Source organism: Coenobita brevimanus, chromosome 87, assembly GCF_032717465.1.
Source record: "Coenobita brevimanus isolate Jiangsu-jjx chromosome 87, ASM3271746v2, whole genome shotgun sequence".
Lineage (NCBI taxonomy): Eukaryota > Metazoa > Arthropoda > Malacostraca > Decapoda > Coenobitidae > Coenobita > Coenobita brevimanus.
In genome coordinates, this window is record NC_137040.1 from 9,972,916 (window position 1) to 10,261,273 (window position 288,358).

At 42.9% G+C, this 288,358-nt stretch overlaps 1 protein-coding gene and 1 pseudogene across 1 annotated transcript; one reads left to right on the forward strand and one right to left on the reverse strand.

The window, feature by feature from the left end:
• Nucleotides 1-3,203: 3,203 nt before the first annotated feature.
• Nucleotides 3,204-186,683, reverse strand: LOC145410992 (lysosome membrane protein 2-like). The gene is made up of 11 exons (XM_080281051.1): nucleotides 186,593-186,683; nucleotides 156,549-156,640; nucleotides 131,998-132,155; nucleotides 121,978-122,119; nucleotides 101,601-101,807; nucleotides 79,426-79,697; nucleotides 70,072-70,193; nucleotides 60,891-61,009; nucleotides 49,261-49,386; nucleotides 26,842-26,904; nucleotides 3,204-4,292 (listed from the first exon to the last, which is right to left on the reverse strand). Exons 1-11 carry the CDS (start codon nucleotides 186,612-186,614, stop codon nucleotides 4,041-4,043), a joined length of 1,575 nt encoding a protein of 524 aa, XP_080137177.1. The 5' UTR covers nucleotides 186,615-186,683; the 3' UTR covers nucleotides 3,204-4,040.
• Nucleotides 117,600-117,718, forward strand: LOC145411091 (5S ribosomal RNA; annotated as a pseudogene).
• Nucleotides 186,684-288,358: the final 101,675 nt, after the last annotated feature.

Consider the following 288,358-nt stretch of genomic DNA (forward strand, 5'->3'; position numbering starts at 1 on the left):
AATCTGTATATGCACAGGGTTATAAAAGAGATACAAAGTAGGGCAGTGGATGTTGGAGCAGCCCTAATGAGAGAGGGCAGTGTTTGGAAACTACCTGTACTGTTGTTTGCAGATGATACTGTGTTAAGGCCCCAGTCACACTGCAGGTATGACTTATCGCAATCCACCTGCGACCTGCAAGTCGTGGGTGGTTTTGGTGAGGTTTACGACTGGACTTCATATCTCTTGGTCTAGCTGCAGGCCACCATTGCAACCAAAAAATCGTCGCGAGGTTTTTCGTGCTGCACGAAAAACCTCCACACGACCACCGATGTTGTGGCACGGAAGCCGCCCAGTGGAAGGCTGGACTGCGTCTGGCCGGCTTATGGACTGTGACTAGTCAGCGACACTGATTTTTAAGCAGTGGTTGCCATCTGGATGGAGGCTGGTCCCCACCTACTCTGTGCGGTGGCTGTCCGCACTCCATCAAGGCGATGACTGGACTGTGGCGGCCGTCATCCACAAGCCTCCTGTCCGGGGTGGTGGTTGAAGTCCAGCCGCCGTCCAGCCAGCGATTGGTCGAGCGACAGGTGGTGGGCTGGAACGAGACCAGCCGCCGGCCAATCCGCAGCCGGTGTCAGTCTAGTGGTGGCCTAGACGTTGCGATCTAAACTGCAACAGGACGCGGACCTGCTGCCGTTTGTTGGTGGCCTGCCGACGACCAGCTGGCCACCCGTCGGTGTCTTGACCTGTGTGTACCTGGTCATGGTCGCCGTTCAGCTGCCCACTGGATGGATGCTAGACGGGCACTGGACAACCACCGGTAGCCAATCGGTGGCACGATTGCTCGGAGACCTCCGTGGTCGGGGACTGGTTTCGCGATTTTCAGGTTTGCGGCAAGTCGTACCTGCAGTGTGACTGGGGCATAAGTGAAGACGAAGGAGAACTGCAAGGCTTGGTGAATGAGTTTGGGAAAGTGAATAAGAAACAGAATCTAATGGTGAATGAAGGGAAGAGTAAAGTTATGGTCTTCAAGAGAAATGAAGTCCCTGAATATGCAGTGAGGTCAGATGACAAGGAAATGGAAAATGTGAGTGTGTTTAAGTACTTGGGTAATGTGATGAGTAAGGATGGTAGTTTAGAGGGTGACGTGCTTGAAAGGGTACAACAAGGAAGAAAGGTTGCTGGTTCTTTGAAAGCAGTGACAATTTGAAAGCAGCAATAAGAAACAGGGAAGTGAGCATGGAAGTAAAAAAGTCGCTGCATGACAGTATTGTGGTACCAACTCCAACTAATGGAAGTGAGACTTGGACCTTGTTGGAGGGACACAAGTCAAGAGTGAGAGCAGTGGAAACGAGTTATATGAGAGGAGAATGTGGAGTCACATGGAGAGAGAGACTGACAAATGAGGAATGAGGGTGCGTTGTGGTGTGGATGTGATAGAAAGCGTTAGGAGAAATACACTGAAGTGGTTTGGCCATATGGAGAGGACGGAGAGCGAGAGACTTATGAGAAGAGTGTGTGAGTGAGGTGGAGGAGGGGAGAGGGAGGGGAGGCCAAGGGTGAGATGAAGGGATGGAGTGGAGAGGTATTTGAGAGAAGGGGATGTGAGGTGGGAGTAGGACAGTGAAATGGCATGGAACAGGGCGACATGAAGGCAATTTGTTTGTGGCCACCCCTTACATGTTTAAGGTGTCTGGCAATAAATTGAGATAGATAGAAAACGACTACCCTGACAGCTCTCATATATTTTTTGATTGATGACAGCATGCAGGAGGCCATGAAGAAGTCCAAGGCGTGGAGGGATGGGATGCGAGCAAAGGGACTAACAGTTAATATCAAAAGTGGCAGGAGGCAGTAGGTGTGAGGATGGTAACATTGTGAAACACGGTGTGTGGTTTAGTACACTGTGTGAAAGAATCTATGCAGTACGTAGTAGATGGGTCCACAAGAGATTTAGTGGTGTTACAGGTTGACTGAGAGATGAGAAATTTTTATTGTGCAGTATCCAGGAGTGTTCAGGATGTTGATGACTGAATGAAAAGCGTTGTCTGATGTGACAGCAGATTGAAATGCATGGAGCTCAATTTCTGGAAGATAAGGTGAGAGCAAGCTGAGGAGCAGTGGCTAGTTCCACTACTATAGTGAGAAGTGGGCAGAAGTTTACAGAACTATTGTCTCTCCTGACTATGAAGGTGCTCTCGTTTCATGCTGCAGATACTCTCTACAAAACGTGAGAGTAGTGGTACACTGTATGACAATGAGGCTCAGCCAGTGAAAGAAATTACACAAGCAGACTGGAAAGTAGGGAAATGAGTAATGCTGAGATAGATGAGCTGGGCATCGCTGAATGACTGTACAGAGAATAGTTTATTACAAGGGAGATCTGGCATAAGATATTTGTGAAGTCATACAAACTCACAGTTTAAGATGGAGTGGACATAATGAGAGTAAGTGGAAGGGTGACTGGCCTCAGGTATGAATGTGGAGAAACGAATGCCCAGAGATAGACTGAGGATGATGTGGGATGAGTACTTGTGTGAAAGCCTTCAGGATAGGTGACCGAAGAGGGATATGGCTCAAGACAGCAACACTTGAAGGGCTTTAAATGAAATGATACACATGCTAGCATGGTCCATGATCTATAAAGGTAATGTAACATAATGCCACAGTCATACTCAGCTTAGGTTAGACCCATATGGCTGAAGTTATAAACAGGAATCATCGATTTATTCACTCAACCTGAAGATGTATATTTTATTTTGCCTAATGGCAGTTTTTATTCATTTATTAAATGCTGTAACCTCCCCTCTTTTTCAGAATATTACCACTTAAATGAAACCTTCCCTTAGCTGAATAATCTGACTGTACTGTGGTCTGAGTAGTCCTGTAATTTTTTTTCAGCCTGCCTGGAAATAAAATCAAACTGGCAGCCAGCAAAATATCTTATTATAACAGTGTGTATTGTTTGGGAACATGATAACCTAAACAGGGAAAAAAAAAAAAAAAAAAAAAAAATCGGGCTAATTAGTTCCCTCACTCTGTCTGGAAACTCAAAACTTATATATGTAGAAAATAAATGAAAGTAAGTTGGAATCTGGTTTCTTTAGTTCAGAACCCCATATGTCTGAAATTATTACTGAATAACTACAATGCTGCAGTGATTACTCCCACTGGAAGAAATCATATAACAACCTTGGTATCAAAAATTTTATTTGGGTTTATAAAAAAATATCTAAATGCTATCAAAATCGGTAAAATATCACAGCATCACCAAACTAGTGATACTATTTGCAAAAATATACATACATATTAAAACAAGTAACTAGTTGTACATCTGGGGCAACGTCCACTTACACTCTAGGATGGAATGTAATTTCAAAATACAGTATACAAACTGCAGTACAAAAAGTTAACAAAATGTATGAGTAAAGTCATGATCTTACAATTTCAAGATATTGCTGCTTTGCATATCCCGTCGATATTATACACAAGAATCAGATACAGTATTTTCTGACCGATATGAACCGTATATCATTTACTGATTTTATTGATAAAATTTTGCTTAACACTTAAAACTACTTGAGGAGGCACATCACTTATATTCCTAAGTAAGATCCATATAACGACTGTTTCCTAGCCTACAATGGACAGACACACATGAACACATATAATCCGGAATAAAATAAAAGACCTATTTTTTTCTTTTATTTAAAAATGTATATATGATGCTAAAATCGTTTTTGCCTTCTGCGGTTCTTTCTATTGGCATTTGGGAGAGCATCAGCATGTGGTGGAAGCTGAGGGTACAGATACAAACCCTGGGAGTGTGGCTGATAGCCCACTGCATTTAAGTACTGTTGTGGGTATGGGTAAGGAGACCTCCAGGTTGCCCAGTAAGGTACTCCATTCCTAATCATAGTAGTCCCTGGATGACTGTACAAACCAGTATTTTGACTGGAATAACCATGCTGTGACTCAGCATAAACATTATTCCCATTCATCCTGTACTGAGTATTCATCCCATAATGTCCACCTGCATGTGTGTCTGTCCATATATGTCATGCCTGGTCATTCTCAGGCTGGTCAGAAACCATGGTGTTGGTGTGCCCTGTTAGCTCTGGTTTGGGTGGTTGAGGCTGCCCTGCTAATCCCTCATCTCTTCTGACAACCTTGCCTTGACGGTGGGTGTAGCTTGGGTTGAGGTAGGGTACAGGTAGGTCCAGGTATCCTGCTGCGATGGCAATACACACAAACACCACTAGCAATCCACCAAGGACAAAGAAAGCCAACTCTAAGCTGGCCTTGACAACCTGGAAAGATTTAAATATACTGTAGATCCTCGCTACAGCAAGTTAATTGGGAGAAAGCCAGGTTTGTTACAACCAACAGCTCATTATATCCAATGGTCCCCTCCCCTAAGGTGGGATTTCAAGTACATGTTTGAAGAATGGAAGAGTACAATAGCATATTCTTGTACTAAAAATGTAAACTATATCCAGTCTCATAATTTTGCCCTTTTGCAGCTTATTTCACATCTTTGTCATAACACTTCTTCATTGCTGTACAGTATTACTGTTGTCTGTAATTACAACTCAGCAATCATGATGGAGAGAGGGCAAATTCAAGTCACGTTCTAGTAAAAAGGGTAGGAAATGCATGTACTGCTACCCACTGTGCCCCATTTAACCCTAGAACGCAAAAGTCGGGTCTGGGACACCAACCCCCATGTTGATCACGTGATCACTCCGTAGGTATGGGTGCGGGCTGGCTGCCCACTCCAGTACCTTCCTCCCTTGTGTTGCTCTTGCAGGGGAAGGACATGTCGGTCTGCTTTCTCCACATGTTTTTTCAATAGGCCTATTTTTGGTCTCACAGGCCCGACATTTGTATCTAAGTATATATATATATGTGTAGGTGATTCTTGTGAATATTGCTCTACAGAGTGACTGCTATGGTGAAATTATGAAATCTAGAGATGATAAGTGTTACTGATGACCTTTGTGAGTGGTGAGGGTGATGAACTAATGTGTTTCTCTTTGCCAGTATTGAATAATCTTTTCTAGAGGTACAGCCTTATGGAGGAAGAAACACCATTTATTGTGCATTTATAGGTGTAAAAATCATAAAAAAATATTGCTCATTCCATGGATGTCCATTTATGACTGAAAAAACTGAGTAATGATGCTTTGGAAAGTAGTCAGTATTTTTATTTTTTTTATAGAAAAAAAAAAAAAAAATTGGGTTGGAAATCAAGGGGTATATCCTTAGGGAGAAATAAACATCAAAATATAAATCATGTAGTGTGCATTTACAGGGGTACATAACTATAAAATATTATTGCATGTACATTTTTCCTGTAAGCCAAGAAACCATTTACAACGCTGGGTGGTAACCATATAACCAAACCATACGTGCTCCCTACATGTCAAGTGAGTTGGTGGAGGGTTAGTGTCCCTCCTTGTAAAACAAGTAACTCAGAGTCAAATGGCCATCCCGTATGGGATTATGGCGTCTGGCAATAGACATTATTTTTTTACTAAAAAAAAAAAAAAAAAAACTTTTTGTCAATCTCTATTACAATGAGCTGTTGTGCCAGACGGAAGTGAGTGGATGGTGAGCGCCCCCACCTACTGCAAATAATAATAAAACAATATTAATATAATAATAATAACTATAATAACTAGTTTCCTATTATTATTGTGTAGCCACAATAAGGAAGTTTTCCCATAACTATTTATGGTAAATAGATCTATCTATCTATTTCCAAACACCTCAATCCCATTTGGGGTGGCCACAAACAAATCGCCTCCAAGTTGCCCTGTCCCCCGCCATTGCACTGCCCTACTCCCAACTCACACCCCCCTCTCTCATATAGCTCTCCACCCCATCCCTCCATCTCATCCTTGGCCTCCCCCTCCCTCTTTCCCCCCTCCACCTCACTCACATACACTCTCTTCGTCAGTCTTTCACCCTCCATCCTCTCCACATGGCCAAACCACCTCAGTGTGTTCCTCATAACGCTTCCTATCACATCCACATCCACACCACGATGCTCCTTTATGTCCTCATTCGTCAGCCTGTCTCTCCATGTGATTCCACAGGCTCCTCTTAAATAACTCATTTCCACTGCTCTCACTCTTGACTTGTGTCCTTCCAACAACGTCCAAGCTTCACTTCCATACGTTAGAGTTGGTATCACAATACTGTCATGTAGTAACTTTTTCACTTCCATGCTCACTTCCCTGTTTCTTATCACTGCTTTCAAAGAACCAGCAACCTTTCTTCCCTGCTGTACCCTTTCAAGCACTTCACCCTCCAAACCTCCATCCTTACTCATCACACTACCCAAGTACTTAAACGTACTCACATTTACCAATTCCCCACCATCCAACCTCGCTGTACATTCACTGACTTCACCTCTCTCAAAGACCATCACTTTACTCTTCCCTACATTCACCTTTAGATTCCGTTTCTTACACACTCTCCCAAACTCATCCACCAGGTCTTGCAGCTCCCCTTCGTCTTCACTCAACAACACAGTATCATCTGCAAAGAACAGTACAGGGAGTTTCCAAACACTATCCTCTCTCACCAGGGCCACTCCAACATCCACTACCCTACCTTGTACCTCTTTTATTACCCCATCCATGTATAGATTGAACAACCATGGAGATATGACACATCCCTGTTTCAACCCAACTTTCAAAGAGAAAAATTCACTTAGTTCACCATCCACATGCACTGCAGCCTTCACACCATCGTACATACTCGTCACAGCATTCAACAACTTCCCATCTACTCCATATATTCTTAACACTTTCCACAATCCTTGTCTATCCACCCTGTCATATGCTTTCTCCAAATCCATGAAATCCGCATACAACTTCTTTCCCTTCTCTAGAAACTTTTCCACTAAAGATCTAAGAATGAATATCTGATCTACACAACCTCTTCCCTTCCTAAAGCCTCCCTGTTCTTCTCCAACTAATTTCTCTGTTCTTTCTCTAACTGTCAATAAGTATCCTACCATACACTTTTCCTATTATACTAAGAAGACAAATGCCCCTATGATTACCACACACTTCTTTTTCCCCTTTTCCTTTGTACAAGGGAATAATTATACCTGACTTCCAATCCTCCGGGACTCTACCTTCCTACCAGGCCAATCTGCACATCTTCCACATCCATTCTACTACTATCTCTCCCCCATGCTTCAGCATTTCACAACACACTCCATCAATTCCTGGGGCTTTCCCTGATATAACTTTCTTCATTACTTCCACAACTTCTATCCTACTGATTTCTTCCTGTCTTCTCACCTCCCTCCTTCTCCCAGCCATTCCCCAGCCACTTATACTCGCATTACTTCCATCCTCTATGTTCAACAATTCCTTAAAGTGTTCTCTCCATCTGCTCACTTTTTCTCCCTTCTCCACTAGTAATCTACCATTTTTATCTTTCACTCTCCAGCTTCCCATCTACTCCATATATTCTTAACACTTTCCATAATTCTTGTCTATGCACCCTGTCATATGCTTTCTCCAAATCCATGAAATCCGCATACAACTTCTTTCCCTTCTCTAGAAACTTTTCCACTAAAGATCTAAGAATGAATATCTGATCTACACAACCTCTTCCCTTCCTAAAGCCTCCATCATTCTTCACACACTGCTCACCTATGATATCCTGATTATCCCTCTTCACCTGACCTGCCACCCTAAATATATTTTTCCTTTCCCCATGATTTAGGTTATCAAGTAATTGTCTCTGTGACTCAGACTTTGCCCTGTATACCTCTCTTCTAGCCCTATGCTTGGCAGCCAAATATTCCTCTTTGCTACCACCCTTTTTCCATTCCCAGAAAAGCCTTCTTTTCTCCTTAACTGCAGCTTCTACACCCTCATCCCACCACCAAGTTACTTTATGTCTTGGTGGTCCTCTTGTCCAACCGCATGTTACATCAGTGACTCTCAAGAAACTGTTCTTGAGGGCTCTGTACTGTTCATTAACGCCTCTGTCTACAGCTCCCTGTTCAGCCACCACTCTCCTCAACTCGCTATAGAAGGCATCCCTTACTACTTGGTTTTTCAGCTTCCATATTTTCCTCCTAGGTACATAAGTCCTCTTTTTCATCACTTGTTCTTTAAGCACCGTATCACAAATCAATAGTTTGTGCTGCTGCACACACTCCTCACTTCCTATAACTTTAACATCCCTCACTAACCTCCTATCGGCCCTCCTAACCAGAAAATAATCTATCTGACTGCTATTTCCCCCAGACTCATACGCAATTAACCTACTGTCTCTTTTCCTAAAATATGTGTTGCACACAATCATGTCCGTTGCCTCCCCAAACTCGAGTATCCTTTCCCCTTCTGCAGTCCTTAGACCATACGCACATCCCCCATGCGCTCCTTCATAACCTTGTGCTGCTTCACCTACATGACCATTTAAGTCCCCTCCCAAAATCACTATCTCATCATCCCGCATACCACCCACTACACGTATTAAACCATCACAAAATCTATCTTTCTCTGATTCATCCAATCCTGCCTGTGAAGCATGTGCCGATATAATCGCAGCTATCTTTCTTCCCAACAGAATTTTCACTACCAATATCCTATCGCTTACTCTCAAAACATTCATAACATATTCCACCCATTTCTCCGCAATCATCACACCAACACCTCCATATCCGTCTGTCCCCCCCTGCCAAAACAACTTATAGCAACAGTCCTTCCCAACAATCTTTCTGGCTGATCCACCCCTGTACCGGGCTTCCTGAAAACACGCCACATCCACCCACCTCCTACTGAATGCCTCAACCAATTCCCCCGCTCTTCCTCTCAAACTTCCCACATTCCATGAACCCACCCTCATTCCCATGGGTGATTTACTGTCCTCAGGCTTGCTTTGAAAAGGGAAATAATTAATTCAAATTGCTTATCAATGATTCAGAATAAAGGTAAATAAGAGGTATCTGACCTCAATCAGGCTATATATTTGCTACCAAACAAGGCAAGCTTCTTCCGTGCAAAAGCAGTGAGGTTTTGGTATTTTTCACTCGAGTATTTACTATTAAATTCCTTGACTGGAATGTCTTGGAACTTCATTTTGACATCTAGGTCCTCTTGAAGTATTGTATAATGGCACAACTCTTTTATCATTCCTTTTAAAGGATGGGGTTACCAATGTATTTATAAAAAAAAAAAAAAAAAAAAAAAAAAAAAAAAAAGATTCAGTATCAAATTTAGTGAACATCATACCAAATTTATTTATGATAGTTCAAAGTGCTACACTTATTATGTCAGTACCACAAATGTTCCATCAATCACATTTTTTCTCATTTCCGGGCTAAAATTCATGTTCAAGAATTATCACCCAGTTCAATGGGCAACACAGAGGGTGCACCTGGGCCACAGGCTGTCCATGTCTGGTGCTGGTCATTTGACAGGGCCTGCTTTTGATAGTACTCTTGCTCCTGCACTGTCACTTTCTTTGTTTATAAAACCTATCTCATCTCACCTTTAGGTCAAAATAAGAGTAAGAATGATAATGATGTACAAAGAAAATCTGTGAAAAGAAAGTGAGCATACCAAGCCTTAAATAGCTGGAGAATGAGATCAGAATGATGAGAAGCATATTCACAGGATAAGATGAATGAGTATAACATGTAAATGAGCTGTACAGAGCTCTCTAAACGAATCTCTTGAGAGACACTGACTTAGTTTGTGGCTGGACAAGGGGCCCACCACAACAGAAGGTAATGTGATGGTGGGATGAGTGAGTAGATGCCCTAGATAAAGAGAAAAGAAGACTGTTTAGGGAATGGAAAATGGGTGGAAACAAAGAGTTATACTTGACAGCTAAGTGCAAAGTCAGAGAGGAACAAACAGAGCAACATCTGAATCTCAGGGAGTTTTACTGGATAGCCTAAATAGTGCTGAATGGAGAGATACGGTGTTTATGGTAGGTAAACAGATAAAACAGGAATATCATAGATAGGTAGTGTGTGAAGAATGATGAGGGAAGAGTAGCGGTGGATAGTGAGGATATTAAGAATGCTTGGAAGGAATATTACAATCAGCTGCTGAATGAGGAGTTAAAGATGTCTAAACAGATAAAACAGGAATATCATAGGTAAACAGTGTGTGAAGAATGATGAGGGAAGAGTAGTGGTGGACAGCGAGGATATCAAGAATGCTTGGAAAGAATATTACAACCAGTTGCAGAATGAGGAGTGTGACTGGAAGAGGGAAAGTCTGTAGATGAATGATCTGGTGTTTGGCCCTTTGGCCTATGGTTGATACTGGTACCATGGGCAAGGCAATCAATGCAATGCAGTTGGAGAACGCTGCAGGTGTGTCTGGGTTGACTGCTGAGATTAAGGCCACTAGACATAAAGGAAGGTTTAGTTACTGATCTGATTAATTTTGTTATTATGTCTATTATTATGAGCTGTTCCAGATAACTCACTGAAGAGCATGACTGTAACAAGGGGAAGAGTGATGACCCTGGAGTGCTCCATTTATTCATGCAAAACATTTTGAAACAAATAATGAGAGTAATGGAGAGAATCCTGGAGGGCATCATAAAGGAAAATGTAAATACTGATATGCAGATTGGGGCACATTGGGTTCATGTCAGGCAAAAGGACAACTTATGCAATCTTCACTGTCAAATACCATCATGAAAACTATACAGGAAGGAAGTGAGAGTTGTATTTAGTTTTTGATGATAAGAAGAAGGCATTTGACAGAATGCCCACGGAGGTGTTGAAGTGGACAATGAGAAGGCATGGGATTGAGAAATAGTTGGCTAAAGTGATTATGAGAATGTGCAAAGGTGCTTACATCCATGTCACAGTGTACAGACATTTGTGTGACAAATTTTCCACGAACAACGGTATGCATCAATGGAAAGTATTAAGTCCTTTATTGTTTATTACGGTGTTTGAAGTTCTTTCATGATATTTCAGAATTGGACTCCCATGGGAGGTGTTTTATGCTCATGAAACTGCAAAGAAAGAATGGGTAGTGGAGGAAAGATTTAGGGGATGGAGAGATGGAATGGGATACAAGGGCGAGAGAGTAAACATGGATAAAACAAAATTAAAGATACCTAGGGCACGTGGAGGTGCTGGCATAACAAAAGGAGTATGACCATGCACAATTTTTAACAAGGGTATGAGACGTAGTTCCATTCTGAGCAGTGTTTGTGATAAGTGGGTGCCTTAGATATGTAGTGGTATTCGAGGTAGCTGCAAAATAATGCTGATTCTGAGTGTGTAGTATGTAAAGGAGAATATATATAAGCAGAGAAGTGGGAAAAGATTCATCATGCTGCTGAGTCTCTTGAGTGTGTGGAATTTCATTATTTGAGGGACATGATATGTATTAGAAGTAGGGCTGGAAGTTGCCTGGTTGCAAGGGTAAGGAGTGGATGGAAGTAGTCTGCTGCTTCTCCTAACACTGACAGGGCTCTACCTTCATGCTAAGGGACTCCTGTATGGAGCATGTGCTAGGAGTGTAATGCTTTATAGTAGTAAGACTTGGGCAGTACAGTAGGAAAATATTCTCTGGCTCATACATATGACGGAGACTCCGAATGATTAGATGGAAATATAGTGTGTCCTTGACTGAATGGCCCACTGGGGTAGGACTGCAAATGAAAAGTTGAGAGGAAAAATGGGACTTCAATATACGGGAAGGTCCCAATGTTACACACAGTTAGATTTATGGAAATCTGTTTGTAGAGTGAATACTTGTATAAATGAGTACTGTACATAATGTATAGGAAAAAGGGGATTCGGTATTTGACCACAGCCAGCTTAGTCCTGTAATGCTATGTTAAGGCAATTTTAAACAACAACAAAGTTAAAGTCTGTGGACATCAGAATCGAACAGAGTGTACTGACGTGGTTTGGTCATGTGGAGAGAATGGATAACAACAGAGTGGTGAAAAAGGTATACATCTTAGCAAATCTGAAGGAGGGAGGAGGCGAGGTAGGCCAAGAAGAAAGTGGAGGGATATGGTGGATGAGTGTGTGAGGAAGAGAGGTATGGAAGTTGGTGAGGCTAAGGGACTGACAAGATACTGAGCTGGATGGATGAATTTTGTGCGGAGAAGCGCATAACGAGGGATTTGTCACCCATTTTTAACATTACAGCATTTGGCTTGGCTCTTGAAGATAGGTACGTACTGTATATGTGAAGTTACAGAATGTTGTTAAAGTCCCCCCACCCCCCCTGGTTGAAGCCAGGATTTCGAGGGCTTGAATGGACACACCAAATTAACACAAGATCTATAATAAAGCATCTAGCACATCTACTGCAATGGAAGCATAAAGAACCCCAAGAAATGACCTCTGAATTACAATCATGTCCATAAACTCTAAACTCTGGCTTGTGACTACTTACAACTTTTATGGTAAACATGAGTGCAGTAACCCTGAAAAATAAACATGTCAACCAAGCTGTATAAATTTGTATGAACTGAACTTGCATAATTACTTTAGTTAACCCTTTAGATACGACAGTCCCTGGGCACAGCAGACTCAAGTAGACTGTCTAAATGTAGCCAAAAAATGAAATTGATCAAATGAACTTATGAACTGCCTTTTCTGTGCAAGTGGATCAGGGGACATCTGTATCTGTGAAAAACAGTTGACTAGACCAATATTTTTTGCTGTAGTTGACCACCATGTCTAAAGGGTTAATTTCTGACAGCACATAAATTAGTCACATACTGTAAATGCCAAATTTTTCCATCTGTGTTCATCAGCTCATAACAAATGTCAAAAAACACTTTTCACGCTCATTGCTATAAACATGAAAACTTATGAATTTTACTGTTCCTTCACCATTAATCTCTTTAAAGTTTTTATTATTTCCCAACACTGGGCCTATCCACACTGTAAATACAGCCAACTCATATTTCTGACTGTACGAATGTAACTCTCCCCTCATTCGTATTAAGCTCCCATACCATGCACTACTTTGGTCAATATTTTCTCTTTTTCCTCAAGGGTAAATGCTTTTCCTAAGTTCTTAGCAGGTTCACTGCAAGAACACACACTTTCTAGGTGCTTAGACATTGTAATTAAATTGTTGTTTGGAACCGTGTGGTGAGAGGAGAGAAAAAAATTGCTTCTAGACACACAGACAGTCAACACAACGATGAGGCTGAGGCACACAGATATAGGATGTGGGTCACATAGGCAAGACTTGTGTCATGGAACCCTAGCAGTGAGTGACAAAAGCACAATGCACAGATTGTAAACAAATGAATCCATCTGAAAACTGGATACCTCAACAGACACATTTTATTTCCCCAACACAGTTGAGTGATATTACTGTGTCAATAAATAACAGAGGGAGAAGTTAAATGCTTGTGTTTTTATAAGACTGTTACTTTCCTCTGTCCTGAATCACAACTCAACTGTACAGTATATAATATGAACACTGTCCCAGCTTGTTGGGGCTGAACCACCCCTATGTCACTTAAGTACTGCCAGGGCTGGTGTCTCACTGAGACCTGAGAGAATGTAATGGTGAAACTTGAAGGTGCTTTTAATATTTTCCGTATGTGCACTTCGTAACAGATTCTCAGATTCTTGACTGCTGCTTGAACCATCAAATTTTCAGTATTCATATGACCAAAAAGTGTCTTATATTTGTTAACCTCATTACACTAAATTCTTGTATAATGGACACTCATATACGGGGATTTTGCTGTATCAGAGAAGTGATGAGATGGGGTAGACTAAGATAGTCTGGGCATGTTGAGAGGATGTAGGATGACAACTGGATGTGAAGGGTGAGCAGTATGAACACTGAGGGTACAGTTATGATAGGCTAACCAAAAAAATGGCTTAGAACAAGGTCATACAGTGTAACCTACGGGGTAAGGGAATAAACAGAGAGGCTGCTAGAGATCGAGTAGTGTGCACAGCCATCATTAGGTGACCAAGGAAAATACATGGAAGCATGCTGGAGCCTTATAAACTAAAACAAAATTAAACACTATAAAAGTTTTGGCCAGACGTGGACCCCTCTTCATCCTAATCTCCAAAGCCCTGCTCCCTCCTGCTCCCTCCTGACAGGGGATGGCAATAACAGAACCACAATGAGGCTGTTTTGTTGTCACAAAACCTTCTCTTTTTCAAACACTCCTCTTCCTCTTGCTTCCCTTTCACTAACATACTGCTCCACTCTCTTCTTCCTTACCATGTAAGGTCTGCCTCTTCTGGCATTACATTGCCATATAAGGTCTGCCTCTTCCAACATTACCTTCAGGTTCACTTTCAAAAGTTTTCGGTGACACTCATATAATTTGCATTCTTTGAATATCTTCATACCATCTCAATGTATTCCGTTTTATCCATTCAGTAATTCCATATCTGACATCTGCTACCCTCTTCACCTATGAACAGACACAGGATACTTGCATGCGCAGTAGTCCCTCACTTTTGTGGCGCCCACTCATGTCAAACTCGGTTATTCATGAAAAGCAGGTGGTCATTCTTCAAAAATATCTGAGAAGTGCTGGAAAACATTGATGGTGTTCCACATGATGCACTGTTCCCACTCACACAACCCTTCCCACGCTTTCTGACATGGCCTGCACTCCAGCTCCCCTTGTCTGTTCTGCTTGGGCAGCTCCAGTGTTGCCAATTTGGCAGAAAAATCACGGAATCTAGTGACTACATATTATCTAGCTGCAACTCTATCTGATTCATGCAAGAGTATTCACCATATACCTTATCATCATCATCATCTAATCCTGCATTGCCCCATAAGGAGTGTACCAGCCTGGGGCTAGGCATGTTGGTCCTGACATTTAAGATGATAGTGACCAGCCTCACACATCCCAGAGTGGCAATATGTGAGCAATAAACCCCAACCACCCCTTGGATATAAACCTGCACAGGCTCAATCTGATTGGGGTGCCTTAACTACTCACTAAACCACCAGGCACCATAATTTGGTTACATTGTTACCACCCACTGTAGTAAATGGTTTCCTGGTGTACAGGATACCATTTGGCTTGTCACTCAGTGTACAGTCACCCAGACACAGAAGGAAGAGGAAAGAACGAAGGAAAGAAAGACTGAAGAGGAAGGATGGAATGAAGGAAGGAAGAGAGGAAAGGGTAGTCACTCGAGAGCAGCACTACATCAAGTGAGTGGATGGTGAGCGTCCCCACTTAAAAGGGGGGGGGGGCTTTCCTTTCACCCCTCAATAGTATCATGCTTTCCACTATGGGCAACATGATTTCCAAGTCACAAGTTTCAGTATTCCAAATGCAAAATAGTTTTCATTTCACTTAAAATTGTATTTTGCACTATTCATTTTGCACTTGCACTGTTATCTGGCATTAGCAATGTTGTTTCAATGGCCTTTCATGCACAAAATGGAATAAAAGGCAGATGAGTACTACAAATGTAAACACTGGGCAACCATCTTGGCTCAATCAGCTGACTGGAAGGCATCGTTATCAACTGTCCGGGAGGCTATGCGTGCACAGTAGACATGATTTCCAAGTCACAGGTTTCAGTATTTCACATGCAAAAAGTTATCATTTCATTTAATATCTTACACTGCACTACAGTCAAGTCTTGTAATACGACTGTTCACTATGTGATAAATTGCTACAACGATAATTCAAAAGTTATACCCTTTAGAAATAACAATAAAAATTTGGTCTGGATTTTGCTAGAAAGATAATTGTGACAGCGGACTCCGAGCATCTCATGCGGACTCAGTGGTGTATGCAAGCCGACAGTCAGCAATCTGAGCCAACATGAATCCCCAGTGTTTACATTCGCTGTAATCATCTGCCTTTCATTTCATTTTGTGCATGAAACGCCAATGAAACCACTGCTTTCATCAAATAACAGGGCAGGTACTTGACAAATAGTGCCATGTATGATAATAAGTGAAGTGATAACTTTTTCTGTGATATATTGAAACTTGTGGAAATCATGAAAGGCAAGCATGCTCCCCCTGATGGACAGTGTGGTGCTACTGAGGGGCACTGAAGGCAAGCCTACAAGGGTAAGGTTTTTGTATATTTTTGGTTTAAAGGTCAAAAGCACCCTCCCCATCCCCCCAAAAAACCATGTAATACCGACTACATTATATGATAAACCATTATGCGACAGGTTTTCACGTGACAAAACCCTTGCATATAGAGAGTTATGACTATTTGTCATGCGCTTATACTCTTATTTGGCAACAGCAATAGTGTTTCAGTGGCCTTTCACACACAAAATGGTATGAAAGGCAGACGATCACAGCGTAAGTAAACACTACCTCAATCACCTCACCAAGAGGCATCATTCTAGCGAATTCGTGATAATTTTGTCATTGTTATTCCAAAAAGGAGTCGTATCACCAACATTTGTATAACAAGACCGGAGTGTACAGTAGAAATCACGTAACCATGCAACAGCACTTATCAGACATTCTTAGCTGATGATTTTTCATCCATCTGTCATCAGTGCACAAGCACTGAAGTGCGCCTACTGCAGCGAGTGGATTCATATAGCTTGTGAAAATCTGGATGCGGGCGACTATCCATACATGAAGAAGAGGCACCAGCTGGATTTTCGCTGGCTGTGTAGCCAGTGTGTTGCACCAGCAGACGAGGTCTTGGCTGGTGGAGGAAGTAATACCAAGAAGGAGTTTGAAGATAAAGTTATTGGGCCGATCTTTCAAGCAATCAGAGACTTATCAAATAGACTGGAGGCACTAGAGACCAAGGTCTCATCACCCATGGCGGTCACGCAAGATCAGGCCAAGTCATTTGCGGATGCTGTTCGCGGGTCTCTCATGGGGGGAGGGATGGATCTGCCTTGGGGCGTGATTGAGACCAGTGCTCATGGCCAGAAAAAAGCCATTCATAGTCAGCATGTACTGACTGTGAAACCAGAGTGGCGCTGGTGCCCTGACAAATCAGATGGGACCAGAAGACATCAGAGGCGTACTTAACTCGGTACCGGTTGATAGCTGCCTTAAGACCAAGGCTGGTGGGCTGGTAATGAAGTTTCTGTCAGCTGAGGCCAAGGGTGAAGCAACTGGGGTGCTGACTGATCATTTTGGCTCTGAGAGCACTTTTTGCATATCAGAGCCAAAGAAAATGTTGCCTAAAATGAAAGTGACAGGCCTTTCCTCTTCCTTGGACGACTCTGACATCATCCCAAATATTCTGAGAAAAAACAATAAAATTAAGATGCTCGTTGATCAAGGTTGTACCCTCAACCTTCACTTCACAAGGACAAGGAATGACACCAAAACTGCTGTCTTGAAGATGTTGCCAGAGGTGAGATCCTCCATTGTAGAACAGGGCAATTACATCTATGTGGATCTTACAAGATGCCGCGCTTTCGACAGATTCTGGGTTACACAGTGTCATCTCTGTCAAGGCTTTGGTCATACATTTGAGAGATGTTCTAGGAAAAGTGATGAACCTAAATGCGTCTTTTATGCTGGAGCCCATAAATCTAAGGACTGTAGTAACAGAAATTCTCCCAAATGCTTCAAATGCTCCTCTTTAAGACATTACGATGCTAATTCAAAGTCACAGTCGGCTGCCCATTTTGCATCAAGTAGAGAATGTCCAATTATGATTTCTCATAGGAATAGATTGATTGAAAACACCAATTGTGACCATTCAAAAAACTGACTACGTCCCTCTTAAACCAGTTAAGGATGGGTCTTTTAAATATTCGTTCTATTCGTAATAAAATAGACTATATTAATGAAACTCTAAATCAGCATGAGCTTGACATTTTGTGCTTGACTGAAACCTGGTTGTATGAGTCTGATATCGATATTATTCGTAATGCTTTTCCTAAGACACATTCTATTATTAGTATTCCCAGGCCTACTGTTGACTATCCGGGAGGAGGCGTAGCACTCATCTACTCGGCAGCACTTGCAAACGTTTCTCTCATTGACTCAGACCTGAACCCATCTTCATTTGAATTTATGGAAGTATTAATAAATTTCCATCAGAATACCATTACAATTGCAATTGTTTACCGACCAGGTCATCCGGGCAGAGATCGAGGTTTTATGGAGGAGTTTGGGCAGTTTCTTGAAGGGTTTTCTCTTAAACCTGGAGGACTTCTTGTTTGTGGTGATTTCAATTATTGGGTTGACAGTCGAGTCAAAACCATTTTCTTCAGAATTCCTTGAGTTGATCACCCAGAACAATTTTTTCAATCATGTGAGTAATCCAACTCATGTCTCAGGACATGTACTTGACTTGATCTTGTCCCCTGTTGGTTGCAGGCGTGTATCAGATGTGGAGGTTGACTCATTTGACCCCCTCATCTCTGATCATGCTCTGATCACTCTTAGTTTTGACGTCCCGAAATCCCCTTCATATAAAAAGGTCATCAGGTTCAGAAGTTACAACAATGTTGACCGCCAGTTGATGTGTTTTGAAACTGATCAACGCTTAAACTCCATTGATTCATCACGTCTTTCTTCTGGTGAATTGGTTGATATTTACAGCAACGAGCTCAGGTCAATTTTTGACCAATATTGTCCTGAAGTAGTAAAAACAATCACTGTACGTGATAATTCTCCGTGGTATGGTCCATCCATTAATTCTTTGCATAGACAGCGTAGAAGCGCAGAACGTGAGTGACGCTTGCAGCAGACTGAAATAACTCGTTTGCGTTATGTTTTTGCGAGAAGAGCAGTCGTTCACACTGTAAAATCCCAAAAGGCTAGGTATTATCAAAATAAAGTTGATTCATGTGGTGGTGATAAAAAAAAAAAACTGTCTGCACTTGTGAAGAATTTGGTTGGTCGGAGGAATGTAATTGTTAAACCAACTTCTGTATCTGATGCCCAATTGGCTTCTGATTTTGCTTCATTTTTTACAAGTAAGATATCTCGCATAAGAAGTGATTTAGACAGCAGTTCTCCTAGTGAAGCGTACACAGTTGACTTCCAGCCACGGTGCACCGGGGATCATTTGCTTTCAACATTTCATCCGCTGGATGTAAACCAAGTCAAATGTTACATCAGAGAACTTAATAAAACATTTTCCTCACTCGATCCGTGTAACATGTCACAACTGCCTGATGTGAATGAGCATGCTGCAGACTTTATCTGCAACATAATAAATAGATGCTTCTTAGAAAGTAATTTTGTGCAGTCTGAGAAACGTGCTTTGCTTAGGCCCCAAATTAAGAAACCTGGCCTTGATGTTGAGAGCATGACAAATTATCGTCTCGTCTCTAACCTGTCTTTTTTATCCAAGATTATTGAGCGGGCCATACTCAATCAACTCTTACCTCTACTGGAACACAACAGAGTTGTTCCTGTTGTTCAATCAGCATACAGAAAATACCATTCAACTGAAACTGCACTAACAAGGATTCAGAGTGACTTGGTGGCAAACACTTGTAGTGGGATGTCCTCTCTCCTAGTTCTATTGGATCTGTCTGCAGCTTTTGTTACAGGAGATCATAAACTATTGTTGGATGATCTGTATTTTTATGGCGTTTGTGATAGTGCCCTTTTGCTCCTTAAGTCGTATCTGTCGGACATATCTCAGAGAGTGGTTGTTGATTACGCTAGCTCTGATTCTGCTCCCCTTCTATTTGTCCCTTAAGGATTCAGTTTTGGGTCCAATTCTATTTACTATCTACACAAGTAGTTTATCATCTCTACTTGATGCTCATGATGTGTCCTATCATTTTTATGCTGATGACACCCAGCTCTATGCTAAGATGTCAGATATCAACAATACCAAGACAAAGTTTGAATCTCTGATGTCTGATATTAAGATTTGGATGGCTAAGAGGAAACTTAAGCTGAATGATGGTAAAACTGAGATCATCATCATCAGAGGAAACAGAAGGGGTGATGACACTGACAATGCCCTGGCTTTGAACATTGGCGTGTCACAGCTGCATCAAGTCAATTCTGTTCGAAATCTGGGTGTTTATTTTAATTCTAAGTTAAATTACAAAGAACATATTAATCAGGTTGTAAGAGGGTGTAACTTGCATATCAGAACTCTGTACTCCATGAGAAAATTCCTGAATAGACGGTGCCTCTTAACACTGGTCCATGCAGTGGTCTTGTCTCGTGTTGATTATTGTAATTCACTGTGGGTTGGTCTTCCAAATAATATACTAACAAAAGTTCAGTCTGTGTTGAACAGGGCGGCACGGCTTATCTTTGGTCTCCCCCCGAGAACCTCAACTACCCCGTTTCTGAATTGAGTTGCATTGGTTACCAGTAAAGGCTAGAATTGAATTTAAACTGTGTCTTATTACATTCAAGGTTCTTAAGTTTGGTGAACTGAAGTATCCTGCTGAATTGTTAAAACTCCCATCGGCATGCCCAGGTGTGATGTTACGCAGTGAAGATGATGCCTTGCGTCTTGATGAGCCAGGAGCCATTCACCAGTCATCTTTCTCTGATCGTTCTTTTGCATATAGAGCCCCTAGATTATATAACAGATTGCCATTGTCCATAAGACAACTCTCTACAGTTGAATCCTATAAGAGACAGCTGAAAGCCTTTCTTTTTTCAAAATGCTATGACCTGGAGAGAGGTTCTGTGACGGATGATTATAGGGTTTAATTATTGCCACTTTCATGTATATATGATGTAGCTTGTATTATATACAAGAAATGTCACAATTCTTGTAATTGTAAAAATAATGTATGTGTGTCGAGCGCTAGTGAATTCCCAAAAGGAAGAACTGGCGCTTTTGAGAAACAAAAGACCAGATTATTATTATTATTATTATTATTATTATTATCATTATTATCCTATGTTGCCCTATGAGGTGCATAGGAGCCCAGGGCTAGGCAAGTTGGTCCTGACATTTAAGATGAGAATGACCAGCCTCACTCATCCCTGGGTGGCATTATATGAGCAATAAACACCTACCATCCCTTGGATATAAACCTACACCTGCTCAATCCGATTGAGTGCCTTAATTGCCCATTAAAACACCATGTGCCATAATTTGGTTATATGGCTGCCACCTGGCATAGTAAATGGTTTCCTGCTGTACAAGAAACATTTGGCTTGTCACTCAGTGCAGAGTCATCCACGAGCAGAAAGAAGAGGAAAGAATGAAGGAAAGACAGACAGATGAGGGAGCATAAAGTCACCCGTAGGCAGAAGGAAGAGGAAAGAATGAAGGAAAGAAAGACAGAAGAGGAAAGAAGGTAGAGAGGAAAGGGCAGACACCCAAAGCAGCACTATATCGAGTAAGTGGATGGTGAGCGCCCCCACTTTTTACTCACTTTTAATGAAATCAGAGTTGTTAGTAGGCTGTAGCCTTCTAAAACATTTCTTTTACATATTCTGTGTTACTGTTAAACTGATATCTGAGTAAACTGCAATATAACCACTGTAATTATTTACCTCTTGTGTAGGTGAATGAATTTGGGACAGTGTGTAGGAGGAGGAAGCTGAAAGTTAATGTAAACAAAAGTAAAGTTATGGTGTTTGAGAGGAATGAAGTCACAGAGTGTGCAGTGAGGTTGGATGGTGAGGATATGGAGAATGTGAGTGCATTCAAGTACTTGGGTAGTGTGATGAGTAAGGATGGAACTTTGGGGGATGAAGTAAATGAAAGGGTACAGCAGGGAAGGAAGGTTGTTGGTACACTGAAAGCAGTGATGAGAAATAGGGAGGTGAGTATGGAAGTTAAGAAGTCACTGCATGATGGTATTGTGATCCCTACCCTGACGTATGGAAGCGAGGCGTGGACCTTGCAAGAAGGGAACAAGTCAAGAGTGAGAGCAGTGGAAATGAGTTACTTGAGAGGAGCATGTGGAATGACGTGGAGGGACAGGTTGACGAATGAAGAAGTGAAGGAACGTTGTGGGGTAGATGTGGATGTGGTTGAAAAGATTAGGAGAAATACACTGAGGTGGTTTGGACATGTGGAGAGGATGGAGAATGAAAGACTGACTAAGAGGGTGTATGTAGGTGAGGTGGAGGGAGGGAGAGGGAGGAGTAGACCGAGGATGAGGTGGTGGGATGGAGTTGAGAGGTATATGAGGGAGGGGGGGGTGAGTTGGGGGGAGGGGAGTCAAATGGTGGGTGACAGAGTGACCTGGAGGCATTTTGTCTGCGGCCACCCTTTGCGGGATTAGGGCGTCGGGCTATAGATAGAATAGATAGATAGATTGTGTAGGTTGTGTAGATCAGATATTCATTCTTAGATCTTTAGTGCAAAAGTTTCTAGAGAAGGGAAAGAAGTTGTATGCGGCTTTCATGGATTAGGAGAAAGCACATGACAGGGTGGACAGACAAGGATTGTGGAAAGTATTAAGAATATATGAAGTAGAGGGGAAGTTGTTGAATGCTGTGAAGAGTATGTATGATGGTGCTAAGGCTGCAGTGCATGTGGATGGTGAACTAAGTGAATTTTTCTCTTTGATGGTTGGGTTGAAACAGGGATGTGTCATGTCTCCATGGTTGTTCAATCTGTACATGGATGGGGTAATAAAAGAGGTACAAGGTAGGGTAGTGGATGTTGGAGTGGCCCTGGTGAGAGAGGATAGTGTTTGGAAACTCCCTGTACTGTTGTTTGCAGATGATACTGTGTTGTTGAGTGAAGACGAAGGGGAGCTGCAAGGCTTGGTGGATGAGTTTGGGAGAGTGTGTAAGAAACGGAGTCTAAAGGTGAATGTAGGGAAGAGTAAAGTGATAGTCTTTGAGAGAGATGAAGTCAGTGAATGTACAGCGAGGTTGGATGGTGAGGAATTGGAAAATGTGAGTACGTTTAAGTACTTGGGTAGTGTGATGAGTAAGGATGGAGGTTTGGAGGGTGAAGTGCTTGAAAGGGTACAGCAGAGAAGAAAGGTTGCTGGTTCTTTGAAAGCAGTGATAAGAAACAGGGAAGTGAGCATGGAAGTGAAAAAGTTACTACATGACAGTATTGTGATACCAACTCTAACGTATGGAAGTGAAGCTTGGACGTTGTTGGAAGGACACAAGTCAAGAGTGAGAGCAGTGGAAATGAGTTATTTAAAAGGAGCCTGTGGAGTCACATGGAGAGACAGGCTGACGAATGAGGATATAAAGGAGCGTTGTGGTGTGGATGTGGATGTGATAGGAAGCGTTATGAGGAACACACTGAGGCGGTTTGGCCACGTGGAGAGGATGGAGGGTCAAAGACTGACGAAGAGAGTGTATGTGAGTGAGGTGGAGGGGGGAAGAGGGAGGGGGAGGCCGAGGATGAGATGGAGGGATGGGGTGGAGAGGTATATGAGAGAGGGGGGTGTGAGTTGGAAGCAGGGCAGTGAAATGGCGGGGGACAGGGCGACTTGGAGGCGATTTGTTTGTGGCCACCCCAATCGGGACTGAGGCGTCTGGCAATAGATAGATAGATAGACATTTAAGATTTTACTATATCTACAAGACTGTAAGAATGCAGACTTAGACAAGTGTGCATTATCATAAACAGATCATAAATGAACAGCAAACAGGTATTCTGTGGGATAGATATGCAGACACAGACCATGGAGTTATTGCATCACATGAAGTGCATCAAAGGCTGTAAACAACAATCACTCAGCTGCATGCATTGGCTCTTGATATCCACCCTTCTGAATCCTATCTCCCTTGTGAGGACAGGGTCCACCTGGCCAGGCTGAGATGTGGGCATCATCCAGCCCTCTTAAGTTATCAGAAGAGGCTGGATGGCTCCATCGCTAATGCCTGTCCAGGATGTAACACAGTACCCCATACTATTAAGCACATTATGGAAGACTGCATTGCACACAATCATCTACGCCGACAACACAAAATACACTCCTTGAGAGCTCTGTGGGAAAGCCCAGTCTTGGCCATGGTCTTCCTCAGGGACTCGGGGCTGTTCGGCCAGACTGCCTAGGGAACAACTACCACTACTACTACAACAATCACCTCATCTCCTGCTAGTGGATGCAAGGCAGTGGTGAAAGATATGAAGATATTTGTGTACTCCACTGTTAAATAAATAACTGACTGCAAAATAATTTTCCTTAACAACTCATTGGTGGATGATATATATGAATAAAAATGCTCAAGTGCTTAAGATGAGAAGTGGGATACAAAGCACGAGAGAAGAGGTAAGATAAACACTTGTGGTTAATAGCAGGAACTGTATTAACCTGAGGCGCCCAGTCAACGTGTACACACGTTGCAACGTTTTGTCACGATGACTCCCGGTAACGTGTTTTGCAATTGCTAGGTCCGTCATTTGCACATTTTTCAAGTTTTGCGGGTGATTTTTGATAGGCATATGTGGGAGACCTTCCTCTACCCAACGCCAGGCAGCAACACTGCCTGGAGCCACGTGACCCCCCCCCACGTCGTTTTCTCGGCAACTCACCTGTTAGCAGTGACCTGGCCAGTAAAGACATGTCAAGCCACGGTCTCTCCGATGACAAAATTCAAGGCGAAAGTGATTCCTGATGTGGAGGACAAATATTACGTGACGTTTGAGGAAGAAACAAGCTGAAGTGATGAGGAGGTAACATCGCTAAGGAAGGTGTGGTATGTTGATGTGTTTGGTGAGTGACACAACACTTATATCACCTATATTATTGTGTGAAAACCAATATACTCTTGTACTACATACAAATTCGTACCAAATAAGTAAATATCCACCAATTCTGAGTGATTTGGAATAGTTACCCCTCCCACAGAAAACGTCTTCTCTGGAGTGTGGCTTGAGAGAAGATGGTACAAGGTGAGGGGAGGGTCACCTGTACAGGGCATTTCTAAGCTCAGGTGAGCATTTTCTCTCTGAATTTTCGATGTTTCTCATAAAAAGCGGAGGTTTTAGGCCCCCCCCCCCCACAAAAAAAAAAAAAAAAAAAAAAATAAAAATAAAAAAAAAAAAACGGCCGGGATTGGGGGGGGGGGGGGGGGGCAATGGTGTAAAATCTGCCAGGACATAGCGGGTTAAAATGACAGTTATTATTAGCCTGAGTTATACAGTTATATATAGTACAGTGTATGGTCTGTCTTAAGATATTTTTGGGCAATGCAGAGGGTGATTAGGCAACCATATTGGTTTATCGCTACTGCAGGTCCTCTTTGGGGTGCATGACCAGTATTTGCTGAATTTCAGCATTTGCGGGAATGTGTGACGTAACCCCTGCAAAAAGGGAGGGAGTACAGCATACAGGGTGTTGTAGGAACTGAAGCACTAACTTCAGGAGGCAATTCCTGTTTCATTCTACAATTGTTCTGGGAACATATCCTCAATTTGCAACACTGTGAATCACAGAATCTGAAAGGTGGTAATAAGAGAAACTATCCATTTCTATTCACTCCTACTGCTAGCCTCAATACCTGTAGCAACTTAATCTTTACAGAAAATAACACAGGTGGTAGGTGGGGGTGCTCACCATCCACTCACTCTATGTAAGGTAGCTTTGGGTGTCTGCCCTCTCCTTTCTTCCTTCCTTCCTCTTCTGTCTTTTTTTCCTTCAACCTTTCCTCTTCCTTCTGCCTACGGATGACTTTGCACTCCCTCTTCTGTCTTTCTTTCCTTCATTCTTCCCTCTTCCTTCTGCCTATGGATGACTCTAAGTCACAAGCCAAATGGTTTCCTGTACACCAGGAAACTATTTACTATGCTGTGTGGTAAACATATAACCAAATTTTGGCACCTGGTGGTTTAGTGGATAATTAAGGTGCTCCAATCAGATTCAGCCTGTGTAGGTTTATGTCCAAGGGGTGGTTGAGGTTTACTACTCACATAATGCCACTCAGGATGAGTGAAGCTAGTCACTCTCATCTTAAATGTCAGGACCAATTTGCACAGCCCCAGACTCTTATGCTCTTTATAGGGCAAAATAGGATTGGATGATGGGTAGATGGACAATCATCAATTAAATACTCTATGTACTACGAACTATCAAATCAAACGATAAAATGATGAAGTGCAGTGAACTGGCAAAAAGGGGTGATTTTTCCCATCACCATCATTACCTCCACCAAAAGGGTTATGTTTTACCCCATGCTGGTTTGTTGGTCTGTCAGTTAGCAGGATTACTCAAACAGCTATGAATGGGTTTTGATGAAATTTTGTGGAAGGGCAGGCCATGGGCCAAGAAAAAAAAAATGATTAAATTTTGGAGCAGACCTGGATCTTGCACAATATTTCCAGAAGTTCTCCATGAATTTCTCTGAAATTTTGTGGAAAGGTGGGCCATGGACCAGGGGAAATCTGATTAAATTTTGAGGCAAATCTGGATCCTATATCCACGGATCTGGATCCGGTATTACTCAAAAAGTTATGAACGCATTTTGATGAAATTTTGTGGAAGGGTGGGCCATGGGCCGAGGAAGAAATTATTAAATTCTGGGGCGGATCAGGATCCAGAGTATTCAGTACCATATCTTCAAAAGTTCTCAATGAATTTCGATGAATTTTGTGGAAAGGTGGGTCATGGACCAAGAATGAATTGATTAAATTTTGGGACGGATCTGAAGCCAGAGTCTATATCCACGGACCAGGATCCGGATCCTTTTTAATGGTAATGGCATTGGAGAGGTATGCGCTCTCTGAGTGTTTTCTTGTTCAAATTTAAACACTCAGAACTCAATAATCACTGTGAATACAACACTAGTTCACAAAATAATTACATCGTATAACTGTCCCAGGAATCATATTATGTAGTTAGTTCATCAAGTCCTAGGACACCTTGTATAAAGTGAGGTTAGGGGTAGAAAAAGAGGGTGAGGAGGAAGGGAGGGTATAATTTCTTCCACATTAGTTAGGTTACCATATGGTATAATTTCTTCCACATTAGTTAGGTTACCATATGACTGTCTGTTTCCAAATTCTATTATTCTACATGCTTACCGGTGGAGTGTTTTCAGCTAACTGCAATTTCTCAATAATATCTGCTGGCAGTCCTGTCACACCCTGAAAAATTACATTTAAAAATTAGTGGATTTTATAAGCTGCTGCAAATACATAAAACATCAATACCTACTTTTTCATTACTCTAATACTGATGCAGGGAAGCAGGGAAAATTATTAACAATGCCCACAAAAATAAGCCATAAAACCTATAATCATTTATCCCCTACAAAATTTCAGTTGCATCCCATAACTAGAGGGGCACTCAGTGGTGTGCATCTCTCCAACAAGGGCTATGTAATCTCCAATCCACTCTTCATTATGGGTTGTTTTCTCATCACTGATTAGAGTTTCACCAAAATGTTTTCCAGATCCAGAATCTGTAATATGATTCGGACAGGTCCCAAAAGTTAATCAATTGTTCCCTGGGACATGGGCTATCTATTCACCAAATTTAGTCTAAATCACTCTTTTAGTTTTTGAGTAATCCTACTAACAGACAAACAAGCAAGCAAATAAACAAACAAACAGAGGTGAAAACATACTCTCCTTGTTGGACTAAACAAAGAGGGGTGAAAACATACTTTCCTTGTCAGAAGGAATGATCATTTCATTTCATTTCACTTGTTTCATTTCATTTTTGAAGGATTGAACACACTTGCATGCCTCAGCTTTGGTCACCCAATGGTGGCTCTCCATGCTGTTCGAGCTCTGGCAGCCTCCCTATTTAGTCCCTTATCTCTGATGTCACACTCAATGACCTCATTCCAGGTCTTTTTCAGTCTGCCCCCTGCTACCCTACCCCTAACATCAACACTTCTCACTTTCTGCACCCAAGTATCATCCCCCATCCTCTCCACAAGTCCAAACCATCTCAATATACCCCTCCTCATCACAACACCAATACACTGCAGTCCCATCTACCTCTCAACTCTTCCACTGTAAACCTAGCTCCACCCCAGGCCTCGCACTCAGGGACGCACTGCATATCCACCTAATCATTATCATTTCCGTATATGTGTGCCTGCGAATAACCTCTTCCTTTACTGCCCAGGTCTCACTACCATACAGCATTACACTCCTAACACATGCCACATACAAAGATCCCTTAGCACAGAGGAAGAACCCTCTCAATGTCAGGAGAGGCAACAGCTCCCTGAACTTCTTCCAACCACTCCTCACTCTAGCCGCAGAGCTGGCTCCAACCTCACCTCCAGCACATAAAATATCTCCCAAATAACAAAACGCTTCCACAAACTCAAGAGACTCACCAGCAAGTTCAATCCTTTCACGCCTGTCAATCTCCACATGCTCTCTCTGACACACCACACATATGAAATCAGCATTATCTCACAGTCTACCTCAAATACCACTACATCTCTTATGCACCTTGTCACAAGCATTGCACAAGATGGAATTACTTCCCATGCCCTTGTGACAAATCGCACATGGCCACTTCCCCTCTTCTTTGACTGTATCGCCCCCAGCCCTAGATACCATCATTTTTGTTTTATCTGCATTTACTCTTAAACCCTTGTGCCCCATACCATCTCTCCATTTCCTAAATCTTTTCTGTGCCTCCCTTTCACTTTCTGCAATCAACACCAAAATCATCAGCATACATCTCCCTTGGGAGTCCATTTCTGATGTCATGTGAGAGGGCTTCAAGTACTGTACCATAATGAACAACAAGGAGTTCAAGACTGATCCCTGATGCACACTGACATTCAGGGAAAACTCCTCACTCAAAACTCCATTCACTCTTACCTGGGTGCAAGCACCCACATACATGGCCATAACCACCCTAACAAGCCACTCCTTGATCCCAAGCTTTCTCATTGCCCATTTCATCACCTCTCTAGGGACTCTGTCAAAGACTTTCTCCAAATCAACAAAGATAAAGTGCAGTTCCCTTTTCATTCCTATATATTTTTCCTGCAGCTGTTGAACAATGAATATGGCATCAGTGGTCCCTTTGCCTGACACATACCCAAACTGCATCTCATCAATATTCACTCCTTCTTTAATCATACCTTCTAGAACTCTCTCCATTACCTTCATTATCTGGTCCAAAAGCTTTATGCCTCTATAATTTCCTCTTTCCAGAGCATCACCCTTCTCCTTGTACACATTTACAATTACACTCTTCAGCCAAGCATCTGGGACAACACACTCATATATAGTATAATTGTATTTAACAAATCAGTGACTAGCTCCACTCCTATATTTCTTGAGGCCTTCAATATTTCAGCAGTCAACCCAGACACACCTACTGCCTTCCCTACCTCCATCCAGCCTACTGCCCGGCTCGCAGTAGCTGCGTCAATCAAAGGCCAAGGGCCGTGCACTGGATATGCTGGCTCCAAACCTTCACTGTCCCAGTCAAACTCCTAATTCAACAACTGGTTGTAGTGCTTTCTCCAGGAGTCTTTTAATATCCCCACTGTTCACCATTGCCTTTCCTTCTCCATTCTTCACTCAATGCTCACTTAACGATATCCCTAATCTCCCTCTTCATCTGATCTGCCACCTTAAATATCATATTCTTCCTCTCTCCCCTATTTAGGTTTTCTAGTAAAAGTTTCTGAGATTCAGACTTTGCGCTGTAAACCTCTCTTCTAGCTTTATGCCTGGCAGCCAAGTAATCCTCTCTGCTACCACCCTTTCTGTACTCATGGTAATGCCTTCTTTTCTCCTTAACTGCAACTTCTACACCCTCATTCCACCACCATGCTACTTAATGTCTTGGGGGGGCCCATCGTCCATTCAAACACTGAATCAATAACTCTCAAGAGAATGTTCTTGTGGGCTCTGTACTGTTCATTAACACTTCTTTCAATGTCTCCCTGTTCAGCCACCATTTGGGCTCTGCACTGTTCATTAACACTTCTTTCAATGTCTCTCTTTTCAGCCAACACTTGATTCATCTCGCTATAGCAGGCATCCCTTACTGCCTGGTTTTTCAACTTCCATATTTTCCTCCTAAGTGGATAGGTCCTCTTCTTTATCACCTGCTCTTTAAGCACCATGTCACATATCAATAACTTGTGTTGCTGCACACACTCCTCACTTCCTATAACTTTAACATCCCTCACTAACCTCCTATCAGCCATCCTAACCAAGAAACAGTCTATCTGGCTGCTATTTCCCCCAGACTCATATGTTATCAACCTACTCTCTCTCTTCCTAAAATGTGCGTTGCACACAATCATGTTCATTGCCTCCCCAAACTCAAGCGTCCCCTCCCCTTGCTCATTTCTAATAATGCACATCACCCATGTACTCCTTCATATCCTTGAGCTGCTTCACCTACATGACTATTTAAGTCCCCTCCCAAAACTACAATCTCATCATCCCCCACAACACTTACTACACGTATTAGGTAATCCCAGAATCTATCCTTCTCTACTTCATCCAAGCCTGCCTGTGAAGCATACGCTGATATAAATGCACACATAATCCAACCGAACAAAATTTTCACTACTATTATCCTATCACTGACTCTCGCTACATTCATGACATATTCCACCCATTTCTCCCAACCAACAAACCCACACCACCATATCCATCTGCCCTACCCAGCCAAAACAACTTATAACATGTATCTTTCCCAGCATTCATTCTGGCTGATCCTCCTCTATACCTGACTTCCTGTACACATCCCACATCCACCCACCTCCTACTAAATGCCTCAACTACTTCCCTGACTCTACTCCTCAAACTTCCCACATTCCATGATGACACTCTGATCCCCATGGGTGATTTAGTTTCCTCAGGCTTGCTTAGAAGATCTTTCTTTCTAGTCACGATCTGGAATGAATAATTAATGGGGAGAAACATACAACAGGCCCCATGCACCCGCACAATCCCAGGCCTAGGCATGGGATTTGGGATCCATAGCCAGCCAGCAGCGACCAGTGGCTGTGGTACTTGCCAACAGGCACCCTGCCAGGACAGTTACAGGGACACCTTTCAAGTGTGCCTTGGCACTGTAACTGCCTCGACAGTATACACTCACTGATAGGGAAGAATCCAGTGGCACTACTCTCAGGTTTGGGCAGTCCTTGTCATGTGCATCTCCATATATACTTCATGCATCTATCCTTATTAAATCTTTATCATCCTTTCCCACACATTCACTTACTAAAATAAGCCAATAATTTGCCTTTCCATGCCTTCAACTTCACTTACATTATCCACTACCCTAGTCATATCTATTCTATGTGGCCATACTATAAACGCACATGCCACTACCCTCTGATCAATAATATTTAACTAATCTCAAAATTATACACAGTCTTCAGCAGATCCATCTCCTTTGCACTACATCTTTGACTTTTTTATAATGAGGCCACATCAGTATCTCACCCCCAGAGTACTCATTTTAACACTGCTCCATGCAGTCCCCTTGCAGAAACTGTACTCATTTTCTATTCTGTAACAGGGCTTCAAAGTACAAGCAACTTTTTTTTTTCCATCACCCACTTCAATACTTTTCACTTCTTCACACTCCCTTCTTTCTTATCACTGTGCTATCTTCAACCAATTTAAGGCTTCACCATCCACTAGCACATTACATGATAGCTTACTTTCTCTCTCAACAACTATAATTTAGTCTTACCCAGTCATTTTCAGACACCATCATATAAAAATAAAATACATACTAAATAAAAAATAACTCCTCCATTTTGGTAACTAATTGGTGCCAAAATACCTGCGCCAAACCCAATTTTGCCAAATCCAAAGGCTTAATTAAATGGGAAAAATTCTAATTGGTTCTGAGAGGTCAATAAAAACCTTGATTTTTCTCCTATTCCACTTTTACTCTATTGTTGAGCGGTAATAAGTAATTAGTATATTAACACAACTTTTGAAAACTAACCCACACAACTTTTGAAAACTAACCCACAAACAGAAACTGAGGTGCAATGACAGACTAAACTAGTGTCCACGGCTGACAAAGTCAGGATAACGTCTGACTACATGGCCCTCCTCCCAGGCCTCTCCCTCACCCTCCTCCAAAGTCAATATCCATTGTCAGACTATGATCATTTTCTTCCATGTAATCTTCCACATTTACACATTCAATTGCCTCTATCACTTGCTTGTTCTCTTCTCGTCTACGGCAGAAACAGCGAGTGATCAGATCTTGTTTACAGTTCCAGCTTACTGGACTAAATAATGGGGGTTGCCGGGTTGGCATTTTTCAAGCCAAATACAGTAATCACTCGATTACCCAGATGCTCAGTATCTGAACATGCTCCATATCTGAATGTTAGGCCTTGGTTCTATTATTTCCGTATCCAGATTTTTTTGTCCATATCTGAACATAAAATTTCCGACATCGTTGGTTGGGCAGCATATAAATTTGAAAAATCAGTTTGGTGGCCAGCTGGCCTCTCTGTCCAAGAGTGGGTAATAGATCCAAACCCACCATTTGAGCAAAATTGGCCATCTGCCCCCTCAAAAGGTCAAAGTCCTCCACCTGCCCGGATCACTCGGACAGTACTGGCTGCAGACAAATAATACAGATCCTAAACCACTAGCTGAGCAAAACTGGACGTCTGCATCCTCACCAAATGATCAAAGTCCCCAGGCCACCCGGATCATTCAGATGCCACTGGCCACACACAAGTAATGCAGATCCTAACCCATCAGCTGAGCAAAAATGACCATCCGACTACTCACCAAACAGTCAAAGTTCCCCGGCCACCTGGATCACCTGGACACTACTGGCCGTGCGAGAGAAATACAAACCCTAACCCACAAGCTGAGCAAAAATGGCTGTCTGCCTCGTCACTGAACGGTCCAAGTCCCCCTGCCGCCCGGATCACTCGGACGCTCCTGGGCACAAGCGGCCATTCGCCTCCCTCCTGAATGGTCGAAGTCGCCTGGCCAGCCGGATTACCTGGACGCTCCCAGAGGCCATGATGTATGGGGACCCAGTGTCACTGCCGCATGGCAAAATTTGCCTGGCCGAGTGAAATTGACCGTTGCGCTCGTAGGTCAATTTGACGCTTTTTACTTGTGTACTCATAGCCAAACGTGGATAGAGACATGACAGCACTGTGTTCACGTGGCGGTACCGCACCTCCGTCCGTTCCTACCTTTCTCTTGCAAGTGTGGACATGCTTGGCCAAGTTGTAACCATGGCTGCTTACACTGTTAAACTTGTGGTAGCTGGTGGCTCCGTACCTTCTTCAGGCTTTGATTTTCCTCTGTGACATTCTCAGTTGTGCGATGATGGCCCCAACACAACCCGTGAAGCAGAAGAGGAAGGTTTTGATTCAAGGTAAGATGCATGAGATACTGAGCAAGGTTGACACAGACTAGACCACTTCACACATTCTGCGGGAATATGATTTGGCCAGTTCAACCTTGTCTGATATCATGAAATCACAGACCAAGCTGACTCAGCACAGACATGACTACAATGATGCCATTCGGAAGGGCGACAGGACGGTGATGTCTCAGCCTCGCCAAGCTGCCATCGACCAGTCAACTTTGGTTTGGTTCTGTCAACAATGGGGAGCCAGCATGCTGTACGTGGGACCGAACTGAAGGCAGCAGCCGAGAAGTTTGCACATCTACACAACATAAACTATTTTAGGGCATCCGAAAGTTAGCTCTTCCGATTCAAACTTCAACATAGACTTACTGGCCACAAGACACATGGCGAGGCTTTGGACGCGACAGTGGAGGATGTTGAGCCGTTTTGCTAGAAAGTGCAGCACCTGATGGAGGACGAGGTCCTTGTTCTCGTATAGTGTACAACGCTGACGAAACTGGTCTCTTCTACCTTTCCTTGCCCACCAACACCCTGCAGAAGAGAGGGAGAAGACTATGCCTGGTCAGAAGCCGTCCAAACAGCAAGTCTTAGTTTTGTGCTGGCCAATGCTAATGGGATGCAGCACTTCAAGCCCATTATTGTTGGATGCACAAAACAGCCATGCTGTCTCTGTGGGATGATGGAAAGCCTGCCTGTTGTGTGGTACCATTCTGTGATGGCCTGGTTTAGCAGTAAGATCTTCAGAAATTGGTTCCACAGACACTCTGTCAAGGAGGTTATCTGTTACCAAACAGAGGAACCTGGTATCCCTCACGACCAAGTGAAGGCACTCCTGTTCCTCGATAATGCCCCAACACATCCATCTGAGAAGGAATTGGATGCTGAAAACGGTCATATCAGGTGCATGTTTCTGCCACCTAATACGACTGCTCTCATTCAACCAATGGACCAAGGTGTTATTGTGGCAGTAAAGAGACTGTACTGTCGGAGGTTCCTCGACGAGGTGATGGTGGTGCTAGAGGACAAGCAAGGAGTCGACACACATGGGGAGTGGACCTTTGAAAATCATCACCGTTACAACATCTAGTCTACGGTGTTCAAATGGGCAGATGCTTGGATGGAAATCTCCATCAAAACCCTTGAAAGTGGTTGGTCTCGTCCCCTTCAGGGATACGAGGCCTCACATGACTTTGAGGGTTTTGACGTAGACGATTTCCACCTTTGTCTACATACGGCAGGCGAGGATGTGGAAGTCGATGATGTGAGGGTGTGGCTGGATGATGACGGCAGCAATCCTGGTTATCAGACGTTGTCTCATGAGAAGATCACCGGTGGTGTCTCTGCGGGGCCGACAGAGGACAGCAACGTGGATGAGGTCCCTGACTCTGAGCACCCCACCACTCCCTCGTCTTGGTGTGCTACGTGCCGGCATACAGCAGGTGTTTGAATGCATCGAGTACCCGCACTGCGACAGGGAGTTGGTGCCACACAAGCTGGTGATGGATCTGCAAGCAGTCAGGGACAATGTCATCCTCCATCAGAATCGTCACACCTATTGCCAGACCAAGATTGGCTCCTTTTTCAAGCCTGCCACCCCCACGTATGTGAGCCTTTTCTCCCCACCACCACCACTTTGTCCTGTCTTCACTCTCAGATCCACAACTGAGCACATCGACAGCCACTGAGTCGCTGTTAGATGTGAGCTTGTGGCTGTCTTCAGTCTCCTGCAGGGCGGCAGCGGTGGCCGCATGTCCCCCACCTCCAGCAGAGGAGGAGGAGGAGGAAGAGGTGGCGGTGATAATGATGATAGAGATGATGATGGTGGTGATGATGGAGATGATAATGGTGGTGGTGGTGGTGGTGGTGGTGGTGGTGGTGGTGGTGGTGGTGGTGGTGGTGATGATGATGATGATGATGATGATGATGATGATGATGATGATGATGGTGGTGGTGGTGGTGGTGGTGGTGGTGGTGGTGGTGGTGGTGGTGGTGGTGATGATGATGATGATGATGATGATGATGATGATGATGATGATGATGATGATGATGGTGGTGGTGATGGTGATGGTGATGATGATGGTGGTGATGACTGTGATGATGATGATGATGATGGTGATGATTTATGATGGTGATGATGATGATGGTGATGATGATGGTGGTGGTGGTGGTGGTGGTGGTGGTGGTGGTGGTGGTGATGATGATGATGATGATGATGATGATGATGATGATGATGATGATGATGATGATGATGATGGTGGTGGTGGTGATGGTGGTGGTGGTGATGGTGGTGGTGGTGGTTGTGGTGGTGGTGGTTGTGATGATGATGATGATGATGATGATGATGATGATGATGATGATGATGGTGGTGAAGATGATGATGATGATGATGATGATGATGGTAGTGACTGATGATGATGGTGATGATGATAGTGGTGATGATGATGATGACAATGATGATGATTAGAGGAGGAGGAGGAGGAGGCAGCACCTGACATTTAATACAACAACATCAGCTGGAGACTAGCGAGTTATGACACCTGTCCACTGCTCACCGCGTGGTGAGTACTGTGGATTTTTTAGATATTTATTGTTTAATTTTTATTGTTTATGCAATGTTTTTTTAGTGTCTAACATTATAGTGGATATTACCATGTGTTTTTTGATGTCTCAATAGCTGAAAAGCTATTAGGAGGGGTACTGTGCACAGAAGCTGGGTACGGATGGGGTATTGGCAGGTTGAATACTGCTCTGTATCCGGATTTCATCTATATCAGGATGTACCGATGGCTCTATTACAACAGATAATCCAGGGATTATTGTATCTCAAATTTGGCTTTTTAAAAGCCGTTTGGTCTAAAATTTTTCTGTTTGGTAACAGTGGTTCATGGTTTATGTTCGGGAATTATTTGCCAATTGTGAGACTTTAGTCGCCAAAATATAGGATAAAATATTTTGAATTTTCCTGCCACCTGCAAATCCGCCACACATAAACCCAAAAATAGAGGGCTTACCATAAAAATAAATATAGCAATAAAAGAAGCAACAGCCAGTTCCATTTTACCCCCTCTGAGGTGCAGGGGTATGAGGCTTGATTAGGAGCAAATGAGCAATATACTGCACAGTATATTCGTTTTTAGTATTACATGACTGAAAAACCTCCAGTCACCTCACTGGACTGAACTAATGAAAGGTCAGCACTCCAAATGAGCCATTCTAACTACTTGACTACCAACGCTCCATTCATTAACATTCATAAGTAATCCCTCTAATATCCAAAAGCCCAATATCCGAACATCCCCACTAACCAGACATAATCGTCCCGGGATCCAGTATTCCCAAAATGGTCCGGGGAAAAAAAAAAAAAAAAAAAAAAAAAAAAAAAAAAAAAGAGATTTTTTCCCCGCCCCTAATTTGAACTTAGCACGCGGGGCGCGGGACAGCTTTGTTGTGGCGCGTCATTCCTCCGACGTCCGCTAGAGCGCCCCTGCATCCTCCCCACTTTCTGCCTGTCTCTCATCGCAAGTGTACGCTCATTGTCATGGCTGCCCACATGCTTGCTTTTGTGGTGGTGCCTTACCTGCTGCAGGCACTCCTGCTGCTCTCGTGCCTCTCCTTCGTGTGTGTGATGATGGCCCCGCCGCCTGAGAAGAAGAAGAGAGTGGTGTTGACTCTGGAGAAGAAACGGGAGATATTGGAGAAAGTAGATGCGGGGTGGTCTTCTTACCGCATCCTCCGCGAGTTCAACCTGGCCCGATCTACTTTGTTTGATATTAAGACATCCCGAGACAAACTCATGCAGTACACGGCTGACTTCTTGTCGAGAAGCAAACGCAACGTGGAGAGGAAGGTGATGTTTACTACCAAGTTTGCTGAAGTCGACCGCTCCACGTTGATTTGGTATCGACATCAACGTGCTGCTGGTGTGATGGTACGTGGTACAGAGCTGAAGGCTGCTGCTGAGAAGTTCACCAGGCTTAACGACGCCCTAGACTTCAAGGCATCCAAGCGTTGGCTCTTCACGTTTAAGTTACGGCATGGCTTTACCAACCGTAAAGCTCATGGCGAAGCTTTGGACGCTAACGAAGATGGAGCTGACGAGTTTCGGCACAAGGTGAAGGGCTTGATCGACAGGGAGGGCCTCACTCTTGGTCAAGTCTACAACGCTGATGAAAATGGTTTATTCTATCGTTCTTTGCCAACGAACACTCTAGCCGAGGAGACGGAGAAGCGTGTACCTGGCTGCAAGCTCTCCAAGGAATGGATATCTGCTTTGTGTTGTGCCAATGCTAATGGCATGCACTGGCTTAAGCCCGTTATTGTTGGCCGTGCAAAGCAGCCTCGGTGTCTTCGTGGGGTGATGGATGTCCTTCCTGTCGTCTGGTACCATTCTTTGAAGGCATGGTTTACAGCCCAGATCTTCAAAGACTCGTTCCACCGCCATTTCGTCAAGGAGGTCATACATTACCAGACGGAGACACTGGGAATCCCACGCGACCAGGTAAAGGCCCTCATTCTCCTCAACAATGCACCTACCCACCCGTGTGACAAGGACTTGGTGGCTGAGAATGGCCGGATTAGGTGCATGTTTCTGCCACCTAATACGACTGCTCTCATCCAACCAATGGACCAAGAAGTGATCGTGGCAACGAAGAGGCTGTACTAAAGGAAGTTCCTGGATGAGGTGATGGTTGTTCTCGAGGACGAGGACGAGCGCAGGGAGGGACGGGACACGCGAGGCCAGTGGACTTTGGAAAACCTTCGCCACTATAACATCAAGTCACAATCTACAACTGGGCCAGTGCATGGAAGGAAATCCCTGTCAAGACTCTAGAAAATGGTTGGTCTCGTCTGCTTCTCAGAATGGATGTGAAGTGCGATTTCCTAGGTTTTGATGTGGATGACTTCCATGCACGTCTACGTACGCATGGCGACGATGTTGATGTGGAGGATGTGCGTGAGTGGTTGGATGACGACGAGGGCGATCCTGGGTATCAGACCTTGTCTGATATCGAGATCGCATCTTCAGTTGCAGGTGTCAGTACCCAGCCTGAAGATTCCGTCGAGGACGGCAACGATGATGCGGACTCCTCTCAGCATGACACAACTCCAGCCATCCCCAAGCTAAGCGCACTCCGGGAACACCTAGAGTTCGTTCTGGACTACCTGGAACACCTGGACTGCAACAGGGAGATGGGGCGCTTGGGACTTGTGGAGGAAGTGCGTGCTTTCAGGCAGCGCATCATCAATCGTCAGAATCATCGTTCCTTGCATCAATCAACGATTGACAGTTTTTTCAGGCCCGTGACCCCCGCTGTGCCCAGCCCTGGCTCCACTCTGTTGCCTCCCCAAGACAGGCCCTCATGCTCCGAGCCACAGCCCAGCACATCAGCCACGGTGGAGTCACCACTCGACGTGAGTTTAAGTCTGTCTTTGAGTCGTCTGCAGTGGGTACGCCATCACCACGACCCAGCGACGCACCCCTAGGTCACCTGCCAGTGATACTCTCGGACTCTGACAGTGAATAGACGCCAAGGACTTCTCCACTAGACCACACGGGAATTTCCAGTGTTGTGCAGTGAAAAAAACTGCATTGTGTTAAGGATTTACAGTTGTGAATGAAAATACAATTTTTGAACTAAATTTAACGTAAATAGACTTATGTGTTTTTGCTTTAGAAAATGGTTATAAGAGTGGAAAGAGTTAAAGTGCAGAGTGCAACACTTATTAAGTTACAATGGAGCATAAGTTAGACAAGAGTGCGCACTGTGAAGAGAATGGACTTCTGAGTGCGAATGACTAAGTTCAGTGCAAGACTTCATGAACAGTGTACTGCAAGTGCTTCAGGAAATCCTTCTTACTGTCAGAGTCCGAGAGGAGGCAGTTATTCATCGAGATGGCCATGGACTTGCTGTAAGTAGGCAGAATGTTTCATACTGTACTCTACTGTATTTTCCATACTATACTTACCTGAAACACCTCATTTCACTCTTTTATGTCCCTTATTGGTGTGAATATGCTGTGTCTTAGGTGCTATGCATGTGCAGTAGGAAGGTGTTTTTCTGAGTTAGGCTAGGGTAGGGTCCATAACTACCAGTCCAGGAGCCAGGGACTTGTAAGTACCCAGAATGTTGAATATTGTATGAACCTTCCTCAAAAACCTCATTTTATGCTTCTTTTGCATTTATTTCAGTCTTTTATGTCCCTTATTGGTGTGATTTGGGTCTTAAATAGGTGCTATGCATGTCCAAAGGGAGTTGTATAGGTGTTTTTCTGAGTTAGGGTCCATAAGTACAAGTCCATAAGCTGGGGCCCAATATCCGGGCAGGACCACTATCCAGACCTGCCTATGGCTCTATTACGTCAGATATTGGAGGGATTACTGTATATGAACAGTACTGTATTGGTTTAAGGGCTCCATTCACTGTTCCACCCTTCATCTTTGGATCATTCTCTCAACTCCATTCATACACATACTACACAACCATGAAATCATAATTTATATCCCAGTCTTATTTCATCACTGATAACTCTCAAAACCAGCTAAACTAACAAATGCTTTGCTGCCACTGAAAAAAAAAAAAAAAAAAAGCAGCACTCAGCAGTTTTCCTTTCATACATCAATTACATACTGCTCTCCATAATTTTATGATAATGATGGTGATCCACATTTTCCTCCTTGATAAATAACTATCAATGAAAAATTATCTGAGTAAAGCTGAAGCTCCAATAACACAAAAGGTGCAACGTGGAACACGGAATTCATTCTCATCTGATTCATGTCCTAAAGGATACAACAGAATCATTCTCCGAGTCTCCCTGTCCCATGTGATAATAACTGATGAGGTAAGACTATAATAGATCAATGATACCAAGCAATCTTACTGGTGTTCTTATGTCTTATAAATGTTCACTATACATTCTGAAGTGTAAAGTAAAGCCTCTTTATACCAAATTCCAGTAAACTGAACTCTGGGCAAACTGGACAACCTCCTCATATATTAAAAAAGGTTCATCGTCATCATCATCCGGACCTCCCTTCCCACCCCCGTGCAGGGTAAGGAATACCAACGTCTAGACAGCCAAAGTTTACCCAGTTCAATGGGCCATGCTTCCATTAACTCACCAATCAAGCCCTCGAAATCCTGGATCCATCGGATAGGCCAAAATACGTCATCACATTCTGTAGTTTCACATATACTAGATCTGCTAGAGCCAATCTTTTTTTATTTATTTTTTTATTTATTTATTTATTTTTTTTATGTGTCCGACTCTGGGCATAGGCTTCACAGCCTGCTCTCAAGGCCCAGTAGTCCTCCTACATACCATACACCTCTACATGTCACCACTTCGGCGCTAACACCCACCGTTCATATTGAATACATGCTAGGGCTGTCTCATACAGGACTGGTGTACTGGTATTAGCGGGGGTATTTTTACGACATGTCGGCGGGTCTTCTGGTAGATCAGTAAAGTCTGATTTTGTGAAATTTAAATCCTTAAACTGTTCCCTGCCCCAGCCGGGATTTGAACCTGGGTCCGGTAGGACTGCAGGCCGCCTCTTTACCGACTGAGCCACCGCCTCCCCCAAATCTGAACGCTATCATGTTAAAAAGGGGTGCCAAATCCCCGATCGTGCACATCTCCACTCAAAATTCATCCAGCCAGCTTGGTCTCTTGTCAATCCCTTAGCCTTACCAACTTCCATACCTCTCTTCCTCACACTCATCCACCATATCCCTCCACCTTCTTGACCTACCTTGCCTCCTCCCTCCTTCAAATTCGCTCAGATATACCTTTTTCACCACTCTAATGTAATTCATTCTCTCCACATGACCATACCATCTCAGTACACTCTCTTCAATGCTAATGTCAACAGACTTCCTCACTCCGCATCTTTCACAAATCACATTAATCCTTATCCTATCCACTCTCTGTACCCCACACACATTCCTCAGCAGTACCATCTCCACTGCTCTTACTCTTGACCTTTCATTTTCGTGCCATACCACTGTCTCACATCTGTATGTTAAAACTGGCACTAACACTCCTTCACATAAGCCTCGTGCACCTGCAACACTAAAGCCTCTGTTCCTTATCAAGGCCTTCATAGCACCAGCCACTTACCTCCCCTGTGTCACTCTAATCACCACTTCTTTTGCACATTTTCCTCTCTGTACCCAGGTATTTGAACTCTCTCACCAATTCCAGTCTCTCTCCATTCACTGTAACATCACACTGGGAGTTACCTTCTCTCTCATTAACCATCATTTTACCCTTTTCTATATTTACTCTCCAGGCACAATGCTCACAGACTTCTATAAAACTCTGCACTAACCTACCAAGCCCTTGTCTGGTAATTGTAAGTAGCACTGCATCACAACAAATTTGAGATATTCCATCCATCACCATTCATTACCAATGCCATCCCTCTCTCCATTACTCGTGTTTTTACTTCTCTCATCACCCAATCCATATACAGTATATATTGAACAACCATGGGGACATCACACAACCTTGTTGCACCCCCCACACTGATTGTGAACCATTCACTTAGATGCCCATTAACCCTTACACATGCTTCGCTACCATCATAAAAACTCTTGACAGCACCTAGCAGCTTACCATCTACACCATACATGCGCAAAACTTTCCACAATCCCTCTCTGTCTACATTGTCGTATGCTTTTTCCAGATCCATAAATGCCATAAACACCTTATGGTCCTTCTCATAAGCCTTCTCTGCTATCTGTCTCACTGCAAATACTTGATCCACACATTCTCTGCCACTTTTCAAGCCACCCTGTTCATCACTCACTAGGACTTCTGATATCTCTCTTACTTTCTCTATAATAATTCTTCTATATACCCTCCCTACAACACTCAACAGACTTATGCCATGATAATTCTTGCACTCATTTTGCTCACCTTTATTTTTGTACAAGGGCACAATCACTGCCTTTTTCCACTCTACTGGCACAGTTTCACTCATCCATGCCTTCTTACATATCTCCAACAAGCACTTCATTCCGTTCTCTCCGCTACACTTAATCATCTCTGCATAAACCTCATCAAATCCAGCTGCATTCCCATATTTCAGCCACTTCGCAGCGTTCTTCACTCTGCAAGTGTCATGCATCCTGACTCTGCATTCCTTCACTGTACACCCGCGAAACCAATCATGTTAACAATCGCTTTGCTCTCTCCATTCCCATTCATCAGACCTTCAAAATATTCTTTCCATCTGGTCCTTACTTCATCCCCATGGATTAATAATCTACCACTTACATCCTTTACACTTTCACATTTCTTTCCACTGTGACTTCTACATTTCTGCACCTCCTTCCACAATAACTTCCAACTTTCAGAGTAATTTGCATTCATTTTTCTTCCTAGATCATCATTTACCTCCTCCTCTTTCCTCTTAATTAGTCTCTTTACGTGCTTCTTGCTCTCAATATATTTATTTCGTATTTCAACTGAACCCGTTCTGTATCCACTCTAGCCACTTCTTCCTCTTTTCCTCCACTGCTCTCTTAACCTCTTCATCCCACCATGTCGTACCTTTCTCCTTCATTGTTACTCTTGCCACACCACACACCGCTTTAGCATTCCTAACTAAGTAATCCCTATATACAGTTCACAAGCTGTCCAGATCCATTTCATTCCAATTCACTGATTCTAACTCCTTCCCTTCTTTGGCCCTGTATTCATCTGCCATTTCTCTGATCCTCAGCTTCTCAACTTTCAGTCTCTCTTCCTGACAGTTCCTCTCTCTCTTGGTCCATCTCACTCTTCTAAGCTTGATCTTGCATACCACAATCATATGATCTGACAAACCTCCACATCATCCTCTCATTGCCCTCGTATCACCAACACTACACAGCACTGATTTCCCTAAAAACACGTAATCAATCAGGCTCCTTCAACATGATATCCATACCCTCTATACCACATCATTATGTGCATCTTTGCATTTGAAACAAGAATTACAACTGCACAGCTTCCTTTCCTGAAACATGTTCTTCAGTCATTCTCTCCTGGTACTCCATTATTATCCATTATATCACTCACAGGACCAGTGCCTACTCTCCTATTCATGTTGCCCATTACAATCACTTTATAACTCATGGGCATTTCTCCCACTGCTTCATCCAGCTCATCTCATAACGTGTCTTTCTCTGTCTCACTCCTGTCATCACATAGTGCATACGCTACAATCACTGCCACTTTCATCATCACCACCACCATTCAATCCTGCGTTGTCCCATGAGCAGCGTAACTGCCTGGGGCTAGGCAAGTTGGTCCTGACATTTAAGATGGCAGTGACCAACCTCACTCATCCCTGAGTTGCATTACATAAGCAAATAAACCCCAACCACCCCTTGGATATAAACCTGCACCAGCTAAATCCGATTGGAGTGCCGTAATTACTCAACAAAACAACAGGCACCATAATTTGGTTATACAGTTACCACCCAGGGTAGTACATGGTTTCCTGGTGTACAGGAAACCATTTGGATTGTCACTCAGTGTAGGGTCATCCACAGGCAGAAGGAAGAGGAAAGAATGAAGGAAAGAATGACGGAAGGAGCATAAAGTCAACCACAGGCAGAAGGAAGACGAAAGAATGAAGGAAAGAAAGATAGAAGATGAAGGAAAGAAGTGAGGAAAGGGCAGACACGCAAAGCAGCACTACATCAAGTGCCCCCACCTACCACTTTCACTTTCTCAAGCTTGAACTTGACATACATACATCTCGAGCTGACACATTTGTAATCTCTCATTCCACTCTGCCACACTTCATCCACTCAACTGCAACAGCTTGGCATAAGTAACAGTAATGAATTCCCTGGAGAACACAACACAGTAAATGCACAAATACAGTACAGTTATGTCTCTACTGGTGTTAGACAGGCCTATGTACTGTAGTGTATGACACAACTGAGACTGTAACAAAGACACAATTTACTGATTTGCTGCTCTCTCCAATTAGTATTGTTATATAGAGGGTTGACTGCTGAAATGATGAAGGCCTCAGGAGATATAGGAGTGGGGTTAGTTACTGATTTGATAAATACAATCATATATGAGTGTATTGTCCCAGATGACTGGCTAATGAGTGTGACTGTAAATGTATACAAGAGAAAGGGTGATGCCCTGGAAAGAGAAAATTATAGAGGCGTAGAACTTTTGGACCAGATAATGAAGGTAATTGAGAGAGTTCTAGAGGCGTAGAACTTTTGGACCAGATAATGAAGGTAATTGAGAGAGTTCTAGAAGGCATGATTTGAGGAGTGAATATTGATGAGATGCAGTTTGGGTTTATGCCAGGCAAAGGGACCATTGATGCCATATTCATTACTCAACAGCTTCAGGGAAATATATAGGACAGAAAAGAGATCTGCACAGTGCTTGTTTTCCTTGATTTGGAGAAAGCCTTTGACAGATTCCCTACAGAGGTGGTCAAGTGGGCAATGAGAAAGCTTGGGATCAAGGAGTGGCTGGTTAGAGTCGTTTTGTCTATGTACATCAGTGCTCGCACGCAGGTGAGAGAGAATGGAGATTTGAGTGATGAGTTTTCCGTGAATGTTGGTGTGCATCAGGGATCAGTCTTGAGCCCCTTATTGGTTATCATGGTGCTTGAAGCCCTCTCACGTGACTTCAGAGATGGAATCCCATGGGAGATGTTCTATGCTGATGATTTGGTGTAGATTGCAGAGAGTGAGAAAGAGGCGGAGGAAAGATTTAGGAAGTGGAGAGATGGTATTAGGCACAAGGGCTTGAGCGTATTATCATCATCATCATCATCATCATCATCCGGACTTCCTTTCCCACCCAAGGGCAGGGTGAGGAGTAGCAATGTCCAGACAGCACAAACTTGCCCAATCCAATAGGCCACACTTCCATTCACTCACCATTCAAGCCCCCGGAATCCTGGCTCTACCAGATATGCCAAAAACATTAACCACATTCTGCAGCTTCACACAAATGTATCCGACTGGGTTAATCCGGAAGCTGCCATGCTCACAAGGGGTGCCAAAATCAATGATCATGCACTTCTCACAACATTCATCCAGCCAGCTCGATCTCTTGTCAGTTCCCTAGCCTCATCGACTTCCAAACCTCTCTTCCTCAAGAACTCATCTACCATATATCTCCACCTTCTCCTTGGCCTACCTCGCCTCCTCCCTCCTTCAGATTTGCTCAGGTATACCTTTTCCACCACTCTCTTGTTATCCATTCTTTCCACATGATCATACCATCTCAGGACACTCTCTTCGATTCTGGTGTCCACCAACTTTCTCACTCCACACCTTTCACGAATCACATTATTTCGTATCCTATCCACCCTCTGTACTCCACATACATTCCTCAGCAGTCCCATCTCCACTGCTCTTACTCTTGACTTTTCATTTTCATGCCACACCATAGTCTCACACCCGTATGTTAAGGTTGGCACTAACAATCCCTCACGTAAGCCTCGTGCAGCTGCAATACTCAAGCCTCTGTTTCTTATCAAGGCCTTCATTGCACCAGCTACTTTTCTTCCTTGTGTCACTCTACTTTCAACTTCTTTTGCACATTTTCCTCTCTTTTCTATCATTGTACCCAAGTATTTGAACTCTCTCACCAATTCCAGTCTCTCTCCATTCACTGTAACATCACACTGGGAGTCACCTTCTCTCTCAATAACCATCACTTTACTCTTTTCTACATTTGCTCTCAAGGAACGACGCTTACAGACATCAGCAAAACTCTGCACTAGCCTAGCAAGTTCTTGTACGGTACTTGCAAGCAGTACTGCATCATCAGCATACGACAAATTTGAGATATTCCATTTATCACCAATCATTACCAATGCCATCCCTCTCTCCATTACTCGTGTTTTTACTTCTCTCATCACCCCATCCATATATATATATACTGAACAACCATGGGGACATCAAACAACCTTGTTGCACACCCACACCTATCGTGAACCATTAACTTAGATGCCCATTAACCCTTACACATGCTTTGCTACCATCATGAAAACTTTTGACAGCACCTAACAGCTTACCATCTACACCATACACGCGCAAAACTTTCCACAGTCCCTCTCTGTCTACTTTGCCGTATGATTTTTCCAGATCCACGAATGCCATAAACACCTTATGGTCCTTCTCACAAGCCTTCTCTGCTATCTGTCTCACTGCAAATACTTGATCCACACATCCTCTGCCACTCCTAGAGCCACCCTGTTCATCAATCACTAGGACTTCTGGTATCTCTCTTACTTTCTCTATAATAATTCTTCCATATACCTTCCCTACCACACTCGATAAACTTATGCCACGATAATTCTTGCACTCACTTCGCTCACCTTTATTTTTGTACAGGGGTACAATCACAGTCTTTTTCCACTCTGCAGGCACAGTTTCACTCATCCATGCCTTCTTACATATCTCCAACAAGCACTTCATTCCACTCTCTCCATTACACTTGAGCATCTCTGCATACACTTCATCAACCCCAGCTCCTTTCCCATTTTTCAGCCGCTTCACAGCACTCTTCACCTGTGCAAGTGTCACGTCTCCTGGCACTGCATTCCTTCTCTGTCCACCCCAAAAACCAATCATGTTTACAGCTGCTCTGCTCTCTCTATCCCCATTCATCAGGCTTTCAAAATATTCTTTCCATCTGGTCCTTACTTCATCTCCATGGGTTAGTAACCTGCCACCTGCATCCTTCACACCATTACATTTCTTTCTGATTTCACCTCTACATTTCTGCACCTCTCTCCAGAATAACTTCCTATTTTCAGAGTAGTTTGCATTCATTTTTCTTCCCAGATCATCATTTACCTCCTCCTTTTTCCTCTTCACTAATCTCTTTACGTGCTTCTTGCTCTTGATATACTTAGTTTTTATTTCAACTGAACCCCTATCCTGTAACCACTTTAGCCACTTCTTCCTCTTTTCCTCCACCGCTGTCTTAACCTCCTCATCCCACCATGCCGTACCCTTCTTTTTTGTTGATACTCTTGCCACACCACACACCACTTAAGCATGCCTAAGCAAGCAATCCCTATATGCATTCCACAGGCTGTCCAGATCCAATTCATTCCCGTTCATTGATTCTAACTCATCCTCTACTTTGGTCCTGCATTCATCTGCCATTTCTTTGATCCTCAGCTTCTCAACTTTCAGTCTTTCTCCCTGACTGCTCCTCTCTCTCTTGATACACCTCACTCCTCTCAGCTTGATCTTGTATACTACAATCATATGATCTGACAGACCTCCACATCGTCCTCTCACAGCCCTCGTATCAGCTACCATTCCCATCATCAACCTCTCTACGAGCACGTAATCAATCAGGCTTCTTTCAACACGATCCCCGTTTCCTCTATACCATGTATATTTATGTGCATCTTTGTGTTTGAACTACAAATTACAAATGCACAACCTCCTCTCCTGACACATATCCTTTAGTCGATTCCCATTATCACATTCTCCTAGTACCCCATAACAACCCATTATGTCATCCTCAGGACCAGTGCCTACTCTTCCGTTCATATCCCCCATCATGACCACCTTATAGCTCCTGGGCATTTCTCCCACTGCTTCACCCAGCTCATCCCAAAACCTGTCTTTCTCTCTCTCACTCCTGTGATCACACGGTGCATATGCTACAATCACTGCCACTTTCACCTTCTCACACTTGAACTTGACAAACATACACCTCGAGCTGACACATTTGTAGTCTCTCATTCCACTCTGCCACACCTCTTTCATCAACAAAACAACTCCTTCCTTACATCTTCCTCTCCCATTCATTTCTGATCTTACACATTTCACACCCTCCCACTCCTCCACTTCGCACCCTTTCATCTTCGTTTCACACAATGCCATCACACCATATCTCGCACTCTTGAACACATTCATCACTTCCACCCTCTTGCTCTCCTCATTCACACTTCTCACATTCCACATGGCCATGCGAGTCTGCCCATTTGGTTGGGGCCCTGGGCAGGTATTGGGCCCTCCGTGGCTCTCTGAAATGACTGCCATGATTAAGTGATTTTGGATAGGAGAATCTGGGGGACACTTAACCCTGCCAGAAACCCCGGTTATATGGTTACTACCCAGCATTGTAAATGGTTTCCTGGGTACATGAAACCATTTGGCTTGTCACTCAGTGTAGAGCTCATATGACATCACTCTACACTGAGTGAGTGGATGATGGGTGACAAAATCTAGGGTTGGTGGTGGTACTGTCTAAAAAGAGGGTGAGTGGCTACGCGTGGTTTGCCACAAGGGCGTGGAAAGTAATTCCATCTCATGTAGTGTTTGTGACAGGTGGGTGCTTTAAGGTGTAGTGGTATTGGAGGTAGACTGTGAGATAATGCTGATTACATGGGTGTGGTGTGTTAGGAAGAGCATGTGGAGATTGTCAGGTATGAAAGGACTGATTTTGCAGGTGAGTCCCTTGAGTGTATGGATGAGTTTTGCTACTTGAGAGACATGTTATGTGCTGGAGGTGGGGTTGGAGCTAGCTCTGTGGCTTGAGTGAAAAGTGGCTGGAAGAAGTTCAGGGAGCTGTTGCCTCTCCTGACACTAAAAGGGCTCTCCATCTAAGCTAAGGGATCATAGTAAGCGGCATGTGTTAGGGGTGTAATGCTGCATGGTGGTGAGACCTGGACTGTAAAGGAAGAGGGTATTTGCAGACTCAAATATACAAAAATGACAATGTTTAGGTGGATATGCAGTGTGTCCTTGAATGCGAGGCCTAGGGGTGGTCAAGGTTTACAATGGAAGAGTTAAGAGGAAGGATGGAACTGGAGTGTTCTGGTGTTGTGATAAGGAGAGGTAGACTGAGGTGGTCTGGACAAGTGAAGAGGATGGGGGATGACAACTGGGTGCAGAAAGTGATAAGTGTTAAAGCTGGGGATAGGGTTGCGAGAAGCAGACCAGAAAAGACCTGGGATGAGGTCACACAGTGTGACCTCAGGAATAAGGGACTGAATAGGGAGTCTGCCAGAGATCAAGCAGCATCGAGGGCTGTCATAGGTGATCAAGGCTGATGCATGCAAGCATGTTGCAGCCTTTATAAATGAAATCAAATAACAAAATAATTACATGCAAACTCACACTTTGGAACCATAATATGGGGAATATAATCTCTCGTAATTTTGCAGCAGGCTGAATCTCTGCTACATGCGGGACTGCAACGTTGATCTGTAGACGAGCTTGAGCTCTCAGTGGTGCTCCAGTACGCTGTTGGCAAAGGAACAAAAATGGTGAAGGGTACCAGTACAAAACTCACATAATACTCAGTTCGTTCATATAATGTGAATCCATTCAGATAAAGGATTTTTTTGAATAGCTAATTTCGCTTATCCTAGTCAGGTTACGAGAGCTCCCTAGTGGTGAAAGAGTTAGGACAGCCATAGGTATATTCTTCAGTTTAAAAAAAAATTTCATGTACAGCAAAGGAGATTGTGTACTGTCTATATATATATATATATATATATATATATATATATATATATATATAAAAGTATATATAGTAATCCCTTAATTCACACGAACTTTTTTCATGCAATTTCGGTTATCCATGAATTTTTCGTACAATAATTAAAACATAAAATTATAGTATTCAAATAAATAATTTTAATATATAAGAGAAATAAATAAAATATAAAAATGCCTACCCGCTGCCAGTGCACATACATGTGTGTGTGTGTGTGTGTGTGTGTGTGTGTGTGTGTGAGGGAGGTCGGTCTACCACGCACCACACAGTCAGTCTGAATCAGATGGTCGAACCGTGTGTGATTGGAGAATCTTTATTTGTGGCTTATTTTTCTGGTTTCCAGTGACTGCTTGCCTTGTTTGTCAACATGGGACCTAAGTGTGGTGCTAGTGATGCATGTGGTAACACACCAAAGCGGGCTCGTAAAGTGATGTCGCTGACAGAGAAAGTTAAAATGTTGGACAACCTAGGGAAAGAATGTCGGCGACAATTCACCATCAGGACGATTCCCCGTCATTTATTTACATACCAATTTATTTAGCAAGTACAGTACACTAGTTTTTTACTTATAAGAAGTATAAAATCCTCCTGAAAATTAGTTATTAAAGTATTAATTAATCAATAATAAGTATATTTATAGAATGATGGGGAATCGTCCAGGGTGCGAATTGTCCTGACGTGGAATCGTCCATGTTTTAATGGTGAATTGACTTTACAGGGAATTGTCTTGGAACCGTATGTTTGGAGTGAATGAGTCAACTGTTTGTACAATAAAGAAGGCAGAACATAGCATACGGGAGGCAGTGATAGCTAGTGCACCAGACTGTGCTAAAGTGTCTCCACCTACGCCTGTGCTTGTCAGTTTTCAGTAAGTGTTAAATTTCCTACAATTTTGTTGTTTATCATACTTTATGCTAGTTTCTACGGTGTATGTAGCGCATAAACAGTATTATTCAGATGTAATACACTTAATACACATGCATAATTACGTGCACACATGGGCAGAATGTATACCAAATTTACCACATACGCGAAGGGTCTGGGAACATAACCCTCGCGTGAATTAAGGGATCACTGTATTATATATATATATATATATATATAATTTTTTTTTTCAATCATCATCCAATCCTACATTGCCCCACAAGGAGCGTAGGAGCCTGGGGCTAAGCCAGTTGGTCCTGACATTTAAGAAGAGTGACCAGCCTCACTCATCCCTGAGTGGCATTATGTGAGCAACAAACCCCAACCACCCCTTTGATATAAATCTTCATTGGCTCAATCTGATTGGAACACCGTAATTACCCACTAAACTACCAGGCGCCAAAATCTGGTTATAAGGTTACCACCCAGCAAAGTAAACGGTTTCCTGGTGTACAGGAAACCATATGGTTTGTCACTAGTGTAGAGTCACCCACAGGCAGAAGGAAGAGGAGAGAATGAATGAAAGAAAGACAAAAGAGGATGGAAGGCAAGAATGAAGGAAAGAAAGACAGAAGAGGATGGAAGGAAAGAATGAAGGAAAGAAAGACAGAAGAGGATGGAAGGAAAGAATGAAGGAAAGAAAGACAGAAGAGGATGGAAGGAAAGAATGAAGGAAAGAAAGACAGAAGAGGATGGAAGGAAAGAAGGATGGAGGAGAGGAAAGGGCAGACACCCGAGAGCAGCACTATATTGAGTGAGTGGATGGTGAGTGCTCCCACCTACCCCCACCACACACACACACATATATCTATCTACCTATCTACTGCCAGACGCCATAATCCCGTAAGGGGTGGCCATGTGACTTTGAGTTAGTTGTTTTACGAGGAGGGGCACTAACCCTCCACCAACCCACTTGCTGACACGTAGGGAGCACGTATGGTTTGGTTATATGGTTACCACCCAGCGTTGTAAATGGTTTCTTGGCTTACAGGAAACCATTAGGCTTGTCACTCAATGTAAAGCCACCTGTAAAGGAAAGAAAAGCAATAAGAAGTGACAGGAAAGATGGGAGAAATAGGAAGAGAGGAGGACAGGCACAGAAAAAGAATGATACAGGCTACAGAAGAAGTAGGCAGCACTACATCAAGTGAGTGGATGATGGTCGCCACCACCTACCACAAATATGTATATATATATATTCTTTCTTTCCTTCATTCTTTCCTTGTCCTTCTGCCGACAGGTGACTTTACACTCCCTCTTCTGTCTTTCTGTCCTTCATTCTTTCCTCTTCCTTCTGCCTGTGGGTGACTCTACACTGAGTGACAAGCCAAATGGTTTCCTATAAACCAGGAAACTATATACTAAGCTGGGTGGTAACCATATAACCAAATTTTGGCACCTGGTGGTTTAGTGGGTAATTATTGTGCTTCAATCGGATTGAGCCGGTGAAGGTTTATATCCAAGGGATGGTTGGGGTTGATTGCTCATGTAATGCCACTCAGAGATGAGTGAGGCTGGTCACTCTCATCTTAAATGTCGGGACCAACTGCCTAGCCCCGGGCTCCTACGCTCTTCATGGGGCAATGTAGGACTGGATGATGGATGGATGGATACACACACACACACACACACACACACACACACACACACACACACATTATATATATATATATATATATATATATAGATAGATAGATATATACATAGACAGATAGATAGATAGATACAGATATAGATATATATATATATATATAAGTGCGCCTGGTGGTTTAATGGGTAATTACGGCGCTCCAATCGGATTGAGCCGGTGAAGGTTTATATCCAAGGGATGGTTGGGGTTATTGCTCACGTAATACCACTCAGGGATGAGTGAAGCTGGTCACTCTCATCTTAAATGTCAGGATCAACTTGCCTAGCCCCAGGCTCCTACCCTCCTAATGGGGCAACGTAGGATTGGATGATGGATGGATGGATGGATATATATATGTATTCACACACAACATATAAAGGGATTACAGTAACAGGTACATAAAGAAAATACTGGTAAAATACAAACTGGGAATGCTGATAATTTCAGATAACATTTCTATCCAGAAATTTTTCAATACATTTGTCATACAATGTGAACGTGAAGAATGTAGAACTACTGGTCCTAGATGAGCAAGCTGTCCCCCCCCTCCCCCCCAAAAAAAAAGTACTGTATAACAAGTGCCACATTAAACAACTCAATCCAAGCATACACACACAGGTGATGTATAGCTGGGGACAAAATTCACCCAAAACTTCATCTCCTGTGCTTTTCTGTTTCCTCAGGCGGATAATATTCCTAGGCTGAGAGGCTTGGTATGTTTCTCTGCCCATAGATGATACACTTTGATATGATTTGCAGGGGTAAAAAGAGATGACGTGCCCTACATGTAAAACTGACACAGTGTAACAGCAGGCAAATTTCCATCCCAAACTGTACCATTAAGTTGCTAATTTTGGGAGCTGTGTCTGAAAAACATCCAAAAGTTTTCTTGACAGTTAGGAAGATAGGTAAATTTTATCCACATACTGACTTTGCATCTGTACCTAATCTTTTCGGATTAGCTTTCACTTAACTGCCTCAACTGTCATATACGTATCTCAAGTTTAGGTAATGAGATACTGAAAGTGGCTCTCAGTACTATATGGAAGAAATGGAGGTCTTAGTGTGGCTTACATGAAGGAGTTTTAGTGCCTACTATGATTTACGGTGTGAGAATATGATGTGGCATGAAAAGTCAGGAGTCAGAGCAGTGGAAATGGGACTGTTGATGAAAGTGTGAGGAATATAGAGAGTGGACAAGATATGGAATAATGTGGTATGTGAAAGCTATGGAGTAAGGAAGTTAAGTTTGTGGAAAGGAGTTAAGGAGAATGTCTCCAGATGGTATGGTCATGTGGAAAGAATGAGTGTGAAGAGAGCTGTGAGTGAGTTTGAAGATGGAGGTAAATATGTGTCGGTGAAGGAAAGGTGCTGTCAGTGAAGAAGGGAACTGACAGTGGGTCATAATGGTTGAAAGAATTTTGCACAGTGGAGTGTAAGACACAGGTCTGGCATTCCTGTTGTTTCCCAGAAAAGTGACAGTTATTGAACTGACACTACCTGATAGGTGGCATGAAGTGCCACTGAGTGGGAATGGAGGTCCAGATGATAATGATGATGATGATGATATATATATATATATATATATCGTCATCCAGACCTCCTTTCCCACCCTAGGGCAGGGTGAGGCGTAGCAATGTCCAGACAGCCTAAGTTTGCCCATTTCAATGGGCCATGCTTCCATTCGCTCATCATTCAAGCCCCTGGAATCTTGGCTCTATCTGACACACCAAAAGCTTTCACCACATTCTGTAGCTTCACATAAACGTATCTATCTATCTATCTATCTATTGCCAGACGCCTCAATCCCGTTTGGGGTGGCCACAAACAAATCGCCTCCAAGTCGCCCTGTCCCCCGCCATTTCACTGCCCTGCTCCCAACTCACACCCCCCTCTCTCATATACCTCTCCACCCCATCCCTCCATCTCACATTAAAAAGGGGTGCCAAATCCCTAATCATGCGCTTCTCCTCACAACATTCATCCAGCCAGCTTGATCTCTCAGTCCCCTAGCCTCAATGACTTCCATACCTCTTTTCCTCACACACTCATTCACCATATCCCTCCACCATCTCCTTGGCATACCTCACCTCCTCCCTCCTTCAAATTCCATCAGATATACCTACTTCACCACTCTATTGTTATCCATTCTCTCCACATGACCAAACCACCTTAGTACTCTCTCTTCGATTCTGGTGTCCACAGACTTCCTCAGTCCGCATCTTTCACAAATCACATTATTTTGTATCCTATCCACTCTCTGTACTTCACATACATTCCTCAGCAGTATCATCTCCACTGCTCTCACTCTTGACTTTTCATTTTCATGCCACACAACAGTCTCACATCCCTATGTTAAAGTTGGCAGTAACACTCCTTCATGTAAGCCTCGTGCAGCGGCAACACTCATGCCCCTGCCTCTTATCAGGGCCTTCATAGCACCAGCAATTTTTCTTCCTTGTGTCACTCTACTTTCCCCTCTTCTGCACATTTTCCTCTCTTTTCTATTACTGTACCCATGTATTTGAACTCTCTCACCAAACCCGGTCTCTCTCCATTCACTGTAACATCACACTGGGAGCAATGGGAGTCACTTTCTTTCTCAATAACCATCATTTCAGTCTTTTCTAGAATTACTCTCAAGAATATATAAATATACAGGATATATATATATATATCCATCCATCCATCATCAATCCTACATTGCCCCATGAGGAGCGTAGGAGCCCGGGGCTAGGCAGTTGGTCCCGACATTTAAGATGAGAGTGACCAGCCTCACTCATCTCTGAGTGGCATTACATGAGCAATCAACCCCAACCATCCCTTGGATATAAACCTTCACCGGCTCAATCCAATTGGAGCGCAATAATTACCCACTAAACCACCAGGCGCCAAAATTTGGTTATATGGTTACCACCCAGCTTAGTAAATGGTTTCCTGGTGTACAGGAAACAATTTGGCTTGTCACTTAGTGTAGAGTCATCCACAGGCAGAAGGAAGAGGAAAGAATGAAGGAAAGAAAGACAGAAGAGGGAGTGTAAAGTCACCCATAGGCAGAAGGACAAGGAAAGAATTAAGGAAAGAAAGATGGAGGAGAGGAAACAGCAGACACCCAACAGCAGCACTACATCGAGTGAGTGGATGGTGAGTGCCCCCACCTACCACAAATATATATATATATATATATATATATTTATACAGTATATATCTATCTATCTATCTATCTATAGCCCGACGCCCTAATCCCGCAAAGGGTGGCTGCAGACAAAACGCCTCCAAGTCACTCTGTCACCCACCATTTGACTCCCCTCCCCCCAACTCACCCCCCCCTCCCTCATATACCTCTCAACTCCATCCCTCCAACTCATCCTCGGTCTACCCCTCCCTCTCCCTCCCTCCACCTCACCTACATACACTCTCTTAGTCAGTCTTTCATTCTCCATTCTCTCCACATGTCCAAACCACCTCAGTGTATTTCTCCTAATCTTTTCAACCACATCCACATCTACCCCACAACGTTCCTTCACTTCTTCATTCGTCAACCTGTCCCTCCATGTCACTCCACATGCTCCTCTCAAGTAACTCATTTCCACTGCTCTCACTCTTGACTTGTTCCCCTCTTGCAAGGTCCACGCCTCGCTTCCATACGTCAGGGTAGGGATCACAATACCATCATGCAGTGACTTCTTAACTTCCATACTCACCTCCCTATTTCTCATCACTGCTTTCAGTGTGCCAACAACCTTCCTTCCCTGCTGTACCCTTTCACGTACTTCATCCCCCAAAGTTCCATCCTTACTCATCACACTACCCAAGTACTTGAATGCACTCACATTCTCCATATCCTCACCATCCAACCTCACTGCACACTCTGTGACTTCATTCCTCTCAAACACCATAACTTTACTTTTGTTTACATTAACTTTCAGCTTCCTCCTCCTACACACTGTCCCAAATTCATTCACCAAACCTTGCAACTCCCATTCATCTTCACTCAACAATACTGTATCATCAGCAAACAGCAACACCGGAAGCTTCCAAATCTCACCCTCATTCATTAGGGCCACCCCCACATCCACTGCCCTACCTTGTACCTCCTTTACGACCCCATCCATATATATATTAAACAGCCATGGAGACATTACACACCCCTGTTTCAGTCCCACATTGAGATCAAAGAACTCACTCAGCTCACCATCCACTCGCACCGTAGCCCTAGCTCCCTCGTACATACTCTTCACAGCACTCAACAATTTCCCCTCCACTCCATATATTCTTAATACCTTCCACATACCTTTCCTATCTATTCTGTCATAAGCTTTCTCCAAGTCCATGAAGGCAGCGTACACTTTCCTTCCCTTCTCTAGATACTTCTCCACTAAACATCTTAGAACAAATATCTGATCTACACACCCTTTTCCCTTCCTAAATCCCCCTTGTTCTTCTCCAACTAGCTCCTCTGTCATATGCCTAACCCTATCAATGAGTATTCTACCATATATTTTACCAGTCACACTAAGAAGGCAAATACCCCTATGGTTACCACATACTTCTCTCTCCCCTTTTCCTTTGTACAGAGGAACAATTATACCTGATTTCCAGTCCTCTGGAACCCTTCCCTCTTCCCAAGCCAATCTACACAACTTCCATATCCACTCCACAACAATCTCACCCCCATACCTAAGCATTTCACCACACACATATATATATATATATATATATATATATATATTTATACAGTATATATATATATATATATATATATATATATATATATATATATATATATATATATATATATTTATACAGTATATATATATATATATATATATATATATATATATATATATATATATATATATATATATATTTATACAGTATATATATATATATATATATATATATATATTTATACAGTATATATATATATATATATATATATATATATTTATACAGTATATATATATATATATATATATATATATATATATATATATATATATATATATATATATATATTTATACAGTATATATATATATATATATATATATATATATATATATATATATATATATATATATATATATATATATATATATACAGTGTATATATTTATATATATATATTTGTGGTAGGTGGAGGCACTCACCATCCACTCACTCGATGTAGTGCTGCTCTCGGGTGTCTGCCCTTTCTTCTCTTCTCTCCATTCCTTCCTTCATCTTCCATCTTTCTTTACTGCATTCTTTCCTTGTCCTTCTGCCTATGGGTGACTTTACACTCCCTCTTTTGTCTTTCTTTCTTTCATTCTTTCTTCTTCCTTCTGCCTATGGGTGACTCTACACTGAGTGACAAGCCTAATGGTTTCCTGTACACCAGGAAACCATTTACTATGCTGGGTGGTAACCATACAACCAAATTATGGCAGCACCTGGTAGTTTAGTGGGTAATTACAGCACTCCAATCGGATTGAGCCGGTGAAGGTTTATATCCAAGGGCTGGTTGGGGTTATTGCTCATGTAATGCCACTCAGGGATGAGTGAGGCTGGTCAATCTCATCTTAAATGTCAGGATCAAATTGCCTAGCCCTAGGCTTCTACGCTTCTCATGGGGGAACGTAGAATTGGACGATGGATGGATGGATATACAGATTGGCCTGGGAGGAAGGTAGAGTCCCGGAGGATTGGAAGTCAGGTATAATTATTCCCTTGTACAAAGGAAAAGGGGAAAAAGAAGTGTGTGGTAATCATAGGGGCATTTGTCTTCTTAGTATAATAGGAAAAGTGTATGGTAGGATACTTATAGACAGAGTTAGAGAAAGAACAGAGAAATTAGTTGGAGAAGAACAGGGAGGCTTTAGGAAGGGAAGAGGTTGTGTAGATCAGATATTCATTCTTAGATCTTTAGTGGAAAAGTTTCTAGAGAAGGGAAAGAAGTTGTATGCGGCTTTCATGGATTTGGAGAAAGCATATGACAGGGTGGATAGACAAGGATTGTGGAAAGTGTTAAGAATATATGGAGTAGATGGGAAGTTGTTGAATGCTGTGAAGAGTATGTACGATGGTGCGAAGGCTGCAGTGCGTGTGGATGGTGAACTAAGTGAATTTTTCTCTTTGAAAGTTGGTTTGAAACAAGGATGTGTCATGTCTCCATGGTTGTTCAATCGGTACATGGATGGGGTAATAAAAGAGGTACAAGGTAGGGTAGTGGATGTTGGAGTGGCCCTGGTGAGAGAGGATAGTGTTTGGAAACTCCCTGTACTGTTGTTTGCAGATGATACTGTGTTGCTGAGTGAAGACGAAGGGGAGCTGCAAGGCTTGGTGGATGAGTTTGAGAGAGTGTGTAAGAAACGGAACCTAAAGGTGAATGTAGGGAAGAGTAAAGTGATGGTCTTTGAGAGAGGTGAAGTTAGTGAATGTACAGCAAGGTTAGATGGTGAGGAATTGGAAAATGTGAGTACGTTTAAGTATTTGGGTAGTGTGATGAGTAAGGATGGAGGTTTGGAGTGTGAAGTGCTTGAAAGGGTACAGCAGGGAAGAAAGGTTGCTGGTTCCTTGAAAGCAGTGATAAGAAACAGGGAAGTGAGCATGGAAGTGAAAAAGTTACTACATGACAGTATTGTGATACCAACTCTAACGTACGGAAGTGAAGCTTGGACATTGTTGGAAGGACACAAGTCAAGAGTGAGAGCAGTGGAAATGAGTTATTTAAGAGGAGCCTGTGGAGTCACGTGGAGAGACAGGCTGACGAATGAGGATATAAAGGAGCGTTGTGGTGTGGATGTGGATGTGATAGGAAGCGTTATGAGGAACACACTGAGGTGGTTTGGCCATGTGGAGAGGATGGAGGGCGAAAGACTGACGAAGAGAGTGTATGTGAGTGAGGTGGAGGGGGGAAGAGGGAGGGGGAGGCCAAGGATGAGATGGAGGGATGGGGTGGAGAGGTATATGAGAGAGGGGGGTGTGAGTTGGGAGCAGGGCAGTGAAATGGCGGGGGACAGGGCGACTTGGAGGCGATTTGTTTGTGGCCACCCCAAACGGGATTGAGGCGTCTGGCAATAGATAGATAGATAGATATATATATATATATATACAGTGGGCTCGCACAGTGCGCGTCACCACAGTGCGTGATTCGCCTTGTGCACGAGTGACCAAAAATCATAACCAAAAACCGTTTAATGCGCGAGTTTACCGCACAGAACGCGAGGCAGAGGCAAGGAGTGGCTCAAAAATGCCATTTTCTACTAGTGTGCGACCACCCCTCACAAAGCGCGTCACGTGTCGTCATGTTGATGCGCCAGACAGAGTCAAGTTGAGCAGCATGGCGTGATGGAAGGCAGGAGTGAGCTGTGTATGTCAAACATTAGCAAGATCCTTGCTGCCATGGATAAGCTCAAGGAAGAGGTGAAGGAACAGGAAGTGAGCAACCTAAGAACGGAGGAACTTCTGGTTGGTATCGACAAACTCTTCCGTTTCTACACAAACAAGCACAGGGAAGAAATAAAGAAGAGAAGACAGACGCTCATAACAAGCTACACACAGCGGGCTCAAGTTGGTGAAATAGCGGAACCATCGACATCGTCTGCTCCTGTTCCTGTTGAGGATGAAGAGGATGCAATGTCAGAAGTGTCAGCATTGGACTTTGAAGGGTTTATGGCCGAAGTGAGTGACTTTGATGCTCCTGGGGAAGGTGATCAAGAGGAGTCTGCGGAGGGAAGTGTTGGTGCGGTGGGGAGTGCGGCGCTGTAAGTGTTGCCACGCCTCGGAACCCCTGTTATTTACGGTCATCAGGCCTGTTGTCTACTGTTGTTAAGGTGACTACCCATATTTTTGTTATTGTAGCTATAGCTTTAGTACAATGTCTGAAACATATGAACTTTATTTTGTCTCTAAGGGCCAAAAAATGTCCAGATATGAGGGGGCACCACCCATATGTAATTATTCCCATAAGATTATGTATTCCTAGTACGTGAATTCCCAGTGCGCGAACTTGTGCACCGCCCAATCTCTCGCACACTGTGCGAGCCCACTGTATATATATATATATATATATATACAGTATATACAAACACACACATTACCAGATACCTTAATCCTGTAAGGGGTGGCTGCAAACTATTCGCCTCCATGCCACCCTGTCCCCTGCCATTTGACTGCCCTTTCTCCAACTCACACTTCCCCTCTTCATACAACTCTACACCTCATCCTTCTTTCTCATCCTTGGCCTCCCCCTTCGCCTCAACCTCCACCTCACTCACATACTGGCACACTCTCTTTGTCTGTTTCTCATTTTTCATCCTTCCCTTAAGTCCAAACCATCTCAAAGTATTTCTTAAAGGCTTGGTAGCACATCCACTTCGGCACCAGAATACTCCATCACGTCCTCCTTTATCTGTTTGTATCTCCACAGTACTCCACACGCTCCTCTCACGTAACTTATTCCCACTGCTCTCACTACTGACTTACAAGCTTTACTCCTATAAATTTGGATGGGGATCACAATACTGTCATGCAGATCACAATACGATCATGCAGTGACTTTTTTACAACTGTGTTTCTTGCTCTGTTCCTATCACTGCTCTGCTAATAAACCTAGTAAATACTGCACATGGGAAACACAAAGCAGGACTAAGAGGTGTTAATGAACTAAGCTGTCAAACAAGAAGGATTACTATACAATATTGACTGACAGACCGGTGAAATATCAAGGAAGAGTGAATGCTTGTTAGGGTCTGGCCTGAGTCCTTCAACAGCCTGCAGGAACTTTGGGTCTGCCTGGTAGAAATGAGGCCATGACACAAGCGTTGGGGAACCTGGGGAAAAGAGAAAAAAGAATAACATTCATTTTGTTTTTAAAGGCTCCAACATGCTTGCATGTGTCGGCCTTGGTCACATAATGGCGGCTCTCCATGCCGCTTGATCTCAGGCAGCTTCCCTACTCAGCCCCTTATCCCTGAGGTCACACTCAATGACCTCAACCCAGGTCTTTTTTGGCCTACCTCCCGCAACCCTACCCCTAAAGTTAACACTTCTCACTTTCTGCATGCAATTATCATCCCCCATCCTCTCCATATGCCCAAACTATCTCCATCTAACTTTCCTCATGACAACACAAATACACTCCAGTCAATCCTACCTCTCAACTCTTCCGTCATAAACCTAGCTCCCCCAGGCCTCACACTCATGGATGCACTGCATATCCACCTAATCATTGTCATTTCACTACGTTTGAGCCTGTACATTATTTTTACCAATTATGACAAAATGGGAATATATATATACATACAGTAATCCCTCCAAGATCTGATGCAATACACCCAAAGGCATGTCCGGGACTTGGTTTTGTCCAGGACTTGGGAAAAATGCCCCTGGACAGGTATTTATAGATCCCAACCAAACCTAACTTATAATTGTTTAACACTGCACATTCTGTTCTTACTTGTGCCATGACAGTTGCACCACACCAGTGTTGCACTCTGCACTTAATCCTTTGCACTCTGAATTCTAATTTCTTAACACTGCACAACACTGTAAATTCCCATGTGGTCCAGCAGCAAGGTATTGCAGTTTATTCACTGTTCACCACAAAAGCGAGCACGTGGGCAGCCATGGTGACAAGTGCAGTCACAATGGTAGGTACATGGGAAGTGAGGAGGATGCAAGGGCACTCTAGCAGATGTTGCCAGAACTATGCGCCAAAACACAGCATGGCAAATTTAGAGTAGGGATGAACACATATTGTTTTTTTTTTGTTTTTTTTTTTTAATTTTGACGTTTTGGGCCATTTATTGGACCCAAGCCCAAAATGTCCGGGACTTGGGAGTCCGGGTCTTAAAAGGATTACTGTGTATGTATATATATATATATATATATATATATATATATATATATATATATACCTATTTCTCCTATCTTTCCTGTCACTTCTTATTCCTTTTCTTTCCTTTACAGGTGATTTACATTGAGTGACAAGCCAAATGGTTTCCTGTAAGCCAAGAAACCATTTACAACGCTGGGTGGTAACCATATAACCAAACCATACGTGCTCCCTACGTGTCAACAAGTGGGTTGGTGGAGGGTTGGTGCCCCTCCCCGTAAAACAACTAACTCAGTGTCAAATGGCCACCCTTTGCGGGATTGTGGTGTCTGGCAATAGACAGATATATATATATATATATATTCATATACAGTATATATATATATATATTCATATATACAGAGATAGCCCAATTATCCGGGCTATATGGTGTTAAGGGATGCCCGATTAGTCCGAAAGCACGATTAATCCGGCGGAAACAAAACACAAGTACTGTACTGTTAGACTGATTTATTTACTGGTAAATGTACACTTTAAGTACCAGAAAGACCTCTCCAGTTCGATGTATATTCCTCCAGCTTGTTTCAGTATTTTTCAGACTATATTCAGTTCGGTAAATCACGTTTTCTTACTGAAATATTTCCTCCCTGTTATTATCGTCAAGTTCTAAAGCTGTACCTACGATTGTTTCCAGCACAATGGACGAAACTCATTGTACTCAAATGTGGACTTCGTTTCCCAACTTCCCAACTGAAGATTAGGTTAGGTTACATTATTAGGTGCAGTTAAGCTAGGTTAGGCCAGGTTTAAACACTTAGATTAGAACAGTGTCTTCTGCCATTACGTTAACGAATCAAACAAAGAGTCGTCACACCAGAACAGCTAAAAGCAGCGGGGAAACAGATTTAACAGGAAATGTTCATTTACCAACCCAGAAATAATCAGAAAAATATAATAGACTATCAGGACGAACTGATTTGGCAAGGTGCTTTTACTGCTTACAACAAAGCACTTTACCCCCCTTAAATCCTCAATGTTCGTGAGTTCAGAAATTTGTGTGCTCCCGTGGCAGACCTTGAAACCATTTTTTCAAAGTTATAAGGTCGGTTTCTTTTTCTTACGGATGTGAAAAGACTCGTCTGGTACACCTGTTTTTTTCCCCTCCTCCCTAAACCCATCTTGTGATTTGCTACGATTCGTGAAAGAATTAATAAAATTAGGGGGCATGTTTCACTAGCATTTAAACATAAAGTTAGGGTGCATGTTACTTTAGCATTTAAACATATCGGCGAAAACATCTGGGATGAAAGGACCGCCTAGCTGTTTGGGATGGTAGAGTAGGGTCATGTAAACGTACGAGTGACCTTCGTTCCCTTCCCATAATTGTTCGCAGTTTTTATGGCTCTCCCTAACTCAACGCTACTGACACCGGTACAGTAAAGCATTGTTCAAGGCTGGCAGCCATGAAGAAGTTAATGGAATACATTATTGTTTGTATCAATACTCTCTCACAAATACACGAACAAACAAAAGAATGTGCAATAAATGTACACTTTACTGTAAGGAGCAGAAATAACTATGCTCTGTTGGTCCGAAATGTGTTGGAAAGCGACATCGAACAAAGAATGTGGAACTGAATGCCACCTTATGAGAACACGTGAGATGAAAGTATTTTTTCTTATTAGTAAACATAATTGTTCCATTTCGTCCCCTATAATTGTGAAACTCATAAATTATCGTCCAAGCATACAGCCTAATAACCTTACCAATTCAATTCATATTGCTCTAGTTTGTTTTCTGTATTTTTCTGTTAATTTTGTGGGTGGTAAATACGTTTGGCTGCAAGATTTCCTCTCATTATCCTAACGTTCCTTAAGCCTTACCTATGATTGTTTCTGGCATAATGGAAGAAACTTACTCATAATTACGGTGCATGTTACATTAGCATTTAAACATATCGGCAAAAACATCTGAGATGAAGTGGCAGGCCGCCTGACTGTCTGAGATGGTAGAGGAGGGTCGTGAAAACATACGAGTGACCTTCGTTCCCTTCCCATAATTGTTCGCAGTTTTTTATAGCTCTCCCTAACCCAACATCCCTGACACCGGTACAGTAAAGCATTGTTCGAGGCTGACAACTGTTATGGGGTTAATGGAATGCATTATTGTTTGTATTAATACTCTCTTTCACACATACAGTACACTTAAGAACGAACAAAAGAATGAACAGTAAATGTAAGAGGAAGAAATAACTATGCTCTGTCGGTCCGAAATGTGTTGGGAAGCGCGATATCTAACAAAGAATGCAGAACTGAATGCTAACTTACGAGAACACATGAGTAATTTTTGTTTTTTCTGATTAGCAGACATTCTTGTTTCATTTCGTTCCTAAAACTAGGAAACCCATTACTTTTCGTCTAAGCGTACAGGCTAAAGACTTCACCAATTCACTTCATATTCCTCCAGTTTGTTTTCTGTGTTTTCCTATTTTGAGGGTAGTAAATTACCTTCTCGCTGAAAGATTTTCTATCACGTTCTTTAAGCCGTACCTACGATTGCTTGGGGCATAATGGAAGAAACTCATCGTACACAAAAGTGGATTTAGTTTCCCAAATTCCCAACTGGAGCCCAGGTTAGGTCAGGTTAGGTTAAATTAGGTTAAATTATTAAGTAGTTAAGCAAGGTTAGGCTAGGTCAGGAGTATCAGTTGCCTCACCGAACTCCACCCTACCACCCTTGTGATCGAGTTGTGAGCAGGAGGTGTGGGTGGGGGCAGGGTGAGCAGACTCTCTCTGGTTTATCCATGCCTCTCTTCCTAGCAACTGGATGCTTCCTGTTTAAAACGGAGCTATCGTACAGATAATTCTATGAATTACTGTACCACTGAACCATTCAGTTACAGCCCGGATATACCGAAAGCTGGATAATCTGAGCCTGGATAATCGAGCTTCCACTGGATATATATATATATAAATATATATATTCCATCCATCACCCAAACCTGTATTGCCCCACAAGGAGTGTAGGAGAGGTGGGAGATCCAGAGCTGGGTGGTTCGATTTTTATTTGTCATTGTATCTTAACATATATATACAGTACAGTCACGATTTAAGATAAAAAGAAACAACGATCTTACAATAACTCGGGCATTAAATTTCTCCCATACAGGCGAGTCCCAGATAACAAGCAATCGCTTAGCGAGAATTCGCTAATACTGTAGGAGATTTTGGAATTTGCACCACCACCTGTTTAACAAGCAAGCAAAAATCCGCAATTACAAGAACTGAGACAAAGGTAGCACAGCAGCTGTCCGCCGTGTTTACCTCGGTGGCTAGGAAATGAGTCGCACGTTAACTCTGCGAGCCTCTTCCCGCCTAATTTTTCTTAAACATTCTTCCAGCAAAGCTTGCCCAGTTAAGGTCGGTCTTGAAGCGTGCTTTTTTTGTGCCCAGGATTACTGTATCACCATGTCTTCTAAGCATTCCACTGCGATCCCTAGTGCTCCCAACATGACAGTGTGCACGTGGCAGAGCTTTGCTCTACCTACAAGCTCTCTTCCTCGACCATGTGCACCATCCTGAAGAACATGCAGAAGCTTACTGATTTGGCTGCTTTGTCCAGTGTGCCTCTGACTGTTACCCAGACCCACGCCTATATACTGTGTGATGGAGAAAATGGAGAGGCGGTTGCAAGTCTGGGTGGAGGACCAGACCCAGGCCCACATCCCTCTTTCCAAGGCCCTGATTCAAGCCAAAGCACTTAAAGTGTGGGAAAGGTGCAAGAATGAGTATGATGCACGTGTTGTGGGTGGTGCAGGTAGTGTGAGTGAAAGTGATGTTACCAGTGATAGTGGCGTGATGAGTACTGATCCCAGTGGTGGTGCTAGCTCTGTGAGTAGTGGTTGGGCGGGTCCCAACCAGGCCCGCGGCAAGCCCTCACCTGTTAGTGACATCTACACGGACAGTGATGGATGGTTTGCATGCTTTAAGCAGCGTGCAAACCTCAATAATGTCAGAATTCAAGGGGAGGCGGCGAGTGCTGATATGGATGCAGCCATGGCAATCCCTGAGCAGCTGCAGAAGATCATCGAAGAGGGTGGCTACGACACAAGGCAAGTCTTTAACCTGGATGAGATTGGCCTCTTCAGGAAGAAGATGCCTTCCCGCATCTACATCTCGCGGAAGGAGAGGTCGACGTCTGACTTCAAGGCAAGAATCGCCTAACTCTGCTTCTTGGCGGCTACACTGCAGGTGATGCACGGCTGAATCCTCTCCTGGTGTACCACTCCCAACACCCAAGGGTGCAGCACGGCGTATATCTCTATTGCCTCCCTGCTGTTTGGTGGGCAAACAAGAAGGCCTAGGTGATGAGGACCTTGTTCCTGGAGTACCTGACGGAATACTTTGTGCCCTTCCTGAAGAAGTACTGTGACAAGAACAACCTGGCCAACAAGTGTTTGCTCATCCTGGATAACGCCCTGGGACACCCGACAACCATCGAGGAAGTGTTCCCGAATGTAAAAGTGGTGTTTCTCCCACCTAACACCACTGCCTTACTGCAGCCCATGGACTAGGGTGTAACTGCCTCCTTTAACCCTTACACCGCGGGCATGTTTCCCAATGTTTTGCGTGTCCAGCAGGGTTATTCGGGCTCCAACAGACTCTCAAAATATATTTGCCAAAAATCAGTTATTAGTCCTAGAATATTAAAATTAAATATGCATATGGCACATACCTTCAGCTTTCTCCTGGGATGTTTGTTGAGCCTCCGTCGATTACCGTAGGACTTGTGGAGACCTCTGAAGTTGGGTAACGAAGTCTCCACTTTACACTTCCCGACAACCCGTAATATGATTACCACAGCCAGATATTAACACTATAAACACTACTCTATGATTATCAAGTAGTTTGGGATCCATACTCCAAAAAAAACCCACTGTGAAAGCAATGAAAATTACGAGCGCGTATGACCTTCCCACTTGCGCGAGTTCGCTGTAGGTATTCTGTCATTTATTACTCATAAAACCCCTCACACTTTATATTTCTATTACCATATAACACTTATATATATCTACAGTCTTTATCCATAAGTTTACTTCAGCAGTATTAGTTTATTGTCACTGTAGGGATTCAATTTCTTTCTGTAAAATACGTAGCATTCACTTTCTCGTCCTGTATACTAGCATTGAGAGTGAATGTCCCTTTCACCTTCACTCTCATAACTCATAGTATTCATACATGCTAGAGTGAAACTTTCACTTTCATTACTCCTAGGGTATATACTCGTATTCTTATAATACTACTCATTTACATTTCTATTTACGTTCTCTATTTTATTTACGTTATTTACATTTCTATTTTATTTACACTGTGTTATGCACTGTCACTTGAAGTAACTTATAAAACTATTTTCCACTGTTCACGTATATTTACATTCATTACTTTCACTTGCTGTTTACACATTATTTACACATTATTTACAATTCCACTTGCACTGTTTTACTCAATAGAAAGATCGTAGTCATTCTTTTATCAATTGTCAGTCCTTTACCTCTTTCCACACGAGGTTTAGTAGGGAGTAAAGGTCACAGGGCCCTTTGCATGGGGATGAAAAGTGGCTGAAGTCAGCAGGAGCAAACAGACATACCTTCACATTGGAAGATGAGAGTGAACTGATAAGGGTGGGCCGGGGTGGTGGCCTACCTAGGGAAATGCATGACTGCCAACGTCAGCCTCTTGACAGCAGCTAATATATAGCAGTGAAATGATTGGCAGGAAATCTAGACAATACATTATAAATTAGGTAGTTCCAGGTGAATGTAAATATCACTTAGACTTCTCCCTTCCCTCCTTATATGTATATTTATTATGAAAATAGATTATACGGCATATTTCAAGGGGAAATAAACAGCGAAAATTAGCGAACGAGTGCACGTGAGGTGTTGTCAGGTGATAATTAGCCAATTCCAGGTGTATGGCACTATCACTTACCTTATTTCTTTTTTGTATATATTATGTGGTATAAGAATTGGGCATAGGGCTTATTTCAATGGATGAAATCAGTGAAAAATTCCAGGGAAGATTTACTTAGCATAGCACGGCCGGGCAGGCGAGAGGATAGGGTAATGGAGGGGGGGTAGGGAGGGGAGTCAAGAACGGGGAGAAATGGCTAAATTGTCAACAATGGATGGGAGTACAGATGAGATTAGGAATGCTGACTAGTGTTGGACATTGGCAGTACAGATAGGTGATACAAGCCAACACTTGAAAGCCCGGGTGAATTCAAAATAACACAGAATCACAAAAGTGACGCCCCGCGATATGATCCCTTGCTCCCAAGCGTCACGAAAGTGACGCCCTGCGGTTAAGGGGTTAAGGCACACTACACCAGGAGGTGTATGCAGAAACTTAACGATGTCTTGGAGGCTGGGAAGTCTGTAAAGGAATTCTGGAAGGTGTACAACATTAAGGAAGCCATTCTCAACATTAAGGAATCCTGGTAGGAGGTGAAGGAGGGGAACCTGAACGGAGCGTGGATGTCGCTGTGGCCCGAGTGTGTGAACTCGTTTCGTGGATTTCCAGCCGAGCCGGTGGCTGATGTAGAGAACATCATCGCCCTCACACAGAACGCTGGCTTCGACAAGGCTAACCAGCAGGACATGGAGGAGCTCCTGCAGTCCCACTCACCGGAGCTGACAGGGGATGACTTCTACCAGCTCGACAAACACACAGAGCAGGAGGCAGTGGAGGAAGATAAGCTGCCTGAGGTTAAGGAGCTAACCACCAAGTTCCTCAGCAACATCATCAACAAAGCAATGGGACTGGCAGACGATATGCTGGACGCAGACCCTTTTGTTAACTGGGCTATGAATTTCAAGACAGGGATGGTGAAGGTGCTGTTGGAGTACAAGAAGCTGCTCCATCAGAAGAAGGTTAAAGCAACCCAGACCACCATTGATAGTTTCTTCAAGAAGGAACCTTGCCCCTTGACTAGCACATTAATGTTGGATCCAGGACCCAGTACGAGAAAGGCAGTTCCCAGGACTCTGTTCAGCTCCCCTACACCTCCTCCCTCCAAGCCTTCAGCATCCCGCACCCCACAGGCACCTGCACCCTCATCACCGACACCATGCTAAGAGGAAGAGGAAGATTTCCATGGGTTTGAGAGCCTCCTCTTGTCTCCATCATCAAAGGCAGAGGTGGAGGAGTTAGGCCTTTGATTCTCCCATCGGCCTCCGACCACAGCACCCTCTCAGGCCTCGGAAAGAGGAAACGTGCCTGCTGAGCGGTCATGGAGCACAGTTGGCATATGTCACAGAAGACACTTGAACCCAGCTAAGACATCCAATTGCTCATTGAATGTGTTTTTCTTCTATTTTCTAATGCTGCTAGGTGTATTATTCGCATGTATTAACCCCTTATTTCAGCTTAAAATGATCAGAAAGTCAGTTTTGGTGGTTTGGGGGATGTTGCTCGGAGGCCTTGTTCCCTGACCCTATTTTTCCCATAAGTTTTTCACTTCGTTAAAGAAGAATTCGGATAACGAGCAAAATCCTTGTAAGATCAGGACCCGCCTGTAGTGTGTTATGGATTTGTGATTTCAAAGGGCTACTTATAGGTGTAAGCAACTGGGTGAGCTGGTATCGATCAGGATTTACATGGTTTAAGCAGGTTTCGTCTAGCGTGATTACTCAGTCCATATTAAGCACATTTCCATATAAAACAAGTCCATATTAGGTGGATTTTACTGCACAGCATGGTCCATATACAGTAGTGTGCATCCTTTGCCACTACCCTGAGAATTAGTGTGTTACCTACGTCTACCCTGCATCATTTTCTACTTCACATTATCCTTATCGTGCTTTAACGTTTTTTTTTTTTTTTTTTTTTTTTTTTTTTTTTTACAATAATTGTATATCTGAGTAATGCAGTAACATCATGAAGTTGCCTTTATGTCTTCATGCTTCACACCTGACTGAACCATTCCATTAACACACAAGGAGAGCATAATATGCAGGTCACCCTGTACACAATTATATTTAATCAAATAGACACTTACCAAACTTGCATGAGCTGATGTTGAAAAGACCACTGCCAGCACAAGGAGGCCCACCTGGACAGTAGCACATATTTTCTGGCTTGACTGTCACATTGGCAAAGACATCAGCTGGTGGGGAAAACCTGCCGGAAAGGGAAACTGGTGAATGGTGCACAGTACAAAGAATATCATCATGGACAAAATTTATAATCAAAATTAAGTGTTGGTAGAGGTAACAGTAGCAGCGAGTCCCATTTTACCCCTTTCAATGTGTAGGGCCTTGAGGCTATGCTATCGCAGTCCAGTGCAGCAGGCCCTTATTATGAACTGGTATGTGACGAATCTCTCAAAAATAACGAATAAGTTTGGGCCTTTATTTTGATATACAACAGCAATTTTTCTTATATGATGATTATGATCCCATACAAAACCTCACTGGTTGATACAGGACCACCACTGAAGCTTATAAGGTCATCCTCAAGCAAGTCTACAGTCATTCGTTTCTTCAAAGATGGCCTTTGCATTCGTAACTATTGGGTGTGTTAGTGTCAGTGATGGAACAATAATGTGGAACTGGAGTTCAAGCAGCATGTGAAATGCAATTAAGTGAAATGGCTGCCACTTTAAGTGAACAGAAGCTTGTTTTTAGGCATTTCTGGTGGTGAGCAGCAAATGATGTGCTGTGAAGTGAAACAATGACCACTGTAGGGGAGTTGGAAACTTGTTTTAAGAATCCGTTGGGTGGATGACCATGTAATAGCTGATTTGATATACAATACTCGTTATGCAATGGATTTTTTCAAATGCTTCCTCACTGTAAGACAACTGCATGCAGTACATTTAAAGGGTAGATGGCCATCCTACTCCCTTTGGTATTATTACATGGTTGGAGACCCTTCTGTCACTTTCTGTGGATCAATACTGTGCAATGGTATAATTCCACTCTGATTTATCCTAATAAGGTGAATATTTACTGTGGAAGAAATCGAGGAATGTTAATTCTCTTGATCATGATGGAACTCTCCTTCTGTGCCAAGGATACAGTACTCTTTACAAAACATGGGTGAGAAGTGTTATGCTGTACGGCTGTGCAGTGGGACTTAGCCTACAAGAGATAAGAATGCACAGACATGAGAAAGTTCAGATGGGTGAGAAGGGTTTCATAGAGTGACAGAACTGAGAACACTATGTTATGAGAGATCTGGTACACAAAATATTGAAGAGCTGATGCAAACCTGTAGGTTAAGATGAGGGAGGTGGGACTGCCTAAGAAGGTCACAGGTGTGAATGTGGAGTGAAAAACCCGGTCAATTTATGGAGAAAAAAAAATAACAAACAGCTATTCAGTTATTTTCTGAATATGTAGCCAAAAAAAAATAACAACAGAAAGGAGATAAACCTGGGTCAATCTAAGATGGCTGGCTATCCCAACCCTGAAAATCCGGTAAACAACTATGACTTCCTTATTATCAGCACATTGTTCATACTGTATCCTTTATAAAGGCTCCAATATGCTTGTATGCATTGGCCTTTGTCACCTAATGGCAGATCTCCATGCTGCTAAATCTCTGATTGCCTCCCTACTCAGGCCTTTCTCCCTGAGGTCACACACTATGACCTCATCCCAGACCTTTTTCAGTCTGCCTCTCGCAACCCAACAACCCTACCCCCAATGGTCAAACTTCTTGCCTTTGGCATCCAACTGTCATCATCCATCCTCTCAACATGCACAAATCATCTCAATCTACCACTACTCCTCATAACACCAATACATTCCAGTCCCATCCTTCCTCCCAACTCTCCAATCGCAATCCTCATCCCCCCATGCCTCAAATTCAGGGACGCATTACACATCCATCAAATCGTTGTCATTTCTGTATGTTTTAGTCAATGAATACCCACTTCCTTTACTGCCCAGGTCTCATTACCATACAGCATTACATTCCAAACACATGCAACATACAAAGATCCTTTAGTACCGAGAGAAGGCACATAACAAAATACAGACATACTTCAACTTACGAGCATTCAGGATCCGAGCATTTCAAAGATGCAAACATGAAAAAATAACAAACATTTCACAGGTATGAACGTAACCATGAAAAACTAATTTAGCTTGTAGCAGCCCATTGCGACCGCTTTTGAATGTGGCAGGTGACTGTACTGTAGTTGCTAGGCACCAGTGAGGGTGCTAGGGGGCTAAACTGCCATCTTTTGTTTTTGTTTTGTTCACCTGGAGGCGAGAGGATCACTGTTCATTGTGCTTTTAGTACTTTCACTCCATATAATATGGCTGATAAATGCAAGCATGTTGATAGTGGTGCTTCTGGCTAATCTAGGAAGCAACAAGCCATCTCTATGGAACAAAAATTTGAAATAATAAAGCATGCTGAACAAGGTGAAAAAATTAGTGCAGTGGGTATCAAGGGGTTAACAGATGCCTTTGGAATGATAGAAAATGGGCTTGCTTCCTTTGAAGAACAGGATCTGAATGCTGACTGGTTTGGCAGAGTCTATGCTGCTGTGCATGATGCCCTGGCCTGCTATCATCTCATTCTTGACGAGAAAAAGAAGAATGCGTCCCAGTCGCCAATCTCGAGGTTTTTCCCAAGGGTGGAAATGAACTTAGACAAACCACAGCCTTCAACCTCCTATGTTGAGTCTTCAACCTCCTATGCTGAGCCTTCAACCTCCTTTGTTCAGCCTTCAGCCACATCTGTTCAGCCTGTGTCTCCCGAAAATCCCGACTTGCCCACTGCTCTCTCCTCACCCACATCTTCCAACTAACTCCACTCCTCCACCTGCCTCCTCTCACTTCCTGCAAGTCCTGCTATGTCTGCCCTTGGGTGAGCTACAGTAATGTTTATAAAATAACTGTTATTGCTTATGTCCAATGTATGTTTACAACTAACAAAACAAAATGAAATGCCTGCCACATCCATATCTTCGCAGGTTGCAAAAGTCCCATTATCTTTCTTCAGTAGTAAATAGGCATCGGACAATAGCAGGAACAGAGTTGTGTCTCATACTGTATGTTTTTCTTGTGTACTTCTTGTGTTAATTTATGCATTTATTTAAGCAACGTTGGGTCTGGTTAGTACTTGGATGGGTGACCGCCTGGGAACACCAGATGCTGTTGGCATCCTTACGTGTCAAGTGGGGTTGGTGGAGGATTAGTGCCCCTCCCTGTAAAACAATTAACTCTAAGCCCTTGGCCACCCCATTTGGGATACATGGCGTCTGGCAATGGATGGATGGATATTTCATAATACAATATAAACTACTTAAGAACACTTAAAACCCTACCAACAGATCAGTGAAAGTACAGTGTTTTTTTATGTTGTACACTCACGATCACTAATTTTTGTTCAGGGGTGCCCCCTTCCTACCCCTATATACCCACAGAAGACGGGAGGCGGGGACGAAACGAGCTCCACCCACCTGGGTCACCTCTACCAAGGCCTCGCCTCTACCCTAGCTCTCAACCCTCCCCCATACCCCTACCCCACCCAACCCCCCACTCATCATTCTCAACTGGCAGTTACATCTCAAGCAATCCTCGTATTTTATACATAAAGTCACATTACTAATACACAAACATAAAACACTAGGATCTGTAAAAAGTATATAACTATAAATACGCTGCAGCAAGAAATTAATGAATTAATAATGGTGACAGTATTAAAAAAAAAAAAAAAAAAAAAAAAAAAGGTCAATGGCTATCCCAAGCCTCATGCATTGTGTGTGTGTGTGTGTGTGTGAGTGTGTGTGTGTGTTTCCAACACGTGAGGTCTGAGGTGGCCGTTGTTAACGGTTTTGTTTTACTGTCAACGTCATAACGCATTAATTTCTTGCTGCAGCATTTTGATGATTATATGATATACTCTTAACATATCCTAGTGTTCTATGTTTGTATTAGTAGTGGGACCAAGAGCGTTACACATGAAATCAGCTCAAGATGTAATTGCCAGTTAAGAATGACAGGTAGGGCGGGGGGTTGGTTAGAGGAATGGGGGAGGGTAAAGAGCTGGGCTAGAGGCGGGTAGAGCTCATTTCTTGCCCCCCTCCCATCTTCCCTGAGTATGCAGGGGTAGGAAAGGGGCACCCGAGAAGAAATTAGTGATCGTGAGTGTACGTGTAGTACTGTAAAGGATTTTCGTTTTGTGAACAAAATCAACTTGCGAATGCTTATTGGAACCAATCATGTTCGTAAGTTGAGGTATTTCTGTATCTGTGTTTTCATGATTTCATGGGTCAAATCATTTGCTTGAGCTAATGGAATAATGACCTGGCCACTCAAATCTGTAAAAAATAGATGGCAACCAATGTGGTGGTCACCAATTCCCGATGTCACTAATCAAGGAAAAACTGCCACTCTTCACCAGATTATTCAATTTTCGACATCAATGTCGGTCTACTAAACTCCCTTCATTTTGTGTGCCCTCTGTGTCACTAAAAGGATGGGAGAAATTATAACAACATTATTTTAGTAACTGCTACAAGGAAGAGAGGCTGTATTATAGTCAAGGAAAATAAAGAAATGGTGGGCTGAGTCTACCATCTCGGTTTGGGGACAGTTATATTCTTTCCCTCCTTAAATATCGATAAGCTTTATTTTACATCCATTTCATGTATGTGTCAATCAAAACAAAATAAACAGTGTTGTGAAAAACATGTAACGATTCTTCATTAAGAAATATTTGCACGACACTGCTGAAGATCGTACGTTATGATTATAAACAATAACAAACTCAGGTGTGTCTACTGCCCAGCTGGACCTACTGTACAAAGATCACAGAACACCGCTGCAGGGAAAAATGGACAGTGCCTAGACTGAAGTATTTCCTAAAGTCTAGAGGAATACCCTGTTCAGGGTACACCGCCGGTGTGTTGTTTTGAGTTTTTGTACGGTATTTTGGAGCCCTCGGCATCGTCGGATCTCAGCCGGCGGTCTCGTCTCTGCACGATTTCGGCTTTAAAAATTATACAATGTTCATATGAAAAACTTTGTAGATATTCTTCAGCATTTTGGAGATGAAGCATTGTTCTTTTAGAAAGCTAAATTATATGGGTTTCACACAAAATGTGCACCTAGAGACTTGTAAATATGCGATGAATGCTGTCACACCCGGTGTGCTTTCACGACGGTTATAGTAATGTTTTCCTGCATTTACCGCATTAAAGCATATCTAGGAAATTAATATAACTACTAAAGAATAATATAATGAAGAACTTACGTACGGTGTATCATTAAACATCACGGGAGATATTTTTAAAGATATGCGATTTCTGTGGTCTCTGAATGAGTAGCTCGACCTCCATATTGAACTAGCTGGCGATCAATGGCAACTCTTGAGTTAGTGACGGTGGGAATTAAGACAGTGGTTCTTAACCTATGGGTCGCGACCCAAATTTGGGTCGCCAAGCCATTTGGAGTGGGTCGCCAAGAGACATATATATTACTGATATTATTAATGTTGTATACTATTACTTTTTAACCTATTACCGTACTTGTCGATACTTCACATTTTACATTCTCTCTCTCTCTCTCTCCTACAGTAGGCAATTGCATTTGGCTTAAAAAAAGATTATTACCATGCACACAACTGGGAGCAGCATACCGGTACTGTACATTTTATATTTTAAAACTTAACTGTTTTCATTTCAGAGTAATGATGCCCAGCTCATGGCTTACGTACGGTACCGAGGTCCAGAAGACATGGAAGAGAAATTTCTGTTCTGTCGGCCATTACACACGACCACAACCAGAGAAGATATTTTCAGTACTGTGGACTCATTCTTCTAGGAAGCAGGGCTTCAAGGGAATCAGTGTTTTATGTCTGTTGTGATTGTGCACCAGCAATGCTCAGAGTACGTCATGGCTTCATTGCTAGAGTTAAAAAAGAATATCCATTTGTGCTGATTGTTCACTGTCTCTTTCACCGTGAGAATCTTGCTTCTCAGGGGTTGTCACCTGAGTTACAGAAAGTGATGCAGGAAGTCATCCAGGTAGTCAGTTTCATTAATCTAGGGCTGTGACCCCCAGGATCAACAGTCGGATGTGTTTTGATTTTGGTTCGGAACATGTAAACGTGTTGTACCACTCTGAGGTTAGGTGGCTATCAAGAGGAAGGGTGCTTCAACGGTTGCCTGAAATGCAGAACGAGACTGAGATATTTCTAGCAAAAAGGAATCATGCACTGACCCCAAAGATTCTCTGATTCAAAGTAGGTGATGCAAATGGCTTATCTTGCAGATATCTTTGCTGAGATTAACGCCTTGAACATTTCAATGCAAGGTCACGATAAGACATTAGTTGGGCTGTCAGAGAAGGAACTGCATTCAAGGGGAAACTGAAGCTGTGGAAGAGTAAAACTGAGACTGGGAAGACTGCGTCGTTCCATCTTTGAGTGAATTTCTGGAAGACGAAAAATTTTCTCTCACCCAGGTCCAAAGCATCATTGTGGAACATATCTCCAGACTAATCGAAGAGTTTTTCACTACATTCCTGAGAATGTGATGAAATATGCCTGGGTAAGAAATCCCTTCAGCACTGAAGCTGAAGACTTACCTGACGAGATTTCGAACATCAGCTACCTCCAGGAGCAGCTCATCGAGGTTCAGAATGATGAAACACTTCGTTATGATTTCACGAAACAAAACAAATCACTGAGCTCATTCTGGATCAGAGTTTACAAAGAAAAGAAAATTCTTGGAGGTGAAGCCCTAAAAGCACTCCTTCCCTTTGCTACAACTCATCTGTGTGAGACAGGATTTTCTGCACTCACAAAGTACAGAAACTGTCTACAACCAAAGCATGACCTAAGATGCAGTCTGTCATCTAAATCACCCCGGTTTGAGAAGCTGATTGAAACTTTTCAGTGCCAGGGATCTCACTGATTATAGTATTTTATGTCTCTGACAACATCCAAAATAGTGACTCTCTCCTTAATGGTCAGAGTAAATAGGTGTATCATGAACATGAATGAATTACTGTATTTTGATTTTCTGATCTTCGATTTATTTTTTCCTGCCAAAATGTGTTGATATTTTAGTTCTTAGGAAGTACATATAAAAAAAGAAATGAAATTTATTTATTATGACATCAATAAAATATTGAAATATTACTTTGGTTTTAGTCACATGATATGACATATATTTGTTTCAGTTCTGGTGCAGAGTAAGTTTACGAGGGTTTGGGTCGCCATATAGACCATCTTATGGATTTTGGTTCGCCAAGAAAAAAGGTTAAGAACCACTGCATTAAGATCACACCAATAATCCCCAAACAATTCTATTCTGGATAATAGTATCTGCTTCATTTATTTATTCTTCATCAAAAGTTATCTGACTTCCTTTCAGTGCTACTTAAAAAAAAAAACTGAAGCTTAAACTCAGTGGACCTATACTGGAGCAGAAGAGTTTTCAGCAAATTACATAAAGTCTGTAGCACATGAAAATTCTAGGTTTGCCTCACTAGTTGACGATGTCACTCTACTCTCTACTTCCTTTACAAATTTTCTTCTCTCTCCTATTACTGCACCAAGGAATTTTTTCTTGAACCCTCCCACCAATTGTAGTCTCTTTTTAACCAGCTTCTCACTGAGAGGAGCTTTGTCCCAAAGTAGCCATCAGTTTACTCTTAACTACATTTTGCTTCAACATATGCCACCCAGACATTCATACAACTCTGAGCCAGTCAACAAAGATTCTATTCACTCTTTTCTAGCGCTAAAGCATCTGTTGAACCACTCAGATATTCATCTACTCTTACACCTTCTTCCCTATCATCATAAAACTTTACAACATTTCTATTTTTCCCTTTTTTTCTTGTCACTTTTTATTACTTTTCTTTCCCTTTCAGGTGACTCTGGATGGCAAACCTAATGGTTTCCTGTAACCCAGAAAACCATTTATAACATTGGGTGGTAACCATATAACTTAATAATGGGGTGAAGTGAAACCTGCTATGGCATCCTTGTCATGTGTGGGGAGGCTCCCCACATACAGCTCTTCTCAACAGGGTGGAGTCAAAGACTTTTCATCTCATTAACTCTCCTCTTCTTCCTTGCTCCCTTCAACCTCCGTCTCTTCACCCCACTGTTGCATCTTTATCTCTTTTCTATCGCTACTTCAATGGTCACTGCTCCTCTGAACTGTCTGCTTGACTCTCTCCACCTCTACGACAGGCGCGTAACACCCGTCTAGCAACAAACTCTTATCCCTATTCTGTCCAACTCTCTAATGCAAGAGTTAAACTCTTATCCTTTTTCTGTCCAACTCTCCAATGCAAGAGTTAACCGTTACTCCTAGTACTTCGTTTATGCAACAGGTCAACTCTGGAACTGTCTCCCTCTGTCTGTAGTTCCTACATCCTATGATCTCCAGTCAAATGCAGTGTGTCCAGGGATCTCGAAATGAACAGATCTTGAATTTGGCTCTCTCTTTTTTTTTTTTTTTTTTTTTCTCTTGGAGGGAACAGTTTGCAGGCTCCTGGCCTTTGGTTTTCTCCCTTGCATTAAAAAAAAAAAAAAAAAAAAAAAAAAAAAAAAAAAAAAAGAGGGGGGGGGGAGATGCAAATATGGCATCCATCTAAAAACCCAACCTCCACACTCTTCCCCATGCCTTGCTGTGACAAGGTGCAGTCAGCCACAGGGCAACATCAGTTCACTACTGAGTTGCTTACCTGCAACTGACGAGTCTGCTTGGCCAGACAAATTGGGGTTGATAAACAGCAACAGCAAGTATCTGATCCTCACAACCCTTACCATACCTATAATGTCCTTGATAATTAGTTACCAAATATTTTAATATCCCAAAGTTGTCGACTGGCACTGTACTATGATGCACAAATTTCAAATGACAAGGAGAAATTGAGGAAGGAATGCCACACTTAACAGTCAATAAATGCACATGATATGCAAGACAAGTACCAATATGTCATATGACAGTGCAACAGATGTTACCTTTAGTCTGAATTTGTTCACTGGGCTACTACAATATAATAGACATAGTAAAATGCTAAGTAACAAGTCCTTTCAAACCTTAATTATTATAGTCATACCCCACCATAAGACATTCCCTACATCTTTATTGCATTTTGCATGGGGACATCTAATTTACTGTATACTTGCAATTTTCTGATTTTTAAAATCATCTCAGTATAGAGTTTCTGAACAGAATGCATTAGTCATCATCATCATCATGACTAATGCATTCTGTTCAGAAACTCTATACTGAGCTAACCCTCCAAAATATGACAGGCTTTTTCTAAAAAGCAAAAATAAACTAAAAAGGACATCACTCTGATTAAAAAAGAACATCACTCAGATTCAAAGGATTAACTAGACAATCTGACACACACTTACTTCTTACCTCATGCCCTCCACACCAAAATCATTCACATCATGCCAGTATGTCAGCGGGATAGAGCGACACAGGTTCTTGTTGAACAAGTGAAGCACAGTTGAGCGTGTTATCCCCGGTGGGAAGGATGATCCGTCAGTACCCTTGATAGCATTGCAATCATCAGACAGCCAATAGTTGAGAGAATTTTGGTAGTTGAATCTGTCAATTGTAGTATAACGGCTCATGTCACCATCCTCCCCAGTGAAGACATTAAGAACTCCATCACTTGATCCATTGCGCTGTTAGGTAAAGGCAAAATATTACACAAGGTACCGGTACCGTTCATCTATATGCAAGAACATGTGTGAAATATTGATGGAAATATGGTATGTGTACCAGAAATAAAAGTTATTCATAGGAGTTGATGCCAGCAAGGGCATGCGACTAGGAAACTTTGCCCCCCTCAACCTAGTGGCAGATCTTTTGAGAGGAGGAGTGACGAGGGCTAAGACAGCACAGATCGTGGGGCCGGAGTGTGATGGGGTCAAACCTGTGCTAGAGGGTACAGGGCATTGCGGTTCCCAGGCTGCCACTTCCGCCCAATAGAGAGGGGCCCGGACCTGGGATAGTGCCCCAGGAGGCTGCCCTATAAGTGGGTGCATAATGGTGGGTCAGTTGCAGTGCCAAGGCACGCTTGAAGGGTGTCCCCGTAGCTGTCCTGGCAGAGTGCCCCGAGGCCACTACCACAGCGACTGGTCAAGACTGGTGGGCTGGGGGTCCCACATCCATTGCATGGGGCTGGGACTGTGCAGTGGGTGGGCCCTGTGGCATGTCTCTCCTCGTCTTATTTTACTGATTATAACTAAGCTAAAGAATGTAATTCAAAGCAAGCCTGAGGACATTAAATCACCCAGGGGGATCAGGGTGGCTTCATGGAATGTGGGAAGGTTGAGGGTAGTGCGGGGGATGTGGCTGAGCTAATGAGCAGGAGGTGGGTGTGGGATGTGTGCTAGGTGTCTGGAATAGGGGTGGATCAACCAGAAAGACTGCTGGGAAGGATTGTTCCTATAAGCTGTTTTGACAGGGTAGGGCAGATGGATATAGGGGGTGTAGGTGTGTTGGTTAGGGAGAAATGGTTGGAATATGTCATGAATGTTATCAGAGTATATGACAGGATAATTATAGTGAAAATTTTGTTTGGTGGGATGGTGTTTCCAAATCAATCAGCATATGCTCCACATGCAGGCTTGGATGAGGTAGAGAAGGATAGACTTTGGGATGACTTAATACATGTACTGTAGTAAGTGGTACGGGGGATGATGAGACTGTAGTATTAGGGGGGATGTAAATGGTCATGTAGGTGAAGCAGCTCAAGGATATGAAGGAGTACGTGGGGGATGTACAGTACAGTATATATGGTACAAGAAATGAAGAAGGGGAAAGGATACTTGAGTTTGGGGAGGCAATGAACATGACTGTGTGCAACACACATTTTAGGAAAAGAGAGAGTAGGTGAATGAGTCTAGGGGAAATAGCAGCCAGACAGACTACTTCATGGTCAGGAAGGCTAATACGAGGTTAATGAGGATGTTAAAGTTATAGGGAGTAAGGAGTCTGTGCAGCAACACAAATTATTGATATGAGACATGGTGCTTAAGGAGCAGCTGATGAAAAAGACAACCTATGCACCTAGGAGGAATATATGGAAGTTGAAAAACCAGGCAGTAAGGGATGCCTTCTATGGCGAGATGAGGCAAGTGGTGGCTGAACAGGGAGATGTTGGCAGAAGTGTTAATGAACAGTACAGAGCCCTCAAGACCAACCTCTTCAGATTTACTGATTCAGTATGTGGATGGACAAGAAGTCCATCAAGACATAAAGTGACTTGGTGGTGGGATGAGGGTGTAGAAGTCATAGTAAAGGAGAAAAGAAGGCTTTTCCAGGAATGGAAGAAGGGTGGTAACAAAGAGGACTACTTGGCCACCAAGTGTAGGGCTAGAAAAGAAGTTTACAGGGCAAAGTCTGAGCCACAGATACTTTTACTTGATAACCTAAATCGTGTGGAAGGGAAGAATATGATTTTTAAGATGGTAAATCAGATGGAGAGGGAGAATAGGGATATCACAGGTGAGCACTGTGTGAAGAACGATGAAGGATGGGTGGTGGTACACAGTGGGGATATTAAAGACGCATGGAGAGAGCATTACAGCCGGTTGTTGAATGGAGACTTTTACTGGGACAGGAAAGGTTTGGAGCCTGCAGAGCCAGTGTTTGGCCCATGGCCTTTGATTGATGCTGCTACTGTGAGTGGGGCAATAGGCTGGATGCAGGTGGGGAAGGCAGCAGGTGTGTCTGGGTTGACTTCTGAAAGGTTGAAAGCCTCAGGAGATATAGGAGTGAGGTTGGTCACTGACCTGATAAATATGATTATATATGAGTGCGTTGTCCCATAAGACTGGCTGAAGAGTGTAATAGTAAATGTGTACAAGAGGAATGGCGATGCCCTTGAAAGAGTAAATTATAGAGGTATAAAGAGGTACATGGAATGTAAGAGGAGCGAATGATGAGGTGAAAGAGAGAGAGATTGTCCAGGTGCTTGAGGATGCGAAAGTGGATGTATGTGGAATAACTGAAACAAAATGGAGAGGAGAAAGTGTGAGAGAATGGGAGTATGGATGGGGTATATGTGCAGGAGTAGATGAGAATGAGAGGGCAAAGGAAGGAGTGTGTATAGTTGTGAGTAAAAGATGGAAGAAGAGCATAAGACAGTATGGATCAGTTGGGTCAAGGATTGTGTGGGTAAAGTTGAAAGTTGGAATACAAATGTGGGCGATTGTGTGTGTGTATGCGCCAACGCAAGATCGTGCTAGAAGAGTGAGAGAAGAGTTCTGGACAAATGTGGAAGTGTGCATGGAAAAGTTTGGAAGGAATGAGAGAGTGTTTTTGATCGGTGATATGAATGGTAAAGTTGGTAATGTGAAGGTGGATGGAATAGTTGGTGAGTGGGGTGTGCCTGCTGAGATAGATGAGAATGGGAGTGCGTTAGTGGACATCTGTGCTGGGAGGGGGTTGGTAATAGCCAATACCCTCTTCAGGCATAAAATGATCCACAGGTATACATGGCGAGTGATGAGAAGGGTGGGTGGTGAACTGAATGAAAGGAAGGCAATGATTGATTATGTGTGTGTGGATGAAAGGATGCGAAGATGTATATTGGATGCAAGAGTTTATAGAGGTTGGGGGAGTGGCCTTTCTGACCACTACTTGGTGGTGGCCAGAATTAGGATGCAAGTAAGATGGAGGAATAGAAGAAGGGAAAGACAAAGAGGAAGGAGTAGTTGCAAGGAGAGTGGAAAGGTTACAAGAGGATGAGAAAAAGGCAGAGTATAAGAGAAAGTGGAGGAACGATTGGGCAAATATGAATTGGAGCAGATGGGAGACGTGGAAGGTGTGTGTAAGATATTTACAGAAGAAATATGTGCAGCATGTGATGTGGTGTGTGGAAGGAAGAGAAGACGGAGGGGGTGCAAGGAACAGCGTGGTGGACTGAAGAGGTGAAACAGGCTGTGGCACAAAAGAAGAAAGCATACAATGAATGGATGAGAAATAGGGCGTGGAAGAAGTTGAGAGGCAGAAGAGAGAGTTATATGTGGAAAGGAAGAGAGGTGAAAAAGATTAGTAAGAGAGAGTAAGAAGAGAGTGGATGAGGAATTTGGAAGGAATTTGAGTGTAAAGTGGAGGGACTGTAAGAAAATGTTCTGGAGAGAAGTGAAAAGAGTAAGACAGGGTGGAAGTGAAGTTAGCAGGGGAGTGAAAGATAAACATGGTAGATTACTAGTGGAGAAGGGAGAAAAAGTGAGCAGATGGAGAGAACACTTTAAGGAATTGTTGAACGTAGAGGATGGAAGTAATGCGAGTATAAGTGGCTGGGGAATGGCTTGGAGAAGGAGGAGGTGAGAAGACAGGTAGAAATCAGTAGGATAGAGGTTGTGGAAGCAATGAAGAAAGTTAAATCGGGAAAGCCCCAGGAATTGATGGAGTGTGTGGTGAGATGCTGAAGCATGGGGGAGAGATAGTAGTAGAATGGATGTGGAAGATGTGCAGATTGGCCTGGGAGGAAGGTAGAGTCCCGGAGGATTGGAAGTCAGGTATAATTATTCCCTTGTACAAAGGAAAAGGGGAAAAAGAAGTGTGTGGTAATCATAGGGGCATTTGTCTTCTTAGTATAATAGGAAAAGTGTATGGTAGGATACTTATAGACAGAGTTAGAGAAAGAACAGAGAAATTAGTTGGAGAAGAACAGGGAGGCTTTAGGAAGGGAAGAGGTTGTGTAGATCAGATATTCATTCTTAGATCTTTAGTGGAAAAGTTTCTAGAGAAGGGAAAGAAGTTGTATGCGGCTTTCATGGATTTGGAGAAAGCATATGACAGGGTGGATAGACAAGGATTGTGGAAAGTGTTAAGAATATATGGAGTAGATGGGGAGTTGTTGAATGCTGTGAAGAGTATGTATGATGGTGCTAAGGCTGCAGTGCGTGTGGATGGTGAACTAAGTGAATTTTTCTCTTTGAAAGTTGGTTTGAAACAGGGATGTGTCATGTCTCCATGGTTGTTCAATCTGTACATGGATGGGGTAATAAAAGAGGTACAAGGTAGGGTAGTGGATGTTGGAGTGGCCCTGGTGAGAGAGGATAGTGTTTGGAAACTCCCTGTACTGTTGTTTGCAGATGATACTGTGTTGTTGAGTGAAGATGAAGGGGAGCTGCAAGGCTTGGTGGATGAGTTTGAGAGAGTGTGTAAGAAACGGAACCTAAAGGTGAATGTAGGGAAGAGTAAAGTGATGGTCTTTGAGAGAGGTGAAGTCAGTGAATGCATAGCGAGGTTGGATGGTGAGGAATTGGAAAATGTGAGTACGTTTAAGTATTTGGGTAGTGTGATGAGTAAGGATGGAGGTTTGGAGGGTGAAGTGCTTGAAAGGGTACAGCAGGGAAGAAAGGTTGCTGGTTCCTTGAAAGCAGTGATAAGAAACAGGAAGTGAGCATGGAAGTAAAAAAGTTACTACATGACAGTATTGTGATACCAACTCTAACGTACGGAAGTGAAGCTTGGACGTTGTTGGAAGGACACAAGTCAAGAGTGAGAGCAGTGGAAATGAGTTATTTAAGAGGAGCTTGTGGAGTCACGTGGAGAGACAGGCTGACGAATGAGGATATAAAGGAGCGTTGTGGTGTTGATGTGGATGTGATAGGAAGCGTTGTGAGGAACACACTGAGGTGGTTTGGCCATGTGGAGAGGATGGAGGGTGAAAGACTGACGAAGAGAGTGTATGTGAGTGAGGTGGAGGGTGGAAGAGGGAGGGGGAGACCGAGGATGAGATGGAGGGTGGGGGTGGAGAGGTATATGAGAGAGGGGGGTGTGAGTTGGGAGCAGGGTAGTGAAATGGCGGGGGACAGGGCGACTTGGAGGCGATTTGTTTGTGGCCACCCCAAACGGGATTGAGGCGTCTGGCAATAGATAGATAGATAGATAGATAAAGCTTTAAGACCAGATAATGAAGGTAACAGGAAGAGTTCTAGACGGTATGATTAGTGAAAGAGTGAACATTGATGAGATGCAGTCTGGGTTTATGCCAGGCAAAGGAACAACTGATGCCTTATTCATTGTTTGACAGCTTCAGGAAAAATATATAAGAAAGAAAAGGGAACTGTACTTTGTTTTTGCTGATTTGGAGAAGGTCTTTGACAGAGTCCCTAGAGAGGTGGTGAGGTGGGCAATGAGAAAGCTTGGGATCGAGGAGTGGCTGGTTAGGGTTGTTATGGCCATGTATGTGGGTGCTCACACCCAGGTAAGGGTGAATGGAGATTTGAGTAAAAGAGTTTTCCGTGAATGTTAGTGTGCATCAGGGGTCAGTAATGAGCCCTTGGTTGTTTATCAGAGTACTTGAAGCCCTCTCACATGACTTCAAAAATGGACTCCTGTGGGAGATGTATGCTGATGATTTGGTGTTGGTTGCAGAGAGTGAAAGGGAGATGGAGGAAAGATTTACAAAGCGGAGAGATGGTATGGGGCACAAGGGCTTTAGAGTAAATGCACATTAAACAAAAGTGATGGAATCTAGGGCTGGCAGTGGTACTGTCAAAGAAGAGGGAGAGTGGCCATGTCCGATCTGTCACAAGTAATTCCATTCTGTGCAGTGTTTGTGGTAAGTGGGTGCATATGGGATGTAGTGGTATCAAAGGAAGACTGCAAGAAAATGCTGATTTCATGTTTGCGGTGTGTCGGGGAGAGCTTGTGGATATTGCTAGGTGTGAAAGGATTGAACTTGCTGGTGAATCTCTTGAGTGTGTGGAATAGTTTTGTTATCTGGGAGACATGTCATGTGTTGGAGGTGGGGCAGGAACTAGCTCTGTGACTAGCATGAGGAGTGTTTGGAAGAAGTTCAGGGAGCTGTTGCCTCTCCTGACATTGATAGGGCTCTCCCTCCGTGCTAAGGGATCTTTGTATGAGGCATGTGTTAGGAGTGTAATGCTGTACGGTAGTGAGACCTGGGCAGTAAAGGAAGAGGACATTTGCAGGCTCAAACGTACAGAAATGGCAATGATTAGGTGCATAGGCAATGCACCCTTGAGTGCAAGGCCTGGGGGGACTAAGTTCATGATGGAAGAGAAGAGAGGTAGATGGGACTGGAGTGTATTGGTGCTTTGACGAGGGCAGGTAGATTGAGATGGTTTGGGCATGTGGAGAGGATGGGGGATGATAACTTGGTGCAGAAAGTAAGAAGTGTTAATGTTGGGGGTAAGGTAGTGGGAGGTAGACCAAAAAAAAGACCTGGGAGGAGGTCACTGAGTGTGACCTCAGGGTTAAGCGACTAAATAGGGAAGCTGCCAGAGATCGAGCAGCATGGGGAGCTGCCATTAGGTGACCAAGGCTGACGCATGCAAGCATGCTGGAGCCTTCAAAAATGAAAACGAAAATGAATCTGGTTTTGTTATTAACTCTATAAGGTGGTCATGACAATCTGTATTATTTCAGTACACTTTCAATCTATGCTGTTATAAAGAACAGTATCAAAGCTAACAGTATTTTCTCAAAGTAGATAAAGAACTGGTTGAAATAATTAACACAGCAGTGATTAAATATGGAAATGAGATCAGACAGCCTTGCTTTGGACTTCCCCACTGGGTGTGGGGAAAAAAAAAAAAAAAAAAAAAAAGCAGTGAAAGTCTGAAGGTTACCTGTACTTAACATATGCAAAGCTAAACAAATTACAATGCACAGCACTTGAACCTCGGAGTCTGGGTTCACGATCTGGAATCCTCACTTCATCACATTTTTCAACTACCAACTTAGTTTTGAAAGTGTAATAGAATAGCAATACCGAGTTCACTAATTGATAAGATCAGAAAATCCTGAGTACACATATTATGGAAATAAGAAAATTGCTGGTCCATTCAAGAAAATGATCAGTAATGTAAACCACCGAATAATTCTGCTTACTGTGGTTCTAATTTAATTTGTACGAGTACTTTGTGTACTGTGACCCAGAGAATTAAGTTGCATCCCCTTACTGTATTTACATTAAGCAGAACTGCAAGAAATACAGGCAGTTAATTAAACTTTCGTTGCTTTTCTTCATTTATAAAGGCACCAACATGCCTGTGTGCATTGGCCTTAGGCACTTAATGGTGGCTCTCCTTGTTGCTCAATCTCTAACAGCTTTTCTTCTCAGTCCCTAACTCTGAGGTACCACTCTAAGACTTCATCCCAAGTCTTTTTCAGTCTACATCTTACAACTCTATCCTCAATGTTCATACCTTCACCCTCTGCATCCAGTTGTCATCCTCCATACTCACCACACAACCAAACCATCTCAATCTACCCCTTCCCATCACAACATTAATAATTTTAAGTCCCATCCTTCCTCTCAACACTTCATTTGCAATCCTAACCTACTCTCCCAAGGCCTGTCATTCAAGGATGCACTTTACATCCATCTAACCATTCTCTTCTCTTTATGTTTCAGCCTACAAATATCTTCCTCTTCACCCTCAAATATGCAAGCATAAATATATTTTTTTATAGCCTGATGCAATAATCCCATAAGCGGTGCATAACTGCAGAATAATCACTGACCAGCTGACTATTAATGGGAAGGATATAAGTTCAGTTTGTTTTGGTGTTTCGTTATCGTTTCCGAAGGCTCCAAAATGCTTGCAAGCGTTGGCCTTGGTCACCTGATGGCGGCTCTCCATGCCACTTGATCGCTGGCAGCCTCCCTGTTCAGTCCCTTAACCCTGAGGTCATGTTCATACCTTCACCCTCTGCATCCAGTTGTCATCCTCCATACTCACCACACAACCAAACCATCTCAATCTACCCCTTCCCATCACAACATTAATAATTTTAAGTCCCATCCTTCCTCTCAACACTTCATTTGCAATCCTAACCTACTCTCCCAAGGCCTGTCATTCAAGGATGCACTTTACATCCATCTAACCATTCTCTTCTCTTTATGTTTCAGCCTACAAATATCTTCCTCTTCACCCTCAAATATGCAAGCATAAATATATTTTTTTATAGCCTGATGCAATAATCCCATAAGCGGTGCATAACTGCAGAATAATCACTGACCAGCTGACTATTAATGGGAAGGATATAAGTTCAGTTTGTTTTGGTGTTTCGTTATCGTTTCCGAAGGCTCCAAAATGCTTGCAAGCGTTGGCCTTGGTCACCTGATGGCGGCTCTCCATGCCACTTGATCGCTGGCAGCCTCCCTGTTCAGTCCCTTAACCCTGAGGTCATACTTAATGACCTCGTCCCAGGTCATTTTTAGTCTACCCCTAGCAACCCGACCCCTAACATTAACGCTTCTCACTTTTCTGCACCCAATTATCATCCCCCATCCTCTCCACAAGCCCATGGCACCTCAATCTACGTCTCCTCATCACAACACCAATACACTCCAGCCCCAAACTACCTCTCTACTCTTTCGTTGTAAACCTTGCCCCTCCAGGCCTCGCACTCAGGGATGCACTGCACATCCACCTAATCATTGTCATTTGTGTACTTCTGAGCCTGCTAATAACCTCTTCCTTTACTGCCCAGGCCTCACTACCATGCAGCATTACACTCCTAACACATGCTGCATACAAAGGTCCCTTAGCACGGAGGGAGAGCCCTATCAATGTCAGGAGGCAACAGCTCCCTGAACTTCTTCCAACTGTTCTTCATCCTAGCTACAGAGCCAGCTCCAGCCCCATCTCCAGCACATAACCTATCTCCCAAACAACAAAACTTTTCCACATACTCAAGAGACTCACCAGCAAGTTCAATCCTTTCATGCCTGACAATCTCCACCTGCTCCCCTCGATACACTACATACATAAAATCAGCATTATCTTGCAGTCTACCTCTAATACCATTACATCTCTTCTGCACATACTTATCACAAACTGCACAAAATAGAATTACTTCCCATGCCCTTGTGACAAACTGCAAATGGCCACTCTCCCTCTTTGACAGTATTGCCACCAACCCCAGATATCATCACTTTTGTTTTATCTGCATTTGCTCTTTAGCCCTTGTGCCTCATACAATCTCTCCACTTCGTAAATCTTTCCTCCGCCTCCTTTTCATTCTCTGCAATCAACACCAAATCATTTGCATACAACATCTCCCACGGGAGTATATTTCTGAAGTCACGTGAGAGGGCTTCAAGTACCATGATAAACAACTGATGCACACCAACATTCACAGGAAACTCATCACTCAAATCTCCATTCATTCTTACCAGGGTAGGAGCACCCACATACATGGCCATTTACCATCATCATTAAAAAAAAAAAAAAAAAAAAAAAAAAAAAACGGTACGGTATGGTGTGATGAAGAGGTTCAGAGGAGGAAAAGAGGAAGTGGCTAGAGTGGTTACAGAACAGGGGTTCAATTGAAACAAGAACCGAATATACTGACAGCAAGAAGCATGTGAAGAGACTAGTGAAGAGAAAAAAGATAGAGGTAAATGATGATCTAGGAAGAAAAATGAATGCAAATTACTCTGAAAATAGGAAGTTATCCTGGGAAGAGGTGTGGAAATGTAAAAGTGACAGCAGAAAGAAATGTGAAAGTGTGAAGGATGTAAGTGGTAGATTATTAACCCATGGGGATAAAGTAAAGACCAATCAGAAAGAATATTTTGAAAGCCTGATGAATGGGAATAGAGAGAGCTGAGTGAATGTAAACATAATTGGTTTGGGGGCTGTGCACAGAAGGAATGCAGCGCCAAGAAACGTGACACTCGAGAGAGCAGAATGACTGTAAACATGTTTGGTTCTGGGGGTGTGCAGAGAAGGAAAACAACGCCAGGACACCTGACACTAGTACAGGTGAAGAACGATGTGAAGCAGCTAAAAAATGGCAAAGCAGCTGGGGCTGATGATGTGTATGCAGAGATGATTAAGTGTTGTGGAGAGAGCGGAATGGAGTGCTTGTTGGAGATACATAAGAGGGCATGGATGAGTGAAACTGTGCCAGCAGAGTGAAAAAGGCTGTGATTGTACCTCTGTACAAAAATAAAGGTAAGCAAAATAAGTCCAAGAATTATCGAAGCATAAGTTTTATCGAGTGTTGTACAATGGGTACAGGGAAGAATTATTATACAGAAAATAAAATATATCAGAAGTCCTAGTGAGTGATGAACAGGGTGTCTTTAGAAGCTGCAGAGGATGTATGGATCAAATATTTGCAGTGATAGAGATATTGGAGAAGGCTTGTGAGATGGACCATAAGGTGTTTATGACATTCATGGATCTGGAAAAAGCATACAACGAAGTGGACAGAGAAGGATTGTGGAAGGTTTTGCGCATGTATGGTGTAGATGGTAAGCTGCTAGGTGCCATCAAGAGTTTTTATGATGGTAGTGAAGCATGTGTAGGGGAAAATGGGCATCTAAGTGAATGGTTCACGATCAATGAGGGTATGCGACAAGGTTGTGTGATGTCCCCATGGCTGTTCAATATGTATATATGGATGGGGTGATGAGAGAATTAAAAACATGAGTAATGGAGAGGGGGATGGTGTTGGTAATGAATGGTGATGGATGGAATATCTCAAATTTGTTGTACGCTGATGATGCAGTGCAACTTGTAAATACCTGACAAGAACTTGGTAGACTAGCGATGAGTTTTGTTGATGTCTGTGAGTGTCGTGCCTTGAGAGTAAATGTAGAAAAGAGTAAAGTGATGGTTATCTAGAGAGAACGTGACTCCCAGTGTGATGTTACAGCGAATGGAGAGAGACTGGAAATGGTGAGAGAGTTCATATACCTGGGTACAGTTATAGAAAAGAGAGGAAAATGTGCAGAAGTGGAAAGTGGACTGACACAAGTAAGGAAAGTAGCTGGTGCTATAAAGGCCTTGATAAGAGACAGGGGCCTGAGTGTTGTTGCTCCACGAGACTTACATGAGGGTGTGTTAGTGCCATCTTCAACATATGGATGTGAGACTATGGTGTGGCATGAAAATGAAAAGTCAAGAGTGAGAACAGTGGAGATGGGACTGCTGAGGAATGTATGTGGAGTACAAAAAGTGGACAGGATACAAAATAATGTGATCTGTGAAAGAAGTGGAGTGAGGAAGTCTGTGGACACCAGAATCGAAGAGAATGTACTGAGATGATATGGCCATATGGAAAGAATGGATAACAATACAATCGTGAAAAGTTATATCTGAGCGAATCTGAAGGAAGGAGGAGGCGAGGAAGGCCAAGGAGAAGGTGGAGGAATATGGTACCGGGTAAGTGTGTGAGGAAGAGAGGTATGGAAGTCAGTGAGGCTAGGGGACTGAAAAGAGATCGAGCTGGCTGGATGAATGTTGTGAGAAGAAGTGCTTGATCAGGAATTTGGCACCCCTTTTTAAAGTAACAGCATTCAAACTGACATTATCGGATAAGTTTATGTTAAGCTACAGAATGTGGTAAAAGTTTTTGGAGTATCAGATAGAGCCAGGATTCTGGGGGCTTGAATGATGAGTAATTGGAAGTGTGACCCACTGAATTAGGCAAACTTGGGCTGTCTTCACCCTGCCCCTGGGTGGGAAAGGAGGTCTGGATGATGATGATGATGTAAAAAATTATGTATAAATCAACAGTAGTTTCTATCTATCTATCTATCTATTGCCAGACGCCTCAATCCCGTTTGGGGTGGCCACGAACAAATCGCCTCCAAGTCGCCCTGTCCCCCACCATTTCACTGCCCTGCTCCCAACTCACACCCCCCTCTCTCATATACCTCTCCACCCCATCCCTCCATTTCATCCTCGGCCTCCCCCTCCCTCTTCCCCCCTCCAACTCACTCACATACACTCTCTTCGTCAGTCTTTCACCCTCCATCCTCTCCACATGGCCAAACCACCTCAGTGTGTTCCTCATAACGCTTCCTATCACATCCACATCCACACCACAACGCTCCTTTATATCCTCATTCGTCAGCCTGTCTCTCCATATGACTCCACAGGCTCCTTTTAAATAACTCATTTCCACTGCTTTCACTCTTGACTTGTGTCCTTCCAACAACGTCCAAGCTTCACTTCCGTACGTTAGAGTTGGTATCACAATACTGTCATGTAGTAACTTTTTCACTTCCATGCTCACTTCCCTGTTTCTTATCACTGCTTTCAAAGAACCAGCAACCTTTCTTCCCTGCTGTACCCTTTCAAGCACTTCACCCTCTAAACCTCCATCCTTACTCATCACACTACCCAAGTACTTAAACGTACTCACATTTTCCAATTCCTCACCATTCAACCTCGCTGTACATTCACTGACTTCACCTCTCTCAAAGACCATCACTTTACTCTTCCCTACATTCACCTTTAGATTCCGTTTCTTACTCACTCTCCCAAACTCATCCACCAAGCCTTGCAGCTCCCCTTCGTCTTCACTCAACAACACAGTATCATCTGCAAACAACAGTACAGGGAGTTTCCAAACACTATCCTCTCTCACCAGGGCCACTCCAACATCCACTACCCTACCTTGTACCTCTTTTATTACCCCATCCATGTACAGATTGAACAACCATGGAGACATGACACATCCCTGTTTCAACCCAACTTTCAAAGAGAAAAATTCACTTAGTTCACCATCCACACGCACTGCAGCCTTCGCATCATCGTACATACTCTTCACAGCATTCAACAACTTCCCATCTACTCCATATATTCTTAACACTTTCCACAATCCTTGTCTATCCACCCTGTCATATGCTTTCTCTAAATCCATGAAAGCCGCATATAACTTCTTTCCCTTCTCTAGAAACTTTTCCACTAAAGATCTAAAAAATGAATATCTGATCTACACAATCTCTTCCCTTCCTAAAGCCTCCCTGTTCTTCTCCAACTAATTTCTCTGTTCTTTCTCTAACTCTGTCAATAAGTATCCTACCATACACTTTTCCTATTATACTAAGAAGACAAATGCCCCTATGATTACCACACACTTCTTTTTCCCCTTTTCCTTTGTACAAGGGAATAATTATACCTGACTTCCAATCCTCCGGGACTCTACCTTCCTCCCAGGCCAATCTGCACATCTTCCACATCCATTCTACTACTATCTTTCCCCCATGCTTCAGCATTTCACCACACACTCCATCAATTCCTGGGGCTTTCCCTGATTTCACTTTCTTCATTGCTTCCACAACTTCTACCCTACTGATTTCTTCCTGTCTTCTCACCTCCTTCCTTCTCCCAGCCATTCCCCAGCCACTTATACTCGCATTACTTCCATCCTCTATGTTCAACAATTCCTTAAAGTGTTCTCTCCATCTGCTCACTTTTTGTCCCTTCTCCACTAGTAATTTACCATTTTTATCTTTCACTCCCCTGCTAACTTCACTTCCACCCTGTCTTACTCTTTTCACCTCTTTCCAGAACATTTTCTTACAATCCCTCCACTGTACACTCAAATTCCTTCCAAATTCCTCATCCACTCTCTTCTTACTCTCTCTTACTAATCTTTTCACCTCTCTCTTTCTTTCTACATATAACTCTCTCTTCCGCCTCTCAACTTCTTCCATGCCCCTATTTCTCATCCATTCATTCTTTCTCATTTAAGTTATTTTCACCTAACACTATTTTCACTATGAAGCTATTAAGCAATACATGAATACTCTTCACATTACATTTCATGTGTTCTCTACTAGGCAGTAAGGAACTGGACTGAAGGATCAAGGCTGATACAACTTACTTGAGTATTTATCTCAATACAGTATATCACTTACTTCTTAGCTTTTGGACTTGAATATTTAATGAATATAAATAAATCCCATCAAAACATAACTATATTACGATACATTTTTTTCATTCATTCATTCATTCATTGCCAGATGCCATGTATCCCAAACGGGGTGGCCAAGGGCTTAGCGATACATTTGCAGCCCTGAAAATACAGTACGTCCTTATTACCAGAAATATTTCCTACTGCACCATAACCATCATTTACGTGATTTTCATCAAATACAGTAGTTTTTAGCAGTATATCTATTATGGTCTTCCGGACAAATGAAGTCACTGGATGAACAGTGAGGTTGGATGGTGAGGAAATGAAAAATGTGAGTGGATTTAAGTGCAGCAAGACCTCCCTATAACGGACTAATTGGTGCCCAAACCATTCTAAAAAGTGCGAAATTCCGATAAAAGTGACATCCGGACTTCCCCCTGCTAATCCGGACTTTTTCCGATATATCAGACATTAGTCCGGATCGCATGAATGGTTTTAAACTGTTTTGACTACCATTGCGATACTGTACTGTGTTATAACTTCACTACATTAATCAAATGGTATAATATATACAATAATACTGTACTGTATACTGATAAACATGTCTTTTATTTACCTTACTGTGGTGAACATACTGTAGCTGAAGTGGTCAGGCAGTCCGGACTGTTACTGGCTTTGTCGGACTTATTCCGATATATAGGAATTTAGTCCGGTAGCTCCTCGAGTCCGATAAAAGCGAATTCCAGTCTACTGAAGTCCGTTATATCGAGGTCTTACTGTACTTGGATAGTATGATGAGTAAGGATGGAAGTTTGGAGGGTGAAGTGCTTGAAACGGTACAACAAGGAAGAAAGTTGCTGGTTCTTTGAAAGCAGTGATAAGAAACAGAGAAGTGAGCATGGAGGTAAAAAAAAAAAAAAAAAAAATAGTTGCTGCATGATGGTATCGTGACCAACTCTAACATATGGAAGTGAAGCTTTGACCTCGTTGGAATGACACAAGTCAAGAGTGAGAGCAGTGAAAATGAGTTATCTGAGAGGAGCCTGTAGAGTTGTATAGAGAGACAGACTGACAAATGAGGATGTGAAGAAGCATTGTGGTGGATGTGATAGAATGCGATAGGAGAAATAAACTGAGGTGGTTTGGCCATGAGGAGAGGATGGAGAATGAGGGACTAATGAGGAGAGAGTATGTGAGTGAAGTGGAGGGGAGGAGAGGGAGAGGGAGGCCAAGGATGAATGGAGAGATGGGGTGGCGAGGTATGTGAGAGAGGGGGTGTGGGCTGGGAGGAGGGCAGTGATATGGCGGGGAACAAGGCAACATGGAGGCAATTTATTTGAGGCTACCCTTTAAGGGATTAAGGCACCTGGCAACAGACAGACAGACAGACACATCTGTAACGGTTTGTGAGGAATTACTGTACTATCTATGAATGCCTAATAATTAAAAGATCTTTTCCAACTGCTGATACAAAGGCTTTTACTAAAACTGCATCAAGTTGGTAGGGGCGACCATCATCCACTCATGTGATGTAATGCTGCCTACTTCTTCAATCATGGCTATCATTCTTTTTCTGCGTCCGTCCTCCTCTCTTCCTATTTCTGCCATCCTTCCTGTCACTATTTGTTACTCTTCTTTCCACTTCAGGTGACTCTACACTGAGTGACAAGCCAAATGGCCTCCTGTGACTCAGGAAACAATTTAAAACACTGGGTGGTAACCATATGACCAAATAACGGGGTAATGTAGGTTCTATTATGGTGGCCATGTTAAATGGGTTGAGATGCAAATGTGGTGATCACCCAGACACCAAACCTTCACAATAATTCCTGGTGGATGGGAAGATTGGTTCACTGCATGGGACGGCCATGCAGGGGCAGTTGTTTGCTTGTGGTTGATGGGTCTGCTTAATCACACTGAGGTAGCACAACAACAACAATTTTAAGCACCAAACCACCACCTGACTTCTACACTTTCTCTGTATATGAAAATGTACAGCCAATTAAAAAAGTATTGGTGCACATCAAGTAAGAAACAGTCTGACATCAGACAATGGATACTGTAAACTAGCAGTTGGTCCTACCCTTTCATAAGGATACCATATAACACTTGTTGGCTGTATATCCAGTCTTATTCACAGTAAGTTTTGGAAGTTTGGTAGTCTGCTCACATTAAAATGTCAAGGGCAATAGTAGCTTCATGTATTATCGGAAATGTTTCTGTAAATGAATGACATGCCCATGGATAATAAAATCAGATACTGGCCCGGATAGGGAAGGAAATGAATCATAAATATCAAAACATTCAGCATTTGGTGTCATGAGCGCAATACATGGCCCTTCAATACAAGACACCTTCTCTTACTTAGCTGAATAAAATCCCCTTCTAGAAGCTAAAATTAAATAGAAAAAACTGTCATTGTAAGAGAAGGACACACATCTACTTCTAACTCTATAGTCTAAGAACTGTACCCATGGCTGAATGAAACTGTCTACTGGAAGTGAAGACAAAAATGAAAAATCATCATTGTTAACATGAGTCATAGCTAATCCAAGTACTGTAGTCTGAAAAGTCAACCATGAGATGAATGAAATTATATGATGACTGTAAAAATAAATTTTAAAATACATAACCTGACTGAAGGGTTTTACTTTATGACGACAAAAGCTGCTTTTATCTTCAATCTACATGCCTAACTGGAAACCACTTGGGCTGCAAGGGTTGATGATTAGTTAGAATATGATTTCATGTAATACGGTATGGTTTATTTTCTTAATTTTTTATTCCTACGTGCTCTTTGCTACCATTCTTAGAAAGCTGGCACTCCCTCCCCCCCACCCACATCCATATTTTTCTGTTATATAAAATTTGCTAGACATTAAAGCAAGCTAACAATCCCAATGGAATGCAAGATGGTTTCCACTGACATACTTCTATGCAAATTGCCACAATGATTAATGGCCATTTTGTTTATATGAGGGCCGTGAAAGGACGATGTGGAGGTCTGTCATATCATATGATTGTGGTATGCATGATCAATCTGAGAGGAGTGAGGTGGGCTCGGAGAGAAAGAGGAGCAGTCAGGGAGAAAGGCAAAGTCGAGAAGCTGAGATTCAAAGAAATGGCAGATGAATACAGGACCAAAGTAGCGGAGGAGTTAGAATCAGTGAACTGAAATGAAATGGATCTGGACAGCCTGTGGAATGCATATAGGGATTGCTTAGTTAGAAATGCTAAAGCAGTGTGTGGTGTGGCATAAGTAACAACAAAGAAAGGTACAGCATGGTGGGATGAGGAGGTTAAGACAGCAGGGGAGGAAAAGAGGAAAAACTGGCTAGAGTGGTTACAGGAGAGGGGTTCAACTGAAATAAAACCTGTATATATTGAGAGCAAGAAGCATGTGGATGTGGATGTGACAGGAAGCGTTATGAGGAACACACTGAGGTGGTTTGGCCATGTGGAGAGGATGGAGGGTGAAAGACTGATGAAGAGAGTGTATATGAGTGAGGTGGAGGGGGGAAGAGGGAGGGGGAGGCCAAGGATGAGATGGAGGGATGGGGTGGAGAGGTATATGAGAGAGGGGGGTGTGAGTTGGGAGCAGGGCAGTGAAATGGCGGGGGACAGGGCGACTTGGAGGCGATTTGTTTGTGGCCACCCCAAACGGGATTGAGGCGTCTGGCAATAGATAGATAGATAGAAGAAGCACGTAAAGAGACTAGTGAAGAGGACAAGGAAGGAGGTAAAGGATGATCTAGGAAGAAAAAAGAATACCAATGTCTCTAAAAATAGGAAATCCTTCTGGTAAAAGGTGCGGAAAAGTAGAAGTGAAAACGGAAAGAAATGTAAAGGTGTGCAGGATGTAGGTGGGAGATTATTAACCCATGGAGATGAAGTCAGGACCAGATGGAAAGAATATTTTGAAAGCCTGTTAAATGGGAAAAGAGAGAGCAGAGCCACTGTAAACATGATTGGTTCTGGGGGCGTGCAGAGAAGCAATTCAGTGCCTGGAATCATGACCCTCACACAGGCGAAGAGCGCTGTGAAGCAGCTGAAAAATGGGAATGTAGCTGGTGCTGATGAGGTGTGCGCAGGGATGATTCAGAGCAATGGAGACACCGGAATGAAGTGCTTGTTGGAGATATGTAAGAAGGCATGGATGAGTGAAAAAGGCTATGATTGTACCTCTGTACAAAAAAAAAAAAAAAAAAAAAAAAAAAAAAAAAAAAAGTGAGAGAAATGAGTCCAAGAATTACTGTGGCATAAGCTTACTGAGTGTGGTAGGGAAGGTATATGGAAGAATTATTACAGACAAAGTAAGAGAGATATCAGAGGTCCTAGTGAGTGATGAACAAGGTGGCTTTAGGAGTGGCAAAGGATGTGTGGATCAAATAACTGCAGTAAGACAGATAGTGGAGAAGGCTTGTGAGAAGGACTATAAGGTATTTATGGCATTCATGGATCTGGAAAATGCATAAAACAAAGTAGACAGAAAAGGACTGCGGAAGGTGTTGCGTATGTATGGTGTAGAGAGTAAGCTGCTAGCACCTAGCACCTAGGTGCTGTCAAGAGCTTTTACAATGGTTGTGATGCATGTGTATGGGTTAATGGGCATCTAAGTGAATGGTTCACGATCAGTGTGGACGTGCAACAAGGTTGTGTGATGTCCCTATGCTTGTTCCATATATATAGGACAGGGTGATGAGAGAAGTAAAAACATGAGTAACTGAGAGGGGGATGGTGTTGGTAATGAATGGTGAAGGATGGGAATATCTCAAATTTGTTGTGTGCTGATGATGCAGTACTACTGTACTTGCAAATACCAGACAAGGGCTTGGTAGGCTAGTGCAGAGTTTTGTTGATGTCTGTGAGCGTTGCACCTTGCGAGTAAATGTAGAAAAGCATAGAGTGATGGTTACTGAGAGAGAAGGTGACTCCCAGTGCAATGTTAGTGAATGGAGAGAGACTGGAATTGGTGAGAGAGTTCAAATTCCTTGGTACAGTAACAGAAAAGAGAGGAAAATGTGCAAAAGAAGTGGAAAGTACAGTGACACACGAAAGAAAAGTAGCTGGTGCAATGAAGGCCTCAATAAGAAACAGAGGCTTGAGTGTTGCAGCTTCACAAGGCTTCCATGAGGGAGTGTTAGTGATAACTTTAACATATGGATGTAAGACTATGGTGTGGCATGAAAATGAAAAGTCAAGAGTGACAGCAGTGGAGATGGGACTGCTGAGGAATATACATGGAGTACAGAGAGTGGACAGGATACGAAATAGTGTAATTTGTGAAAGATGTGGAGTGAGGAAGTCTGTGGACACCAGAATTGAAAAGAGTGTACTGAGATGGTATGGTCATGTGGAGAGAATGAATAACAACAGAGTGGTGAAAAAGGTATCTCTGAGCAAATCTGAAGGAGGGAGGGGGCAAGGCAGGCCAAGGAGAAAGTGGAGGGATATGGTGGATGAGTGTGTGAGGAAGAGAGGTTTGGAAGTCAGTGAGGCTAGGGGACTGACAAGAGATTGAGCTGGCTGGATGAATATTGTGAGATGTGCATGATCAGGGGTTTGGCACTCCTTTCTAACGTGACAGTGTCCAGACTGACTCTATCGGATACATTTATGTGAAGCTACAGAATGTGGTGAATGTTTCTGGTGTTGCATATAAAGCCAGGATTCTGGAGACTTAAATAATGAGTCAGTGGAAGTGTGGTCCATTGGCGTGGGCAAATCTGGGCTGTCTGGACACTGCTACTCCTCACCCTGCCGTAATGTGGAAAAGGAAGTAAGGAGGTCCGGATGATGATGATGATGATGATGATTATTGAACACATGATCCTCGAATTGGCGTTCCGGGAAAAATAAAAAATGCTGGGTTATTTGCCAAAGGAATAATTTTTCCAGTTCTGAAGTGAACTAGGGACGAAATAAATGAATGAAATTAAACTGAAAATTGTTTTAAAGACTAGAAAAAGGAAGAAAGTGAGCAAACACAACATGTTTTCACAGCTATTAGATACATGACACTGATTTTAATCATGACAAACCAAACCTTGTCTTTTGAAGCGGAGGTCTTAAATGTGGTTTTTCTATCTCTTGTAGAGATGTGAATATGAGAAAAAAAAGTCACAGATACAGCAGTCCTCATTTTAAAGTAGGAACTAAGTGTTCCAAATTATACATTTTTTGTAATACAATTTCATTCTTTCCTCTTCCTTCTGCTGATGGGTGGCTCTACAGTCTACACTGAGCGATATGCCAAATGGTTTCCTGTACACCAGGAAAGAATTTACTACACTGGGTGGTAACAATATAACCAAATTATGGCACCTGGTGGTTTAATGGGTAATTAAGGCACTACAACTGGACTGAGCCAGGGCAGGTTCAAGGGGAAGTTGGGGTTTACTGCTCACGTAACACCACTCACGGATGAGTAAGGCAGGTCACTCTCATCTTAAATGTCAGGACCAACTTGCCTTGCCCCGGGTTCCTACGCTCCTCATGAGGCAACGCTGGATTAGATGATGAGTTCGTTTCGTTTTCGTTTTTAAAGGCTCCAACATGCTTGCATGTGTCGGCCTTGGTCACCTAATGGCGGCTCTCCACGCTGCACGATCCATTGCAGCCTCCCTGTTCAGTCCCTTAACCCTGAGGTCACACTTAATGACCTCGTCCCGTGTCTTTCTCGGTCTACCCCTCATAACCCCACCCCCAATATTAACACTTCTCACTTTCCTCACCCAATTATCATCCCCCATCCTCTCCACTTGTCCAAACCACCTCAATCTACCTCTCCTCATCACAACACCAATACACTCCAGTCCCATCCTACCTCTCAACTCTTCCATCGTAAACCCAGCCCCTCCAGGTCTTGGACGCAGGGACGCACTGCACATCCACCTAATCATTGTCATTTCTGTACGTCTGAGCAGGCGAATGTCTTCCTCCTTCACTGCCCAGGTCTCACTACCATACAGCATTACACTCCTAACACATGCTGCATACAAAGGCCCCTTAGTACGTAGGGAGAGTCCTCTCAATCTCCCTGAACTTCTTCCAACCACTTCTCACCCTCCAGCCCCACCTCCAGTACACATGTCTCCCAAATAACAAAACTCTTCCACACACTCAAGAGATTCACCAGCAAGTTCAATCCTTTCACGTCTGACAATCTCCACCTGCTCACCCCGACACACCGTACACATAAAATCAGCATTATCTTGCAGTCTACCACTGATACCACTACATCTCTTATGCACCCATCTATCACACACACCGCACAAGATGGAATTACTTCCCCCGCCCTTGTGGCAAACTGCACATGGCCACTCTCCCTCGTCTTTGACAGTACCGCCACCAACCCTAGATATCACTTTTGTTTTATCTGCATTTACCCTTAAACCCTTCTGCCCCATACCATCTCTCCACTTCCTAAACCTTTCCTCCGCCTCCCTTTCGTTCTCTGCGATGAACACCAAATCATCAGCATACAACAACTCCCACGGGAGTCTGTTTCTAAAGTCACGTGAAAGGGCTTCAAGATGATGAGTAAATGAATGAATTAATACAAATGGTACTGTAACTTGGGAAAAACTGACAAATCTTCATTACAGGACGCACTGGAACTGTAATAATTTTTATGTACTTTAATGTGGTCTTCTTGATATTGTTGTGACCCTGGGCTCATCTAACTTGAACCTGAAGGACTGCAGGCTGTTACCCTTCTCCAACAGTCCATCCTCTTCTTTTAGAGGAGCAGGGAGGGAGCTATGGGACTTTTGTATTAGTGTCATTACATGAAGGTGTTCCTTTCATGCACCTACGTAGACTTAACAGAAAATAAGGGAGGAGAAATTCCAGTTCTTATTATCTACTGATTGCCATCTACAATTTTGTACCAAAATACAGAAAACTTCAGGTGTAAAGTAACTCACATCAATAAAGAATCCAAATTTGTCAAATGGGGGTCTCTGGTCTGGGGGAAGAATGTCTTTAGATATCCTTAAGAGAGGGTCATCATATCCCCACATGAAGTCTTTCACAGTGTGTGTAACAAAAGGTTTTATCTTGAGCACTTCTAGCATGGAAGACAATGCCAACTTCGCCAGACGAGCTGCAAACCTCCATTTTGACACTGCCGTCTGAAAAGGAAAATTGAATAAATTACAAGTGGGGTTGGTGGAGGATTAGTACCCCTCCCTGTAAAACAATTAACTCTAAGCCCTTGGCCACCCCGTTTGGGATACATGGCGTCTGGAAATGAATGAATGAAAAAAACAACAATTTCTTCATGACTATTACTGGCTGAATGATAATCGGTGATTGGCAGGACCTATGGTTTGTTTCCACCTTTTATTTGAATGGAAAAGCTGAAAGAGACTGAGCATTGTGGTTAGCTTCCACTAACTGACTGAGACTGACAGATGCAAGCATGCTGGAGCATTTACAAATGAAAGGAAAGGAACATAAGAAACTCAGGTTCACAGGACTAGAGCCTTGCAGGTCATTAAACATATCGTAGATCTTGTAGATATGTGGATAAAGTGTTAATCTAGGGTACCGCACTATTAGGGATCCACATTGTCCACCCCCCCCCCAATCATAAAGATTTTAACATGCTTGCATATGTTGGTTTTGGTCACCTAAAGGAGGGTTTCAATGTTGCTCGATCTTTAGCAGCCTCTCTATTAGGCACCTTAATCGTGAGGTCACTCTGTATGGCTTCATCCCAAGTTTTTCTCGGTCTGACTCTCGCATCTCCATCCAAAACATTCACGCCTCTCACTCTCTGCACCCATTTGTCATCCTCCATAATCTCCACATGCCCAAACCAATGGACCCAGGTTCGAATCCCGGTTGGGGCTGGGAACAGTCTAAGGATTTGATTTCATTACAGCAGACTTTACTGATCTACCAGAAGACCCACTGACATGTTGTAAAAATACTCCCGCTAATACCAATATACAAGTCCAGTATCAGATAGCCGTAGAATGTATTCAATATGGATGGTGGGTGTTAGCGCCGAAGTGGTGACATGTGGAGGAGTATGCTATGCAGGAGGACTGCTGGGCCTTGAGAACAGACTGCGAAGCCTATGTCCAGAGTAAGACACATAAAATGTATAGCCATCCATCCATCCATCATCCAATCCTACATTTCCCCATGAGAAGCGTAGGAGCCCGGGATGAGGCAAGTTAGTCCTGACATTTAGGATGAGAGTGACCAGCCTCACTCATCCCTGAGTGGCTTTATGAGAGCAATAAGCCCCAACCTCTGGCTTCGGCTTTCCTGTCATTCTCTGACTAAATATATCTGTGCTGTTTACTTATCTCCTAATTCTACTGGCTATCAAAAATTCTTCGACTATCTTACTTCTACGATGGAACACATTCTATCCATTTCTCCTTTCTCTGAAATCTCCATTCTAGGATATTTCAATGTTCACCACCACCTTCAGCTCTCCTCTCCTTTCACTGATCCATCTTGTGAACAAGCCTACATCTTTTCTATCCTTAATGACCTACAGCAGCTTGTAAAGCACCCTACCCGTATCCCAGACCGCCTTGGAGAGAGCTCCAACATACTTGACCTCTTCCTTACAACAAATCCTTCTGCTTACACTGTTAATCTTTTCTCTCCGTTGGGCTCCTCCAATCACAACCTTATCACCTTAATCTGACCTATCACTCCAGTACGACCTGTGGACCCTCCAGGGAAACATCGTCTGTGGCATTTTGGAGCCGTGGATTGGGAGCCCCTCAGGCAGTACTTTTTTTATTTTCCCTGGAATGATTATTGCTTCCATGGCCGGGAGCCATCTGAGTGTGCCTTGTGCATTACGGAGGTTATTCTCTCGGGAATGGAAGCATACATTCCTTTCACAGATCCTTTGACTAACGCAAGAAAGCCTTGGTTTAATCACGCTTGTTCTAATGCTGTCCGCAACAAGAAGAGGGCCTTCAAAATGTAGGGTACCGGAGCCAACCCACCCCTGAATCACATTTTTTATACGTTTCTGCCCGGAATCATGCTAAGTCTGTTCTTCGCTCTGCTAAAAATAACATCATCCGTACTAAATGCTCTCAACTCTCGAACTTGAATTCTTCCCGCTCCTTCTGGCACCTTGCCAAAAGCTTTTCTAACAACTTTACTTCATCATCCTTCCCTCCTCTTTTCTACTCTGATGGTTCTGTAGCTATTTCTTTTACTGATAATGCAGATCTCTTCGCACAGACTCTCTCCTCCAATTCCACCTTAGACGAATCCGGTGCTGTTCCTCCATCACTTCCCCCCTTTGACTTCCTCATGGCTGACATTAAAATTTCTTCAGCTGATGTATTTTCTGCTATCACTGGCCTCAATACTAACAAGGCATATGGGCCTGATGGAGTCCCTCCTGTTGTTCTCAAGAACTGTGCTTCTGTGCTTACACCCTGCCTAGGCAAACTCTTTCGCCTTTGTCTGTCAAATTGTACCTTTCCTTCTTGCTGGAAGTTTGCTCTCATTCAGCCAGTCCCAAAGAAAGGTGACCACTCCCAACCCTCCAACTATCGTCCAATTGCTTTAACGTCCTGTATTCCAAAAGTTTTCGAGTCAATTCTCAATAGAAAAATTTTAAAACATCTTTCCTATCACAACCTTCTTTCTGATCGTCAGTACGGGTTCCGTCAGGGACCCTCCACTGGCGATCTTCTCACCTACCTTTCAGACTCCTGGTCATCCTCCTTTTGGGACTTTGGCGAAAGCTTTGCCATTGCACTTGATATCTCAAAGGCTTTCGATCGAGTCTGGCATAAATCTTTAATTTCCAAACTGCCCTCTTACGGTTTCTATCCTTCTATCTGTGCCTTCATCGCTAGCTTCCTTTCTGGCCGTTCTATAGCCACTGTTGTAGACGGCCATCGTTCTTCTCCTAGATCTATCAACAGTCGTGTTCCTCAGGGCTCTGTCCTATCACCAACTCTCTTCCTTTTATTCATCAATGACCTTCTAAGCTGTACATCTAGCCCTATCCACTCATACGCTGATGACTCCACCCTTCACCTTTCCATTCGGTTCCCACAACGCCCATCTCAGCAGTTACTTCAACAAACAAGGGATGAGGCTATGGCACACCTAATGTCTGACTTGGCTCGTATCTCTGAATGGGGTAAAAATAATCTGGTTGTTTTTAATGTATCTAAGACTCAGTTCTTACACCTATCAACCCGACAAAATCTTCCACAGGTATGCCCACTAATGTTTAATAATATTCAGCTTAATCCTGCATCATCCTTGAACATGCTTGGGGGTTTCATTTACTCGGAACTTATCTTGGAAAGATCATATTACATCTCTTGTAAAATCTGCTTCCAAGAGACTGGGTGTGCTAAGCCGACTCCATTCTTTCCTTACCCCTGCACAATTGTTGACTCGATACAGGGGTTTTATCTGCCCCTGTGTGGAGTACAACTCTCATGTGTGGGGAGGCTCCCCACATACAGCTCTTCTCAATAGGGTGGCATAATTGCCCATGGATTTTATTTTATTTATTTATTTATTTTTGAGTCCCGGGAGTAATCACTTGTCGGACACCAGATTTTCAAACAGTCGTCAGTTTTTTTGTGGATTTTTGTTGTTTATGCATTGTTTTCTTGATGTTTAGCATTGATATGGATAATACTATGTGTGTTTTGATGTCTCAATATGACAGAGTGGCCAAAAATCTGTCAAAATTAGGAGGGGTACAGTACATACAGTGGTGTATAGGTCAGGTGTTTTTTGGTTTTCAGTGTTTTGTTTTTCATGGTTTTCTTGGTGTTTAGCATTACTCTGGATATTCCTATGTGTGTTTTGATGTTCAAATATGGCAAATTGACCTGAAAACAGTACCAAAACTAGGAGGGGTACTGTACTTACAATGGTGTACAGGTGTTTTTTTTGGTTTTCAATTTTTTTTAAAATAGTTTTCTTGGTGTTTATCATTACTCTGGATATTCTTATGTGTGTTTCAGCGTCTAAATATGGCAGACTGACCCGAAAACAGTGCCAAAATTAGGAGGGGTACTGTACGTATAATATTGTGGAGGTAGGGTGTTTTTTTTCATGGTTTTCTTGGTGTTCAGCATTATTTTGGATATTCCTATGTGTTTTGATGTCTTAATATGCCTGAATGACCAGAGATACATTGGCTGTATTGTCCCCACTTCGGTAGAGATAGGCCGGTCCTGCAGTGGACACTCAAATGGCTGATGAGATGAGATGAGATATATACAGTGAAATCTCAAATTTCGACAGTTTAGGAATCAATGAATTAAATTTTGATGCATTTTGGAGTGGTCTGCCTACCTCACTTATTGATACTATCTATCTATCTATCTACTGCCAGACGCCTCAATCCCGTACAGGGTGGCCACAAACAAATCGCCTCCACGTCACCCTGTCCGCCGCCATTTCACTGCCCTGCTCTCAATTCACACCCCCTCTCTCATATACCTCTCCACCCCATCCCTCCATCTCATCCTCGGCCTCCCCCTACCTCTCCCTCCCTTCACCTCACTCACACTCTCCTTGTCAGTCTCTCACCCTCCATCCTCTCCACATGGCCAAACCACCTCAGTGTGTTCCTCATAATGCTTCCTATCAAATCCATATCCACACCACAACATTCCTTTATATCCTCATTTGTCAGCCTGTCTCTCCATGTGACTCCACAGGCTCCTCTTAAATAACTCATTTCCACTGCTCTCACTTTTGACTTGTGTCCTTCCAACAACGTCCAAGCTTCACTTCACTTCCATGCTCACTTCCCTGTTTCTTATCACTGCTCTCAAGGAACCAGCAACCTTTCTTCCTTGCTGTACCCTTTCAAGCACTTCACCCTCCAAACTTCCATCCTTACTCATCACACTACCCAAGTACTTAAACGTATTCACATTTTCCATTTCCTCACCATCCAACCTCACTGTACATTCATTGACTTCACCTCTCTCAAAGACCATCACTTTACTCTTCCCTACATTCACTTTTAGATTCTGTTTCTTACACACTCTCCCAAACCCATCCCCCAAGCCTTGCAGCTCCCCTTCATCTTCACTCAACAACACAGTACTGTATCATCTGCAAACAACAGTACAGTATAGGGAGTTTCTAAACACTACCCTCTCTCACCAGGGTCACTCCAACATCCACTACCCTACCTTGTACCTCTTTTATTACCCTATCCATATACAGATTGAATAACAATGGAGACATGACACATCCCTGTTTCAACTCAACCTTCAAAGAGAAAAATTCACTCAGTTCATCATCCTCACGCACTGCAGCCTTAGCACCATCATACATACTCTTCACAGCATTCAACAACTTCCTATCTACTCCATATATTCTTACTACTTTCCACAATCCTTGTCTATCCACCCTGTCATATGCTTTCTCCAAATCCATGAAAGCCACATACAACTTTTTTCCCTTCTCTAGAAACTTTCCCACTAAAGATCTAAGAATGAATATCTGATCTACACAACCTCTTCCCTTCCCAAAGCCTCCCTGTTCTACTCCAACTATGGTGGTACAACTCTAAACTGGCGGCTAGGGTGTGGTGCGACCCTCTGTACAGTGTTGCTATGTTTTCCAAACCCGTGATGTGCAACGGCTGTTATATATGTAAAAGGCATCACAAATAAGATAAACACATATGAATACAATGTTAACGTGCATATTATAATATATGAAAGAACAGTAAACTTATTATGCACAAAATATTTATATGGCAATACAGCAATGTGGCATAAATATTTTAGCGTTGCTAAAAAAAAAAAAATGTACCTGTATTCACTTTTATTGGCTTTTACCGTATTTCTGGGGTGAGTAATAATGTCACAATTATGATTATAAGATAAAGTGCAGGAATATAAGAAAAATATGCCAATTTCTTAGTAAAACAAAAATAATACATTAAATCCTCATGAGAAGCAACACTCACACAGACCCAGGCTACCAGAGCCTCCTCATGTCGCTTTCCTTTGTCTCCTTACCTCCTGGGTGGTGTGGAAATTAAGTCAAATTTACAATATATACAATACAGTGTAAAAGAAAATAACCAATATGTATCCTGAAACACCATAGATGAGAGAGAGAGAAAGGGAGGGGGAAGGCAGGCCAGGGGAGGTGTTGAGGAAGAAATGGAGGAAGGGAGGGAAGGAAGGAGGGAGAGAGTGATTGAATGAAAACAAATCATGGCGCCACACCAGCGAGGTCATCTGGTGACAAATGTAAAGCAATAATCAGTATTTTTAAATATAATTAGACAATAATAAAATAAAGAAATGAAAGCATAAGTTTATATGTCACTCATAAAATAACAAAATTCCCCAGGGTGACACACATCTCCCCAAGGAGAGAGAGAGAGAGAGAGAGAGCATATGAGAAACGTGGCAACACTGTACAGAGCTTCGTGCCCCACCCTAGCCGCCAGTTTGGATTTGTCCTACCATAATTCCTCTGTTCTTTCTCTAACTCTGTCAATAAGTATCCTACCATACACTTTTCCTATTACACTAAGAAGACAAATGCCCCTATGATAACCACACACTTCTTTTTCCCCTTTCCCTTTGTACAAGGGAATAATTATACCTGACTTCCAATCCTCCGGGACTGTTCGATGCAAAGTCACATATTTCGATGCTCTCAGGGCCTGACTCCAACCAGAACAAACAAAGATAATATTTTTGATGCGAACCAAAATGCTAGAAGTGAAGGAAAATTATAAGAAAAAGTATGAACCTAACCTAATATCGTATGTGACATGTGCTCTCAGGGCCAGACTCCAACCAAAACAAGCAAAGACAGGAATTTTGATGCGAACCAAAATGCTAGAAGTGAAGGAAAATTATAAGAAAAAGTATGAGAATAACCTAATACTGTATGTGACGTGTCAAGAAGAGAATGAAAATCAGCATCATTTATTCATATAGTATATGAAGCATACGATGATACTGTTTCGAGACAATTCACCGTCAGATAATTCCCCATCAAAACAAGGACGATTTCCAGTCAGGACAATTTGCACCCTGGACGATTCCCCGTCATTCTATAAATGTACTTATTATTAATTAATCAATACTTTAATAACTCAAAGATACAACATGAGAAATTAAAGGAAAAGAATCAATAGTAGAAATACTAAAATAAAATGAATTGCAGGTGGTAGAAAATACAGTAGTCAGAATACTGAAACAAAGAGAAGTACAGTAATTATGAATATAGACAGCAACATAGATATGAACAATAGAGACTGAGAGAGAGAGAGAGAGAGAGAGAGAGAAAAAAAAAGTCATGTTGTTTAACCCGTGGCGTCCCGTCAACGTTCTTCCACGTCCTCACGTTTTGTCACTGCCAATCCCGTTGACGTACTTTAACGTCCTGCAATTGCAAGGTTCATAATTTCCACAATTTTCAAAATTCGCGCGAGATTTTCGATTCGCCCACCTACCCAAGCCTCCCCTACCTGACGCCAGATGGGCAGCGTCCCAGACCCCGCGTGACCCGCGCTCGCCCTTGTCTCGGTCACTCACCTGTTAGCAGTGACCCAGGTCAGACATGGCGCGTAAAGGTCTCTCAGACGACGAAATACAATCCGCCCTGGATGCCTTCACTGGAGATAGTGATTCTCCACTTGATGATGATGTGGTGGATCAAGATTACGTGCAGCCTGAGGAGGAAATAACAAGCAGTGATGAGGAGGTCCCTTCGCCCCGGAAAAAGCGGTATGATACGTATCGTAAGGCAAGGGAAGGGCAGCCTGCACCCAAACCACCTGCACGGACCTCTCTCCATCCCCTAAAGAGAGATTCTGATGAGGACGAGGATGAGGACGATGACGATGACGGCGGCTTAGGACGTGATGTTGCCTCGTGGTTGGGGAAGGAAAAAATCTCACCCCGAGGATCAGAAGGTGGGGCGAGAAGGCAAATAAGGTATGGTCCTAGTGTTTTGTCTGGGGAAGGCGAAAGTGGTGTGGTGGGAGTGCAGGGTGAAAGGGAAAGTGGTGTGGCGGGAGTGCGGGGTGAAAGGGAAAGTGGTGTGAGGGAGGCAGCACGAGCACGTGGTGCACGTAGGCCTAGGGGAGAGGAGGTGGAGCCACTCCCCAGCGCATCTTTCGCCACACAATATTCCCAAACTTCCTCCCCACAGCCCCAGGATGTGGGGAAAGGAAGGAAAGGGAAGGGAAAGGGTAAAGGAAAAGGGAGAGGGAAGAGAAGTGCGAGTGATGAAAGGCGCCGCTCTCCACCCCCCCAACATCACCAATGTTGCGTTGTGCCTTCAGCCATGTTTCAGAGAGTACCATAACTTCCTACACTACTGAAACTGTATGGGATGGCGATATGACGCTCAGTATAATGGTAAGGCCAGTCAGTATGTGCTAAGTCTTATATAAAGTTGAAAAGGGTGTAATGTTTGCAGGAAAGTAATGTATAAGTTGAGAAATAGTGTAAGTTGAAAAAAGTGATATCAAAACTACACCCACTGTGTAAATCTGCGAAAATATGACGCTCAATATAACACTCTGGTCAGTAAATATGTGATAGCAAGAATATAAAGTGGAAACGGGTGGGAGAGGGAAGAGAAGTGCGAGTGATGAAAGGCGCCGCTCTCCACCCCCTCAACATCACCAATGTTGCGTTGTGCCTTCAGCCATGTTTCAGAGAGTACCATAACTTCCTACACTACTGAAACTGTATGGGATGGCGATATGACGCTCAGTATAATGGTAAGGCCAGTCAGTATGTGCTAAGTCTTATATAAAGTTGAAAAGGGTGTAATGTTTGCAGGAAAGTAATGTATAAGTTGAGAAATAGTGTAAGTTGAAAAAAGTGATATCAAAACTACACCCACTGTGTAAATCTGCGAAAATATGACGCTCAATATAACACTCTGGTCAGTAAATATGTGATAGCAAGAATATAAAGTGGAAACGGGTGTAATGTTAGCAGGAAAGTAACATATAAGTTGAAAAATAGTGTAAGTTGTAACAACTCATGTCACGAGTACACCCACTGTATAAATCTGCGAAAATATTACGCTCAGTAGAACATTCTGGTCTGTAAGTATGTGATAGGAATGATATAAAGTGGAAAAGGGTGTAATGTTGGTAGGAAAGTAATTTTTAAGTTGAATACTAGTGTAAGAGGAAACAAATGATATCGCGATAACACTCTCTGTGTAAATATGCGATAATATGACGCTCAGTAGAATAGTCTAACTATCTATCTATCTATAGCCCGACGCCCTAATCCCGCAAAGGGTGGCCGCAGACAAAACGCCTCCAAGTCACTCTGTCACCCACCATTTGACTCCCCTCCCCCCAACTCACCCCCCCCTCCCTCATATACCTCTCAACTCCATCCCTCCACCTCATCCTCGGTCTACCCCTCCCTCTCCCTCCCTCCACCTCACCTACATACACCCTCTTAGTCAGTCTTTCATTCTCCATCTTCTCCACATGTCCAAACCACCTCAGTGTATTTCTCCTAATCTTTTCAACCACATCCACATCTACCCCACAACGTTCCTTCACTTCTTCATTCGTCAACCTGTCCCTCCACGTCACTCCACATGCTCCTCTCAAGTAACTCATTTCCACTGCTCTCACTCTTGACTTGTTCCCCTCTTGCAAGGTCCACACCTCGCTTCCATACGTCATGGTAGGGATCACAATACCATCATGCAGTGACTTCTTAACTTCCATACTCACCTCCCTATTTCTCATCACTGCTTTCAGTGTGCCAACAACCTTCCTTCCCTGCTGTACCCTTTCACGTATTTCATCCCCCAAAGTTCCATCCTTACTCATCACACTACCCAAGTACTTGAATGCACTCACATTCTCCATAACCTCACCATCCAACCTCACTGCACACTCTGTGACTTCATTCCTCTCAAACACCATAACTTTACTTTTGTTTACATTAACTTTCAGCTTCCTCCTCCTACACACTGTCCCAAATTCATTCACCAAACCTTGCAACTCCCATTCATCTTCACTCAACAATACTGTATCATCAGCAAACAGCAACACCGGAAGCTTCCAAATCTCACCCTCATTCATTAGGGCCACCCCCACATCCACTGCCCTACCTTGTACCTCCTTTACAACCCCATCCATATATATATTAAACAGCCATGGAGACATCACACACCCCTGTTTCAGTCCCACATTGAGATCAAAGAACTCACTCAGCTCACCATCCACTTGCACCGTAGCCCTAGCTCCCTCGTACATACTCTTCACAGCACTCAACAATTTCCCCTCCACTCCATATATTCTTAATACCTTCCACATACCTTTCCTATCTATTCTGTCATAAGCTTTCTCCAAGTACATGAAGGCCTCCAATTATGTGATAGCATTTATATCAAGTGGAAACATGTGTAATGTTAGTGGAGAAGTATTATATAAGTACAAAAATAGGTTGTAAGTTGAAATAATAGTCATAGCGACTTCACCACCTGTGTTATTATGCGCTATTATTACGCTAAATATTTACGTAAGGCCTGAAACTATCTCAAAACAGTTCTATTAAGTGGAAAAGTGTATAATGTTATTAGGAAAGTATTATGTAAGTTGAAAAAACATAATACGAGTTGAAACAACAGTCACAGCGAGTTCACTCACTACGTAAATAAGCGCAAACATTATGCTAAATGTTATCGAAAGGCCTGTGAATACGTAAAAACAGTTCAATAAAATGTAAAATGGTATAATGTTATTGGAGATGTATTATGTAAGTAGAAAAAATGATATGTATCATGATTCAGCAATGTTAGCGATTCATCGTGAACAGTTTGGCCGATTTCGCTTGGTTCGCCCGATGGTACAATGCTTATTTCACCTCTGTTTTTGTATAAAATCCAATTTACTCTTGTATCACATGTTTTTATGTTTGTAATAAATACATATCTACTTACTTTCATTGGTTTCCCAGACTTATAATACCATAGAAAACGTGAGAGGCTCAGACCACCTACAGAGAACACGGTACCAGGTGTAACGAAGGTATACCTGTTTAGGCCACTTATGGACCCCGGTGAACACTTTCTTGGTGATTGACCATTGTTTCTGACCAAAAGCGAAAGTTTTAGCAAAAAAAATTTGGGTCCAAAAATGGTCGGGATTGGGGGGTGGTGAAAAAGTGGTCGGGACGGGGTGGGTTAAGGTCAAGAGCTCCCGGATGGGAGTAGGCATCAACAGCAAGCCATGTGCAAGGTGATGTTCTGTTGTCGGCGGCCATCTTGCGACTGTCCTGCCAGCAGCCAGCCCTCTACAGGCAAGTGATGCACTTTCAGCCTGTACCTTCCACACGTGGACATGCATTTCACTGCAATTTCGTAGTATGTATTTTCTTTGTATTTTCGTTGCAACTTACCTGTTTCAAGATGGCAAGCAAGAGTGGTTCTTCGGGTAGCAGTGGTAATGGACGAGAGCAGCCTGGCACCTCTAAATCTTCACAGCCAAAGAAGAAATGGCAATACAGGAAAGGAGAGAAATACACCAGGTATTCACTTGCTGACAATATGGCAAGGCAATGCAGAACTACAGTTACTTTACCACAATTAAGACAATGCAGAACTACAGTTACTTAACCATAATTATAGTTCATAAAGTTTACAGGGAGTGGGGGCAAAAAAATCATGATTTTAGGTAGTTCGGTTTGGAGGCCCCGGACCCAAACTAATTTTTCCTATAAGAAGATCAGTTTAAATTTCGATGATTTGAATTTTGCGGTGATTTTTAGGTACATATGCCCATCGAAATTTGAAATTCCACTGTGTGTATATATACACTGTGTATATATATATATATATATATATATATATATATATATATATATATATATATATATATATATATATATATATATATATATATATATATATATATATATAATGATTAGATGGATATGTAGTGCATCCTTGAATGGTAAGCCTAGGGAATTAGGACTGCGAATGCACAGTTGAGAGGAAGGATATATATACTATATCCCCCAAATAACAAACCTCCTTCAAATACAGTGGGGCACCAATTTTCGCGCCTAATTGGGTCCAAAAATAATGTGCGAAAGTGGAATTAGCGAAAGTTGGGGCATTGTCTTTATGGCAAAAAGGCTAATTGGTTCCCGGTTATCCTAAAGTAACATCAGATTTTCATTTTCACTTGCAATACAGTACATCAAATCACTATTGTACACTGCATTGTGAGATACAAACAATTAAAACTGTACAGTACACATTATATGAGGAGAAACAAACATACCACAGAGACCAGGTTGAGGTGTTTAATGGATGTTGAGGGTAAGTATCCGAGGCGCGTGGCGGGCTTATTTAGCCACGCCAGACGTATTGGCGCCACCTCTTGCTGCCTCGCTACCACTCTCTCTCACTGTTTTTTGCGCCCTTGTCCATGTGCTCAACTATCTTCCTTTTCATTTCATTATTATACTGCCGTTTCTTCACTCCAACACGATACTCTCTTTTAGCCTTGGCCTTTCCTCCCGACTTTGAATGTCCCGGCCACTTTTTATCACCACCACTGCCTCCCGGCCCTCCCCCCACACCACCAGGCCCTTTCCCCACACTACCAGGTATAGTAGAGGCCATTGAACCGTGAGAATCCAACACAATGGAGCTAGCACGCTCGTACTCAATGGCGGGAATGGGTGGACAGGGTGTTGACATGACGTCATTCAAGATGGCGGTGGGTTGCGGGCGGGCGGTGCAGGAAATTCAAAGTTCAAAATATTGTCCCAGACCCAAAATTTGTGCGTGAAAATCGATTTTTTTCAAGCGAAAGTGGAAGTTAGGGAATATTTGGTGCAAGCCGTGAAAGTGGATTCCGCAAATCCTGCTGTAGCGAAAGTTGGTGCACTACTGTATGCAAAGAAATTCTGCAACAAGAATAATCCTCTCCCACTTCTCTGCTTCTATATGTTTGCCTCTACATACTGCACACTCCATATCTGCCCCATTTTGCAGCCTACCTCTAATACCTTTAAATCTCATATTCACCCCGTTACCACAAACACTGCACAAAATGGTATTACTTCCCATACCCTTGTGGCAAAGTGCACATGGCCTCACTCCTGCTTTGACAGTACTAACATCTGCCTTTGATACCATCACTTTTGTTTTATCATTGTCTACTCTCATGCCCTTGAACCCCATTCATTCCATCTCTCCATTTCTAAATCTCTCCTCTGCTACTCTCATTCTCCATGAGCAACACCAAGTCATCAGCATAGAACACCCCCCATGGGAGTTTAGTTCTGAAGCCACACAAGAGCTTCAAGCACCAGTATAAACAATAAGGGGCTTAAAAATGACACCTGATGCACACCAATGTTCGTTGAAAATTCACTCAAACCTCCATGCTCTCTCACCTTGGGGTAGTACCCTTGTACACTGTCGTAAATACTGTAACCAACCATTCCTCACTCCAAAGCTTTCTCGTTGGCCACTTTATCACCTCGCTGGGCACTGTCAAAAGTCTTCTCCATATCAACAATAAAAAAGTATAACTCACACTTCCTTCCTATATATTTTCCTCTGAAGCTGCCAGATAGTGAATAACTGAATAATACTGTACATAAGTGGTCCCTTTGCCTGGCATCAACACAAACTGTATCTCATCAACATTCACTATTTCCCTTATTAACCCCTACACTGCGGGCATGTTTACCGATGTTTTGCGTGTGCCGCGGAGTTATTCGGGCTCCGACAGACTCTCAAAAAATATTTGCCAAAAATCAGTTATTAGTCCTAGAATATTAAAATTACATATGCTTATGGCACATACCTTCATCTTTCTCCTGGAATGTTTGTTGAGCCTTTGTCAGTTACTGTAGGACTTGTGGAGACCTCTGAAGTTGGGTAACGAAGTCTCCACTATACACTTCCCGACAACCCATAATATGATTACCACAGCCAGATATTAACACTATAAACACTACTCTATGATTTTCAAGTAGTTTGGGATCCATACTCCAAAAAAAAACCCACTGTGAAAGCAATGAAAATTACGAGCGCGTCTGACCGTCGCACTGGCACTAGTTCGCTCTTGGTACTCTGTCACTTATTATTCATAAAACCCCTCACACTTTATATTTCAATTACTATATAACACTTATATACAGTATATCTACAGTCTTTATCCATAAGTTTCCTTCAGTAGTATTAGTTTATTGTCACTATAGGGAATCAATTTCTTTCAGTAAAATACGTAGCATTCACTTTCTCGTCCTGTATACTAGCATTGAGAGTGAATGTCACTTTCATCTTCACTCTCATAACTCATAGTATTCAGACATGCTAGAGTGAAACTTTCACTTTCATTACTCCTAGGGCATATACTCGTATATACTCATTTACATTTCTATTTACGTTCTCTATTTTATTTACGTTATTTACATTTCTATTTTATTTACACTGTGTTATGCACTGTCACTTGAAGTAACTTATAAAACTATTTTCCATTGTTCACGTATATTTACATTCATTACTTTCACTTGCTGTTTACACATTATTTACAATTCCACTTGCACTGTTTAAATCAATAGAAAGATCGTAGTCACTCTTTTATCAATTGTCAGCCCTTTACCTCTTTCCACACGAGGTTTAGTAGGGGGTAAAGATCACAGGGCCCTTTGCATGGGGGTGAAAAAGTCCCTGAAGTCAGCAAGAAGAAACATACGTATCTCCACTTCGGAAGATGAGAGTAAACTGATAAGGGAGGGCCGGGTGGAGGCCTACTTAGGGGATATTCAGTGCTACCAATGTTAGCTCTTGAAACAGCTATGTATAGCACTGAAATGATTGGCAGGAAATCTAGACAATACATTATAAATTAGGTAGTTCCAGGTGAATGTAAATATCACTTAGGCCTCTCCCTTCCCTCCTTACATGCATATTTTTTCCGAAAATAGATTATACGGCATATTTCAAGGGGAAAAAACAGCGAAAATTAGCGAACGAGTGCACGTGAGGTGTTGTCAGGTGATAATTAGCCAATTCCAGGTGTATGGCACTCTCACTTACCTTATTTCTTTCTTGTATATATTATTTGGTATAAGAATAGGACATAGGGCTTATTTCAATGGATGAAATCAGTGAAAAATTCCAGGGAAGATTTACTTAGCGTAGCACGGCCGGGCAGGCGAGAGGATAGGGTAATGGAGGGGGGTAGGGAGGGGAGTCAAGAACGGGGAGAAATGGCTAAATTGTCAACAATGGATGGGAGTACAGATGAGATTAGGAGTGCTGGACATTGGCAGTACTGATAGATGATACAAGTCCCCACTTGGAAGCCCGGGTGAATTAAAAAAACACAGAATCACAAAAGCGACGCCCCGCGGTATGATCCCTTGCTCCCAAGCGTCACGAAAGTGACGCCCCGCGGTTAAGGGGTTAAGCCTTCCAGGACTCTCTCCATAACATTCATTATCTGGTCCAAAATCTTTATGCCTCTATAACTTCCCTATTCCAGGGCATCATCTTTGTCCTTATTCACAATTACAATTACGCTCTTCAACCAGTCATCCGAAAAAACACACTCGTATATTACAGTCTATCTAAGGTATCTATAGCAAGACACCATAATCCAATCCACTTGCTGACACATAGGGGAACACGTATGGGTTGGTTATATGGTAACCACCCAGCATTGTAAATGGTTTCCTGGCTTTCAGGAAACCATCTGGCTTGTCACTCAATGTAAAGCCACCTGAAAAGAAGAGTTATAAAATGCGACAAGATGGGGGAAATAGGAAGAGAGAGGGCAGATACAGAAAATGAGTAATAAAGGTAAAGGAAGATGTAGGCAACACTACAGTAAGTGAGTGGATTATGGTTGCCACCACTTACCACCAGTATCTCCCTAGTACAACAGAATTTATCAAATCAATAACTAAAATACCACGTTGAGTACACCGCTTCCCGTCCGATCAGCGAAGTTAAGCAACGTTGGGTCTGGTTAGTACTTGGATGGGTGACTGCCTGGGAACACTAGGTGCTGTTGGCATCCCTATGTGTGAAGTGGGGTTTGTGGAGGATTAGTGCCCCTCCCTGTAAAACAATTAACTCTAAGCCCTTGGCCACCACGTTTGGGATACATGGCGTCTGGCAATGAATGAATGAATGAATAACTAAAGTCACTCCTATATCTCCTGTGGCCTTCAACATTTCAGCTGTCAAACCAGACAAATCATCTTCCCTAAATGCATTTTGTCAATTGCCTTCTCCACTGTACCAATATCAACCAAATGCCAAGGGCAAAATATCAGGGAATCAAATTGTGGTTTATCAAAGGAAGATTTTATTGGAATTTAATATAAGGTATAACATCCACTCACTCAATGTAGTGTTGCTCTTGGGTGCCTGCCCATTCTTCTCATCCTTCTTTCCACCCTTACTCTTCTGTCTTTCTCTCCTTCATTCCTTCCTCTTCCTTCTGTCTACTGGTGACTCTACACTAAGTGACAAGCCATTTTTTTTTTTTTTTTTTTTGTGAGGAAGAAGGAACCAAAGGCCAGAGCCCACAAACTGTACCTTCCAAGAAAAACAAAAACAATACAAAAGGGAGCCAAATTCAAAATCCATTCATTTCGAGATGCCCGGACACACTGCATTTGAAAGACTGGAGATCATAGGACGTAGGAAATACAGACAGAGGGAGACAGTTCCAGAGTTGACCTGTTGCATAAATGGAGGACTGGGAGTAATGGTTAACTTGTGCATTAGAGAGCGAGACAGAAAAGGGATGAGAGTTTGTTGCTAGATGGGTCGTAGGGGTGGAGGGATGCAAGCAGACAGTTCAGAGGAGCAGTGACCACTGAAGTGGCGACAGAAAAGAGATAAGGATGCAACAGAGCGGCGAAGAGACAGAGGTTGAAGGAAGCCACTAAGAGGAGGAGAGTTGATGAGACAAAAAGCCTTTGACTCCACCCTATTGAGAAGAGCTGTATGTGGGAAGCCTCCCCACACATGAGAGTTGTGCTCTAAACAGGGGCGAATGAAACCCGTGCATAAAGTCAACAACTGTGCAGGGATAACGAAGGTATGGAGTCAACTTAGAACACCTAATCTCTTGGAACAGATTTTACAAGAGATGAAATATAATCTTTCCAAGATAAGTCCCACATGAATGAAACCCCAAGCATGTTCAAGGATGATGCAGGATAGAGCAGGATATTATTAAACATTAGTGGGTACTCCTGTGGAAGATTGTGTCAGGTTAATAGGTGTAAAAACCGAGTTTTTGATGCATTAAAAACAAGATTATACTGACGATCAGAAAGAAGGTTGTGATAGGAAAGATGCTTTAAAATTTTTCTATTAAGAATTGACTCGAAAACTTTTGAGACACAGGATGTTAAAGTGATTGGACGATAGTTAGAGGGTTGGGAAGGGTCACCCTTCTTTGGGACTGGCTGAATGAGAGCAAACTTCCAGCAAGAAGGAAAGGTACAAGTCGATGGAAAAATGCGAAAGAGTTTACCTAGGCAGCGTGTAAGCACTGAAACACATTTCTTGAGGACAACAGGAGGGACTCCATTAGGCCCATATGCCTTGTTAGTATTGAGGCCAGTGATGTCAGAAAATACATCAGCTGAAGAAATTTTAATGTCAGCCATGATGAAGTCTGAGGGGGGAAGTGATGGAGGAACAGCACTGGAATCATCTAAGGTGGAACTGGAGGAGAAAGTCTGGGGAAGAGATCTACTTTATCTGTACAAGAAATAGCTACAGAGCCATCAGAACAGAAAACAAGAGGGAATGATGATGAGATAATGTTGTTGGAAAGGTTTTTGGCAAGGTTCCAGAAGGAGCTGGAAGAATTCGAGTTAGAGAGGTGAGAGCATTTAGCATGGATGAAATTAATTTTAGCAGAGCGCAGAGCAGACTTAGCACAATTCTGGGCAGAAATATAAACAAGATGTGATACCAAGGTGGGTTGGCTCTGGTACCTTTTATAGGCCCTCCCCTTGTTGCAGACAGCATTAGAACAAGCGTGATTAAACCAAGGTTTTCTTGCATTAGCCAAAGGATATAAGAAGGGAATGTATGCTTCCATGACCAAGAGAATAACCTCCATAACGCACAAAGCACACTCAGAAGTCTTCCGGCCATGGAAGCAATAATCATTCCATGGAAAATCAAAGAAGTACTGCATGAGGACCCCCCAGTCTGCAGCTCCAAAGTGCCACAGATGACGTTTCTTTGGAGGATCCACAGGCCGTACCGGAGTGACAGAACAGGTTAAGGTAATAAGGTTTCCTGTACACCCACTGCAAATTGACTCAGGACCTACACACAGAATTGCTATAGCAGAGTTGTCTGTCTTTGCTTTGTGTTTCCACCTCAACCAAGTGAATTTTGGGGGCAAGAAGTAACTGGCAACTCCTCTGGTGTTGGCGCGAGGTTGTGAAACACTCAGCACGTCAGAGCTTGCCCAGAAGCGAGAGTGGGAGTATATGTTCCCGCTGCTCCGAGCTTGCACCTCCCTCTTTTTTCATATGCATTACTATTTGTCCTGTTATTTTCCTATAGTCGAGTTGTCATGCCTGGAAAGTACTGCTCAAGGGATGAGAGGGTCCGTATCATTGCATGAAGGCAGGATAAGGTCTCTATCAACATGATTTGTGAATGTACTGGACGTGCAAAGTCGACCGTCATGAAGATTCTTGCTGCAGCACGCAGCATGCCACCTGATGTCGTACCAGAGCACAAGCATGGCGATGGAATGAAGAGGACGACTTCCAGAGGTACAAATACAATTCTGATGTGGGAAGTAATCAAGAATCCTCGACTGACAGCAACAGAATTGAAGAGAATGCATCCCCAGCTGTTACAAGACTTCTCAATTCGAACTACCCAACACTGCTTGCAGAAGGAGCTGGGTTTGCCAAGCCACACCACAGGCAAGAAACCGCTTCTCACTTCTCACTGACCTCATGAAGAAGCAGCGTATTCATTTTGCCAAGAAGTATGCACACTGGACATCGGATGAGTGGAGAAAAGTTATGTTTTCCGATGAAAGCACATTTCAAGTGTTCCAGGTGAGTTCAGCCAAGAAACGTCGCCCTGCCTCCCGTAGTCGATATTACCCTGCTTACACAGTGCCGACTGTTAAGCACCCACAATCAGTAATGGTATCGAGGTATTTCTCAGGTGAAATGGGAAAGGGAGGACTCTGTTCTTCCTAAGAACTTGATGATGAATGGTGGCTGGTACATTCAAGTTCTGAAAGATCATTTGTTAAACTTTTTTGTTATTCATGGGTGCAACTTTTTCATGCATGATTCAGCTCCATGTCACAAGTCAGGAAAGGTGACAAAATGACTTCAGGATAATCGGATTGAGGTCCTCAACTGGCCCAGCAACAGTCCAGATCTAAATCCAACAGAAAACTGCTGGGCAAAGATGAAGAAAATCATGGCAGAGAAGAAGACACCCAATCTGGATAACCTCAAGACCGAATTGTTAAATGTTTGGTGTGAAGAAATGTTCTTAGATTACTTTAGAGATCTAAGTGATTCCATGCCAAAACGCATCCAACTGGTCCTGAAAAACAAAGGAAACATGATTTCATATTAATGAATGGCATTTCATGAACAAACACTGTGATATAGTACGACTTCTGTGTTTTTTAATACCTTGTGGGGGGAGGTCCCAAGTCAATTTGCAGCAGCTGTAGATCAGGAAACCATTTACTAAGCTGGGTGGTAACCATATAACCAAATTATGGTGCCTGGTGGTTTAGTGGGCAATTAAGGCGCTCCAATTGGATTAAACCACTGCAGGTTTATATCCATCGTGTGGTTGGGGTTTATTGCACACGTGGTGCCACTCAGGGATGAGTGAGGTTGGTCACTCTCATCTTGAATGTCATGGCCAACTTGCCTAGCCCCAGGTTCCTATGCTCCTCATGGGGCAACACTGGATTAGATGATGAGCGAATGAAAAATGGAACCAGTTCTAATATTCTTCCAGAAGCCACGACAAGGCACAAGAACATCTTTGATGGTGCCAGTATGCAGTACCTGATTAGATAAGATCCCCCTGTCCCGAAAAAGAATAGAGTAGGAACTCAATACCAAAGCTGGTCGTATGACCTGCACACAATTTCATCTGCTGACGTGTGAGGAAACCACAGGCTTCTAGACCTAATATTAAGAATCCCAAAACACACAGGCAAAGTGTTTTACTCTTGAAATCAAAAGCATAAAAATTTAATCAGTTAATAAATAAAAATAACCTGAAAAATAATAAATCACTCACCATCATTGGTAAATTCAGTGTAGTTATCAGGTCATCTTCAGGTCCCACTGAACTCTCTCTCTCGAAAAAGTAATGTTTTTGAGTTTCATAGGTAACAGTACCATTGTCATGGAAAGAAATATTCACCTTTTCCCAGTGTTCTCTGAAATATACCAAAAACATACTTTAGCATTTTAGCTGTTATAAGAGCTAAAGTAATATTACCTATTGTTCTGTAAAGTATTCATCAACACCTAAAAAAGCCAGATATAATGTACCCAATATGAACCAACTTATCAACTTTATGTTGGAAAATAAATTTATATTATACAATCACAAACTGATCAGCATTATCATCGTCCCAACCTTCTTTGACCACCCAAGGATGGGGTTAGGTAGATCAAACAAACACAAAAAACCTGACAGGAGAACTGATCAAATATATGACTAATTATAGAGGGCTAGAATCTCATTCACTCACCTCTGCAGCCCCTGGCATCCTGACTTCATAGACATAACTTACCACATTAATGTGCTTCACATTACTTATCAGCTAGAGTCAATATGATAACTATCACATCACTGGGTAAAAACAGGGGTGCCAAATCCATCTTCCACTTCTCAAAAAAATAAAAAAAATCTTCCAACCAGCTCAATTTCTTTACAGTTCTCTAGCTACACCAACCTCCACACCTTGCTTTCTCACACAATTTATCATATCTATCCACTGTCTCAACCTGCTTTCATATTCACTATTAAGAACTTTTTTACCACCCTGTTTTCACCCATTCTATGTGACCATCAAAGCAATATCCCTTCATCTCAGGTGTCCACAGGCTTCATTATTCCTTATCTTCCATAAATCACATTATTCTTATTCTACCCACTCTCTGCACTTCATGTACATTCCTCATTAACTTCACTTCTACTGCTCTTACTCCTGACTTGTCACTTTCATGCCATGCCAATATCTGAGTCTCAGAGACTTTTACTGGAAAACCTAAATAATGTTGAATGGAACAATATGATACTTAAGGTGGCAAATCAGATGAAGAGGGACAATAGGGATATCACAGGTGAGCAATGTGTGAAGAATGATGAAGGAAAGGTTTTGGTGAAACAGTAAGGATATTAAAGCATTATAACTATTTGGTGAATAAGGAGTCTGACTGGAACAGAAAGGTTTGAAGTCAGTGGATCCAGTGTTTAGTCCTTGGTCTTTGACTGACACTGCCACTGTGAGCAAGGCAACTGGCAGGATGTTGTTGAGGAAGGTGGCAGGTAAGTCTGGGTTCATTGCTGAAATGCCGAAGGCCTCGGGAGGTAAAGAAGTGGGGCATATTACTACTTTGAGATGTAGGGCTGAGGACCATGACTGTAAGTGTGTACAAAAAGAATGGTGATGTCCTGGAAAGAGGAAATTATAGAGGCATAAAACTTTTGGACCAGATAATGAAGGTAATGGAGAGAGTTCTGGTAAGTATGACTGAAGAATGAGTGAATACTGATGAGATGCAGTTTGGATTTAAGCCAGGCAAATGGGACCACTTGATGCCATATTCATTGTTTGACAGCTTCAGAAAAAATATATATACAGTAAAGAAAAGGGATATACGAGTGGCTGGCTAGAGTGGGTATGGCTATGTATGTGAGTGCTCGCACCCAGGAGATAGTGAATGGAGATTTGAGTAATGAGTTTTCCATGAACGTTGGTATGCTACAGGGGTCAGTCTTGAGCCCCTTACTGTTTATCATGGTGCCTGAAATCCTCTCACATGACTTTACAAACGGACTCCCATGGGAGATATTATATGCCAATGATTTGGTGTTGATTGCAGAGAATGAAAGGGAGGCAGAGGAAAGATTCAGGATGAGGAGAGATGGTACGGGGCACAAGGGCTTGAGAGTAAATGCAGATAAAACAAAAGTGATGGTAACTAAGGCTGGTGCCGGTACCACAGGTGGTTTGCCACAAGGGCTTTGGAAGTACCGGTAATTCCATCTTGTGCAGAATTTGTGATAAGTGGGTGCTTGGAAGACATAGTGGTATTAGAGGTAGACTGCAAAATAATGGTGATTTCGTGTGTGCATTGTGTCAGGAGGAGAATGTGGAGATTGTCGGGCACAAAAGGACTGATCTTGCTGGTGAGTCTCTCGAGTGTGTGGAAGAGATTTGTTCATTATGAATTATGTTATATGCTGGAGGTAGGGCTGGAGCTAGCTCTGTGGCTACAATGAAGAGTGGCTGGAAGAAGGTCAGGCAGCTGTTGCCTCTCCTCACATTGAGAAGGCTCTCCCTCTATGCACAGGGATCTTTGTATGCAGCATGTGTTAGAAGTGTAATGCTGTATGACAGTGAGACCTGGGCTGAAAAGGATGTGGATATTTCTAGGCTCAAACATACAGAAATAACAATGATCAGGTGGATATGCAGTGTGTCCTTGAATGCGAGGCTGGGGGGGGGGGAGGGGGCTAGGTTTATGATGGAAGAGTCGAGAGGAGGGATAGGACTGGAGTGTTATGGTGTTGTGATGAGGAGGGGTAGACTGAGATGGTTTGAACATGTGGAGAAGATGGGGGATGACAACTAGGTGCAGAAAGTGACAAGTATGAACGTTGAGGTAGGGCTGCAAGAGGCAGACCGAAAAAGACCTGGGATGAGGTCATGGTGTGACCTAAGGGATAAGGGATTGAATTGGGAAGCTGCCACAAGCTGAGCGGCATGGACAGCCACCATTAGGTGACTAAGGCTGATGCATCCAAACAAACAAGAGCCTTCATAAGTGAAATGAAACAATTTTGCTAATGTGGGCACTAAAACTTGTTCATGCAATCCTCTCACAGTTCCCACACTCAGACCTCTGCTACATACCAAGGCCTTCACAATACCAGTTCCCTCCAAGGGGTACAGTACTTTCCATCATATGCACATCTGCACTGTCAAACCTCAATTCTCTGGACTGCTTCAAATCAGAAATTCATACATCTATACACTTATGAAAGATTAGGATTTATCAAGAAGACACATACGAACCATAAGGAATAGTCATCCATCCATCCATTCATCATCCAATCCTACGCTGCCCCACGAGAAGCGTAGGAGCCCGGGGCTAGGCAAGTTGGTTCTGACATTTACGATGAGTGACCAGCCTCACCTCATCCTTGAGTGGCGTTACGTGAACAATAAACCCCAACCACCCTTTGGATATAAACCTACACAGGCTCAATCCGACTGGAGCACCTTAATTACCTACTAAACCACTAGGCACCAAAATTTGGTTTTATGGTTACCACCCAGCATAGTAAATGGTTTCCTGGTGTACAGGAAACCATTTGGTTTGTCACTTAGTGTAGAGTTCCCCATAGGCAGAAGGAAGAGGAAAGAACGAAGGAAAGAAAGACAGAAAAGGAAGGAAGGAAGAGAGGAACGGACAGACACCCAGAGCAGCAGCACATCAAGTGAGTGGATGGTGAGCACCCCCACCTACCACAGAATAAATAAATTATATCTACCTATCTACATACACATACTGATCCCTTGAATGTCATGCACCTGATCAAAGCATTTTCATTTAACACTGCATGAAAATCTGCAATCCTATCATTATCCACACTTTTCAGCTCAAAAACATTGTTATCGTGCACCAGAGCTGGTTTCTGCTAACAATGATGGTGCAGTGTCTATGGTTTCTGGTGGGTCTGGGGGATTAAAAGATGAGGTCACACTCAAAGAGTTAATCCCGGGTGATGGAGACCACTAACTCTCACCCCCTAACCTCAAAACCCCTTACCTCATGCAAATCTCAGATCTCTAAATGGTAAATGTTTCTTCCTTTTTATCCTATTTTCATCACTTTCTATTGACTTAGTTTTGACTTTGTGTGCTTCTGATACTTACCATAACAGTATGTATGTATTTAGTGGGACTGTATCGTTGTAAAAGAGGAAATCTCAGCATACTCTTGTTTTGCCTGGTACCAAGTAGTATAAACCCACTAGTTCTGTGCTTTTGTCTCTAAAATTAGCAAGGATAAAATAAATACGATGTACAATTCAGCCTCACTTCTATAGTTTCATGTAAAAGTTATTTTATAGTATTGAGTATTACTGATAAATGAACAACTTCCCCTTAGTTTCCTCTGATTCACTAAAAAAATGTTCTGAATAAGAAAGTAGTACAGTAGATGCTCAATTTAACGAACACTAATGTAGCAGAAGCCTGAGATAAAGGAATTATTTTTTCCGATATCTGTGCCCATATAACGGAAAATATCCATTAAAATGAGCATAATTCCGCTAAGGAAACTCCGTAAATAATAATGCATTTCTGGGGGTATTAATTATGGGTTCAGACTGCTGTGTGTAGTATTGAGAGTTAGCACAGAGTGCTAGGTTTGGGATGCCTTCAAGGTTTTAGCAGAAAATAGCTTGAAATACTGGAAAATTTTTCTTTACATTGAGCCCTGGTTATGGAAACCGATTTAGTGGAAAAGTTGAGATAACGGAATGGGGGTTGGCTGAATGAGTTTGTTAAATCGAGCATCTACGGTACTGTATTGTAGTGTGTGTGTGTGTGTGTGTGTGTGTGTGTGTGTGTGTGTGTGTGTGTGTGTGTGTGTGTGTGTGTGTGTGTGTGTTCTTACCTAATTGCATCTTTACAGGAATGAGTCAAGCTCGTACCGTCCCGTGTCTTAAACCATATTTATCGTACATATCCTTAAATTTGTGAACTGTTTTGGCACACACTATTTCATTCGGTAGTGCATTCCATTGATCAATTGCTCTGTTTAGGAAACTGAATTTCCTTACGTCTTTATCACCTCTCTTCTTATGCAGTTTTTTGCAGTGTCCTCTTGCTGATGCTTCTCCATATGATAAGTAATCATTTATGTCTATTTTCTCCTTCCCTGATATACACTTATATAGCATTATCATGTCACCTCTTTTCCTTCTCTCCTGTAGTGTTGGTATATTCAGTTTATTTAGTCTTTCTTCGTAGCTTAGGTCCCTTAAGCTTGGTATCCATCTTGTAGCGGCCCTTTGAACTTTTTCAATCTTGTCTATGTGCTTTTTGAGATGAGGACTCCAGACTACTGATGCATATTCCAGGGTTGGTCTAATGAATGATGTTATTATCCTTCTTAGCATGTCTTCATTTATGTATGTGAATGCTATTCTCATATTTGCAAGCAGTGTATACATGTTCCGTACCTTCTCGCTGATGTGGTCAGCCCGAGATAGTCTGTTATTGATAATCACACCTAGGTCTTTCTCTCTTTCTGATGCGTATAGGGTTTTATTTCCTAACTTATAATCCCAATCAGGTCTTTTTCCACTTTTACCAAACTTGATTACATGACACTTGTCCACATTGAATTCCATTTGCCATGTACTACTCCATTCATGAAGTTTATTTAATTCTTCTTGTAGCTCCCTACAAGAGTCTGTGCTAGTAATTCTCCTTTGTATTTTTACATCATCTGCAAGCATATTCAGATAGCTCTCATTTCCAGTGTTACTGTTTATATCATTTATATACACTAAAAACATGATTAGTGCCAGCACTGAACCCTGTGGTACTCCACTAGTCACTTCTTTCCATGATGAGTAGTTTCCTCTTTGTACTGTTCTCATTTCTCTTTTTATGAGAAAGTCTTGCATCCAACAAAACAGTTTGCCTCGAATTCCTCCTTGATGGTACAGTTTCCATAAAAGTCTTTGGTGTGGTACTGTGTCAAAAGCTTTCTTGAAATCTAAATAGATACTGTCCACCCATCCTTCCCTTTCCTGTATTGTGTTTGTTACTCTGTCATAGTAGCTCAACAGATTAGTAACACATGATTTTCCTTTTCTGAAACCAAACTGTCTTTCTGTTATCATACTGTGTTCTTCTAGATGATTTACCCAAGCTTTTCTTATTAGCTTTTCTAATACCTTGCTTACAACACTGGTCAGTGATACTGGTCGGTAGTTGAGTGGATTTTGTCTATTTCCTTTCTTGAATAAGGGGACAATATTTGCTTTTTTCCAAATATCAGGTAATTTACCTTGGCTCAAGGATTTCTTGAAAATTAAAAATAATGGTTTACTTAACTCCTTTGCACATTCTCGTAGTACCCAACATGAAATTTCATCAGGACCACTTGCTTTTCCTCTGTCTAATCTACTTAACTCCTCCTGTATTACTTTTTCTGCTATTTGTATATCTGGTAGTATGTGTGGACATGCATGTTCCACATAGTCCCTCTCAAAATTTTTTTCTTCTGTAAAAACTAATTGGAAATTCTTATTTAGTGCTTCACAAATATCTTTCTCGTCTATAAGTGATTCCCTCGTCCGTAATTGATTGTATTATATCTTTTACTTTGGTTTTGCTTCTGATATAGCTGTAAAACAGCTTTGGTTGATCACTACTTTTATTTATTATATCCTCCTCAAACTGTTTTTGGGCTTCCCTCCTTATTCTTGTATAATCGTTTCTTGCATGTTTGTAATTATTATACGCCCTTTCACTATTATGTCTTCTGTATCTATTCCACAACAAATCTCTTCTTTCTTTTGATTTTTTACATTCTGTATTGAACCATTTCTGTATTTTCTTACCTGCTTCTTTGTGCTGTGGGATGTACTTCTGGACTCCTATTTCATAAAAATCACAGAATTTTTTATATACATCATTTAAATCTTGTCCTCCAAGCTCATTTTCCCAATCAACTTCTAAGAAATACTTCTTTACGTCTTGATAATTTCCCTTTTAATAGTTTAGGCTCTTTTTGTAACTGTCATTGCTGTTTACTATGTCATATGGTATCCTGAAGTTATAATTTAGTACTGCATGATCACTTTTGCCGAGTGGAGGGTGATATATTAAACTGTCAATATCATTTTCTTGCCTAGTAAATATTAGATCTAGCACTGAAGGTACATCAAGTCCTCTTTTTCTGATGGTTTCCCTCACATGTTGCGTTAGGAAGAACTCTTGTACGAGATCCAGGAGCTTTTGGTCCCAACAGCTTTCTTGGCTAATTATATCTAGAGTATTCCAATTTATATTTGTATTGAAATCCCCAGTTAGTATAATTCTTTCTGATTTCTCTTCCATTTTATGTAGTAATGATCTTAAACTCTGAATTGTACTCTCTGCCAGGTCCTCATATTCATCTCTTTCCCATGTGTTTGATCTGGGTGGCATGTACAAATTGGCTACAATTACTTTACCTTCAGATATGTTGATCTCTACTGCAATCAGTTCTACTTGTGATGGTATATCTAGTTTTATTTCATTGACTTTTAGATTTTTCTTAGTTAATATTATAATTCCTCCTCCTTTTTTAAAATTTCTGTCTCTTCTCCATATATTGTATTCCTCTAAGTTTAGTATGTCACTGGATATCCTTGGTGTTAATTTTGTTTCAGTTAGGCATATTATTTGTGGTTCATTTTCTCTGACATAATCATTCATCTCTAGTAATTTAGATACCATTCCATCCACATTTGAGTACATCAACTTTATCATCTTGTTTATATACTTGTCATGACATGGTTCTACTACCTTCCTCCTTTTTATTCCATCCTGTTTGTGTACCATGTTCGTACCTGCAATCCTGTTACTTTGTAAAAAAATTTCTTCTTCTCCTCTTCTGATCTTCCCTCATTTTTTGTTTTTGCTTCCTCCCTTTTCTCTTTCAGTAATTCCAGTTCCTCTTGTGTTAGGCATCTTTTTATCCATACATTTTTGAACTCCTCTTTTTCCATAAGATTCTTCGCATTTTTTAGTATCTCTTCCACAGTGTTTACACTCTGGAAAGTCACCTTTAGAGGTCTTGTCTTGCTTTTCTCATATTTCCCTAACCTTTTGTGTTCCTCTATGTTTTTACTACAGATTTCCTCTGATACTTCTTTCAATAAGCTCATTACATTTGCCATCTCCTTTTTGTCTCTTGTGATCTTGTTTTTTACTTCATCCTCTTCTATACCAGTGATTACTATAGATTTGTTTATATCTACTGAATCTCTGACTAACTTTGGATTGTTTTAGATTATTCTTTTCAACTCCTTTTTAATGCTTTTTTCCTCCACCCTTGTTTCTAAGTCTTTCTTTACTTTCACCATTTCAGCATACGTGGTTTCCACATCATTTTTGTAGCTTTGCACAGCTTCATTCACCTGTGTTATCTTCTCAATATCAGTCCTATGGTCTATAAAACTGCTTACTTGCCTAATTGTCTCTGTGTCATTTTTGAACTCTTCCATAACACTCTCGTGATTGACTATTGTACTTGCCATTTCACTCATTTTCTTCCTAAGTGTACTCAATTCCACTGTTAGTTCACTGATGGTTGTGTCTTTCTTATTGGCCTCCCTTCCTAGTTTTTCTATTTCTTCCTTTTGCAAGTGCATCTGCTTCTTTATTTCATCAATTTCATTTTTGAAAGCCATTTCTAGTTTGTTTACACGTTCAACCAGTCTACTGTGAGTCTCCACTTCAACCAGTTCTTCACAGAAATCATCATTTTGCTTTTTACCTTTATCCCTTTTCTTTTCCAAATTTGCTTTACTAAAGTATGTATCCATTTTGCAATACTAAAAGTGCAGAGCATGTACTTACAATCCCCGTGTTGTTGTAGTCTAAACAAACCTCAGATGACTCAGCGTATTCTTTCGTCTTGGTTCACTTTTCTGTTTGAACAAGTCTTGTTTAAACTTATTATTTTTTCCTTTTAATAATGAAAATTCATTAAGTCTAACCTGGTACAGAGCTTGACTCATACAAAGATACTAATTTAGGTAATGCCACTGGCCGTGTTGGTTCAGTACGGAGCGCCGATGTCGCACGTCCGCCTCAATTGAATCCCTGTGTGTGTGTGTGTGTGTGTGTGTGTGTGTGTGTGAAGTTTAATTCCTTAATCCTTTTAATCCAGTGTCATACTTTCTAGTTTATACTTGCTACCTCGAACAATTTTATTCAGCTTTGGAGAGATTGTTTCAACTTGTGGGGTTAGATAGAGCCTTCAATACTCACTTCATTGCTCTAAATCATTTGATGAGGAATAATGTTGTTGGGAAGACACAGGAATAAATTTTAAAATACTGTATAACATCAGATTAACCCGAGACGTCCCGTTGACGTATGGGTACGTTGCAACATTTTGCATTTGCCAGTCCCGTCAACGTACTGGTATGTCATGCAATTGCAAGGTCCCTAATTTGCACAATTTTCAAATTTCGCGCGTGATTTTTCATACGTATACATGGAACACCTTCCTCTAGTCCTCTACAAGATGCCAAGCAGGGACAATGCCTTACACCGCATAACCTCCCCCCCCCCCACTGTCTTGGCAATTCACCTGTTACCAGTGACCTGGCCAATAAAGACATTCAAGGCCAGAGTGATTCCCCAATCGATGACAGTGTGGAGGACAAAGTTTACATAGCATTAGAGGAAGAAACAGTCAGAAATGATGATCAGGTAATGTGGCAAAAGAAGATCAGGAATGGTGATGAGTTAGTGAGTGAAACAATGCTTCTAATGCCTATATTACTGTTTGAAAACCAATATACAGTACTCTCGTACTACATATAAATTCGTACCAAATAAATAAATAAATACCGTTTATGAGTGGTGTGGAATAGTTATCTTCCCATAGAACTCGTTTTCTTTGCAGCCAGCCTGATAGAAAACCCTGTAAGGTAAGGAGGTACTCCTACCTGTATCGAGTATTTTAAACCTCAGGTTAGCGATTTCTCTATGAATTTGCGATGTTTTTCACCAAAAGCGGATGTTTTAGCCAAAAAAAAAAAAAAAATCCAAAAATGCTCGGGACTGGGGGGTGCCAGAGGTGCGAAAGTGCTCGGGACGTGACAGGTTAAAGAGGTTAACCCCTTAATCAAGGCCATGCATATTATGCTTAAAATTGTTTCATTCACAGTACAGTATACCGGTAAGTCTGCTTGCAAACATCCAAAATTTTAAACAAGGACTGAATGTACTTAGGCTGACTAGATCAACATGAATAAACCCCTCCTAATAATATTCATCACCTGTAACAATAAGGCCCCACTTCCTGCAGCACTGGCTTAGCCCCCTCCAGGAACTCTGCCTGGTTGGTGACATTGAAGAAGTAGATGTAGAGATGTGGTACCACAGGTGGCTGCCTCCAGTTTTGGTAGATTTCTGTTCCTTTGCGTAGTACAAGCTCCTGCAATATAAGAGGGGTACTCTGTTACTTTCAATGACATATACAACAGGATGGAGTCGCCTTGGCCCATACAAGGTGATGTAGCACAAAAATATGCTAAAACTGCTATATATATGCAACAATACAAATAATAAATTCAATGATGCAAGGCCAATATCCTTGGCAGTGCTCTGGGGGCGCCAATCACCTCACCACACAGCGTGTCTACTTCCCTTATGTCCCATTGGGGGATAAGGTTTGTATTTCCCCTCCCTGTTGATGTAACAGTTTGTCATAATATAGTACAGTACTTTTCTTTACACACACGTTTCACATACACCTACTGCAGAGTAATATCTGATTTACACAAAAATGTTGCTACTGCTGTGGGCTCAAGCCCACGAGCTGCTCCTCTTCTACAGTCAGTCTCCCTTTTGTGGGATGGGGGGGGGGGCCATAATCAGTCAGTGGAGCCGCCTGGTTACATCTATGACATCGTTTGAAAGCCTTCCTCTCCTGGATTACATGATAATTTAACTGGTGGAAAATAGCATGAATAAAGAACTTGTTATAGCATCTTGTTCTCAAATAATGTTTTCTTAAAGTGATAACCATTTTCCTTACAGCGATGATACAATATTTACACAGAGTTTAAATGATCGTGTGAAGACATCTCTTATTATTACTTTTACATATTCCAAAATTGTCTTTTTTTTATCATCATCATCCAATCCTGTGTTGCCATATGAGAAGCGTATGAGCCCGGGGCTAGGAAAGTTGGCCCTGACATTTAAGATGAGAGTAACTAGCCTCACTCAACCCCGAGTGGCATTACATGAGCAATAAACCCCAACCACCCATTGGATATAAACCTGCACTAGCCCAATCCGATTGGACTGCCTTCATTACCCACTAAGCCATCATGAACATAATTTTATTTCACAAACACAGAATAAGTTTTGACCGACCAATCAGGTGGAGCCAGGATTCATGGAGCTTGAATGGTGAGTAAATGTAAATGTGGCCCATTCAACTGGGAAAACTTTGGTTAGTATCTCATTCTATCAGTTCTTCTGGCTCTCCGGACTAACTCACCCAACCCTAGGGGAAAAAAAAGAAAGATGTCTGGATAATGACAAAGATGATGATCTTATTTCTTTTAATGAATTGGGTGAGTATGGTATGAGCAAGAAACAGAAAAACACAATCATAACTACACACTACTGGAAAAAGTCTTTTCACACAATAAGCATTACTTGATTATGTTTCTCCACCGCTACAGAAAGGAACCATTTATCATATGCTTAGAACGATAACCTTCCTCACAGACACCATTGCACTTCATACATCAATCTTTATTTATTTTCTTTATGTAAGGAAGAAGGAACCAAAGGCCAGGAGTCAACAAACCATTCCTTTCAAGAAAAAATAAAAAAATACAAAAGACCAGAAGCCGACAAACCATTCCTTTCAAGAAAAAAACAAAAACAATACAAAAGAGAGCCAAATTCTAAATCCATTCATTTCGAGATGCCTGGACGCACTGTATTTGAAAGACTGGAGATCATAAGAAGTAGGAAATACAGGCAGAGAGAGACAGTTCCAGAGTTGACCTGCTGCATAAATGAAGGATTGGGAGTAATGGTTAACTTTTGCATTAGAGAGCTGAACAGAAAAGGGATGAGAGTTTGTTGCTAGATAGGTGCTATGCACCCATCATAGAGGAGGAGGGATGCAAGCAGACTGTTCAGAGGGGAGTAATGGTTAACTTTTGCATTAGAGAGCTGAACAGAAAAGGGATGAGAGTTTGTTGCTAGATAGGTGCTATGCACCCATCATAGAGGAGGAGGGATGCAAGCAGACTGTTCAGAGGAGCAGTGACTATTGATGTAGTGATAGAAAAGAGATAAATACGCAATAGTGCAGCAAAGAGACAGAGGCTGAAGGAAGCCACTAAAAGGAGGATAGCTAATGAGACGAAAAGCCTTTGACTCCACCCTTTAAAGAAAAGCTGTATGTGGGGAGCCTTCCCACACATGAAAGTTGTACTCTACACAGGGGCAAATAAAGCCCGTGTATAAAGTCAACGACTATGCAGGGGTAAAGATGGTATGGAGTCGACTTACCACACCTAATCTCTTGGAGGCAGCTATTACAAGAGATGTAATATTGATCACTCCAAGATAAGACCCGAGAGAATGAAACCCCATATATGTTTAAGGACGATGCAGGACTGAGCTGGATATTAAACATCAGTGGGTACTCCTGTGGAAGATTCTCTCGAGTTCATAGGTGTAAGAACTCAGTCTTTGATGCATTAAAAACAACAAGATTACTTTTACCCCAGCAAGAGATACGAGCCAGGTCAGACATTAGGTGTGCCATAGCCTCGTCCCATCTTTGTTGAAGCAACTGCTGAGATGGACATTGCGGGAACTGAATGGAAAGGTGAAGGGTAGAATCATCAGCGTATGAGTGGACAGGGTTAGATGTACTGCTTAGAAGGTCATGATGAATAACAGGAAGAGAGTTGGTGACAGGACAGAGTTCTGAGGAACGCCACTATGGAGAGACCTAGGAGAAGAACAGTGGCCGTTTACAACAGCAGCTACAGAACAACCAGAAAGGAAGCTAGAGATGAAGGCACAGATGGAAGGATAGAAACCGCAGAAAGGCAGCTTGGAAATTACAGATTTATGCCAGACTCAATCGAAAGCCTTGAGATGTCATGTGCAATGGCAAAGCTTTCGCCAAATTCCCGAAAGGAGAGTGACCAGGAGTCTGAAAGGTAGGTGAGAAGATCGTCAGTGAAGCGACCCTGATGGAACCCATACTGATGATCAGAATCAGGTTGTGATAGGAAAGACACTTTAAAATTTTTCTCTTCTGAACAGACTCGAAAACTTTTGAGACACTGGATGTTAAAGCAATTCAGCGATAGTAAGAGGGTTGGGAATGGTCACCCTTCTTTGGGCCTGGCTGAATGATAGCAAACTTCCAGCAAGAAGGATAGGTACAAGTTGTCAGACAAAGATGAAAGAGTTTACCTAGGCAGGGTGTAAGCACAGAAGCACAGTTCTTGAGGACAAAAGGAGGGACACAATCAGGCCCATATGCCTTGTTTGTATTGACAGCAGTAATGGCAGAATATACATCAGTTGAAGAAATTTTAATGTAAGCCATGAGGCAGTCAGAGGGGGAAAGTGATGGAGGAACAGCACCGGAATTTATCTAAGGTGGAATTGGAGGAGAAAGTCTGAAAAATATCTGCTTTATCAGCAGAAGAAATAGCTACAGAGAAATCAGAGTAGAAAAGAGGAGGAAAGGATGATTAGATGAAGTTGTTAGAAAGGTTTTTGGCAAGGTGCCAGAAGGAACCATGACAGGGGTTCAGTTGAAATAGGAACTGAATACATTGAGAGCAAGAAGCACGAAAAGAGACTAGAGAAGAGGAAAAAGAGGAAGTAAGTGGTGGTCTTGGAAGAAAAATGAATGTGAACTCCTCTGAAAATAGGAAGTTATTCTGGAAAGAGGTGCAGAAATGCAGAAGTGAGAGCAGAAAGAAATGTGATGGTGTGAAGGATGTAGGTGGTAGATTATTAACCCACGAAATGAAGTAAGGACCAGATGGAGAGAATATTTTGAAAACTTGATGATTGGGAATAGAGAGAGCAGAGCGGCTATAAACATGATTGGTTTTGTGGGTGTACTGAGAAGGAATGCATTGCCAGGATTCGTTACACTCGCGCAGGTGAAGAGTGCTGTGAAGTGGCTGAAAAATGGGAATGCAGCTGCAACTGATAAGGTGTATTCAGAGATGCGTAAGTGTAGTGGAAAGAGTGGAATGAAGTGCTTGTTGGAGATATGTAAGAAGGAATGGATGAGTGAAACTGTGCCTGCGGAGTGGAAAAAGGCTGTGATTGTAACCCTGTACAAAAACAAAGGTGAGCGAAGTGAGTTCCAGAATTATCGTGGCATGTTTACTCAATGTAGTAGGGAAGGTATATGGGAGAAATATTATAGAGACTGTAAGAGAGATATCAGAAGTCCTAGTGAGTGATGAACAGGGTGGCTTTAGGAGTGGCAAGGAATCCGTGGATCAAATATTTGCAGTGAGACTGACAGCAGAGAAGGCTTGTGAGAAGGACCATAAGGTGTTTAAGGCTTTCATGGATCTGGAAAAAGCATATGACAAAGTGGACAGAGAGGGATTGTGGAAAGTTCTGCGCATGTACAGTGCAGATGGTATGCTGCTAGGTGCCATCAAAAGTTTTTATGATGGTAGTGCAGCATGTGTAAGGGTTAATGAGCATCTAAGTGAATGGTTCACAATTGGTGTAGGCATGCGACAAGGTTGTGTGATGTCCCCATGGTTGTTCAATATACTGTATATATACCCCGTATATATATATATATATATATATATATATATATATATATATATGTATGGGGTCAAGGATTGTGTGAGTAAAGTTGAAAGTTGGAATACAAATGTGGGCGATTGTGTGTGTGTATGCACCAACGCAAGATTGTACTAGAAGAGTGAGAGAAGAGTTCTGGACAAATGTAGAAGTGTGCATGGAAAAGTTTGGAAGGAATGAGAGAGTGTTTTTGATCGGTGATATGAATGGTAAAGTTGGAAATGTGAAGGTGGATGGAATAGTTGGTGAGTGGGGTGTGCCTGCTGAGATAGATGAGAATGGGAGTGCGTTAGTGGACATTTGTGCTGGGAGGGGGTTGGTGATAGCCAATACCCTCTTCAGGCATATAATGATCCACAGATATACATGGCGAGTGATGAGAAAGGTGGGTGGTGAACTGAATGAAAGGAAGGCAATGATTGATTATGTGTGTGTGGATGAAAGGATGCGAAGATGTGTAATGGATGCAAGAGCTTATAGAGGTTGGGGGGAGTGGACTTTCTGACCACTACTTGGTGGTGGCCTGAATTAGGATTCAAGTAAGATGGAGGAATAGAAGAAGGGAAAGATGAGAGGAAGGAGTAGTTGCAAGGAGAGTGGAAAGGTTACAAGAGGATGAGAAAAAGGCAGAGTATAAGAGAGAAGTGGAGGAACGACTGGGCAAATATGAATTGGAGCAGATGGGAGGCATGGAAGGTGTGTGTAGGATATTTACAAAAGAAATATGTGCAGCATGTGATGTGGTGTGTGGAAGGAAGAGAAGACGGAGGGGGGTGCAAGGAACAGCGTGGTGGACTGAAGAGGTGAGACAGGCTGTGGCACAAAAGAAGAAAGCATACAATGAATGGATGAGAAACAGGGGCGTGGAAGAAGTGGAGAGGTGGAAGAGAGAGTTATATGTAGAAAGAAAGAAAGAAAGAGGTGAAAAGATTAGTAAGAGAGAGGAAGAAGAGAGTGGATGAGGAATTTGGAAGGAATTTGAGTGTAAAGTGGAGGGACTGTAAGAAAATGTTCTGGAAAGAGGTGAAAAGAGTAAGACAGGGTGGAAGTGAAATTAGCAGGGGAGTGAAAGATAAAAATGGTAGATTACTAGTGGAGAAGGGAGAAAAAGTGAGCAGATGGAGAGAACACTTTAAGGAATTGTTGAACATAAAGGATGGAAGTAATGCGAGTATAAGTGGCAGGGGAATGGCTGGGAGAAGGAGGGAGGTGAGAAGACAGGAAGAAATCAGTAGGATAGAAGTTGTGGATGCAATGAAGAAAGTTAAATCGGGGAAAGCCCCAGGAATTGATGGAGTGTGTGGTGAAATGCTGAAGCATGGGGGAGAGATAGTAGTAGAATGGATGTGGAAGATGTGCAGATTGGCCTGGGAGGAAGGTAGAGTCCCGGAGGATTGGAAGTCAGGTATAATTATTCCCTTGTACAAAGGAAAAGGGGAAAAAGAAGTGTGTGGTAATCATAGGGGCATTTGTCTTCTTAGTATAATAGGAAAAGTGTATGGTAGGATACTTATTGACAGAGTTACAGAAAGAACAGAGAAATTAATTGGAGAAGAACAGGGAGGCTTTAGGAAGGGAAGAGGTTGTGTAGATCAGATATTCATTCTTAGATCTTTAGTGGAAAAGTTTCTAGAGAAGGGAAAGAAGTTGTATGCGGCTTTCATGGATGTGGAGAAAGCATATGACAGAGTGGATAGACAAGGATTGTGGAAAGTGTTAAGAATATATGGAGTAGATGGGAAGTTGCTGAATGCTGTGAAGAGTATGTACGATGGTGCGAAGGCTGCAGTGCTTGTGGATGGTGAACTAAGTGAATTTTTCTCTTTGAAAGTTGGGTTGAAACAGGGATGTGTCGTGTCTCCATGGTTGTTCAATCTGTACATGGATGGGGTAATAAAAGAGGTACAAGGTAGGGTAGTGGATGTTGGAGTGGCCCTGGTGAGAGAGGATAGTGTTTGGAAACTCCCTGTACTGTTGTTTGCAGATGATACTGTGTTGTTGAGTGAAGACGAAGGGGAGCTGCAAGGCTTGGTGGATGAGTTTGGGAGAGTGTGTAAGAAATGGAATCTAAAGGTAAATGTAGGGAAGAGTAAAGTGATGGTCTTTGACAGAGGTGAAGTCAGTGAATGTACAGCGAGGTTGGATGGTGAGGAATTGGAAAATGTGAGTACATTTAAGTACTTGGGTGGTGTGATGAGTAAGGATGGAGGTTTGGAGGGTGAAGTGTTTGAAAGGGTACAGCAGGGAAGAAAGGTTGCTGGTTCTTTGAAAGCAGTGATAAGAAACAGGGAAGTGAGCATGGAAGTGAAGAAGTTACTACATGAGAGTATTGTGATACCAACTCTAACGTATGGAAGTGAAGCTTGGACGTTGTTGGAAGGACACAAGTCAAGAGTGAGAGCAGTGGAAATGAGTTATTTAAGAGGAGCCTGTGGAGTCACATGGAGAGACAGGCTGATGAACGAGGATATAAAGGAGCGTTGTGGTGTGGATGTGGATGTGATAGGAAGCGTTATGAGGAACACACTGAGGTAGTTTGGCCATGTGGAGAGGATGGAGGGTGAAAGACTGACGAAGAGAGTGTATGTGAGTGAGGTGGAGGGGGGAAGAGGGAAGGGGAGGCCGAGGATGAGATGGAGGGATGGGATGGAGAGGTATATGAGAGAGGGGGGTGAGTTGGGAGCTGGGCAGTGAAATGGCGGGGGACAGGGCGACTTGGAGGTGATTTGTTTGTGGCCACCCCAAACTGGATTGAGGCGTCTGGCAATAGATAGATAGATAGATGTATGGGGCGATGAGAAAAGTAAAAACACAAGTAATGGAGAGAGGGCTGGCACTGGTAATGAATGGTGATGGATGGAATATCTCAAATTAGTTGTATGCTGATGATGCAGTATTGCTTGCAAGTACAGGAAAAGAACTTGGTAGGAGTTCTGCTGATGTCTGTAAGAGTCATGCCTTGAGGGTAAATGTAGAAAAGAGTAAAGTGATGGTTACTGAGGGAGAAGGTGACTCCCAGAGCAATGCTACACTGAATCGAGAGATACTGGAATTGGTGAGAGAGTTCAAATACATGGGTACAGTGACAGAAAAGAGAGGAAAATGTGCAAAAGAAATTGAAAGTAGAGTGACACATGGAAGAAAAGTAGCTGGTGCAATGAAGGCCTTGATAAGAAACAGAGGCTTGAGTGTTGCAGCTGCATGAGGCTTTCATGAAGGAGTGTAAGTGCCAACTTTAACATATGAGTGTAAGATTATGGTGTGGCATGAAAATGAAAAGTCAAGAGTAAGAGCAGTGGAGATGGGACTGCTGAGGAATGTATGTGGAGTACAGAAGCTGGATAGGATATGAAATAATGTGATTTGTGAAAGATATGGAGTGAGGATGTCCGTGGACACCAGAATCGAAGAGAGAGTACTGAGATGGTATGGTCATATGGAGAGAACTGATAACAACAGAGTGGTGAAAAAGGTATATCTGAGCGAAATTGAAGGAGGGAGGAGGTGAGGTAGGCCAAGGAGAAGGTGGAGAGATATGGTGGATAAATGTGTGAGGATGAGAGGTTCGGAAGTCGGTGAGGCTAAGGAACTGACGAGATCGAGCTGGCTGGATGAATGTTGCGAGAAGAAGTGCATGATCTGAGATTTGGCACTCCTTTTTAACGTGGCAGCATCTGGAATGACTCAATCGGATACATTTATGTGAAGCTACAGAAAGTGGTGAATGTTTTTGGCATATCCAATAGAGCCTGAATTCTGGGGGCTTGAATGATGAGTGAATGGAAGCTTGGCCCATTGGATTGGGCAAATTTGGACTGTCTGGATATTGCTACTCCTCACCTTGCCCTAGGGTGGGAAAGGAGGTCCAGATGATGATGATGATGATGACAACGATGATGATGATGATGATGATGATGATGATGACGACGATGATGATGATGATGATGATGATGATGATGCCAGAATGAATGGGAAGAATTCAAGTTGGAGAGTTGACAGCATTTAGTATGGACATTATTTTTAGCAGAGTGAATAAAAGACTCAGCGGAATTCAGGGAAGAAACATAAGAAAGATGTGATTCAGGGGTGGGTTAGCTCTGGTACCTTTTGTAGGCCCTAACTTTGTTGTGGACAGAATTAGAACAAGTGTGATTAAACCAAGGCTTTCTTGCATTAGTCAGAGGATATGAGAATGGAATGTATGCTTCCATGACCAAGGGAATAATCTCCGTAATGCACATGGCACACTCAGATGGCTCCTGGTCATGGAAACAATAATCATTCCAGGGAAAATCAAAGGAGTACTGCCTGACGGCCTCCCAATCAGCAGCTCCAAAGTGCCACAACTACCATTTCTTTGGAGGGTCCATAGGCCATACTGGAGCAATAGGACAGGTTAATGTAATACGGTTGTGATCGGAGGAGCCCAATGGAAAGGAAAGATAGCAGCCTAAGCAGAAGGATTAGTTGTAAGGAAGAGGTCAAGTATGTTGGAACTCTCTCCAAGGTGGTCAGGGATATGGGTAGGGTGCTGTACAAGGTCATTAAGGACAGAAAAATGTAGTCTCATTCACCAGGTGGATCAGTGAAAGGAGAGGAGAGCGAAAGGTGGTAGTGAACATTGAAATCTCCTAGAATGAAGATTTCAGAGAAAGGAGAAACAGATAGGATGTGTTCCATCGCAGAAGTATGACAGTCGAAGAACTTTTCATATACATTAGAATTGGGGAATAAGTAAACAGCACAGATATATTTAGTCAGAGACTGGCCAAAGCCAGAGAGTAGAGAATTCAGAAGAATCAAATTCAGGAACATGAGAGCAAGATAAGTTGTTGCGTATGTATACACAACAGCCACCTTTGGCTTTGAAACGAGTATAAAGTAGGAGGATACAGTAAAGGGTTTGCTATCAGTTGCCTCAGACAGCTGAGTCTCAGTTAAGAAGAGAAGGTGAGATTTAGAGGAGGAGAGGTGGTGCTCAAAGAGAGAAAGTTAGAGGAAAGGCCGTGAATGTTGCAGAAATGAAGAAGAAGTGAGTCAGACAGTGGTACTTGGCAGCTCGTTGAGTTGTCACCAGGAGAGGGCAGAAGGTGGGGGCATTTATGGTCCCCTCCCCTGGGGACTCTGAGGCTTGATTATTAGACACCATTTTATTTTATTTATTTATTTATTTATTTTTTTTACTGAAAAGGAAGTGTAGTGTGTAATGTGCATGTAGTTTGGTGTTGACAGTCAGAGAAATTTGTATTGGAGAGCATGCTGGCCAACTCTCTGTGTTACTGAAACACCGAAAAAGTTCAGCAAAAGGGGATGGTCAGGAACTAGTCCTGAGGGCTGATGAAACGGAAGCTCCAGTTCTCCCTGTCATCAACTTTCCATCCACCTTGAGAGTACTGCCCTGCTCAACAGGTGCTACAGTCTACTCCATGTAGACTGTAGTGCCAGTCTGTACTCCAATCTATAATCCAATCCTTTACTGTTCCATCAGAAACATAGGGACCAGGGGTTAGGCTTTGCAATCTACACATTTAAGGCTAGAATTAGAATGTGCTCCTCCCTGAGTGGCATTATCTGTGGCATATCTAGAAATAAACCCTAACATCATTCAGATCTGAACCCTAATGAGCCACACATAATTTACTTACCAGTAATCTATTTCAATTTTTCATACTTTTCTTGTAGCCTCACTTCCCACACCATACTATCTCAAACATTTATTTACTACATCACACCATCTTCTAGACCCTCTACACTGAGGTGGTTTGGACACAACTCACTGACAAATGCCCTTTTCATCCCCTCACAAATATATCCTTTATATGTGCATACTCTTCCACCCTTTAATCTCCTGACTTCAAATCATTCATGTCTTTATATCTATCTATCTATAGCCCAACGCCCTAATCCCGCAAAGGGTGGCCGCAGACAAAATGCCTCAAATCACTCTGTCACCCATCATTTGACTACTCTCCCCCCAACTCACCCCCCCTCCCTCATATACCTCTCTACTCCATCCCTCCACCTCATCCTCAGTCTACCCCTCCCTCTCCCTCCCTCCACCTCACCTACATACACCCTCTTAGTCATTCTCCATTCTCTTCACATGTCCAAACCACCTCAGTGTATTTCTCCTAATCTTTTCAACCACATCCACATCCACCCCACAACGTTCCTTCACTTCTTCATTTGTCAACCTGTCCCTCCACGTCACTCCACATGCTTCTCTCAAGTAACTCATTTCCACTGCTCTCGCTCTTGACTTGTTCCCCTCTTGCAAGGTCCACGCCTCGCTTCCATACGTCAGGGTAGGGATCACAATACTATCATGCAGTGACTTCTTAACTTCCATACTCGCCTCCCTATTTCTCATCACTGCTTTCAGTGTACCAACAACCTTCCTTCCCTGCTGTACCCTTTCATGCACTTCATCCTCCAAAGTTCCTTCCTTACTCATCACACCACCCAAGTACTTGAATGCACTCACATTCTCCATATCCTCACCATCCAACCTCACTGCACACTCTGTGACTTCATTCCTCTCAAACACCATAACTTGACTTTTGTTTACATTAACTTTCAGATTCCTCCTCCTACACACTGTCTCAAATTCATTCACCAAACCTTGCAACTCCCATTCATCTTCACTCAACAATACTGTATCATCAGCAAACAGCAACACCGGAATCTTCTAAATCTCACCCTCATTCATTAGAGTCACCCCTACATCCACTGCCCTACCTTGCACCTCCTTTACAACCCCATCCATGTATATATTAAACAGCCATGGAGACATCATACAACCCTGTTTCAGTCCCACATTAAGATCAAAGAAATCACTCAGCTCACCATCCAGTCGCACCGTAGCCCTTCGTACATACTCTTCACAGCACTCAACAATTTCCCCTCCACTCCATAAATTCTTAATACCTTCCACATACCCTGCCTATATATTCTGTCATAAGCTTTCTCCAAGTCCGTGAAGGCAGCATACACTTTCCTTCCCTTCTCTAGATACTTCTCCACTAAACATCTTGGAACAAATATCTGATCTACACACCCTTTTCCCTTCCTAAATCCCCCTTGTTCTTCTCCAACTAGCTCCTCTGTCATATGCCTAACCCTATCAATGAGTATTCTACCATATATTTTACTAGTCACACTAAGAAGGCAAATACCCCTATGGTTACCACATACTTCTCTCTCCACTTTTCCTTTGTATAAAGGAACAATTATACCTGATTTCCAGTCCTCCAGAACCCTTCCCTCTTCCCAAGCCAATCTACACAACATCCATATCCACTCCACAACAATCTCACCTCCATACCTAAGCATTTCACCACACACTCCATCAATTCCTGGGGCCTTTCCCAACTTAATCTTCTTCATCGCTTCCACTACTTCCGCCCTACTGATCTCTTCCTTCCTCCTCTCATCTCTTCTTCTCCCAGCCATTCCCCAACCACTTATACTCGCACTGCTCTCACTCTCTACATTCAACAAATCCTCAAAGTGCTCCTTCCATCTCCTCAATTTTTCTCTCTTCTCCACCAACAATCTATTATTCCCATCTTTCACTCCCCTACTATGTCCCCTTTCACACTGCCTTACTTCCTTTACCTCCTTCCAAAACAATTTCTTACTCTCCCTCCATTTCACACTCAGATTCCTCCCAAACTCTTCATCCACTTTCTTCTTACTCTCCTTCACCAGTCTCTTAACTTCCCTTCTCCTGCTCACATATACCTCTCTCTTCTGTCTCTCATCTCCCCTACCTCTACTCGCTAACAATTCGCTATATGCCTTCTTCTTTTGTTCCACAGCTCGTTTCACCTCATCATTCCACCATGCTGTCCCTTGAACACCCTTGCATCTCCTACTCACTCCACAAACCGCCTCACACGCTGCACCTATCTCTTCCGTGAATATCTTACATACGTCTTCCACCCCTCCCATCTACTCTAGCTCATACCTTCCCAGTCTTTCTTCCACTATGCTCTTATACTCTGTCATTTTCTCACTATCTTGCAATTTCTCCACTCTTCTCACAGGAGTTGCTTCCTCCTGTCTTCCCCTTCGTCTCCTCAACCACTTTCTTTGCAGCTCTACCTTGGCCATCACTAAGTGATGGTCCGAGACTCCATTCCCACACCCTCTCCACACTCTTGCACCCAACACTTGTCTTCTCATTCGTTCATCCACACACACGTAGTCTATCATTGCCTTTCGTTCAACAAGTTCACCATCCATCCTCCTCATTACTCTCCATGTATACTGGTGGATCATCTTATGACAAAATTAGGTGTTGGCTATTTCCAACCCCTTACAAGCACAGATGTCCACCAAAGCACTACCATTCCCATCTACTTCAGCTGGCACACCCTACTGACCAACCACTCCATCCACTCGTACATTCCCAACTTTGCCATTCATGTCTCCAATCAACAGCATTCTCTCGCTCCTCTCAAACTTGTCCATACATGCTTCTACTCTCGCCCAAAACTCATCTTTCACTCTTGCCACTCGATCCTCTGTCGGGGCATACACACATACAATCGCCTACGCTTGTATACCTACTTTCATCCTCACCCATACAATCCTTGCACCCACTGTTCCATACTCTCTTATATTCCCCTTCCACTTCTTGCTTATCATCAGACATACTCCCTCTCTTGCCCTCTCATTCTCATTGACTCCTGCACATATACCTAAACCATATTCCCATTCTCTCACCCTTTCACCTTGCCATTTAGTTTCAGTCAAACCACATATATCCACTTTTGCATCCTCAAGCACCTGAACAATCTCTCTCTCTTTCACTTCATCATTCACTCCTCTCACATTCCATGTTCCCACCCTAAGAATGTCCTTTGTCCGTTCCTTAGTTGTCAATGTATGGTCCGTCCGGGTCCGAGGCGCTTTATTCGCTTTTTTAGTTAGTTCTTTTTACGGGGTGGGGCACTAACCCACCACCAACCCTTTTAGCTGCCTTGTACGACAAGCAGGGATACTGGGGAAGTATTCTTGAAACCCCCCTATCCCCAGGTACATTATCCCATCTAAGGTACACAAGCCACAAACTGGTATAACCTTTCACAATCCATTTCCATAGGCCTCACTCATATATTAATATAGGTACACATGGAAAAAATTATACCCGGTACATACATACATATACAGTAAGGCCATGTGGAGAGGATGGAGGTGAAAGACTGATGAAGAGAGTGTATGTGAGTGAGGTGGAGGGGGGAAGAGGGAGGGGGAGGCCGAGGATGAGATGGAGGGATGGGATGGAGAGGTATATGAGAGAGGGGGGTGTGAGTTGGGAGCAGGGCAGTGAAATGGCAGGGGACACGGTGACGTGGAGGCGATTTGTTTGTGGCCACCCCAAACGGGATTGAGGCGTCTGGCAATAAATAGATAGATAGACAGATAGACCTCATTACAACGGACTAATTGGGGCCCAGGCCATTCCAAAAAATGCGAAATGCCGATAAATGCGACATCCGGACTTCCTCCTGCTAAATTGGACTTTTTTCGATATATCAGTCATTAGTCCAGATCGCACGAATTGTTTTTAAACTGTTCTGACTACCATTTCTGTACTGTATTGTGTTATAACTTCACTACATTAATCAAATGGTATAATATATATATAATATTACTGTACTGTACATTGATAAACATGTCTTTTGTTTGCCTTTTTGTGGTGAACATAGCTGAAGTGGTCAGGCAGTTGGACAGCTTCTGGCTTTATCAGACTTTTTTCAACATACTGTATAGGAATTTAGTCCGGTAGGTCCTCGAGTCCGATAAAAGCGAATTCCGCTCTATTAAAGTCCGTTATATCGAGGTTTCACTGTGTATACATATATACTGTTTATATATATATATCATGCAGGATCGGTTCAATATTATCTCAAGTAATCACTATAGCTCATGATGTCACATGAAGATTAATCCATTACTATCTGCACTTGCATGTCACAAGCAAGTGAGGTATGGTATCCTTATGAATGCAGGTAAAATCACGGGCATTGTGCATATATTGTCCTATTGGTAGGTTCCTGTAGGCTTCCTGTTCTCCTCACTTTCACCTCCCACATTATTCTATTCATATGCAGTATATTTCTCTCTCTCCCTCTCTATTAATAGCCAGATGCCATAATCCCAGTAGGGGTGGTCAGTTGTCTTTGAGTTATCTGTTATACAAGGAGGGGCACTAACCCTCCACCAACCCACTTGTTGACATGGAAGGAGTACATATGGGTTGATTATAGGGTTATTATCCAGCATTGTAAATGGTTTCCTGGCATACAGAAAACCATCAGGCTTGTCACTCAATATCATGCCATTTGGAAAGGAAAGAAGAGTAATTAACCCTTAACCGCGGGGTTGTTTTTGCCTGGCTTGAATGTCTCGCGGGCATATTCGTGCTCCGACAGACTCTCTAAAAATATTTGCCAAAAATCAGTTATTAGTCCTAGAATATTATAATTAAATATGCATATGGCACATACCTTCAGCTTTCTCCTGGGATGTTTGTTGAGCCTTCGTCGAGTACTGTAGGACTTGTGGAGACCTCTGAAGTTGGGTAACAAAGTCTCCACTTTACACTTCCCGACAACCCGTAATATGATTACCACAGCCTGATATTATTACTAGAAACACTATTCTATGATTCTCAAATAGTTTGGAATCCATACTCCAAAAAACAAACACTGTGAAAGCAATGAAAATTACGAGCGTGTATCACTTGTGATCGTTCGCCGCTGGTGTTCTGTCATTTATTATTCATAAAAACACTCACACTTTATATTTCTATTACTATATAACACTTATATATATCTACAGTCTTTATCCATAAGTTTCCTTCAGTAATAGTAGTTTATTGTCACTGTAGGGATTCAATTTCTCTTTCAGTAAAATATGTAGCATTCACTTTCTCGTCCTGTATACTAGAGTTGAGAGTGAATCTGTCACTTTCATTTTCACTTTCATAACTCATAGTATTCATACATGCTAGAGTGAAACTTTCACTTTCATTACTCCTAGTATATATACTCGTATTCTTATATTACTACTCATTTACATTTCTATTTACATTCTCTATTTTATTTACATTATTTACATTTCTATTTTATTTACACTGTGTTATGCAGTCACTTGCAGTAACTTATAAAACTATTTTCCACTGTTCACTTATATTTACATTCATTGCTTTCACTTGTTGTTTACACATTATTTACAATTCCACTTGCACTGTTTTACTCACCAGATAGATCGTAGTCACTGTGTATAATTTTCATTGACAAATTAGCCAGTTCACGTTCCACAGCAGTCACTTAACCCTTTACCGCTTTCCACACGAGGTTTAGTAGGGGGTAGAGGTCATAGGGCCCTTTGCATGGGGCTAAAAAGCTGCGGAATTGGGCAGGCGAGAATCCAACGTGCTCTCACCTTGAAAGACGACAGTAAACTGAATACAGTGTGGTGGGCCGCCTACGGGGAAGCGCAATGCTGCCAATGTCAGCGGGGTGAAAGCTGCTAATATTATACATGCTATGAAATGATTGGGAGGAAATCTTGACAATACATAATAAATTAGGTAGTTCCAGGTGAATGTAAATATCACTTAGGCTTCTCCCCTCCTTTCTTATATATATTTTTATTACGAGAATAGATTATACGGCATATTTTAAGGGGAAATAAACAGCGACAATTAGCGAACGAGTGCACGTGAAGTGTTGTCAGGTGATAATTAGCCAATTCCAGGTGTATAGCACTATCACTTACCTTATTGCTTTCTTGTATATATTATTTGGTATAAGAATAGGGCATAGGGCTTATTTCAATGGATGAAATCAGTGGAAAATTCCAGGGAAGATTTACATAGCAGCATGGCCGGGCAGGCGAGAGGAGAGGGTAATGGAGGGGAGGTAGGGAGGGGAGTCAAGAACGGGGAGAAATGGCTAAATTGTCACCAATGGATGGGAGTACAGATGCGATAAGGTGTGCTGACTAGTGTTGGACATTGGCAGTACTGATAGATGATACAAGCCACCACTTGAAAGCCCGGGCGAATTCAAAATAACACAGAATCACAAAAGTGACGCACCGCGGTATGATCCCTTGCTCCCAAGCGTCACGAAAGTGACGCCCCACAGTTAAGGGGTTAAAAGTGACACAAAAGATGGGAGAAATAGGAAGAGAGGAGTGCAGACACAGAAAATGAGTGATATGGTGAGAGTGAGTAGTAGGTGGCACTACATCAAGTGAGTGGATGTTGGTTGCTGCCACCTACCACCAATGCAGTACATCCTGTACATTAAAAACTAAGGTGACATAATACATCCTGCCTTACACCTGTTCACTCACTCCTCAGGGCAGAGTGCACAGCCCTATGCATTCCCAACTCCATCTAAGGTGGACCCTCCACACAAACCTCTAGACAGTGACTCCTCCCTCCCCAGTACAGAACTGAAAAAAATTGTCAATATGGTACACATCACTGGCCTGGTAACTGCACCAAACAATGTATACAACAAAGCTTATTTACAGAAAAATTAAATAAGACTCTTACAACCTGACTAACAATATCTGACCATTGGTCCCTGGTCATTCCAGCCTTGGCTTGCAGTACTGCAACGGCTGGATTTACCAAGCTGACAGACAGTTTTGAAGATGAAGTGCTCAAGAGGGCACAACAGGGAAGAAAGGTTGCTGGTTCTTTGAAAGAAATGATAAGAAACAGGAAAGTGAGCATGGAAGTAAAAAAAAATAAAGTCACTGCATGATAGAATTGTGATACCATCTCTAACATATGGATGTGAAGCTTGGACCTTGTTGGAGGGACACAAGTCAAGAGTGACAGCAGTGGAAATGAGTTATCTGAGAGAAGCATGTGGAGTTACATGGAGAGACAGACTGACAAATGAGGAAGTGAGGAGTGTTGTGGTGTGGATGTGCATGTGATAGAAAGCGTTAGGAGAAATACAGAGGTGGTTTGGCCATGTAGACAGGATGGAGAACGAGAGACTAATGAGGAGAGTGTATGTGTGTGAGGTGGAGGGGGGAAGAGGGAGGGGAGGCCAAGGATGAGAGGGAGAGATGGAGTGGAGAGGTATATAAGAGAGAGGGATGAGAGTTGGGAGCAGGGCAGTGAAATGGCTGGGGACCGAGCGACATGGAGGCGATTTGTTTGTGGCCACCTCTTATGGGATTAAGGCACTTGGCAACAGATAGACATATACACAGATAGATAGACAGACAGACAATTTTTCAAAATATAAAAATGTGCTTTGATGGCATTCTTCACTCATTTCTATCTATCTATCTATAGCCCGACGCCCTAATCCCGCAAAGGGTGGCCGCAGACAAAACGCCTCCAAGTCACTCTGTCACCCACCATTTGACTACCCTCCCCCCAACTCACCCCCCCTCCCTCATATACCTCTCAACTCCATCCCTCCACCTCATCCTCGGTCTACCACTCCCTCTCCCTCCCTCCACCTCACCTATATACACCCTCTTAGTCAGTCTTTCATTCTCCATTCTCTCCACATGTCACTCATTTACTGACTAAATTTAATCCTCCAGTTTTCCTTATGATTTCACAACTGTTGAATCTTTCGTGATTCAAAGCCACCATAATGCTCTTTATCTCCTCCTGGATCTTGCTAGGCTCCACTGTGGTAGCAGGAGGGACATACGAAAGTCAGCAAAAACAAACTGTCAATCAAATGACATTGTGTAGTAAAAATCTTTATCAGGCTTTCTCAATTAACTTTTCATACCACAAGTAGGTATGGGTATTTGAGTCATCATACTTCAAGCAACACTCTTCATCAATGAGGCAATGCTCTGTTTCAAAATAAAGTGGTTTCTCGACCTAAAAATCACCGCAAAATTCAAACCATCGAAATCTAAACTGAACTTATGGGAAAAATTAGTTTGGGTCTGGGGCCTCCTAACCTAACTATGGTACCTAAAATCATGATTTTTGCCCACACCCTCAGTAAACTTTATGCACTATAATTGTGGTTAACTGTAGCTCTGCACTGTATTGCCATACTGTCAGCAAGTGTATACTGTACTTAGTGTATTTCTGCCCCTTCCTGTGTTGCAATTTCTCCTTTGGCTGTGAAAATTTAGAGATGCCAAGCTGCTCTTGTCCATTACCACTGCTACCCAAAGAACCACTCTTGCTTGCCATCTTGAAACAGGTCAGCTGCGACGAAAATACATACAACTAAATTGCAGTGAAATGAATGTCCATACATGGAAGGTACAGGCTGAAAGTGCGGCACTTGGCTGTAGAGGGCTGGCAGCTGGCAGGACAGTCGCAAGATGGCCGCCGACAACAGAACATCACCTTGCACATGGCTTGTTGTCATTGGTGCCTACTCCCATGCAGGAGCTCTTGTCCTTAAACAACATGACTTTTTTTTTTTCTCTCTCTCTCAGTCTCTATTGTTCATTTCTATGTTGCTCCTTATATTCATAATTATTGTACTTCTCTTCATTTCAGTATTCTGCCTACTGTATTTGCTACCACCTGTAATTCATTTTGTTTTAGTATTTCTAAACCCGGACAGACCATACGTTGACGACTAAGGAACGGACAAAGGACATTCTGAGGGTAGGAACGTGGAATGTGAGAGGAGTGAATGATGAAGTGAAAGAGAGAGAGATTGTCCAGGTGCTTGAGGATGCAAAAGTGGATATATGTGGATTGACTGAAACTAAATGGAAAGGTGAAAGGATGAGAGAATGGGAACACGGTGTAGGTATATGTGCGGGAGTCAGTGAGAATGAGAGGGCAAGAGAGGGAGTATGTCTGATGATAAGCAAGAAGTGGAAGGAGAATATAAGAGAGTATGGAACAGTGGGTGCAAGGAATGTAAGGGTGAGGATGAAAGTAGGTATACAAGCATGGGCGATTGTATGTGTGTATGCCCCGACAGAGGATCGAGTGGCAAGAGTGAAAGATGAGTTTTGGGCGAGAGTAGAAGCATGTATGGACAAGTTTGAGAGGAGCGAGAGAGTGTTTTTGATTGGAGACATGAATGGCAAAGTTGGGAATGTACGAGTGGATGGAGTGGTTGGTCAGTGGGGTGTGCCAGCTGAAGTAGATGGGAATGGTAGTGCTTTGGTGGACATCTGTGCTGGTAAGGGGTTGGCAATAGCCAACACCTACCTTCATCATAAGATGATCCACCGGTATACATGGAGAGTAATGAGGAGGATGGATGGTGAACTTGTTGAACGAAAGGCAATGATAGACTACGTGTGTGTGGATGAGAAATGAGAAGACAAGTGTTGGATGCAAGGGTGTGGAGAGGGTGGGGGAATGGAGTCTCGGACCATCACTTGGTGATGGCCAAGGTAGAGCTGCAAAGAAAGTGGTTGAGGAGAGGAAGGGGAAGACAGGAGGAAGCAGCTCCTGTGAGAAGAGTGGAGAAATTGCAAGATAGTGAGAAAAGGACAGAGTATAAGAGCATAGTGGAAGAAAGATTGGGAAGGTATGAGCTAGAGCAGATGGAAGGGGTGGAAGACGTATGTAAGATATTCACGGAAGAGATAAGCGCAGCGTGTGAGGCGGTTTGTGGAGTGAGGAGAAGATGCAAGGGTGTGCAAGGGACAGCATGGTGGAATGATGAGGTGAAACGAGCTGTGGAACAAAAGAAGAAGGCATATGGTGAATGGTTGGCGAGTAGAGGTAGGGGAGAAGATGAGAGAGAGAAGAGAGAGGTATATGTGAGCAGGAGAAGGGAGGTTAAGAGACTGGTGAAGGAGAGTAAGAAGAAAGTGGATGAAGAGTTTGGGAGGAATCTGAGTGTGAAATGGAGGGAGAGTAAGAAATTGTTTTGGAAGGAGGTAAAGGAAGTAAGGCAGTGTGAAAGGGGACATAGTAGGGGAGTGAAAGATTGGAATAATAGATTGTTGGTGGAGAAGAGAGAGAAATTGAGGAGATGGAAGGAGCACTTTGAGGATTTGTTGAATGTAGAGAGTGAGAGCAGTGTGAGTATAAGTGGTTGGGGAATGGCTGGGAGAAGAAGAGATGAGAGGAGGGAGAAAGAGATCAGTAGGTCGGAAGTAGTGGAAGCGATGAAGAAGATTAAGCTGGGAAAGGCCCCAGGAATTGATGGAGTGTGTGGTGAAATGCTTAGGTATGGGGGTGAGATTGTTGTGGAGTGGATATGGAAGTTGTGTAAATTGGCTTGGGAAGAGGGAAGGGTTCCAGAGGACTGGAAATCAGGTATAATTGTTCCCCTGTACAATGGAAAAGGGGAGAGAGAAGTATGTGGTAACCATAGGGGAATTTGCCTTCTTAGTGTGACTGGTAAAATATATGGTAGAATACTCATTGATAGGGTTAGGCATATGACAGAGGAGCTAGTTGGAGAAGAACAAGGGGGATTTAGGAAGGGAAAAGGGTGTGTAGATCAGATATTTGTTCTAAGATGTTTAGTGGAGAAGTATCTAGAGAAGGGAAGGAAAGTGTATGCTGCCTTCATGGACTTGGAGAAAGCTTATGACAGAATAGATAGGCAAGGTATGTGGAAGGTATTGAGAATATATGGAGTGGAGGGGAAATTGTTGAGTGCTGTGAAGAGTATGTACGAGGGAGCTAGGGCTACGGTGCGAGTGGATGGTGAGCTGAGTGAGTTCTTTGATCTCAATGTGGGGCTGAAACAGGGGTGTGTGATGTCTCCATGGCTGTTTAATATATATATGGATGGGGTTGTAAAGGAGGTGCAAGGTAGGGCAGTGGATGTGGGGGTGGCCCTAATGAATGAGGGTGAGATTTGGAAGCTTCCGGTGTTACTGTTTGCTGATGATACAGTATTATTGAGTGAAGATGAATGGGAGTTGCAAGGTTTGGTGAATGAATTTGGGACAGTGTGTAGGAGGAGGAAGCTGAAAGTTAATGTAAACAAAAGTAAAGTTATGGTGTTTGAGAGGAATGAAGTCACAGAGTGTGCAGTGAGATTGGATGGTGAGGATATGGAGAATGTGAGTGCATTCAAGTACTTGGGTAGTGTGATGAGTAAGGATGGAACTTTGGGGGATGAAGTACGTGAAAGGGTACAGCAGGGAAGAAAGGTTGTTGGTACACTGAAAGCAGTGATGAGAAATAGGGAGGTGAGTATGGAAGTTAAGAAGTCACTGCATGATGGTATTGTGATCCCTACCCTGACGTATGGAAGCGAGGCGTGGACCTTGCAAGAGGGGAACAAGTCAATAGTGAGAGCAGTGGAAATGAGTTACTTGAGAGGAGCATGTGGAGTGACGTGGAGGGACAGGTTGACGAATGAAGAAGTGAAGGAACGTTGTGGGGTAGATGTGGATGTGGTTGAAAAGATTAGGAGAAATACACTGAGGTGGTTTGGACATGTGGAGAGAATGGAGAATGAAAGACTGACTAAGAGGGTGTATGTAGGTGAGGTGGAGGGAGGGAGAGGGAGAGGTAGACCAAGGATGAGGTGGAGGGATGGAGTTGAGAGGTATATGAGGGAGGGGGGGGTGAGTTGAGGGGAGGGGAGTCAAATGGTGGGTGACAGAGTGACTTGGAGGCGTTTTGTCTGCGGCCACCCTTTGCGGGATTAGGGCGTCGGGCTATAGATAGATAGATAGATTTCTATTACCGATTCTTTTCCTTTAATTTCTCGTTATATCTTCGAGTTACTAAAGTATTGATTAGTTAATAATACTGAAAGTATACTTATAGAATGAAGGGGAATCGTCCAGGGTGCGAATTGTCCAGATGGGAAATCTTCCATGTTTTGACAGGGAATTATCTGACGGCGAATTAACTTGACGGTGAATTGCCTCGGAACCTTATCATCGTGTTCTCCACATATGAATAAATGATGTTGATTTTCATTCTCTTCTTGACACATGTCACATGCGATATTAAGTTTGGCTCATACTTTTTCTTATAATTTTCCTTCACTTCTAGCATTTTGATTCGCATCAAAAATATTATCTTTGCTTGTTTTGGTTGGAGTCTGGCCCTCAAAGCACATGTTACATACGATGTAAGGTTAGGCTCATACTTTTTCTTATAATTTTCCTTCACTTCTAGCATTTTGGTTTGCATCAAAAATATTATCTTTGCTTGTTTTGGTTGGAGTCTGGCCCTGAAAGCATCGAAATGCGTGAATTTGCATCAAAACATGAGGTAGGCAGGCCACTTCAAAATGCATCGAAACTTGATTCATCGAATTCTAAACTGTCGAAATTCGAGAAACCACTGTAATAAATTAGTAACTGTCCAGCAGTCTCAGGAGGGGATTACATAATTCATCGCTGACACCCTCTTTTTCTGCTTCAGTCTGCCTTGTCTTTGTCAGCTTTTATTTTTCCTGCAGTTATCACACTTGTGCCTAGTAATCTGTGGATAGGGGAAAAGCGTGTTGTAATGGATATAATCACATGTCCAATGACCATCAATACAAAGATTCACCTCATGGTGGCCTCACTCAAATTTAATCAAAATTTTCCTCACTTCATTAACACATCATCCCTCACTAGGATTCAACATCCTGTAACCCAAACTCAGCTGCAACCTCAATTTTCTTGAGGTACTTCCATACAGTGCACACCATTGATCCATTCACTTTGAAAACATGTGCAACATCCACCATTATCTCATGGTTCCAGATATCATATTTTGTTGCAAAAGGGGCACTCACTTACAAGATGGTTCTGCCCCAGCCTACACCATTTTTCAAATCAAGGCACACACGCATGCACAAATCCAGGGCTCAAGATGCATGCGATAAATAACAAGGTCAGGATGATCATGGAGACACACATGCAAGCAAGAAATGTCATGAGGGTGGGGATGTGTGTTGTAGGATGAGGCTTGCGGGCCCTACATCACTACAAACCAAATCTGAAGTGTCAAAGGCCTGGCCAGGGGCACTGCAGACAGGTGGGGTGTTTGTCTAAGCTCAGCCTCTGTAAGTTTAGTAAAAATCCATTACGGTTGGACTGGGGTTACACTTTTGGTTGCCGTGCACATCAAATCCAGGCAAGTCAGATCCATACAGCTTGAAGGACGATTGTACATTAATGTACTGGTACACACCAGTGGTGCTGGTAAGTTACTTACAGTACTACTTATTTATCTATCTATAGTCAGGGCCCTTAATCCCATTGGGAATGACCACAAACAAATTTCAGTACCCCCATGTCACCCTGCCTTCCCTCCAACTCACATGTCTCTCTCTCTCTCTCATACATCTCTCCCCATTCCATCCTTCCACCTCATCTTCAATCTCCCCCTCCATCTTACTCACAGTCTCCTGGTCAATCTCATTCTTCATCCCCTCAACATGCAGGGGGGCAGGAGAAGTATGGTACTGGTACTGCAGGTAATGAAATTTGCATACTGTATATCGATACTGTATCAGTGAATAACAGGGCACACCCACAGGTGACATTCCTTGAGCAGTGGGGAACCAAATTTATGGCCATTACAGAAAGAAAGTTCACACAATTAAGATACACTGTCAGCTATGTTGACTGACCAATTGGGACATCCGTTGACACCAAGTGAATGGATTTTGTTGTTGTACAAGTAACTGCCATGGCTTTAGTTCAACCACTACTCAAATATTTTTTGCTCCGGTGTACAAGCTAGGTAAAGTTTTATACACAGAAGGTGCATCTTACCTGTCACTTAATGAAACTTAGCCAGCAATACAAATCATTAGCAGCTCAATTTACGATGCTAGCTTGCCACTACCTCTTACACAAAAAGAACTTTTTTAGTAGCCTTAATCACTCTTAACAGAGTGAGGTTAGGCTATGTAAAAATTTATCAAGTAGCTACCTACGGCCAAAATCCATGTTTCTAGAATTTATTCATGATGGTAATAACTGACAACTAGTTGTCAGTATGGTATGTTACTGAATCACAATGTGACCAGTTGCAATACAAGCATATAGTAATACTGAACTGTTATAATCTGCTGCTACATACCTTAGCTACAAATGAGTTAATAAAGCGGTCAAACAAGCCAGCAACAATAGCACCGAAGATCAACAGCACCACGCCTAGTACTCCGAAACATCCTGCAAGATAAACATATTACTAACATAGTGCTCTGCATTCATTCATTACAATGTCTTCACACAAATATTCTTAATACCTTTTGACACATACTGTACCTCTAGTATAATGCACCAATAAGAATGTACACCTTTTGACACATTCTGTACCATATACATTATACCTTAAGTATGATGCACCTATAAGATTAGAAAGTACAGTACCAGTATCAATATACTAATCTCTGCATTTAATGTGTACCGCAGCATGAGAGGGATGCCTTCATGTAGTGGCACTGATATGAAAAGGCAAGGGAGCTGTCCAGTTATATGAACATCACTCAATCCCCTCCCTTCATCCCCCCCCCTACAGGGAGGATGGTGGACTGCAAAAGATTCGTATGGTAACTTTGGCCAACAGTCCAGCAGGTTCACATTCAGTTGAGCTTTGGGCTGCAAGTACTAACATGTACTGCTGTGATCAGTGGAGGTGAAAAAAATAAAAATAAAAAAGCTATGCACAACCAAAACCTATTTTTCCTCTATGAAGATGTCATGAAAAGCTACACCCTAAAAATGAAGATTCATGCCTCTATACTGCAACTGTACACAACTGCAATGGCAATTTAACAAAGCTAAGAGAATGATGCCATAAATAATTACACCAGCCTATGTTTTTGCAATTACCGGTACTTAAGGGACTCACTCTCTCTTTCAAGTGTTTTAACCCTTCAACTGTGGCATGAAATGATCATATGAGGATAATAGTGTGAACAGAGTGATGAAAATGGCATATCTGAGCAAGTTCAAAAATGGGAGGTGGTGTGGCAAGCCAAAAAGGTGTATAGATGGGTTAATGAGTGTGAGAAAGAGAGGTACCTGTGGAAGCTGATGAAGCCAGGGAACTGACAAGAGATCAAGCTAGTTGGATAGAAGTATGTGAAAGAGCGTACCAACAGGAACTGGCACCTTTTTGACAGTCGTCAGACAGGCTGTCAGGTGGGTAAATGTGAAGCTATGTGTGGAATAAGTTGTATCTACATGGTGAGGACAGGATTTCAGGGGCTTGAAAGGCGAGTGAATAAGAGTGTGGCCCAATCAATTGGGTAAACTTTGATTGGTATCTCATTCCATAAAGTTTTACTGACTCTCTGGACCTCGCCCCACCCGACACTAGGGTGGGAAACGAGGTCTGGAGGGTTGTTGATGCTGTTGTTCATAACAACAACAACAACAATAATAATAATAATAATAATAATAATAATAATAATAATGATGATGATGACGATGATGATGATGAAGCATTTATGTAATTTCTTGAAGAAAAAAAGTCACTATTTTCCCACACCTCTCATACCAGTGTCTCATCTAGCTGGCATGTCATAGCCTTGGGGTTACGGTAAATGCCAAATCCATAGTAAAGGATGAAGAAGGTCTACTCCAAATGTACAACGAGTCTTTGTGCCCCAGCTTTGCTCTAATCTCCATTCTAAAACAATAATATTAAGTGTTTTAGAATTGAGATCAGAGCATTTTATGCTCATGCCCTTACGAGTAATGAGTTGGGAAGACAGGGTGTGAAACTGGAAGAAGTGACTTGCTGACATATTATTAATGAAGTTTTGGCTATGCAAAAATCTGCTTTTAAACTCCTAGTCAGTCATTTGGTAAAGGTGGAATGACAAAACTGGAAGAAGAGATGAACCTTTTATAGCTGGACTTTTTGTGCTAACTGCAGATACCAATAATGGCTAGGCTTCTGTGGACTATAATAAATTTTCAACTGGAGATATTGTCATCAAATACAGTACAGTACAACTTTTTAAGTGCTCTCCATGCTATCCTTTTTAAGAAAGGATTCAAGACCAATGACAGAAGTATCCTGTGCTCCACAACAGGTATTTTTCACATCATTCATCATCAATGAATACAAAACTGCATTCGTCCATCACCATCCACAACCCCTCAGCATCCGCAAATACCTATCAACAGTAACTGTCTTCTCCAGCTCACTCTTACTGAATATCAAGGGGACGGAAGTCACCTTGCACAAACAGTACAGTACTGTACTTGTCCCTACCACCTGCAGTATGGTACAAAACTTGCATCAACCACTAACGTAAAGAAGTATGGCCCTTGCTCTGTCATGGCTCTACCACAGCCTACTTCTCTCTAGAGCTAGGAGTGTAGCTGGTAGATTAATGGAATAGAATCCACCAAAACTGGTGAAGGCAGGAATCAGACCTAAAGGAATATTCCTAATTACTGTACTGGTATGCATTTCAGTAAGTCCTTATCATTTATGTGCTTTGCGCAGTGGCAGTATCGTAACCAATGAGGTCTTGCCTAAGTGACGTATTTGCTGCTGCTATAAAGCTCGAATTGGGAAAAGTTTCAATACCATCTCAGCACTTTTGCGGCACCTCAGTTTGGGTTACCTTTCCTAGAAGGGTAGTCAAGTCGTACCTCATCTGCTCGTGGTGACCTCGCAGACACCCTGTTTTTTTTTTTGTTTATTTTCATTTCTGTTTTTGTGCTTTTTTTTTTCTTTCAGTTTTCTTTTTTTTCCTCCTAAATTAGGGTGACACAAATGGGGGCGGCGCTACCTGGGTTTATCCCAGGTAGTATTGTATATACGTTTTGCTGTTGTCATTTTGTTTTGTTTTTTTGTTCTCCCCTATCATGAGTAAACAACATCAGTGCCCTCGCTGCAGTAGGTCTGTAGCAAAAAGTGCACAAGCACTGAAGTGCGCCTACTGCAGCGAGCGGATTCACATAGCTTGTGAAAATTTGGATGCAGGCGACTATCCATTCATGAAGAAGAGCCACCAGCTGGGCTTCCGCTGGCTGTGTAGCCAGTGTGTTGCACCAGCAGACAAGGTCTTGGCTGGTGGAGGAAGTAGTGCCAAGAAGGAGTTTGAAGATAAAGTTATTGGGCTGATCTTTCAAGCAATCAGAGACATATCAAATAGACTGGAGGCACTAGAGACCAAGGTCTCATCACCCATGGCAGTCACGCAAGATCAGGCCAAGTCATTTGCAGATGCTGTTCGCGGGTCTCTCGTGGGGGAAGGGAAGGATCTGCCTGGGGGCGTGATTGAGATCAGTGCTCATGGCCAGAAAAAAGCCATTCATAGTCAGCATGTACTGATTGTGAAACCAGAGAGTGGCACTGGTGCCCTGACAAATCAGATGGGACCAGAAGACATCAGAGACGTACTTAACTCAGTACCGCTTGATAGCTGCCTTAAGACCAAGGCTGGTGGGCTGGTAATGAAGTTTCCGTCAGCTGAGGCCAAGGGTGAAGCAACTGGGGTGCTGACTGATCATTTTGGCTCTGAGGGCACTTTTTGCATATCAGAGCCAAAGAAAATGTTGCCTAAAATGACCGTGACAGGCCTTTCCTCTTCCTTGGATGACTGATATCATCCCAAATATTCTGAGAAAAAACAATAAAATCAAGATGCTCGTTGATCGAGGCTGTACCCTCAACCTTCTCTTCACAAGGAAAAGTACCCTCAACCTTCTCTTCACAAGGACAAGGAATGACACCAAAACTGCTGTCTTGAAGATGTCGCCAGAGGTGAGATCTTCCATTGTAGAACAGAGCAATTACATCTCTGTGGATCTTACAAGATGCTGCGCTTTCGATAGATTCTGGGTTACACAGTGTCATCACTGTCAAGGCTTTGGTCATACATTTGAGAGATGTTCTAGGAAAAGTGATGAACCTAAATGCATCTTTTGTGCTGGAGCCCATAAATCTAAGGACAGTAGTAACAGAAATTCTCCCAAATGGATCAACTACTCCTCTTTATGACATCAAGATGCTAATTCAAAGTCACAGGCAGTTGCCCATTTTGCATCAAGCAGAGAATGTCCAATTATGATTTCTCATAGGAATAGATTGATTGAAAACACCAATTTTGACCATTCAAAAAACTGACTACGTCCCTCTTGAACCAGTTAAGGATGGGTCTTTTAAATATTCGTTCCATCCGTAATAAGATAGACTATATTAATGAAACCCTAAATCAGCACGAGCTTGACATATTGTGCTTGACTGAAACCTGGTTGTATGAGTCTGATATCGATATTATTCGTAATGCTTTGCCAAAGACACATTCTTAGTATTCCTAGGCCTGCTGCTGACTAGCCAGGAGGAGGCATAGCACTCATCTACTCAGCAGCACTTGCAAACGTTTCTCTCATTGACTCAGACCTGACCCCATCTTCATTTGAATTTATGGAAGTATGTAGAGCTGCCCACTTCTTCCTTAGCCTTTATCATTCTATTTCTGTGTCTGCCCTCCTATCTTCATATTTCTCCCATATTTCCTGTCACTTCTTATTGCTTTTCTTTCCTTTACAGGTGGCTTTACATTGAGTGACAAGCCAAATGGTTTCCTGTAAGCCTAGAAACCATTTACTACGCTAGGTGGTAACCATATAACCACATCATACGTGCTCCCTACGTGTCAACAAGTGGGTTGGTGGAGGATTAGTGCCCCTCCTCATAAAAAAAATAACTCAAAGTCAAATGGCCACCCCTTACAGGATTGTGGCGTCTGGCAATAGATAGATAGATTAATAAATTTCCATCAGAATACCATTAGAATTGCAACTGTCTATCGACCAGGTTATCTGGGCAGAGATCGAGGTTTTATGGAGGAGTTTGGGCAGTTTCTTGAAGGGTTTTCTCTTAAACCTGGAGGATTTCTTGTTTGTGGTGATTTCAATTATTGGGTTGACAGTCCAGAGTCAAAACCATTTTCTTCAGAATTCCTTGAGTTGATCACCCAGAACAATTTTTTCAATCATGTGAGTGATCCAACTCATGTCTCAGGACATGTCCTTGACTTGATCTTGTCCCCTGTTGGTTGCAGGAGCGTACCGGTATCAGATGTGGAGGTTGACTCATTTGACCCCCTCATCTCTGATCATGCTCTGATCACACTTAGTTTTGATGTCCCAAAATCCCCTTCATATAAAAAGGTCAGGTTCAGAAATTACAACAATGTTGACCGCCAGTTGATGTGTTTTGAAATTGATCAACGTTTAAACTCCACCGATTCTTCAAGTCTTTCTTCTGGTGAATTGGTTGATATCTACAACAATGAGCTCAGGTAAATTTTTGACCATTATTGTCCTGAGGTAGTAAAAACAATCACTGTACGTGATAATCCTCCATGGTATGGTCCATCCATTAATTCTTTGCGTAGACAACGTAGAAGGGCAGAACGTGAGTGGCGCTTGCAGAGGACCGAAGTAACTCGTTTGCGTTATGTTTTTGCGAGAAGAGCAGTCGTTCACACTGTAAAAGCCCAAAAGGCTAGGTATTATCAAAATAAAGTTGATTCATGTGGTGGTGATAAAAAAAAAACTGTCTGCAGTTGTGAACAATTTGGTTGGTCGGAGGAATATAATTGTTAAACCAACTTCTGTATCTGATGCTCAATTGGCTTCTGATTTTGCTTCATTTTTTACAAGTAAGATATTTCACATAAGAAGTGATTTAGACAGCAGTTCTCCTAGTGAAGCATACTCAGTTGACTTCCAGACACGGTGCACCGGGGATCGTTTGCTTTCAACATTTCATCCGCTGGATGTAAACAAAGTCAAATGTTACATCAGAGAACTTAATAAAACATTTTGCTCACTCGATCTGTGTAACATGTCACAACTGCCTGATGTGTATGAGCACGCTGCAGACTTTATCTGCAACATAGTAAATAGATGCTTCTAAGAAAGTAATTTTGTGCAGTCTGAGAAACGTGCTTTGCTTAGGCCCCTAATTAAGAAACCTGGCCTTGATGTTGAGAGCATGACAAATTATCATCCCGTCTCTAACCTGTCTTTTTTATCCAAGATTACTGAGTGGGCCATACACGATCAACTCTTACCACTACTGGAACACAACAGAGTTGTTCCTGTTGTTCAATCAGCATACAGAAAATACTGTACCATTCAACTGAAACTGCACTAACAAGGATTCAGAGTGACTTGGTGGCAAACACTTGTAGTGGGATGTCCTCTCTCCTGGTTCTGTTGGATCTGTCTGCAGCTTTTGATACAGTAGATCACAAACTATTGTTGGATGATCTGTATTTTTATGGCGTTCGTGATAGTGCCCTTTTGCTCCTTAAGTCGTATCTGTCGGACATATCTCAGAGAGTGGTTGTTGATTACGCTAGCTCTGATTCTGCTCCTCTTCTATTTGGAGTCCCTCAAGGATCAGTTTTGGGTCCAATTCTATTTACTATCTACACAAGTAGTTTATCATCTCTACTTGATGCTCATGATGTGTCCTATCATTTTATGCTGATGACACCCAGCTCTATGTTAAGATGTCAGATATCAACGATACTAAGACAAAGTTTGAATCTCTAATGTATGATATTAAGATTTGGATGGCTAAGAGGAAACTTAAGCTGAATGATGGTAAAACTGAGATCATCATCATCAGAGGAAACAGAAGGGGTGATGACACTGACAATGCCCTGGCTTTGAACATTGGCGTGTCACAGCTGCATCCAGTCAGTTCTGTTCGAAATCTGGGTGTTTATTTTAATTCTAAGTTAAATTACAAAGAGCATATTAATTAGGTTGTAAGAAGGTGTAACTTGCATATCAGAAATCTGTACTCTGTGAGAAAATTCCTGAATAGACGGTGCCTCTTAACATTGGTCCATGCAGTGGTCTTGTCTCGTGTTGATTATTGTAATTCACTGTGGGTTGGTCTTCCAAATAATATACTAACAAAAGTTCAGTCTGTGTTGAACAGGGCGGCACGGCTTATCTTTGGTCTCTCCCCGAGAACCTCAACTACCCCATTTCTGACTGAGTTGCATTGGTTACCAGTAAAGGCTAGAATTGAATTTAAACTGCGTCTTATTACATTCAAGGTTCTTAAGTTTGGTGAACCAAAGTATCTTGCTGAATTGTTAAAACTCCCATTGACACGCCCGGGTGTGATGTTACGTAGTGAAGATGATTCCTTGCGTCTTGATGAGCCAGGAGCCATTCACCAGTCATCTTTCCCTGATCGTTCTTTTGCATATGGAGCCCCTAGATTATATAACAGATTGCCATTGTCCATAAGACAAATCTCTACTGTTGAATCCTTTAAGATACAGCTGAAAGCCTTTCTTTTTTCAAAATGCTATGACCTGGAAAGAGGTACTATGACGGATGATTATAGGGTTTAATTATTGCCACTTTCATGTATATATGATGTAGCTTGTATTATATACAAGAAATGTCACAATTCTTGTAATTGTAAAAATAATGTATGTGTGTTGAGCGCTAGTGAATTCCCAAAAGGAAGAACTGGCGCTTTTGAGAAACAAAAGGTGGTTTGGACATGTGGAGAGGATGGAGAATGAAAGACTGACTAAGAGGGTGTATGTAGGTGAGGTGGAGGGAGGGAGAGGGAGGGGTAGACCGAGGATGAGGTGGAGGGATGGAGTTGAGAGGTATATGAGGGAGGGGGGGGTGAGTTGGGGGGAGGGGAGTCAAATGGTGGGTGACAGAGTGACTTGGAGGCGTTTTGTCTGCGGCCACCCTTTGCGGGATTAGGGCGTCGGGCTATAGATAGATAGATAGATTATGTGGAGCTGGAACCTGACTGGATTTTGATAGAATTAGTATGCCAGACCAGATTACTGGAATTAGTTTTACTGGCACTGCATGTTTCCCTTACTAATGAAGCAGCAGTATGGATGCTAAGTAGCTATGAGAGAATGATACTTAGTGCAGGGCAGCACTTGTCCCTACCTTAGCTTACACTTAAGGGATAACTGAGAATCGGTGAAACACCATTTGTTAGTCAGCTGAGCACAGCCAAGTGCACGAAACATCTGAAACTCCTTTTCCATCCCGGTCCGTTCAAGAGGCTATTACATGCCCCACCAAAACCCATAATCTCTTCCCTGTGGACCCTCTTACTGAAGGTGTGCTGAGCCAGGGATGCACCAAAGTATCTATAGGGTTCAGGGTTCAGGTGTGAACAGCAACAGAAGGACAGCTGTGCAAAATTCAAGCAATGGCAGAGAGATGGAAGGACAAGCTCCCAGTATACCATTAGCTAATGCTGGTTCACGTGCTGAGCTATGATAAAATCATACAAGAATCAGAGAAATCACAAAAATACCAAATGCATACATCATTAGCTATAAAAATGATTATTATGATATCTGTGCAGCACCCATCTAATTACACCCTCAACTCTTTTCTGTCCAAGCCTCTGATGCAAGAGTCAACCATTGTCTTTTCCTGTATGCAACTAGTCAACTCTGGAACTGTCTTCCTCAGTCTATCTTTCCCAGTGCCTATAATCTCCAGTCTGATCACTGCAATGTGTCCATGAATGTTATAATGAAATATTGAAGTTGGCTTTCTTTTTTGGTTCAGTATAATTTTGATGGGACAAGTTCTTTGGGCCCCAAGTCCTAGAGGCTTTCTTTTTGCTTAAAAAAAAATCTTACTCTTATGGAATCCCCAAACTGGCAATGATCATGGTACAACCAATGAACAGTCTACAGGCTGGAAACTAACCCACCCGACTAAATCTGCTAATTTCTTCCCAGTAGCTCCCTGGAAACTGCCAGGAAAAAGAAACATGTGATGTGTGAACAGGCTTGTAATGGCTAAATTTCAGTCTGAACTTTGACTGAATTTAAGGTTTAGTTTCCCAAGGCTGTATGGTTAGTTATTGTACTAACACTGATGCCACACATAACTTTTAGGGTATTAGAGTACAGCAGCCTACTTTTTTGAGTCAATGGTATCATCTATCTATCTATATTATGGCGACCTGATTTCTGTATATTTGTTGGTTTGTTCACCTGTTACCGTAACACAGCAAAATGGCGCATTGTAGCGTAATTTCTGTCAGAGTATGGTACTGTACTGCTAAAATGCTCTAACTTGAAGAATCAAACTATTTCCAGTTCAATCGGGCCACCAGCTCGCGAGTTATGACTCATTTCTTGAATTTGCAAAATGACTGCGTACATGCCTGTGGAAACTAAGCAGCTGTGTTGCACTAATAAATCTCCATACTGTATTTTCGCTGGCGCCAGGACCATTTTTTCAAATTTCAATTTTTTTTTTTTTTTTTCTTAACCAACGTGAAGAGAATCATCTGGCGCACCTGACAATGTAATTTTTAGTTTCCTAAACCCATCCTGTAATTTGTAATGAATTGTGGAAAAATGAGCAAAAATGACTGCGTACACGTCTATGGAAACTAAGCAAATGCACCGAACTAAAAAATATCTATTAACCCTTTAAATGCGGATCGTCGCGTTTGCGACGCTCAACGAAAAGGACATAACGGCGGATCGTCGCGTTTGCGATTCTAGTAAATTATGAATAACCGCGGGCAAGCAGGCTCCAGCTGGTATTGTCTATCAGTACCACCACCCTTTAGCTACAATTAGCATACTTTACCTTTGTACTACTGACCTCCGTTGTTACCAAGTATCAAGTTTTTCCCCCGTCCCCCCCCCCACCACGGCCCGGCCAGCCTGGCTGTGATACATGGCAGCGCTCTGAGTGCTCAGAACTGTAAATCTGCGCTCTCCTCTCACAAGCAGTTTATGCTAATAGGAAACGCTTGTTTCCCCAGTTGTAACACTAGCTTTTTTTTGCACAGTTTGCCCCTGTTTAGCATCAGTTTACCGCAGGCTTTCAAAGTGACATTATGGCGAGTTCTAGCTCTTCCGAGTCAGTGCAAGCGTCCGACAAGAACGAGAATAAAGTGACGGGCGTAAGGCAGAATAAAAAGGGCGCCGCGGTGATCTTTTGGGAAGTAATATGATTGAAAATAATATAGTATACATGTTTTTAGCTGTGAAAATGGAAATGTTTGTTGAGTGACGGGAAGACCGCCGCCACACTGCATGTCGGCTGTACGCTCCGTTGATTTTAGCCTTATTTTCAGTGCTTATTGTACAAATACGGATTCCAAACTACCTTTACGTTGTAGTATAAAGTTTACTGTGACAGAATGAGGCTGTGGTAGAGGGGAAACCGGTTTGCTGGAGGTGTGAAAGTGAAGATTTGGTTACTTAACTTTGCAAGTCTCCACAAGTCCTTGGGTAGTCCACGAAGGCTCAACACCTGTCTCTGGAGAAAGCTGAATGTAAGTACTATCTGCCATACCAAATATAATGTTCTAGGGTTAATCTCTGATTTTTGGCTAATATTTTCCTACAGGTACTCAGACCGCGATACAACCCCGCCACTCGGAGGGGGTCGACTGTTCACGGCCGCGTTTAAGGGGTTAAAAAAAAAAAAAATCAATGCTGCCGAACTGGTGTGGAAAGACTAGAAATATGTAATACAAATGAAATTAGTACATATTATGAGAAGTTTTATATACTGCATATAAAAAAAAAGTTATTATGACAGCACAACACTGCGCAATTTTTGTCTGAACAGTGTACAAGGATACCCCACTACACGATACCCCGGACTGGTGATGGGGGTAGAAATACCACCCTATCCCACCATATCGTAGGCCTACCCTGGTTTTGCAATGGGTACTGTGAGGTATCGTCCTGAGGTGATTGGCTAAACGTTTGAATCATCCACACTCTGCGGCCAGCTGAGCCCGCCCACCCGCCCGCCAGAATGTGCAGAAACACTCGTGCAGATCCCGCATCCATCACTCACTTTGCATGCACCCTTATCGTTCTTCTCGCACTGCCTGTCACTGAAAGAGGATCTTTCATACGCTTGCCTATCCTGCATTGTGTTACATCACCAATATTATGCAAGCTGCTATCGTAGTGCATCATAACTGTGTCCCAGCAGTGCCAGTGAGTTGGGGAGTGATACTAACTGTGTGTGGTGTGATTTTGTGTCATTTCTGTTCTAAATAAGTGTGATAATGTCTGGTCAGAGCACTGCACGTGGTGGTGCTAATGGTGGTGCTAGTGGTGGTAGCGGTGACCCTAGTCAGGGTAAGCAGCCTGCTAGCGTTGGTGGAGGTGATCTTCCTGCGCAGTGCCAGTGTATAAGCATTTCACTGGAAATGAAGGTAGATACTCTGAAGCGGCTTGACAAAGGCAAGGGTGTGTGTGCCATCGCCTCAGCTCTCAACCCGCCGCAGTTGACTATATCGACTATTATAAAGAAGACTGCCGCCATCAGGACCGCCAGTGGGGAGGTTGTAACCCTCAGTGCCCTCCATATTATCCACCACAGGGAGCCAGTGATGGAGGAGATGGAGTAGATGTTCTACATGTGGGTGGAGGATCAGAACAGATGAAAGGCACCCATGAGTCAGGCGCTCATCTGTACCAAGGCAGTCTCCCTTTGATATGATTTAACCCACCGCATGCCAGCTATTTTTAACCCTATGGGTCCCCTCCAAGCCGGCCATTTTTTTACCCCCCCCCTTTTTTTTTGCTAAAATGATAGATTTTGATGTGAAAACAATGAATTTCACCATTAAAATACTCACCAAAGCTCAGAAATGGGTTTTATTGAGTCCTGCATACTCGTATACAGGTATTCCCACTCTCTCACGCTTGCCACGTAGGTGAGAGAAAGCCGTTTTCTATGTAAGGTAGACTCAGGTATTTATGCTGGGAAGGTATAGCAATGTTCAGTACACTTTTCTGATTACTTATTACTTCAACCACGGTCACAATTTGTCTTTCTCACTGTGAATGCATTGTCTTACACTTACTTGAAGACTGGTGCAAACTGACTTCACTATGTAGAGTCCTGGCACTTACAAGAAAACATTTACAACTTGATTTCACTATGTATAATCCCTACACCATGTGTAAATATTCACAACATGCCTTCACTATGTACAGCACTGGGTGAGACACACAGGCAGAGTGAGGCAGAGCGAGCATGAGGGGGAGAGCAAGTGGGTGTATGGCCTTGACCGCCTGAGGCATGATAGAGGAACAGTTAACATACATGCCTGCCAATTTTCACCCGCAAAGCTTGAAAAATGTGGTCACAGTGAATGTTTTAATTTTAAGCCATTTTAAAACGGCACTGGCACACGGCAGGTTAAAGGTAAGGAGAAACTTGGATGCAATCGAAATCTTTAAAGCCAGCCATGGCTGGTTTGACTGCTACAGGAAGCGGGCAACCTTGCGCCACGTGAGTATGTCTGGCAAGGTGGTGAGTGCGGATGTGGCGGCGGCAGCGGCAGTGTTCCCCAATGAGCTGAAACTAATCATCGCGGAGGGTGGCTACAGTGCAAGTCTTGAGCTTTGACGAGACAGGTCTTTTTTGGAAGAGAATGTCCTTCAAAACATATCTCGCAAATAGAGGAGAAGTCTGCATCAGGGTTCAAGGCTTTAAAGGACCAGCTTACACTTCTGCTGAGAGGCAACACCATGGGTAACGTACTACTCAGAGAATCTGAGAACTCTGATTGGCTTTGTCAAGGAGAGCCTGGGGGTAATCTGGAAGTCTAACAAGATGGTCTGGCTGACGTGTGACATCTGGTCTTCCAACTTCCACTCGTACCTCTCTTGTGTCCTGAAGAAGTAGCTATGCCTCCGAGGAAAACCTAGCTCATCGATTCCTCTTGGAGGTAGACAACGTGCCTAGCCACCCTTCTGCAATGAAAGACTGGACCAGCAACACTGAAGTGGTGTTCCTGTCCCCAACACCACACCATTGTTGCAAACTATGGACCAGGGAGTGATTGGCACCTTCAAGGTCTACTAACTCTGGCGAACTATGTACCAGCTGTGAGGGCAGGTGATGACGATGACTGAACAACAGTGCAGTCATTCTGGAGGGGGTACAATATCAGGCACGCCATCGAGAACATCATGGGAAGTTAGCCAGGCCACCATGAACAAAGCGTGCCCCAAGCTGTGGCCAGAGTGTGTTCACTCGTTCACCAGCTTCCCCTAGGACATGCGAGCACCACCGGTGGAACAGGTGCGGCAGGACATTGTACAGCTGTCACACATGGTGGGACTCGGTAAGGTAGATGAGGAGGATGTAAAGAAGGTCCTGGACAGCCACAGAGAGGAGCTGAGTAACAAAAAGCTCCTCAACATGGAGATACAATGAGCCTACCGGGAGGCACAGGAGGAGGAAGTCATCCCAGAGGTGCAAGCCCTGAACATAAAGTTTCTAAAGGAGATGGTGGCCCACATTAACAAGGCCATCTCCTTGATGAGCATGAATGACCCTCTCCCAGGGTGAAGCAAGGCTGCAGCTGATCGTCTGGAGGAGGGTATGAAGGTGTACCGAGTGATGTAGGATGAGAAGAGAGCAGCCAGGCAAACAACAATTATGTCGTTCTTTAAGCAAGACCCCACCAAGCCATCGCCCTGCAGATGATCTCCCCAGCCTGCCACCAACAGAAAAACTCCCAAGGCCTCCTCCCGCCGAAGACATTATGCTCGGCCCCTGGCGCTGGACCTCACCTCCAGCAGATCCCCATCTCCTTCTGTGCCACCTTAATCTAAACTAGTGCACTTTCTAACTCCATCACTATTGCTCTCGTCCCAGCCTCGGTCTCCAACCCTGACACCACTTCGGCCACTGCCCCTACCTCCCTTGCCACCATGTGAGCCTCTGCATCTGTCTCCCTCGCTACCACGTGAGCCATAGCATTGGTCTCCCTCGCCACCTCGTCAGTCATGCATTGTACCCCACTGCCACCTCCTGTGTCACTGCATCAGACTCCATCGCCACCCCCTGGGCCATCACATCAGTCTCCCACTACCATCACCCCATTTCACCAGCCTTCCCCACCTCTCTGACCCTTCCCCAGAGATGGGATTTGAGGGCTTTGAGGAGGATGAGTGAGTGCTAGGGAGCACCACTGGTCCCCTTGTCTCCGGGGGAACAGCAAGGATGACGACCAAGACCAGACATGAACTTAAAAGAAGTAGGTGATGAGAGCTGTTTAATATTTTCTGACCCTATTTTTTATGATTTTCATATTTGTTGATTCTGGTGAGTTATAACAGATTTTAGGCTTAAGTTAGCTTCTTTTAAAGCTGTTACTCCATTTAGAGTGGCTATAAATTTGTTTTTGGACTCATTTGGGTGGGTTTAGGACTTGGTTGGGGAGGAATCCCAAGACTCAAAAACACATCGCTATACTGTACTGTAGCTACACGTTAAATCTACCCAGCTATATGATACTGGTACCCCGCCTAGCTATGGTTTTTTTCTTAACACATCCCATCATAAAAATGGGGTAGCTCTGTACCGTTAAAATGCTCTAACTTGAAGAATAAAACAATATCCAGTCCAATCAGGCCACCGGTTCCTGAGTTATGACTCATTTCTGAAGATAGGAAGTGACAACATCGAGCGGAGGCTGCCAAAGGTGGCCTCTCAACGAGCATACAGTAAAGTCTTGATTATATGACAATCTTTCAACTGGAAAATGTGATTAACCAAAGGCTTTGCTAATTAATTCTTAATTCAATTTACTGAAGAAATCCAAGACACAACTGAAATTTCAAACCTGGTGGGCTCTTCTTGTGCCATCTGTGATAGATTATGATGATTCCGCAAGAGCGAGCGTCAGGCCACCTGACATATTTACATTGTGTTTGGATGTGCCCTGCTCGGTCTTGTGAATTTATCGCTGATAAATATCATGATGGCTCCTCCCAGAGTGAACCAAAGTGGTGAAAACAAGAGGAAAAGAATTGTACTTACTTATATGTACACTACCATATGTATGTGATAATATATGTACAGTACAACTTCTATGATGATGAGGGTGTATTTTTTAAAGTACAGGTACATACAGTATCTACTGTATACTATTATGGTATTTATATTCTTTTAAATGTAAAAATCAATTAATCGAAGTTTTGAAAGTCCGGTGAATTTCATATAATCGAGAGACTACCGTTACTCTACCTAAAATTGTACCGTACTGTACTGTAATTCATCATCTTCAATGCCATACTCCTTCCTGGGAATCCCTCAACAGGGGATAGCCATAACAGAACTGCGTTCCATTTACTTTGTTTTTACAGACCCCTCTAACTCTGAAGTCATTCCTTTTCCTCTTCCTTCTCCTACACTAAATTACTGCTCCATTTTCATACCACATAAAGTACAGTCTACCTCTTTCAACATTTCTCTCCATCTTGCTTTTCAAAGATTCTCTTTGGCACCATATTCATGTGCAGTCTTTAAATACTCCAACTCCATTCCACCTTTGTGTATTCATAATGACTGTGTGTGTGTGTGCACCAACACAAGATTGTGCAAGCAAAGTGAAAGAAGAGTTCTGGGCACATGTGGAAGTGTGTATGGAAAAGTTTGAGTGTTTTTAATGTGAGATATGAACTGAAAAGTAGGAAATGTGAAGGCAGATGGAGTAGCAGTAGTAGTAGTAGTAGTTGTTCCCTAGGCAGTCTGACCGAACAGCCCCGAGTCCCTTAGGAAGGCCACGGCTGAGAACGGGCTTTCCCACAGAGCTCTCAAAGAGTGTACGTTGTGTTGTTGGCGTAGGTGATTGTGTGCAGTGCAGTCTTCCATAATGTGCTTAATAGTATGGGGTGCTGTGTTGCATTCTGGACAGGCATCAGCGACGGAGTCATCTAGCCTCTTCTGGTAGCTTCAGAGGGCTGGATGGTGCCCACATCTCAGCCTGGCCAGGTGGACCCTGTCCTCACAAGGAAGATAGGATTCAGAAGGGTGGATGTCAGGAGGCCGTGCATGCAGCTGTGTGTTGTCTTTATGTGACTGAATGGAGCGGCGAGTGATCTGAGTGTGGATATGTTTCTGGAAGCTGGTCTGAGGTGGGCGAGGGGGAAGAGATGATAGTATTTGTGTATAGTATCGTGTGCTGGGTGTTGTTTTGATGTTCCTTGGTGTGGGTGGATGTGCTGCCATGTACTGTAATGGATGTTGTGGGTTTGTGGAGGCTGCAGCAAGAAACTGGGTGCCTCTCATGTCTAGGTGATCCTTGACTTTGAGGACTTTGGTTTCTTGATGTAGGTGGTCTGTGGGTGTAGTAGCTGTGCAGCCTGTGATTATTTTTAGGGCCTTGTTTTGTATGGTCTGTAAAGTGTTGTAGTGTGTTTTGGTGAGGTTAGAAGCCCAGGCAGGGCTTGCATAATTCATCACTGAATGTATGTATTGTTTGTATACTGTGGTGGTGGTTTCTTTGTTGTGTCCAAATGTTGTATGGGCAAGTGACCTCAAGGCATTGAGTCTTGGTGTTATTTTATTTTTAATGTTTGTGATGTGTTGTTTAAATGACATTGATGTATTGTATGTCACACCAAGGATTTTGGGTGTGTGTGTGTGGTAGGGGAGTGTTGTTTATGGTGAGGTGTGGGATGTGACTGTGTTCTGCTGTCCAGTTTGTGAGAAGAGTCACTGTAGATTTGGCCGGGGCTATTTTGAGCCAGTTTGTGGTGAACCATGCGTGTAGCGTGTTGAGGTAAGGTTGAATGATGTGTGCAGCTGTGTTTGCGTTTTGGTGAGTACATGTAAGTGTTATATCATCTGCATAGGAAGCTATGTGTATCTGTGGTGTGTGGGGTGTGGGTATGTCGTGCATGTATAGGTTAAAGAGTGTAGGGGACAGAACAGATCCTTGGGGGACGCCGTTTGTTAAGTTTCTGATGTTAGAAGACTGACTGGCAAATGCTACGTGTGCACATCTGCCTGCTAAGTAGTTTGCCAGCCATCTCTTTGTGTTATTGTGCATGTTTGTGTTGAGTATTTTGTTTGTGAGGTTGTGGCGGGGGATGGCATCAAAAGCTTTGCTAATGTCTAGTGTGATTAGGAGTGTTCTGTGTGGTGGCCTAGCTGAATTCATGCCATCGAAAACTCTCTGTGTAAGGTCTGTAAGAAGGGTGTTTGTGGAGTGTAGTGGCCTAAAGCCATGTTGTGACTGGGCTAGGGGAATGTGAGGTGTGACTAGTTGTAGTACCAGTCGTTCAGTGACTTTAGAGGGGGTGCAGAGGAGTGTGATTGGGCAGTGTGAGGAAGGTAACGTGGGGTCTTTGTTGGGTTTAGGGATAGTGATGATATTGCCATGCTTCCAGATGTTGGGTATTATGTTGTGTGAGTAGCTGTAGTTTGTTATGTTGGTGAGTGCTTGTATGCCTTGTGGTCCTAGGTGTTTACGGTGAATGTTGCTTATGTTGCCTGGTCCACAGGCCGATGAGTGCATGAGGTTGTTAATGATGTGCTTCATCTGGTTGTAAGTGAAAGGTGCGTAGTCTGGGACTGTGGGGAACTGTCTCTAACGTCGGATGATACATCGGTCTTCAGGATGGGGGTTTAGATGGCTGACTTGAGAAAAGTGACTGATGAGAGTGTTTGCTTGTTGTTTGTTTGAGGGTATGGTGTCTGTTGTTGTGATGGCAGCGTGTGATTGTGTGGTGCTGCTGTTGGAAAGTGTGATGTGTTTAGTGTTTTGTAGAGTTTGCTGATGTTTGTTTTGTGGTCAAGTGTTTGGAGGTAATTTTTCCAGTTTAGTGTTTGCTGTTCTGATATTTTATTGTTTATCTGAGTGTTGAGTTTTTGTATTTGTTGTACGGTGTCTTGTGTATGGGGTGTTGGGGAGTGTCGCAGTGTGTCCCGTTGTCTGATGAGGCCTTGAATTTCTGGTGTGAAGTTGGGGTTGTGTCTCTTTCTGTTGACTCTAGGGATGTGTCTTTTGTCTGCGTTTTGTGTAACTGTATTGAAGGTGTGCACAGGGGTGTTGATGTTTGTATGGGTGTACTATTTAGTGTTTCGAGACGTTGTTCTGTTTCAGTTACAAAGGCATCCCAGGTGGCTCTCTTATAGTTAGTGTGTGTGTTTGTGGCCAGCTGGGGTGATTCTGGTTATGGTAGTGATGATGATCGGGAGGTGATCAGAGCCTAGGGTTTTGACCACTCTCCATGATGTAGTGAGGGTGAGGTTTGGGGAGCAAAAGGTGATGTCTGGAGATGATGGGAGAAAGAGGGCTTGGTGTGGGATATGAGTATGTTGGTCTAGACTGTTTAGTATGAAAAGGTGATCTGTCTGGGATTGTAGTACCAGCCCTCTGTCCGTGTCAGGATTGTTGACATGCCAGACCGACGACTTGGCGTTGAAATCACCACCCAGGATGATGTTGGGTATGTTAGTGATGTGGTGTATCTGTGGAGAGTAATTGTGTGGTACTGTGGGGAACGATTGGGGGGGAATGTATGTGTTAGCGATTGTTATGTGTGATTTGTTGCCAGTGCGTATTTTAATTTATTGTATTTCTGTTGTGGTGTCATGTGGGGGGAGAAGGGACTTTGTGTGTGCACTGGCATCTGCAAAGTTGATGGATTTGTGTACCACGGTGATGAGTCCACCGCCACCGCCGTCGGCCTGGTCTTGTCGAATGGTGGTGAAGTTATGAAATGTCGGTGTTTTCTGTGTTGTGTAGTTTTGTTTCTTATAAGATGGCAATGTGTATGTTCTGTTGTTTGATGAACTGTATGAGTTCATGTTTTTTGGTGTTTATGCCATCTATGTTTAACTGAAGGATGTTTATGTTGTGTGTGCGATGTGTGTTGGCTGCTGCAGCACGGGGGGGAGGTGGTGTGGGTGGAGGGGAAGGGGTAGGAGGAGGTTGTGACGGAGGTAGGGGTTGAGGTGGATTAGGATGGGTTGGAATGGGAGGAGTTGGGGGACTGGATGGTGTGGGAAGGGTCGGTGGGTTTGGCTGTGGAGGTGTGAAGGAAGTAGGAGTAGGATTGGAAGGGGGGTTGATGGGTGGGGGAAGGAGCATAAGGAGCAGGTCCAGGTGTTTGTGTAATGTTTTCTGGATGCAAGTGTTGTGCAGGTGTAAAGGGTCCAGTTCTTGCAGGAATTGCACTGAACTGAACCCTTTGTCTGTCGGCTCGACATGATAGGTTTTGAGCATGTTGGACATACGTATTTGTTGGTGGGTCCTGGATTGCTCTCAATGTCCCCGGCTAGAAGAAGTCATCGAGAAATGACAGCCGGGGAGTCATTTCTTGGTGTAGCGAGTATAACCTGGCCCGGTCGACTTTGTTTGATATCAAACGTTCCCGAGACAAACTCATGCAGTACACGGCTAACTTCTCGTCGAGAAGCAAACGCAACGTGGAAAGGAAGGTTATGTTTACCCCCAAGTTTGCAGAAATCGACCGATCCACGTTGATTTGGTACCGACAGCAACGTGCAGCTGGTGTGATGGTACATGGAACGGAGCTGAAAGCTGCTGCTGTGAAGTTTGCAAGGCTTCACGACGCCCTAGACTTCAAGGCATCCGAGGGTTGGCTCTTCGCATTCAAGTTGCGACATGGCCTTACTAACCGTAAAGCACATGGCGAAGCATTGGACGCTAACGAGAATGGAGTTGACGAGTTTCGGCACAAGGTGAAAGGCTTGATCGACAGGGAGGGCCTCACTCTCGGTCAAGTCTATAACGCAGACGAAACTGGCCTATTCTATCGCTCGCTGCCAACGAACACTCTAGCCGAGGAGACGGAGAAGCGTGTACCTGGCCGCAAGCTTTCTAAGGAACGGATATCTGCTTTGTGTTGTGCCAGTGCTAACGGCATGCACCAGCTTAAGCCCGTTGTTGTTGGCTGTGCAAAGCAGCCTCAGTGCCTTCGTGGGGTGATGGATGTCCTTCCTGTCGTATGGTACCATTCTTTGAAAGCATGGTTCACAGCTGTGATTTTCAAAGACTGGTTTGTGATTTTCAAAGACTGGTTTCACCGTCACTTCGTCAAGGAGGTCATCCAGTACCAGACGAAGACACTGGGAATCCCTCGCGACCAGGTAAAGGCTCTCCTTCTGCTCTACAATGCACCTGCCCACCCGTGCGACAAGGACTTGGTTGCTGAGAATGGACGTATTAGGTGCATGTTTCTGCCACCTAATACGACTGCTCTCATTCAACCCATGGACCAAGGAGTGATCGTGGCAACAAAGTGCCTGTACCGTCGGAAGTTCCTGGACGAGGTGATGGTTGTTCTCGAGGACGAGGACGAGCGCAGGGAAGGATGTGACACTCGAGGCAAGCAGACTTTGGAAAACCTTCGCCGCTACAACATCAAGTCTGCGCTGTACAACTGAGCTAGTGCATGGAAGGAAGTCCCTGTGAAAACTCTTGAAAATGGTTGGTCTCGTCTGCTTCTCGGAACAGATGTCGAGTACGATTTTCTGGGCTTTGACCTGGATGACTTCCATGCACGGCTACGTACGCATGGTGACGTTGTTGATGTGGACGATGTACGTGAGTGGTTGGACGACGACGAGGGCGATCCTGGGTATCAGACATTGTCTGATATCGAGATCGCATCTTCGGTTGCTGGTGTCAGTCCCGAACTTGAAGATTCCGACGACGAAGGCGACGATGATACGGACTCCTCTCAGCAGGACACTACTACAGCCATCCCCAAGCTAAGCGCACTCCGGGAACATCTAGAGTTCATCCTAGACTACCTGGAACACCCGGACTGCGACAGGGAGATGGGGTCCTTGGGACTCGTGGAGGAAGTGCGTGCTTTCAGACAGCGCATCATCAATCGCCAGAATCGTCGGTCCTTGCGTCAGTCAACGATTGACAGTTTTTTCAGGCCCGTGACCCCAGCTGTGCCAAGCCCTGGCTCCACCCCGTTGCCTCCCCAAGACAGGCCCTCATGCTCCGAGCCACAGCCCAGCACATCAGCTACAGTGGAGTCACCGCTCAACATGAGTTTGCGGCTTTCGTCAGAGTCTTCTGCAGTCGGTACGCCATCACCACGACCCAGCGATGCACCCCTTGGTCGCCTGCCAGCGATGCTCTCGGACTCTGACAGTGAATAAACAGCAAGAACTTCTCCACTAGACCACACAGGAATTTTGAGTGTTGTGCAGTGAAAAAAACGGTGTGTTGTGTTAAGGTTTTCGAAATGAGAGAAAAGACTCAGTGGAAACAAAATTTAACGTAACTAACCTTCTTTGTTTTGGCTTTGGAAAATAAAAAAACTTCGGAAAAGTTAATGTGCAACACTAAATTAAACTGGAACATTATTTGGACTAATGTGAACACTGTGAAGAGAACGGACTTCTGTGTGTTATTGACTAAGTTCAGTGCAAGACTTCAGGAAGAGTGTACTGCAAGTGCTTCAGGAAATCGTTCTTACTGTCAGAGTCCGAGAGGAGGCGGTTATTCATCGAGGTGGCCAGGGACTTGCTGTAAGAAGCCAGAATGTTTCATACTGTACTTTTTTCCATACTATACTTACCAGAATGTTTCATACTGTACTTTTTTCCATACTATACTTCCCTCATGCATGTGCAGTAGGAATGTGTTTTTCAGAGTTAGGCTAGGTTAGGGTCCATAAGTACCAGAATGTTTATTAATGTATGAACATACTTCTAAGCCCTCATTTTATGTTTCTTTTGCATTTATTTCAGTCATTTATGTGCCTTATTGGATGTGATTTGGGTCTTAAATAGGTGCTATGCATGTCAAGAGGGAGTTGTATAGGTGTTTCTCTGAGTTAGGGTCCATAAGTACAAGTCCATAAGCTGGGGCCCAATATCCGGACGAAACCAATAACCGAACCTACCGATGGCTCTATTACTCCGGATATTGGAGTGATTACTGTTCACCGGTAATGTCCTGCCTTTCAACGAATAATTAAAACTTCCCAAGGGCAGAGTTTTTTAAATCATGTTGTTGTTGTTGTTGCTTAACCCTGGTCAGTCTGGCCAAGCAGACCTGCATACCACAAGTAAGCACCTGCTTCTTACACATACAATACGGTCTATCCACCATATGGGGATCTAGAACACCCTTGTGGCAGACAGCACCTCCCCATGACCGGACCCACGGCGAGGAGCATGGAAATTTTTGGTCTTTCTCTTGGGTGCATACTATACCTGCTCCACCCAAGGTGCACAATGCCACCATATGGTATGTAGGCTCCCCTTCAGTGTCCTTTCAATCATGTAAATGCAACCAATGGTCTACGTGACACTTCTTCCCTCAACATTTCTAGAGTACAGTATGCTAGCCTAGCACTGAGGCTGTATGCCTTCCAAGGGGTATATAATAGGCAAATGGCTGTTACCATTACTGATACAGTAGCTGATTTACCAAACACAGTACACATGTGGGAAAGAGAAAGGGTTTAGAGGGGAAGGTACCGGTACTGTAGAATACAGGGTACCTGTACTGTACCAAATCCAACAAATGAAGGGGAAATATGACTTAATAACTATCCCCGGTACTGTACTAAAGATAAATAACTGGTTAAACAAGTGAAAGCTCTAAAGACAAAAGACACATGGCAAGGTATGGTACCGTACTCATTCAAAAAATCATTTGGCTTAACCTATATTACGGTACTATGGAATGAAACTACAGTACAAGACAATGTCTTGATGTCAATGCAGGGCTCCACATCACTCCATTTTGTTATATGGTTACCATCCAATGTTGTACCATAAATGGTTGCCTGAGATACAGGAAATCTTTAGACTTTTCACTCAGTGAAGGTTTAAACCAGATGAGTATTGATGGTCACCACCACCTACCACAAAGGCTAATAGTAACAGGACTTGCTTCAGGACAGTGATTTTAATGTAAGAAAATGTTTATCCACTCACACAGTAAATGAGACAGCAGCTCATAAGGAAAGGGACAGCGACACTGAAATGGCCTGTTTTCCTGGGGTTGTGTTGTAAGATGCAGTGGCAAACAACTCCCCCCCCCCTCCCCACACACACTAACTGGGCTATCCTATATACACAACACATCATAAACAGTAACCAAAATACAGTAAATCCTTCTTTTATAGTTAGCCTAAAGGCAGGCTATAATTTAAAATGTTGCTACCAGTACCTTAGCTAATCGGTGGTAGGTGGTGGCGACCATCAATCCCTCACTTTATGTAGTGTAGCCTACCGGTACTTCTTCTTTCACCTTTATCATTCTTTTACTGTGCCTGTCCTCCTCTCTTCCCAATTCTACCATCTTTCCTGTCATTTTTATTACCAGTACTCGTCTTTCCTTTTCAGATGGCTTTAGGCTACACTGAGTGGTGACAGGCCTAATGGTTTCCTGTAAGCCAGGAATCCATTTACAACATTGGATGGTAACCATATCACCAAACATACATGTTCCCTACATGTCAAGATGTGGGTTGGAGGGGGGTTTGTGCCCCTCCCCATAAAAGAACTAACTCAGGTCAAATGGCCACCCCTTAAGGGATTATGGCATCTGGCTGTAAACAGACTGACAGACATTGGCTAAATGTATGCATATATCATCATATACAGTCTGCATGGCATCCAAAAACTGATACCGTAATTTGGATACCTTTTTCCTAGTACCATTTAAAAGAGCACTTCATAACCATCACAAAGGCACGTTCACCACAGGCCCTAGAGACCCAACTAACCAAATCCACCTTAACCACTCTTCTCTCTTTGGGACCAATTAACTGACCACCGACTGGTACCGACCAATGATGTGATCAGTGTACCGAACTATGGCGCAAACTGTTACATGATAGTTACTCTGTGTAAAACCTTAAGTTCATATAACTAGCTCCAGTATAAAAAGATGGAAGTAAATTTTTCTCAACACAGTACATGAGTGGTACCGTACTGCACATCAGTGGTTCTCTACATTTCTGGGGTCAAGCCCAAATCCTACAGTTCTCTGGTGACCTATAACTTCAGCTATCTTTTAAAAACCGGTATTGTACTATACTGTAGTATGGTACTGGTACCTACTGTAGGCTATATGAATAATGGCATACCAGTACCGGTACTGTGCAAAATGGTACACTAACAAAAATTAGCTACTGCTAGGGGAACCACACTAAAGTCATTAGCCTAACTAGTTACTGGCTCATCAGCAGATATGGCAACTTTTTTTTTATCTGTTGATACTTCACATGGTACAGCCATGATCCAAAGAAATGTTACTCCCTCCCCACCTCCTGGGGCCGGATTCATCAGTGTAGGCTACTTTGTCACAATGACTCACCACTGTTTCAACCCCACTAGCTTAATATGTTTCAAGTCTCTCCATTTTGCAACAGTAAGTACACAGTGTTAGTGAATGTGGCTCAGGGGAGTAAAGTTTCTTGAATCCTGGCCATACCATATTGTGTGCCACTTCAACCCATGGAATTTTTGAGCTCTTAAGTTTCAAAGACATTTTTACCCGGTACATTTTTTTCTTTTTGGTATGAGGGAAAGTAATTTTAACTGTAGTGTAGCATATGCCTGACCACCATCTACGCTCGCCAACACTCTCCGACGATTTCCCCAAATTTCGGATAGTATTGGAAGGATAGTGGATTTTAGTGACTTCTTATTGTATCATGAATTAATCGAGAGGAGGAATACGTGTCATCAAAGCGGAGATCGTTGTTCACAGTGATAAGGAGTGACAAAAATAAGGGAGTGTTGATTTCCAAGATGGCCACCAGTGTAAACAGAGTCCAGGAGAGCAACCTAACTCAATCAAATAAGTGTGCTGCCTGTTGCATGGATGATGACATGACACACAATATCCAGGGCGGTGAGTGTAAAGAGTGGATCCATTTCTACTGCTCAAAATTGACTCTACTGTATATAAACTAATGTGCCTACTAAAAACAAATACCGGTAGAAAATACACTTGCGAAAAATGCTACAAATCAAAATACCGGCACCTAAATAAGGAGTGGGAAAACGTAGCAAAGGAAACACAACAGCAATTGAAAACCAGTCAGCTTTCAGACAAAGTAAGGCTAAACCTAACCAGCCGAACAATTTAGAGACACCCAGTCACACCCATGACGACCCACCTAACACGCCTAACTCAGAGCCAGTGGAAATACCAGAACTTTGAAACACTCCAGAGGATATTGACCTCAGCAATATCCCACAGGCCAAGTGAGCAACTCATCCCAGGTGAATAACTCTTCCCAAGATCAAGAGACTAGACCTAGGCCTACACCCCTACACCAGGGACCAACCTTGCCCTAGCAAACATTGCAACTACCATAACCCCCAGTACTGTACCAACAAACAAAGGCAGTAACCGTGTAGGCCAATGCAGATTCTATAGGTGAGGTATTTGCAAACAAGGGAAAAGTGGCAGAGGCTGTAAGTTCTACCATCCCAAAGGTTTGTAAGCCATGGTCCAAGGGACTATCGTGGGTGCAAGCGGGGAAGAGACTGCCCTACTTACCACCCAGAATTACCGGTATGTCGTGACTCCTTGCAGAAGAATGAATATCTCAAAAAAGACTGCAAGCTCACTCATATAAGGGAAACAAAGCATCACCAAACTGAAACCAATGCCCCCAAACAAGCTGACCCGGGCAGTTCTAGGACTCAGGCCATCCCAACAGTCACAAAACAACAGACAAATGAATCACATCGGGAAACCAATAAAAATTTTTTAGAGATGTTCCTTGAACTGAAATCTGTCATGTCCAATCTGAACAAAGTTGTAGAGGCCCAGGGACTTGTTCTACAGAGCCTGAAGAAATCAGTAAACCAACGGTGCCCCCCACTGCAAGCGACTACAGCAGCAGTACGGTACCAAACTGGGTTGGGGGATAACAGTAGAAAAACTCTTGATGGGCAATATCCAAGGTTTATACCCCAAAACAAACCAAAGCAAGCTTCCATTTCTTGGAGAGTTAGCACAAGTCGAAGACCTCAAGATTATTGCCCTCACAGAGACCCACTTATGCAAACAAGCAAAAGATGCAGAAATTAAGCTGACCAATTACATTTCATTCAGAATGGAGAGGAACGGTAGAAGTCATGGTGGCACAATCGTAAATCTAAGGGAAGATATTGCTCCAAATGCAAAACCACTCCTGGATTACTCTGACAGACAAGTGGAACTCCAGATCATCCAGGCACAAGCACTCAACTTAGTGGTTATAAACCGTTACCGCCCAGCAGGTTGCTCCCCAACATATTTCAGCAGCGCAATGGAGGCACTGAGTCATCTACTGGACACTCTGCCAACTCCCACAACTGACAATTTTTTGTGGGGATTTCAATTTCCCATTCATCAAGTGGCTGGAAGGAATCTTAACATGAAGCTATCTATCTACTGCCAGATGCCACGCATGCCAATAAATCACAAGCAGAACTCTTCCTGGAAGTTGCAAATTCCATGTTCCTCACTCAGGTAATATCTGAACCAACCAGGGGAGACAACATCTATCTATCTATAGCCTGACGCCCTAATCCCGCAAAGGGTGGCCGCAGACAAAACGCCTCCAAGTCACTCTGTCACCCACCATTCGACTACCCTCCCCCCAACTCACCCCCCCCTCCCTCATATACCTCTCAACTCCATCCCTCCACCTCATCCTCGGTCTACCCCTCCCTTGACTAATTTTCATCAATAACAAGGATAGCTATAGGGAGCAGTTTCTCTACTGAAAAAACAATCTTCTCTGACCACAATCTGCTCAGAATAACTACCAACTACAAAAAACCAGGACTTCTCCCTGAAATGCCCTTGCCAGCTGAGATGAGCCCATTCTCCAGGTTCAACTTCTTCAGCAGTCAAGTCAACTGGGACCGCATCAACTCCCATCTGAACAACAAGGACTGGGAGACTATTCTCCAAGATGAAGACCCTAATGATATGCTCGAAAGCTTGCTTGCCATAATCTTGGAGGTATGTGAGAAGAACGTACAGTACCAATGAGAAGACAGCAAGCATCTTGAAAAAGTGCTAACCTAAAATATCAGAAAATAATGATGAGGAGTTGAGCTTCATCAAACTGGCAATTACAAAATGTAACAAATGAAAATCGGAAGCATGCACTCCGTGCCAAAGTCACCGCAATAGAGAATGAGATTAATATGTCCCACGAAAAGCAGAGAGAATAGGAAGAAAACCAAGCAATGAGTAACATAAAGACAAATTCCAAGTTTTTCTTCATCTAAGTCTGTAAGAAATTCTCAAAGGCTAAAGTCAAGGTTGGACCACTCCAAGCAGAAAATGGGGAAATGTCAGCAAGCCCCCAAGAAAACCTGCCATATTCTGTCCCAGCAATACACAAAAGTGTTCTCACAGCCAATGAGCACAGTGACTTTACATGATCCCAATGAATTCTTCACTGAACAAAACCACCAACTTTCCAGCCTCAGTGACATACAATTCACCACTGCTGACGTAAAGAAAGCAATCAGAGAACTCAGAGCGAACTCAGCTGCCGGATGAGATGGGATACCTTCCATCCTTCTTACGCAATGCAAAGACTTTAGCACTTCCTCTTCAGAAAATCTGGTGCAGGTCCCTGGACACAGGAATAATACCACCTGCGCTCAAGGAAGCTATTATCTCACCAATCCACAAGGGGGGCGACAGAAGTCAAGCAAGAAACTACAGACTTGTAGCCCTCACTTCCCACATGATAAAGATATTTGAGAAGATATTAAGGGACAAGATCATTATGTATTTGGAGGGCAATGATCTCCTGACAAATGCTCAGCATGGTTTCTGCAAGGGAATACAGGTATCATGTCCGTCTGGCCTACTAACCCACTATGGATGGCTGTTCCGAGGGCTTGCCTGTGGAGGAAATGTGGACATTGTGTACCTGGATTTCACAAAGGCCTTTAATCGAGTCAATCACGGCATCGTGCTTCACAAACTCAAGGCCTTGGGAATTACGGGGAAACATGGAGTATGGCTTCACAGCTTTCTCACTGTAAGATCCCAGATGGTGGCTGCTGATGGACATAAATCAAACCAGGCTGTGGTGATTAGTGGTGTTCCTCAGGGCTCGGTATTGGGGCCACTGCTCTTCCTGATTCTGATGAATGACATCGACCAAGTAGTTGACAACTCGCTTTTGTCATCCTTCGCCAATGACACCATCCTCAACCACAGAGTACACAATGAGGATGCTGTCAGGAAACTGCAGACCAACCTCCAGAAGATCTCCAAATGGGCTGACGTCAACAATATGTGGTTCAATGAGGCCAAATTTGAACTATTGACGTGTGGTCCAAACTCTGACATAAAGAACTCCACCAAACTGTATACGGGGGGTGGTCATGCTATATCACCAAGTCCAGTCGTCAAGTGTCTTGGCGTTCACCTGAATGACGATGCCACCTTCAAACACCACATTTCAACAATGACGAATAAAGCCAAGCAAATGGCTGGATGGGTCCTCAGAACCTTCAAGTCAAGGGAACAAGAACTCATGATGACACTGGAGGGCCCTCTAACAGCCAACTCTCGATGATTGTAGTCAACTCTGGTCACCCCACAAAAAGGGAGATATACGGTACAGGAACTGCAGTCGGTACAGAGTGCCTTCACCAGGAAAATTACAAGCATGAAAGACCTCAACTACTGGGAGCGCCTGGAAAAACTGGGCCTATACTCTCAGCAGAGAAGAAGAGAGGGATACTGGGCTATATATGTGTGGAAGATACTGGAAAAGCAGGTGCCTGACCCTGTTTCCTTACCACTGCGGGCCAAATCAAATGCCCGGACTGGATGCCAGTGCAAAATACAGTACAGTCTCTCCCTGCATCAGCCCCAGAGAGGATCAAAAGTCTCCTTGCCTCCAGCCTTACTCACAACAGCCCCAAGCTATTCAACGCACTCCCAAAACATGTCAGAAACTTCACCGGCTGCTCTGTTGTCAAATTCTAGCCTGAACTAGACAACTTTCTGAGGACGCTACCATATGAACCTCCAGTGCCCGGTTACACAACGTACTGCAGGGCAGCCTCCAACTCTGTGCCAGACCAGATCAACCTCCTGACGGAAGACTCCCATGCTGGCAGAAGTGGTGGACCACCACAGCTTTGAGGAAGATCCTCCAGATTCTACCAAGTAAGTAAACCAAGTAATGGCACCTAGTAAGCAATGGATTTATCTTCAAAAAATTACCACTTACTGACAATTTTTTTGCATACTGTAAATAATATGAATGACAATTTTTGGTCTGATATCTGATTGGCTACAAACTTTCACTTAACTGTTTCAAGCTCAACATTACAGATTAATGACCTAGTCTAAACAACTGCTGGAAATGTGGTACAGTCACAAATTCCTTTAACTTTCACAAATTCTGTACATTAGTGCTTCAGAAGCCTCAACAAAGAAACTGCCAAGAGTGAGGGGGAAGGGATCTCCACTGAAGTTTACAAGCTCTTTGTAGGAGAAAAAAGTGAAGGGTCTACAGTCCCTCCTCATTCCATTTAAGACAGCTGATATACCATACTTGTCACAAATGGAGACCCTTGAGGTACTGACATATGGAGGCCTTTTCAATTTGAATAAAATCTATAAAGAAATAATGAAGCACTCATGAGGAAACCTGCTTCCCATGTACAGTATATGTTTCCCTCTCATGAAAAAAATCTAAGGGAAGTGCTCCTCACTCTTTCATCGAACCTCAGCACCCTGAGAAGTCATTACCACATAGAGAAAATTATGATCTGTATGTTAATTACCAACTTACCATTACTCTACATGGCTCACCCGACAGTGCAGTAAGTATGATAGGCTGACTTTCACTGGATATGATGGTGGAAACAAAAATTCACCAATCTCGTTAATTACGCACAAATTGTATACAGTACATTACAGCTAACCTAAAAAAAATAAAAAAAAAAAGAAAAAAAAAATTGTGCCCTAAACTTTCACGTAACTTCTAAACTTTTCACAATAAAGATACAAAACAACCACAAAAATATTAACAAATTTTCTTAAACCTGAAACCATGGATTTATCCGACGCAGGGCAAGGCAGGAATCGCGCTTACAATGCTTGTTACAAAGTAAACAAACCTGACCGAGACCATTCCGCCTTTCTCCACACCGTACGTTTCCTGACCACTGTATCTCACCCTGTTACACAAACATACGGTTCTCTCACTGGTAACGGTAAATGCAATACCATTTCCGTGCTGTCTTCACACTGTAAACACTCTCACCTTCGAACTCCACTTTTATATTTCTAGGCCAACATTTAGCTGCTTACTATTTCTCAACACTGTGTAGATACATTACCTAAGCACACTGATCTACGCATCTTGTTTATGTTTCTTATTTCTAAAAAGGTATCACAGATCACGAGATAAATCCGGCAACATCCTTCCCCCACGAGCTCTCGTCACACACTGAGCCTCGGAGCCATCAGATTAGCCATCACTCCCTGAGTCCCATCAGCCAGCCAGGTGAGCCAGCTGAGCTAGGCATGGTTGCCAAATCATTTGATACTAATGGCGCCCAATCTCGCCTGAAAAGTCGCCCCTAAGCGCCCAATCCCTCAAGGAATTTTCATGCTCCATGTTTTTTCCCTCAAGTCCAGTCGCTTACAGGAATCACCAGAATCAGCCTACAAGCGCAATGCAATTATTATTCTTAATATTCGTCAAATTCATACCTCCCACATGGGTGCTAAATCACGTTGGGACAGTTATACTTTTTTGTTTTGCTTTGTTTTTTAAGTGTCCAGTTCTGGGCAGGAATGAATCCTTTGCAGAATAGGCCATGTCTAGCCATAAGGGCTCGCATATGGATGCTCTATGTATTATCCGCCGTTTCATTTGCTGCTTCATGCATAAAGTTAAAAAATATTCAAGTTTAAAATAAGTGTAATGCAGGGTGCTTTAGGGTCGGCTTCCCGTCCCTCTAACGCCTAGTGTGTAGCTGGGTTCTCTTTCTAGACCGGAGCTTAGACAAATAAGAGAGGCAGGACACAAAAACTCAAGGCAACAACCTTACGTGTGTATTACTAAATTCTACAGTGGAACGGGCAGATGTCACAAATACAGGTATACTGGACAATTATAATTCTTAGACCTAGATATGGGGTGTTAGTATCGCGCAGGATACTAGGATACTCAGGACAAGGTTCGGTAAGGTGAATAGCACTTAGGACAGAGAGGCTATGCATTATTATTGCAGGAAGTCTAGGTTCTGTATATTGGTGGAATCGGAGGCACTATTTCACTGCGGGTAATTATTTTTTTAACACTGGGGCCTACGTACGATCTTAGTGTGGTGCGGCGTCTCTAAATGGTAGCGTGTTCACTGTGATAGACCCGTAATTCACTGCCTTGCTGTGTTCCCTGTTTCACTGTTACCTCGCTCATTCCACCTCTCTTTTATCCTGTTACTGATGCTTTTCTCACTGACTTCCTTTATTCTGTTAACTCACTGTTCTGCCTTCACTATGTCACAGACACTGTGCTTTCACTGTCATTCCTTTCGGGTCTGGGTGTCGTGGCGGTCAGGTACAAGGGTGGCGGAGGTGACAGCCTCCCTACTGACAGGGCTGGGTTCCTACGGGGGCCTCTGTGTTCAGGGGCCACGGGATCACGCGTAGGGGCGTTCTCTCTCATCAGGGGCTGCTGTTGGCGAAGGGTCCCGAGCTTTCGTGGCTTGGGGCGGGAGTCTGGCCCTCGGGGCTGGGGCCGAATAGCTGCCTGAACTTCTCGCTCAAGCGCCTGATGGAGGACGAAGATCTCTGGGGTCTGGGTGTAGGGAGGTCCCGCCCGGGGGTCCTGGGGGCGGTCTGGAGGTCCCAAGGGCTGCGGTCCCCGGTGTTCGGAGACGCCGTCAGGAGGGGGCTGCAGCGTTGTTCTACGTCAGGGTCCATCAGGCGAGTCCGCTCCGGATCCGGCTGCAGGGAGAAGAGCCTGGTGGTAGTCATGGGGCCTCTCCAGTAGTCCTCCAGGCTGGGAGCTCCCTCTGGGTCGTAGGTTGGTGAACAGGAGTCAGCACCTGATGGAGGAGCGACTACTGGCCGTGGGCTTCTGGTGGGGTGGCTACCGGCCATCGCTAAGGCCCAGCTACTGGCCGTGGCCTGGGGAAGGGAGCGGCTACAGGCCGTGTAATGCTAGGTGAAATTAGGCTTGACTTCTCGTTCCTATTTCACCTAACGTGGAGCGGGGTCCTCTTTCGAGACCGGAGCTAGTGCAATAAAGAAAGGCAGGACGCAAAAACTCTAGGCAACAACCTTTACACACATATTACCACAGTCAGACACAGGACAAATCAGCAGATATTACAGCACAATATATAGCAATATAAAACCTTATCTAGGATGTGAGTATCTCGCAGGATACTTGCTTCTCTGATACTAATGACAACACAAACAATCCTAATGTATCAGGAGTGCAATAAATATAGGCGCGCGCGCGAGGGCGCGGGAGGGGGTTGAGTCTCACTAGGAGGAGATAGGGGAGGTGCGGGGAGTGACTTGTGATGGCTAAGGGAAAGTTATGGTAATACTGGAAGGCGGCAGATATTAGCCGTGAAGTTTATATGGTTTCCACTAGCCAAAATACTTTGGTAATTGATTTTATCCTTGATTTACACTTACTTGAGATATGGGAGTGAGAGCGGGTGGTAAACAAGATTTATTGGTAGCGTGGGGGAAGGAGAGAATACTATTAATACTTCCGTTCACAATATTCCTTCACAGTAATGGGGGTATGTCTTTATAGGCACAGGCTCATTAATTGTATAACAGAGATGTCACTCACACGTATAGTCAATCAGATCTTGTTCCACACTCTCGTCCTTTAACTTCTCACTATGATCTGATTTACCCCGATATTCACTATATGAAATCACTGCACAATACTTACATTAGGGGAAATCACACTTAACCTAAATCACTCATGTTACAATATCACACGTATTCATCAGGGGGATAGGCAGGAACATGTCATCGGTGATCCTGCTGGGCTAGGGGCACCGTCAATGCGAGGCGTGCCGAGAGGGCAAGGGATAACTTGTAAGGGCGTCCTCTCGTGTCCTGGACTCCCCGTGGCTTCCGGACTTGGCTCCGGCGTGTGGCCCTCGGGACTGGGGCCGAATAGCTCCAGGAACCTCTGTGATAGGTCCTGGCGTCGTAGGGGCATAGAGAGATCACGCCCGGGTGTCCTGGGGAGAGCTGAGGGAGACTGTGGGCTGCGGTCTCCAGCACCTAGGGGTGCTGACAGGGGAGGGCTGCGGCAGCGACTTCCACTGGGGTCCGTCAGGTGCATCTGCTCTAGAGCCAGGCTTAGGAAACAGAGACCAGGGGAGGCTGGGAGGCCTGTCTGGGTCACTCTGGGATAGGAAGCCTGGGCTCCAGTCTCCTGCCGTGGGGACGTCTCTCTACTCTGCACGCCCTCGGAGAGACCATAGATCGTCTCACGAGGGAGGGAGCAACAATAGGTCGTCTCTACCACGACACTCTCGGAGCGACCATAGATCGTCTCTACCGGAGCACCTTGGGAGCGACCATAGATCGTCTCTACCGGAACACCTAGGGAGCGACCATAGATCGTCTCTACCGGAACACCTAGGGAGCGACCATAGATCGTCTCTACCGGAACACCTTGGGAGCGACCATAGATCATCTCTACCGGAACACCTTGGGAGCGACCATAGATCGTCTCTACCGGAACACCTTGGGAGCGACCATAGATCGTCTCTACCGGAACACCTTGGGAGCGACCATAGATCGTCTCTACCGGAACACCTTGGGAGCGACCATAGATCGTCTCTACCGGAACACCTTGGGAGCGACCATAGATCGTCTCTACCGGAACACCTTGGGAGCGACCATAGATCGTCTCTACCGGAACACCTTGGGAGCGACCATAGATCGTCTCTACCGGAACACCTTGGGAGCGACCATAGATCGTCTCTACCGGAACACCTTGAGAGCGACCATAGATCGTCTCTACTGGAACACTTTGGGAGCGACCATAGATCGTCTCTACCAGAGGGGCGCCGTTGTGAGTATGTTCTCTAACTCCACCCCTAGCTGGCTCAGCAATTCCACTATGCGAAAGTAGTGTCCTTCTCCTACGGTGGCGGCGGCATGGTGGCTGTATGTCACAGGGGCGCACGGCCCGGGCTGACATGTGTCGCTGTTGCCCGGAGTGGTGGTGGCTGGTGGCGGCCACCCCATGGGGTCCGTGTGGGGGTGTCGGTGTATCTGTGGGCACACTACGCTGTTCTTGGCTTGCCCTGTCATCAGGGGTACTATGGTATTCTTTGGGGGCACTGTTTTTCAAGCCACGCATTTTAGGCCGACTCAGGGGCACCTTCAGAGCAGCTACTGACCATCTCCTGATGAAGGCGGGAGCAGCTATAGGCCATCTCCTGTTTGCCTCCAGAGTGGCTGCAGGCCATCTCCTGTAGGAGGGTCGGGCAGCTACAGGCCATCTCGTTAGGGGCACCTTCAGAGCAGCCACCAGCCGTCTCCTGATGAAGGCGGAAGCGGCTACAGGCCGTCTGCTGTTTGCCTCCAGGGTGGCTGCAGGCCGTCTCCTGTAGGAGGGTCAAGCGGCTACCGGCCGTCTCATTAGGGGCACCTTCAGAGCGGCTTCTGGCCATCTCCTGACGAAGGCGGGAGCAGCTACAGGGCATCTCCCGTTTGCCTCCAGAGCGGCTGCAGGCCATCTCCTGTAGGAGGGTTGAGCGGCTACCGGCCATCTCAGGGGTGCTGACTGGAGCTGGAGTAACAGCTCCACCCCATGGTTATTGATTGTCAGGTCGCCCGGAAGGTATAGTCTCATATTCCTGCTATGGTGGCAGGGGGCGAGCTCCAGGTCATAGGGGCACGCAGCCCGGGCAGACTTATGTTACGCCTGGAGTCCAGGCGCGCCATATATGTTCCTCGGTGGGCTCCTTCTGGGGGTGTTAAGTTGCCCTCCGTGACATTATACTGCATTTTACCACTGTCTGCTGGGAAAAAATCACGTCCCTGTGACTGGAGGTAGTAAACTTTGGTGTCGTAGGTGTGGTAGTGGCTAACACAGTCTGACACCTGCCGTACAGATGAATAATGGTAATTGAGAGGCAACATACGTTAGGATGAAAATAATGGGGTAGCATACTAAGCAAGGAAGTTGTCCGTGGAGCAACAACTTAAGCATAAGTGATCCAAAGTACAATATGTGACGTTCTTGTCTCGCGGTGAAGGTATGTTGCTGGGGGGGGGGGGCTAGGGTTTAGGGAGGGTGGGACAGTGAGGGGAAAGAGTGAAGTTACTACTCAAAACACATGTATAAAAAAAAATAAAAAAAAAACTGTTTGGTTTTACGCCGGGTATTCCCGAAGGGCTAAGGCGTTGCTCCTGGGCAGAGGACTTTGGTTTGGAGCATGTAGCATTTTCAGACTGGATGCCCTTCCTGATGTCTACCAATGACATTTGGGTGGATTTGATCCTCCGACCCTTCAGTCAGAGCTGAGTGCTCTAGTCCACTGAGCCACGGCTACTACACTCGAAACACATGTATTGGTGTAGCTTAATGATTTCGTTGGGTAGAAGATTCATCCCACATATGGTTTCCTCCCCAACAATACAAAGATAGTATTTTCTGAATAAACAGCATTTCCACATGTTTTTATTTTTTTTTCGTAATATGTTTAAAAATCAGTGGGATGAGGTCCAAGCATCCGACATCTGGCTGTGAGAGAGGGAGGCGTGTTGACTGTAAGTGTGCAGTCCTGAGTGCTGCAAAATACTGCCTGGACATCTTCACATCAAAGAAACTGACATGAGCAGAAGTTCGCATATTATTTCATCGCATCTGCACCAAGCTTTTTATCCCGTGGGTAATATTCCTATGGTGAGAGACACTTGGAATACCAGTATATCTTTGCCCATATAATGATGCTCTTTGATATTATGTGTCTTGAAAGTGACGGACATGCCCAAAGTGTGATGCAGTCACAGTGGAACAGTATGTACTCTTTTCCCCCGTGACTGAAAGTGGACAAACACGGATGGAGAGAAACCAGGAAGTTATAGTACATGTATAAGAGGTAACATGTTGTGCTTACGTAAGACATGCCGAGTTAGGCCATGGCGTGAAGATAAGAGCAATGGTGAATTATGGCTCGAAGCACTGGCAATTGATGTGGGAAAGGGGAGGAAACAAGAAAATATAAGACGAATTTAACTATGCATGGTGACAAGGTATGTTAAAAGGGAAAATTATGAACAGATTTTACAGTACTGCTTCACAAGTATCAAGGGAACTGGTGGAAAATAAAAAGAAAACTCAATATGAAGTTGATTTGACAGCTTTTGAGCACATGAGTGCAGGACATGAAGAAGGCTGAGTCCACAACAAGCTAGAGGCCCCCTCCCAAGGGGGGAATCACACCAGCCGCGAGTCGATACATGTCTACTGTAGAGCGGCTCAGAATATGACCTTGACCTTGATCTACCTTCACCAATTCCAGACTCGTAGATTTTCATCCCTACTACACACCCATAAAATTCTGTGATGACATCTTGAGCAGTTGCGAAGTCATCGTGCTAACTGACACACAGACATACAGACAGACAAACTGAAAACAATATTTGTAGGAAATTTTCATCCCTACTACACATCTGTAAAATTTTGTGATGGTATATTGAGCAGTTGAGAAGTTATCGTGGTAACAGACACACAGACCTTGACCTAGTTTCATTGATTTCGAACTCATGATCAATTTTTTTCCCTACTACACACCTGTAAAGTTTTGTGATGATATCTTGAGTGGATGCAAAGTTATTTTGCTAACAGAAACACAGAAAGACAGACAGACAGAAGGAGAGACAGACAGACAAATTGAAAATAATACCCGCTTCACTATCACGGCTGGTAATAAAGATGTGATGTGTGGGGGGAAGTGAAAGTGCAACGCAACAGTGAAAGGACAAGTGAGGAGATGTTGAAGTCATATTATTCAACACACTCTGAAGGAACTTCTCAAGGAGAAGTACAATGAAGATACAGGAGGTGTCAGATTAGAGGGAATACTGAGGAAGAAGACAGGTTGTTCAGAGCAGGTTCCAGAATATTATTGTCTAAATCAGCCAATGCATAAACATTTTTTCATATGCATCGTGTGAAGGTCACACTGGCTTAACCAGCCTTGTGACAGTGCCGTTTTAAAACAGTCTGACATAATTCTGCGACCAGTGCCAATGCCATTTTAAAACGGTTTAAAATAAGAAAACTTCACTGACCGCATTTTTCAAGATTCACAGGAAAAAATTGGCAGGCATGTAAGGTAACTGTTCTACCATCCTCCAGGCTGTCAAAGCCATACTCTCACTCGCTCCTCCCCTCACGCTTGCTCTGCCTCACTCTGCCTGTGTGCCTCACCCAGTGCTGTACATAGTGAAGGCATTTTGTAAATATTTTAATGTAAGTGTAAGTTGTAAATATTTTCTTGTAAGTGTAAGGACTATATAGTGAAGTCAAGTTGTAAATACCTTCTTGTAAGTGCCAGAACTGTACATAATGATGTTAGGTTGTACCTATCTTCAAGTAAGTGTAAGATAATGCATTCACAGTGAGAAAGACACGCAAATTGTGATAGATGCTGAAGTAATACGTAATTAGAAAAGTGTACTGAACATTGCTATACCTTCCCAGCATAAATACCTGAGTATACATTGCATAGAAAAATGCTTTCTCTCACATACGTGGTGAGCGTGAGAGAGCAGCTATACCTGTACACGTGTATGCAGGACTCAATAAAACTCATTCCGAGCCTCGGTGAGCATTTTAATGGCGAAGTTCGTTGTATCCACATCAAAATTTCAAATTTATCATTTTAGCCAAAAAAAAAAGGTCAAAAAATGGCCAGCACTGGGGTGACCCTAGGGCTAAAAATAGCTGGCATGAGACAGGTTAACACGATGATGATGATTTTGTGTGTGTGTGTGTGTGTGTGTGTGTGTGTGTGTGAAAGAGAGAGAGAGAGAGAGAGAGAGAATGAGAAGGATAAAGCTAGTGAGATGCACGGTGAAATACCAAAGGGAGACCACAGGGAGGCGTGCCAGGGGCGGCAAGGGCCCGAGCAAGACAGGCATATGTCCACAACTACCACGCGCCCCTTTTCCCCTCAACGGAATCCACGGGAGGTACGTCCTCCTGCGGCATTACCCCCTACCAGGACCAGCACTCACCAGAATTGGGGTGGGACTTGTGTAGCCACAGTCCCCAGTAGGACCACAATGATGCCCAATATGCTCGTTGGGGAAAGAACACCCACCGTGCTTCTTTCACCTACTGCCCCCTGTAGGACCACGACAACGCTCACCGTGTTCATCGGGGAATGGATGCCCACCATGCTCCTTTCATCCTACAGTCCCAAGCAGGACTGTGACAACGCCCACCATGCTTATCAGGGAGAGAACGCCCACTGAGCTTCCATCAGCTGCAGCCCCGCCAGGAGCAGGACCACGGTGATGCCCACCGTGTTCGCCGGGGAAAGGATGCCCACCATGATCTTCTCACCTGTAGTCCCAGGGCAAAACAGAACTGCGGTGGTGCCCACCGTGCCTGTTGGGGAGGGAACGCCCACCGTGCTTCCCTCATCTGCAGCCCTCACAGGGGGCAGGACCGCAGCGACGCCCACTGTGCTCCTCTCACCTGCAATCCCAGGGCAAAGCAGAACTGCAGCAGCGCCCACCATGCCTGTCAGGGAGGGAATGCCCACCGTGCTTCTCTCGTCTGCAGCCCCTACCAAGAGCAGGACCACAGTGATGCCCACTGTGCTTGGTGGGGAGAGGATGCCCTTCGTGGTCTTCTCACATGCAGTCCCAAGGTCTAGTGGAACCGTGGCAGCACCCACCATGCCCGGCGGGGAGGGAATGCCCACCGTGTTTCCCTCATCTGCTGCCCCTCCAGCACCCACCGAGGGCAATGCCTGTTGCTTCCCTCACTCCTCCAGAGGCCGAGCGGGATGCCCCTCCTGCTCTCCCCACACCCAAAGGGGCGGAGCTAGCTCCCTATTGGATTTGCTGTCAGAGAGGGTCTGGAACGGTCCCATAGTGGGTCTGGGGGTACGCTCACTACAGCCAGTGCCCCGAAGTCACCAGTTGCTGTTGGACTCCCCATGCAGGAAACGTTGCAGGCAGCCCCTGACGACCTCTTGACGAAGGCAAGGCTGCAGCCCCTGATGACCTCTTGACGAAGGCGAGGCTGCAACCCCCAGTCACCAATTGGTGACCCCAGGACTCCTGGATGAGACCTACCCCGACCAGCCAGCGAGCCGTCCTCCACCAGGAGTGGGCGCAAGGCAGTGTGCCTGCTTGCTCTGTTTGGCCCAATCCCTGAGGGCCGACACTCCTCCAGAGGCCCCTCCAGGGAATGGCCTCCCTCTAAGCCGCCCCACAGCTCTCATCTGACGATCAGCGCACAACAGTGGTCCCACACTCCTCCAGAGAGTGCACACCTGAAGGGACCCCTCCCACACCTGGGCAACATCTGCAGTTACCCTGTCTTCATTAGTCACAACTCTTATCCCTGTATCTCCAACAGTGTGTATAATCTACTACATTGTACTGTGCCCAGCCACTGTATGTTTGTATGGTAATATACGTGTAAGATTGGCTAGCCTGTGTTTTTGAGCCCTGTTCCTCTGGTTGCATGCTCTAGACCCGGTCTTGGAAAGAACCCAAACCAGACCTCCGTACTCAGGGAGCAAGGAATTGAGCTCTGAGTACATAGCATAACACTGGTAGAAAGGGTGGCTCTAGGTCCAGCCAGGAAAGAGCAAGTAGGAAAGAGAAAGGAAAATCTGACAAGATGGCAGCCAAACCACATGTGCAATTACCAAAATTTGACCCTCAATAGTGCAATATAGACACATACATGTGTATGATTAACCCACTATTGGACACTGGATTTGAAAACGAGAAGGAAAAGATACCAGTAACACTATCCCACCTGGGAAAAGCAGTCTCGCTCATCACCCCGAAGATCATCCCCGAGCTGACATGGACACAATTTACACGGATTGTGACATAAGCAGTCACACCATCACTGAGAAAAGCAGTAGCTTTGTCCAAGCTTGACGCCCTCACCTACGACGGCAACCTGGATGACACTCTCATCCATATAGTCACTGCTGCTTACCCAGAGGCCAATGCAGCCACCAGGGAAAAAAATCCATTTTTAACACCCTGTTGAGGATCCTCCCTAGCCCAATAAGAGAACATTTCACAATCTATGACCCAACGGGAGACCTTGACAGGGATGTTCAACTTATCAGGCATCTTCTTGCCACTCGTATCACCCCACAACACATCGGCGCAGTGAGTAGAGTCCCAACACACAAGGCACAACACCCAAAACCATGAATGCTCTCCACCTGCACAGTTTCATCAACACCACCCATTTTGCCCAGGGCGCTCCCCACCAAAAGGCGCCCCGATCCTAAGGAAAATACCAACCTAATCTCCATAGATCCATGGGAGTTTTCAGCATGTAATCACCAGTGCCCTATTTATGACATACTGGAACAACTTATGGTTGCCCAACAAAAAACAGCTACCCAAGGGCGCCACAAGGTCTCCTCCATCCAATATCACGACACCCCCACACACATACCAGAATCGCCACGTGCATCTCTTCCACCCCTCACCACCCACCTCACCCACCACCTCTCGACCATGCCGCACCCACTCCCCCACCCAGCAAACCACATTGCCACCCACCTCCTCCAACTACATGACAGATTCATACTGCTACACCACACCATCACACTCCTCACCCTCACTTGCTCCTCCTTCCATGATCACGTCCCCCACCACATCCCCACCAACTCCACACCCTCCCCACAGACCCCCCCCCACACACCCTCGGTGACCTAACCCCCCCATCCCAACAACCACCACCACACTGCCACTCCTGAACAAAAGGATGCTGCCATTCAGCCAGGGAACCCCCTACCCACCCCCAACCACGTGACCAGTGCGCCACACTGCCTACACCTGCCCTAACCCCTGCCACTCCTAGAGCCGGCTGTCTCATGCCCACACACTCCTCACCCTCACTCACTCCCCATTCCACAACCATGTCCTGTACCAGACCTCACACCAGCTCCACATCCTCAACCACCACCATACCACCACCACCAAGCACAAAGGCACCACCACCCAAACCAAGAACCCCCTACCCCCACCCAGCCACCTCACTACGTGCCCCAAGCTCCTAGCTACATACATCTGTCCTTCCCACCACCACTACCAGATCCGGCCGCCTCTCTCACCCACCAACAAGATACACATCCACACCCTCATCCCCACCCCCACCAGCTCCAACACCACCCAGACAATCCACCTCCAGCTCCCCCACACCAAACACCTCCCCCATAATCTTCAAGATACATCAGGCGATATGGAAAATTCCAGTGGCCAGATCAACCAAGACAATTAAGGTGTGTCCCTTGCAACCTCATAAAACCCAGGTCACCTCACCCATCTCCAGCATTCAGCTCAGAGTCACCGGCCAGTCACTGCACACCACACCTCTAGAAAGAAGATTAAACACATGCTCTGGACCCCTACCCAGGGAAACAAACAATGCTTCCAAGGGACACCACAACTTCTGCAGCTCCTACGGAAAACTACACATATCTCCACCCTCGAGATAGTGTACCAATCCCACCAGGAGCCAAATCTACCCACGTAGCACTGGACCTCACTCCTCCACCACCTCACGTCAACCCACCAGACCGCCACCTCTGACATGTACCACTGCCAGCCACAGGGGTGAGACATTTTCAGCTGTGATGGTGGTGAAATACCAAGGGGAGACTACAGGGATGCGCGCCAGGAGCGACAAGAGTCCGAGCAAGACATGCATACGTCCACAACCACCACGTGTCCCACTTCCCCTCAACGGAATCCACGGGAGGTTCGTCCTCCTGCGGCATTACCCTCTACCCGGAGCAACGCTCACCAGAATTGGGGTAGGACTTGTGTAGCCACAGTTCCCAGTAGGACTGCAATTACGCCCAACATGCTCATCAGGGAAAGAACGCCCACCGTGCTTCTTTCACCTACTGCCCTCTGTAGGACTGTGACAACACCCACTGTGCTCATCGGGGGATAGGATGCCCACCGTGCTCGCCAGGGATAGGATGCCCACCATCCTCCTCTCACCTGCAATCCCAGGGCATAGCAGAACCGCGGCGACGCCCATCATGCCCATCGGGGAAGGAACGCCCACCGTGCTTCCCTCGTCTGCATCCCCTACCAGGAGCAGGACTGCAGTGACACCCACCATGCTCGCCGGGGAGAGGACGCCCACCGTATTCCTCTCACCTGCAGTCCCAGGGTCTAGTGGAACCGTGGTAGCGCCCACCGTGCCCACCGGGGAGGGAATGCCCACCGTGCTTCCCTCGTCTGCTACCCCTGCAGCACCCGCCAAGGGAAATGCCCCTTGCTTGCCTCACTCCTCCGGAGGCCGAGTGGGACACCCCTCCCACTCTCCCTACACCCAAAGGGGAGGAGCTAGCTCCCTAGCAGATTTGCTGTCGGAGAGGGTCTGGAACGGCCCCATGGTGAGTCTGGGGTATGCTCACTACAGCCAATGCCCCAGTGTCACCAGCTGCTGTTGGACTCCCCCAGTAGGAGACATTTCAGGCAGCCCCTGACAGCCTCTCGACGAAGGCAAGGCTGCAGCCCCCAGTCACCAAGGGGCACCCCCAGGACTCCTGGACGAGACCTCCCCCAACCAGCAGGCGAGCCGTCCTCCACCAGGAGTAGGAGCAAGGCAGTGTGCCTGCTCGCTCTGTTCGGCCCCAGCCCTGAGGGCCGTCATCATTAGTCACAACTCTTATCCCTGTATCTCCAATAGTGTGTATAATCTACTACATTGTACTGTGCCCAGCCACTGTACGTTTGTATGGTAATATACGTGTAAGACTGGCTAGCCTGTGTTTCGGAGCCCTGTTCCTTTGGTTGCATGCTCTAGACCCGGTCTTGGAAAGAACCCAAACCAGACCCCCGTACTCAGGGAGCAAGGAATTGAGCTCTGAGTACGTAGCATAACACATAGCAATGAAGTGCGGAAATAGCCGGAAGTCAAAACTGACCTTAATATGAAGTCTGTCATTGTCTGCTTTTTGTTTCTTGTGTTAAATACGTTGCTGTCTGCTTTTTGTTTCTTGTGTTAAATACGTTGCTGTCTGCTTTTTGTTTCTTGTGTTAAATACGTTGCTTTCTGTGCCTGTGTACTATGTAGTCTAAATACGAGTATAATAAATATCTCTTAAGTATGTATATGTAACAATTACTTGTTGCGCAAATATGTGTCACGCAGCATAGGTATAAGATGAACATGTGACTTAACTTTGTATGACATCTTTGTGAGGATGACTGGGAAACTTTTTATTTATTTTTGTCCAACTTCCGGGTAGAGGTTTGACAGCCTGTTCCCTGTGGGCCAATAGTTCTCCAACATACTTCTCCTCTACATGTCACCGCTTCGGCGCTAACACCCACCATCCATACTGAAACATGCCATGGCTGTCCCATACAGGAGTGGTGTCTTGGTATTAGCGGGGGTGTTTTTACGACTTTGCGGGTCATAAGTATGGTGGATGAGTAAAGTCTGCTTTTAAATATTTTCAGATCCTTAAACTGTTCTCTGCCTCAGCCATGATTCGAACCTGGGTCCATTTGGACAGCAGGCCACCTCTCTACTACCTTGTCACTGGCTCCCTGTATAGTACTGAATGGAGTAACATTATCATACGCGTTATTTTTGGGGGTAGATACCCACCTCATCCTTTTGACTCTACTCTTGCTAATAAACTGTCTTAGTGTAAATTTCGGCGTGATCTTTCTCACCGAGGTGATGGCCATTTGGTAAAATGGGCCTTACAGTGGAGTCCCGACCAGGGTAGACTAGCTCTTCCTTAAAGTGCAGCTGAGCAGCCTTAACCTTGAGGATGTAGAGTACAGTGTAAGGGAAAGAAGTGGCAGTGGATTCGACAGTGTGCGATATACATGGGTGTGCCAATGAGTGGCAGCATCTTCCAACAGTCCACAATGCTTGGGATCGCGTCTCCATAAAAAAACTGGTGAAAACTGGTGGAAAGTTTAGCAAATGAATTCATCAATGAATAATGATAATGACAATGACGTGATGATGATGATGATGATAATTCTTTCAGTGATAAAGATCTTTCAGGTTAAAGACTAGTCGCTGTTACGGAAGTGTATGCTTCCTGGTGATGACTGGCAATAAAAGAAACCTTCCTCGAAAGCATAAAATGAGAAAACCAACCATGTCTTTCTTCCCATGGCCTCTCTTTGAGAAGGCAGTCCTCATTCCTTTCCACTCCTAACACTGCTTGTCTGTGACTTATCGTATAAGACCCCAAGCCAAAATAAATAAATAAAAAAAAATAAATAAATAAAGAACAGTGGGAGTGAAAAAGAGATGATGATGTAATTGTGGGACTCGGAACAATATGATTGTAAAGGACTCTGAATCATCATCATCATCACCCTAACACCTTTTCCCCGTCGGGAGGAATGAAGTGGGATTAAAAAAATATGGGTGAGAACCATCAATAGTATGCTCAGCGAAATGGACTAGACAGTCATTTACACATCATTCAAGCTCTATTAATCCTGGCTCCAGTTCACAGGCCTAACCATGCTGTGCAAAGCTGACTACCAAATGGTTACGGGATGTGCCCATAAAACACCTTTAGGGAAATGTGTCTCAGTGTAAAACCCCAGTCACACGTCCGTATTTTGAGGCCACAAATGAGCTACGTATGAAACACTTGTACAATACCTATCTCATTCTTGGTAAATCGCAACGGTTACCCGAACATTCGAGAAATACCTGGCCATGCGTGAGCATAAGGGGGGGGGGGTTACGTAAATTTTACCTTGTTTAGAATTTACGTGGGGTGGACACGTAAAAAGTATAGAAGCAACAGATGAGTAATAATACGCAGCTAAGCAGGGACCATATCTATAACTCATGCGGGATAGTACTCGTACGCGAGGTATGCGTTACTCATTCTTATCCATTCGTGGCTCTTCGTACGTATTTTGTCGTAGGTATATTCTGGCATGCCTGTTTGACCTCCTTGTATAGCCATTCATAAAAATGCCACGTGCAACCACGCATGGCTATGATTTTTTTTTTTTCTTGTGATCATACGTGCCTATACGTGGTATTCTTATACGTATGCGTGACTGAAGCTTAAGGGAGATGTTGAGCTTACTGAGTGTGAGACTGTGATGCAATGGTTACCGTCGTCATTTGCGTCTGCCTTGCTACAAAGTCTTCATAAGAACACCGCATTTAACCCTAAACCTAATCTAACCCCAGTAACACCCGCATCCGCATTGGCATTTTAATATAAACATCCGCATCCGCATTTGAACAAGACATAAAGCGGATGTGGTGGATATACAAAATACTATGCCTTCGTTATAAACAAAAACATTAGTGTTTTTCCATGATGCGACTTAATTGCTTGCTGTGTTTACTGTTCACCCTGGTGGGCGGTCATAAGGGCAAAAATTTTGTAGGTATTCTATAGTGCTTTGGTTTGGACAAGACCAAAGTGCTGCGACTAACTCCACTAAGTCGATAAGAGTCGTATGGGTAATACGCTTACCTTGGTACTTTGTAATGTCTAACAAGGTTAATAGGAGTCAAAATGCTTTTATATTGGTGTGTATGACTATGTGCGTGTGTGTTATGAAGATTATGGCTAGGGAAGTGTCACAGTAAGTTAAAGAAAGGTGCTGAAAGTACCACTGTCTGAAAACACTATTTTTTACAGTAGCTAAGTTCATTACGAATGTTTTAAAAGTAGAAAAAAACCAGTTCCCAAGGCCGGGATAAGGGATAGACAGCTGTCTCCAAGGGCCGAGCTTTGGTTAAATGATTATGCAACAATATATCCTGAAAATATACGCATCCGCATTCGCGAGGATGTCATAGTTTCACATCTGCATCTGTATCCGCAGTTTTTAAAAACAGACATCCGCATCCACATCCACAAGATACAGAAACATGATATCCGCATTCACATCCGCATCCGCGGATGTTTAAATTCTGACATCCGATACATCCCTAATATATACGAAAAACAATACACACCATACACCATACGTATAATATACTGCACACCATATTCATACATACCATAAGCCATATGCATCTTACTCCGTGTACTGTAAATTTCACACTACACAATATACACCATACGTTACGCACGATGCACAATACATCATATATATATATATATATATATATATATATATATATATATATATATATATATATATATATATATATATATATATATATATATATATATATATATTGTACAGCCTAGCATACACGATACACCAAACACTGGGCACCATACACCATGCAATTGCAGGATAAACTATTCTCACTCAACATCCTACACTATACTGTATAGCGTACTCAGTGGCGTACCCAGAGAGTTGAAAAGGGGGGGGGGGCTTTGTTTTTTTTTCTTTTTAATTGTGCAGCCCATGACTGGCGAGCGCAGCGAGCCCGTACAAGTCGGGACTTCGGGAGGGCGCTGTAAGCCCCCCCCCCCATGAGAAAATTTTGTATTTTGGACAATTTTATGATCATTTTGAAACCATATGGAATGGGTATACGACATAAATATTCCATATTCTAAAGTCATTTTTAAGTACTCTGTGCCACTGAGTTATGATTCATTCTCTCCAGTAACCTTATACTACTAAAATTCAGACGCTCACATTTCGATCACACAACTTTACAACTGTAATAAACTAATAACAATAACATTTAAAAATTATGATAATAAAAACACTGTATTAGTCTCAATTACAAACAGTTAAAGACAAGACATATCCAACATAATTTTCATGCTGATAATTCAGTTGAAGCAGATGAAGCTGATTAGCAGTTCTCAGAGCAACCAGTGGATAAAATCAGGAAACTCATTTTTGAGATACCACTGAGTATAATACATAAGCAGTTTATTCAGGTATGCATTATTTAAGCTGGATTTTAAAACTGTTTTTGTTGTCAGCATACAGTATGCAGGTAGGGGGAATTTTTGTAATCTAAGAAAGTATTATTTTAATATATATATATATATATATATATATGCAAAATGGGGAGGCCATGGCCCCATATCCCCTCCCTCCCTCTCGGTACGCCACTGAGCGTACTCCATAATTTGCACACAGTACAGTAGTGCACTATACACACTACGGGCATATACTAAACACCATCCATTACAGTGAACACTCTACATTGTAATACAGGCTATGCTATATGCAGTATACAGCCGTGTCCTTACCTTACGAGGTCTAGTTGCGTATGGCGACTCCCATATTTTGATGATCACTCGAAACTATGCGCTTGATTTACAAGGTCCGCTGGGAGAAAATGAGCTCGCATCTCTTTTCTCTCTCCTGCCTCTAACTTTTTCTCTCCTTTCTGATCCCCTTCCCAACGCATCTCCTTTCGATTATCCGGCCCCCGAGTGTCAGTGCCGTCTTCATTAATCTTCTCATGGTCGATTTTTCTCCAGTACGTTATTCTTAGCCTAGACGATTTTATTTTAGCTGAGAGTGAGTCACACGAGTCTGGGTGGTGAATAAATGTTGACATTACTGCCATCAAGCATTTGAATGAAAAAAGGAGAAAAAAAGAAATTGACTTAGATTTCTCGACTACAAATCTTTGCTGTATATTACAGGAGACAGAGTAAAAATATGGTGGAGGGGTGGGAGACTCAGGGGGCTCAGAATCCCTTTAGCCTTTTCAGTCCGATGATAAGCTTTTTCATTTCATTCTCTAGACGACTTGTTCACCCAACCACTTTCATACCGTGGCGTCTTTTTACTGTAGATACTGACACGCAACTCAACATCGCAGTTACTGAAATGACCAGCTGTAGGTAAGTAAGAGGCCAAGTATTTTCAAACAATTTTGATCCCACTTTTGCCAAACCTGGTAAAAGGGCTGAGGATCAGGAAGGGGTTGACATAGTTTCTGAGACCAACAGGTCATAGGCAAGGTTAACCTATATCTGATCTAATTTACCCCAAACTTGGTGGAAGGGCTGGGAGTATGGCAAGAAAGAAGGGAGTCTAATTTAAGTACATCAAGCAAAGATAAAAGGTCATAGTGCAAGGTCAAAGTTCGCCCCGTGCATGAAGGTGTGTGAACATATCTTAAACAGTCTTGATCTGATCCGGATCAAAGTTGGTTGAAAGGTTGAGGCTTGACTTTTTTTTCTTTTCTTTTATCATAACAACAGACTAAAGGTCAAAGTATCATGGTAAGGTCAACTTTAGCAGTTTTCATCCGATTTTGACCAAATCAGGTGGACAGGTTCAAGATAAGTCAAGGATGAAGGGATTCAGTTTGGGGGACAACCAGTCAATGGTCAAGATCGCTGGGTAAGATCAACGTTCGCCCTGTGTGCTTTGCCGTGACTGCCCGATGTTTGACAGCATCTACTGTACTTGCCTGAACTAGCTCTGCCTCTTCATGCTAAATCCAGATGATTTCACTCAAATTACGGAAGGCTTCCTTGAAAGGGCAGTGAATGATATAAGTAACACCTCTGATTCGAAAGTCTCTCTCAGTTAGGATAAGATCGTCTGGGGGTGACATGAAAAAGATAACCACCATATTCAAGGCGTTAAGATAGTTTTTAAACTGGAAGGAAAAGATTAAGCTTTCCTTCATTTATCCTATCCTAGGGTCTCTTCTAAGCTGAATGTAATTATCTGGTGAGCAAAAATAAAACACAAAACACATAAAAAGTTAAAAGATATCTGAATCCCTCTTTCACACACCAGACAATTATCATTTCAACCAGGCCAAATACTAACATCTTGTCATCTCTCCATCTTGCATGCTGAGCTACTGCACGAAATTAACACAAGAACATAGCACTTGTCATGATCAAGTGCTTTGTAATGAATGTTGGGACATAACACACTACTCTCTTGTTCTGCTACTGAGCTACGGGAAATAAGCAGCAAAAGGACGAATATCTGGATCAAGCTCAGGTGAAACAACTTTAGCATTCCCAATCTCTCTCTCTCTCTCTCTCTCTCTCTCTCTCTCTTTAGGGTATGTTAAAGATTTTCACTGTATGTCAGGGTCCGGATTCACAAACAAACTTATGATCAATTCGCCTTTGAAATTGTGATTGTTTTCGCAGGATGTTTTCGCAGGAATGACGGTGAATGCAGATTTTTGCCATGCCCCCTTTTCCTCTTGCAAAAATAGATCTTTGTTACGAGAGCAGGAGTGTCGAAAGTTAATTTGTTTTGTAGATATGACAACGAAAGGATAGTGTAGTATTATTCCAAGCCTCTTGTTCTTCCTGCGAAAATAACACTGGGTAACGACAGGAGAATAAAGCGTCTCTTCATATCTATTGTTCTTCCTGCAGAAATAGAGCTGAGTTACAACAGAAGAGTGCAGTGTCTCTTCATATCTCTTGTTCTTCCTATAAAAATAAGGCTGAGTGACGACAGGAGAGTGGAGTGTCTCTTCACATCTCTTGTTCTTCCTATAGAAATAAAGGTGAGTTACAATGGTGAACTGATCAGCCCTGTCAATGTAAGATTTTTGTGAAATATTGACTCAGGCCTTTTAAGACGGAATGAGGAGGGTGGAGACGAGTGGGCAGGATGAGCTAGGATGGTGGTGGGTGACTGACAACAACCGGGGAACTATACCCTGTGAACATGAGGACTGTAGGTCGGCTGATGAGGCAATATATATATATATATATATATATATATATATATATATATATATATATATATATATATATATATATACACACACAACAGAGCAGAAATGGGGTGGGGTGGGGGGATGCAGAGATGTGGATGGGATGGGCTGTGATACCGGTGAGTGACGGGACAAGTATGCTCAGTGAAAATGTAGTTATTCAAGTCAAAGGTGGAGGAACAAAAAATGATTGTGGTTGGTGAAAATGAACGGATGGGATGGGCTATAGCAATGGTGGGTAGAGACGAGCGAGTGCACCCTGTGAAGTTGTTAACTGTACGGGAGGCGGAGTTGTCGGTAGGAATGTGTAAGTCAGATTTTGCTTACAAGCTCAATGTGTGTGGGGGGGGGGGCAGAAAAAGGGTGATGTGGGTGGTGATGAGTGGGCAGGTTGGATTGTGATTGTGGTGTGTGATGGGATAAGCCATGGGTAATAATATATACCATCAAATTATCAATATGGGCGTTGTAGGTTTTCTTATATAAGCTAGGCGTGGGTGTGGTTCAGTTCATTCACTATGATACCTTATTTGTTTAATTTATTCTTGTTATCTCAAAATTATACTCGCCTTAGACTTTTCGAACTAGAGGGGATATATAACGTCTGCAGTAACCCCATCGCTGTTTTGCATCATTTCAGAGTTAAATAAAATAGCCTGAAAATAGCAATGACAAATCGAAACAATTTGCCATCGAGCTGAAGGGATTAATTAAAAAGCGTATCCAAGAAAAAGAACAACAAAGTACGTTCTCATCACTCTGTTATACCTTGCATCGCATGACTCGGGTACACATTGGTCATTACACACGAATATTAGCATTTTCCACCACGGCGGTTGTGGTAGCATGCATGAATCTGTGTTTAGAAGACTGCTAGAGAAGACCTCAAACTCCTAAACGTTTTTAGCATATTTTTGCTGTTCATGGATTACCTATTTCTTTCTTTCTTTCTTTTTTTTTTCTGTACACAATACCTGTGATTATAATTATATTTTTAGAGTATCAATGAAGTTAATTAATACTCTTAAACTAAAATGAGACTCAATATTTCTTTCATGGTATACATACGCGTAGTCGCAACAGAAGATACTGGGTGTTCGTGGAATTTCCCAATTATATTGTCTGTCGTTAATAACATGCGGAATGGCTACAAAGCACTATAGGGATACAGAACTATACGATGCCGCGGGAAAAGATTAGAGTAAATCTGACCACAATCCTGATAAAACTTTAAAATGTAGGCTACCCAAATGAGTAAAATTTAAGAAAATATCACTCTGGGTTGTCTCGCTGCCATGTGTCATAAAAATATGAAGTCTTACTTCAACCTGGCACTCCTTCAGCTAATAATGACAGTACCTTCATTACTGACAACAGATCAGAGAGATTCCGTTCAGCTGAAACTTGTTAAGTATTCATAAGTCCCTAATGAACAGTAAGTGACTGGAACCAGTATTATTACTAAAGTTTTAGAAAGATCAAGTAAAAGTGCTTTGTGAAATCACCGTGTTGACCAATTAATATGAGTTTCATAGTTGCATGCTTGTACATGTGCAGTGTGTATGTGTGAAGGAGGTGCTGACGGTGATTGGAAGTACAGTACCAATGACATATAAGTGTCAGTATTTAAAACTGTATTCATCACATTCTGAGTGTGGCATCTTGATTATGATACAGTAACATTTAGCTTTGGGGCATTTATATCATGGGCAGTTACCTATCAGAATTAAAGAATTAAAGAGGTAAAGATGTACTGTCTATATCAAATATATCATGGTCTTGCATATAGCTCGTTGTGCCAATGTGTGTGTGTGTGTGTGTGTGTGTGTGTGTGTGTGTGTGTGTGTGTGTGTGTGTGTGTGTGTGTGTGTGTGTGTGTTTTCAGAAAAATCAACTGTGTGTTCAGAAATATCATCAGTGAATAAATGTTTAATTAGTCCAAGTTTGAGTTTCATTAGCATGCAACCTAGTTATAAACGTGTACTGATTTTATATCACTGCAGGACCTATCGCCGATTCCTTGTTACAGTAATAATTGCTCACTGTAAATGAACTAACTTGCAGACTGAACTATATTTCGCACACCATTTTTGGGTACACCCAAGCTCGGCTGGGTACATACACATGTTTACACCCCAGATCAATACCTTTGTGACGTCACTGCAGGTTATGCTTTCTCTGTGTCTTAAGGGCGTACAGTACATCACGTGCATGTAAGTATGGTGGGAGGAGGTAGTAATACGGCGCCTTTGTGTGAGTTACCTTCGGGAACCAATTATCTTTGCACCGTCCGAGTTGTTTACTTTTCATGATAAAACTCTATGTATCAAAAGACTTTCATTCCATTCTTACACTTCGCAAGATTACGTAATCATAATCTTAAATTGTCTGATCATCTTAAGCACATTCTAACAGTTTATTTTATACATACATTTTATATATACAATCTATCTATCTATCTATCTATCTATCTATCTATCTATCTATATATATATATATATATATATATATATATATATATATATATATTATATATATATGTATATATATATATATATATATATATATGTATATATATATATATATATATATATATATATATATATATATATATATATATATATATATATATATATATATATAGTGGTAGGTGGTGGCGACCATCATCCACTCACTTGATGCAGTACTGCCTACTTCTTCCTTAGCCTCTATCATTATTTTTCTGTGCCTGCCCTCTTCTCTTCCTTTTTCTCCCATCTTTCCTATCGCTTCCTACTGCTTTTCTTCCCTTTTCAGGTGGCTTTACATTGAGTGATAAGCCTAATGGTTTCCTGTATGACAAGATACCATTTACGACGCTGGGTGGTAACCATATAACCGAACCATACGTGCTCCCTACGTGTTATATATATATATATATATATATATATATATATATATATATATATATATATATATATATATATATATATATATATATATATATATATATATATATATATATACAGAGCCTGATAATGAATATCAAGCAATGGTTATAATCTGGTTATCATTTTACATCGTCCATAAGACACCTATTGTACTCGCCGGGCTAATTAAGTAGCCATCTTGGTTAATCCCTTGACCATATGAACATCTTTATTTATACGTTTTGGGGGGAAGGGGGGGGAGAGAGGGCTACCTCCAGGTGATTTTCTTGTTTTAATTAGACAACCTGAAATCCCAGCCACCGAGGCATGTGAAGCAATACAGAACTGATGCTGGCGGAGACCCGGCAATTTTGCTGACAGAAAATGATTGGTTGTCATCTTCTTCATGTCATGTTGCGTGGTACAAATGCGCATCGTCTCTGCAGCAGGCTAAGATATCGTCTTGGTGGTGGCGTAACTGATGCAGCGAAACCTTTCTCTAACCTATTTCCTCTAGCGGCAATTGGGAAATCACGCAGCTGCCTGATGTACTCAGTGTAATGGAACAGTCTGTGGTGTGAGGTTTTGCCGTCAGCGACAGCAGCACATTCATTCAGCATTGTGAAGCCTCCTGCACCCACCACGCCATCACCCAAATACCATGGACACTTTGACAATACCAGCAACCCAATGGAAGTATGGGTTGAGAGTCCCTGATTACCTGACACTTATGTAATATGGAGATAGCCTACCTCACTCTGATGGCCAGCAGGAGGAAGATAGATTAGTTATCCCACAGCTTTTGATATAACCATATTAGTTCCAGTGCATGACTCTAGACCTTCTCCCCCGTGGTAGAGTGATAGCCAGAATCTAACTTTTTCCCAGACTGGCAAAATTCGAACAGGGAAAAGGTGTCTGTATAGGAAGAGTGATGCATGTGAAAGTCAGTGTTGTTGATGGCCATGTTTGTATAAATCTATGTACGTCATCAGCAAAAGCGACAGGATGAAAACTTTTAAAATTTCCGCCATGGGGTTTACACAATGTGAGACGGGTACACTATGCAACAAGTCGCCATGGTTGACGAGAATCCTAAGTGTAGTGCCGCTGTACAACCTGGGTAGAGCAGCTGTGGCGTCCACCCGGGAGCCAAACCTCCTCGTATGTGCTGCACCTCACCGTGTAAAGAACCCTGATCCAACCCTGGTGAGGTGCGGTTGACTTCTGTTACAAAGGGATGGGGGATCCCTATACGGTGTATATGCTGTAGCCTACTGTACCTGCAGGACTGCCCCACAGAAGCAGCTGCGTAACTGTGGACGACGGGTTTGCTCGGTGTTTGTGTGTGTGTGTGTGTGTGTGTGTGTGTGTGTGTGTGTGTGTGTGTGTGTGTGTGTGTGCTACAGTATGTATGAGATGGCTATCATTACAGTGTTGAATATGAAAGTTTTTTTTTTTTTCAATAATGTTCCTCTTTGTTGGAGCTCATTTGACTAAATATAATCAGATGATGATATCTCTACAAGTGCGATTGTCATGGTCACCTACCATGGCCTTACAATGAAAAAGAAGATGGTGCCTTGAATAGAATATGATATACTAATAATGATAGTACATGTTGCTGTGGATGGAAGAATAGATGCAGAAGTGAAGTTTAGAATAAATGAAGTAGGTAAGGTGCTGGGAGGAATGAAAAAAGTGTTTAGATGTCGTTGGCTTAGAACGGATGTAAGTTGTGGTACCGACTGCGTTATATGGGGCTGAAACATGGAATATGGGTGTAGCAGAGAGGAAAAGTTTGAATGTAATGGAGATGAGGTGTCTGAGGAGTATGTGTGGAGTGACGCGTATGGATCAAGTGCCAAATGATGAAGTGCGAAGGAGAACTGGAGTTGCTCGGGAGATGGTTGGTAGAGTTGAGCAGAGGGCGTTGCGATGGTTTGGGCATATGGAGAGAATGGATAATGAGCGATTGGTGAAAAAGGTAACTAGATCTGATGTGAGAGGTGTAAAGCTGAGAGGGAGACCACGAATAGGATGGATGGACATTGTGTAGAGAGTGCTGGATGCGAGAGGGATGTCTGTCGAGCAAGGAAGAGTTGCTGTGCGTGACAGAAATAGAGAGAAATTGTGAACGAATAAATGATGACGCAGCCTGCATTTGGTCTGACCAGCTATAGTAGGACAAATCTAAACTTGCGGCTAAGGGGGGGCACGAAGCTCTGTACAGTGTTGCCACGTTTTCCCTCTCTCTCTCTCCTGGGGGAGATGTGCGTTACCCTGGGGAATTTTGTTTCTTTTATAAGTGACTCATTTTTTTTTATTATATCCAATTATATTTAAAAATATTTATTATTGTTTTGCATATGTCGCCAGATGACCTCGCTGGTGCGGCGCCATGATTTTTCATTCAATCACTCTCTCCCTCCTTCCTTCCCTCCCTCCCTCCATCCCTCAACACCTCCTCTGGCCTGCCTTCTTCCCCCCCCCTTCTCTCTCTCTCTCTCTCTCTCTCTCTCTCTCTCTCTCTCTCTCTCTCTCTCTCTCTCATCTATGGTGTTTTAGGATACATTTTGGTCATTTTCTTTAACATTATATTGTACATATTGTAAATTTGACTTTATTTTCACACCTCCCAGGAGGTAAGGACACAGTAAAGTGACACGAGGAGGCTTTCGGGTTAGTCTGGGTCTGTGTGGGCGTTGCCGCTCACGAGGGTTTAATGTATTATTTTTTCTTTTACTAAGAAATTGGCATATTTTTACTTATATTCCTGCACATTATCTTATAATCACAATTGTGACATTATTACCCACCCCAGACATACGGTAAAAGCCAATAAAAGTGACTTTTTTTTTTTTTTTTTAGCAACACTGTAAAATATTTATGCCACGTTTCTGTATTGCCGTATAAATATTTCATGCATAATAAGTTTACTGTTCTTTCATATATTATAATACACACATTAACATTGTATTCATATGTGTTTATCGTATTTGTGATGCCTTTTACATATATAACAGCCATTTCACATCGCGGGTTTGGGAAACATAGCACCACTGTACAGAGGGTCGTGTCCCACCCTAGCCGCAAGTTTAAATTTGTCCTACCATAGTCAGGTCAGATGCGGGGAAGGGGATGGGTCTATTATGATGTGGCAGGGGTAAACCAGCTCTGCTATCGGGCCCTGCTGCGGATGTCACTGATTGCACTGCGCAGTTGACCCTTGTGCGGTGTGGTGCGGTGAGGATCTGTCCCTTCTCCCCTTTGGGGTTAAGATGTGAATGAATGTGTTTGAATGGATGAGTAAATGGGGAGTGTGTCGTCCTGTCTCGGCTACCTCCCTTTCCTTGAGGGAAGCAGCCTAGGTATATAGACACATAGAATAATGATAGTGGTGGAAGTAAATGGTGAATATAATATCAAAAAGTGCTGAACGCCACAGTTTTATTTACCGGTATTTTGTAATGAAAAAACAGAATAACTAACAGCGCAAACCCAATTTTGATATTAATCGTCTTTCAGAATATACTATTTAATACAACACTCACTGTTCATCACTTTATTAGCATGCTAAAGTTCGAGGGCGTATCCAGCATTCAAGGGGGATTCAAGTACTTTTTTTTTTTAACACACTTGTCACAAAGCTTTCTCAACTACTGTAGGTCAAATTCATACAAGCAAGTACTACAAAGCATTCGTTGCTTGTTCTTCTCAATACTTCTGCTTACATATTGCAGATTATGTCAGTGGTCTGTACTGACAAAACGCAATCCCCCCCCCCCCTCCGGTGGGTTAGAAAAAAATCTGACAGTATAGTGCGTCCTGCGTTGTAATATTGACTTCGACCCATATTCCTACAAAACTGTTTCTTTAATAAATCGTCGTAGGCAGTATTTGACTTCTTAAAAAAATACCGTGCTCTCGTTTAACAAAACTTCCTGATCTGTAGTTCATTTAGTCATATGTTTTATTTGTAGGAGGCAAAGCCAACTGCACAGTCTATTTATTAGAGGGCGCCGACAAACAAGACTGCTCAATGGTGACGTGCTGATAACTACAAACACTAAGTTATCACAAGGAAATCTTTTACTCACATCTGGAGAAATCGTTTATTAAGGAGATAAACGGATTCGACCCGACGCGGACCCGCTTCATGTAAAACAACTTTTACAAACGCTCTTATAATTCTTGCCTGTCAACAGTTCATGGCTCTGTGATTTCAAGACACTTTTATCACATTTGCTGCACGCTAGTACTGTATAATCATAAAAATTAAACAGTCCAGGAAGTAAACGAGCACAGTCAAGCCGAACTTCCTGAGTACGATACAAGGTAAACAGTTCATCAGATTTCTAATACCGCTTTATGCATCGGTCAGTGCTAGCAAAATGGAAAGAATGGAGAGAGGAGTATGGAGAGAGTGAGAAGTGTGTGAAGAGTGAGATGAAGGTTTTGAGAATGGGGTGAAAAGTTTGGAGTGCGGCATGATGTGTGGAGAGCGGGAGAAGAGAGAGGAGGAGAGTTTGGAGAGCAGGGAGAAGAGTCAGGAAAGTGGGATGAAAGTGGGGAGAGCAGGGTGAAGATTTTGGAGAGCTAAGAGAAGAGTTTGGAGAGAGGGGAGATAATTGTAGAGCAAGGGAGAAGACTGAGGGAAGTGAAAGATTGTGGAGAGCGGGGGAATGCTGGAGAACGGGGGAAGAGTCAGGGGAACGGGAAAAAAAGTGTGGAGGGCGGGAGAAAAGTGTAGAGAGCGGAGAGAGGAGTGTGGAGAGTGGGGAGAAGGGTGTAGATATGTGGAGTGCGGGAGATGAGTGTGTGAAGTGGAGAGTGGCGTGTGGAAAGTGGGAAGAAGAATGTGAAGCAGTAGAGTGGGGAGAAGGGCTAGACGCAGTGGTGGGGAGAAGAGTGTGAATAGCGGGAAGAAGAAAGTAAAGAGCAGGAAGAAACGCAAATGAGGAAGAGGGGCGTAGTTCAAATGTAACCAAACTTCTTGAGTAGACAAGAAAAAAAAAAAAAAAAAAAAATCTTCCCCCTCTGTTAACATCTTTTTTGAGGTGGGGATGACAGTGGTCCAAGGGCGTCTACCAACACCGTACTATAATATATACAGTATTTACAACGGCAGAATCAATGTCTCGTCTTCCTACACACACAACAGCCATGGAAGTGGTTTTCTCGTTTGTGTCGTATCAAAAGTCGCATTGTGGACTTCGTAGCTCCTTCTTCTTTGCCACTTACCGTGCTTAGTGCCCTTTATCATTGCCCTGTATGTTATTTATATACTTTTACTACTGACACAGCTTGTTTCGATGACATACACCAGGAAATGAGGCATACTGTGCAGAATAATTCGCTTAAGAAGAAGTGTCACGAAAATTTATAAAATCACTTGTAATACTAAAACTCATAAACTGAAATGTGTTAACAACTTAACACTGTGTTGCACAAAAGGTTCCAAAAATATTAAAGTCCCTGATTTAAATCGACTGTGAATAAAATCCACTGAAGTATATACCTAAATAAGGAGACGGAGGCGGTGGTCAAGTGGTCAGAGAAGTGATCTGTTGTCTGAAAGGGCGCATGTTCGTCCCTGAGACAGAGAACAAATTGATAACAGGAAATTCGTTCGCCATCATACCAGTCTTAAAAGAGACAGCCATTGTATTTATTCAATATGGACGGCGGGTAGTGTCGCCGAGGTGGTGGCATGTGAAGATGTGTGGCATGGAGGTGCACTGCTGGGCCTTAGGCAACAGGCTGCGAAGTCTACGCCAAGAAATAGATACGTAAGAAAGGCAGACTACATACATGTTGTACCTGTATCTTGCTGACCACTGGGATACGCGATGAACAGATGCTGAGTGGAGACAGTCCTCTGATCTCTCTCTATTAACTCCTTCAATCCGATGATGATTTTTCGCATTTTCTTCTTGCTATTTACGAACGATTTTATTCAACTTGAAGGAAACCTCCTGTAGTACAGGAGTCAGTGAAGGATATTTCTATTCTCTGCAGTTAGAAGAATGTCCCCTGTGCTGGGCAAAATCGTCTGTAATGGCAAGCGTTATATGGAAAATACGTCATCGAACTGAAAGGGGTTACAGATACGTTCTCATGTTTGTAGTTAAAAAAATAATTCAGTTGGTTCAAGCGGACTTGGTGGTAGTTATGTGGTTTTCCATAAATTGTGAAATATTTTGCACTGCTCGTAATATATTTCCTTAACATTTCTATAACAATCGTTCGTAATGCATACCGGTTTTATGGCCGCAAATACCTATATCCGTTTTACACTAACCTGACCTAAACTGCCATCTCTAGAACTTGAATGCTGAGTTATAGCAATAGATTAACATCAGAATATTATGCTAGTCACGAAGAAGTGCCATGAAAAGGATGCAGAACCCTGGTATTGTCTTTTTTTTTTTTTTTAATGAAATATTTGAGATGGGCTGCCAAAGGAAGAAAGTAAGTGCAAGCTAAGGTAAAAATAATATAGTAAGCAAAGCAAGACAATACTGGGCTTATCATCTGACGAAGATTCGCAACCCCTTTCAGCTCAGTTGATAGCCAGGTGTAGACAGACTGGAGGATAACTCTGACTAGCAACCAAGGAGACTCATTCTTGCCCTATAACCAAAGCTCACCAAATTTCACACAACACGACTTAGTATTCAAGTTGTGCGATAGACCAACTTCACTCAGATGTGAAAAAAAAAAATATATATAAATATTTTCAACCCGTTTTCCTCTGCTGGCACGTAACAGAGAGGAGTGCGCGGTTGAGATTCCGTGAGGTAAGTGACCGTGTAAGTAATGTCTACGTTTTGGCCAGCACCGCAGCACAGTGGCCAGCGGACCCCGTTACCTGCTGACCTGCTACTCTCCTCTCCACCATCTGCCTCTACATTCACGCACAAATATACGACCAATTCCCAGTCGTCAATACATTTCGTTTGAGCAGGAATGACAAGGAAAGTGCAAAATCGTCCCGTGCTCCTCGTTCACTTAAAAGAAATGAAAATCTTTTTTTAAAAAGGGAAAATTATCGAAGGTTATAAATATCTTTATCGATCAGTCGGTCCATATGTATATATATATATATATATATATATATATATATATATATATATATATATATATATATATATCTATAGCCCGACGCCCTAATCCCGCAAAGGGTGGCCGCAGACAAAACGCCTCCAAGTCGCTCTGTCACCCACCATTTGACTACCCTCCCCCCAACTCACCCCTCCCTCCCTCATATACCTCTCAACTCCATCCCTCCACCTCATCCTTGGTCTACCTCTCCCTCTCCCTCCTCCCACCTCACCCACATACACCCTCTTAGTCAGTCTTTCATTCTCCATTCTCTCCACATGTCCAAACCACCTCAGTGTATTTCTCCTAATCTTCTCAACCACATCCACATCCACCCCACAGCGTTCCTTCACTTCTTCATTCGTCAACCTGTCCCTCCACGTCACTCCACATGCTCCTCTCAAGTAACTCATTTCCACTGCTCTCACTCTTGACTTGTTCCCCTCTTGTAAGGTCCATGCCTCGCTTCCATACGTCAGGGTAGGGATCACAATACCATCATGCAGTGACTTCTTAACTTCCATACTCACCTCCCTATTTCTCATCACTGCTCTCAGTGTACCAACAACCTTCCTTCCCTGCTGTACCCTTTCACGCACTTCATCCCCCAAAGTTCCATCCTTACTCATCACACTACCCAAGTACTTGAATGCACTCACATTCTCCATATCCTCATGATAGATAGATAGATAGATATTTGCAGGATAAAGGATCAAGAAAGTAGAATGTAGAATCGTCTCATGTCTCTTGTTCCCCTTCAAAAATACAATCTTAGTTACAAAATAAAAATTGTCGTAGGTTATATATCTTTTTTTTTTTTTTTTTTTTTCAGGATATACAATGAAAATTATCAAAGGTTATGCATACTGTTTTGATGCTATAGGACAAGGAAAACTGAATGCAGAAACGTTCCGTGTCTCTTGCATCCTAAAAGAAAAAAAAATCTCAATTATGATATGAAAGTTGTCGTAGGCCGTGTCTGTTCGCAAGAAAGACAGAGAGAGTATTCCCATGGCTTTTGTCTGTCCTGCAAAAACATATATATACAGTATAAGCCACAACAGGGGAAAGATAGTAAGTTTGCTCGTAAATCCCTCCCCAGTAACTCTTCTCTCCACCAACTGCTCTGCTTTGGCTGTTTAAAAAAAAAAAAAAAAAAAAAAAAAAAAAACGCATCACAGATTAATGGCAGACCGTATGATAAGAGGGATGTATGATTAAGCTTTTTATGATCCTGACAAGTCTAGTACTGTATTCTATTTCAGCTAACGCCGGACATTTTGATTAATCTAACAAAGTCATGGAGGACTGAGAGTGTCAATAATGTCACCATTAACCTTATTCTACTCTAGCTATCAATGGTCAATGTTACTCATCTGAGAGTGTCATAGATGCCTCAGAGTTAACAAGGTACAACTTGTCATGTTCGTCATTATACCATTCTTGGAATAAAATACATTGATATGCAACAGCAGCTTTGTATGCTAAACTGCATCAGCGACAGACGAAGATTTTGAATAAGGGACATTTTTTTTTTCTTTTCTTTTTTTAGTAGAGATCTACACGAAACTTTGAAATTCTAACTGTATCAGTTTTACGAATTTTACATCATGGCTTGTCCAAGAAGATCACTAAATTCCTGTTTGTTCTAGTGCTGTTCTTCTCTTATAGTCTCGGAAATACAGAAGTTTGTTATGGGAAGACAACTACTTGAAGTTACCGTTCCAGTTCCCACTACCTCTTCCCTCCTCCCACTGCTCTCTCTCTCTTTCTCTCTAGCAATTTTCAGCAGGCTAGAGTGAATTGTTACCATCTTAATTGTTTTGATTTTATCTCTCTCTCTCTCTCTCAGTATATTTTCAGCAGGCTGCAGTGAAATGATACTCTCTTGATTGTTGTGATTCTCTCTCTCTCTCTCTCCTCCTCCTCCTCCAGCAATTTTCAGCAGGCTGGAGTGAATTGTCACTCTCTTGATTGCTGTGATAAGGAGACCAAATACTAAGGATGGGTCTAAAACACTTCACTGAAACTTCATACAGATCTTCATTATATGCTAATCACATGGAAGACTGGGGTGTATTTTCTCTATAGCAATCTCTTCAGCCTGATGACATCTTTGTTTTACTCTATCCTCAGACATTTTCTTACTTAGGAGAGCCTTCATGAACTTAACTGAGGGGTTCGTGATAGCCTTCATTAACCCCTTCACTGCCAGAGGTCTGTCCTAAGGGGGGGAAAAAAAAAGTCCTCGTGGCTGCAACAATAAAATGTAAACACAATATCGAACTGAAGAGGATAACTTGGCGGTCATTTTCGTCCTTTTGCAGCTAAATTTCCCGTGGCTCAATTGCACAATTATACAATACTGTGGCTTTACATCCTTTCCCTAACATCACTTTACCATTATCACTCTAACCTGGCCGAAATTCGCCACTTCTCCATCCTGAATATTACTAGAAAGTGGTGCTAGTTACGATGAGGTATGGAAAGGCTGTTGAGCTGTAGCACTGCCCTTTTCTATTATTGAACTATGTGAAATAAGCTACAACAGGACGAAAGTGTGGACCAAGTTAGAGTAAAAAGAGTAGAGCACCACATTCTAATGTAAATCACTTGTTACAGTTCAGCTTTCAGTATTGGAAAATGACAATTTTAGGTCAGCTGACTGCAAAATGCTACCCTGCATTTTATTTCGGTTAACGACAGATGATTATACTATGCTCAAAAGAAACCTACAACACCGGAAATATAAAATACCATCACGGTGAATGCTATGAAAGTGAAAATAGAACTTCGCATTTCATTTTGTTCAACTCATCGAAATTCACTGCAGCCAAAGGTTTAAAGTGGTCAGCGTATCAGAGAGTCCTTATTATAGACTTGTGCTTGCCCGCAAAAATTTGCAGGACTAATAGTTTTCCCATTACAAAGTATGTACAAATACCACTATCTTTGTTTCCACACGGTTATTGAGCTCACAATGGCCAATTCTGACCAAAATGTCGAAAAAAATTATTCTCATATTTTCGTCTGTTGCTATTACCGACAAATTCGCGCCATCGCGTTGCATGCGATCGCTATTCTTTTTTTTTTTTTTTCAGTTTTCTGACACTCCCTGGACTTACCTAATGCAAAATTAATTAGGTCGATATCTATTACCGTTCTTGTGAAAGAAACGAACAAATTCACAGACAAACACACATATAAACAGCTTGACTTCTTTAGATTGCCATTTTTAAGCATTTTTTTACCATTAATTTCGAGTAACTGATCTCTGTCTATCTATCTATCTATCTATCTATCAATTAAAGATACATCACACTCCACTGAATAAGGCAGATTTGCCTCCGCCCTCAGTTTAGAAGTTGTGATATTTTGCAATAAATCAGCAGCATTGTACAAGGGTTAGCTGTATAGCCAGTGGAAATATGTCAGTATCCATAGACCAATGAACGTGGGTTAGTATGTTTCTCCACATACAGGGTGGTCAGTAAATAGCACTCCACTAGAAACTCACCTGGCTGTATCTTTGGTGTTGCGGGGACAGGTCAATCTGTTGGTGTGGGTGTTAGTGTGGCAGTAAGAATAGAGAATGAATAAATGGTGCAGGATTAACACTGACAACGCCATTTCAGTCGTCCCAGTAACACACGAGAAAGCACCCGGTGAAGTGAAAGAGGAGTGTTATATACCAGTAAGGTGAACTCTGTGAGCGCATGACGAGCAAACAAGTGCCACGTTATCACAATTTCCCTGACATAAAATTATAGGCGGAATCTCCGATAGTTAATTGCTACAGCTGATGCCAAAAAACAGTGCTACGATGGAAAATCTATTTTAATTTGATTTCGTTACTGAGGCGTACGCCGGTTAGAGCCGAACACCTCCCTGGAAAACTCGAGATTCAAAGGGGGTCCTACATCTTTATGGGTGAGTTTTCAGTTGATATCAAGATTATTGAATGAATTTATCACATGCAAAAAGAATTTCAACTCTACTTCACATAGAAGTAAAGTTATTAGCTTCTGCTTAGAGAGACTGTCAGGTCGAGCCAGGTCGGGCCGGTTTGCTTATATCCAAGCTTAACTGAGAGTAAACATCACTCTCTCGCTTCCCTTGCTTGCTGGTAATAAGGACCAGCCTGTATTCTGGTGTGATTGGTAATTCTAAGATGCCATATCATTTTACTGCATTAGCTGGCATCATACAGAATTACTAATGACTAATAAAAGAGAGGTTACACAAGAGTATTTCAAAACATTCTGCACTATGTTCCGGAGATAGCCCTCTTATGGCTGGGGCAACTCTAGTAATCTACTCCAGCTAACGGTAGATGATTTTTTTTTATTTTTAGTAAGCTTTAGAACACAGAGTACTACAACTGTATTATTAACCATCTCATGGCCGGGGCAACTAATATTTTCTTCTAGCTAACGTCGCACGATTTAATTTATCTGAAAGTGAATCACAGGAGCCTGAGAGAGTTAAGTAGATATTGGACTAGGCTAGTAAAAAGAAAAAGTGATAGACTGATGAAACTGATTCTGGCAATATTGTCCATACATTCCGGGATGCTTGGGTATTCTGAATACTGATGTCATAATATTTTACTTTAATGACTGTCGTAATACTGAATTGTATGAACGCTGAAACAGGCATTTCGGAAAAATGTCTCAAAGCTTTTTGTCGTGTGTTGAAAAATGTTAACCAATTACGTCAAAGTACGTAACTTTTATTTTGTTCTTGCCGTTAACCGACGATTTTTTTTATTCAGACTACAATAACTGTCGTTACTGCTTTATCCCTGTCTGTCTGACCAAGCAGGCCGGTCCACCACAGGTAAGCAACTGCTTCTAAGGGGCCATCCAACAACAGGTACAGTATACCACGTAAACTGTGTAGGGACCCGGTGTCCCCTTGTGATAAACAGCGCCTCACCAGGGTTGGACCAGGGTTCACCCCACGACGAGATGCCGAGAAATATGAGGAAATTGGCTCCCGGGTGGACGCCGCAGCTGCTCCACCCTAAGTGCACTGCACCACTACGTGTAGGTTCCTCGTTAGTGCCGCTCTAGTAGTGACGAGCTTAAATACCGCTATATCTAACTTCTCCAGTTCGTAAAGTCCCTCCTAAAGTGAAGTAAATTGTCCGGTGGTTGCAACAATAAAGTAAAAGGTACGTCATCGTAATGAAGAAGTAAATAATGACTCAAACGACACTATTTTTGCTCACTGTACACTGAACACTTATCTGTAAAAGTCACTATTCAATGAACAGTATTCCTCGGTGCTTAGGAGGCTCTTCAACACCTCTTCTTTATTATACGGTACTTTCTCTCCTTCACTCTAATGAGGTATTTTCTTCTATTATGTAACCCTTTCAGTCGATGACGTCTTTTTTCCATTTCATTCTTGCTATACGTCTAGTCTCTTATTCAGTATAAGATATAGCTTTCATTAATTCCTGCAGTGCTGAGGGATTCTTTGTAAGCTGAATTAAATCGTCTGACAGTAGCAAGAATAAATTAAGAAATATGTCATCCGACTGAACAGGTTCAACTAGCGAAGCGCATGAGAACAATACTCAGTGGGTGCATAGGAGCACACAGGAAGTACAAATAACAGGTCTACTGGCCCAAGGCGAGGTTATCTGTTGGGGGGGGGGAGCTAGTTCTTCTAAGATCTAACTAACGTGTATGAGGGGTCTAAACTGGAAGTAAGGCTCTAGCACGCACACAGCCAACACGTGTTATTTTGGAGACTACTAAAGCTACAGCATATCTACACAATCCGTTGGAAAATTCATGAAATGTAATGGGTGTCATTTAAGAGGAGTTTCTCAAAATTCGTTACCATATTGAAAAAAAAAAAAAAATGAGCCCAATGGTACTCCAAAACTGTGTTTCGTCGGATAAAACTACGAGTACAATGTCTCTACTCATATCGTTGGAATAGTTACGAAAAAGTAATGGCTGTTACTGAAGTCACTTTTGCAGAAAAATTCGCCACCATATTGCTGAAAAAAAAAAAAAAAAGGCTAAAAAGCCCCAAATTAGGACCAAAAATGTGTTGTTTCGGAAAACAGTAACGCTAAAGCGCACCTATGCATACTGTTGAAAAGCTCATGGAAAAGTAATAACTGTTGCTTATATAACTTTTCTCGAAACTCGCCACCATATTGAAGAAAAATAAAAATAAAAAAGAAAAGCAAGCCAAACTGAACAGCAAAACTTGATTATTTTGGAAATTACTGAAGCTACTGTGGACCTGCGCACATTGTGAGAAGGATTTAAGAAGGTATTAAGTGCTACTTACGGACCTTTCTCGAAACTCATCACCATGTTAATGAAAAAGAGCCAAGAAGCGTCAATCTGAGCATCACGACTCAAGTATCTCGAAAATCATTAAAGCCAAGGCAGACCAACATATATCGATGAAATCCCAATGGAAATGTAATAAGCGTTACTCAAGTAGCATTTTCTCAAAAGTCGCCATCACGGTGTTGAAAAGAAACCAAAAGCCCCAAACTGAACACAAAAATTGAGTCAAGTGTGTGACCTATCATTAACTGTCATGAGTCCAAAGCCCTTAAACTAGTAGTACGCAATTTTGATATAATATGGATAATGGAGCATTAATAACAAGCAAGTATGATAGCACAACAGCATTAACAATCCTATGTGCTTGAACATGTTCAGTACTTACAAGTGTGGAAGCTTGAAACTTATGATAATTCTTGCTACTGCCAGGAGTGTAAGTGTGTCAAACGCGGTGATCGTGCATTCCAGTCAGAGTCGAGGTGACCTTCAGGCATGTCCCCCACCCTAGCACTGCAGCCTGGTGGCAGAGGAAAGCGAGCCAAGCTGAAATTCTACTGTACTTTGTTATGATGAGCTGTTGACAGAAAAAGGAGTTGAGATTACAAATTTCAGAGTATCACCTTCTCTGTCTGTCTGTCTGTCTCTGTCTCTCTCTGTCTCTGTCTCTGTCTGTCTGTCTGTCTCTCTCTCTCTCACACACACACACACACACACACACACACACACACACAAGTGCGCGCGCACCAACAAACGGACATTGATAAACTATGATACGCCAAAAGAGGAGGAGAAAGTGGATGACTGTGAAATAAAAACGAAACTGAATTACTGAATGGTACAGGACGTGCAGGGACTACGCTGAATGTTACGCATGATGATAGTGAATATGGGTGTGGCAAAAACTATACGTGGCTGGTATGATGTCGCAATGCTTGCATGTAGTTGTGGTCCCGGAGGGTGCTGGAGATGGACGCCTTCACGTTGTGGTACCGCTATAAATGGACGGTTCCTCTGCATAGTTATACAAACGTCCCTAAGCTCCCTCCCTAGCCCTCGAAAGGAGGTTGGTGGACTGCAGGAGAAAGGCAACTTGAGCCTGCGGTCCACAGGGTTCACGCCCAGATGCGTTTTGGGTTACTACTACTACTACAAATACTAATACATTTACTGCTACTGCTCCGGAAGCTAACACGCAATATTTCACTGATTCACGCTGCACAAAATTATCAAAGGTATTAACATTCTCGGACTCCTATGCTGACTTGGCTAAATAAACTCGTCTGCCGTTAGCTGGAATGGAATGCTAATAATGAGTTATTCCAATCATGAGAGAGTTAACGGGGACAGCATTTACACTCCCAGGATGCCACGCTTACTTTCAGCTGTATACAATTTTCTGGGCACTTCATGTGTGCCAATAAATAAATAAATAAATAAATAAATATATATATATATATATATATATATATATATATATATATATATATATATATATATACTGTATATAAATCTATATATATATATATATATATATATATATCTATATATATATATATATATCTATATCAATCTATTTATATAACTATATATATATATATATATATATATATATATATATATATATATATATATATATATATATATATATATATATATATATATACCAGTATGATGTCAGCGTGCCTGGATGTCTGTGGTTCCGAAATTTACTTGGGATATTTTGCTCGTTCATGATGCACAGAATCAGTATGGGTAATAACTCAGTCATGTATGGAACAACTATATTATTCTATTCCATCTAACGCTGGATGATTTTATTCAGCTGGGCATGAGCTGCAAGAGCCTGTGAGTGTCAGTACAGTCACTAATAACTCTGTGATTTTGGAAAGAACTCTAGCATTCAATTTCAGCTAAAGCCAGATAAATATAATTAGCTGGGAGAGAGTGTTAATGTGACAAAACCATTGCTTGTGTATGGTATGGTATCAGTGTGCTTGTATGTGGCTATGGTTCCGCAGGTAACATGAGTTATTCTCTAAACTCAAGTTGCACAGAATTATCAGAGGTGTTAATAACTGGAAGCACCTCGGTGTGGTAGAAAGTTGTGAGAGCGAAGCAATCAAGGTGTCACAATGTCCCATCTCGCCATTCACGCAGCCCACGTCTAGCATCGTAAATCCATAACCATTTCACTGTCAATATTTCTCTTGGGTATGTCATTCTGCCTCCACCCCCCCCTCCCCCGACGATATCCGTCAGCATGTTATTTGGTTCATCATGTTTTGTGTCATTAGATGCTCGAGTTCCCCACCAAAAACCTGAATTCCCAATCTTAAGGCCTCGCCGCTGTGAGCCCTTCATCGTACATATTCTTACACATATGTATATGGTTATGTAGGTTTGAACAGAAATTTGGAAGAACAACCAGCTTCACAAGGCAAGCTACTACTCATTGTCCCCCATGTTATGTTCGGTATTGAAATGGCATGTTCGGAGCGTGGGCAAATGAAACTGGGTGCTCTTCCAATATTTCTCCCGAACTACATGACCGGACAGTTTGCGACAAAATATTTCCTTAGTGTAAATAGACCCTAAGTACAGTACTGTTCCAGTTTATTGCATATTGATGACTTAGAGTCTGAATTACTTCTATTCTCAATTTCCTTACAACTTGTCAGAGGCCATATACGGATTACATTATCTGTATTATAATGATCCAGTTTCTGAATGTTTGATGGTTTGTTACCGTAACAGCAAAAACGGCGTATGTAGCGCAAATTTTTGTTAGAGCAAGGTACCGTTAAAATCTCTAACGTGAAGAATAAAACAATTTCCAGGCCAATCGGGCCACAGGTTCCCGAGTTATGGCTCATTTCTGGCCTTTGTCTCAAATTTAGTATTTGCTTCTAGTGGAGGTTGGATTCGTCCTTGGTCCGGCGTTGAAATTACCAGCATGACAAGAGAGAAAAGTGACGTGCGGTACCGTTAAAATGTTCTTACTTGAAGAATAAAACAATTTTCAGTCCAACTGCGCCACCGGTTCCCAAGTCATGATTCATTTCTGAAGATAGGAAGTGACAACACCGAGCGGAAGGCGGCCTCTCAGCGAGTGTTCATAACGAATTCTTGGACGCAAGACACGTAAATGCGTGTTTATCACGTGATTTTTAACACTCAGTCTTTTCTTAAATTCAGATTTGCAGGTCATTAACTAAGCAGTCTTGCTTCAGGAAGAGGTGCAATCTGTGCCATAAGGAACAGGAAACGTTTTTGTTATACGAATCACTGGGTGTGGGGGATCTTTTAAAGGATTTATTTTGACCGTCACTTCCGCCTTCAGGGCTGCGTCAAGAGGCACTACAAAAACTAGACCAAATAAGAAATCCGGAGGCAGACGCACAGCCAGACATGGATGAAGAAGAGGAAGAAGATGGCCTACCTAGAAGATTAATGCCTACCGCTACTCGAGGGTTAATTAGGAAAAACAATTATTTTACTGCTAAGTCCTGTTGTTCCCCAGGAATAAGACACACAAGAATTTAATTTACATCCAAGTCCCAAACTGTACAGCCTGGTCAAGGAGGACAAGAGAAAAATCAAATAAACTTTGCCTTAGAGTCAGACCGCCCTGAGAATTGACCTCGGGCTCTACCAGACGCAAGCCTGACTTGCTAACCAATACACCACCGACGCTCCCGAAGACAGAAAGAGGAGGTAAAGCGAGAGTTGTCTGTCTGTCTCCATGTCTGCACTGTTGTGTGTCTGTCAGTATGTTTACATTACTCTTTGTCTATACGAGTATATCTGCATCTCTCTCTCTCTCTCTCTCTCTCTCTCTCTCTCTCCAGCCACTGCACCGTGTGGTGAGGCAACCATGCATCCGCAACACACAATAAACACCACCAGGCGCTATATCCATAAACGCTCTGAAGCCTAAGTTGTATTTAACCATTCTTTTCTGTTATTCTTGTCTTCTTCCAGTAGTCTAACCACACAGTTATAGGGGCTGCCTATGTTGGACTATCCAACTTACTGCAGTTATCCTCTTGTTTTAGGTTCTTTGCTTGGATTTCTCTCGACTGAAGAAGATCATCTGAAGGTGTTTTTGACCCTCTGACTATTAGGAATTCTCTTGAATGAACAAAATCGTCTGGGGTTTGTGCTTAACCCTCTGACTGCCTGCATTTTTCTCAAGTGAGCAAAACCGTACTGTGTTGTCCTACAAAGTATTCTTAAGTGTACCAGTATCAGATAAAAGGTTATTCGTGATAGCTGTTGAAGTCTTAACTCTTATGGTTTCTCTCAGTCAGACATAATCAGCTAACGTTACATCCTGGACAAGCTGCATTTATACTCAAGTGCATCAGCCACAGCAATAAGGTTAAGATTGTCTGTCTATACCTTTATCTCTACACTGGTACACCTGTCAGTCACCTCACAACCAAAATGGGGTGAACGGTAAAGTTAAAAATACGACACAGCCAAATATTCTGTGGTAGTATTGCAGTCTCTTCAGTCCGATGACCTATATGTTTAAATCTTAGTCTTGGTATTTTCAGACGATTCCGTTTAACATGTAATGGACTTTTCGCAAACGAGGGTATAGACAGAGCCTTCTTTAAAGCTTGTTAACTGCTAGGGGGTTCTCTTAAGCTGAATAAATTCGTCTGGTAGGAGCAGGAGTAAAACAACAGTGACGACTTATGGGTAAATGGGTTAACTGTTTGGAGTCGTGTTTACGGGCAAAATGAGTTAAGAACGTTTGTGACTACCACCTCAGAAGTGACTGTCATGCACTGGTGCCACTCTGAAGGGGGGGGGGGATGGAGGAGAAACGATTCACAAGGAGGAAGTAAGGTGGGGAGAAGGGAGTCGTGTAGGAGAGAAATGTAGTGAGACTGTTGGGAGGAGGAGAGAAAAAGGACTGCTAGGAGAAAGAGAGACATGAAGGAGGAGGAGGAGGAGGAGTGGAAAGAGACCGACTGGAGGAGAAGAGAGGGGATAGAGCAAAGGGGAGAGAGAGAGAGACTGTTAACAGTAGGAGAGGGGAGGAGAGACGCTGTAAGGAAGAAAATAAGAAAACGAGAGGAGGGAGAGACTGTCAGGAAAAGAAGTGAGGAGAGAAGGGACGGACTGTTAAAAGACAATGCGGAGAGAAAAGAGACATGAGAGAAGGAGCAAGAAGAGAAACTGTTAGGAGGAGAAGAGGAGAGAAGAAGGAAAGAGAGTATTAGGAGGAGGAGGAGAAGAGGAGGAGAGAGGAGAGGAGAGAGGAGGCGATGGGAGGGGAGGATAGGAGAGGGGCGGGCAGGTGAGAGGAGAGGACGGGATGAGAGGAGAGAGGTGGAGAGAGACTATCAGGAGAGGGGAAGGGAGGAGAGAAGCAATTCTGTTTGGAGGAGAAGTGAGCAGAGAACAGAGTCTGTTAGGAGTATATGAGGGGATGATAGAGAAGTGAGACTGGTAGGAGAGGGAGAGGAGAGAAGGGGAAGGGACGAGAAGAGAGAAGGAGAAGAGACGAGAGGAGAAGAGGAAAACATTGTTAGGAGAAAAAGAGGAAGACAAAGGGGAGGAAAAGGGGATACCGATAGAAGGAAAGGAGAGATATTTACAAGGAAAGAAGAGAAACGAAGTGGACAGAAGAGTAGAGATATTGGTAGGAGCAGGAGGGGAGAAGAGATTAGAAATGAGACACTGTTAGGAAGTGGGAAAGGAGAGAGGGGAGAGAAGAGGAGAGGAGAGGAGAGGAGAGGAGAAGAGAGGGGAGGGGAGGGGAGGGGAGGGGAGGGGAGGGGAGGGGAGGGGAGGGATTGTTGGGAGAGGGGAGTGCTGAAGAGGAATCGTGGTGAGGGCGAAGGTGAGGTGGGTGCAGCCAAGTCTATATACTTTGCGTGCAGCCATGCCTTACTACGAACATCCCCCCCCCAACACCTCAATACACAAAATTCACCACACACACACACACCCACACACCCACACCCACCCACACGCACCCACACACACACACACACACACACACGCACCCACACACCCACACACACACCCACACACACGCACATAACCACTAACATTCCTCTACTCAACCACAGTCTTTCCTTTCACCTCACTCAACCTTCGCTTGTGATATTTCTCCCTCTCGTATTCATATCTCCATCCAGTGTAAAATAAATACTCTTAGGTTACTATGACTCACTCTCAGATGAGGAAATTTATCTGGCGTCAGTGGAATCGAATATTAGAGTTATCCTGGCCATGACAGGGTTAATGGTGCCACTGTTTACACTCTCAGACTTTTATGCTTACTTTCAGGTAAATTATATTGTCGATTGTTAGCTGGAACAGAGTGGTAGAGTTCTTTTGACCATGAAAGGGTTAATAAAGGGAAATCTGTGATGGGTATTACTTGTTATTTTCAATTCTTAAAACTGATGGGATTAAGCTGAAGGTAAATCACGTGAGTCAAATTTATACGAGAACTCTCGTTATTATTTCCCAAAGATACATGTATAAGCTTCTGAAGAGGATCCAAGTCGGGCCGAAAATGTTGTACCTTCAGACTAACAACTTTTCAAATGTATGTATAAATTCTGTACTTATTTAGGTTTGGTATGGGAAGTTGCCGACATAATCACAATAATCATACTGCAGGAAATTACACTAAGAGACCGAAGCTGTTGTATCTTCATAATAAGTACAAGTTCAGTAATTAGGTTTAAACTCGTCCGATTGAACAACACGCAATACTGAAATTACCACCACCATCATCATCGTCATCATCACTGTTGTTTTCCTAGTTAAGAACGGGGTGGGTTAGGATCTAGATAATAAGGAAAGAGAAAGTAGGAAAGAGAGAAAACTGTCAGTAGCATTGCCGGTGACATGGGGAGGATTACTATGGCGAGTGTATAAGGTGTGTGGTTCATTTTCCCTGGGCATCTTATTTCATGAGTTACCATTCTGCTATGTTTTGAGTTTATCTTTTTTCCGGACCCTACCTCACCCCATCCTCAGGTGGGCTAAAGACATCGGGATACTGTTGCTGCTGCCAATGATGATAATGATGATGATGATGATGATAATGATGATGATAAATTTCTGCCCGGTAAGAATGCTGCACTGAGTCAATCAAGGTCAAAGCACGTCAAACTGGTCCCACTAGCATGATAATAATATCCCCAGCAATAACTACAGGCAACTTTTGCTTCAGCCCCACCAACATCTCCCTATTAGCCAACACACCGCGCCACATGCCAGACACCTTCTAACATCTGAATTGTAGCAAGCTTTTCTAGCCTAACGAAGATCCTTAACCTCCTTTCCGCTCGGTTGATGGCCAGGGTTATTCAGATAATTGATGTGCTGATTTAAATAATATCCAAAGAGACTTATACCCCCCTCATAACTGCGACTCATCGAATTTCAAGCAATCGTGATTTCGTATTCACGCATCGGGAATAGCCCTGTTTCCTCAGGTAAATAAACCGACTACTGAGCGGTTATGTTATTAACAGTGCTGAACGACAACAGTAGTGCACTTTTCTGATGAGTTAACAGATAAATGATATTAAGAAAGCGACCACTTCACTTATAACATCATATACTGTAGCTCCATAACATCTGAGAACTGAACCTATGTTGACAAACACTTACGGGTGTATTATTACTCCTGTGCTCGCGAAGCAAGAGCTGATGTTATGTTTTGCCCGACGTTGTGTGTGTGTGTGTGTGTGTGTGTGTGTGTGTGTGTGTGTGTGTGTGTGTGTGTGTGTGTGTGTGTGTGTGTGTGTGTGAACAAGATAAACTCAGTTTTTATCCGAATATAACCAAACTTTGTGGGAGGGGGGGTTGGACGCTAGCCAAGTGGTTGACCTATTGTTTTTTAGAACGATAGTGCAAAGGTCAAGGCTACAGGGCTAGGTCAAATTTTGACCTAACAAGGTCACCTACAATAGTTTTTATCCAGTTTTGATGAAACTTAGTGGAAAGGCTGAGGGTTCGACAGGAACGTATGGATCCGATTTTGAAAACAACACACTACTGTAAATGCGCGAAGGTGTAAGCAAGCCCCTAATTTTTTACGGTCATTTACGGAACACAAGTACTGTAACTGTTAAATGTGAGCAGCCTCCACAACATATTACATGGTGTAGTCAGCAACAACACAGAAAGACTAGACATGCTATACCCTAATATCATGTGTCAGAAATTATCGTAAAAACCAGGGGTTCGTTAACGACATCATGTTGTCTTATTACTCAGAATCATAATAAACCTTCTTGTGTTTGTCAGTTTTCGCATGTCGTCTCAGGGTCGATTTGGAGTTACTATAACTGAATTATTAACCCCGCTTTATTTGATGAATTTGTTAAGTATGATACAGGTATATTCTCTCTCTCTGTATGTATATATATGTCTCTGTCTGTCTGTCTGTATATATATATATATATATATATATATATGTCTGTCTGTCTGTAAGTATGTATATGTATATATATGTATATATAAATGTACCAATGTACGTGTGTATCTATCTATATCTATAGCTATCTATCTATCTATCTATCTATATATGTGTGTGTGTGTATAGTTTAGATTCTAGAAGAACTTAAGTTTTAGATCACTGCTAACAAAGTAATACCCGGACAACTTTCACCTTCTGACAACGCAGCATCTTAACCTTTTCCTTGCCTAACACATTCTTTAACACAAGCGGCTATACTAACGATGTCAATACTACTGTAACAGTATATCATTCCTGTTACCTCCGGTCGATTTTATTCATCTCAGAGAGAAATTCTCATAGGACTGGGTTAATATCAGTATTTATTAACAGGCGCTGTGTGAGGACTTTCTGTTAAGCATCCTTGTTACTGCCAGACGGTTTTCATAAGCGTAAGTGACACCTCTCGTACTGAAGGAATTAACAGAGCAATGATATAAAGTTTCAACTATCAGCAACGATTTGGTTAAGTTACCACGGATTTATCCAAACGTGAACCTGGTGGACTGCAGGATGAAACTGCCCTTTTGCAGTTCACCATACTTGTTTACGGTGCTGGGGAGGGAGTTGAGCGACATTTTCGTATTCCACTGCCCAGTTATAGTAGTGTCACCCCGTGAAGGCGTCCCTCTCCAACACCCAATAACGTCTTATGTTCAGTAATCGTGAAAAGAGTCCCCAGGTAATTCGGTGTGTACACAGGCTTACATGTATAGCTGCGGACAAGAATATCAGCTTAAATTCAAACAACTATGAAACTAGCACATTATACTCTAAAAATTTGACCTGGCTCTCAAGATCGCATCACTGGGTGTCGAAAATTATGGCTCGGTCTCATTATTTATCGTCATGCTGCGAATCTATATTTATGTCGGCAAACGTACGTCCTCACACCCATATCTTAAACAGCGTCTTCCATCATGTGGCCTCAATGTAGGCCTGTGAGTTTTTGTGGCCGACTCAGCCAAAACTCGTCATCAGACTCGTCGGGTAGGGTCAGTAGGTCACACACACACACACACACACACACACACACACACACACACACACACACACACACACACACACACACACACACACACACACACACGCTTTTCATTTTGCTACACCGTGAAGCATCACGTAAACAACCGGCAGAACACACACACACACACACACACACACACACACACACACACACACACACACACACACACACACACACACACACACACACACACACACGCCTTTCATTCTGCTACACCGTGAAGCATGAAATAAACAACCGGCAGAGCACAATCACCGTCACATCCGCTACATCACTGCCTTCAAAACACCACAACACCACCCACTAGACACACTGCAGGAAAAACAAACTAGGGTCGCATTCATAAACAAAATTACGATCAATCTCTTATTACATCCAAGGAAATAGAACAGAGAATGTAAAATATAGGGTGCAGACTGTAGAACGTAAGATGTAAAGAAAAGAACGTAGAAAGTGGAGTGCAGAATGTAGAATGTGGAAACTAGAATGAATAACGCAGAATGTAAAATGTAGAATGTAAAATGCAGAACGTAGACTGTAGAATGCAAAACGTAGAATGTAGAATCAAGAACACACAATGACCATCACGTCGGTTACACCAGCTGTTACATCACACTACCCATTATATAGATCCAAACCAACAGTAAACAGACCGGACTACTTCGCCACTGTGATACGTCTATCATTCACCAAGAGACTGAGCCTACAAATACATGCATACGTATATGTACACTTTCCGACATACAGTACTTACATACAACACGTGTACACACTCCTCACAAACATGCCCACATACGTTCACTTGGAATGGAGGTGTGAATGAATGTGTGTGTCTAAGTTAGTGACATGTGACATAACAAAGGCAAGGCCGGGAATTCCATGACGAACTTAACTGAGGAGGAGGAGGAGGAGGAGGAGGAGGAGGAGGAAGGATGATGATGATGATGATGATTATGACAAGAAAAAAATAATAATAATAAGAGTCACCCCTCGTGATACACACTGTTGGTAGTCGGATTGATTACAGCCATTCTTTGGACGTCCATGTTAGCCATAATTTCTTCATATGCTCTTACGAGTTCAGACTGGAAGGCGTAAGCTCGTTGGCTAGCCAGATATAGTAACACTTCTTCCTATCAGATTTGATTTGTCATTACACCTTAATTTCCCCTAGCATGTGACTGAAGCAAGCAATATCGATAATAAAGTTGTCGTTGCTGTAACCCCAGGCTCATCTTGTTGTACAACCATTATTAAAATTAGCGACTTCGACTGATCTCTTGTTGAGGTTATGTTAAAGGACTGTCTGTCTTGTGAAAGTGTGGTGAATTTGATAAACAAGAGTGCTATGGTGGGGGCTTCACTGCAGTGTAGGCAAAGTGGATGGCTTGTAAGTTATTCGAACATACTGTGCTGGTTTTGTAGCATGGAAGGGTGGTGGCCACATCGCTGTCTGGCTAGGTGTGCTCAATGCTCATGTCTCCCTGGGTAGGGTAGTTTATGACGAGTGTATATCCGGTGGTGGTTTCTGTGGTTGTTTTACTGAAGGTTTTGGACGGGTGTGGTGGCTAAGTGTTTGTGTACGTGTTTGTGAATTATGGTGCTGGGTGGAGGACGAGAGAGGATGCTGGGATACTCTGTGTTGTGTTGGACAGTTGTTCGTTTCTTGTTTCTTTTAAGTGATGCAACCTGAAGTTACATGGGTATGAAAGGACGATTTGAAACAATGAAATGTTCAGGTCTCATATTCATATGGCCTCTTAATGGAAGTATTTTTGTTTCTTGATGCTAGTTCTCAATATTTGTGCTATGGTGCATCCTGTTATCATTTCTAAGGCTTTGTTGTGTGCTTTTTAAAGCATCTTCATGTTTATGATGATTAAGGTTGGGGCTCGGCTTGGACTAGCATAGTTTAGGAATGTTCTAACAAACTGCTCGCAAAGTTTTCGGGGAATCTTTCTGTTGTCCAAAAGAATTGCTTGTGAATGTCTTGAAGACATTGAGTGTACAAGATGCATTTGCACTGATGTTATTTTCTTTCTTCGAGCTTGGAAAAGTAATTTCTAAACTCTGGAGTGTCTTTCAAGTTGGGGTGGTTTGTTAAAGAGGGAAACATGTGAGTGAATTTGAAATTCATTTTTGTCTGGAGTGAAGAGGGTAATGATTGACTGGGTTGGTAAGGCAGTCTTTCTGTTTTGTCTTTGGCAATTATGTCGATTTATTAAAAAGATATAAATAACACACAACAAAATATTCAGGTATAATATGTAAAATAAATCGTTAAAGAGGTGGTACGAAGCCTCCTGTGCCAACGAGAATACTTTTGTGAATCTCCCGTCCTGGTCTTGGTAACGACATTTACTTCACCCATTCATTCATGCTGCCACCACCTCTAGTGAACTGTACAGGTGTCGTAAGAATCTCTTCTGCAACAGGGGAATATTTAACTCTTCTAATCCGATTATGTTTTTTGTACTTTATGTTTCCTACTGCCACATGATCTGCTTCACATTAGATAAAGCTTTCGAAATGGATGGATAAAGTATATCATTTCAGTACCAGACAGCGTTATTCAGTTGAAGCAAATTTTTAAAAAATGCACGTATGAAGGAACCAAAGGCTAGAAGCCGGTACACTGTTCCCTCCAACAATAATAGTAAAAAAAGCCAAATTCAAAACCCGATTACTTCGAGATGCCTGGACACATTGTGTTCAAAAGACAGGTGGTCAAAGACAAAAGGAAAAACAGATAATGGAAGACAATTTCAGAGTTGACCTGTTGCATATATGAAGGAATGGGAGTATCGGTTAACTCTTGCATTAGAGAATTTGACAGTAAAAGGGTGAGCGTTTGCTGCCAGACGGTTGTTAGCAAGAAAAAAAAAAAAAAAAAGTCCCTGTACTGAACAGACTACGGGAGAAGAGAAATGAGTGATACACTTCCACTCCCCAAATTTTTGGAAGATTAACTAAAAAATTAAATTTTAATTACATTCATACCTAATTAAGATATCTCTAAGCAGTTCTGTAGGGCATGTGATATAACCCTATCTCTGTAGACCACTCAAACTACAGGGAATAACATCGTAAATGGAAGACAAATATATTGTACGAAAATATATAACTGCTATGAAAACCTGGTGCGAGATTCCTTAACAAGCTTATGACCACTTTCGTAACTGTGTACAGTTTTCTCATGGGCGAATCTGAGTTTCGAGACGGATTTCATAATAAACTTACTTATGAATCAACGTCCTGGTGCCTTCCTGCAGAGCGTGTCCGTTATTTCCCATGGCCTTCAATTTGATTCTGTTCCCCAGTCACAACCATGTATGTCTGGTTGCCTCTACACACAACTCTATGCTCATCGCACTCCCCTCCATTCGCACTACGCTGTACTGCTTCCTTGTCGTTCCTAATTTTACTCACGCTTACGGAGCAAGAGCGAGCGTTTTTTTTTTTTTTTATGTGTGTGTGTGTGTGTGTGTGTGTGTGTGTGTGTGTGTGTGTGTGTGTGTGTGTGTGTGTGTCCGATTTTGGCCAAACTTGCAGGAAGAGTTGAGGATCAGCCAGTGAGTAAACCTACTGTTTTTGTGAACATAGGTCAAAGGTCAAAGTCTCAGGGCTAAGTCTATGTGTGACTTAGCAAAATCACCTTAAAATTTTTATCCAACTTAGACCGAATAAGGAGAAAGACTGAGGTTAAGGCAAGAATGAACTAAGTGTTAGCAAAATAGTGCTAACAGTTTGTATTTGATTTTAACCAAAGTTGGTGGTAGGGATGAGGGTCAGTCGAGTAAACCTACTGTTTCTGTGAGCAATAAGTCAAAGGTCAAGGTCACAGGGTAAGGTCAACTAAGACGGCTGTCATCCAAATTAGACCAGATTTTATGAAAGGGCTGATGATGTAGAATGAATAAAAGAATTCAATTTTGAGAACAGTCAGATGTCAAAGGCTAAGGTCACAGGGCAAGGTCAGCGCAAACAGTTTTGGTCTGATCTGAAACAAACCTGGTGGAAACGTTAAGGTTCAGGCCAAAAACGAAGGGATTCAATTTTAAGGACAATCATTGAAAAGTCAGGGTCACAGGTCATACTCAAACTTAACCCGTGTATTTCTGTGAGCAGAACAACTAATACAGTTTTGACCTGATTTGGATCAAACCTGCTGGATGAGTTGAGGATTACTCTAGAGGCTGACCTACTGCTTTTGAGAACAATAGGTCAAAGATCAAGGTCGCTCGACAAAGTCATTTTTATCCAAGATAGGCTAAACTTTGCTGAGAGTTCAGGCTAAAACAAGGATAAAGGAATCTGACTGTGAGAACAATCAGTCAAATATCATGGTCACAGGGACTGGTCAAAGGTCAAGGCCACTGCGCAATTTCAGCCCAGGTATGACGTGATTTGAATAAAATTTGGTTGAGGGAGTAAGGATTAGGGAAGTATGAAGCAATTCGATTTTGAGAGTATTCTGTCAAAGGCCAAGGTCACAACAAATGCTCAAATATTCTACCTAAAGACCAGTTGATGGGCGCAGGTGTTGCACTCTGAATGCTCCTTCCTAAATAATGTAGGATATAATAATATATATATATATATATATATTCCTATCTACCGTCGGTACATTGCTTCAGTAATTCTGTTCCTTATGCATGTCTTTCTGTACATTCGACGTATATCGCTGTAAGCAAGTCCTCACTTTCACTTTCATTGTCTTCTTCCACTCCCGATACATCGCTGTTAGAAATTCATTTACTTCAGTTCTATTATTCTCTACCGTTTACCGGCACATCTTCTTTTGATGTTCAATCCTCGGCCACTTTTCTATTGCTTTATCCTCTATTTCACCTATGTGCCTATGACATCCGTTTCATGATTGCTAAGGTCACTTACCAGTCATCTGTGTTTTTAATGGTGATGTTGCCTTCAGTAACATCCAACTCTCCATTTTGTTTTTACATATTCCTCTCTATTCTTTTTTCCCTTCTGTTTTGCCCCAATAACGTCTATTCTATTAATGGTAATTGTTAGTTCTGACACACCATCCCTGCACAAATATCCACTTATACCCTTCAATACATTGACGGCTCTAATATTCTTGTCTTCCTTGTCTCTAAACGGAAGTATAACACCCACATATGGAGATCTTCTTTATGGGAATGGTACAACAGCTTGGCTCGACTTGGACTCTCTCCAGGTATGTTGTATTCCTTCCTCTCCACTCCTCCCTCCCCCCCCAAAAAAAAAAAAAAAATGCACATTGCTCTTCCATTGGAAAGTTCATGGTACTGTGATACCAGGACACACATTATCTCCAGGCGATTTTATTCCGCTAAGCAGAGACTTTCTTAAGAAGAGGAATTAAATACAGCCTTCATTAACCTCTTGAGTGGGAGGTGTTTTCTATACCAAATCGTCTTAAAGCAGCAAGAATAAACTGAACTAAAGCATCATCAAAACTGAAGTGTGGATAATCCATACCCATACTGGTGGTTCTGTCATACCACCCTAGTACAGAGGTATTTACCTCTTCAGTACCATGACGTCGTTGTATGTAATTATTGCTGTCTCCAGACGATTTATACAGTTAAAAAGTGACTTGGGATATGGAGGGGTTAAATACAGACGTCATTAACCCTTCCACTACTACAGGTCTTTATTAAGTTGAAAAATATCGCCTGGAAATAGCAAGCATAACTAATCTAGAGAGGCAACATTATGCCTATAAATGTGTGATGTGTCCCGAAGTTAGCTCCTCACGTGTAAATACCTATTTTTCTGTGTACGTATAACTCATATGAAAAGAAATGATCACAGAACAGACAGATTAGAAGACTAGTTCGAATCTAGCGTGCTTTGAACGGTAACCGCTTTTAATGCTGGTGATTTTGCGCTCGTCTTTTCGTGGTTTCTCTCCTTTCTATTTACATTTTTTAAGCTATAAAATAATTCTTTGTGGCGCTCACCATCCACTCACTCAATGTAGTGCTACTCTCGGGTGTCTGCCCTGTCCTCTCCTCCATCCTTCTTTCCTTCCATCTTCTTCTGTCTTTCTTTTCTTCATTCTTTCCTCGTCTTTCTGCCTGCGGGTGACTTTACACTCCCTCTTCTGTCTTTCATTCCTTCATTCTCTCCTCTTCCTTCTGCCCGTGGGTGACTCTACACTGAGTGACAAGCCAAATGGTTTCCTGTACACCAGGAAACCATTTACTACGCTGGGTGGTAACCATATAACCAAATTTGGGCGCCTGGTGGTTCAGTGGGTAATTATTGTGCTCCAATCGGATTGAGCCGGTGAAAGTTTATATCCAAGGGCTGGTTGGGGTTTATTGTTCACTTAATGCCACTCAGGGATGAGTGAAGCTGGTCACTCTCATCTTAAATGTCAGGACCAACTGCCTAGCCCCGGGCTCCTACGCTCCTCATGGGGCAACGTAGGATTGGATGATGGATGGATGGATAAAATAATTCTAAAAGCCTTCACAGAAAATCTGAGAAATATGTCTTGAACTACTAAGAGTGGGAATTGTATATATGTAGTTATTTTCAGACAAATCGACCAAGAAATAAAGGTGTGGGACCGTTGCAACTAGCACTGGTAACAAGAACACAAAAACTGCACGTAGAAGGAGACACTTAACGTCTGTACTCTTGGTGGTAACTACTTCTGTCTCAACTGCCCCGTACAAAAGTGCGCTTAATTTGACTCCTCATGCATCTTCCTGTTTATCTCGTTCTGCTTTCAGTTCAGTGCATACCGTCACCCTACACACACACACACACACACACACACACACACACACACACACACACACACACACACACACACACACACACACACACACACACACACATCCCTTATTACCTTTCCTAGCTTCAATATCATTACTCAGTTGAAGGACACACGATACCATTAGTCTGTGGTTGGGTGGTGGTGTAATCGGAAGCACAATGGGCACGCAAGCGAGAAGACCTGAGTTTGATTCCCGGGCCGGCCACGCGAAGTTTGTGCAAGATGTTCGCACTTCGATATGGGGACCTGGCCTGGAAATTAGATGGTTGATCGCCGTGGTCTGAGAAAGATTAGGTCTCAGCGAAAAACTGTCTGCCCTAATGACCCCCGTGTAACCAAAAGACATAAATCTACACCTTGTTCTTGTTCATCGTCATCGTCGTCATCTTCAGTATCATCATTGAAGTAGATGACGCACAGTAGCGTGAGTTGCATTTCTCATGACAGCACTTGACGAATTATGGAAACCGGACATGTATTGCTGGATCACACAATATCATTACTGCATCTGGTCACTCAGTCGTAAAATAGATCACCCTAACGGTTTAACCAAGATCCCATCAACTACCCCTCTCTTAATGGCTCCCTACTGTTTGTCTCTCTTCACTGCAATATTGCATACCTCTCCCTCCACTATCGTTATATCAATGATCGCTGTTCTTCTTAAACTGTCTGCTTGTATTCCTCCCCCATTATGGCGGTCGCGCAGTATCTGTCTAGCACAGAATTTTTAACTCTTTTCTGAGTGCAAGAATTAACTGATACTCTCAATCCATCACGCATTCAACTGGACGACTTTGGAACTGTCTTGATCAGGCTGTATTTCTTTCTGCCTATGGCCTTATTTTAAAGCGCAAAGTTTCCAGGCATCTCGTAATAAACGCATCTTTATTTTGTCTCTTTTTATTTTTCTCTGGAAAGAATTTTGCAGGTTTGCAGACTTTGGTTCTTTCTTTGGCATAGAATAAAGGTACATTTTTTCCCATTTCCTGCACATACTATCACTTCTTTCATCAACCTCACTTCCTCACAGTAATCTCATGCTGGTAATAATGGTGAACAGGGTGTTACATGACACCGTGAGAAAGATGATGCTACTTTCCGTAATAAAGCAGCAGCAGCAGCAGCAGCAGCAGCAGTAGCAGCAGGAGGAGGAGGAGGAGGAGGTTTACATGAGAGCATACCGACCGCACGAGGGTCATTTTGGCAGATAAATCCAATCTTTCCCTGCAGCAGGAAACGTAACAACCAAATGTTCATCCAGGTTCCAACTGTAATGCCAGGCGAGCGGGGAGATGGGGGAAAGAAACTGTTCAAGCGTCTGACCGTCCCTATAATCGAACCCGGATCCTTCCAGTTGCGAGCTGAATCTGCTAACTAATGTACCACCTGTTCCCCCAACTTTCTCTGATCCTCTATTCTGAGCTTTCTTGCCGCTCTCTCTCTCTCTCTCTCTCTCTCTCTCTCCTTGGTCGACTGGTTTCCCGTTCACATAAAAAAAAAGGGGGGGGTAAAAACGCTCAGTAAATAGGCAACGGAGGCCTGACTGGCGTTACCTTCAGGTTCCATACACACCGTTATTAGCTTTACGAGTATACTGGGAATCCCAGACTGACAGACACACAGACAGACGTATTAGGCTCGTAACCCACTGAAGCCGAGGACGTCTTTTTGATGTTATTCTTGCCATGTCCAGACGAATTTTTTTTTTTCGAAGTGGAGGGGTTAGATTTGACCTTCATCCTAATGTATAATATTAATGGTCGTTCCTGAGCTGAACAAAATCATCTTGTAGCACGAAGACGAAACTAAAAGGAATGTCACTCACATTCAAGGGATTAAGACGTATTATTTCTTAGGCTCCTATAACTAATTATCAGCTGAACAAAATCGTCCAGCATTAGTTGGAATACAATAGTAGAATTGTCACGACCATGGGAGTGTTGATGGTGCCAGTCTAAGTGTGCGGCCACACTTGCCCTAGAACATTGTCAGAAACATTGCTCGTGACATGTTACATTTATACCTCAAACATGTTAGTAACATGTCATAGACATGTTATGGACAATGTCACGAGCATGGTCTTTGAGAAAGACACTGACATGTTCGACACAAAGGTGAAGTTGTCGTGTGGTCCAGACTTGTCAGAGACAGTACCCAGCAACATGGCGATAAGGGAGGACACCTTACTTGCCTCAGCCGCAACGGTTTTATTATGAGCACAGCAGGGACAAAAAATACGTGCTCGTCGGCGATTTTGGGTGCGTCCATCACGTTAGGCCAACCCCTATGGTGATGGCCATCATTTTGAAAATGACCTTGTTTGAGATGACATTGGACTGCTACCGGTGCAAGTGGGGGATAGTTCGCAATTTTGTAATTTCTTCAGGATGTTAAAGGCAGATTTTGAAATGGTATCACGGTCGCAGGTAATGGTCTACTGCTCTGTTAGATTCATGTCTGCAGCTTAAAGCCTCGTCCTTACCGGTGCTGCCAACATGATTCCAGCAGAGTTGCCAACATGTTCGAGTCACTAGTGTTTCAAACATGTCCGTAACATTGTTCCGGGCAAAGTCTGAAACATGTTGCCAACACATGTTTCGAGCAAATGTGGCCGCACACTTAACATTTTCATCCTAAAGCTGCTCACTCTCGGGTGAATAAAGTCGTCTGGCTTTAGCTGGAATGAAACAGGCTACAAGAAACGACGCAACCACCACACCGTTATCATCTATGTATTAGGAATCACAGACTAACTAACACACAGACGTATTTGGATCTTCAAAAAGCATTAACTTCTTGAATCCGGTAATATCTTTTTTATCTTATTCTTGTTGCCTCGAGAAGATTTTATTAAGGTTGGGATATACTTCTCAGACAGAAGGGGTACATGTAACCTTCCTTAATCCCTTCAGTATGAGGTGACCATCCTTTTACTGATTAAAATACTCTGGTGGTAACATGCACAGACTAGAAAGCATTCAGTACAATGTATGATCCCCCTTCCCTACTGGTTGAGTGCTACGGACTCTGTCAATTAATCTACGGTCTTAGGCTAGGCTGTTACACAATCTCAGAAAGGTTATACCTTCGCCAACTCCAGTAAAATTTAAAATTTATTACTGCATCCGGATGGAGATTCACCTCAGAATATAATAAACTCTTCCTAGACCCACTGCCCACATATTCATCCGATTTAACTAAATTACAGTATTAACTTTTGAGATATCCTCTCCACCAACAGTCAAGGATGAATACGTAACTTCCATCCAACTTCTTTGGCGGAGGTAAATATAAAAACAAACCATTGAACTGAAGGTATTTAAGTTCTATACTACACTGTTATCAGGTATACATTACGAATCACGGACTAAATAACATCTATGCAGACCTACTGGGCTCTTAGAAAGTACAATAAACAGAAACTTTTCTGTGCGACCATGCAATTCAATTGTTTCTGCTGGAGGTGGCTTACGACACCCTTAACCCCATGCTTTCGACACATGACTTGCAATTATCCCTGACACGTCATGGGAAGGCTGTCATCTGTGAGACCCAGGTTCACATTTACCGAGAACGTTATCAGAAATGTTTTTTTTTTTTTTTTCCGCACTGTTTTTATTTCAGTATTCAGTCTGGTTGGGTTGTGAAGTGTTTGGCAACTGTATGAGTGACGATCAAAGTATTCATATAAATAGGTAATGAAAATGAAGAAAGACTGTAAATACAGAACCTGGTAAATTGCAGCTGTCACAAGAATGGGTTCCACCATGTGACAACTGAGCTGGTAAAAAAAAAAAAAAAAAAAAAAAAAGCACTACAAATAACATTTTTGTTCTCGCATTTCCTATGTAACCACCACCACCACCACCACCACCATCACCATCATCATCATCATCATCCTGAGGAAGAAAGAACAAAAGAGGGAGAACCATCAGCGAGATGCGCAATGAAATGGGACAGACACTCATTTACACAATACACATATTTCAATTCCCCGAACCTTGGCTCCATTTTACGGGCCTAATCGTGTGTACATTTTCATTTGTATTATTCTTTACAGATGAGCTTCACATTATTTGTCACATAGTCAGTCCATCGACTATGTAGCTAAAGGCAGGGTCCAAAACCCCCGTGATGTACTCGTCCGTACCTTATGTATTTCATTCATCAAACTCGATCGCTTGTAATTTTCCAATTCTCAACTTCCTTCCTTAGCTTTCTTACTCACTCATTTACTATAAATATCCACGTTTTTCTGGCCCTACCACGCCTCCTCCCACCCTCAAAATACTCGTAACTCACATATACCCTTTTCACCACACTATTTGCACCTACTGTCTCTATTTGACCATACATTAAATTTAAGCACACCCTCTTTTACTATGTTATAAACAGACTTCCTTACTCCACATGATGCAAAATTTATTTCTTCGTATTCTATCAACTACTCTACACACAATCCCAAATAATTCCAATTCCAGTGCCATTACTTGTGGCTTTTCGCTCTCATGCCATTCTAAAGTCTCACACCCATGCTAAACTAGGGACACTAACACACCTTTATGCAATCATCTTGTAGCCTCCACACTCAGACCTGTTTTTAATATAAAGGCCTCTGGCTTCGGCTTTCCTGTCATTCTCTGACTAAATCTATCTGAGCCGTTTACTTATCTCCTAATTCTACTGACTATCAAAAGTCAGTATCTTACTTCAACAACTATCTTACTTCTACGATGGAACACATTCTATCCATTTCTTCTTTCTCTGAAATCTCCATTCTAGGAGATTTCAATGTTCACCACCATCTTTGGCTCTCCTCTCCTTTCACTGATCCACCTGGTGAACAAGCCTACACCTTTTTCATCCTTAATGACCTACAACAGCTTGTACAGCACTCTACCCGTATCCTTGACCGCCTTGGAGAAAGCTCCAACATACCTGACCTCCCCCTTACAACCAATCCTTCCGATTACATTGTTAATCTTTTTTCTCCGTTGGGCTCCTCCGATCACAACCTTATCATCTTAACCTGTCCTATCGCTCCGGTACGGCCTGTGGACCCTCCAAAAAAACGTCGTCTGTGGCACTTTGGAGCTGCCGATTGGGAGGCCCTCAGGCAGTACTTTTGATTTTCCATGGAATGATTATTGCTTCCATGGCTGGGAGCCATCTGAGTGTGCCTTGCGACATTATGGAGGTTATTCTCTTGGGCATGGAGGCATTCATTCCTTTCTCATATCCTTTGACTAATGCAAGAAAGCCTTGGTTTAATCACGCTTGTTCTAATGCTGTCCGCAACAAGGAGAGGGCCTATAAAAGGTACCGGAGCCAACCCACCCCTGAATCACATCATCTTTACGTTTCTGCCTGGAATCGCGCTAAGTCTGTTCTTCATTTTGCTAAAAATAATTTCATCCGTACTCAGTGCTTTCAACTCTCCAACTCGAATTCTTCCTGCTCCTTTTGGCACCTTGCCAAAAACTTTCTAATAACTTTACCTCATCATCCTTCCCTCCCCTTTTCTACTCTGATGGCTCTGTAGCTATTTCTTCTACTGATAAAGCAGATCTCTTCACTCAGACTTTCACCTCCAATTCCACCTTAGATGATTCCGGTGCTGTTCCTCCATCACGTCCCCACCTCTGACTTCCTCATGGCTGACATTAAAATTTCTTCAGCTGATGTATTTTCTGCAATCACAGGCCTCAATACTAATAAGGCATTTGGGCCTGATGGAGTCCCTCCTGTTGTAATCAAGAACTGTGCTTCTGTGCTTACACCCTGCCTAGGCAAACTCTTTCGCCTTTGTCTATCATGTTGTACCTTTCCTTCTGGCTGGAAGTTTGCTCTCATTCAGCCAGTCCCAAAGAAGGATGACCATTCACAACCCTCTAACTATTGTCCAATTGCTTCAACATCCTGTATCTCAAAAGTTTTCGAATCAATTCTTAATAGAAAAATTTTAAAGCATCTTTCCTATCACAACCTTCTTCCAGATCGTTAGTATGGGTTCCGTCAGGGATGCTCCACTGGCGATCTTCTCATCTACCTGTCAGACTCCTGGTCATCCTCCTTTCGGAACTTTGGTGAAAGCTTTGCCATTGCACTTGACGTCTCAAAGGCTTTCGATCGAGTCTGGCATAAATCTTTAATTTCCAAACAGCCCTCTTACGGTTTCTATCCTTCTATCTGTGCCTTCATCTCTAGCTTCCTTTCTGGTAGTTCTATAACCGTTGTTGTAGACGGCCATCGTTCTCCTAGATATCTTAACAGTGGTGTTCCTCAGGACTCTGTCCTATCACCAACTCTCTTCCTTTTATTCATCAATGACCTTCTAAGCTGTACATCTAACCCTATCCACTCATACACTGATGACTCCATCCTTCACCTTTCCATTCGGTACCCACAACGTCCATTTCAGCAGTTACTTCAACAAACATGGGATGAGGCTATGGCACACCTAATGTCTGACTTGGCTCGTATCTCTGACTGGGGTAAAAATAATCTGGGTGTTTTTAATGCATCAAAGACTCAGTTTTTACACCTATCAACCCGAGAAAATCTTCCACAGGTATACCCACTAATGTTTAATAATATTCAGCTTAATCCTGCATCATCCTTGAACATGCTTGGGGTTTCATTTACTCGGAACTTATCTTGGAAAGATCATTTTACATCTCTTGTAAAATCTGCTTCCAAGACATTAGGTGTGCTAAGCAGACTCCGTTCCTTCTTTACCCCTGCACAATTGTTGACTCTATACATGAGTTTTATCTGCACCTGTGAGGAGTACAACTCTCATGTGTGGAGAGGCTCTCCACGTACAGCTCTTCTCAATAGGGTAGAGTCAAAGGCTTTTCGTCTCATTAACTCTCCTCCTCTTACTGACTCCCTTCAACCTCTGTCTTTTCGCCGCACTGTTGCATCTTTATCTCTTTTCCAACGCTACTTCAATGGTCACTACTCCTCTGAACTGTCCGCATGCATTCCTCCACCTCTACGACGGGCGCATTGCACCCGTCTAGCAGCAAACTCTCATCCCTTTTCTGTCCAACTCTCTAATGGAAGAGTTAACCGTTACCCCCAGTCCTTCATTTATACAACAGGTCAACTCTGGAACTGTCTCCCTCTGTCTGTATTTCCTGCTTCCTATGATCTCCAGTCTTTCAAACGCTGTGTGTCCAGGCATCTCGAAATATCGGATCTTGAATTTGGCTCTCTCTTGTATTTTGTTTTTCTCTTGGAATGAACAATAATTGCGGGCTCGCGGCCTTTGGTTCCTTCTTCTTCGCATAAAAGAAAAAAAAAACTTCACGTTCATTCCCTGCGTGACCTTTTTTCCACTTCCTTTTCACATTTCTCTTTCTTTTCTTTCACTGCACTGCAGTACAGAACCCTACTCTTTTTCCACTTCCTTTTTACATTTCTCTCTCTTTTCTTTCACTGCACTTTAACTTTCAACAGCTTTCCATCAACAAAATGCAGAAGAAAACCTTCCAAAATCCTTCCCTATCTGCCATGAATCTTTCCAGATTCACAAATTCCATAAAATATCTTACATTCATTCTCATACTCGTATATTTCCTCCGCTATCGGTCTTACTGTAACATTAGATTCACACGCATCCCGTCCCACTCCTGATAGCATCCTGCTCGTCACTGAACAGGTAATTTACTCCATCAATTTAGATGCTTCGAAACAAGATAAGCCCACATTTCTGTATATTCATTTCTTGTTAACTGTACTCAACCCGTATGGTGTATAACACTTGACAACCGTGTGATAAGCAGTGTGAAGTCTGCCATTACTGTTCTGGTAGCATTTTTATTTCCTGTCACGAAAATTGTGCAATTGCCTTGGATGAGGGTAGATGGGAGTGCTATGGCACAAAAAGCGTTGTGACAGCCATTACTCATTGCTTGACAAGGACGGTGCCGCTAGAGCACCGTCAACCCCATCCCCATCCCCACCCCATGACTCCCACAATAGCTGCAAAGTGTAATGAACAGGAAGTGGGACAAAAACAAAACAATACGGGGCGACGTCACTGCCTAACACAACACTCGAGCCTATACACTCTAGTGGGAAGCTTAACTCTTCCTCCTCTAGGTCGTCCCCCCAAAAAAGGATAAAATTGTCCGCCAGCAGGCAGTTTAAAAAATTCAGTGTTACCCAGATAAATTAATAACATGTCCTCGGGATCAAGGGGCAACGAACTGTTTCGAGTCAGTGTTGAAAGCGAAAACAATGGGCCTGTTTCACGCTAGATTCGCATGCATTGTTCTCTTTGGAAAATACGGTAATAAAAGCGAAAAGCAACAATAGTATATCCGTGGTAAAACTGTTCAGTAACACCGGATGGAGGATGCGGCGTGAAAGCGAAGATGAGTAGACAGTGTTATTGTTATGTATTGGCGGGTTTCGTTGTTGTTTATCCCGCTGTTTTCGTTTTTCCCCAAAACAAAACAAACATCACGGATGTAGTGAAGCTTAACGTACGAAAAACATCCTCGTAACAACAAAAATGAAGATAAACAAGACACTGCAGGTGTGAGAATATGTGGGCTGCCTTAAGCAACGAAATAATAAAGCAAAACAAACATTAACTTGTACGAACAACATAAGAGAACGACAACCCCTATGGTGCAAAACAAATATCACAAATTTAGCGCAGCCTTAACGTACGAAAGGTAGGCAACCTTCATACCAAACAAAATGAACACAAACAAGAAATATCAGGTATGAGAATAAATACATTAAAAAATGAGTCCACGATTGATATATTTGCATATCAGTAAAATATTCTCAGTATCCCTTAAGCTGTGTTTTATCCCACAGGTGAGTAACATCGTGTGGAGGTCGCTAGAACTAAATTGTACTACTGAACAAAGGACTCTGTGGGATATGGTAAGCTTCAGTAGGGAGATCACTAGGGATTTCATGATAACAATTCTAGGCTCATGTTAGTAGTTCGTGCGCTCGCCATCACTGTCAAAAATGATTGTAGTAGGAGAAACAGAAGGATAATGGCTTTTTGGCTGGCATCTTAGCAAAATGCAATGACTGTGGAAGCAACTTTAATCCCTTAAATCTGATGACATATTTCTCAGCTGATTCTTGTCACTACCAGACGACTATATTCAGGTAGGAGAGCCCCCTTGGCAGTGACGCGGTGAATGAAGGTTATAATATAAACCATGCCGTTTAAAAAGTCTCTCCTGAGTTGAATATCGTCTGAATGAAACATGAATGAAACAAGAAGGAGTACTTAGACAATGCAGCACCTACGCCTACCAAGTCTAACAGCCGAATATTTGACATTACCCTGAGCTTAACATTTAACCAATTAGCCTCAAAATCGAATTGCTTCAATCTTGCCTAATCCTTAACACGTCCACCAATTTTGGTTCAGACCAGATCAGAATTGTTTTAGTCGAATTTGTCCAGTGCCCTTGAATTTGACCTTCCCCTGTGACCTTGGCCCTGGATTGTTCTAAAAATCGACTATCTTCCTCTTTTTAACATGAACCTTTCCATAAGGTTTCGTCTACATCGGATAAAAAGTGTTTAAGTTGACTTGCTATGTGACACTGACCTTGGCCTAGAGTTCTTAATACAACAGGTTAACCTCTTGGGTGATCCTCTTCTCACCCACCAAGTTTGATACAAATCAGGTTAAAACTGTTTTAGTTATTTTGTTGATACACAGACACACGGGTGGAAATCTGCCCTTGCCCTGCGACTTTGATTCAACTTAGAGTCCGTTCTTGCCTGACCTTCAACCCACCTCCCAACGAAGTCCGTTTCAAATCAGACCAGAACTGTCTGAATTGCCCTTGCCCTGTAATCGTGGTCTTTGACCTTTTCCTGTGACCTTGATCTTTGATTGTTCTCAAAACAGAATCCTTTTATTCTTGCTTAATAATCATTCCTTCCACAAAGTTTGGTTTAAATCGGATGAAAACTGCTGAAGTTGATCTTGCCCTGTGACCTTTGATCTGCTGTAAAAAAAAAAAAAAATGTTGAACTTATTTCTTACCTGGCCCTCAACCCACCCACCAAGTCTGACTAAAATCGGATAAAAAATGCGTGGGTTATTGTTGAGGCCCACCCACACACGCGTCAAACTTTGACACTGCCCTGTGACCTTGGCCTTTGACTGATTCTTCTCAACACTGATTCACTGCATTCTTCTACCATTCGCCCAAGTCTGGTCAGAACTGTCTAAAAAGTTAATGTTGATTGTGCTAGGTCAGCGTTTGATCTAGCCCTGCGACCTTTAGCCTATTGTAAAAAAAAAAAAAAAAAAAAAAAAAACCCGCAATAGTCATGTCTCAGTGCTTCCACCAAGTTTGGCTGAAACAGGATAAAAACTGTTAGAGCTAATTTTCTAACACACACACACACACACACACACACACACACACACACACACACACACACACACACACACACAAAGAGAGAGAGAGAGAGAGAGAGAGAGAGATGCCGATCAAAACATAATACCGCCCTCTTTTCGCGGGCGTGAATGTTGTAAGAATTGCGCAAACGAGCTGATGGCCTTAAGTCACGAATTCGTATGACAAAACTTCCCAATTAAGGAACCCTCCAGCGCGACGGCCTGTTATTTGAAACGGTAGGTGAATACATAACATTTTTCGCTGTACGAAGAGTTCGGCGCAGCTCATTAAGACATTATTTCTCTATTCTTTATTTTAGATTTATGATAAACTAGATGTGAGGGTATCGGTAAATAACTAAACAAAGGAAGCGGGAGAAGAAGAAGAGGGAGGAGGAGGAGCGGGAAGAATAACGGGAAGAAAAAGAGGCTCATATTAATGCCTGCGAGTATCAACAAAATAAGCTGTGTTGTTTTGAAGGAAAGACGTGAATATTATTTTGAACAAACATTTTACGCGCACGAAACACTGCAGAGAGAGAGATAAATTTGCCGCCCAGGGTCATCCAATACTGGAATTCTGAGGAGGAGGAGCCAGTGAGTCCCAGATGGCAATAAAACAACATCCTGGTCCGTGATTACCTCAGGGACGCGTGGTTCTGGCTGTTGCTTCACTCTAATGGTGTTTGAGTCCTGCTACAGGCACGTTCGTACACTCTGGGACATTAGTTTGACAAATACTCGACCATTTCTACTTCTCACTCTTACACTTGAGGACATTATCTTGCCAAATATTCCATTGTTCCTGTTTCTCACTACTCTCTGATGTCTTTCTCAGGCTGAGAAAAGCTTGATATGTTTCTCGGTCCATAGGTGACTCTTTGATATGGTGTGTCAAGGAAGAGAGTAATGAGCATGCCCATAATCTGAAGTAGACAGTGCAATGTTCAAAGAACATACGTCCGTGACTATCTGGAACGCCTAGTGCCATTAGAGAGGGAACTTGTCGGTAATGGGTGCAAGTCATACTGTATAAGCACATTTCACTACTGTAATGGAAGCAAAGTCCTCCATTATCTATACCAATGGGTCATGCAAAAAGTGAAGAAGAAACTGGAGTTTCGTAAAAAAAAAATAATAATAATAATACCTCGCTGTTTTTTCCTTGTCTTGCAATATATTTATCAAATTAAATAACTACTTTCTTCTCCTATACACATCTCTTGCAACTTAGTTTTAATTCCCATAGAATATTAATGCTTGCTCTGGTAATGTCGTCCCACGTGGATGGCGCCACTGTGCCCCTATTTTCGCCAACTGTGCACTTTTTGTAGACACTAAGGAAGGATCAGGAAGTTTCTGGCCTTCCTTAAGAATATTAGGTTAAGGCCAGATGATTGCCCTGTCCAGATTAAGTTAGGTTAGGTTACATTAGATTAAATCAGTTAGGGTAACTCTGAAACAAGTACGATAGAACTGATTATCAGTATCGAATAAAATCACGCCATAATCTACTGAGTAAACCTTGACTCATCTAAAAATTGCTGCTTGTGTGAAACTGCAAACTGACCAAAAGTGGTATCCATCGGATCTATTGATTAGTTGCCTTTCAGAACCCGCAGTTCCCAACTGCTTGCACATAAAAATTCGATGATGTGATTACGCCGTCCGCTACGGCGTGCGCACACAGACACACACACACACACACACACACACACACACACACACACACACACACACACACGCACGCACGCACGCGCACACACACGCACGCGCGCACACACACACACACACACACACACACACACACACACACACACACACACACACACACACACACACACGTCCAAAAGTAATGGTCAAAAACAGCCATGGCTATTAATTCCTGTACACTTCCGGGGCTTTGAACTAGTGGTGCAAAATTAAAACAGTTCTGATTAATTTTGGTTCGTTTAGGAAGATATCAGATTTTGACAGCTTCAAAACACGTTAACCCCTTCAGCCCGAAAACTTCATCCCTTTGCCATTCTTCCTGTTCCCAGGTGATTTTATTCGACTTAATAGAGAAATTGAATAGTGAAAAAGTTCGTGAATGATACATCTAACCCCTCTAGTTCAAGAGTCTCTCTTGATCTGAATAAAATAATCTTGCCGTACTGAGATTAAGACAAAATAACCATCTTTACAGTGAAGAGGTTAAATGTGGTATTTGCCTCGCCTGTATGGCATGGATGGGCTCTTCATGTGCATTTTCTCTCTCTCATGGTCACGTCAACTCTAGCATGTTATGTGGATCACCGCATGACAGTTTAGACAGTCTTACTCAAGTGGAGGTGTGTCACAGGAGCCCGAGTGTTAACAGTGACTCAGTTATTCTCCTCATGCCTGGCACTAGCAATTTATTTGGGCTAACACCAGATTACTTTAGATGGCTGGAGTGTGTCTTAGGAGCCTGAGAGTGTTAAGCTTGTAAGTAACATATATTTCTGCAGGATATTTCTCACACATATAGGCCATGTATAGTCGAAGACAAAATTTCTCCAACATTTCACCTTTCGTACTTCTTAGTTCCGTCTCCTTAGAGAGAGACTTGGTATGCCTCTCTGCCGTTTGACGACTGTCTTCACTATGATGCGTCAACAAGGAAAGTAACGGACATACCCGAGACTGAAGTATATCCCGTGGAATAGTATTGCAGGCCAACTTCGTTCCTAACTGTACAGTTACTGAACACGTACACCCGTGGTCGGTTGCTGCTTTACACCATCCAGATACTGGGTCGAAATCTGATGAAATCCTGCCAACAGCCATCAAGAGGTTTCGACTCACGTTTCGTCAGTTCGAAACTTAAGACGCTATAAAAGGATTATTAACCAGTTCACTACGATGCCGCCTTTGTAACCTTCTACCTTCAGATGATTTGCTTTAATTCTGGAGAAGGCTCTAGCTAAAGATCACGACAAAGCTATTATACGGCCGTCAGGTGGCACTACTACTACTATTACTACTACTACTACTACTAATAATAATAATAATAATAATAACAATAATAATAAAAATGTAATAAAAATAATAATAATAACAACAACAATAATAATAATAATAATAATAAAGATATGCGCTGGTTGGAAGAGCTAAAGACACTTGGCAGCGTAACAGCAAAATGTTCTTAAAACTTTCTGGCACTCTTAACTCACTCCCAGCTGAATGAAATAATCTAGAATTACCTGGAATATATTACTGAAGACTACGCGACCTTGAGATGGTTAACTTTGGCAGTATTAACGATCTCAAGCTTCTAAGTTCATTCTCACCTGAAAAAAATCGCCTGGTTTTAGATGGAATAAATACCTACTGAAGATGTGAAGATGAGGGGATGAAGGAATTAATGACCAAGACTACATTTTCAAGATAACATTTCTCTCTCTCTCTCTCTCTCTCTCTCTCTCTCTCTCTCTCTCACACACACACACACACACACACACACACACACACACACACACACACACACACACACACACACACGCTGAATTATATAAGTTTTGTCACGCTCCTCACCTTCACGCCTATGTGGGGGGAGGTGCGGGTGGGGTCAGGTCAGGTCAGCTTTCCACGAGAGGTTAGAGGTGAGGGTCATGGCTGTAGCAGACAAGGGCTATAATATGTCATAAAAAACCTGAACAGTTATCTTCTGACTTTCCACTCCCTTCCATTGTTGCTTGTTGGGTCTTAATAATTGTGTTCTCAGCCCATTAAATCCGAGGACACAGCTATTTTTTAGGTTCGCTATTCCTGGACAATTACCTTTACAGTAACGAACACAAATTAAAAAAATCAACGTACTGAAGGAATTAACTTCTTCAATAAAGTGGTCTTTTCTATATTTAATTCGGTTTCCATCAGGAAAGTATACTGCACCTGGGAAAGATGTCCTATACTGGACGGGTATTTGAGGGCTGTATTTAATCCTTCCAACTTAAAAAGAATTTTCTAAACAGTATAAAATCGTCTGCAGACAGCAAAAATAAAATTACCAGTAATGTTCTCTAGTTGATGGGGCTAACTTCTTTAATACGATATCATATTTCATTCTAGCCATTACAAGACAATTATATTTGGCTTACAGAATCCTCTTAGTAGTGATGTGGTTGCTGAAGACTGTATCAAAACACTCTAGTTCGCAAAGTCTCCCTTAGCTGAATAAAACCGTGTGTATAGGTAGCAAGAATGAACCAGTACAAGAAGTGCTGTTAATGAGGGGGTAAAAATCAGAGAGGGTGAAAGTGTACCCAGATGCATTTGGTAGTCAACGAAAAACACCTTTATGTACCGTATAAGATGTGAAAGATGTGACAAATTCTCATGCCATGTTGCAGACAACATTAACCCATTCATTCCGATGATTTTTCGTTTATTCTTGTCACCTACAAATGACTGATGCTCAACTTAGGAGGGATCTCTCGTACTGAAGGTGTTAATGAAGGCTATGTTTAGTACCTTCAGCTCAGAAAGGCATTCCTAAACTGAATATAATCGCTTAAAGTCAATAAGAGAAAAATAAAAAGAAGACGATATCACTGTACAGCAGTTGTTATTGTTATTGCTCAACCCGGTCAAACCTGACCTAGCAGACCCAACAACCATTAAGCCTTTCATGGACGAAACAACTTTAGCATTCTAATGCAGCTAACACCAGACGATTTTAATTAGCAGATGAGAGTAAGTCACACCAGTCTGATACAGCTGTCTTGTCGATTTTCATATTATTGCAGTTTCTTACCCGCAGCTCAGTGGAAGAATGCTACTGACCAACATCTATGTCATTCGTTACTAGCACTATAATATTCTGGTGTTCATCTCATGGTACAGTTCAACATTCAGTACGGAGAGAGGGCAATTTTGGACCAATATAAAGTGGACAGAGTACAGAAGTGAGAGAGAAACCAATGACGCTTTCCTCTCGTCACAGGTTTCACAATGACTGTCAGAAATTTGTCGCTTCCCTTCACCTTCTTCCTCTCAGTTTTAACACCTTCAGTACCATAACCTATTTTCTATTTTTTTTTTCTTTTTTCCTGCAGACGATTTTACTCAACTCCGAAGAGACCTCTGTAAGTGGGTAGTTGAGTGGTGGTAGTATGTCCTTTCATATAATTGTATGTGACGATTCTACCAGTGACATAAACAACTCCCTCCCTCTCTCCCTCCCTCTCTCTCTCTCTCTCTCTCTCTCTCTCTCTCTCTCTCTCTCTCTTTCTGACACACACACACACACAACCAATACAACACTTCAACTTTCACACGCATCACCCTTCCGACAGACTCCCCTTCCCGATTCGTACTTCCCCAGCTTGACAAGGTTTAAATCTTGGTTAAATCTAACTCCTCCATTTCAAAGTCTTTACTAAGCTGAATGTAATGGTCTGGAAGTAGTAAGAATAAGTTTAATAATAAGTGACCCTAAAAAAAAGGACTTAAAAACAACAGAGCCGGTAACTGTAGTGTTAGTACGGACACATTCACATCTTTGCAATGACACATCAGCGTCAGCAAAAATAACACATCTCCTTAAAAAAGTATTATTATTATTATTATTATTATTATTATTCTATCTATCTGTCTATCTATCTATTGCCAGACGCCTCAATCCTGTCCGGGGTGGCCACAAACAAATCGCCTCCAAGTCGCTCTGTCCCCCGCCATTTCATTGCCCCGCTCCCAACTCACACCCCCATCTCTCATATACCTCTCCATCCCATCCCTCCATCTCATCCTCGGCCTCCCTCTCCCTCTCCCCCCCTCCACCTCACTCACATACACTCTCTTCGTCAGTCTTTCACCCTCCATCCTCTCCACATGGCCAAACCACCTCAGTGTGTTCCTCCTAACGCTTCCTATCACATCCACATCCACACCACAACGCTCCTTTATATCCTCATTTGTCAGCCTGTCTCTCCACGTGACTCCACAGGCTTCTCTTAAATAACTCATTTCCACTGCTCTCACTCTTGACTTGTGTCCTTCCAGCAAAGTCCAAGCTTCACTACCATACGTTAGAGTTGGTATCACAATACTGTCATGTAGTAACTTTTTCACTTCTATGCTCACTTCCCTGCTTCTTATCACGCTTTCAAGGAACCAGCAACCTTTCTTCCCTGCTGCACCCTTTCAAGCACTTCGCCCTCCAAACCTCCATCCTTACTCATCACACTACCCAAGTACTTAAACGCACTCACATTTTCCAATTCCTCACCATCCAGTCTCGCTGTACATTCACTGACTTCACCTCTCTCAAAGACCATCACTTTACTCTTCCTTACATTCACCTTTAGATTCCGTTTCTTACACACTCTCCCAAACTCATCCACCAAGCCTTGCAGCACTCCTTCGTCTTCGCTCAACAACACAGTATTATTATTATTATTATTATTATTATTATTAGTAGTAGTAGTAGTAGTAGTAGTAGTAGGAGGAGGAGGAGGAGGAGGAGGAGGAGGAGGAGGAGGAGGAGGAATGATGATGATGATGATGATGATGATGATGATGATGATGATAATAATAATAATAATAATAATAATAATAATAACAACAACAACAACAATAATAATAATAATAATAATAATACCTGCCCCAGACGATTTACTCAACTCAGGAGTCTTCTGGTAGTGAGTGGTTAACATTATTAGGTCCCTGGACTCATCATCAGCTGAGTACAATTATGGTGGTAACTGAAACAGAATACTTGACTTATCCCTACAATGAGAGGGTTAATGGTGACGGTATTAACACTATCAGGCATATATAACTTTCACCTGAATAAAATCGCCTAGCATTAGCTGGGGCAAAATACTAGAGTTGTTTCAGTCATGAGTGAGTCACACATGATGCATCTAGTCCCTACAGGTCCAAGAGTCTGCCCTCAGCTGAATTAAACTGTCTGGACGTTTGTAAGAAAGTGCAAGTATTGAGGTGGCGAATCCCGTCAACTATTCAGATGCTTTTATTCAGCTCCGGATTTTTTTTCCTTTAATTCGAGTGCTAGACGTATCTTTTATTAATCCTCTATTAATATGAAAAGTTTTCTTTAAACTGAATTAAGAAATTGTCTGGAGGCAGCGAGAATAAACTTAAGGAGGACCTGATCGGACTGATGGTGTTAACTCCTTGAATCAGATGACGTATTTTATTGGCTTATTCTCGCTACCCTTGGACGATTTTATATAACTTATGAACGCCCATTGGCACTGCAGGATTAATGAAGGGTATATCCTATCTATTTATATAAAACAGTCGCGTTGTTTGTTTTTTTGTTTGTCCTTCAACCACGCCCAAACCAAGGGCCAGAAACCCCCAGACCCATAAATATTCTGAATCAGGGTGACCCAAGGATGGTTCCAGGGGGGTCACAATTCGAATCTGGGTCATTTGAGGTCACCGGTAGAGTGTTCGCCTTTTTGGCCCGGGCAACACCGGGTGCCCCTGCAGCCCAATTTTTAGCATGAAGACTCATATGACCTCCAATTCGGACATAGGCTATGTGATGTTGGCCTCCTAGGTCATTTGAGGTCAACGGTCGGAGATCATTTGAGGTCACCGGTAAAACATGCTCGAACGACTGGACCCAACAGCCAAATTTTTGGCATGAAGACTCACATAACCTCCAGTTCGGACATAGGCTATGTGAGGTTGACCTCCGAGGTCAATTGAGGTCACCGGTAACAGTATACAAGTGCGCACAAATACTGTGCGTTAGCCTGCAAGTGCTGGACCTCTTATAATCCTCTTCAAAAGCATAAGGGGCACATGGTCTTTCTGGAGTTGAAAGAAAGACTGAACTAGAACAAATAATAGGATGAGAATGTTCGCCTTTTTGGCCTGGCAACGCCGGGTACCCCTGCTAGTAGTATAATATAATTGTGTGTGTGTGTGTGTGTGTGTGTGTGTGTGTGTGTGTGTGTGTGTGTGTGTGTGTGTGTGTGTGTGTGTGTAGTCCAGCCGAAACTGGAAAAAAAAAATAGATGAAACTTGGCAGGATGATTGCAACTTGGTCACAGATGGGCCAGTTTCAAGTGAATTTTCTAAAGGAGTATTTTAACCCCAAACTTTCCCACTGGTAAGTGCTGATGCCGAGCTGCCCAACAGAGCCGCGAAGCGCTTGTGTACACTAATGAAGGTTGCCTCTAAACCCACAAATTAGGATACTCCCGTAAAGTCGAATAAAACCACTTGGAAACAGGAAGAAGAAAATCAACAGCGACGTCATCAGATTAACTCCAGTCTGAGGACATATATATATTTTTTCTTTTTTTTTTTACTATTGTCTTTAATCTGAGGAGACTTTACACAGTGGAAATTTTAATGGGTGTAAATTTCTAACCACTTCACCAAGAGATGTTCCCCCAAGGTTAAAGACAGCTGGGTGGAGATAACACGTATAAAACATAAAAATACATACTCGGGGCGAAGGCGTTAACTTGCAACCACTACTAAGTATTATGAAACCTTTGCCAGACCAGTTCTTTGAAGTGGATAGAGTGGGGGTGGGGGCAGTGGGGGTTGAGAGCGCTCGCGCGCACGTGTGTGTGTGTGTGTGTGTGTGTTTAGATACTGGTGCACACTACCGTTTTGGGGTGTAAATGTAGGGGGGCAGATGATTGAAAAGACAGGTGGAAACACAACAGGTGGATAGAGGCAGGCTAAGAGGCAACGGATGGGTGGAAAGACAGCAGGTGTGGAGAGACAACACGTGGGTGGAGAGAAAGTAGGTGGATGGAGAGACAACAGGTAAATGGAGAGACAACAGGTAAATGGAGGGACAACAGGTAAATGGAGGGACAACAGGTAAATGGAGGGACAACACGTGAATGGAGACAACAGGTAAATGGAAGGACAACAGGTGAATAGAGACAACAAGTGAATGGAGGGACAACAGGTGAATGGAGAGACAAAAAGTGAATGGAGGGACAACAGGTGAATGGCTAGACAACAGGTAAATGGAGGGACAGCACGTATATGGAGGGACAACAGGTAAATGGAGGGAAACAGATGAACGATGGGGCAACAAGAGAGTGGAGAGACAACAGGTGAGTATAGAGACATCTTTTATACGAGTATATATTATTCTTGCCATCGTCAAACCCTGATATTCAGCTTATTAGAAACCGTCCACCCCTCCAAAAAAAAAAAAAAAAAAAAAATCAATAACCTCATTCCGTGCCATAATATCTTTACATCTTATTCTTTCTAACACCGGGCGATTTTATACACCTTAGGAGAGAACTTAGAGAGAAAACAGGACAATAGAATGACAAGATGTGAATGGAGGTACAACAGGTAAATTGAAAGACAAGAGGTGAATAGAGAGACAACAACTGGATGGTGAGACACGTGGAGAAAGAGGCAGGAAACAATTTTTCCTTCTACGTCGTTGTCATGTAGTGTCGACAGTTATGACATGTGTTATTACTCTCATACTATCTATAGCTAGATGAGGACAAAAGGAGTGAAAAGAAAGAAGTGAAAAGAAATGGTGAGATGGAATATGAGGATAAGGGAGAAAAGGAGAGAAAAACAGGGAGCAAACCGATACGAAATGTGTACTCCTTAACCCCTTCAATACTAACAGGTCTCTCCTAAGGTGTATAAAATCGCCCGGTGTTAGAATAAGATGAAAATATGTTATGGCACAGAATGAGTTTCTTTCTTTCTTTCTTTTTTTTTTCTTTTTTTTTTTTGGGGGGGAAGGGTTTCTAGTAAGCTGAATATCAGGGTTTGACGATGGCAAGAATTATTTATACTCGTATAAAAGATGTCATCGTACGGAAATGTTTAAACTAGTTGAAAGATTGTGCTTGTTATGAAGTTGTCTTCACAAGATGTTGAAAGAACTGGAGTTGCATGTTCTCTACAGGTAACATTGCATAATACTGATTGACCCATAAGCCAACCCAAGATCACAAGAAGGGTACTAGAACGTACTCGCATAGCGAACACCTCAGTCAGCGACAATAAAACTAAATTTACTGTTATAATTTTCCTTTTCTAAACCAGACAAATACTCTTATGGTTACCCATAATCAGCTAAAGAATGCTGCAGAGATAGTTTGTCCTGTTCCTGAGTTTCAGAGATCACATACCTCCACCGACACCAAACGAAATATATAATTTATTTCGGGTCCACCTCAAATCAAATAGGCTCTTTATTGACTCATATCCATCACATTTCACTGAAATCCGTTTACAACTTTTTGAAATAACTTGTTCAAAAACAGAAAGACAGACAGGCTGATAGACAAGGATAAATACTCGTACATAACTTTCTCCAACTTCGTTGGCGGAGACAATAACCGCAGCAAGACGGTTAGTACAAGTTAGGCAGCTCCTGTAAGAGTGTGACAAACTCCAAGAATACGACAAGGTAACTCTAAGCTACCCTAAATAAGATCGTCTTGTGGTATTCTGAGTATAACAGTTGATTCAAGGTTTCTGCCATAGTCAGTCTTCCGAACCCATGATGTAAATTTCATTTTGTTGTTACTGCCTCCAGACGATTTTAGTAAACTATGGGAAAACAGCTAATAAAGGCTGTATCTGATTTCTGTTCGAAAATTTTCACCTAAGGTGATTATAATCGTCTGGGGATAACACACACACACACACACACACACACACACACACACACACACACACACACACACACACACACACACGTCATCGGACAGAAGGAGCTGAAAACTTAACACAGTACGTATATTCTAAAACAACGTACGAATATTCTCTCAGCAAAGGTAGTATTTACAAAGTGTTCTTAAGCTATTCACAGGATAAGCCATTCTCCACAACAGTTAACCATTAATACAGACCGCTTTGTTTTTCGTATTCTGTCACTTTAATATTCATGCCGGTGCCTTTTCTCGGTGGCACCATCATAACTGGTCGACTCGGCTGCCCGGTTATACAAACGTCCCTCATCTCCCTACCTATCCCCTGAAAAGGGGAAGATGGACAACGGGCAGTTAACTTCAACCTGCGGTCCACTGGGTTCTGAACCTGGGGATGCGACTCTTTACTACTACTACTGCTTTACTACTTTACCACCACCACTACTGCAGCTACTACTACTACTAATACTACCACCACGACTACTACTACTACTGCTGCTATTGCTACTAATCCTATTTTGACTGCTAAATAGGTGCATGAGTCAAGGTAAATTCATGAACAGTCAATCCTACACACAACTCAGGCATAGAAGACTTTATAAATACCGCCCCCAGTGCTCCTTGGCTGGGTTCCTGCACGCCACTTTCCCTGCCCCGTCAACTTCACTTTCACCTCGGCAATTTCCCTCCTTGAATCCTCCTTGGTACGACCGGGAACAGGGAAATTTTTAACGAACTCTGATTTACTGAAGTCTAACGTCGCAGTTTTATAATTCTGAGGTAGAGTCGAAGAGCAGAGTTTGCCTACTGTTCACCTCTTCTACTTACTTTCCCCTTCTGGTTAATATTCCTTAGGTGGGAGAGGCTTGGATGTCTCTCTGCACACAGATGATTCTCCTTGTTATGATGCGTCAGGGAGGAAAGTGTGGGGCATACCTTAAATGTAACGTAGACACAGTGGAGCAGTAGGCGAACTTTCGTCCTTGACTCTACTACGAGCCAGACAATTATTGGCTTTTAGCCTTAACGATTTCCCCTTCCTGAATCCAGCTTATATCCTGTCCACTTTAATTTGGCCTAAAACTGCCATCCTTCCGTCTTGAATGCTGAGCTGCAACAAGAGATTAACACTATATTATGGTCTAATGATGTACTGTACTATGGAATGGGTGTAGAGCTGTAGTAACAGCTTATTCTACCATTAAACTACGGTAAATAAGCTGCAAATGGACGAAACGCCAGGCAGGGGTGGAGAAACTAGAGGTAGCCTACAGCTGGGAACACGGAAACTATTATCAGTATTTCGTTTTTTATTTTATTCTTCCGCTCAATTCCGTGTTTCTGAAGCACCGCTAGCCTTGACAAACACTTAACAATTTCCCCACTTGAATTCTTGTATATTCTGTTCACCTTAACTTCGCCTAAAACTGCCATCTCGTCATCTTAAACGCTGAGATGTGACAAGATATTAGCACCAATACATAGTGATAGTTTGAAAGAAGTGCCATGGAAAGGATGCACAGCCGTAATATTGTCTTATTTTACAAATGAAATACTAGAGATATGCTGCAAAAGTACGAAAATCTGTGAAGTTACGGTGGCTGTGATCGGGAACACGGAAACTTTCGTTTTTTGCATCCTTACGTTGCAGTTCCGTGTTTCTTTGGTACCGTTTCCCAGACAGCAGTTTCCTATTTTGTACCCTATTAGATATTCACGATAAAAAGTTTGCTGCACTTCCCTGTCTACAGCGATGAAGGAAAGTGATACGTGAACATTTTTTGCGTGCCAGCTGTACGAAGCAAACACACACACACACACACACACACACACACACACACACACACACACACACACACACACACACACAATATGATACAAATAATTTTTACTTGATAGCAATACAAGGAACGAAAAAAAAAAAAGTACGAAATGGCGGGATAGTGTGTGACCTTTAAGCAGGGATAAACAATATAGATAGTAGGACAGTGCTGGCAGGGAATTGTCAGCCAACTTTTGTTCGGTGTCAGCAGATAGAAACACTTAGACATGCAGCACGCTATCGTTTTTCGTGTACTTGCGTTTCAGTTCCGTGTCTGAGGTACCGCTATGCAGACAATTATGGAGCACATCAAGGTAACGTAGAGGACATAAATTATACTTATATTCCACTGCGTATCCTTCACACAACCCCTTCAACAAAAGGACTTTTTTTTCTTTATTCTTGCTATCTCCATTCGATTTAATTCAGCTTAGGAGGTGCTTTTTGAAAAGGAAAGTTTAGATATTGCCTTCTCTACTTCAATTGGAGAGCTTTCTCCTAAGCTGAATTAAATAATCTCAAGGTAGACAGCATGAAATATTAAAATGTCTCAGCGGGATGAGGGGGATTAGGGATGTTCCTAACTTTTATCCCTGGCCCATCGTCTCATGGACCTGGTAGGTCTTCTAGCACATCTTTCTTAGATAAATACTATAACTTGTTGTTTTCTTGTATTTATATCATGTATATATCTCATACTAACATAAGCTGCACAGTAATACACGAAATAGTATTAACATGGCATACAGAGAAAGAAACCAATACGACTCCTAAACCGACGAAAATACGGTCCCAAGCCTTTCCCAGCCAAGGAATATCAGCCAAATGAAAGCAGTGGGTAGGTGTAAAATATCTGCCGTATCTAACATCCCTGACTGTGTTGCATGACACAGGGCAGAAGGTTTCACATTCACGAACTTCCTTGAGCTTACGCTGTGTGTAAGACTGCTTGCTTGCTTATTATCTGATCTACGTATTAGAATTTCTAACCACGTCAAAACCAAACTAAAGTGTAATATCGAAGTGAAACAAGACAAAGGACACCTTTGGTTGCTGCACCCATCCTTGCAGTATTCTGACTGGTTAAGCACTTAAATGACACCTTTCTGGCTCACAGGCCGTCCCAGTACAGTAAACTGACCAGTACTCTGCCCTACCCTTCTGTGTCACACTTACGGCTATTCCGGCACGAGGCAGGGAACGCAATCAATTAGATGAACACACGCACATCTCAGACACATCCCAGACATACACCAGACATTACCATCAATTCCCCTGACCCCTCAACACACCTCCTCCCCGTAAGGCGTGGACTCCGACCTTCGAAACGATACAGTGATGTAGTGAGTGGGTGAGTAAATGAGTGACATAGTTAGGGACACACACTGGGTTTGGATGCCCCAGGTGCAACAAATATATAGAAATAAAAATGATGTCTGATAACACGAACTGCTACTTCTTCATCTAACAATAATTATAAAAATTCTTAATAAACAAGATGGTCTGTGGCAATGATGCATGCTATCTAAATAGTGGAGTGGAGTTAGCCAACTGCGGTCACGTTTTTTGTATGTATTCTTGTATTCTCCGAGCTATTCTATTCAACTTAGGTGAGCTATTTCTGACGGTAAGAGGTAAACCTTCGTTAGCTCCTTCACTACAAAGGGGATTTCCTAAACTCATTAAAACCGTCTAACAGCAATAAGAATCAGAGAAGGACATCACCGAATTCAAGAAATTGACACTGGAGGCCTTGTTAGCACAACCTGTGACTCACTCTCGGCAAAATAAAATCGTCTGACGTTGGCTGGAACAGAACACCAGAGTTGTCCTGACCATGAGAGGGTTAATTTTACCAGTATTAACACTCTCAGGTTCCTGTACTTATTCTCAACAGAACAAAATCGTCGGTTGATGCTGAATCAGGGATTACACGAGCTGTTTTCATGAGATGGTTAACCGTGTCCTTCCTTCCCTTCTGCTTGTCATTTCCGTCTCAATCATCTTCATGTTTGGCTTCCCACCATCCCACTACAGTAGGATCGTGCTCTAGGGGGAGACTGTGGCTTAAAAAATACTGACTGTCTGCCTCGTTTAGTCGACAGATACCAACCTTAAACCTTCTACCAAGGACTTTCATAACCAGCCCCACTCCCTCCCACGTTACCTGCAGCTTTCTCTCTGGCCTATCCTCACTTTCACTTTTCTCCTCCTCCTCTTCCTCCTCCTCCTCCTCCTCCTCTACTACTACTACTACTACTACTACTACTACTATAATACTCTTCCCTCCCCTAGACCATACGCTCTCATGACCATAAAATTCCGACAACGCAGTGGAAAGCCGAGTGCAATTTTTATACTGTAGTCTCGAATGAGGGACAGTTGCTGTAAGAGATGACTGATGTTATGATGTGCATGTCAGATCAGCTAAAATGAATAAAGATACGTGAATATGGGGAAGAAGATGGGTACCTTGCATTTACCGTCAGTAAATCGTGTAATTCAGTTAGACACGGCAGCATAACACTATCTTAAGTAATAATAATAATAATAATAATAATAATAATAATAATAACAATAATTCGCCCTCGGGGAACATAGTCACATAAGGTTAGACACATGGTGGTGACAGGCAATGAAAAATAAGTCAGTATTGGTATTTTTAGACCAAAGGAACTGCAGGCAAGCATGAAAAAGAAACCTACATAGATTTGTTAATACGAATATAACCATAGCGCTTGTTTTCAATTTACGCGAAGACTAAAGGACATTCGTTCATTCCTCATAACTATGTCGCATCACATTTCATGCAAGTCCTGGGAGTGGGTCGGTTTCGTCAGGTAAAAATTAAACCATTTTTCCGCTCAGCAGGCTGGGAAAAAATGCTGTAAGTTGCCCTGAGACCGCGTTAGTCAGGAAATGTAAGGATTAGGTAGTATCGACATGACTAGCCTAGGAGAGCAGATTAGAATGGAGTAACGAGGAGAAACACTACAGGCAGACTACAATACTCTTTTTACTTTAACTTGCCCAAGATTTCCGACCGTTTGTAGATTATTTCACGAAGCTGAATGTCAGAAAAAGATAATACCACAGCTTTGCATGATTTCCATAGCACTTCTTCGTGTATAGCACCATACTTTCAGGCTCATCTCATGTTACACCTCAGAGCTAAAGCTGGGGATGGTAGGTTTAGGCCAGGTTAAAGTAAAATAGCACAGCTATGAGTAGGTACAGACCCTATAGGGCTCCACATCCTTTTCATTGTTCTTTTCCGCGATCTTAAGTTAATCTCTCATTAAAGCTCAGCAGTCATGGAAAGATGACTATAACAAGCCAAGTTAAAGACGACTGAGCAGAGTCGGGTGACAGAAGCACTCATTCTGAAAGTGATACAGTTCTTGTTTACTGTAAGGTTGGCAATGCGCAGTATGGACAGACCTGAGTACCGTGGAGGTGAAGGGGACGGGATGGGATGCAGGTGGACGCACTGGGTGGGGAGAGGGGGGAATTCTAAGAACTCCAGTGTGTGTGTGCCTGGTGGGGTTAAGAGGAGGACGGGTGATGGGGAGACCTGGGTACATGAAAGTGTGTGTGGGAAAGGGAGAGAGAGGGGGGTGTGGGTGGGGGTGGATGAAGGAGGGAGATGGTGTAGAGGAAGGTAAAGGTGGGAGTAAGGAATGTGTAGGAGAGATGAAAGTGAATGACGGTGAGGATGGAAGTAGGGGAAGGGGAGAAGGAAGGTGAGGGAGAGGAGGGTTAGGTGGGGGTGAGGACAAAGAGGGTTGGATGGGGGTGTGAGTGGAGAGGGTTGGATGTGGGTGTGGGTGAAGAGGATTGGATGGAGGTGTGGGCGAAGAGGGTTGGATGGGGGTGTGGGTGAAGAGGGTTGGATGGGGGTAAGGATGAAGAGGGTTGGATGGGGGTGAGGGTGAAGAGGGTTGGATGGGGGTGAGGATGAGGAAGGAATGGTGGGAGTTAGGAAAAGAAGGGAATTTGGGGTGAAGGAAGGTGTACCAGAAGAGGGGAAAGGAGTGTGTGGGAATGTGGGAAAGTGTAGGAGAAGGGTATAGGGAGGTGGTGTAGCAGGTGTGAGTGAGTGTAGGGAGAAGCGTGAAGGAAAGTGTAGGTGAGAGTGAGTACAGGATGAAGGGAGGCGTAAGAGAACAGGTACGGGAAGACTGCGAGGGTGGGGAAATTTGTAGAAGGGAAGGGTATGGATAAGGAAGTAGGCTGGGGGAAAGGGTAAAGGAAAGTGAAACAGGAGACGAGGGTGGAGTGAAGAAAGATGTGGGTGAGAAGGGTAAGATGAGGACAGGAGGAAGCGATAATAGGGGAAGCTGAGAGTGGTGGCAGTGGTAGGTCTGAGGGAAGGTGAGAGTGAGGCGAGGATGTGTACGGCACAAGGATATGTTATGTAATAAAGGGGCGAGTGCGGGCATGCGTAGTGACTTGAGTGACTGAACTGAGCTTACTTAGATGTAGGCCTTTGTGCTTATATTAATTACTCTGAAGTATGTCAGGTTGAGGCAAGTGGCGAGATTACTTCGGCCTAAGAGCTTTTCCTTGAATAGTCTCTAATGGGCCTAACCTTGTCTAGGAGGAAATTCCACGAGTATTAGCAAGTGAATGTGCCTAACTAACAGTGAAGAGATGAATAAGTAGGAAAAAAGTGAATACATGTAGTGATACGCTACACCGATAAAGGGGTGCGGAGCAGGGGTGAAGGGAGAGTGAGTAGAGATGGGAGGGAAAGTCTAGGAGAGGTGTGTGTGTGTGTGTGTGTGTGTGTGTGTGTGTGTGTGTGTGTGTGTGTGTGTGTGTGTGTGTGTGTGTGTGTGTGTGTGTGTGTGTGTGTGTGTGTGTGTGTGTGTGTGTGTGTGTGTGTGTGTGTGTGTGTGTGTGTGTGTGTGACCTTGGGGACGACTGTGAGGGCACCTGGAGGGTTCGCATTTATCAAGACTCTCAGCCACTCTGCAGGATAAATATTCTTCATAGCAGTTTACTGTTCCCAAGATATGTTTTGTTTCTCGTAGTTTTTCATTTGACATCCACCGTAGTTCGGCTGTGAGATATATGTAAGTTGTGCAAGCGAAGACAAAAACATATAAAAAAGTGTAAACATAAGGATTAACAAGTCGGCAGGAAGGCGGAGGGAGGGAGTTGGTGGAAGTTGGAGGAAAGGAGGGAGTTGTTGGTTGTTGGAGGGACGGAGGGAGGGTGGAGAGAAGCCTACCTTGACCACTGGAGCAGGTGTCAGGTGCCAGGAAGACGTGGAGAGAAATGCAGGGGGTGGAGGAGAGGAAAAGAGAGAGATGAGGAAAAGGTTAAAAATGAAGGAAAAAGAGTGTGTGTGTGTGTGTGTGAAGATGAGTAAGGTAAAGAGAGGAAGAGAGGGGACAGAAAGAGAAGGATAAGAAGGAGTGAGAGGGTTGAAGGAGCGTGATGGAAGAAAAGGAGAGAAGAGGACCAGGGGAAAAATGATGGGAAAGGAGGAGTAAAAAATGAAGAGATGTAGAAGGATCTGAAGTAAAACACGTGGATAAAAATAGGGGGAAAAGTAGAGTAAGTAGAGAGGAAGACGAAACTGTACCAGAAAGAGCAGAAAGGAAAAGCTGGAAGATGAGTAAGCAGAGGGCTGAGGCAGGCATGAAAGAGAAGACAGAAATGGGGAGGCGAGCAGCAGAGAAAGGAAGACTGATGGAAAAGATGAGGTATTAGCAAGAGGAGAGAAGGGCAGGGAAAGAAGTGACAAAAAGGGGATAGAAGAACGAGAGAAAAGGCCGAGGAAAAAGGGGGGGGGGGCAAGAGGGGAGACGAAAGGGGAAACGAGAGAGAGAGAGAGAGAGAGAGAGAGAGAGAGAGAGAGAGAGAAGGAATTGAATGAGGACGAGTCCGGAGATCAGGATTAAGGATAGAGGGAGAGGAGGAGCGGAGACTCAATTATAGGAAAATGAGGTGCAGGGAGAGAATGAGGGGGAGAGAGTGAAGTTCGAGGTGGTGAAGGAGGAAATGCACGGGATGAAAGAGGAAAATAAGTTCCAAGAAAAACTGGGAATGTAAGATTCAGGAGATATAAAAAGAAGCATACCTAAAGACCATACAGCAGGGTGAAAAATCTGTTCTGCTGTCTCTACTTCACATTTAAGACATGTTCGTTACTTTCCTCCCAGTGCATCATATCAAAAAGCATCATTTAAGGCCAAAAAAACATTCCAAGCATCTCTCAGCTTAGGAGCATAAGACAACCAGGGAAGGGAAGGAGTAGAAATATTCGAACTTTTGTCTGTGGCCGTACAGTATGCGGAGATCATGAGCGCCAAACTACTGCGCATATCCAGCCAAAAAATCCAGCCATTAAAAGGGTAAAAAAGGGAATCGCGGATGAGTACATCCTTTAAATAATAAACGCATGGAGATAACGCTCCTTCTCTCTCTCTCTCTCTCTCTCTCAATAAACTCTATAAACATCTTCTCAAGGTCTGGTAAATACATTCGCGGCAAATCCAACTGATCAAGACACGCACAAGCCCGAGCATGTTTTGTTTTTTATTCTTGCTATTCCCACGATTCCATCCAATTTTTAGGAAGGATCGATAAAAGTGAATGGGTTGATAAGGCTTATGTCAATTCCTTGCAGTTCTCCTTAGCAGAGAAAAAAAAAAAATCGCCAGAAAATAAAGCATAAAGTATAAAAGATGTTTTCGAATTAGAGAAGTTAATGCAACTAAGACTTTACTACATCTTCGACATTTTTCAACTCTATTCAGATAAAAGTGGAAGGGTAAGTCATTTTGCAGACCGTAGTCAAGGACAAATGGTCATTTACAATTCCACACTATCCAACTGAACATAAATGAATTTGGTTTTGAATGGAGATAGGCTGAAATTGGTTTGGTAATGGACTAGTGGAACAATGGAATAAACTACCTAGTGATGAAGGTGCTGCCCATTCCATGAGAGTTCCAAACATAGTGATGAATAAGCAAATGACAAGTAAGGGATGGGTATAAAAAAAAAAATCTAATAACCTACCCAAATTCATTCTTTCTCCTTTTGAGGTTTCACTATGACAGAGTCTTTTCTTCTTTCCCACTTTCCTATATGTCCACGCCAGTTTTTGTATACTGCGTAATATGCCTTCTCTCTTGTTCCTGACGGTTTCGACTGAAGGTTTTGTTGGCTGGGTTGGGGGGGAGCATTTTTCTTTGCTATCCTAGTCTTATTCTAGTTGTAGGCGCTGCCTAGCATGGGTCAACTAGACTACTGCAGTAATACTCTTCTTACGTTTTTCTCCGCCACTTTCCTTCCTGACGCACCGTATCTTCATGTGCGGGCAGAGAAACACAAATCTCCCTTGGCTTAGGCATATTAGCAGGCAAAGGAAAGTAAAAGATAGAAGACGTGAAATATTTGGCGAACCGTGTTTGCATAGTACGTATCATTACACTCATTTGCACTGTGGTCTAAAAAAAAAAAAGTACTTTACTGTATACCCTATTTCAATAACAAAATATAATTCTATGCTGCGTCATTCATTAAACTACCACTGGATCTACCTGTATTTTTACTGACTCAAAAGTACTATGCACATTCAGAGTATTTAAACTCACTGAAATATATAGAGAAACGATGTTAAAGTTAGGTATATTTTAGTTGCTCAATATTCTGTCTATCCATCTACTGCCAGACGCATTAATCAAGTAAGGAGTGGCCACAAATAAATAGCCTCCATGTCGCCTTGTCCCCCGCCATTTCACTGCCCTGCTCCCAGCTCACACCCCCGTCTCTCATATACCTCTCCACTCCATCCCTGCATCACATCCTTGGCCTTCACCTCCCTCTCGCCACTTCCTCCTCACTAACATACACTCATCTCGTCAGTCTCTCGCTCTCCATCCTCTCCACATGGCAAACTACCTCAATGTGTTTCTCCTAACGCTTCCTATCACATCCACATCCACACCACAATGCTCTCTCACTTCCTCAATTGTCAGTCTGTCTCTCCATGTGACTCCACATGCTCCTCCCAAACAACTCATTTCCACTGTTCTCACTCTTGACTTGTGTCCCTCCAAAAGGTCCAATACTACTAAAACATATTTAGAATGACTAAACTTATCGGAGAATATGGAGAAACACTGTTCAAGTTCCATTTATTTTAAGCTCCCCACGAGCGCTAAACATGCTCAGACCTATTAAACCTATTGAAACATAAGCAAAAACATCTTAAGGTTCAATTAATTTTTAGTTACTCTGTACCACTAAACATATTAAGAATTATCAAATATTATGAAACAGGGATAAACATCGCTTGGATCATAATCCATCGAAAGTGCGTTATGCCTATGTCAGGTGATAAAAGTTGGTCTACAGTAATGCTTCACGTCAACTCAATTTCCTCTGCTGACTACATAATTCTCCCCACACAGAAAGGCATGATATGTCTGTCCGCCAATGGGTGATTTTCTTTGATAGGCTGGGCTAAGGAGGAAAGTCATGGGCATACTTAGTGTGACTTGACACAGTGGAAGAGTACAGTACACCAAAATTTATCAATGCTCATTTGCATACGATCTACATACAGTTTCTGTGTGTGTGTGTGTGTGTGTGTGTGTGTGTGTGTGTGTGTGTGTGTGTGTGTGTGTGTGTGTGTGTGTGTGTGTGTGTGTGTGTGTGTGTGTGTGTGTGTGTGTTTGAAGACCTGGCCTTGACAGAAGAATCGGAAGCGTACTGCGATTTCTTAAGTTGACCGCAGGCTATAAGGTCGCTACACGTGACCACCATGGATCCTTGGTCTGTATTTACAAGAGATCTTAACCAATGTCCAGGATAAACAAGCCTCTATAGACGTTAACTATTATCAGGAATACTATTAATTTCGTATTTTTTCACTTTATTATTCACTCGTTTCGCTATAAAATATATGGTTGCTGTATGAGTGAAGAAAAAAGTATAAACAAGCATTCCAATAAATAAAATATCCTAAGGAAAATTTATATGTACACTGAATGAGGATGTGGGTGTAGTTGCCGATGTAGCGACTTTGTAGACAGATTTACAGTATTCATTTTACGTTCAGCCAAAATTTTCATCGGCCGGCGCTAAAGAATCAAGCGGTATTAAAAACATATTAACTAAATTTCAGTGGTACTCCAGCCATCTTAACATTTTTTTTTTTTTTTCGAAATTATGGAACTCCATGTGTGTGTGTAATTCACCGGGTCGGTCAGGATCACGTGATGGTTGTGATTGTGATCATCAGCTTTTTACCCTCCCGGAAGAGCAGAGCTGAGAGCTCATATAGTCCAATCTAAGGGCAAAGCCTTGACCTTCACACACGCACACATCCATCCTCTTGCTCAAGGGGGACAGTACCTACCCGCTTCGTCAGTGAAACTTTTCGCATCCTGAGCAAGGTGCGAACCCCCGTCTTAGCATTTGCTGAGGGAGAGCGTTACCACTGAGCCGGCGAGCGGTGTGTGTGTGTGTGTGTGTGTGTGTGTGTGTGTGTGTGTGTGTGTGTGTGTGTGTGTGTGTGTGTGTGTGTGTGTGTTGAGCAGCATTCTAAAACGCCAAGAACAGGTTTAGTGACAACCTGTGTTGATTTGGTAATGAGATGTTTTTCGATTATGTAACCATCAAGGGGGGTCTAACGAGAGAGAGAGAGAGAGAGAGAGAGAGAGAGAGAGAGAGAGAGAGAGAGAGAGGGGGGGGGGGTTGTGTAGGAATGTAAAATGAAGAGAAATGAGCAGTCAGAGAGTGCAATACCTGCACCCACCAACTGGTTAAATGGCCCAACATTTGACACTGCCCAGTGAACAAGACCTTCGACTAGTTGCTCTGAAAATCGAAGTACAGTACTTCATCTTTACCTGACTCTTAACCCTTCCATCAAATCTGATCCTTCCCCCACCCCAGCCCACCCCAAAAAAAAAGAGTGAGCTGACCTTGCTCTGCGAATTTGACCTTTGAACTTTCCCTGTGACCTTGACCTTCGACTCTTCTCAAAATCGATTCCCTTACCTTAAACAGTAAGTAATGCTTAAACTGACCTTGCCACATGAGGCAGATCTTTGACCTAATGCTCTAAAGAAAAACAGTCAGTCAGCTACCTGGCTGATATTCAACTTTCCACCAAGTTCGGTCCACATTAGATCAAAACAGTTATTTGGCTCACACACTGACACTCGGATAGAATTTTGATCTTCCTCTATGAATGGTTATTCTCAAAATCGAATGACTTCTTTGCCTTACCCTAAACCCTTCCGTTAAGATTAGTGTAAAGTGGGTAATAGTTTAAGGTCAGACTTTCATCTATTCATGTGACCTTGACATTTCAATTATTGTACTAAAAACGATAGGTTTACTCTTCGGCTTACCCTCAACGCTTTCACCATGCTTGGTAATAATCGGATGAAAGCATTTTAAGTTAGTTTATTAACACACACACACACACACACACACACACACACACACACACACACACACACACACACACACACACACACACACACACACACTCAGTAAAATGTTAACACGCTCTCGGTCCGTAAGCGTGGGTATAACAAGCAATCCTAGACACAGTTAAAGCTTCAGAATGTTTGTGAATACAGACCTAAATACCTTTGTAAACGAGAAGGACATTGAATAAGGATGTGGGTGAGGTTGCCACTGTAGCGATCTTGTACTTAAATATACAGTATTCATTTACATTCAGCCATAATTATCATCGTCCGGTGCCAAAGAATCTACCGGTATTAGAGGTATATATTCGGTTTTATTGGTGCTCCAGCCATCTGAGAATACCGGTGAATTGTTTAACGAAATTATATAGGTGTGTGTGTGGGGGGGGGGGGGCATTCTAACACACTGAGAGCAGGTTTAGTGACATTAATGAGTTTGGTTGCGTAATGGAAGATTTTTTCGATTATATAATGCCACCAAGGGATTCAGACGTATCATCTACCCATATACGTATACCAAGCCAAGGTCTAGGGATACTATTCTATTAGACCCTGTATCTGACTGTGGTACCTCAGCCTTGGGTCTCATCTCGAGGGGAGTAATCTGAGACTGGGGACATATAATGTACCCATTATTTCCCTGCCGTAGCGGTTATTTTATTCTTAGTAAGGATAGGGTAAGTGTAATTCAGAATCTTCCCATGCCTCTTGTTCTGCCTTAGGGAAATAAAATCCTACTTACGACAGTAATATGAGGAAAGAAAATCAGGGAGAGGAGGAGACCGCAGAAGAGTGAAGAGGAAGGAATACTAGATATGAGCAAGATGAGGAGAGAAAGACATGGAGAAGAGACATGTGTAAGAAGGGGGGAAAGCAAGGTACAAGGAAGATGGGGAGAAAAGTAGGGCTTGGGAGAGACCGATGAAGGGTAAAGGGGGAGGGAAAGGAGGTACGAGCAAAAGGAGGGGGAGGGAAGAGAGAGAAGAGACAAGAGAGATGAAGGGATGGCGAGATACAAGCGGGAGGAGAGATAAGCATGGAACGTAGGAGAAAGGAAGATGAAATACCAGTAGGAGAAGGAAAGAAGGCGAGGAGAGGAGGAGTAAGGAGAGATGGAGAGGTGTATGTGAATCTCAACTTACGTGCAAGGGGAGTCCACCAAGGAATTATTAAAACTCCTTATCGGCCACCCATACAAGCACTCCAAACGACCAGTAACATACTTCATCCACCTTAACTTGGTCTTGATTTCCGTCCTTCCTGCATCTTATTTCATTAAATATTGATTTCCGGAAGCCAGGTGTTAGACTAAGACAATACTGAGGCTCTACGTCTATTCCACACTTCTTTAGAACAAGCAAAATATTCTAGCACGCATCTTTTGTAACAGCTCACATTTCAAGATGGAGGGATAGCATTTCTAGACCAAGTTAAATGGACTGATTATAGTAACGTGGTGTAACGCCAGGCCTATATCTGCAAATTACATGTTGACATTTAGCACGAGAACAATATTACTTCCTGCTTTTTTGTATTATCGAGGAAGTTAGGTGAGACAGTATCTCTCTCTCTCTCTCTCTCTCTCTCTCTTCTCTCTCTCACTCACTCCTTTACTGAGAGATATTGTAAATTCTTCCTTCCTCATACTTTCCCCCCTCCTTTTAACTCCTACTTTCACTTTTTACTACTCTCTCTCTCTCTCTCTCTCTCTTTTATTGGGAGATATATTATTGTAAATTCTCTCTCATACTTTTTTTCTCATTTTAACTCCTACTTTCACTTTTTACTGCCTCCATTCTCCATCCCCCCTTACGCTCTCTCTCTCTCTCTCTCTCTCTCTCTCTGTTTGACCTCTTCCTTTTTGTTTCCTACTGATCTGATTTCTCAGAAGGGAAAGTATATATTTGTGAAGCTTTCTTTTCTACTATTTCCCCTCTCATTCATAGTGTATTTTGTTTTTTTGTTCCCTCACATTCATTTTTTCCTCTCCTCCGCCCTTCATTTTTTCTTATATAATTCGAACCCTTACTTCCTCCTACTACTTTTTAGTCTTTTTTCAGCTCCTTTTTCCCTTCCCTTTTTTTCATTTTTTCTTACCCCGTCATTTGTTGGTGGAGGATAACGTGTACAAATGTAAACCTTTCCTTCCACTTATCTTTTTTTTCTTTTTTTCCCTCCTCGCTTGACCTCTGACCCCGGGACGTGTTGTTAGCGGAGGGGGGAGCGGGGGAGGGGGACTCAAGGCTACGGGGGAGATAACTCGTCAGGGCCGCATTTTTTTGTGGTGGATTCGACTTTTTTTTTTTTTTTTTTAAATCTCACAATCAAATATGTTTACTTCGGTGGTGAAAAAGGGGTGGTGGGAAGGTGAGGCTGTCAAATCAGCTGCTAGAATATCATCAGGTGCAAAAAATCTTTAAAAAAAAGCTGGAAAAAGAATTAAGACTACTGCCAAAATATTAATAAAATCATTAAAATATTGTTAGAAAAAAGTTAAAAACCCCCAAAACACCGAAAAATGCGACTCCAGAAATTGATAGAAAAAAAAAATGAAAATGCTAAACCTCCAAAGATCGTTAGAGAAAAATGCTAAAACCTCCAAAAGCACAAAAAAATGCTATAACCTCCAGATATCGTCGGAAAAATGCTAAAATCTCTTGAAAATGCCGGAGAAATTGCTAAAACCCCAAGTCATCAGAAAAAAGCGTGTAAATTTCCAGAATATCACGAAAATACTAATAAATCACTAGAAAATCGTCAAACGTTAATAAAATCTCCAGAAATCGCCAGAAAATTGGAAAGACCTACAGAATTTATCAAGAAAAATGTCAAAACCTTCTTAATATTGGCAACAAAGATGCTAAAACCTCCAGATTAACGCCAAATAATAAAAATAATATTAATAAGAGCTCTAAAGAATCGCCGAAATATTAATAAAAATACTGAGAAATCGTAGGAAAAATTATTAACTAGATGTCCCCCCCACAAAGAGGGAATCACACCAACCGCGAGCCGATACATACCTAGCGCGGCTCGGAATATGATGACCTTGACCTACTTTCACTCGTTGGAGATTTTCATCCCTACTATACACACCTGTAAGATTTTGTGATGATATCTTGAGCGACTACGAAATTAATGGACTGAGAGACACACAGACTTTGACCTGCTTTCATCAATTTCGAACTCGCAGGAGATTTTCATCCCTACTACACACCTGTAAAATTTTGTGAGGATATCTTGAGCGGTTGCGAAGTTATCGTGCTAACAGATACACGGACAGACAGACAAATTGAAAACAATACCAGCTTCGCTATCGCGGCTGGTAAAAAATCTTAATGTTTAGCTAGAAAAATTCTTAAGCCTAAATGATATCGCCAAAACATTTAAAAAGACTAGAATATGGCTGGATTCATACGGTACCGCTGGCCTCAAAATTTAGCGTTGGCCACGTCTTCCTTTTCCTTATTTATTATTATTATTATTTTTTTTTTTTTTACATATGGCGTTTTCTTACTTGTTTGTATCTATGAAAATTGTCGAAAATGCAGGGGTATGTGAGTAAATAACATACACGAGAGTAGGAAAATGTAATATGCAAAATTAATCACTAAGGATGAGGCGTTAGGAAGCTCCTTAGCCGACGAGAATACGAATCCAGGTGCTAAAAGTGCTAAATTGGCAATACACGTCACGGGTACCTCTCTCTCTCTCTCTCTCTCTCTCTCTCTGGATTAAACGTGTTTTTTGTCCAGGTCAAATATATTTTTCGTTGACAGTAAAAAGACAGGTGGTGGAAGGTGACAAAATGAAAAACAGCAGATGTGGTTGGTTTTTGTTGTTGCTCGCGATTCGCAATCTAAAAAAAAAAAAAAAAAAAAAGCGTCCATTTTTTTTTTTTTTTCGCTGGCTTGTAGAAAATCTCGCAACACCTCTTTCTTCTCGCAACACCTCTTTCTTAGCGATGTACTTTGTCTTAGCACATTACTGTTTTCTTTGTACGCCAATGATGCAAACCGTGTCGATATTTGGAAGATATTAATAGCATTCAAGAAAATATCAAGATGTGTAATCCGTCAAACATATCGCTAGGGAAGAGACTACCTTTTCTTGCGTGACCGTACTGAAGGGGTTAAGAGCACGTCCTGAGATACGTTGCTTTATTAATCCCTTAACAAATGGGATGCCTTATAAAATGAATATAATCGTCTGGTGGTAGCAAATGAATAAATAAATGAATAAATAATACTGCGCGGGTTACTGTAGACTGTTTCTAATATTTTTCCCACGACAGGCACCCCTTAAATCGCCACAAGTGACAAGATTTGAGCACAAAAGACGTCATGGCGCTGAGAGAGCAATGGATAAGTTCTTTGATGGAATGATATTTTTTAGCGATTTTTCTTGGAATATTCTGTATTCCTATTTACTTTCGAGATTTATTCGACCTAATACACCTAAGCAATACCTTGTACTGTGCGTTACTAATGCAAACTATGTCGATATTAAAAGGATATAAGCAGCATACACCTGAATATCAGTGTGTAATTTGCAAATGGATCGCCAATGAAGAAGACGAAGAATCCTGTGCCATGCAGAATACGGCACACAGAACATTAGAACACAAAAGGAGGTTAGCTACAGCATGCCAAACGGACCGTATTTGAATGCTCTTTTATAAGAGTGGCTAGACCATCAGAATATGTCGAGGATAGGACATTTTTTTTTTTTCCGGCCATAAACCCTCCAGCCGAAACTGTCAGGAAAAAGAGAGCGGAATAGCACGTAAAATAGAAAAACTACAGTAACGTTTAACTCTTACAGAAAAGGGCGAAAGGAAAACAAGGACTAACATAGTGAAACCCGAAAAGAGGAAAGACAGCGAATTAGTACCTAGCATAAAATTTATATCCAACTCTTACCTTTCATATGCCTACGTATTTGACACTCGCTTGAAGGGGCAGCAACTGAGTATAGTAGCTTATTCCACTCGTCCACTTCTCCATTACGAAACCAGATTCTACCGATCTCCTAACTAAAAACGGAATTTATTTAGTGTGAAATCAATAGTTCAAGTTCCCTTCTCTCTGACCACTTATAAGACTGCTAACATCTCCATTATTTATTCCTTTCATTCACTTAAAATACCTCTGTTTAAAATCTCCTTACTCTACGCCCTTCTAGTGAGTGTAAACTTAATCTTTTCGGTCCGTTTTCACATGAAGGGTTGCTAATATCGAACACCATTTTTATTTTTCTTCTCTGCACATTTTCTCAGTAATTTGCACCTATTCTCTAATAAGGACACCAATACTGCACGGCATAATTTAAGTGTGGCCTTACTAATGCTAAGCCTTAGTATTAACTTTAGATGCACAGTTACTGCAGAGTATCCTTGTTTCACTGTGTCAGCGATAATTCTTTCACCCTGTGTTTGCTAATTCCTGGGCGTACAGTTGTCTGGTGGTTAGAACACCCTTGCTGACTTGATGGCCTTGTCTGCGGACATTTGCAGTCTTTGCAAATTTGTCGATAACACAAAAACGACTGTGTTAACCTTCAAAATGACCTCGATACATTGTCCTAATGGTCCAAAGATTGGCAAATGGAAGTTAACGCGGAAAAATGTAAACTACGATACTTAACGCGAGCAAGACATCTGGAGATACTGGATACAATTTAGATAATAAAAATATCAATAAACTGGAATGTGAGTGACCTAGGGGTCACGATTAGTAAAGATCTTAAACCATGATAACATGTAACAGTGCGAGAAATAAAGCAAATTGGATCCTAGATTCTATTTCGCAAAATGTGAGCAATAGGATATCTAAAGTAATACTGCAACTTTATCTCGCATTAATAATGCCATATTTAGACTATGACGTGCAGTTTTGCTGTCCGTACTATAGACTGGATATAAAATTGTTAGAAAATGTAGAGAAAAGAAAAAATGACCCACGATATTCGGAATCTTTCATTTGAAGCAAGACTGAAAAGACTAATTTGCACTCAATAAAAGGGCGAAGAGTAAGGGGTGACTTACTGAGGTGTTTAAGTGGATGAGGGGCAAGGTGAGCATATTGGACAGAATCCGAACTAATGGATTCAAACTATATAGATAAATTCCGTGTTAGTAAAGCAGACAAGCAGAAACTGGTTTGGTAACAGTGAATGAATGGAACACGTGGCAACACTGTACAGAGGTTCGTGCCCCACCTAAACCGCCACTTGAGATTGGTACAACCATAGCTGGTGATGCAGTTGCTGCCCCTACCACTGAGAGTTTCAAGCACAGGCTCGATACACATGACAAGTAAGGGTTGGATATAATAAATTTCCTAATTACTAATTAATTCTTTTTCTTTTTCAGGTTTTATTGCGATAACCTTTTTTCTCTCTGCGCACTGTCCTACAAAATTTCCACATTTTTCTGTGCTGCGTGGTGTTCTTTCTCACCTTTTCTTACCGGTTTCGGCTGAAGGGACTTGGTGGGTTGGGGAGAGCCCTCTTCTTTGCTGTCCTTGTCTTATCCTAGTAGTTTAGTTGCACTCTTGTAAAGAGCTGCCTAGCACGGGCCAACTGACCTCATGCGGTTTTCTTCGCTTCTCATATTCTTATATTCGAAGAGGTGGCTGGAAGTTCTCCGATCACATAATGTTACCAAAGGGTGTAGAGTAGCTATCTGACATTAACTGTACTGGACTACAGTAGCCTAGTCTCAGGTCCCCTATTTCTTAAAGTAAAGGTCAAGGTGGGGACAGACGAAATGAGGTGCTTAGCCGCCACAGTTACCTCCCCTAAGTGCCACCTTAGGTACTCATTTTACTTACCAACCCATAAAGGGTGGATGGACACCTGAGTCGAGTGACGCCAGCTGCCAGCACCACGATTCGAAACCTGGCGCTAATGAGCCGGGAGTTTTGTAGTCAGCATTGCTGATTACTCGTCCAATGCGGCGGTGGTGTAAAAGTAGATTGTTGTTATTCTTTTTATCATAGTCTGCTCATTCTAGTTCGACCTACGGAGACATCGATCCCCAGTGTTTGTACTGAACAGTAAATAGGGATTCCAAATAAAAAAAATAATAAAATAAAATAAAGAAAATGAGAAAAGAGTAGTGTGCACTACCGAGTGAAAACGTTACGCTACCTTCTGTACTTGATATTCTGTGTCAAGGATAATTATTTTCCCCTGTATTTTTAATCTACGCTATTTTATCATTACTTGTCATATTCTGCTCATTCTTGCTTGGTCTCCAACGACATCGTTCCCCGTAGGGCCAGATCACAAACACATTTACAATCAGTTCCTGTTGTAACTGTGATTTATTTCATTAGGACAAACAAAGAAAGGAGAAAGCAACTCCTACAAAACGATTCTTATATATGAGAGGAAAACTATCGTAACTTGCATCTGTATTAGTAGGAAGGACAGGGGAAGAGGGCAAAGTATTCTCGTGTAACTTGTTCCTTCTGCAAAAATATATCAAAGTTACGATGGGAGATCAACTGTAAATCTGTGCGTGAACTCCTTTCTTTCCTAAGTGTTAGGGCTTGTGTTAACTAAAAATTTAAACACACACACACACACACACACACACACACACACACACACACACACACACACACACACACACACACACACACACACCTGACAGGGTAGTGGATAGATATGGAAATATACTAGCTAGTACAAGTTTTTCTCCGCCTCTTCCCCCACTACCCTCCTATCCAGCCTCTCCTACCCCCTCCCTCCAACCCGTGTTCTCTCCCTCACCAGTCCACTCTCTCCTGTTCTCTAAAGTCTTTCTCCTTCACCCCCTCCCCTCTCCTCCCACCCATTCCCCACGCATTTCCCTTCCTCATCTTCCTCCTTCACCCCCTCCCCTCTCCTCCCACCCATTCCCCACGCACTTCCCTTCCTCATTTTCCTACTTCACCCCCTCCCCTCTCTTCCCACCCATTCCCCACGCACTTCCCTTCCTCATCTTCCTACTTCCTCTCCTGTTCTCACATTCTATCACTTCCTACTTCTCTTCCTCATCTCCTCCTCCTCCACCTTCTCTTCTCGCACCAGCCAACCCCGTTCATTACCATTCTCTCTCACCCCACTCAGTTCCTTCACCCACCTTCTCTAAACACTCTCTCATCCCAAAGAAATAGCACATCCATCATCAAACTCCGTATGTCTATCTATATACCTAGGCTACTTCCCCCAAAGGAAGGAGGGTAGCCGGGACAGGATGACACATTCCCAATTTACTCATCCACACACACGCATTTACTCGTATCTCAGCCCCAAGGGGCTTAAGGGCAGATCCTCACCGCACCACAGCGCACGAGGGTCAATTGCGCAGTGCAATCAGCGACATCCGCAGCAGGGCCCGACAGCAGAGCTGGTTTACCCCTGTCACATCATAATGGACCCATCCTCTTACCCGCACCTGGCCTGATCAGCTGATCAAACCAAATGCAGGAGAATATCCCCTCAGGGGTGCATCACCATTTGTTCATTCACAACTTCTCTCCAGTCATTCCTATCACATGCAGCCACACTTCCTTGCTCTACAGACATCCCTCTCGCATCTAACACTCTCTTCACATTGTCCATCCATCCTATTCATGGTCTTCCTCTCAGTCTTACACCTCTCACATCCGATCCAGTTATCTTTTTCACCAATTGCTCTTCATCCATTCTCTCCATATGCCCAAACCATCACAACACTCTCTGCTCAACTCGATCAGTCATCTCCCGCAAAACTCCAGTTCTCCTTTGCACTTCATCATTTCTCACCTGATCCATTCGCGTAACACCACGCATACTCCTCAGACACCTCATCTCCATGACATTCAAATTTTTCCTCTCTGCTACATCCATATTCCATGTTTCAGCCCCATATAACACAGTCGGTACCACAACACCCTCATACAGCCGTCTCTTTACAATCATTCTAAGCAAATGACATCTAAACACTTTTTTCATTCCTCCAGTACCTTTCCTACTTCATTCATTCTAAACTTCACTTCTACATCTATTCTTCCATCCACAGCAAAGTGTGACCCTAAATACTAAAAGCACTCTACCTTCTCAAGCAACTCACCATTCAAAACTATATTCATCCTCCTACCATCTACCATCCTCATACACTTCATCACTTTATACTTATTCTCATTTACTCTCAATATCCACCTTTCACACACCCTTCCAAACTCCTCTGCCAACTTTCTCAATCTCTCCTCCGAATCAGCCACCAGTGCAGTATCACCCACAAACAGCAGCTGATTCAGATTCCGCTCTCTACCATCAGCATTCACCAGACTCAAACCTCCACCTAATAATCTCGCATTCACCTCCCTTACAACACCATCCATAATGAATGTTAAACAAGGCGACATCACACATCCCTGCTGCAGCCCCACTCTAACGGGAAACCAATCTCTCACAGTATTTCCCACTCTTACACACACACTACTATTTACATAAAAACTCTTCATTCCTTTTAACAACCTACCATCACGTCTATACACTCTCAAAATGGTCCACAAAGCCTCCCTATCAATTCCATCATATGCTTTCCCTAAATCCAAGAATGTCCAAAACACATCCTTACCTTTTGCCAAATACTTTTCACACACCTGTTTCACAGCAAACACCTGATCCATGCATCCCCTCCCTCTCCTAAAGACACACTGCTCATCATCAATCACTCCTGTACCCCGTCTATCTCTCTTAATTAATACTCTACCATACACCTTACCTACAACACTCAGAAGACTCATACCCCTAAAGCTAGTACATTCATACTTATCACCCTCACTTTAACACAACGGGACCACACAAGCACTTGCCCAGTCAATCGGCGCCATACCACTCACAAAACACACATTCAACAATCTTACTAACTAGTCAACGATAGTCGCTTCACCACCTTTCAGGCATTCCACAGCACACCCATCCATACCTGCAGCTTTCCCTGTTTTCATCTCCTTTACTGCCTTCTCCACTTCCTCCTTCGTGATCAAAGAATCATTCAACTCTCCCAACACATTTATTCCTTGCACCCTTCCATCTGCCACAATCTCAGCCACCCTTTCCTCCTCTACATTTAACAATCTTTCAAAATACTCTTCCCATCTCTTCCTTACTGTATCCATCTCAGTTAACATCCTTCTATCTTCTGCTTTCACTCGCTCTTCCTTCCCAGACTCTCCCCCTTGCACCCTTTTCACCTCCTTCCAAAACATTTTCTTACTCAGTTGGAAATTCTGTCAATCGCCTACCCCATCTCTTATCTGTTGCCACTTTAGCACAACGTACAGTCCTTCTCGTCCTCTTGCTCTTTTCCATATACCTCTCACATGACACCTCATCCTTCCTTTGCAGCCACACTTCATATGCACGTCTTTTCTCAGTCACAACCATACTTACTTCCTCACACCACCATTCACTTCCTTTCTTATATCACCACCCACTCGTCTCACACCACACACTTCTTCCCATGCCCCACCACAGCACTCTTAAACAACTGCCATCCCTCCTCCACACTGCCATTTTCCTGATCTTGCAGTGCATTCCACTCACCTTCCAATTTCTCCTGGTACCCTATAATTTTCTCTCTTTTATCCAACTCACTCACCTTCAAAACCTCCCTGCAACACCTAACTCTCCTAGCTCTCACCCACCTCATACCTACTCTCAACTTTCACTCCACCAAGAAGTGGTCAGACATACCTCCTCCCTCCCCTCTCAAAACCCTCACATTTAACAATCTTCCTCTTACATTCCTGGACGCAGCCCATAGTCCATCAATGCTCTATCAACAACCCTTCCACTCTCCTGTGTCACCCTCGTATCCTTATGTCTTTCTTCTCAAACAATGTATTTCCGATCACCATCTCTCGCTCAACACACATTCCAATCATTTGTTCCCCATTTTCATTTCTTCCAGGCGCTCCAAGCATACCAACTGTTACATTTCCAACCGCTACATTTCCCACTCTAGCATTCAGATCTCCCATCATTACCACATTCACGTTTGCTCCAAAACTCTGCAGACATTCAACATCATTCCAGAAAGACTCCCTTTCTTCTGCATCCCTTTCAATACCAGGCCAATATGCACTCACAAATACTCACAACTCACGTCCATAATACGCTTTCATCCACATCAGTCTCGATGACACCTCCTTCCATTCAATCACACACTGCTGCACTTCCGGGCTCACTAACAAGGCCATACCCTCTCTCGCCCTTCCTCTGTCAACATCTGACATCCTCCTATTCAGGCTTCCAAACTTAGACTCACCTTTCCCTATCATCTTTGTTTCACTCAGAGCTAACACATCCAACTTTCTTCTCACATTCTCCCAATCTCCACCCTTTTTGCCTCAATCGCACCACATCCACGCACATTCATGGACTCAATCTTCAGGGTATGGGGATTACTCAATCCCCCTTCCCTTTCTATGCCCTGTCTCATTGTAGGAACTAAAAAAACAGAGGGGGTTCCTAGTTACCTCACCCCGCCCTTTTTAGTCGTCTTTTACGACACGCAGGGAAGACGGTGGCAAAAATTCTTCCTAACACAATCTGGCCGCAGAGTGGTAGTACCACCCCATAGTGCAGCCATTGTATCTCCCCCGCCACAGGGGTGGGGGGGATCGGTGTTAGATAAGGAAACACAAATTCACCCAAATTATTCACTGTGTGCCTGGAGGATATTTTCACAAATTTTCACAAATTTAGACTGGGATGACAGAGGAATTAACATAAATGGTGAGAGACTGAACAATCTTAGATTTGCTGACGACATAGTCCTTTCCAGCGAATTAAGGGAGAAACTACAAAAATGACAGATAAACTGAACGAGGAAAGCCTGCAAGTAGTCTTGAAAATGAATATGAAGAAGACGAAAATTATGTTTAACAGACACGTTTGTTCCCATCCAGTAAAGCTGGGTGATGAAGAACTATAAAGTGTTGAAGAATATATATATCTAAGACAGACAGTTCAAGCAGACCCAGCCCATGACCATAATATCGAGCGAAGAATAGGCATGAGATGGAGGGCATCTGGGAAACTGGTAACTACATGAAGGATACGTTATTATCATTAAGCCATATGAGACTGTAATATAATCAATGCATCTCTCTAGGTTAAGGATCCGAAACGTAGAGCCTAACAAAATCCTTGGAATGTAGACTTAGTAGTGCTCAGAGGGGAATAAAGAGATTAAGCTGGGGATCACATGGAGAGACAAGAAGAGAGCTTTCTGGATAAGGGAACATACAAAAGTAGAGGATATAATCGCAACCACAAAAATGCATAAATGGATGTGGGCAGGTCACGTCCTTCACTATGCAGATAACAGATGGACAACCAGGGTAATTGAATGGCAGCCCAGAGATGGAGTGAGAGAAAGAGGCAAGCAGAAGACGAGATGGTGAGAAGGGTAGCAAGAGAGAAAGAAGGGAAGGAGAGAGGCAGGAGTAGTGTGGAGTTGGAGAAAAACAAGAGGGAGTAGGAGAGGGAGGGAAAAGAGAATCGGTAGTAGGAAGATGGAGGGAGGTAAAGAGGGTAAGGGAGAATTAAATGAAAGGTGGAGGAGAGTTAGAGGAGGGGAATGAGAGGTGGGGAGGGGAGGAGGGAGAGAGGAACGGGAAATGTGAGGTTAGAGGAGAGAGGGAAAGTGGCGTTGAGGAAAGTTGGAGAGAGTGAGACGAGGACGGAGGGGGAAAAGAGAAGCAGGAGGAACAAAAGAAATTAGGAGGGAGATGAAAGAAGGAAGGGAGTGAGGTAGGAGAGCGAAGGTGGGAGGGACAGAGGGGGGAAGGAGGGGGCTGGAGGAGGGAAGGAGTGGTAGGTGGGGGAGGGAAGTAGGAGAAGATGGGGAGGAGGAAGAGAAAAAATAAAACTGGTGGGTATTGGTGGGTGGGGGAGAGGAGGGGATGAAGGAGTAAAGAGAAGGATGGTGGGGGAGTGTAGTGGAGGGTGGGAATAGTGAGGAGGGAGTGAAGAAGAAGAGGAGGAGGAGGAGAAGGAGGAGGAGGAGGGGGCTGATATTAAATTCTACCAAGGGCACGAGGGTGGAGCAGTCTAACAATCAACAGGTCAGAGTGGAGAAGACGGGAGATGCCTTTGTCCTGCAGTGGACTGACTCAGGCTGATGATTATGATGACGATGACCCTCCTTATCTTCCTTCTTAACTTAGAGTACTGTGGGTCGTGTACTAGATGAAGACTGGGACTTAGCGTAACATGACTGTCTCCCTCGAACACCCTCGTGCCCTTGGTAAAATTTAATATCAGCCCCACCCTCCTCCTCCTCCTCCTCCTCCTCCTCCACCTCCTCCTCCTCCTCTTCTTCTTCTTCACTCCCTCCCCCACTATCCTCCTCTTTACTCCTTCATCCCCTCCTCTCCCCCACCCACCAATACCCACCAGTTTTATTTTTTCTCTTCCTCCTCCCCATCTTCTCCTACTTCCCTCCCCCACCTACCACTCCTTCCCTCCTCCAGCCCCCTCCTTCCCCCCTCTGTCCCTCCCACCTTCGCTCTCCTACCTCACTCCCTTCCTTCTTTCATCTCCCTCCTAATTTCTTTTGTTCCTCCTGCTTCTCTTTTCCCCCTCCGTCCTCGTCTCACTCTCTCCAACTTTCCTCAACGCCACTTTCCCTCTCTCCTCTAACCTCACATTTCCCGTTCCTCTCTCCCTCCTCCCCTCCCCACCTCTCATTCCCCTCCTCTAACTCTCCTCCACCTTTCATTTAATTCTCCCTTACCCTCTTTACCTCCCTCCATCTTCCTACTACCGATTCTCTTTTCCCTCCCTCTCCTACTCCCTCTTGTTTTTCTCCAACTCCACACTACTCCTGCCTCTCTCCTTCCCTTCTTTCTCTCTTGCTACCCTTCTTTCCCTACTCCTCTTAACTCTCTCCCTCCTCCCCTTCCCCTCCTACCCCACTTTCCCTCCTCCACTTCCTTCCTACCCTTCCTCGAATCCTCCTTTTAAACCTCATTTTTCCCTCTTGCAAGTGCTTCTCTTCTGCTACTAATTTTATCTTCCCTTAACCTTCTCGTCCTTTCCTCCTCCAGCCACTCCTAATCCCCTTTTCCTTCTCCAGCCACCCCTAATCCCTTTTTCCTACTCCTATCCCTCGTTCCTCCAGCCCCTCCTAATCTCCCTCTCCCTCCTCCTGACCCTCCCTCCCTCCCCCTTCCGCAGTCTCTCCGGGCCCGGCTCTCTCTTTTCACACTTTCTCCCCCAGCGTGGGTAGATAGTCGCTCTCTCTCTACGTTTCAAACTCGGATCTCCCTGCGTCTCTCTTTATAACTTGTCGGTAAACAGGAATAGAGATAGAAACAGATAATGATACAGAGATAATAAACTTTGCATCTGGTTGTAGATATAAATAAATGACACACAGATAAGGGTAGGCGTGGTGATATATCGATAAAAGCAGACGATGACGATGAAACGTAGATCAGGGAAAAACTGATGAATATTAATTTTATGCAGATAGTTTTAGCTCCTGACATTGTTTCACATCTTTTGTGACGACACGCGAGGAATATAACCTAAATGAATGGTGTTTCTTCTGTTACCATTGCTTACACCTAAAGCAGATGACATACATGGATATGGGTACAGATAATGATGCGTAGGTAAAGGTACAAATAGATGGCGTAGTGTAAATGTAGACAGGAATAGATACTGGTACACAGATAAGGGTAAAAACAAAAAATATTCATACAGGTAACTCTTAAAATTGATGCACGCATTACAAAAAAAAAAAAAAAAAAAAAAAAAAAAAAAAAAACAGCACACGAACAAGCACATCAAAACTGTACAGCCCTATTTCACAGCAGGAGAGTGTTTGAAACCTAGAGGCTCACAGCAAACGTAAATAATGCCATAATTAGCCCTAAACAGATCTCCGTAACTATTACACTTATCTCTAAAACCATTTTCTGTAACGCTCCAAGATACTCACGGCTGCTAAGCAAGGGTTCATATTAGAATCGCCTCCTCCTCCATCATCACTATTCACTTGAAGGGATACCGTGCTTCGCCCAATCTGTGGAGCAGGAAAAACAAAATGATGCATAAAGGTAAAAATTTCCGGAGATGGAGATCAAGGGCCTTGGGACGGCGATTTAGGTGATATATTAATGCTCTCATGCTGATGGTGTGCCCACATCCTGTGGTCGTCACGCTCAAGTCAACCCAAAGGTCACAATGGCCATAAAAGGTCAAGGCCATATACCAAACTTCATTTGCTGGAGTATAGCAATAAAGGCAATACAATGTGAAAGTGCGTTCAAAATGGAATAACTTATGCCCATCTCACAATATTCACAAAACACACTGGATTTTGGCAAAACTGCAAAAATACACACCTGTGTCGCAACTTCGTTAGGTGGTCTGGGAAAGTGACCCCTCCCCCCCAAGAAAAAAGGTAATCCGTTATATACGAGTACTAAACATAAGAACATAAGAAGAGAGGATACCTGCAGTAGGCCGGTTGGCCCATGCTAGGCAACTCCTATAGTAGAGTAACTGAACTACTGAAATGAGATAAAGTTTGGTGTAAATGTCAGAACGCTCAGATGACCCTGACCTGTAACCATGACCTTTAACTTGTTCTCAATATTAAATCACTTATCCCCGGCTAATCCTCAACTCTTTCGCCAAGTTAGATCTATAGAGGTAGATATCAGTTTTGAGTGTTACTGTTCACACACGAACTGACAAACAAACGACAGACAGACACACAAGCAAGAAGGCTGGCACACACACACACACACACACACACACACACACACACACACACACACACACACACACACACACACACACACGCCGTGATACAAGACCCTCACGCTTCCACGTGCGGATGTAATAAAACTAGAGGATACACATGTAGAATGAGATAAGTAATACGGTGATTAGAAAAAAGTAAATGGTAAAGAAAAACACGTATCACAAACTCATGCCAGGTAATTAAATTTTCCATAATCCTCCTCCTCCTTTCTTTCTTTTCTCCCCCCCTTCTCTCTCTCTCTCTCTCTCTCTCTGTCTCATGGCCAATTACCATCCCCATTCAGAGTACTACAGTTACAGGATATTGGCTTAATCTCTACATCCCCTAACCACATCAAGTTAACTATTTGACCCACATGGCAAGGTGCAGAGGGCGGGACAGTGTTGCCA

What these genes read in the sequence shown, in the direction of transcription:
- LOC145410992 (XM_080281051.1), bottom strand. Translation starts at nt 186,614, where the DNA reads ATGCGTAGATCAGTGTGCTTAG. An exon ending in CACTGAATTTACCAATGATG is followed by an intron (nt 101,808 to 121,977) that starts GTGAGTGATTTA and finishes TTTCCTTTTCAG; the next exon opens with ACGGCAGTGTCAAAATGGAG. An exon ending in CATCAGCTCATGCAAGTTTG is followed by an intron (nt 61,010 to 70,071) that starts GTAAGTGTCTAT and finishes TCTTTTCCCCAG; the next exon opens with GTTCCCCAACGCTTGTGTCA.